Source organism: Schistocerca cancellata, chromosome 1 (genome assembly GCF_023864275.1).
Source record: "Schistocerca cancellata isolate TAMUIC-IGC-003103 chromosome 1, iqSchCanc2.1, whole genome shotgun sequence".
Taxonomy (NCBI): Eukaryota; Metazoa; Arthropoda; class Insecta; order Orthoptera; family Acrididae; genus Schistocerca; species Schistocerca cancellata.
The window spans coordinates 313,086,624-313,374,981 of NC_064626.1; the positions used below are offsets into that span (position 1 = coordinate 313,086,624).

The 288,358-nt window shown below is 42.1% G+C and overlaps 1 protein-coding gene and 1 pseudogene across 1 annotated transcript; both read right to left on the reverse strand.

Annotated features, from left to right (window-relative positions):
* Positions 1–40,975: 40,975 nt before the first annotated feature.
* LOC126104943 (5S ribosomal RNA) lies at positions 40,976–41,093 on the reverse strand (annotated as a pseudogene).
* Positions 41,094–121,939: 80,846 nt separating this feature from the next.
* Positions 121,940–238,156, reverse strand: LOC126172883 (uncharacterized). Its single transcript, XM_049920914.1, has 7 exons — positions 238,009–238,156; positions 186,039–186,126; positions 179,442–179,478; positions 178,702–178,746; positions 153,241–153,326; positions 144,472–144,625; positions 121,940–122,259 (listed from the first exon to the last, which is right to left on the reverse strand). The coding sequence occupies exons 2-7, from the start codon at positions 186,117–186,119 to the stop codon at positions 122,171–122,173; spliced, it is 492 nt and encodes a 163-aa protein (XP_049776871.1). The 5' UTR covers positions 186,120–186,126; positions 238,009–238,156; the 3' UTR covers positions 121,940–122,170.
* Positions 238,157–288,358: the final 50,202 nt, after the last annotated feature.

A 288,358-nucleotide genomic window follows, 5' to 3' on the forward strand; every position in this document is an offset into this window, starting at 1 on the left:
GGAACCCCGTTAGTTTTGTTAGCACATCTGAACATATAAAGAAATACGTAATCAGTGCCGTTTGTTGCATTGTAAAATGTTAATTACATCCGGACATATTGTAACCTAAAGTTGACGCTTGAGTACCACTCCTCCACTGTTCGATCGTGTGTATCGGAGAGCACCGAATTACGTAGGGATCCAAAGAGAACGGTGATGGACCTTAGATACAGAAGAGACTGGAACAGCACATTACGTCCACGTGCTAACACCTTTTTATTGGTCTTTTTCACTGACGCACATGTACATTACCATAAGGGGTGAGGTACACGTAAACACGTGGTTTCCGTTTTCAATTACGGAGTGAAATAGAGTGTGTCCCGACATGTCAGGCCAATAGATGTTCAATGTGGTGGCCATCATTTGCTGCACAGAATTGCAATCTCTGGCGTAGTGAATGTCGTACACGCCGCAGTACAACTGGTGTTATGTCGCCGCAGGCTGCCACAATACGTTGTTTCATATCCTCTGGGGTTGTAGGCACATCACGGTACACATTCTCCTTTAACGTACCCCACAGAAAGAAGTCCAGAGGTGTAAGATCAGGAGAACGGGCTGGCCAGTTTATGCGTCCTCTACGTCCTATGAAACGCCCGTCGAACATCCTGTCAAGGGTCAGCATAGTGTTAATTGCGAAATGTGCAGATGTACCATCATGCTGATATCACATACGTCGACGTGTTTCCAGTGGGACGTTTTCGAGCAACGTTAGCAGAACATTCTGAAGAAACGCGATGTAAGTTGCAGTGCTCTCCGATACACACGATCGAACAGCGGAGGAGTTGTACTCAAGCGTCAACTTTAGGTTACAATATCTCCGGATGTAATTAACATTTTACAATGCAACAAACGGCACTGATTACGTATTTGTTTATATGTTCAGGTGTGCTAACAAAACTAACGTGGTTCCATTAAAAAAAAAACGTAGGTTTGTGTTAAAAAACATACTTCCGTGCATTTTTGTATGGTTTGTATTAAACAATTACACTAGCCCTTCTCCTCACGTTCGGTCTGTGGAATCGGTTCGTCAGTATTTGATGTGGTTTACGAAATATAGCCAGCGGTAACGTTAGGTGACTCTCCCTGTATATGCGATCAGCATAACGAAGTTTTTCCGAAATTATACACAGTTGTCATACATAAATGATGTACAAGCTACAGTTACTTTTTTTTTTGTTACACACCACAGAACATACAGGGTGTTCATTTTAACTGAAGGCATCGAAATATGTCTAAAACTAAAAATCGGGTCAAAAAAAGTTATTCCAACAGTCCACGGGTGTACTGCCTGTCCATAGTGTCCAATGGGCACAATATTTCGGCGATCAGGCACGTCGCCAACGTGAGGTGCGCTGACGAACTGAGCTCCCGAGGGCGGGCGGCCGTCTTAAATTCCCTTCCCTGGCGAGGCGCTCTCTCCGCGGTCAGCGCCCACGCGTCAGCGATCGGTGAGACGCTGGCGTCGGCGTCTGTGGTGGCGTCGGTGTAATTGCCTCGTCCGCCCTAGTCGCCCGTTCGTTTCCTTTGCTGATCGTCTTTTTAATTGGACTCGATGCTGGTTTCCATGCCCCGCTGAGGTTGTAACCGCAATCTCGGTTGATGAGGAATTTCGATAGCTTCTCTAACGACGCTTCCCAGTATTTAGACGTGTACTGTTCGAGCCAGAAGTACCCCGGGAGAAACTGAAGAATCACAAAAAAAATTATAGTTCCAATTTGTTTGTCTCGGAGGGGGACATCCAATCATACCACACTCGATCCCGCACCATATACTGTTTACTGTTCGGGAGTGGCGGGGCAAACATTGAAATTTTTCATTGGGAACCCCAGTTTTGTGTTTCAGATTAGGATTCTACAATAGAATCTACATCCGTTTTGCCTGAAGCATTTTCTTCGTTTCGCTACAGATGACTCTGTAGTCAGAGGAATAGAAGTGGGTACACAATAACAATTTACGACATGCTACTCCGTGGCCCTGCCAATTTTTCTTATTTTCTAATTGGAAACCTCATTCACAACGTTGTAATGCTCAGATATACCAAACAGGGGACTACTTGACGCGCCACTGTGACTGTGGATCGAGCCGAACAGTCAAATAGTTTTCCAAGTAGAGTAGGTGTTCAAACGCAGTATCGCTAACTTCAATACACTTAATGATCCTCTTTTGAAATGACCGTGCACAGGATGGGAACATACCTGCGGTAATATTAACACAGACGTTCCTGAATCGGTCGACCATATCTGCACAGTTTGTTGGCACTTACTAGCACACTTTATCTTTTAAATATCCCCACAGAAAGAAATCCGTCTATGCCAAATCTGGCGGCCTAGTGGCCAATCAATAGGGCCACCTCTGCCGATGCAACCACCAGGGTAAACACGGTCTAATACCTCCTGTACTTCAACTGCGTAACGTGCTGGCCAACTGTAATGCTGCAACCACATACGTCTAACGTCCAGGGTAAGATCCTGCAGTAGGACTGGTATCTTCGGTTCCAAAAACGTTCGATATTTGCGTCCATTCAAAGTGACGTAGACAAATTACGAACCAAAGAGTTTAATTCCCCATGATACTACACTTCACATTAACTGGACAAGGACGTTTATAGTCAACTTGTCGTAACCAGTGGGGATCGTCTACACTCCAGTAATACACGTAATGTTGGTTAACACTACCATGGTTTGTGAATGTAGACTCATCATAAAATAGTACATCGGCAAAGAACATGGGTAACACATCTGTTTGTTAACGTGCCCATCCACAAAACACTGCTCAGTGATGGCACCATGAAGTTCTTGATGAAGTGACACGTGGTATGGATGATACTCATGACGGTGCAGTATTATGACATTACTACCTACTGACATACCTGCAACACGTTCGATCCGTTTCCTTTTGCCGGTCTGTACTATGCCATCAGACATAAATGTGATCACAACCACGATGAAGATCGAACGATAGCGAGCTTTCTCTGAAAAACGATCGGCCTACAAGACAATAGTAGCCTGAACTTTTCTCTCACATTCTCGGTAAATGAAGGTCTTTCGAATTTTCTCTTCTGAGGTTGCAACATTCATCGTCCAATTTCACGTCTTGCTCTCCAAATGATAGGTAGGTGTGCAGGCAATAACCACTGCGTGAATACTGTAATACTTAGAGCCGCTAACCGTTCCACTTCTGCACGATACGTGAGCTTAAATTACGATTGTGTGTCATTTTCTATACCTCCGATTACAGTGCCATCTGTATCGAAAGGAAGAAAAAGCTTCAGACAAAACGTATGTAAAGTTTGGCGTAGAATCGTAATCTGCAATAAGAAACGAAGATTCTCATGGAATATTTTAAAGGTATCCATCGTCAACCACGCATGGTGGGGGGGGGGGGGGGGGGTCGAGTGTGGAGTGTGATATCGTTCGATGTTCCCATTGGAGACAAACTAATTGTAATTACAACTGTTTTTCATCCGATGTGTGGTTTCCATGCTGTGTCACTGTCTAAAACGAACACCCTGTATAATACAATTCTACTTCTAACATGTATTATCTTTGACAGAAGAACAAGAAATGTGTTTTCATTAAAAATACAATCTATATTTCCGAAGATTTTTTCTTTTTTATATTATTACTTTTTTTGTAGGTCTGTCTGTGCATTAAAATAATGCCAGGATGTTTCGTTATATATGTGAAAATTTATATTTCTTCCAAAATACATAATAATCTATTTTGGCAATATGGAGGAATGATTGGCATTGTGTCATGTCACTATCTGTATGTTTTCGTTGCTTTAATTGTTTAACATACTAAGATAGGTTCGTCTCAGCTAGGTTCAGATTATTTTTAAATCTTGTTTTGATATTTCGTCCAATTTTTGTTATGTAAATTTTCTTACAGTTATATTTTAACTTACAAATATCTGTGGTACTATACTGGGAATAAATTTCAGACAAAATCAGACTCACACTTCAGAAAACCGAGCAAAGATCGACTTCATACCACAGGACATACTACGATCACAAATTTCCGGTAACATAGAAGATCGTCTAAATTTACACGTTGAGGGTACACTAACTGATTAAAAGTAGCAGGATACCCATTAGTGACGGCTTGAATTCCCCTGGGGACACATACAGTGAAGTGTGTGAATGTCTGTGGAGGAATGGCAGCCCGTTCTTCCTCGAAAGTCTGAAACAGAGAAGGTAGTTATGTTGGACTCTGGCGTCTGGAGCGAAATAGACGTGTGCGTGGTCTTGGTTTAGTTGTGGTTACAGCTTCACGTTACTATTTCACAGTGACGTCACCAACAGTCTGCTTGCGAAGCTTTAAAAGGGTTGAAGTACCCATAATGAATTTGTTACTCAGGTGTCATCCAATGACTGATCCATATTCGAAGCCACTGACCCTTCCTGACCAATCCATTTCGCAGTGTTGACAACTTAACACTCCCCGTCACCTGTCTTACTGGCGGGACCACCCCTCGTGACATTTGATGGTCAAGTCTGCATTGCATAGGTATGCCTGCATACTTTTATACATTGTCCATCTTTAGCAATTTTCAGATCGTAAACATTTCCTTGCTTCCTCCCGTCCAAATTGTGTTACAGCCCATTCGCGCAGATTATCACAAGGTAGTTTATCTGCAGCCAACGGCTTTGTCGCAGTGGTCACACCGGTTCCCGTCAGATCACCGAAGTTAAGCGCTGTCGCGCTGGGCTTGCACTTGGATGGGTGACTATCCGGTCTGCCGAGCGCTTTTGGCAAGCGGGGTGCACTGAGCCCTTGTGAGGCAAACTGAAGAGCTACTTGATTGAGAAGTAGCGGCTCCAGTCTCGGAAACTGAACTACGGCACGGAGAGCGGTACACTGACCGCATGCCCCTCCATATCCGCATCAAGTGACGCCTGTGGGCTGAGGATGACACGGCGACCAGTCGGTACCTTTGGGCCTTCGTGGCCTGTGCGGGGGGAGCTTCGTTTTTTAGTTTTTGTTTATGTGCAATTATATTTTGGCCTTATTATCAGCTGTATAAGTACAAGTGCCCACTCAGTGCCCCAGCCATCACTATTCAACGTAGTGTGTTCATATGAGATAAAAAAAAAAACAATTCATACAGTAGCCTCCAATTACTTCAATTTTGTTTTCATATTAAAATTATTAACCATATTTTAGTTCTCTTACTGAAATGCTTGGCTGCAATGTGATACGGAAGCACCCCCTTTGGCCACTTGCGTTGTGGGTCCTTAGCCACCTGCCGCAATTCATTTTCATCTGAGACCATTATATCACTTTCCGGTAGGTCTCCTAATTCCCATGGGCTAAATTCACTACATGGCGTCCATGAAGAGACGTACTCAGCTGAAACAAAAGAGGCTAAATACAGCTTTTAATTTAGATGACCCAAATTGGTAACAACACACGTCTATGGTAACAAAAATCTACCCAAACGATAGTATGGTGGGCAACATTCAGTATGCTTCTACAATGATAAATGATGTTTCTTGTATATCCCTGAAAGAGAAAGCTGCCTTCAGCGTCAATATTGAGGTACATTACAGTTCTGCAGATATGGTATATATCCTGTGGCACAAAGATACAGAAATTTGATTTTTAACCTATCTGCAGATGTTTCACATAGTTTACAAGGTGATGCATTTTATGTGCAGCAAAGAGACAATTGCAGTGCTATTATCAGTACTTGTTATACAAATTACATGCATCACATCGATATCATACAGTAAGAACATAGTTTCAATTAAATACGCATTGGAGAGAAATAATTTTTATACAGTTATGAAACAATACATACCATGGACGTTGTATTATCATTTTTCCTGATTATATCTATGCATATTATTTAAAAAGAAACCATCCGCCTGCTTAGCTGTGTGGTAGCGTCCTCGCCTCCAATGTAAGCGGGCCCTGGTTCGATTCCCGGCCAGGTTGGAGATTTTCTCCGCTCGGGGAATGGGTGTTGTGTTGTCCTCCTCATCATTTCATCCTCCTCATGATTTCATCCTCCTCACCAGCGCCAAAGTCGCCCATTGTGGCGTCGACTGAAATAAGACTTGCACTTGGCGGCCGAACTTCCCTGGATGGGGTCTCCTGGCCAACGATGCCATACGCTTATTTCCATTAAGAAAAACCAAAGTGGTAAGTGGTCAGATAACATGTAAACAAAAACATCATATTTATGAAAGAAAAATATGTAAGATTTATTCCTCCTGTTAATCTGAGTTTTTAATGTAAGGTCAGTGGGCAGTTCTATCAACATAGAATAATACTTTTAAAGATCTTGATACCATTTGCATAAGGGATAATGTAGTTAACAAAACATATCTGAGCATGCTGATCACCACCTAGTGGATGAGCTTTCGACAGCAGAAGAACTTTTTGAAGTTCGTGACAGGGCCACTTTCACCTGAGTTTTCAGTCAAAAACCTTTTTTGAACGGATAAGGAAAAAGGAGAAAAACAGTCAATAAGTACAACATGTCTAGAGGACGTGCTTTCCGATTTCAGGCGTGGATATTGAGCTACATATCGCGCTATATAGGCATAATTACTGTGCACAGTCATCAGTGATGTAAAATGATGGAAGAGGTGTCGGCTAACAACGAACTGACGTTTTTACGAGTCATTACAAGATAACTGAATAGTGCGGATACCTAAACCCAAAGAATACAGTGACGGAAAGAAAATCACACCACCAAGAAGGAGTTGTGCGATATACGCAACAGTTGGCAGGTTTGCTTCTACACCTGACAGATTATGTCTGTTGAGATTTCAAGCTGCTTGCATAAGAGTGGCGCTAGTAGTGCTAATATGAGGATGCAAACAAGGTTGGCTTTAAATACACACTTAACTCTCGTGAGCGTTGGTTACGATTTAGACTAGTCGTGGTGAGTTGATGTTAGTCAAGAATGCCTTTAGCACGACTGAACGATGTCGTGTAACAGGGCTGCTAGAAGCTGGATGTTCCTTCTGCGATACTGCAGAAAGGCTTGGCATGAATGTAGCCACTGTATAACACTGCTGGCAGCGGTGATCACGGGAAACTGCGTTAGCAAGAAGGCCACTTTCTGGACAGCCACATGGCACTACCAAGAGGGAAGACCATGATGTTCGAGGTATGGGTCTGGCGCATCGTACTGCATCTGCAGCAGCAATTTGAGCAGTAGTTGGCAGCACGGTGGCGACGAACTGTTACAAATCGGTACTTCAAGCACAGCTCCCAGTCAGATGCCCGATGGCGGGCTCCCACTGACCCAAAACTACCACCATTTGTGACTTAAATAGTGTCAAGCGAGAGCTTACTGGAGGATAGGAGATTTTCTGATGAAAGCTGATTCTGCTTCGGCGCCAGTGATGGCCATGTGTTGGTTAGGAGGAGACCAGTTGAGGGCCTGCAACACCAACTTTTCTGCGTGCTAGACGCACTGGACCTTGCGGGCTTTCAAATAAGATGGCTCTCAACTACGTACCCTCTGACTCAAAGTTGAAATATTAAAAGTTTTGGCTGGTTTCGTTGTCTAGGGGCTGGGATACGTAGCTGCCGCTTTACAAGCCAAATACTGCTGAGTCTACAGTGTACTATACGAATACACACATGTATCGAATGGTCGAGGATCCTGTCACTCGGCAATTGCGAATTATGAATGTAACATATAAATTTATAAATGAAAGATTGAAATTAAATAACATCTGCAGGTAATATCTTAACGACTTTAAATGATGAATACAATAGCAGAAGTACCTTTTAGAATGCCATTTATTACTGCAAAACACTTAGTGTAGATGGTAAAGCAATTAAATAAATTACAAGTTGAACAACAGGGAAACAATAGATTCCTACTTCACTTAATTAGTTATGAACAACATAGCTCTCGAGATATTCTCTTCTAAACGCATACTACGTCTTCACTGCAGAAGCCACAGAAATCTCACAAGTGCACGAGTCAGCACTACTCCCGAGACTGTGCGGAAACTGTTCCCCTGTCCAAGTCTTTCCCGCGACCGTTCGTCCATCAGGCCGTACTGTCCAGGATGCCCCATGTCCTGTGCAATTGTGCTTCGCGCCTCTCCTCCCCCACTTCCATACAGTCTCTCCACGTGTCCTTTTTGGAACGATCGCTGTGATTTACTAGAGTTCTCCTGCCCTGTCTCCAATTCAACGCACACTCACAAACATAATGAAACACATTCGAAATACTAGATTTACATTTACGTAACTTAAAATTAAATAAATATTCATACAGCTGGACCATAAACATGCTCTAACAAACATTATTAAATACATAAACAGATTAAATAAAAATTTATCAAAGGAGTAGAACAGCAGTAAGCCAGTGACCTAATGTCTCTGTGCTTTCTAAAACACAGTAAATAATTTACCAATTTCTTCATGAATAGTATATAGCGGATATAAACAAAGACATAGTTGAATAAATATATTTTTAAGCATGCTGCTACCGTTTCTTTGTGTAACTCTGTAGTACCTATGGCCTGACGTGAATAATAGTAATTGGCCACTTTGACCTCCAATAACTCATGTACTATTAAAGTTACATGCCTGTAATTCATAACAGCTTTCTAGAGACACATCGATCGACAAAATCGGATGAACCGTTTAGATTTTTGAAATTCATTGCTTGATGTTACTGATTGCTACAAAGATGACGTGCTAGAGACGCGAAATTTAACCGACAGGAAGAACATGCTGTGATATGCAAATGATTAGCTTTTCAGAGCATTCACAAAAGGTTGGCGCCGATGGCGACACCTACAACGTGCTGACATGAGGAAAGTTTCCAACTGGTTTCTCATACACAAACAGCAGTTGACCGGCGTTGCCTGGTGAAACGTGGTTGTGATGCCTCGTGTATGCAGGAGAAATGCATACCATCAGGTTTTCGACTTTCATAAAGCTCGGATTGTAGCCTATCGGGATTGCGGTTTTTCGCATGGCGACCTTGCTGCTCCCGTTGGTCAAGATCCAATGACTGTTAGCATAATATGGAATCGGAGGGTTCAGGAGGGTAATAGGGAACGCCGTGCTGGATCCCAACGGCATCGTACCGCTAGTAGTCGAGATGATAGGCATCTTATCCGCATGGTTGTAACGGATCTTGCAGCCACGTCTCGATCCCTGATTCAACAGATGGGGACGTTTGTAAGACAACAACCATCTTCACGAACAGTTGACGACGTTTGCAACAGCATGGACTATCAGCTCGGAGACCATGGGTGCAGTTATCCTTGACGCTGCATCACAGACAGGAGCGCCTGCGATGGTGTACTCAACAACGAACCTGGGTGCAAGAATGGCAAAACGTCGTTTTTTTCGGATCAATCCAGGTTCTGTTTACAGCATCATGATGGTCGCATCCGTGTTTGGCGATATCGCGATGAACGCACATTGGAAGCATTTATTCGTCATCTTCATACTGGCGTATCACCCGGCGTGATGGTATGGAGTGCCATTGGTTACACATCTCGGTCACCCCTTGTTCTCACTGACGGCACTTTGAACATTGGGCGTTACATTTAAGATGTGTAACGACCCGTGGCTCTACCCTTCATTCGATCCCTGCGAAACCCTACATTTCAGCAGGATAATGCACGACCGCATGTTGCAGGTCCTGTACAGGCCTTTCTGGATACAGAAAATGTCCGACTGCTGCACTGGCCAGCACATTATCCAGATCTCTCACCAATTGAAAACGTCTGGTCAACGGTGGCCGAGCAACTGGCTCATCACAATACTTCAGTCACTACTCTTGATGAACTGTGGTTTCGTGTTGATGCTGCATGGGCAGCTATACCTGTTCACGCCATCCAAGCTCTGTCTGACTCAGTGCCCAGGTGCATCAAGGCCGTTATCACTGTTAGAGATGGTTGTTCTGGGTACTGATTTGTCAGGATCTATGTACCCCAATTGCGTCACAATGTAATCACATGTCAGTTCTAGTATAATATATTTGTCGAATGAATACTCATGTATCATCTGCATTTCTTCTTGGTGTAGCAATTTTAATGGCCAGTAGTGTATCGTTTATCGGCAGATACTAAACTTTAAATTAATAAAGTTATTGAAAATTTGATTACACCATCAGAACCATCGAGTAAATATTGGTGATATACAAGTTTCTTTATGAGGTATCATAATTCATCGGGTTACTAGTAATTACTATACAAACTGTGAAATGTCTGCCATTAAGGTTTCACAAAGTCCGCCATCTTTGGTACTCGCTGCATGTCTCCTTCATTGACACGGCGTCACCATGGAAATCCCAGCCACGTGGTCAGCCTGGACCCCAGCTAATGTTGGGCACCACGCGGCCGCTTATAAGCGACGGCCCAACTCCGAACTTAAAATATTTTCAGGGCGCCACAACTCTCCCGTTACCTCACAACCTACACCTGGAGTTATGGTGTGGGTTGCGATATCGTATGACAGCAGGAGGACTCTCGTGTTTATCCCACGCAGCCTGACTGCAAGTATGTGCCACAGTCCTGTGATTCGACTTGTTTTGATGCCATTCATGAACAGCATTCCAGGGGGAGTTTTCTAATAATGCTCGCCCACATATCGCTTTTGCAACCCAACACGCTCTGCAGTTTTGACACGTTGCCTTGGCCTTCTCGACCATCAGAGCTGTCTCCAATCGACCACATATGGGACATCATCGGACGACAAATCCAGCGTCATCCACAACCAGCATTAGCCGTCCCTCTACTGACCGATCAAGTGTAACAGGCATGGAGCTCCGTCCCACAAAGTGGAATCCGTCACCTATACAATACAATGCATGCATGTTTCCTTGGCAGTTACACCGTTTATTAATGCACCAGCATTTCACATTTGTAATGGCTTATCTCACAATTAATTTAACCTGAGGTCTTGCAATGTTAATCACCTAAATATGTTTATATAGGCAAATGTAATAGCAAAATTTCATTACTTTGCATTAATTAATTTTTGGTGTTGCGACCTTTTCCTGACAGTGTATAATAATCCCATTAAACTGAACTCTGCTGACAAAATATCAGACGAAATTCATGCTTATTTTCAGAATATTTCGATATACGGGAATTATGGTCTCCTCATATTCGCCGGCCGAAGTGGCCGTGCGGTTAAAGGCGCTGCAGTCTGGAACAGCAAGACCGCTACGGTCGCAGGTTCGAATCCTGCCTCGGGCATGGATGTTTGTGATGTCCTTAGGTTAGTTAGGTTTAACTAGTTCTAAGTTCTAGGGGACTAATGACCTCAGCAGTTGAGCCCCATATTGCTCAGAGGCATTTGAACCATTTTTTTCTCCTCATATTCGTTAAAGAGTTTTACATATGATAATATTCTCTGTCTGGGTTATATTTACTCATTCATCGAGACATCAGTTTCGGCCTACTATTTCTTCTTCAAGTGACAGCTGACTCTGAAGAGCCTCAGAGTCAATCGTTCCTTTTAAGAGGACCCTGACCTCGTTTCAATCAAGTCTATGTATATCCTATACATAATAGGAGAAGAGGCGCCGTCATTTATATAAATGAACGCAAAACTTCATGTAAAAATACTATCGAATTCACGTCATCTGTTTACTGAATTTTTACCGTGCGTCCACCAAGTGTTCCATGCCACGGTGTAGGCTGCCACAGTTTAGTCGCCCGACTATTTTCTCTCGACGAACGTGCTACTGGTCTAACGGTAAACGGTACAGAACATAAATATAAAGCCAACGTCGATAAACTGTTCCTCCAAAAATTTCTTATGTTGCGTTTGACTGAAAGTTAAAACTGTGTGTCTAATCGAGTAGCCGGCCGCGGTGGTCTAGCGGTTCTGGCGCTGCAGTCCGGAACCGCGGGACTGCTACGGTCGCAGGTTCGAATCCTGCCTCGGGCATGGGTGTATGTGATGTCCTTAGGTTAGTTAGGTTTAAGTAGTTCTAAGTTCTAGGGGACTTATGACCTAAGATGTTGAGTCCCATAGTGCTCAGAGCCATTTGAACCATTTTCTAATCGAGTATAATTACAAGTCCTTTCACATTCTTATACATCAGTAACAACACTTTGGACAAAATTATTTCTCACAGCGGCCTTTTCCCTTGGCTATCCGTCGCTGAACACGTAATACTAGTTAGTCTTTGAAGCATAAATCTAAGTGATTCTCTTCATGGTAGATTTGTGGTGACATGATATGGAATATTCTGACCTCCTCAGTTGTTAATGATTGCCATTCGGGAACTGGCTGACATATCCTTGATCATATCAAACAGCATTGCTTACAGTGATTAGTAAATGCTGTAGTGGAAACCGCCTTTGATCTTGGTTCAGAAATGGCTAATGGAAGTTTCATGAGTAGTCTTTCTTCTCTAATCGAGCTACAAACGGCCAGAAAGGTATTCCATAACTAAACATTAAGAAAACATCAAAAGCAAAAATATTCTCGCGAACTCAGTTCAATACGTCATCTGAATTTTCGTAGAAGTCCTGCAAGTGAACGTCAAGATACACACCTTTTTTTAAAAAAAAAAAAAAAAAAAAAAAACTTAGCAAAGGATCGAAGTGATTTCTAAAGGAACACTTTTCCTTTTTCTGATTCTTAAAGCCAATTAACATTAGACAGCCTACGAAACTAATAAACTGACCGAGTTTCATTTTAGTGGGGTTAATGTTATGGTTTCAGAGGGGCGAAACCATAAAATTGTTCACTTGCACAAATCTTAAAATTTTGTTTCTACCTCAGTCAACGTAATTATCAGTTTTTGTAAATAATGGTTTTGATTATAATAAAAAGACGAAATACCTTGGAATCAAATCCAGATCACATTGAACGCCAATAACTATTAGGACATGCCCTCAGGCATACAATGAACCGAAAGGCAGTAGGAAGTAATGGTGTAAAAGCAAACTGATGTTCCTTAGATTTGTGTAGTTTTTTGTTAGACGCTGATAAAATCAGAATTCAAGATGGGCGCCCGATCAATTCACAGAAATTAAAGAGGTGATGAAGTGTCAGTCTACAGCTTTACAGTTGTAACTAGCAAGAATATTCAATTACGACGCTATTTTCAGATGATCAAGTTTGAATGAAGATGGACTACATAGAGCTGCTTACGAACTACACAAAATACAACGGGTATCTAATATCTCAGTTTCAATACGTAACCAAAACCCATGGATTTCTGGGTACAGGCCCAGTAGGGACAAAAATACTAATAGAAAACAAGATCGTAGAGGAAGTAGATGTATTAAAATTTTGAAGGCCCATGCTAACGTGAAGAGGAGACGTAAATCAAAAAGACTTATTTGAGAAGTTTAATTACGTAAAGGTCACATTAGAAGATACAGTATATTTAGAATAAAATAGTAACAGAAACCTGTCACAAATTTAATAAAGTTATGTCGGTACTTACATCAGAGTATGTAGTGAACCTTGGGTAATAAAAAACAGTAAGATGGAATAAGGTTAGAGGCCATCGAAATGAAATTCCACAGGAACAGAGTGAGATATACAAAGATAGACTATAAGAGAAATATATATTTCAGGAAAAAATAGTAAGTATTTTATATAAGCGAAAAAGGTGAAAAATAGGCAAAAATCGTTATCCCATCTGTTGCAAATGATGGACTCAAGATGACCACTACATTTTCGGGAACATTCCGCAAGGCAAAAGGTTCATTGGAAAACTAATGGACGGACCAAATGCAAATACAACAGGCCAATCAAGGTCTAACGCATGACAGCAAGAAGAAGATGATGATGATGACTGGTTAACTACAGTTTTTCGTCACTTCATTCATGACAAATTCAGGATGATGGCTACATATCTGTCGAGACTTTAGCGTGGAAGTTCATACAGCAACAGTACAGAATACAGCTGCCGAAGCGAAATAAGTAGAGGCTTAGTATATAATAAGAGCTCACTGTGGTGCTTGGCAGGTACATGAGGACGGTAGCGGTCGGCTGACGGACAATTTTGTAGAGCATGTTCAGAGATGAATGCCAAGTACGAACACTGAAGTTAAAAAAAAAAAAAATTACACCCAGAGTGTAAATGGGGACTATACTGACATTAATAGAAATATCATGTATCAGAAAAACAAAAATACGGGAAGTTTCAAAAAGATTGATCGGATTCAACATGATTGTATCTTCCGGATTAATGAGAATGAGACTTGGAATGAAGTTTAACTTACACTAGGGTATATATTTTACAAGTACGTACGAGGGTGGTTTAATAAGTCTGGTAGAAAAGCAAGGGAAAAATGTTTGTTTTGTGAACAAATCACCCTACTTATCCCCGAAGTCTCGTTCGATGGACATACACTTGGTCCAGCGATCCTTGAGCATTTCGATCCCTTCCGAAAAATAGGTCTGTCAAACTCTGCAAAATACTCATTGACTGCAACTATCACTTCCGCATTTGATGAACATTTGTTCCCAGCAAGCCAAAATTTCTAGTTAGGGAAGTCGCTTGGGTGTAAGTGTGGTGAAAAGGGTGGTGACGAACTAAGTCAAAGACCATTTCATGTAATTTTGCCATTGTTACAGGTGACGTGTGGAACAGCGCATAATTAGGGTGAAAGAGCACACCTTTTCGTAACGTCCTTGTTCTGTTTTCAGCCAACACATGTTTCAAACAGCTCAGAAATGAATCAGAATTATATACAGTTACAGTTACTGCTCTGCCTTTTTCGAAGTAATCTATGAGGATTATTCCATGGGAATCCCAAAAAACAGTGGCCATCACCTTACCAGCTGACAAAATGGGATTTTTTTTTCTGCGCATTTCACTAGCCTTTGCCCATTGCTCCGACTACCATTTTGACTCTGGTATGTAATGATGGATCCATGTTTCCACATCAATCACAAATCGACGCAAAAAGTCTTGCGGATTGCTATTAGACATGGCCAGACATTGGTTGAAATGTTGTGCCCGATGCCCTTTTGGCGGACTGTGAGCGATCGCAGCACCTTTCTCTCACATAGCTTCTTCATAGCCAGTTCCCCATGCACGATGTTATGCACTCGCTCTTTTGAGATACCAGCAGCATCATCAACTTCAAAAAGTTTTATTTGGCGGTATTACATTGCCATGTCACAGATCTTCTCGTGCTTTCCTCTGTGGTGACCTAAACTGACAGGCGGAGCAGGCTCCGTCTTTGGCGCTTGTCCCACCCGATTTAAATTCGTTAATCCAAAAGGAAATTATCTTCAGTACTGATGCACATTGCGAGTGAACTTCATCCAATTCTGTTTTGATTTGTGCAGTCCTACAATGCAAATGAGAATGTTAAATAAAAGCACGAAATTCGGTTTTACCAATTTCAGTCGCAGTCAAGACATTGACCAATTCAGACGGCTGTCAACCGTGACTGTACATCGTTGAAATACTTTATACGATCCTTGAAATAATCAAGGTTACCTACCATGAAATCACAACAAAAATTTCCATTCTTTCATAGAAATTTACCAGACTTACCTTACCACCCTTGAACACAATATCTTGTGGTAGTATTTAGAATTACGTTGAGTTACGTTGAGATAAAGCTTTCCATTTATCTTTCATAAATGTTCAATGTACCATTCGCTGTGTAATATGCGAATGATAATCTATCTTATCCTACAGTTTCGTGCGCTTGTTTTCAGTTATTGTAACTACTGGTGTTGCTACGCTGCATAACAGTTCACCCTAAGTTGTTCGAAGGAGAACGAATAGATTCATTCACCCCCCTCCCCGCCGCCATCATTCGCCGTCATATAAAGTGAGATCAGACAACCTTGCAAGCCACTGACGCAGTGTGACACCCGCACACAAGTTAGGAGCTATGCATCCTCATGGCAGCCCAATGTTAACAAATGTTCTTGTATGAAAGTGCAGTGGGGCTCCGTACTTTCGGCATTTTCTAGCAAGTGTGCAAATAGCTAATTCTTCTACAAATATAGGTTCGTTATCCCTGTTATTGTCTTTCAATAAAAAACAGTGGAAAGAAAATTTTTTCTCCAGAAGACACAAACTAACTTTCGGAGTTTCGTGATCTTCTATGGTATGTAGTAGCTTTTCTTATGTTATGGTGGCTCACTTTCCCACTTCAGAGCAACTTAAGTCATCAGTGAATATTAAACGAGTAAGGAAATTGCTATCTTCAATCACCAGACACGCAATGAATTAAAAAAAAAAAAAAACTCTACCTGTTGTGGTAGGGCGTCTTGCAGTTGAATATTATTGCAACACAAATACAAAACACTGAGCTCGTTCGAGGAAGATAATCCTTAGGCTAAGTACGAAACTCTATTTAATGTCATCTACATCTAGAAAGAGCACACTGAGTGACCTGTAATTTCCCCTTTCTTAAATAACATCCGCCTTAAGTTGCTGAGGCCATCATTGAATACCTCGAGCTTTCCCGAAATGGCGCTGTTGTTTCTTCTTTTTCTGGTATGTTTGCAGTTGTCGACATGAGCCTCAGTGTTCCCCAGTCCAGTCTTAGGCCAACGTTATTTCTCTTAAAGTAACTTGAATCAAGTTTGGTTCTTGTAGACACGATGAACACATTGCTATAAAGGTGGACAGAAGCTTAAACTTAGATTAAAAATTAACACTACTATTCTAAAAAGAACTAACACAGGTGACGCTGGACCGTATTAACGTAAGGTGGTTTACAGGGCTACTAAGTTATGTGCTGTACGGAAACAGAATTACGTGTCATAGCACAATATTATTTGTGGTGTTCTACATCTACGTCATTGCTCTGCTATTCACAATAAAGTGCCTGGCAAAGGGTTCAATGAGCCACCTTCAAGCTTTCCATCTTACCGTTCCACTCTCAACGGCGCGCGGGAAAAGCGAGCACTTAAATTTTTCTGTGCGAGCCCTGATTTCTCTTATTTTATCGTGATGATCATTTCTCACTATGGGTGCCAAATGAATGTTTTCGCAATCGGAGGAGAAAACTGGTGATTGAAATTTCATGAGAAGATCCCGTTGCAACGAAAAACGCCGTTGTTTTAATTATTGCCACTTCAGCACACGTATCATGTCTGTGGCATTATCTCCGCTATTTCGCGATAATATAAAACAAGCTGCCCATCTTTATCCTTTTTCGATGTCATCCGTCACCCCCACCTGATGCCGATCCCACATCGCACAGCAATACTCGAGAATAGGACGTACAGGCGTGGTGCAAGCAGTCTCTTTAGTAGACCTGGTACACCTTCTAAGTGTTCTGCCAATGAATCGCAGTCTTTGGTTTGCTCTAACCTCAGCATTATCTATGAGATCATTCCAATTTAGGTTTTTTGTAATTGTAATCCCTAAGTATTCAGTTGAACTTAAAGCCTTCAGATTTGTGTGAATTAATGCTTAATCGAAATTTAACGGACTTTTTTTAGTACTCATGAGAATAAATTCACACTGATCTTTATTCAGGGCAACTGCCACTTTTCGCACCATACAGATGTCTTATCTAAACCATTTTGCAATGCGTTTTGGTCATCTGATGACTTTACAGGACGGTAAATGACATCATCTGCAAACAATCGAAGATGGCTACTCATATTGTCTCCTATACTGTTAGTATAGATTAGGAACAATAAAGAGCCTATAACACTTCCTTGGGGCCTGCTGGAGTGGCCAATCGGTTCTAGGCGCTTCAGTCTGGAACCGCGCGACCGCTACGGTCGCATGTTCGAATCCTGACTCGGGCATGGATGTTTGTGATGTCGTTAGGTTAGTTAGGTTTAAGTATTTCTAAGTTCTAGGGGACTGATGACCTCAGATGTTAACTCCCATAGTGCTCAGAGCCATTTTAACCATTTGAACTTACTTGGGGAACACGATATTACTTCTGTTTTACTGTATGAATTTACATTTATCATTACGAACTGTGACCTTTCTGACAGGAAATCACGAACACAGTCGCACAGCTGAGGCGATATTCCTTAGGCAAGCCGTTTGGTTAGAAGACGCTTGTGAGGAACGGTGTCGAAAGCCTTGTAGAAATCTAAAAATATGGAATCAATTTGACATCCCCCGTCGATAGCACTTACTACTTCATGAGTATAAAGAGCTATCCGTGTTTCACAAGAACGATATTTTATGAAACCGTGCTGACTATGTGTCAATAAATCGTTTTCTTCGAGATACTTCATATTGTTCAAACACAGTATATCTTTCAAAACCCTACTGCAAATCGACGTTAGTGGTATGAGCCTGTAATTCAACGGATTACTCCTACTTCCCTTTTTGGGTATTGGTGGACCTGAGCAATTTTCCAGTCTTTAGGTACGAATCTTTCTGTGAGCGAGCAGTTGTGTACAATTGCTAAATATGGAGCTGTTGTATCAGCATACCCTGAAAGGAACCTGAATGGAATACTATCTGGACCGGAGGCCTTGGCTTTATTAAGTGATTTAAGCTGCTTTGTTACACGGAGGATACCTATTTCTATGTTTCGTATTTTGGCAGTTGTCCTTGACTGGAATTCAGGAATATTTACTTCGTCTGCTTTGGTGAAGGAGTTTCGGAAAACCGTGTTTAATAACTCTGCTTCAGTGGCACTGTCATCAATGACTTCACCGTTGTTAAGACGCAGTGAAGGTATTGACTGTGTCTTGCCACTGGTGTGCTTTATGTATGACCAGAATCTCTTTGGGTTTATTACCAGATCCCGAGACAGAGTTTCGTTGTGCAAATTATTAAAATCATCTCGCCTTGAAGTAAGCGCTATATTTCGAACTTCTACAAAACTTTGCCAATCTTGAGGATTTTGCGTTCTTTTAAATTTTGGATGCTTTTTTCGTTGCATCTGCAACAGAAATCTGACCTGGTACCAAGGGGGATCAGTACCATCATTTATTAATTTATGTGGTATACGTCTCTCAATTGCCGTCGATACTGTCTCTCTGAAATTATTCCATATCTTCTCTGCGCTTACACGATCAGATCGAAAGGAATGAAGGCTGTCTCTTAAAAAAGCGTTAAGAGCATTGTTATGAGGTTTTTTATATGAATATATTTAGCACTTCTTGTTTATGGTTGTTCGTTTTACGGTATTCGGTCTAGCAATAACTGCCTTGTGGTCGCCAATCCATGTATTCGTCACGACACTCCATTTTTGTCCACAATTATTTGTTGTTAAGAGATCAAGTTCCCCCATGAACCATGGACCTTGCCGTTGGTGGGGAGGGTTGCGTGCCTCAGCGATACAGGTAGCCGTACCGTAGGTACAACCACAACGGAGGGGTATCTGCTGAGAGGCCAGACAAACTTGTGGTTCCTGAAGAGGGGCAGCAGCCTTTTCAGTAGTTGCAAGGGCAACAGTCTGGATGATTGACTGATCTGGCCTTGTAGCACTAACCAAAACAGCCTTGCTGTGCTGGTACTGCGAACGGCTGAAAGCAAGGGGAAACTACGGCCGTAATTTTTCCCGAGGGCATGCAGCTTTACTGTATGGTTAAATGATGATGGCGTCCTCTTGGGTAAAATATTCCGGATGTAAAATAGTCCCCCATTCCCGGGCGGGGACTACTCAAGAGAATGTCGTTATCAGGAGAAAGAAAACTGGCATTCTACGGATCGGAGCGTGGGATGTCAGATCCCTTAATCGGGCAGGTAGGTTAGAAAATTTAAAAAGGGAAACGGATAGGTTAAAGTTAGATATAGTGGGAATTAGTGAAGTTCGGTGGCAGGAGGAACAAGACTCCTGGTCAGGTGACTACAGGGTTATAAACACAAAATCAAATAGGGGTAATGCAGGAGTAGGTTTAATAATGAATAGGAAAATAGGAATGTGGGTAAGCTACTACAAACAGCATAGTGAACGCATTATTGTGGCAAAGACAGATACGAAGCCCACGCGTAATACAGTAGTACAAGTTTAAATGCCAACTAGATCTGCAGATGACGAAGAAATTGAAGAAATGTATGATGAAATAAAAGAAATTATTCAGATAGTGAAGGGTGACGAAAATATAATAGTCATGGGTGACTGGAATTCGGTAGTAGGAAAAGGGAGAGAAGGAAATGTAGAGCGTCACAACTCCAGAAGAAGACAGAAATTGGAATGCATACAGCCAACGGCTACTCTGAGACAAAGAGGTTGCCACAGGAGAGGGGGGAAAACTGCAAGTGCTGCCATCTGCCGTTTTCGAGTAATTATTGGACGTTCAGTCAAACATAAGCGGTGGTCTCATGCCGGCCACTGTGGTCGAGTGGTTCTAGGCCATTCAGTTCGGGACCGCGTGGATGGTTCGGTCGCAGGTTCGAATCCTGCCTCGGGCATGGATGTGTGAGATATCCTTAGGTTAGTTAGGCGTAAGTAGTTCTAAGTGTACGGGACTGATGACCTCAGATGTTAGCTTCCATAGTGCTTGGAGCCATTTGACCCATTTTGGTGGTCTCGTTGATACGAGTGGACCATGTACGCTTCAATATTTACATATTATGTTACAATTTTTTAAACCCTCGTCGCCAGTTTTGTGAACATTCGCCGCCCGTTTTGTAAATGCCTCGTCGTGCCGTAGGCCGAGTTTGTGAGTTCGTGAAACAGCTTCTTGTGCAGTACACCGCTAAGACAATTTCTCCCTGCCATTTTTACACAGCTATGCTCCAGAGTCAGGCGACAGGACAGGGTGATGAAGGTTCTACACCACTCCAACAAATTAGTAACAATGTCACACAAATGAGTTAAAATGGTTTACTTATCATTGTGACATGTCGATTAATGAAGTCTACAACACTGCATGTAATAAGAGGTGCATTCAAGTTCTAAGGCCTCCGATTTTTTTTCTAATTAACTACTCACCCGAAATCGATGAAACTGGCGTTACTTCTCGACGTAATCGCCCTGCAGACGTACACAATTTTCACAACGCTGACGCCATGATTCCATGGCAGCGGCGAAGGCTTCTTTAGGAGTCTGTTTTGACCACTGGAAAATCACTGAGGCAATAGCAGCACGGCTGGTGAATGTGCGGCCACGGAGAGTGTCATTCATTGTTGGAAAAAGCCAAAAGTCACTAGGAGCCAGGTCAGGTGAATAGGGAGCATGAGGAATCACTTCAAAGTTGTTATCACGAAGAAACTGTTGAGTAACATTAGCTCGATGTGCGGGTGCGTTGTCTTGGTGAAACAGCACACGAGCAGCCCTTCCCGGACGTTTTTGTTGCAGTGCAGGAAGGAATTTGTTCTTCAAAACATTTTCGTAGGATGCATCTGTTACCGTAGTGCCCTTTGGAACGCAATGGGTAAGGATTACGCCCTCGCTGTCCCAGAACATGGACACCATCATTTTTTCAGCGCTGGCTGTTACCCGAAATTTTTTTGGTGGCGGTGAATCTGTGTGCTTCCATTGAGCTGACTGGCGCTTTGTTTCTGGATTGAAAAATGGCATCCACGTCTCATCCATTGTCACAACCGACGAAAAGAAAGTCCCATTCATGCTGTCGTTGCGCGTCAACATTGCTTGGCAACATGCCACACGGGCAGCCATGTGGTCGTCCGTCAGCATTTGTGGCACCCACCTAGATGACACTTTTCACATTTTCAGGTCGTCATGCAGGATTGTGTGCACAGAACCCACAGAAATGCCAACTCTGGAGGCGATCTGTTCAACAGTCATTCGGCGATCCCCCAAAAAATTCTCTCCACTTTCTCGATCATGTCGTCAGACCGGCTTGTGCGAGCCCGAGGTTGTTTCGGTTTGTTGTCACACGATGTTCTGCCTTCATTAAACTGTCGCACCCACGAACGCACTTTCGACACATCCATAACTCCATCACCACATGTCTCCTTCAACTTTCGATGAATTTCAATTGGTTTCACTCCCCAGTAAGCTTCTATCCAATGTCGTCCGGTGATTGGTGGACTGTACTTGGCTGCCAGTTAGCCGAGGCGAAGTCGATATCTTCATCCACAGCACAGCCCGTCGCGCTGGTGGATCTCGCGCAAGTGGAGAGTCTCTATAGGGTTGGCACCAGCTCGCATCTTTGCGCCTGTGGTGCCTTTGCCCTGGCTGTGTCTTGTTCGGACGACACAGCAACAATCGCACGATCGATAGTTGACAGGGTTCACACTTGTAGAATAACTCTTAGTGAAAAAAGGCGAATAATTTGAAACAGTTTTGTCGTAGTCGAAAGTTCATGTTCTGTTACATATGAACTAAATTTTATTAGGTGAAAATTTAGTTTCTCAGAAAGAAAAAGCTTTCCGCCTGAAGTAATACGTTATATACAGATTGAGAACTTACAGTCGATCTACAATTGAGAAAAAGAGCGTAGAGTTGCACAGACTTACACTATGTGATCAAAAGTATTCGGACCCCTGGCTGAAAATTACTTAAAAGTTCGTGGCGCCCTCCGTCGGTAATCTCGTAATTCGATATGGTGTTGGCCCACACTTAGCCTTGATGACAGCTTTCACTCTCGCTGGCATACGTTCAATCAGGTTCTGGAAGTTCCTTGGCGAATGGGAGCCCGTTCTTCACGGAGTGCTTCACTGAGGAGAGGTATCGATGTCGGTCGGTGAGGCCTGGCACGAAGTCGGCGTTCCAAAACATCTCAATGGTGTTCTACATTATTCAGGTCAGGACTCTGTGCAGGCCAGGCCATTACAAGGATGTTATTGCCGTGTAACCACTCCGCCACAGACCGTGCATTATGAGTAGGTGCTCGATTGTGTTGAAAGATGCAATCGCAATCCCCGAATTGTTCTTCTACAGTGGGAAGCAAGAAGGTGCTTAAATCATCAATGTAGGACTGTGCTGTGATAGTGCCACGCAAAACAAGAAGGGGTGCAAGCCCCCTCCATGAAAAACACGACCACATCATATCACCACCGCCTCCGAATTTTACTGTTGGCACTACACACGCTGGCAGATGATGTTCACAGGGCATTCACCATACCCACACCCTGCCATCAGATCGTCTCATTGTCTACCGTGATTCATCACTCAACACAACGGTTTTTGTTCAACCGTCCAATATTTACGCTCCATACACCAGAAGAGGCGTCGTTTTGCATTTACCGGCGTGATGTGTGGCTTATGAGCAGCCGTTCGACCATGAAATCCTAGGTTTCTCATATCCCGCCTAACTGTCATAGAACTTGCAGTGGATCCTGATGTAGTTTGGAATTCCTGTGTGATGTTCTGTATAGATGTCTGCCTATTACACATTATGACCCTCTTCAACTGTCGGCGGTCTCTGTCAATCAACAGACGAGGTCAGCCTGTACGCTTTTGTGCTATACGTGTCCCTTCACGTTTCCACTTCACTATCACATCGGAAGCAGAGGGCCTAGGGATGTTTAGGAATTTGGAAATCTCGCATACAGACGTATGACACAAGTGACATCCAACCAGCTGACCACGTTCCAAGTCCGTGAGTTACGCGGAACGCACCATTCTGCTTACGATGTCTAATGACTACTGGCAGTAGGTGGCAGCACAATGCACCTAATATGAAACACGTATTTTTTTGGGGGTGTCCGGATTCTTTTGATCACCTAGTGTATGTAGTGAGGTGTCGGCTTATGCCTATGGCACGCAGTGCCTCGGCTTCATCTAGGAATTCGATCAGTTCTTTTCTTTTTCTTCTTTCCACTACCTTGTCAGAGGCATCATACGTAATTTTACGGTTGTGCTGTATCGGGACTGTATCTACCATTCTATTCTACAGTCCTGCACTCACATTCGGGATAAAGAGCATAATTCCGTAGCACACCACCCCTACCTCGTGACACCTTCGTGCAGGAGGCAGAATACAACAGCATTGAAAGACCTAATCTGCCTGCTGATATGAACGCAAATGAGATCGCTTGGGACCATTTGCGCCTTCGCTGCAGCCTTCCACAGCCATCGGATGACCGCAAGAGAGTGTCAATACAGGAGTGGATCAGCCTCGAGCAGTGACTTTTCGGCTAACATGCCTGAATGATAAGACGTGTCAAAGTGCGTTACATCGCGAGTGAAGTAACACGCCATGGATTATCACCAACAGCAGTTTATGCATAAAAATGCGAGCTTTCGAATACGTTGACTCTAATGGGTGTAGTTTTGGTTTTTATTTACGTGTTTCAGTAAAGAATTTTTATTTCAGTTTGAGAAGGCTTATCTATCTATTTCCTGCTCTAGCGCATTTGCAGATATGAACGGGGCCCAAATCTCTCGATGGGCAGTTTGTTTACTATTTTACTGATGACATCTGTTAGGAAATAACTACCGCACACTACAAAAATACACAAAGTGTGTGAAGCGGTAACTATTAATCTTTCATTCTCCTTAAGGGCCTTTCTTTCATAAATGTTGCTTCTCTCGTGGCAAAAAAGAAGACTCAGTGATCTGAGCTGAAGAGATAAATTAGTGCTACTAAAACGGCTGCAAATTCCCACATATGTGAAGAAACGATTAATGACAATGGCTATAGCATACCTGTTGCCTTTACTTCCTCTGGATTGCGACGGAAACTTGTGTTATCAGAGAGCGATGCTTTTCCCGGCACAGCAGTCAGTGACGAGGTTAGCTGAGCCAGCAGAAAAATTGTCGTAGGACTCATCACCCTACAAAAAGTACGAGCAATTGTAACATTTAAACACGTAGGAACTGTTTTCTTAAAAATACCTCATTTTCTAGTCTTTGTAGAACCCCCGTCCGAAGAGACCTCGGAGAGCCCTACGGTACTGACCGACCGCCGTGACATCCTCAACCGATAGGCGCCACTGTATGTGGATATCAAGGACCAAGTGGACAGCGCACAGCTTTCCCGGTCCTTGCCAGATTTAGTGACCGGAGCTGCTACTTCTCACTCAAGTAGCTCCTTCGCTGGCTTCAGAGGGCCTGAATGCACCTCGCTTGTCAACACAGGAGACTTGTTCGGTCACTCACCCAAGCGCTAGCCGGGTCCGACAACTTCGATCCAGGACGTGCTAGGCTCCACCAAGGACAAGGTGGATGCATTACACACTGCAGGTGTTTACAAGGTGGAATGCGAATGTGGAGAGGCATACATCGGCGAGACTGGTAGGCCAATAGCAACGCGCATTCGGGAGCACGAGCGTTACATTCGTCTAGGGCAACACAATAAATCCGCAGTGGCAGAACATCACCTTGACTGCGGAAAAGAAATAAAATTCAGCGAAGCCTGTGTGTTGGCCAAGCAGCCAACCAAGACGAAACGCAAAATCAGAGAGGCCATCGAAATTCTCAAACACCCTAACAACATGAACAGGGAGGATGGACTCAGGCTTGCCCCATCTTGGCTGCCAGCAATCAGAGCCCAACAGACCGCACTGTCAACACGAGGCACGAGCACTACCTGCGAGTAACTGCCGCCGCGCGGCGGACGTCCAGCAGCTGGTAAACACACAGCAAACTTCTCATTCGACGGTGGCCACCAATCATGGCACATAACACAAGAGCCAATGGACAACAGAGGTCATGTTCTCCCTCCACCGCAATAACCTATTAAAATAAAGTTCCCTCTCCTTCTTCCTTAAGTGACCAATAAACCAACTACCTTTTTAAAATTATGACGTAATGGCATGCGCAGTGAACACTAACAACAAAATATAAAGGACACTGCATAGCTAGAACGCACCATTAGACCCAGAAGAAGGCCGCTGCAATCGTGGCCGAAACGTTGGCTTTTCTATAGCAGAAGTAGTTTTTTACATTATGACGCGGTACCAAACCCAGAAAACTTTTATGTCGACTGACTCTGGCCGCGGAAGCCTACGCAATTATAAACTTCGATCATGTAACAGGGATTGGTGTTGATACAGCGCAAGACAGTTGCCAGTCCTTATAGCGAGAACTACAAAATTACTTTGGCCCACACACCTCTCCATAGCACACCCACACCCACCCACACACACACACACACACACACACACACACACACACACACACACAACGAGTAACATTTATTGCTCTTTCGGCTATAAGATTAATTCTGAAGCTTCACATCTCAGCTGAGCGAAGATACAGTCGCTGGCGCATGACGACAATGAAGTGGAGTGAGGAACGAACACCTGAGTTCACCTTTCGTTAAAAATTTAGCCAACTCAGTGATTCTGTAATCTGATTATTTGCTGTGACAGATGATCGGGCCTCTGCGATGCAACGCATCTTTTCAGTTGTTTATTATTCCTAAAGGGTAATTCATATTTTGTTTATAATCGTAGTAAGCTATCCACACACGGTCAAAATTTCATTTTAATTCAAATTTTGAAGAATAATAAAACAAAAAGATACAACAGAATCACTTCGCGTGGGAACAGCCTAGTTCCGAATGAACACTCAGCGAAGCGACTCGTGCATCCGTGTCAGTCTTAAAGAGAGGCCTAAGAGTTCTTACTAGAGACGCCAAACAATGAAGTCGATCAGATTTCAATGCGCATACGTAATCATGACCCTCCGAGCAAAGCAAATTAACTTTGTTGGGGACGTGTAATTTGTTTTGTGTAACACGTATAACAAGTTTTATAATGTTAATTAGTGTAGAAGGACTAATTTTTTGAATTTTGTTGGCGATTAATTACTTCGTGTGTCACTTTTGTAAGTGTACATTTGTTACCATAAAATACCTGTGAACAGTTTTCGGTTGAATCTGACGAAAATGATATTAAAAGCCGATGGCACTCAAACTAACTTCTGGATTTTCATTTTATTAGGAGTAAATTCAGCCAGTTAAAGAGTCTGTTACAGCCTCGCAGCAAGAGTGGAAATCTTGCGATCTACGCGCTGCCTCTGTGCTGGGACCAGAACATAGTTTGAAGACGCTAGGTAGGAAGACATTTTCGCTATCATGACGCTTGACACAACTAGTTTCTTACTACTTCAGTACACAGAAGATCGTTAATTACTGTCCGTCGTCGCACAGAGAAGGGATCTCCAAGTGCATTCATTTGGATGACTTGCGTGATATTCAGTCGTGACAGTATATTTTATATACACGCATTACAGCGGAGGGTTGCTTCGACACCCAGCAAATACAACCACAATCACATATACATGTGTTATTTCTTTCTTGTTTCAGTGGCCTGTAATTGAGCCATGTTAAGTAGATCATGTTTAGCAGCTCTTGAGAGGAACCCGCATAGGTAGCTAACTAATTTTCCCTGCAGCTAACGCACATGCACAGATATAAGCGATTTACACAAATGAGGGGTTGTTATTACCTGAAGCCTGGGAATATGTGCATCGGACCCAGCAAAGCTAGTTCGGCATTTGTTTGCTACTGTTTGGGCAACTTTGTAAAGTGGTTGAAGGACGGTGAAATAACGTGTAGGCCACAAGGTGGAGGATGTCCGCACCTCATTACAGAACGGCGGCTGGCCCGCTCTGTGGAGCGGGATAGGCACGGATACGTGGCAGAGCTGACGAAATACTACAGTCTGGTGCAGGCACAAGTGTTTCAAAGTACATGGTTTAAATCTCATTGTTGCACATAGTGTTTTGCAGTAGAAGACAGTCAAGTGTTTGAAGACCATATCGGGGATGTTACGATGCAGCTAAGTGATGTGAACCTGACAGCCAAACCTCCAGAGTTACATTTGCACAACCAGATATGTCCTCTTTGGTTATGTCGTTTCATCGAATGTCGTTAGTCTCGCACTGAAGCAATATATGCTTAATCTTCGGTTAAGAATGTGGGTATAGCGAGATTTATAGAGATGGTCTACTTTTGTCGTAAGTTCGTACCGAATTTCACTCGGTTATTTGATGATTAGATGATCTAAGAGAAAGGGCAGACAATTTGAATGAAGTGAACCTCAGCAACTGCTTTGGAAAGTGCACCCGTTTTCGTCATCCCACGTTTCTCAGATGAATACGGAGTCCAAATGACGTTAGAATTGTCTGCTATATTGTTTCAGGAGTGTCTATTGGGCAGACGCCACATGTCCTACACCCTGAGATCAAAATCTTACTATGTATTCAGAACACCGGTTTCTTTTGTGGGGCACAATCAGGAGCTTGCATGGATATTGGGACAACACAGGCCTACTGGCCAAAATGCCTTATGGCAGTTAGAAACTCGGCGCTTTAGTTTAAAGTGTAGCACATACGGGGTACGAGAATCTTTGAGCTAATAGTTTGAACCAAATGTATGGACAAGAAAATCAGGTACAGGTAATGGAGCAACGAAATATTATAGAACAGCAGCTATTCGAGCATGTGAACGACGTATTAACAGATCTGCCAACTTTATTTAAGACTGTAGACCTACAATAGCGTTGGAATTAAACCTTATAGTGAATACGTTGAAGGGGGATAAATCTGTTAAAACTATTTAAGAAGTAATGGCCTTTGTTGTGCTAGTAAGGGAGACTGGAGCACTAAAACTGTCTTACTTCTTGATTCAAATCAAAAGATTTTCAAATATGGCCATGAGCGTCTGGTCAATAATCATCTCGGGGTTCGTAAAACCTGAGTGAACAGTAGAGAATATACACTCCTGGAAATTGAAATAAGAACACCGTGAATTCATTGTCCCAGGAAGGGGAAACTTTATTGACACATTCCTGGGGTCAGATACATCACATGATCACACTGACAGAACCACAGGCACATAGACACAGGCAACAGAGCATGCACAATGTCGGCACTAGTACAGTGTATATCCACCTTTCGCAGCAATGCAGGCTGCTATTCTCCCATGGAGACGATCGTAGAGATGCTCGATGTAGTCCTGTGGAACGGCTTGCCATGCCATTTCCACCTGGCGCCTCAGTTGGACCAGCGTTCGTGCTGGACGTGCAAACCGCGTGGGACGACGCTTCATCCAGTCCCAAACATGCTCAATGGGGGACAGATCCGGAGATCTTGCTGGCCAGGGTAGTTGACTTACACCTTCTAGAGCACGTTGGGTGGCACGGGATACATGCGGACGTGCATTGTCCTGTTGGAACAGCAAGTTCCCTTGCCGGTCTAGGAATGGTAGAACGATGGGTTCGATGACGATTTGGATGTACCATGCACTATTCAGTGTCCCCTCGACGATCACCAGTGGTGTACGGCCAGTGAAGGAGATCGCTCCCCACACCATGATGCCGGGTGTTGGCCCTGTGTGCCTCGGTCGTATGCAGTCCTGATTGTGGCGCTCACCTGCACGGCGCCAAACACGCATACGACCATCATTGGCACCAAGGCAGAAGCGACTCTCATCGCTGAAGACGACACGTCTCCATTCGTCCCTCCATTCACGCCTGTCGCGACACCACTGGAGGCGGGCTGCACGATGTTGGGGCGTGAGCGGAAGACGGCCTAACGGTGTGCGGGACCGTAGCCCAGCTTCATGGAGACGGTTGCGAATGGTCCTCGCCGATACCCCAGGAGCAACAGTGTCCCTAATTTGCTGGGAAGTGGCGGTGCGGTCCCCTACGGCACTGCGTAGGATCCTACGGTCTTGGCGTGCATCCGTGCGTCGCTGCGGTCCGGTCCCAGGTCGACGGGCACGTGCACCTTCCGCCGACCACTGGCGACAACATCGATGTACTGTGGAGACCTCACGCCCCACGTGTTGAGCAATTCGGCGGTACGTCCACCCGGCCTCCCGCATGCCCACTATACGCCCTCGCTCAAAGTCCGTCAACTGCACATACGGTTCACGTCCACGCTGTCGCGGCATGCTACCAGTGTTAAAGACTGCGATGGAGCTCCGTATGCCACGGCAAACTGGCTGACACTGACGGCGGCGGTGCACAAATGCTGCGCAGCTAGCGCCATTCGACGGCCAACACCGCGGTTCCTGGTGTGTCCGCTGTGCCGTGCGTGTGATCATTGCTTGTACAGCCCTCTCGCAGTGTCCGGAGCAAGTATGGTGGGTCTGACACACCGGTGTCAATGTGTTCTTTTTTCCATTTCCAGGAGTGTATTATCAGGAAAGGTATGGTTAAAGAAATTGGGACTCGTGTTCCAAAATCTAAAGCCTGTAGTATTAATAACTCAGAGGTGAGTACACGGCAAAGGTTGTGGGCTTCGGAGACAGTACGAGCGCTGAAGGCGAGAATTTATATAATCTATGTCGTCATTCTAAGTAATGATACTGATTCACACTGGTGTCTGTGAACGTGCCTACGTGTACCTCACAGATAATACCAGGCCACAAAAAACCGTTCGGTGCTGGCAGTAGATGTTTGCCATCTTTGACCATCAAAGGTGGACGTTGCTCTTGTGTGAGTTTTACTTGGACTTCCATATCTCTCCTCTCCTCATCAGGGTCACATTCTCTCTCAAGCGCGTCATGTTTACCTCGCTGTAGGCCTGTCGGACGAATTACACACCAAACATACGAATCAGCTCAATGAAATAAATTATAAGAAATATGTTAGTGAGGTTCATTGGGTAACTAGGATAGAAATTTTCTAATTACTCGTGCGCATATGGGGGACAGGGAAACCTACGTCGTGAGCAGTGCTCAGTTCTTCGATGTTTCATTAATTTCACTCGCATAAGGCAGCCCCCTACAATTCAGGATGTATTCAAAGTTCATGTTCTATACAGTTCTCGGGTATTTCTGTGTGTATAGATTTGGGGAAGCGCTCAAGAATTATAGATATGATTAGTTATCTCAAAATGTATTAGGCATTCATTCATTAGTTTATTCATCGACATTAATATGTAGACGATTATAGGGCAGAATCCTACACAAGAGTAAATAAAAACAATATAACATCTCGGGTTCTAACAGTCATAATCTAAGAGGTACAAGCAATGTTTATCTCCGCTACTGTGAAACATATCTCTTCTGCTGAACAAGTGCACAAAACACGTAAGGTATACAATTTAAAGCACCTTTTATCCGTAGGCATACATCGCAGTTTTCTTGTAGGATTGTGTGCAATTTTCCTTTGTCATCTCATCCCACGTCCGTGATTTGATTTACTCGTTTTATTCATTATTTTGAAACAGTGTGAAAAACTTAAAAATCAGTGCATAAATTGTAGATACACTGGATTTTTTATCGGAATGAAGATGATAATGATCATTTGGTTGCTATGTAATCGCTGCCTGGGGCCTTTCCAGACAAGTCTTCGCTGGTCATCAAGGCTCAGTTCGAAACAGGGCTCATCAATGAAGACAGTTCCTTTTAGAATAATCCCTTAACGAACAACTGCTCGGGAAGTGTCAGGAACACAACAGATAAAATAAAAACACGGTTCTTTGTGTGACGATCCGAGAATCAAAAGGCAAGGAGAGTGCATGCTAGAAACATGCTGGATCCCAACCACTTTGGTCTTGCTGGTTACCTACTCGACGAGAGATAGAGTGCGAGGGAGTGTTCCAGGCATCTAAGGGCTGTTGGGTCTGATGACCAACCCGTAAAGTGGCAAAAATTTTTGAAGTCAGTATCCAAAGGAAGTTTCCTACAGATAAACATGACCATCTCATTTACTTTGAAACAAACTCTAGATGCCATTATTACAGTATCTCAGTAATGGCTGTATTAGTGACACATGATCGGCTGATGACCAGAATGTAGTCTTTTATAAATTCAGAATCCGTGAAATGAATAAAATTTGCTCACGTGTGAATCTTCTTGAACTGTGTGGATTGATATCTATCATTTAGACATAAACACCAATCAACAGTCTGGAATCGGAAGGCAGGTGGTCAGCTGATTGTTCAAATTCAGTCTTGTGTTGTTATTGTGGTCTTTAGTTCAAGACCGGTTTGGTGTAGCTCTGTGTCCTGTGTAAGCGCTATCGTCTCGGAATAACTACTGCACCCACATCCATATGAACCTGCATGCTTTACTCGTCTCTGGGTCTCCTTCTGTAATTTTTGCCCATATACTTCCTCCGAATACAAAACGGACGATTCCTAAATGCCTCATAATGTGTCCTGTCAACCGATCCCTCCTTTTGCTCAAGTTACGCTGCAAATTTCTTTTCTTCCCAGTTGTATTCAGCACCACCTCATTAATTAAGTGATCTACCCATTCAACCTTCATCATTCTTCTATAGCACCACATTTCAATAGCTTCCATACTCGTTTCGTCTGAAATACTTACTGCTCACATTTCATTTCTATATAAGACTACTCCACATAAATAGATTTCGGAAAGACTACCATTACTTAAATTGATATCTGATGGCAACAAATTTGTCTTCTTCAGAAATGCATATCTTGCCATTCCAATTTTACATTTAATATCCTCTCTACGTCGACCATCACGCGGTATTTTACTGCTAGATATCAAACCTCATCTACTACTTTCGCCTGATAATCTCATTCCCTCGGCATCACCGGATTTAATTCTACTACATTCTATTAACCTTGTTAAGCCGTTGTTAATGTTTGTCTTATATCCTCCATTAAATACATTGTCGATTCCGTTTATTTGCACTTACAGACCTTTTTCCGTCTTTGATAGAATTACAATGTCTCCTGTAAACCGCATAGTTACCATTTCTTCTCCCTGGACTCTAATTCCATTTACAAGTTTCTACTTATTTCCCTTCACAACTTGCTAAATGTACATATTAATAACAATGGGGATAGGTTGTAATCCTGTCTAATCCCTGTTGTTATGCACTTCAACTTTTATAACTGCGGCCTTCTTTCCTACGCGAGGTGTATATAACATTTCGCTCCCTGTATTTTACTCCCGTTGCCATCAGAAATTTATTTAAAGAGTGCCTTCCAGTTAAAATCATCAATAGCTTTCTCCAACCCTACCAATGCCGTAAACGTAGGTTTGCGTTTCCTTAACATATTTTCTAACATATATCGTAGGTCAGTACAGCCTCTCGTGTTGCCACATTTCTTTGGAACCCAAACTGATGTTCCCCGAGGTTGGCTTCTACCATTTCTTCCATTCTTGTGTGAGTAATTCACATCAGTATTTTGCAGCCATGACTTATTAAACTGATAGGACGGTGATATTCACATCTGTCTGCCTCTACTTTCTTTAGAATCATATTCTTCTTGAAGTCTGAGCGTATCTCGCCTGTCTTACAAATCTTGCATACTAGATGGAAGAGCTTTGTCATAGCTGGTTCTCCGAAGGCTATCAGTAGTTCTGACTCAATGTTGTTTTCTCCCAGGGCCTTGCTTAAACTTACGTCTTTCTATGCTCTGTGAAATTCTTCTTGCTGTATGATATCTCCCATCTCATCCTCAACTTCTTCTCCCTCTTCTATAACATTGCTTTGTAGTCCATTTCCTTGTATAAACCCTCTATATATTCCTTCCATCTTTCAGCTTCCCTTTTTTAGAACTGGTTTCCAACTCAGCTCTTGGTATTCACACAGTTCCTTCTCTTTTATAAATACACTTCTTTAGTTTTCCTGTAGGCATACCTATCTTGCCCTATGCTTCTATAAACTTACATGTGGCTTCTAGCCAATATGCACTTCCTGTCAATGTCATTTTTTAGACGTTTGTATTCCCTTTTCTCTGCTTCATCTGCTGTATTTTTATGTTTTCTCCCTTTATCAAATAAATTGAGTATCATATTAACAGAATCTTCCGTCGGTTCTTGGTAGAACAACATTATAATAATAAATGAAAAGCACCATTTTACTTTTGTTCTACAATATTACAATAAAAGCAATATTGTAGAACAAAACAAAATTCAGTATCTCTTGAGATATCAAGGATGCCCACTAGGGCTTGTCTCTCTACCTGTTTGATGCTGTCCTATAGTCACTATTTCATCTCTCAAAGCTAAACATTCGTCTTCTACTGTACCCCTTTCCCTTCTTTCAGTGAATCACTACCTAATGCCTCCTTTGAAACTCTCAACAACTTCTGGTTCTTTCGACTTATCCAGGTCCTGTATCCTGAATTTCGTAACTTCTGCATATTCTTCAGTTTTAATGTACAGCCGGTAACAAATAATTTGTGGTCGGAGTCCACATCTTCTCCTGGAAATGTCTCACAATTTAAAATATAGTTCCAGAATTTCTGTATTACCTTCATTTCATGTGTCTGAAAGAGTCCAGCGTCACCAGGTTTCTTGTGCGAACAGAGACTTCTTTCATCATTCTTAAACCAAGTGTAAGCTATGATTAAATTATGCTCTGTGCAAAATTCTAACAGGCGGGATCCTCTTTCATTTCTTTCACTCAGTCCACATTTTTTCTATTGTTTTTCCTCTTGTTATGACAAAATTCCAGTCACCTGTTAAAACTAAATTTACCTCTTGCTTATATGAATAATTTCTTTTCTCTCATCTACGTTATTACAATCTATTCATCATTTGCGGACCTAATTGGTATATAAATTTGTTCTACAGTGTTGGTTTTGTGTCTGTCTTGGCTACGGTAATGCATTCATTATGCTGCTCATAGTAGCTTACCTGCATTTCTATTTTTTCATATATTACTAGAGCTATTCCTGCACTACCTCTCTTTGATTTTGTATTTATGGCTCTGGACTGACATGACCAGAAGTCTTGTTAATCCTGCACCAAACTTTACTAATTCCCAGTACATACATCTTCTATCTCAACCCAATTAAGGCCTCACACATTCCGACCCTTATAATCCCAGTTTGGTTTTTCCTGATGACGACATTATGCTGTGTAGCCACCGCCCAAGGTTCCAAATGGGTGACTATTTTATTTCTGGAATATTTTGCCCAAGAGGATGCCATCATAGTTTGAGTGTACAGCAGAGAAATATGTCTTTGGAAAATCAACAGCTGTAGTTCCCCCTTGCTTTCGGTCATTTACAGTCCCAGCACAGGAAAGACATGTAGGCTGACATTACTAGCCTTGATCAATCAAATATTCCAGAATGTTTCCTTTACAATTATTGAAAGTTACTGCCCCTCTTCAGGAACCACATATCTGCCTCGCGTCTCCACATATACATCTGCATTGTGGTTGCACCTCCAGTATGGTTATTTCTACCATTGAGGAAAGCATATCACACCACTTTCGTAACATCTGTTATCCATGGGACAGGAATTTGACTATCATTATAAATTCAGAATCTGCAAAGGAAATAAGAAATGCACATGTGTTTGACTAGCCATTGAACTTTGTTTCTTCTTTTAAGCTTTTGAAATAAAAGTGTGAGGTTAATAGCATTAAATCCCACGTTAGTCAGTATGTTAATAGGGCTCAGAATTTGTGCGTAAATTACAGGTTGAACAGCAGGATAATTTACTGGTATGAATCCAGAGTATGTTAGCTGGGGTGGGCGAAACTATCCGAAGTTAATTAAGCACACTCTTAAGTCAACACATCGAACAGATGCCTCGTGGATCCCCTTCTATACCTATGGCTGACCTATCTGTCAAGTTAACCAACCCATTAGCGGGAATGTTGAGGGATAGTAGTTCATTGTCGGGAGATTCTATGGAAGTGCAGAGAGCCTTTCAACTTTTTGATTAATTGTAGGATCTAGGGGAATTATTTGGGCTAACATTGTCATAAATTGTGGGGCACCATGGCGGACGGGCGGTTGGAGCAGAAATTCTGAGGCCATGCCGTGGAAACTGTCTTTTAATGAATTTAAGGAGCTAATTTGTCGAAATTAACTGAGCGCTCGTGTTCTACATGAGCTAATCGACAAGGGCTGTTCTGGTGTTTCATATGTCGGCCGCAGGGAGTGCTGACCAAAAAAACCCAGATTTGCGGCTGTCTGTGTAACAAAACGTTTTAAGCGTGAAGAGTGTGGGCACAAAGCAAGTAATTGTACAAGACAGGGACGTTTAAATGGCAGCTGCGGGTACATTAAGGGGGGGATCAGAAAGATGGCCCATTTGCAGAAGGATTATTGCTATTCCTGGAGTTGAACCCCATCTGTATGTTCGACTATTAATGAGGAGCCCGTTTGTGGTCTTCTCGATACTAGAAGTTCTGTGTCTTTGATAGGTGAAGATTAGGTGTCCACCTGCCGTAAGTGGCGTAAAATCATGGATTGTTAGGTGAGGCTGAGACTTTCAAGCTGAGCAGTCCCTCAGAGATCACATTATGGGAACTATTAAAGTTAAGATTCGACTTGGCGGCTTTACTTGGGAGTTCCCAGTTGAGGTGGCGTGTAATTTATCAGATATTATAGTTTGGATATCAACCATAAGGTTGGGCTAGTTCCTCGGTGGGAGCCAAATTAATTCAGTCATTAAGTTGTGTGAGCATGTGGGGAATGGAAAGTCAGAGTGTCAAAACCAAGTTACTAATTCAGTCCATACATTCTGTCTTATGATGTTGAACATTTATCAGCTGAACAGAGGAAACATATGATGGATTTCTGTGAAAATTTAGGGATGTACTTACTGACAGGTCAGTGGAGGAAGAATATAAAATTGAATCAAGGGACAATTTTTCTTGTAAGGTATCGGCTATACAGATTGTCCCTGCCTAACATGAGACTTTTAAAAGGGACACCAGGTGAGATGTAATGTTACGGCGTTCTTAGACCATCCAAATCCCTCTCCTATATTTTTGGTGCCTAAACTACGGGGCAAGTTGAGATCGATTGTCGATTAATGGCCCTGAATAAGAAGAAAGCTCTTCTGTCTATAGCCCTTCCTGATTTGCAGTCGTGTTTACCACCTTTGACCTAAATGATGCCTGTTGACTTCCGCTAACTGAGGAGACTACCAATAAGCCAGTCACAGCGCTGTATGGACATATTAGTGCCATTGGGTTGTATACGAAGCAGTGGCTCTGTCTAGTATATTGGACAGTTTTTTTCTGAGCTTAAATTCGAGTGTGGCTATCCTTATCTTGATGAATTGATAATCATCACTGAAATGTTTGGGAACTTGTAGGCAACCGTAGGTAGGTCGTTGTGCGGTGGCAGGGGGCCAGCTTTACGGTTAAACCTTCAAAAAATGAGCACGTGGTAAATGTCACAGCCGGCCGGTGTGGCCGAGCGGTTCGAGGTGCTTCAGTCTGCAACCGCGTCACCGCTACAGTCGCAGATTCGAATCCTGCCTCGGGCATGGATGTGTGTGATGTGCTTAGCTTATTTAGGTTTAAGTAGTTCTACGTTCTAGGGGACTGATGACCTCAGATGTTAACTTCCATAGTGCTCAGAGCCATTTTAACCATTTTCACATGTCACAACATGCAGATAGAAAGTCGTGAGCTCAAAATCCCTCGGTGTCTTATTCTTTTAAATTGTATTTCGTGTGTTTGCCAATGATGTTTGATGGAACCTCACTCTTCACTGTCGATCCCACCTGTAATAGCAAAAACTCCATGAACTGTTCTGTCATACAGCTTGTGTCTGTGTCAAGATCAGAACAGTCGATAGTAGGAGTTCTTCATGCTCAAATTAATGCAACAAACGTCAAATTACTGATTAATGCTGCGTTTTCACTGGAACATCATCATTTCATTAATAGATAATTCTTATGCAATATTGTTACTAGTTATGATGAGTTATGATGCTCTCATGTTAACGTCTCAAGATGAAATTATTAGCTGTGTCCTAACACAAGGCATATATTCGAACAAAGGGCAGTCTCAACATAATATTTTGTTTCGGTAGCTCAAAAACCGTGTTGTGCTCTATGAACCCCTCCCAAGTAATATACTTATCACAGGTGGCATTTGTTGCCAACAACTAACAAACCTTTTGTAACAGTGTAAAGAAAGAACTACAAAACTGCATCACATGTTACTGCTATAAGGTAATACACTCCAATGGTTTCATAAACCAAATTATCCATGAGTTGAAATTAAAAGTTATTCTTTACGCATTTACTTGTCTTATACCCTCAAATGTTTAATTCACGCTGCAAGAAAGTTGTTTCACTAGTAAACGATAATGTTTCGTTTATGTTGTGGGGAACCTGCTCCATTCTACCTTTGCCTGTACTACAGGAATGAATTTTCACGCGCTTGATGCCTCACTAGTTGCAGCACCGGCATTTTCGGCCTACATTTCCTCGCATTGCGTTTGGTTTTCTGCACAGTTGCCTTCCTCGACTGGAATGTTTCTTTAATAGCTTAATAAGTCCCGCCGTTTATGTTCTAGTCTTGCAGACCAGTGCTGTGTCGTCGATTCATTCCTCTCTTTTGGAAGCAGTGGCAATGATAGCGACCTCAAGAAAAATATTTGTAAGTCCATAACTTAAAAAAAGGACGCTGACAGTATCAATACAGATTCTGAAGAAATGTGAGTCACGTTTGGTGATGAACTTGTCAGTGCGCTTAAGACAGATAAAAAAACATTATGGTGACACTTATTGAAGTATGATGGTTAGTTTGCAGTCAGTGCATTAGAGTGTTCGACCCTCTAGCCCCTAAACCTAATTATGAAAACGCAAATAAACCTTTTGGTATTCTGACGTATAAGCCTCTAGGTACTGTGACCCTCTGGAGCCGCATTCTTGAAACAGAATCTGTTGTCACTTCTCAGCCATCTCAAAGAACAAATCGATTGTCGTTCTCCCTGCTAGCAGTATTAATGAATCTTGTCAATATTGCAGGATATCTTTGACAACTCCGTGAAAGACGAGTCACTTCCTGGATGGCACAGAACTATCCCGCTATATTCACTTGATCTATTCGTATAATTTTCATTGAATAACCTGAGTTATTTGGACATAAAGTGTGAAATAAAGTTATCACTTCATGATTTTGAGTCCACTAAAGTCGTTTCACATGGAAATTGCAACCAGTCTTGTCCTTCACGTTACGATTTTGCTGTCACAACTAGCACTAGGGCGAAAAATGAGAGATGAATTAAGCAGCTCGTCGTTAGTTTCGAGTTAACTTGGTCGTCTCTGAAGTAAAGTCTGTTTTGTCCCGCATTTCCAATCTCGCTGAAGGCCAGATTTTTTGTCAGTTTCGTGACAGCTATAGGTAACCAGATCGAAAAGCAATAAGGAAATATCATTTACTTTATTTATGAAGTCTATACTGAGCCGTGGTAAAAATTGCTGTTTTGAAGAGCGCGCCGCAGCACGTTGTGTGAAGCAGTCGTCCTCCGCTTCTGGCGGTGGCGCCGCTGTGGCAATCGCAGCTTTGGTGTCTCCCTCTGGTACAAAGGGGAAACGTTGGCTGTTCACATCCATTTAAGGGGCGCTATCAGCTCGGCAGTTGGTCAGTCGGAGTGAGTCTGGGTCAGTCACTCGTCACCAGTTGCTCGTCTGTCTCTCGTTCGCATTTGTGCGGCAGTTAGTGTCTGTCTGTCGTTCGGAGTGCTAGTATGTCTGTCGTTTGGATCAAACTTTAAAGCCGGCAGAATGAGAGTCTTGCCACTTCGCCAGTAACAGAACTCAGCTAGTGATCGCCCGGTCGGGGCTGAGTTCCTGCATCTGAGTCTGCGCGTTAGGCCGCCAGTCTGCTTGAGTTGCTCGGGCAACGGTCATTGGCGGTTGGATCGATCGGTTGGTCGATCGCGCACTGAGACATAAGATGACTTGTCCGCCTTGAGCGTCTGCGCATGTGAGTTCCCCATGTGAGTCCAGTGGGCCGCGCCGTATAGCGAGGGGTAGTGGCTTCGTGGTCGACACGAGAGCAACAGGAGTCAACCCACGACATCGGGCTGGCCGGTGCGAGCTGCGACGCCGTGAGACAGGAGATCGGCGCGCCTTTCTGCGTCCGTTGAAGCGGTTGGCAGCGGACGGTTCGGGAGAGCGTTGGGGGTGCTGCGTCAGGTCTTCGCCAGAAATCGCAGTTATTAGCAGTTAAGTGGTTGGAGATATGTTGTTTCATTTACTTGTTAAATTCTACTTGTTTTCTTGGTGAGATCACCAGCCGCTTTGTTTTGGAATCGTCCCACCATTCTTCTCCGTTTGCCCATCCGCGGGAATGTGGTTATTTATGAATTGGGTGGTCCGTTTTTGCCTTGTGGAGTAGGGGCGGGTTAGAGCAACCTGCGGTTTGGGTTGTTCAGTAATCTCCCTGTCAATCTGCCATACGTTAATAGCTGCCCCTGTCATGTTTGTCGGATTCGGTGTTAACGAATTTATTGCTTGAAGTGTAACGGCCGAATTCCTGAAATATGTTTTTATCTTGCCTATCATCTTCAGAAGCGGTATGTGTGTAATGTAAAGCATGTTTGTACATTTATGTAAGACTGCATTTCATGTTTTTTTATTTAAAAGGTCATTTTAATATATAAAGTTGCCACCCTTCCACCGTTCGAGTTTTTTTTTTTAAACGAAGTTGCACCTTCGCTGGTAAGTTAATTTTTTGATGTTAGTGTTTCATAGTTTATGTGCTTGCGTGAGTTGTTAAAATTTTTAGTTTAAAGTAATCTGGTTTGTTGTAGATTTGCACCACTGTAGTCTTTCAGAGTTTCTTGTGAGCGGTCGTGACTACGGCCGTGTGAAAAGGCAGCGGCAAGGTTCTCAGCCCGAAAGCTCATACTGTCAATATTTGTTCTTTCTGCCTCTGAATAAAATTGAAACTTGATACTTTGAGGGTGCTTTCTTATTATAATTTTAAATCTGTTTAAGAAAAAGGAGCTTTCAGGAATAAAATTTCCATTTGTTGAACGAAATTTAATTTGTTTTCATCAGTTACCCACTGGCAACTTCTTCCACGCTCGCGTAGTGTGCTTAAATGTGTTAATGTTCTTGATGAATCGGTAGTAAATCAGGTAAATTCTTAAGAAAAGGTTTTGAAAGTAAATTCACGGTTCATGTTCTACTAGAGAGTGACACGGGACAGCAAGTGAACTCAGACCTTTTCTAAGCCCAGTTACAGTAATATCTTGTTAATTCAACCCATTATAGAATCGTTCGTGTTAAAAATACCTTATTTTTAAATACAATAGACTTTATTAGTACAGTGCATAATATAATTAAAAAAACTAAACTAAACTCCTCCCGAACAGGCCCTGAAGGCCCAACGGTACCGACCGGCCGCCCTGTCATCCTCAGCCCACAGGCGTCACTGGATGCGGATATGGAGGGGCACGTGGTCAGCACACCGCTCTCCCCGCCGTATGTCAGTTTCAGAGACCGAATCGCTACTTCTCAATCAAGCAGCTCCTCAGTTTGCCTCACAAGGGCTGAGTGCACACCGCTTGCCAACAGCGCTCGGCAGACCGGATGCTGACCCATCCGAGTTCTAGCCCAGCCCGACAGCGCTTAACTTCGGTGATCTGAGGGGAACCGGTGTTACCGCTGCGGCAAGGCCGTTGGCGCATAATATAATAGAGTTTTCCATTATTTTACATCATAAAGAAATGTGTCACAACAAACTATTCTTTCACGGTATCTACGACAGTCTGACAACGCACAGGTATTTACCGATTTTACACGTGTATAATTCTACAGAATCTTAGTTAAAGATGTCGATAAGCTCTGTTTCAAAAGCATTTTCGTCCGGAAAGGTATTTTCGTAATGGTTTTTCGATAACGAGCGAGAATGGTAGCCATTTTGGGGCATAAGATCGGGAGAATACCCGTGTGAGTAACGACTTCTAAAACGAACCCCTGGACAGTTTTGTTTGTGAAATCATCAGAGAGCATTATCTGATAGCAAAACGTGATGCAGTTTTGGAGGTTTTTCTTTATTATACTGAGGCCAGAAGGAGTGTTACATGCTGGCAGCAAATACTAGCTGCATAGGCATGCTCCTGGGGAGGGTTTTGTAGTGTACAGCAGCCCTTTTGAGCCACCAGATGAAAAATATTATGTTCTCGCTGCCCTTTGCTCGAGTAATTTCTTCTTAAGAAGTTAACGTAAAGGCATCATATCTCATCGCTAGTTACAATATTACATAGGAATCATCTATGGTGAGCTGACTATGTTCAAACGAAAATGGAGCACTAATCATTGATTTGTGTTTCGTTGCATTAATTAGAAGATGCCGTGTTCCCATTTTCGGCTTTTAAACTTTACCTGTTGAATGTAAATATTGCACAACGTCTGAAAGGTTGGACTTCATCACATATATTTGTTATCGAAACGTGGAAAATCCTTCATGCCAGAAGCATGTTTCTCGAAACAAGGTCCGCAGCTCGTTAGTGACGTCTACCACTGTTTACCGTCATTGTTCTCGTCATTTTGTCTCAGCATATGTCTCATGACACCTCTTCAAGTTAATCGTTTGATGTTTCATTCTGCTTTTTTTAATTGCAAACAAAACACGTCGAGCTGCCGTGCTGCCATCTTTAGATCTCTAGCAGATACAGGTCCGTAACCTCTCACGAAGAATCACAGCACTTCGTCCGTACCTTTCAGCATCCTGCAGTGCTACCAGATCGTACATATGAATGGACTTAGAAGTCTGATGAGCAGTCAATTATATTGGCCACATTAAATGAACGACTTCGACTTAGTCTTTGCACTGACTGGCTGGCGGCCGGGTTTTATGTCCAAGACTGTACCTGTTGTCATGTGGCGTGGTCTATTAGAAGCTGCGCGTAGATGTACAGTGTGCAAGGCCTCTCGAAATCCGATTTGTCACTCCTGAGACAATAATGCCTTGTGCTGTGTCCTAAGATATGCATGTATATTCAGTGTGCAATACATGAGTCCACCTGGTCTACGTATGCAGTAGTTCCTTGCTGTCTTCGCTGTATATCCGTTGTTTTGTAGAATGGCACCAGCCCTAATCTGGAAATGTTCTAGGGAGCGAGTCAATAAGAAGTGCAATGCATTATTTAATTTAAGAGATTAATCACGTCTGCCATTTCCATGAAAAAATAACAGGGAAAGGAAATTAAAGCAACGGTAATAAATTAGAAGCATACTTTATAATAGAAACAGAAAGTAGCTAATTTGCTGCTCTTGTTATACTATACCCCTCTGTCTGCTTGGAAACCTTGGACATCTTATTATTAAAAAAAGAATTCTCCTGCCTCAATTTTCACCCTTTAGTAGTATTTATAATGGCCAAATAGTGGTATGATCCTCGATTACAGCAAGTTTTAAGCGTTGCTTTTGAGAAAAGCAGCGAATGGTGGATAGACTAAGTTTTTCTTCTCTTTACCTATTCATTTACTATTTTGATTACACATTTCGTGAAGCGTAAAGCCTTAGAAATGTTCCATCTTTGTTGACGGCCGCGTTTATTCAGAAACCGTTATTTTAACGACTTTAACAGCCAGGCTAAACTGGAGATGAAAAGAAACCGCAATAACTGAAAACTGGTTGTTTCAGCGATAAACGCCATTCCTATACCAAACTGAGACACTGCCATTGCTTGACGAGGTGTTGTCTGTATGTGGGTGTATGGTCAATTGCATTTGTTTTTATAAGCAAATGTTTTGAATGTAATTTTTCTTCTGCTCATTTCATTATATTACAAAGGTCACCCTTAATTTCAAGTTACTTGGCGCAAATGCGTACAACTTTTGAAGATGGCTAACTCTGAAATGCGCTTTTAAGAATTGTGTTACTTCTGTGTCCAAAGTTTTACCTTAGCAGCTGATCGCAATGAGTCGAGGAAGCCCGTGAGTTGTCAGTACTGCAAGACAAACAATTTACCATTCATCTCTCACCTTCTGCAACCCCTCTGTGACCATGCTAGTTAACTAGCCCTCTGCACCTGTTTGTAAGTAGCCAACTCCACTTAGCTCACTACTGAATTCACCATCGCCAATTAAAATAAAATATATTTTATAATTTTCTGTCTGTTTTATTTTCTGAGCATACGAAGTGCACTGTTAGGTGCTTTTAATGTTATTTGGCAATTCTGTGTTCAGTTTTCAGTTGTTAAATGCATATTATTACAAAATAGAACTGAATGCCAAGGACCCCACAAATACTCGTTTCAGTCCGCAATTTTGACGACCGTTGGTGTAAGAGGAGCGATCACACGCATTTAAGCATCTCTGCGCTTAAGCAGTTTTACGGTGGCTTACTTTCGAGCGCATGCAAGTCCGGCAGCAGTTAATGTTGAAATGAATAGCCCATGAGGATGACATCAATGAAGATACAGTGACATGAAACTAACCAGTGCAAACTATTGACACATGTTTAACATGCACCGGCTGCTGTGATCGAGCGGTTCTAGGCGCTTCAGTCCGGAACCACGCAGCTGCTACGGTCGCAGGTTCGAATCCTGCTTCGTGCATGGATGCGTGTGATGTGCTTAGGTTAGTTAGGTTTACGAAGTTCTAAGTCTAGGGGACTGATGACCTCAGATGTTAAGTCCGATAGCGCTTAGAGCCATTTGAACCATTTTCTTGAACATGACATGTAATGAATGTAACAATATAGAAATCGGTTATTGTGGTCTGCATTGTCTGAATTTTTATCTGTGACAAGATGACATTTAGAAAAGATTTGTGCAATTTTGTCCTGTATCTAAATTATAAGAGCAAACTATGCGTAGTGACCTAGTTCTTACCTGTGTATTGTTCGTGCTCCAACGTATTTTCTTACTTTGTTCACGCAACAATAGAGATCTGAGTTTAACTGGCGACGACGTGTGAATTTAAAGAACTCTGATGTCAGCTATAATGTCTGAGGAATTCATGAGTACGTGTCTTATGATACATCATTTAAATCTTTAAAACATATAAGAAGAGAACTGTGTTTATTTCCAGGAAAGAAGACAGTCTCACCACGTATGTTAGAACAGTTACGCTATGAAAAATTCATTTATGTTCCTCATTGAGATAAGAACCGGCAAGACTTAAGGCCATACAACTAACGGAAATAAACAATTTCTTACATTCGTGACACTGATTACTGAACGAAGAGAGGAAAATAATTGTCCATTATGAAGAAATAACGACTCTGAGAACGTTGGACATCCGCAATAGAATAATACAAGGACATAGCGATATGAGTAAGACAGCAGTATTTGTAGGCGATGCAGTTGCTTAATAAAAGTAGCACGAGAACGAGAGGGAGATAAGGAAATACGTGGCAGTAACCTGTGAGGGAAGATGTGTCGTAACAAACCTCTCACAATGCTTCCATAAAACGACTACATGTAACTTGGAGACTTACGAAGTAGCAACTAATATGGCCTAGGAAAAATTCTGACAAGGGAAAGGTCGCGACTCAGTGTCTGAAATGTGTGCGAAGGGATTACAAAAATATTTTGGAAATCCTTACGCCAGTCGCTTTTTGGGTACAAAGCACAGCCACAGGGAAGGTAACAATTGTAATCCGAGTGAAAGGAAGGACGTAAAAAATTCAGGTGTAGAAGCAGCTGACACGGATTCCCTCCCCTGGTATCAGGCCGTGGAGTTGAGCTGTGTACCGGCACGAGTCGAGGTATTGCGGGTGCGCCTGAGGCATTGCTCCTCTGTCACTAGTCGGCGACGTCCCAGTAGGGGGCACGCAGAGAAGCGAATAATGGAACTTAAAGCCGAGCGCACCTGCACGAGCTGTCTCTCGGCCTATACCTATGCGGGGATCAGTTTGGCCTCAGTAGTTGGACAATACGCTGAGCTTCAAACAGATTGCAACAAGTATTTACACCATATGTGACATATGATGATTTCTTGGGTTGGAGTTTGAATGAGTGGAGGCAATGGCTGCAGTGATGCGGCGTTGCATTTAGTCAGAATCGTTTCCCTTGTGGTGCATGGTCAACCGACGTAAATTTAACGCTGAGCGACTCTCAGAACCTACTCCTTGAGTTATGGAGGCAAGCACCTGGATGCTCAGCATGCCATGTGGTGACTGGTGAAGTGCATTCTTTTCCACGTAAGGAGTATACTAATTCCACCATCACACTGGTATCCCATTGAATCTAGTAAATCTGAATGTTATTAAACTTGAACCAGCAATTTAGCATCAACATGCAATATAACCTTAAGGCACATTAAAAATCAGTATTTGACACTGAATTAATGTGATGACAATAATTTCAGATTGCACCTTTTTAATTTTTACAGATAAGAGACAAACGAATATTTAAAACGTTGGAAGACAATCTAGTTTCCTGGATTAAACATGTCGATATAATTGCTTGGTAATTCAGTTGCAGAAGCTACAAGCCCTAATTACTGCAACATAAGAGAACAGAGTGCAACGAAATATAAATCTTAACCAAACAGGGAACGCACGTGCAATTAATAAAAATGATTACTAGCAAAGGCAGGGAACTCGAGCCAAAAACATTCGCAATCTTCAAGTACACCCAATTTCGGCATACAGGCGAGATGTACACTTAAATACATAAACAAGCAGTACTCTGCCCAGAAATAAACATGTAAAGTACTCTGTGGCTTAAGAGATTATGAAATCATTTATGCCAAAACAGTTATCGGTGATTCACTTGGTCCTCAGTTATTAAAAAGAACTCAAGAGCCCTGGAAGAAGTAACCCTTAAAACAGCGTACATGAAATCACATCATTACCCTAAGAGCATTAGATCCATGTGCAAAAGTGTAAATGGACTCTTGCACCGTTACTCCCAAAATTTGAATTTTACCACCATTCACTTAATTTTATTTTTAAACATTCCAAGGCTTGGCCGGGAGCATTACTAGAAAGTGAGTCCTTGGCAGGTCACTCACACCTAATTTAAGTTTAATAAAATTCAGGCTCGCCAGCTTCAATAAGGTTACAGTCTCATGGTGTAATTGTCATAGTGCCTTTGGTGAAACAAATGCACTCCATCAGTTGCTATGGAATGTTGAGCTGTCACGTACATGCCTCTGTGACTCAAGGCTAAGGGTTTCATACACAGAGGTAAATTTCCTTCGATTGACCACGCGTCACACCACTGTAGCCATTGCCTCCATTTATCCAAACTCCAACCCAAGAAATCACCCCACGTCACATGCAGTGTGAAGACTTGTTGCAACCCATCTGAAGCACAGCCTACTGCTTAACCAATGGGGTAGGAGTACCGGCCGAGAGGTAGCTCGTGCAGGCGTGCTCGGCACTGAGTTTCGTTCTTCGCTTCTTGGCATGCCTCTTATTGGAGAATAGCTGTGTTTCTGTGGCACTCGCTGCTTGTCTATAAGTCCAATTACAGAACTCAGTATCATTGTCGTTGAGAAGAGACTGCGAAAAAATAGGTAAATGATATGTATTTGCTGCTTGTATTCACTTTAGCTAGGCAACTTCCAAAAAATTCAAAATAACAATTAAATACATGGAAGTCATCTAATTCGGAAACCAAACGTCCATCCCAGGGATAAGTCTCGAGATATTTTCAGAAAACATCTACTTTCACCCGTATGTAGTGCTATTATTTTCAAACAGTTCTTTTTGTAAACAAAATAGTGAAATTACTTCTGTAGAAGAAAAACAAAATTAGCAGCGACGTGTCTAGCTCTGTGAACGTGTCCCATGTAATTTTACAGTCAGCGGCAGGTTATAGAAGGCAAGGCGGGTAGGGGTCGAATTCCGAAGCCTAGCCACTGTGTCTCTCCCGTTCACTACTTAAGCGCACCATCTCATCTTTTTTCAATTTTTATTTATTTACGTTTTTGTATGTAAAAAGTAACAAAAACAAGGGAGCCATACGCCAAAAATTATGCTCGAGGCAGGATTCGAACCTGCGACCGTAGCGGTCGCGCGGTTCCACACTGGAGCGCCTAGAAACGCTCGGTCACACCGGTCGGCTATGCCGCTAATGTGAACTAAAAATGGCCATCTTGCCTACTGGGATCACATTACCGAAGCGGGCGGCCAGTAACAGGCGGTCGCCATTGCAATGGACGTCACCAGTCATCAACCATCGCAGTGTCCGGGGCCGCTGCACAAATTCAGAGACTGTTTCTGTTACCGTAGGGGAATCGTCGAAACATCACGTCTGCAAGTCAATTCCTTCTCACACCTGGCACACCCCAGCTAGGCGGTCGGTCCGTGAATGACGATCCAAAATAGTTGGCAAAAAGGTTCAGGTATTCCGTTCTATTCGCTATGACCAGGAACTCGTCGATCATGTCTTGGCGCAAATCGAGGACTTCGTTTTCGCCGTCACGGTACTATTCCTTGTACCCAATTGTCTGCATTCATCCGGGTCGTCGGGAAATAGACAGAGTCGGGATGAAAGAGGCCCAGGATCACAATCGAAACATAGGGGCGGCGTAGTAGGGAAGCCAGTATCTAGCGGATCAGTTTCCAGCACTCGCGTGCAGGGCCACAGTTCAGTCTGTGTTCGACCGTGTCTACCGTCGCGCAACGGGGGCACATAGGGTCAGCAGTTAGGCGAATGGCATGTAGCCTTTATCGGGTAGGAAATTTGTCGTCAGTGACCACATACCACGACGACCGCACTAAAGTTGGCAGGAAGGGCGAGTGGATCGCTCCTCAAACCCGCGTCCAGTCGACTGTACAATGTCATTAGCCAGATTCCAGCGTTGGAGAACGCTATAATAAGTCTTTTCTGTCGGATCCGTGCCTTCAGTATTAACCCCAACATATAGCTGTGCTCCACGAAAAACGTCCTAATATGCGATAGCGAGGGCGATAAACGTCCGATAGGTATCGGTGTGAACAGCGTGTGTGGGGCTACCTCTGCTATCAGGAGGCCAGGCAGACTGTCTGTTGGTGAAAGCCAGAGTAGCCGCATTGAGCGAAGGTACAGCGCCAGCGCTCTGTGCTTGACGTGAGTGAGTCTACATCTCATTGTGGAAGGGTAAAGTAAGAGTAATAAAACGGATCCTAAAACGGCACCTGCGTGCACCACGTGTAGAAACACTGCCTATATCCTGGAAGCCATCGTGTCTGTCATCGGTAATACGTGGGCGTAACGGTTAAGGTGAGAAGCCATGTACACAATGACGTATTGAGCGCATTGCAAAACGTCCAACAATCTGAATTTATTGAAGCGAGCATCTATGCGGAGTCGTCGTAAGACCTTACGATACGTCAAGGCTGCCGTACGTTGTATTTGTCGATGGAGCGAAATCCCTAACATTTTGGGCATTGGCACTTTGGTCAGGGATACATCCAGTTCTGCAGGCATGCCTCGTCCCATTTCCACGTAGCATGATTTCCGGAGGTTTATTCCACTGCCTGCCACCGCCCCATAATGTTGGACCAGGAAAGCGCCGTTTGTATTTCGTCACCAGTCCGTACTAAGAACATCACATCAGCGGCGTATGCACCACATCGAAAGGTCACGGAGCGGAGGCTAAGTCCTTCCAAAGTCTACGTAGTTAGTGAAGAGCTGGTTCGACGGCAATGGTAACACGGCAGAAATAGGACAGTACGTCCGACGGACCTGTTGACACGGACGGGGGCAGACCGACAGCCGTTTACCATAATCCTCGTGACAGCCCCATGGATCATACGAAGCACAACAGATGTCGTCGTGTAGGATACCGATGTGTTCCATACCTGCACGCAGGAAACCATGTTCAAAGCGATCGAAAGCATGGTCAAAACCCAGCGAAACAAGAGCGCCGTGGAGGCGGCATGTTTGCATGAGCGCCACCTCCTCTCTATAGGTGCCTCAAGTCGTAAACAAGTTAGTGTCGGCTCCGAGGCAAGTTTGATCAGTGTGAATGGACGCCATTACCGTAAATTTGAGCCTCTTACGGAGGATGCGTGTCAACAGGTTGTAGTCGGTTTTTAGCATTATATCTGGAAATCGGGTTTCAGGAGTTCTCTGCACACACTGACCCGCATGGGCCCATGAGATCACAAAAGCTTTTGTAAAATTCAAGAGGCAGTCCGTCAGGGCCTCTCATAGTTCTTTCAAAATCATCTCCGAAAAGAGCGTAGCATCATCTTGTGGGTTCCGAGAGACGGGTAGGTCAGATAGGTCTCTCCTGACTCCTACATCCAGTTGGTACTCTCGCTCGTAGAGCAGTGTATATGTCTGCGTGAACGCTCGGACGAAGCCCATTTGCGTTTCAACTCGTCGTCCATCGTCCGTCTCGACCTCTGTAATCAGCTGGAGCTGGCACTTGCGTCTGTTTCTATCTTGAATGATGTGTTGAAGGGAAGGACGTTCTCCACTAACATCATCAGTTGTCCTCGTTCGCACCCGCATACCCGCGATGATAGGTAGCAACTGTGCCTTGACGTGGTGTTTTATCGACTGTCGTTCCGGCGGTTGCACAACCAGTTCGCGGAGCGCAGTGTAGTACAAATCAGTGGTCGCAGTATACCAGTACGCACTATCTCGTCCACAGCTGGCTAATGTTTGGCACAAGGAGGGTTTGACACATGGTAACCACCAATGAAGTTTGGAAAGTAGGAGACGAGGTACTGGCAGAATTGAAGCTGTGAGGACTGGTCGTCAGTCGTGCTTGGGTAGCTCAGATGGTAGAGCACTAGCCCGCGAAAGGCAAAACTTCCGAGTTCGAGTATCGGTCCGGCACACAGTTAAGATTAATCTGCCGGAAAGTTACTACCTACAGTTTTACATATTATACACGAGATGTGTTCATCCTTACGTTCTGTTCGAGCCGCACTCTCACGGTACATAACTGAAAGTCACAGATACTCACTAAAAGGAGCTGAGGTGTACACCTCACAGCGATAGATTCGTCGTTACTTGTTCACTTTTTACATCACTTTAGCAACAAAGTCAAGGAGAGGTATGCTTTTGTAACTGATTTGGCAGTCATCATGAACAGATGCCATGACGAAGTATTGTATAATAATGGTAACGTAGCAGCCGTAATTGTTTAGTAGGTACACAGAAACACAAATATGAAGAAACGCAGTGATAGACTTGGACAAAGGAATTTCTCACCTGGTGGATGTGTCAGAGTAAAAAACCAGGATTAATGTTTGGATTTTTCTTCCTGTCAGGAAAATAGTCTCCGTCGATGCAAATCTGGTTGTCCAAATCAGGCATTATGTCTCACACGCATGCCGCCGACCATCTCTTAGGGTCAAATTAGCGTCTCGTGCTGAACGGGGCTCTCCGCTCCCTGCAGAGGGTCCAAGAAGTCACCTCCACTCACCAGCCTCATTTCGACCCACTGTACCACCTAAGGCGGTGTTCGATGTCCTGCTGAGGAGCGGCAAGAAACAGACAAGTGTCGGCCCATTCTCTTCCGGCCGAAGCAGCACAAAGTCCTGGCTCACTTTCGTCGAAGTCCTTTAAGGGATTGCACCCCTGGAGTGCACACCCCCCGCTGGTGACGGTTACTATCATAGGTGTGTTTCGCTGCTCTCTGCTATAGTCTGTACACCCTGGCGTCGTGCTGGCAGCGCCCCTTCACTGAGTCTGCCTGTCTCGTTCTCTGTTGAGTTAGTCGCTTTCCAGTGCATCGTCGCGTTGGATGGAGAAACAAATTTAACATCGTACGCAAAGTATTTACTACGATTGATCTACTGATGAACGTAATAAACTTTGCAGTAATTAGTCTTTTTCACAACTATATCTCACAGAAACGTTAATCATTAACTAGGCTAGCAGCTAAAAATCATTAAAGTTACATTAAGTAGTAGCATCTTTATTATTATGTTGGAAGCTACGAAACATTTTTAAGTTTTCAATAATACCTTCGGATTGACGAAATTTCAAGAACTACACCAAATTATATGTTCATGATATCAAGTGGCGCTAGTAGCTGTTGAAAACTTGTAACCTATATGGTCAACTAACATCATTGTGGCCATCGCCTATGTTCGATGTCAATGTGCAATAACCACTCACAGACGGAAGGTGGCAGCAGTATCCGTGCAGGGTGTCAGAGGCACGCATTAAACAGTCGTTGTCGTAACACGAAAACAGAGATTTATCTGACGTCTAAAAGGGCGTGATCATTGCCTTTTAGGCCAAGGGTCAGAGGATTATCTAAAGTTTGTGAACTGTTCACATGCTGCCATAGTTCAAGTATACCAAGCATGGAAAAATGGCTATGGTGCACCACAGGCCATAGATAGCGGGTGAAAGATGGCTGCAGAGATGTTTAGAGCGACTAGACGTGCCACTGTTGTTCAGCTGACTGCTTAGATGAACCAAGGTGCTCCTCGATGACCATTCAGTGAACGTGGCTGCACATAGACCTCAGCATCGGCCGCTTGGTTCATGCACCCATGCTGACTATCGATGGGCGTTGGGCCGTATAGCCCTGCAACAAACGTCCGACAGGTGCAGGTCGAAGGAGGGAGCCTTATATGTGAGGAAAGTTGTCGAGCCATTCCCTGTGTGATGTCGTCATTGTGGAGGACACTATGGACCAAAAATGTACGCATCTGTGTTTTAGTTCTATGTTCTAACGAATGATGGCATCTGCGGGCAGGACAATGCAGTGCGTCAAAGAGCTCGCAGTATACGTGAGTGGTTCAAAGAGACCTTTGATTGGTTTATCATAATCCTCTCGCCCCCAACCTGCCCTCCCCCCCCCCCCTCCTGGATTTAAACGCAATCTATAATCTGTATCTTTTGGACCATCTAGATCTGGCTGTTAGCGCCATGGATCCTGAGCTGTGAAACCTAGCGCAGCTGGGCATGGCATTGGAGTCGGAATGGTTCCAGATGTGTGCCGGTACCTTCCTGAACCTCATTTCCTTCTACAAGTCCACACTGCAAAACGTAGTTATTCAGGCTAATACTCGACACCGACGTAGAACATTTAGTCGGATATATAGAACATTTAGATTAATTACAGGGAAATAAGTGTAATGGCTTCTGTGAATATTTTGTTCAGTAGTACAGTGTGTTTGAAAAAGAACTCCCTACTTTAATGTGTCCTAGTATCTGTACAAAGTGGCATACAGTATTCTAGTATGTGGTGTTTGATTCACCAACTCTCCAAGTTTGGCTCCCCTACAGTTAGCAGGTCTGCTTCACTTTGAGACGGCACTAGTGCTGCTTTTTGCTCTGTTCGCTCAGTTCAGTCCAGGCGTGAGTGCAGTTTAGTGCAGAGCAACTCAGCAACAGTGTATACGCCGCAACAGAAGGTGCAGTGTGTTATTTGGCTTGTGAAAGCTGAGTCAGTCATAACAGTGCAACGTAATTTTAGACGTCAGTATGGTGGTGAACCACCTACAGCAAAAGCTATCTGTCATTGTCTAAAGTCTTTCAAGCAAACCGGTAGTCTTTTAAAAGGAAAAGGATGTAGTCTACAATTAGGAATGCCTATAGATAATGTGTATGATGTTGTGCGTAAAAGACTTACGTTGCGCGCTTACAACTGCAACTGTTACATGAAATAAAAACTACTGATAAAATCGAAAGGTATGTGTTTGCTGTTGACTTTCTACACCGAATTGATGATGACGTCAATTTAAAAAAAAAAGATTCTCTTGTTTGACAGTTACACCTGAAATGTTGGTGAATACGTGGCGAGAAGTGGAATGTCGTCTCGATGTGTGCAGGGCAAGAAATGGATCCCACGCTGACGTCTACTAACATTAAAGAAAACTTGAAGGAATTCCATTTCATGATATATACACACTGATGTAATTTTTCATTAATTTCCTCATTAAATGTATACTTAAAACTAGGCAGTTCGTTCTCAAACAATCTGTATAGTAAGGGGCAAGTTGGAAAAGGTTGAGCAATTTGTTGTACCACAGAAAGAGGTTTTACTGCGGGGAAAAGCGGTGTTGATATCATCTTCTTTTTGCATGCCAGATGTGTCAGAAACAGATCGCAAAAAATCAAGACCTCCATTCGGTGTTTGATGATCTAGAAATGACGTGTGATTCCGTCCAGGAAGTTGCTATGGACAGCACTGGAAACGGTTTGGGTAGATGATGCATTAAGAGAGTTGATGAAAAAGATTTACCACCAACGCGAGGCAGTTGTGAAGTTGGTTTGAAACAAGTTAAGGATTGAGACAATGATCTTCTAAGTCACAACTCCATTTAAGCAGTATTTAGAACCCGTGGTCTAGGGGTAGCGTCTTTGATTCATAATCAAAACGTCTTCGGTCCCGGGTTCGATCCCCGCCACTGCCTAAATTTTGATAAATAATCAGCATTGGCGGCCGAAGACTTCCGGCATAAGAAGTCAGCCTCATTCAGCCAACGGCCTTGTCAAAGAGGGCGGAGGAGCGGATAGAGGTTCAGGGCACTCTCTTGTCCTAGGGGTGGGAAATTGCCCCTAAAGGCGGAAGAATCAGCAATTATCAACGACATGAGGATGCAGAAGGCAATGGAAACCACTGCATTAAAGACACGTAACGTGTATCCACAGGACATGTGGGCTGTAATTGAAGAAGTGTCATGATGATCTCTCCATTGGCAAAAGATTCCGGAATAGTCCCCCATTCGGATCTCCGGGAGGGGACTGTCAAGGGGGAGGTTACCATGAGAAAAAGATTGAATAATCAACGAAAGGATAACGTTCTACGAGTCGGGGCGTGGAATGTCAGAAGCTTGAACGTGGTAGGGAAACTAGAAAATCTGAAAAGGGAAATGCAAAGGCTCAATCTAGATATAGTAGGGGTCAGTGAAGTGAAGTGGAAGGAAGACAAGGATTTCTGGTCACATGAGTATCGTGTAATATCAACAGCAGCAGAAAACGGTATAACAGGTGTAGGATTCGTTATGAATAGGAAGGTAAGGCAGAAGGTGTGTTACTGTAAACAGTTCAGTGACCGGGTTGGTCTAATTAGAATCGACAGCAGACCAACACCGACAACGATAGTTCAGGTATACATGCTGACGTCGCAAGCTGAAGATGAACAGATAGGGAACGTGTATGAGGATATTGAAAGGGAAATGCAGTATGTAAAGGGGGACGAAAATTTAATAGTCATGGGCGACTGGAATGCAGTTGTAGGGGAAGGAGTAGAAGAAAAGGTTACAGGAGAATATGGGCTTGGGACAAGGAATGAAAGAGGAGAAGGACTAATTGAGTTCTGTAACAAGTTTCAGCTAGTAATAGTGAATACCCTGTTCAAGAATCACAAGAGGAGGAGGTATACTTCGAAAAGGCCGGGAGATACGGGAAGATTTCAATTAGATTACATCATGGTCAGACAGATATTCCGAAATCAGATACTGGATTGTAAGGCGTACCCAGGAGCAGATATAGACTCAGATCACAATATAGTAGTGATGAAGAGTAAGCTGAAGTTCAAGACATTAGTCAGGAAGAATCAATACGCAAAGAAGTGGGATACGGAAGTACTAAGGAATGACGAGATACGTTTGAAGTTCTCTAACGCTATAGATACAGCAATAAGGAATAGCGCAGTAGGCGGTACAGTTGAAGAGGAATGGACACCTCTAAAAAGGGCCATCACAGAAGTTGGGAAGAAAAACATAGGTACAAAGAAGGTAGCTGCGAAGAAACCACGGGTAATAGAAGAAATACTTCAGTTGATTGATGAAAGGAGGAAGTACAAACATGTTCCGGGAAAATCAGGAATACAGAAATACAAGTCGCTGAGGAATGAAATAAATAGGAAGTGCAGGGAAGCTAAGACGAAATGGCTGCAGGAAAAATGTGAAGACATCGAAAAAGATATGATTGTCGGAAGGCCAGACTCAGCATACAGGAAAGTCAAAACAGCCTTTGGTGACATTAAAAGCAACGGTGGTAACATTAAGAGTGCAACGGGAATTCCACTGTTAAATGCAGAGGAGAGAGCAGATAGGTGGAAAGAATACATTGAAAGCCTCTATGAGGGTGAAGATTTGTCTGATGTGATAGAAGAAGGAACAGGAGTCGATTTAGAAGAGACAGGGGATCCAGTATTAGAATCGGAATTTAAAAGAGCTTTGGAGGACTTACGGTCAAATAAGGCAGAAGGGATAGATACCATTCCATCAGAATTTCTAAAATCATTGGGGGAAGTGGCAACAAAACGACTATTCACGTTGGTGTGTAGAATATATGAGTCCGGCGATGTACCATCTGACTTTCGGAAAAGCATCATTCACACAATTCCGAAGACGGCAAGAGCTGACAAGTGCGAGAATTAACGCACAATCAGCTCATGCATCGAAGCTGCTTACAAGAATAATATACAGAAGAATGGAAAAGAAAATTGAGAATGCGCTAGGTGACGATCAGTTTGGCTTTAGGAAAAGTAAAGGGTCGGAGAGGCAATTCTGACGTTACGGTAATAATGGAAGCAAGCCTAAAGAAAAATCAAGACACTTTCATAGTATTTGTCGACCAGGAAAAAGCGTTCGACAATATAAAATGGTGCAAGCTGTTCGAGATTCTGAAAAAAGTAGGGGTAAGTTATAGGGAGAGACGGGTCATATACAATATGTACAACAACCAAGAGGGAATAATAAGAGTGGACGATCAAGAACGAAGTGCTCGTATTAAGAAGGGTGTAAGACAAGTCTGTAGCCTTTCGCCCCTACACTTCAATCTGTACATCGAGGAAGCAATGATGGAAATAAAAGAAAGGTTCAGGAGTGGAATTAAAATACAAGGTGAAAGGATATCAATGATAAGATTCGCTGATGACATTGCTATCCTGAGTGAAAGTGAAGAAGAATTAAATGGTCTGCTGAACGGAATGAACAGTCTAATGAGTACACAGAATGGTCTGAGAGTAAATCGGAGAAAGACGAAGGTAATGAGAAGTAGTAGAAATGAGAACAGCGAGAAACTTAACATCAGGATTGATGGTCACGAAGTCAATGAAGTTAAGGAATTCTGCTACCTAGGCAGTAAAATAAGCAATGACGGACGGAGCAAGGAGGACATCAAAAGCAGACTCGCTATGGCAAAAAAGGCAATTCTGGCCAAGAGAAGTCTACTAATCTCAAATACCGGCCTTAATTTGAGGAAGAAATTTCTGAGAATACACGTCCGGATTACAGCATTGTATGGTAATGAAACATGGACTTTGGGAAAAGCGGAACAGAAGAGAATCGAAGCATTTGAGATGTGGTGCTACAGACCAATGTTGAAAATCAGGTGGACTGATAAGGTAAGGAATGAGGAGGTTCTACGCAGAATCGGAGAGGAAAGGAACATGTGGAAAACACTGATAAGGAGAAGGGACAGGATGATAGGACATCTACTAAGACATGAGGGATTGACTTCCATGGTACTAGAAGGAGCTGTAGAGGGAAAAACTGTAGAGGAAGACAGAGATTGGAATACGTCAAGCAAATAATTGAGGACGTAGGTTGCAAGTGCTACTCTGAGATGAAGAGGTTAGCACAGGAAAGGAATTCGTGGCGGGCCGCATCAAACCAGTCAGTACACTGATGACCAAAAAAAAAAAAAAAAATTAGAACCTGTCCTTGGTTTCTGTAACAAACGGTGCAGAAGTTTGGGTATGACAGTACAGTTTCATACATTGTGGTTTACCAACGATCAAGTATGTATGGCTCTAACTATGAGTACTTGTTGTTATCTTCGGTTCCAGCCAAGAGTTTCTTCCTTTACGTCTTACATTATAATACCACCACTTATATGACATTTACTTTACTTGATGACAAATTTAGTAGCACCTAGCATGACTTCTCATCTTGAGCATACTCTCTGTTGGCGTCCAACCAGTAAACAACTTGAAGTGGTGCATGAAGCAGTATGACTTATCTAAAGAAATTATGAAGATTCAGAACACACAAGCACAACTTAGGAATTCAGTATTAAATTAACTTGACCATTTGAATAAGAATAATAGTAGTTTCAGATTTCCAACATTTAGATATATTTTACAAATTTGAGTTTATTTATGCACATTGTTGTTTGCTTGAAGAAATTAAGTCGTTTGAAACAGGAGTTATATCTTCTTAAACAGCACAAGGTATGGTTTCACAACATCTAATTCGTCATTAAACTTCACTTTCTCAATTATTCCACAGAAATTTATTGATGTTATTCCTTCACGGTCCCTACTTTTCACAGTTGTAGAACTTCTCGGTGATGAAACTGGCACCAGACGCCAAGTTCTGTGACCACATATACGTTATTTTGCAACCACTGTTAGCGATAAAGATGTGAAATTCGTGACCAAGGTGTAACTACAAATAATTAATATTCTAACGAATTCCCATAATGCGGGCTCTAAACATTCTCCTCAGTGGAATAGACTCACACATAACTGGCAATGCAAATGTCCAAATAATCTGGCAGGAACGCCTGATTTTGTAAAAATATCCTACCATATCTGAGTCCAGTTTTTAATTCTACTACAACTGTGTGAAATTTATACCATTTCCTACTTAAACTTTTGTATTCTGCAATAATTAAAATCCATCTTAATATTTCGCTTAAAGTTTAGTTAACTGTTCATAAACTTTTATCTTCATCACATCCGTCCGATTCAATGCCTACTTGAATTCCTCATGATTTCTGACCATCTCGCACCAAGAGCGCCCATAGTCTTAGATTTTTATCCATCCTTACTCACAGGAATAGTGCCGTTTGTGCCTCTATCACCAGTTGCAATTGACAATTGGAACAAAACTGAAGAAAAGTGAAGACCCGCTCATAGAATTTGTCCTGGAGAAACCGTTTGACAGTGTCAAATAGTGCAAGATGTTCGAAGTCCTGAGAAAAAAATTGATTAAGCCATAGGAAAAAATGGGTAATATACAACATTTAGAACAACCCAGAAGGAATACTGAGTGTGGAAGTCTAAGAACGAAGTGCACGGATTAAAAAAGGTGTAATATTCAATCTATACGTCGAAGAAGCAATAACGGAAATAAAAGAAAGGTGTTTTTTTTAATGGACAAACCGCCTTTTGACTGTTTTGTTGTTTATTTAATGACGACCCAGGTTTTGCGCCTTTCATCCCATTTTCAAGTGACTGAGTTCATTAAAATTTTTTTTATTTATATTACTCAGTAACATCAAAAAAGAAACATGAAAAGATTCGGTGATGACATTGCTAACTTCAATGAAAGAGGAGGAGAATTTCAGGACTTGTTGCGTGAAATGAACAGTCTAATGAGTACAGTATATCGATTGAAAGTAAATCGAAGAAAGACGAAAGTAATGACTAGTGGCAGACTGGAGAACAGCGAGAAACTTAATATCAGGTCTGATGATAACGACGTACATTGTGTTGTTGTTGTTGTGGTCTGGTCTGATGCAGCTCTCCATGCTACTCTATCATGTGCAAGCCTCTTCATCTTCGAATAACTACTGCAACGCACATCCTCCTGAATCTGCTTAGCGTATTCCTCTCTGGGTCTTCCCCTACGACTTTTGCCACTCACGATTCCCTCCAGTATTAAATTGGTGATCCCTTCATGCCTCAGAACGCGTACTGCCAACCGATTCCTCCTCCAAGTTAAGTTATGCCACAAATTCCCCTTCTCCCAAATTATACTCAGTACCTCCTCATTAGTTACGTGATCTACGTATCTAATTTTCAGCATTCTTCTGTAGCACCACATTTCGAACGCCTCTATTCCCTTCTTGTCTATATTGTTTATCGTCGATGTTTCACTTCCATACGTGGCTACACATCACACAAATACTCACAGTAAAGACTTCCCGACAAATATATACTCCATGTTAACAAATTTCTCTTCTTCAGAAATGCTTTCCTTGCTATTGCCAGTCTACCTTTTATATCCTCTCTACATGGACCCTCAGCAGTTATTTTGCCCCCCAAATTGCAAACATCCTCTACTACTTTACGTGTCTCATTTTCTAATCTAATTACCTTAGAATCACCTGATTCAATTCGACTACATTCCATTATGCTCGTTTTGCTTTTGTCGATGTTCATCTTAGATCCTCTTTCCAAGGCACTGTCCTTTCCGTTCAGCTGCTCTTCCAGATCTTTTGCTGTTTCTGACAGAATTACAATGTTGTCGGCAAACCTGCAAGTTGTTATTTCTTGTCCATGGATTTTAATTCCTACTCCGATTTTTTCTTTTGTTTCCTTCAGTGTTTGCTCAGTATACAGCTTCAATAACATCGAGGATAGGCTACAACCCTGTCTCACTCCATTCTCAACCACTGTTTCCCTTGATTCTTATAACTGTCATCTGGTTTCTGTTCAAATTGTAAATAGCCTTTTGCTCTATGTGTTTTACACATTCCAACTTCATAATTGAAGGAGAGTATTCTAGTCAACATTGTGAAAAGCTTTCTCTAAGTCTACAAATGCTAGAAACGTAGGTTTGCCTTTCCTTAATCTGTCTTCTAAGATAAGTCGTAGCGTCAGTATTGTTTCTCGTGTTGCAACATTTCTGTGTAATCCAAACTTATCGTCCCCGAGGCCGCTTTCTACTAGTTCTTCCAATCTTTTGAAAAGATCTCGTGTCAGTATTTTGAACAATGACTTATTAAACTGATAGTTCGGTAATATTTATACCAGTCAACACCTTCGTTCTTTGAGATTGGTATTATGACATTCTTATTGCAGCCTAAATGTATTTCGCCTGTCTCATACATCTTGCTCAACAGATGGAAGAGTTTTGTCATGGCTGGCTCTCCCACAGGTATCAGTAGTTCTAATGGGATGTTGTCTACTCCCAGGGCCTCGTTTCCACTTAGGTCTTTCAGTGCTCTGTAGAATTCTTCAGGCAGTATCATATCTCCCATCCTATCTTCATCTACATCCTCTTCCATTTCCGTAATGCTACCCTCAAGTACATCGCCCTAACAGACCCTTTACGTACTCCTCCCATCGGTCTGCTTTCCCTTCTTTGATTAGGACTGATTTTCCATCAGAGCTCTTGATATTCATACAGGTGGTCCTCTTTTCTCCAAAGGTCTCTTTAATTTTCCCATCGACAATATACACTCCTGGAAATTGAAATAAGAACACCGTGAATTCATTGTCCCAGGAAGGGGAAACTTTATTGACACATTCCTGGGGTCAGATACATCACATGATCACACTGACAGAACCACAGACACATAGACACAGGCAACAGAGCATGCACAATGTCGGCACTAGTACAGTGTATATCCACCTTTCGCAGCAATGCAGGCTGCTATTCTCCCATGGAGACGATCGTAGAGATGCTGGATGTAGTCCTGTGGAACGGCTTGCCATGCCATTTCCACCTGGCGCCTCAGTTGGACCAGCGTTCGTGCTGGACGTGCAGACCGCGTGAGACGACGCTTCATTCAGTCCCAAACATGCTCAATGGGGGACAGATCCGGAGATCTTGCTGGCCAGGGTAGTTGACTTACACCTTCTAGAGCACGTTGGGTGGCACGAGATACATGCGGACGTGCATTGTCCTGTTGGAACAGCAAGTTCCCTTGCCGGTCTAGGAATGGTAGAACGATGGGTTCGATGACGGTTTGGATGTACCGTGCACTATTCAGTGTCCCCTCGACGATCACCAGTGGTGTACGGCCAGTGTAGGAGATCGCTCCCCACACCATGATGCCGGGTGTTGGCCCTGTGTGCCTCGGTCGTATGCAGTCCTGATTGTGGCGCTCACCTGCACAGCGCCAAACACGCATACGACCGTCATTGGCACCAAGTCAGAAGCGACTCTCATCGCTGAAGACGACACGTCTCCATTCGTCCCTCCATTCACGCCTGTCGCGACACCACTGGAGGCGGGCTGCACGATGTTGGGGCGCGAGCGGAAGACGGCCTAACGGTGTGCGGGACCGTAGCCCAGCTTCATGGAGACGGTTGCGAATGGTCCTCGCCGATACCCCAGGAGCAACAGTGTCCCTAATTTGCTGGGAAGTGGCGGTGCGGTCCCCTACGGCACTGCGTAGGATCCTACGGTCTTGGCGTGCAAACGTGCGTCGCTGCGGTCCGGTCCCAGGTCGACGGGCACGTGCACCTTCCGCCGACCACTGGCGACAACATCGATGTACTGTGGAGACCTCACGCCCCACGTGTTGAGCAATTCGGCGGTACGTCCACCCGGCCTCCCGCATGCCCACTATACGCCCTCGCTCAAAGTCCGTCAACTGCACATACGGTTCACGTCCACGCTGTCGCGGCATGCTACCAGTGTTAAAGACTGCGATGGAGCTCCGTATGCCACGGCAAACTGGCTGACACTGACGGCGGCGGTGCACAAATGCTGCGCAGCTAGCGCCATTCGACGGCCAACACCGCGGTTCCTGGTGTGTCCGCTGTGCCGTGCGTGTGATCATTGCTTGTACAGCCCTCTTGCACTGTCCAGAGCAAGTATGGTGGGTCTGACACACCGGTGTCAATGTGTTCTTTTTTCCATTTCCAGGAGTGTATATCATACTCCTCGTGATATATGCTTCAACATTCTTACATTTGTCCTCTAGCCGTCCTTGCTTAGCCATTTTGCGCTTCCTATCGATCTCATTTTTGAGACGTTTGTATTCCTTTTCGCCTGCTCATTTACTGCAGTTTTACATTTTCTCCTTTCGTCAATTAAATTCTCTTCTTTCACCCAAGGATTTCTACTAGCCCTAAGTTAAGGGATACTGCTAACTAATCAGCAAAATAACCGATGACGAACGGAGGAACGAAGTCATCAGACGTAGACTAGCACTAGCAAAAAGGCCATACCTGTATGTACGTTTGGGGCACAACACGGTATGTCAGTGAGACACGGACTGTGGGTAAACCAGAACAGAGGAAAATCGATGCGTTTTTGATGAGGTGCTACAGAAGAACGTTGAAAATTGAGTTGACTCTTATGGTAAGGAATGAGGAAGTTCTCTACAGAATTGGCGAGGAAAGAGTTCTTCCTTTTCTGTAACTGATATATTTAAAGTCGGCTCAACAATCAGTCTTATCTACTCATTGAATGATTCAGAACCATCCCAACCGTTAACCTTCTCCGTGTGAGCGATATGTCGTTTCCCTGTTAGAATAGCTTTGAATTTTACCTTATGTTTCTTATTCTCTAGGTCAAATTCAAAACAAGTTCTTCACGGTTAAGGGATGGCTTGTATTTATACAATAAATCAATAGCCAGTACACCATTTAATTAGTCAATTCACTACAAGACACATCATTTTACATTTGTGTTCTACACACTTTAAGTCTACCATTATTTCAGTTTGTATCGACCTACTTTATCTACTAGTGGCAGTTTCGATCTTAACACCTGTTGCTGGAAAGATCACGAAACTCTTATTACTATGACTACTTACAGACTCTTCCAAAACTGCCGACACGAGTCGAGAATCGCAACATATCTTTTAATGTTACATCTGAATCTCTATAATAGGTTCTAAAATTTCAACTTCTTCCCTCCCCAAACGTTTCAACCCTAATAGCTCATTTTTATATATCGACATCTTTCTCCCACTTTCAATTCATACATCTCGTATGCCGAACTATCTTCAGTCTCTTCATTTCCTTCAAAGAATTCATCGAGCAATTCATTCACTCCTCGTTAGCTTCTTCTCTTTCCATGTTTCCTAAGTACTCGATTCTCACAAGTTCCTTAACTACTCGAGCCACACAAAACAGTACGAGATCAGTAGCTTTGACTGTACAATCTCCACTCGTCTATGGTGTAATCGTCAAGGTCCTTGGCTTATGGAGTTTAATTGATTTATATTTGAGACCATTATCTCACTTTCGAGTAGGCCACCTTGTTCCCAGTCAATAATAGCAATGAGTGACACTTATAAAACACATTCTTAGGTGCAATAAAAGAGAATATATACACTTCTACAATTTAGAAATTAAGCATCAATAGTTTGAAATATTTATAATAACTCGATTGTATATATTGTTATTTACTACACAGGAATATAATGACATTCCAGATGTGAAGACTGATTCTACAACTATAAGCGATTTCTCCTGTCTATATATAAAACGGAAATTGGTATCAGAGGCAATAGGAAAGTCCATTACGCAACTGCTGACATTGAACCCACTCTTACACGGAAAGGGACAGAGATTTAACTTCTTTTAAACTGTTTACAACAATTTCTCCAATGGTTACAAGTTTAGAGTTTTTATTTGCAGCAGACACATCTTTGGAGTGACATTTCCAGTTTGTATTGACTATTTCACTTCCTCTGCTCCAGTATTCCACAGCAATACCTTTAGTTTCAATTAGAAGAAAGAATTTCGAGCGAGGTGGTACACTTACGTTCGCAGGAGCATGGTTCAAATCCAGCCATACAGATTTGGGTTCTTCATGATTTGTTTAAATCTCTCCAGGCAAATGCTTGGATAGTTCCTTTAAAAAAGGGCACAGATATTTTTCACCACCTTGCAAACATGGAGGTTTTACTACATCTCTAGTTACCTAATTGTCGATGGAACAGTATGTTTTAATCTTTCTTCTCTTATCCCTTAGAAAATCCAGATGGCAAGCTAAGATTAATTGGAGGAATCTTAAGGAAATATAGTTCATCGACGAAAGGTGTGACTTACAAAACACTTGTTCGGTCGATTCTTGAGTACTGTTCAGCAGTCTGGGTATCTCACCAAGTAGGAGTAGCAGAAGACTTATAGAGGATCTTATGAAAAGCTGCGAGTTCCGCCACGAGATTCTTTGGTAAACGTGAGTTTTAAAGGGAGAGCAAAAGATAGTGTAGGTATAAAATGTTGAATTTTATTTTCTCATGGAAAATTATTATATGGAGTTTGTTCTTTAATTTGACGTAGCATTCGTTAATTCTGAACGACTATAAGTATTTTTATTTTATTTTGAAATAATTCACTGCACAAGAAATTTGTACAAGTTCCTTGATTCCTTGATTCACTTGTTCGGTTATGGCAAGATATCCCATGAACTGTTTGCTCTAGAAGCCTGTGACTTATGTCATTTACAGTAAATATCCTGCTGCATAGGTTGACTACATTGTTTGCTTTTATATCACTTCCTACTTGTGGTATAATGCTTGGTGTCACCCACGTTTTGTAAGGCATATTACAACTTTCATATAGTAAGACTTGTTGGTCATTGAGTTGGGTTTATCTCTTTAATATGACTCCACCAAAGCAAATGTTTAAGAAGAGAACAAACAATGGAAATAACATTCCATAATATACGTCTTGTTGGAAGTTTACATCCAGCGAATGAGGTTGGTACAAGCAAAACCGAACAAACTTCATTACCACCAAGTGCATACAAGAAGAAGCTTGTGAACAGTAATTAAATGTACAGCGAAATCAGTGTCAGTGGTACCAGTTGAATATTTTAAGCTTAACAAAAACGATAATTAGTCAAACTGCATGCTGCAATTTGTGTGGTGGAGAGATAATAATTTATGAAAATGCCTTCAAAAGAAATGGTTTAGCACTTAGTTTGGAAATCTCTTGTTCGAGTCGTGACAATAAGAAAATATTTGAGGCATCTGAAAAATATATGTATTTACATAATACTACTTCTACTCTTCGAAGGAGGCTGACTCAAGTCCTCTCAAAGCGAAGTACATAAAATATGTCAGTCTGCTTCACCTACGCAAACTGTGGAGTACAGTTACATAAAAAATTAAATTTTTTTTGCATGTACGCTGATAGTGTGCTCTGATTACAGTGATCAAAATGAAGTACCTTAGGGTGTCTTTGAAGGGATTAGTACCTACAAAAGTATGACAAGTAAAGGAAAAAGTTAAATAATAATAACTGAATATTGAAAAAGTATATGTGCACGTGGATGATGCTATTTACAACAATTGTAGAAATGTATTTTTCAGTAATGTATCGGCATGACCTTAAGGGGGTGATGCACTTGATTGTTCAGAAAATGAAAAAAGAAAACTATATTAATGTAGTCTAAACCAGGTTGTTACTAACACAACCGGTAAGAAACCGAAAAGTAGGATTAGACCAGTGTTCTGCGGTGCGCATTAGTGTACTGCATGCGAAAAGTACGTGAAGTACGCCACTATTTCGTAAAATAGTGGACAGACTGAAGCAAAATTGTGGGTTTCATAGTGACGGCATTAACTGAGTATAAAAGAGATACGAATTCCGCTTCCAGCCAAGGCGCACACGTTTAAAGTGACAGGAGGTCTCACAACTTTGTACGTCCCACTGAGCGTGAAAGACTCAAACTGGGAACATCTGCAGCACAACCGTTTCTCCAACATAAGACAAATACTACATATTCACAGTTTATCTTGACCGACATATACAAGTAACGTACGACAAAAGAAAATTTAATGAACGCAGTCTAATTCGGAAACAAGTGCTACCGCATTGTCGTTCTATACGACAGTAGTAGGTTCACATCCTGGTGCTGATAGAAATTTTCATCTTCAGTGTTTTGGCAGAACGGGAGAAGAAAGAGGATGACATAGAATAATTTACATCATGCGCCGAAGTACTGGGTTAATTTGGAAACACTCTTACATTTTTTCATGGAGTACGGAAATGAGACCGTTTGTCATTCGTTTGTAGAATGAAGACAACTTAAGTACCCCACTGTTTGTTATGCAAGAAGGGTAAACAACACCTATAGCCTTACTGTTCACTGTCTCGCCGTCGTCATCATAAGCAGGGCAGCAGACTCTACATGTACGTTAAGTCAACTTCATCTAGACGAAATACTCACAGTTCAAGTGCTCAGTTGCGAATCAGTGGAGAGCATACCACAACTGTTAAAATTTTAAATTATAAAAGTTGTTAAATTATAAACATGTGCTTTTTATTAGTACTGAATAATTTCTGTATTGTTTCTGACGCAAACTGTACGAAGTCCTTTCTTTTAAATTATTTTTTATATTTTTGCCTTGATGGAGAACTCATTCTTCACTGGCAGCTTGCTTGTAAAGCTTGCTGCCCGAACGACGTAGGAACACGCGGAAGAGGACTTGTGGGCTGCGTATCCTGCAGGCGAGGTCATTCCGGTCGCCGCAGGACTATCAGCACTGACGTAAGAGATCCGAAATAGCAGCAGTTCGACGCATCATCTGTAGCTGTAATGTAACATGGCTGACAAGATTCGTGGCTTCCAAACATCCAGCAACGACTCCATCTTATCCTCCCGGGACGCAAAGGACCCAGTAATGATACTTACTAGCATCGAATGCCATATGAAGCCGTGGTTATAACGTTAACGTTTTGAGTGTGTAGTCGATTGCATTTATTACTTTTCGGCTCAGTGTGAATTTACCATAAAAGAAATCAACCCGTCGACATCGAAATCATTACACACGAAATTTTGCGTAGACAAAAAGGTGGTAGATAATGGGGTGCACTGAGGAAACACTCTACTATTAATGTTATGTGAAGCAACGAATTCATAGACAAATTAACTTGGCGTGGTGGAACGGTCATCTGAAGTCCTCTTCTCAGAATTTGAGCTTAATCACTGCAACACCCCGTTTATTGAACGGTAAGTTCACAAAAAATCTCTGGTCAGACGACATTATCCAATACCGCTTACAGTTAACTGTTCTCCCTAACACTGGGATATACAAATAAGTCAAATGTCACTCATCACGTAACACTGTAATCTTGTACTACAGAAGCCTGCATTTTGCTTATTATCCCTCAGTGAGAACCTGCGGCCTGTGTCTCGTAAAACTTCCTGGCCAATTAAAACTTTGTGCCGGCCCGGGACTCGAACCTGTGACCTGCGACCTTTCGTAGGCAAGTGCTGTGCTGACTGAGCCATCCAAGCTCGAGTCACGAGCTGCCCTCATAACTCAGGTTCCACCGGTACCTCATTTACGTTTCAAACGTATCATTAATTGTGGCGGCAAAGTAATTACATGTTTGGGCCCTGGTGAAGTCACTATATCAGAATAATTTTCGAATGCACCATATTTTTGCAGACATCCATTCACTGTCACTCCAGCTCCTGCGTAAGGATTTAATTCATCTCCAAACACATTTATCGTAAACACGGAGATTTTGAAGCACTCTTCCTTTAGTCAGCGTTACAATTTTTGTACATATTCCTAGATATCGATCGCCGATCTGCATCTACGGTGTCATCGAGATGCTATTCGCAGCAAAATTCTGTAGTTGTTCAGGGGTCAAGACATTTATCTCTCCGCTACTGTGGAAATGCAGAGCTCTTCGTATCACTGCCGTGCTATTTACAACTTCACATCCTTTTCAACGCGTCGCTGGCTCTCTATATGCTTGAATTTTTCGCCAGAGAGAGATTGAATGGCACTACACACCACTGTGTGGTCATATTTCTGAACTTGCCTGTTGCCGAAATCTGTGGAATAACAGTAAAACGAACAGGGAGTTAGTAGTTTTTTTCTTTATTTTGCGTAACGCGTCTTCCGCTAAAAAAGACAACTAAACTGGAATATCTGCCAGTGGATATTGGGAAACTCTTGGCTTTCAAGACCAATAAACCAGTAGAACAGAGCACGCTTTTCTTTTCGCGACAAAAATCTTTGTGACATCGAACAGTGGTGCCGCTACAATATTATATGGCACCTGATCGCTTACTGTCCAAAGAGCGCAAGCATCCTAGTTCGTATTGTGTCTCTCATCTTTTCTACAAGTGAGTACAATTCGCTGTTATGCCGTCTTGTAAATTCACCATTGCTTTTTATTTCGGAAGATATTTCTTAAGTTCTTTCTTTCCTTGTCTTCCCTTCCACGTTCTCTTTACTACCCTTCAATATAATGTAAGGCAGAAGTTCTAAAAGATTTTGACGCTGGAACTCTTTTGAAATACTAAATTTTGTACGTAGCTCTAAAATAAGTAAAACCTGGTTTTATGTTCACTTCTTAATTAGAGTCATTTATTGAAAATCACACAAAAATGGGTGCATTATACACTACAGACTTCTATAATAATAAACAATTTTTTTTCTTTGTAGCTGCATACGCTTAGAATTTCACAAAAAAATGTTCAAATGTGTGTGAAATCTTATGGGACTTACTAAGGTCATCAGTCCCTAAGCTTACACACTACTTAACTTGAATTATCCTAAGGACAAAAACACACATCCATGCCCGAGGAGGACTCGAACCTCCGCCGTGACCTCAGAATTTCACAAAACTGCAATTTTTGGAAAGGGAGAAGAACAGTCATAGTATGGGTGGTACGTTGTGGATATTCATCATGAAGCCTGCATCAACAGTCATCAAGTGACATTGTTTTGAACGATGATTCCATGTTTGTATCTGATGAGATTTCTAAAAGGTTTCATATGTTTCGTTTGACATACTTCTGAAAACTCGAGACAGTAGGATTTAGAACCAATGAATTCATTTTCAATTTTATATTCAGCTCTTCAGGAAAGAATGTCACAAATAATGTCCTTATATCTTGGAGGCAATGAATCAGATCTCCAAGAGTTTCATTTAGCGATTCTGCTGTCTTACCTACGAACACTAGTTCTCTCCTACCAATACAAACAATCCAAAAATCTAATTTTTGAGGAGTTTATTTTGTTATTAGCATTGAATACTGTTGTCTGTTTTCCTTGTAAAGATAGATTAAATTTGTTAATTTTTTTCAACATATCTGCCAAAGAAGCTAGTCTGAAGAACCGAGTCACATTGCTGAAACGGTCTTTTAATTGAAAAGAAATGTCCTTCATAAATGATCGTAATTCTGCTCTTAGTTCAGCCGGCCGGAATGGCCGTGCGGTTCTGGGCGCTACAGTCGGGAACCGAGCGACCGCTACGGTCGCAGGTTCGAATCCTGCCTCGGGCATGGATGTGTGTGATGTCCTTAGGTTAGTTAGGTTTAATTAGTTCTAAGTTCTAGGCGACTGATGACCTCAGACGTTAAGTCGCATAGTGCTCAGAGCCATTTGAACCATTTTTTTTGCTCTTAGTTCGAATTATCTTGTTAAGGTTTTACCCTGAGTTAACCATCTAACCTCGGTGTGGAGCAGTAGTGTTTTATGTCGGCTCCCAAAATCTTCAAACAATATTGACCGCACTGAAGGGGCCGTGATTGAACGTAATTGAGCATTTTTAGTGCTTCGTCTCGAACCAGTTTTGGATCTGGCGGCATCTTCTTTATCGTGAATACTTGTCTGTGCAAAATACGAAGGCTGGAAATACAGTTTGACACTTTACTTTTTATTACTGATACGTTCCTGCTGTTTTACCAGTTTTCGCACAAGCTGTACAAATATTGGTGCAACCGTTCTACTTCAGATGGTTTATTAAATAATTATTAATCGTGTGAAAAATTTCCTTTCCGGTAGACTTAGTTGGCACCAATGCGCATATAAGCAACTTTTTCTATATATGTCATACAATTGTCAGCAAGATGGCCAATCAAGCAGCACCGAGCGAGGTGGCGCAATGGTTAGTACAGGACGACGGTTCAATCCCGCGTCCGGCCATCCTGATTTAGGTTTCCCGTGATTTCCCAAAATCGCTTCAGGCAAATGCCGGGATGGTACCCCCCCCCCCCCCCCCTCCTAATCCAGTGAGACCTATGACCTCGCTGTTTGGTCTCTTCCGCAAACAACCCAACCCCAATCAAGCAGCATCAGTCGACTTATCTATTTGCAAAGCGAATTTGTTGCGTTGAAGGCGGTCAACTAGTTCTTGTTTGATGTAGTCTGCGACATCTTTAATTCGACGCTACAGTGTCGTCCCAAAGTGGTAGTGAACGAAGATGCATTGCAGATTTTTCATCTAACATTTGTTGTGTTATGTCTTCTACACTTGCTTTTATTAAATTCTCAGTTGTAGTGTGAGCTTCGCACACTTGTACAATGTGAATTCTGACCAAATATGAAAGCTCTGTTTCTTTTTCATCTACTGTTCGGATCGCATACTGTACTTTTTGATTTCTTAACACCTGCTCTTTCTCATGTATAAAAATTATTCACTACCGTCTTTGCTAGTGCTGTGTATACTTGCTAAATGTCGACGTACCTGTCCGCCGTTCGTGGTCTCGCGGTAGCGTTCTCGCTTCCCGAGCACGGGGTCCCGGGTTCGATTCCCGGCGGGGTCAGGGATTTTCACCTGCCTCGAGATGACTGGGTGTTTGTGTTGTCCTCATCATTTCATCATCATCCAGGAAAGTGGCGAAATTGGACTGAGCAAAGATTGGGTAATTGTACGGGCGCTGATAACCACGCAGTTGAGCGCCCCACAAACCAAACATCATCATCATCATCATCATCGACGTACCTTAAGAGATACCACGAAACAACGCGGAAATAATTTCCTAGATAACATACAGAGAGGTGAGCCGTTCGAATCAATAAATCCGAGATTGATGTAAGATTCGTCATACTTTCTTTTTTCCCCATTTATTGAGCACTTATATTTATTTTACTGCTTGAAACCATGGAGCGTGATGTCGTTTATCATCTCCTTCAGTCTCATAGTTTTGATCGGAAATCTTTGAGGTTCATACCAGATGTCTCGGGCGAACCACCTTCCACCTTTTGGTGCAAGATTTTGCTGCAAGACCTATAAGCCAAGACACCATTCTGTCTTTTAAAAACAAAAGTTAAATTTTACAACATCACAAATATAGTATTGACTTTTACAACTGTAGTCAATGACAACCACAAATCGAATATACTGCTGTGCGAGGGCGGTGCGCTGAATCACCGGGTGCTGAACTGGACAGTTCATTGCAGATGCAAGATCCAGTAGGAAACGTAGAGAAGTGCTCTGCGCTATGCTGGTTTATATTGTTCCGGATGATGAAGCATATCAGAGCGAGGAATTCCCTCAAAGCAGTTCAAAGTGTGTATAAAAGAGCATAGTTGAATCTTCGTGGCATACGTATACTGCGGTAACAATTCACGGGACAGCAATATGCACATATGCAGATGATGGTAGAATTGCGTACAGAAGGTATAAAAAAGGCTGTGCATGGTTGGAGCTGTCATCTGTACTCAGATGATTCATGTGAAAAGGTATGTGGTGTGCTTGTGGCCGCAATTCGGAAATTAAAAGACTTTGAGCGCGGAGTGGAAGTTGCAGCTACACGCATGGGATGTTCCATTACAGAAATCTTTCTGAATTGAATATTCCGAGATCTACAGTGTCAAGAGTGTGCCGAGATACCAAGTATCAGGCGTTGCTTCTCACCCCGGACAACTCACTGGCCGACGGCTTTCATTTAACGACCGAGAGCATTATAGTTCGCGCAGAGTTGTCGGTGTCAACAGACAAGCAACACTGCGTGAAATAACTGCATAAATCAGTGTGAGATGTGCGTCGAACGTATCAATTATGAAAGTGCGACGAAATTTGACGTTAGTAGGCTATGGAAGCAGACGACCGACTCGAGTGTCTTTTCTAACAGCACGACGTTGCCCGCAGCACCTCTCCTGGGCTCGTGAGCATATCGATTGGACCATAGACGATTGGAAAACCGTGTTCTAGTCAGATGAGTCCCGATTACAGTTGGAAAGAGCGGATGTTAGGGTTCGAGCGTGGAGCAGACTCCACGAAAGCATGGGCCAAGTTGCCAACAAGACACTGTGCAAACTAGTGGTGGGTCAATAACGGTGTGGGGTGTGAGTACATGGAATGGACTAGGTTCTCTGATCCAACTGAACCGATCATTGACTGGAAATGGCTGTGTTCGGCTACTTGGAGACAATTGAAACCTCTCATGGACTTCATGTTCCCAAACAACGATGGAATGCTGAAGAGCCTATAACCGATCGGTCACAGCGGCCGGCACACCTTAAGTATTGCCGATGTTAAGGATAGAGCTGGGTAGGGTCCCTGTGGTCGAATAACTGCACAATAGCCTCTAAACGTGACACCCATATCTATACTGCAAACATCTGTAATCAGTCCACCGTCGTTACCTCGCTGAATGCACTGGTTCTCGCCAGATCACCGAAGTCAAGGGATGAAATTTGGGAAAGAAGAGTTCTAATGACCATTCATGGTGTGACACATCCACAATGGCGCTAGGGCAGAATTGTGATGAAATTTTATGTTAACGTGGTGTCATTAACCCACTTTACATCTCACATTAACTTCTGAGCTCATGGTCTTTTATTTATTTACGTCAGAAAGTTGCTGTTTGAAGCGTCTCCGAGACCGAGGGTGACGTTGGATGGTGTCACGCTTTTGTATCATTACAGATGAAGGTTGTAGGCACCTTTGAGCTAAATTTAAAAACTCAACTCCGCAATTAGAGACAACTGCAGGGCATCAAAAAATTGATCTTCTAATTGTGCAATGTAGTTTGAACTGCAGTCTTTAATCCTTATTACTTGCTCCACTTCCTGATAAGGCCTCTTACAAACACGTCTCCTGTGCAGCTACGTATTTCTAAGGAATTATTTCGTTGTTCGTATTTTAAAATTACTGTACAACATCCATATTCACTTCATTCTCAACATCACTCCAAGTTATGACATTTTATTGGCTACCTATTACTTCTGTATTTTCGTGGTGTAATGTTTCGTTGATCCTATTCCTACAACACATCTTTAATTTTCAAAATTTAGCCTGAAATCTGTTCCAAATAACCCTTCATTTTCGTTTGATAGCTATTTCGAAGGCTGCAAGAACTGACCAGAACTATCGCACAATCAACTTAACAGCTCATACATCAACTTTGCTGATAAGAATAATAAACAGAAGCATAGAAAATAAGTAGAGAACGTGTTAGATGACGCTTAGTTTGCCTTTAGAAAAGGTAAACGAACCAGAAAGGCAATTCTGATATTGCAGTCGATAAGAAGCCCCTTGGGCGAAACGATAAAATACCTGACGGCTTACCAGAGAGGACATTATCATCGTCGATAAAGAACGTCCGTCCTCAGAGACCAAAAACAGGAAAAGTTAACGTAATATTGGTAAACTGCAGGAGTATCCAGGGCAAGGTTCCTGAATTAGTATCTCTTATTGAAGGAAATAGTGCGCATATAGTATTAGGAACGGAAAGTTGGTTAAAACCGGAAGTGAACAGTAACGAAATCCTAGACACAGAATGGAATATATACCGCAAGGATAGGATAAACGCCAATGGTGGAGGAATATTTATAGCAGTAAAGAATTCAATAATATCCAGTGAAGTTATTAGCGAATGCGAATGTGAAATAATCTGGGTTAAGCTAAGTATCAAAGGTGGGTCAGATATGATAGTCGGATGCTTCTATAGACCACCTGCATCAGCAACCGTAGTAGTTGAGCGCCTCAGAGAGAACCTGCAGAACGTCGTGAAGAAGTTTCGTGATCATACTATTGTAATAGGGGGAGACTTCAATCTACCAGGTATAGAATGGGACAGTCACACAATCAGAACTGGAGCCAGGGACAGAGACTCTTGTGACATTATCCTGTCTGCCTTGTCCGAGAATTACTTCGAGCAGATATTTAGAGAACCAACTCGTGAAGCTAACGTTTTAGACCTCATAGCAACAAATAGACCGGAACTTTTCGACTCCGTGAATGTAGAAGAGGGTATCAGTGATCATAAGTCAGTGGTTGCATCAATGACTACAAGTGTAATAAGAAATGCCAAGAAAGGAAGGAAAATATATTTGCTTAACAAGAGTGATAGGGCACAAATCGCAGAATATCTGAGTGACCACCATCAAACGTTCATTTCTGAGGAAGAGGATGTGGAACAAAAATGGAAAAAATTCAGAAACATCGTCCAGTACGCCTTAGATAAGTTCGTACCGACTAAGGTCCAAAGCGAGGGGAAAGATCCACCGTGGTATAACAATCATGTACGAAAGGTACTGCGGAAACAAAGAAAGCTTCATCATAGGTTTAAGAGTAGTCGAATCATAGCTGATAAGGAAAAGCTGAACGAAGCGAAAAAGAGCGTAAAGAGAGCAATGAGAGAAGCATTCAACGAATTCGAACATAAAACATTGGCAAACAATCTAAACAAGAACCCTAAAAAGTTTTGGTCATATGTAAAATCGGTAAGCGGATCTAAATCCCCTATTCAGTCACTCGTTGACCACGATGGCACCGAAACAGAGGACGACCGAAGAAAGGCAGAAATACTGAATTTAGTGTTCCGAAACTGTTTCACTGCGGAAAATCGTAACACGGTCCCTGACTTCAGCCGTCGCACGGACGCCAAAATGGAAAATATTGAAATAAACTATATCGGAATTGAAAAACAACTGCTATCACTTAGTAGCGGAAAAGCATCCGGACCAGACGAGATACCCTTAAGATTCTACAGTGATTATGCTAAAGAACTTGCCCCCTTTCTATCAGCAATTTATCGTAGATCGCTGGAAGAACGTAAAGTACCTAGCGACTGGAAGAAAGCGCAGGTCGTTCCCATTTTCAAGAAGGGTCATAAATCAGATGCGAATAATTATAGGCCTATTTCGCTTACGTCAATCTGTTGTAGAATAATGGAACACGTTTTGTGTTCTCGTATTATGACGTTCTTAGATAATACAAATCTCCTTCATCATAACCAACATGGATTCCGCAAACAGAGATCATGTGAAACTCAGCTCGCCCTATTTGCCCAAGAAATTCACAGTGCCGTAGACACTGGCGAGCAGATTGATGCCGTATTCCTGGACTTCAGGAAGGCATTTGATACGGTTCCGAACTTCCGTTTAGTGAAAAAAATACGAGCTTACGGAATATCGGACCAGGTTTGTGATTGGATTCAGGATTTCCTAGAAGAAAGAACACAACATGTCATTCTTAACGGTTCAAAATCTGCAGATGTAGAGGTAATTTCGGGAGTACCGCAAGGAAGCGTGATAGGACCTTTATTGTTTACAATATACATAAATGACTTAGTTGACAACATCGGTAGCTCCGTGAGGCTATTTGCAGATGACACGGTTGTCTACAAGAAAGTAGCAACATCAGAAGACTCGTACGTACTCCAGGAAGACCTGCAGAGGATTAATGCATGGTGCGACAGCTGGCAGCTTTCCCTAAACGTAGATAAATGTAATATAATGCGCATACATAGGGGCAGAAATCCATTCCAGTACGATTATGCCATAGGTGGTAAATCATTGGAAGCGGTAACGACCGTAAAATACTTAGGAGTTACTATCCGGAGCGATCTGAAGTGGAATGATCACATAAAACAAATAGTGGGAAAAGCAGGCGCCAGGTCGAGATTCATAGGAAGAATTCTAAGAAAATGTGACTCATCGACGAAAGAAGTAGCTTACAAAACGCTTGTTCGTCCGATTCTTGAGTATTGCTCATCAGTATGGGACCCTTACCAGGTTGGATTAATAGAAGAGATAGACATGATCCAGCGAAAAGCAGCGCGATTCGTCATGGGGACATTTAGTCAGCGCGAGAGCGTTACGGAGATGCTGAACAAGCTCCAGTGGCGGACACTTCAAGAAAGGCGTTACGCAATACGGAGAGGTTTATTATCGAAATTACGAGAGAGCACATTCCGGGAAGAGATGGGCAACATATTACTACCGCCCACATATATCTCGCGTAATGATCACAACGAAAAGATCCGAGAAATTAGAGCAAATACGGAGACTTACAAGCAGTCGTTCTTCCCACGCACAATTCGTGAATGGAACAGGGAAGTACCCTCCGCCACACACCGTAAGGTGGCTCGCGGAGTATAGATGTAGATGTAGATGTAGATGGAAAGAACAGTCTAATGACAACAGAATCTCGATTGAGAGTAAATCAAGAAAGACGTAATGAGAAGTAGCAGAAATGAAAACAGCGAAGAATTTAACATCAGGATTGGTGACCACGATGTAGATGACGTTAAGAGATTATGCTACCTAGACCCTAGACAGAAAAATAATGCATGACAGACGGGGCAAGGAGGATATCAAAAGCAGACTAGCACTGCCAAAAAGGCTTTCCTGCCCAAGAGGAGTCTACCTACATCAAACATACGCCTTTTTTTAGGAAATAATTTCTGAGAATGTACATTTGGAGCACATCATTGGATGATATTGAAACATGGACGTGGGAAAACCGGAACGAAAGAGGATCTAAGCCCTGAAAATGTGGTACTACAGGTGAATGCTGTAAATTAGGTGGACTACTAAGTAAGGAATGCAGAGGTTCTGTGCAGAATCGGAGAGGAAAGTAATATTTAGAAAGCACTAACAAAAAGAAGGAGGAGAATGATAAGACATCTGTTAAGGCATCAGCGAATAACTTTCATGGTACCAGCGGGAGCTGCAGAGGGTAAAAACGGTAGAGGAAGCCGGATTCTGGAATAAATCCAGCTAATAATTGAGGACGTAGATTGCTAGTGCCGCTCTGAGATGAAGAGGTTGTTACGGGAGAGCTTCAAACCGGTCAGAAGACTGATAACTGAAACAAAAAAAAGTTACTGAAGCTTCAGTCAGCTCACAGCTGCAAGTGCTGTCATGTATGAATTTTAGCACTAAAGTGTATTTTATAAAAGTTTCGACACATTATTTATTTGTCTTCAACACCTAAGGCTTCCGTCTAACTCTACTCGGGTGTTTCTATGAGTAACTGTTCACCGATGTATCACTATTGTCAGAGAAGGCGTGTTTTGTCTCTCTGTTGAAGTTCTCCAGTGTGTCTTAAGAAAAGAGAAACTTTTAAACAATTTGCATTACCTCCTTGCTAATAGGTTCTTGGTATTGAGATAGCTCTGTTGAGTCGCACTGAGCTACGAATGAATGATTTCCACCACTCTGAAAATAACCTCCCGGAAGTTGTTAACGTTCCTTATCCGGCACTTCCTCGACAAAGGGAAGTCACGATGCCAGCAGTATGTAAGCGTACTCTCTTTTGAGATTAAGGTGATCCGTACCGATATTTGCGGTATTTCGGACTTTTGTCTTGTAAACCGCGACTTTCTCAAGTTGATACTTGAATTCTCTCAATTTTTCAGTTTCTTTCTGACGCTTCTCAGCAGATGATTTTATGCTTGGTTTTAGGAACATGAGTTGTTCATACACACATTTTTGCATTTCTCTCTGATTAGCAACGTATACTTCTATATTGTAAAATACCAGTTCACAGATTATCACAGTGTAAGATCACAGTTAAAACATATAGGTTTCATATAGTTGCTCCCAAATATTTTCTCATCTGGTCTGTTGATTTAAAGATGATTGATATCCTTACTGGTGATTTTAACGGAGTGGAATCTTGTTACTGTTAAAACTCTAATCCAGAACATCCTATGCGTGAATCCTCGTGGGAGAGAGAGAGGTCTGCCAACCATTACAACCGATAACTTCCGAAAAATGCAGGAATAATCAAAACAACAAAACATCCTACATTGGGAGTCGCCGAGAACCTTTCAGACGCTACTCCCTGTGTGAGTGCCTGGAGAGGGGGGGAGGAGATTTGTCCAACATTTTAACTTCAGGTAATAAGTTGATTACAAAGGTTGCCTCTAAATTTAAAAACTATCAGAAATGAGGAAAAAATCATTGATGGCCCCTAGAAACCAACACCTCCCAGGCGCAAATCACTATGTGTACTTTCCACAAATATGTTACCTGTGAGATCATCTCGCATAAAAAATAGTTGAAAGTGTCCGTATTTACCCAGATAAATGACGTGTTCCTTGATATGAAATATTCGCGACGCCGCTCGTATTCATATGTGTTATCTGGCCAGAAGTTCTAAAGAAATAGCTACCGCTCAGATGCCTACGATGTTACGTATAGCGCATCCTTGAAACTAGAGCATCATCTAGTAGTGGCAAGTCACAGTTTTCAGTAGAAGACGGAACATGATGATGACAATAAATAAATTAAGAAAGATTCGCATGTAACACATAGAAGATACAGTACCATAGAGGACGGAGGGTAAGTACGGACTGGATAAGAAAGTCGAAAGAAATTTTTGATATTTGCCTCGAATGATAAATGATAAAAAAAAAATACAGAAGTCCTAACCAATGATGAGGTCCTCCTTGGGCATTAGAACGTTCTCTATTCCAAGCAAGGCTCTTCCTCGTTTCGTCTTCTCACTCAGTTACGATTTCGCTTTCGCTTTTACTTTCGATGACGGCGTGATTATTAAAGCCGAGCAAGAGAGGAATAATTCAATACCGTTTTTCGAATAAAAGAATTATCCGTGCTTCCGGTGCACTTGATACAGGGGGATGTCGTCAGTTCTGCGAAATTCCGAGGAAGGATGCCAATTACAAACCTTCCGACGGAGTGTCAGATTCGTAAAAAACAATTTAGAACCTAACCTGGGATACGTCGACTAGCTTGACGTAAGCCAACAATGGTGACGCGGCTGCCTGAGCTATGCTACCCAACTCATTCTCTTAGAACTAAATTGTGACTTGGCTGTGTCGTACCAAAGTATCAGCATAGTTATCGACATGACTGTACACTATTCTGCCTGTGAACAGTTACTGCTTAAAATACGAATGGTCCTACAGATCAAGGCAGCAGATCAACAACTGTAATAAACTTGCGATGTACGCAGTCGCTCTCCACTGTCAAGTTTCCTAGCGTAGAACTGTGGTGCAGTAGGCTCGCTCGTACACTTCCAGATGCACTGAGTCATAGACGGCTATGTCAACCCTGGAGATTCTAGATAGACTGACACGTTTCCAACTACACAGCCCGTGAAAAAAAAATGCAACGCCTAGAATACATCGAAAGAAGTCAGTGTGGTTTCGTACACGTTCTCGACAGCGGGTATGAAAATTTTTAGTTGCAATTCACTGCGATAGATAGAACGAGCAGCAGATTAGTGTTGTTCGTGTTTAATGTTGTTACCAGCCCTGATAGGGTGTAAAGGGGGTTTGCACAGTATCAGACGTTGGCAGGTCACTGTGAAGAACACGGAGATGGTGCGTACTCGTGTGAGACAGCGTTATCACCACCTGACAGTGCTTGAGAGGGGACAGTATGGATCTCCGTTTGGCTGGCGGTCGAATCATTTAATATACAGATGCCTATGGTATTCAGCTGCGACTGTGGTCCGATGTTGGACTGAATTCAAACGTGAGAGCAAACAACTCTTGGTCAAGGCTGCAGTTGTCCACGACTGACCATCGCAATGGAGGATCGCTGTAATGTACACGAAGTCTATTGTAACCCCTTTATTTCTGCGCTTGCCATCTTGGAACAAGTAATTCTCTGTGATCCCACAACAGTGGCCGGAAACTACCAGCAGTCGGACTAGGGAATTACTGTCCAATGCGTACGCGTTGTGTTCAGCTATGAGCCGCGGTTCTGCACTACGACGGACGGCTATCGAGTATGGAAGCTACCTGTGGCGAGCTCGCCTCCTTCCAGTGTTTTGGAGAGACATAGCGGCGTTACTCCTGGCGTCATAGTGTAGGGACCCCACCTGGTAAGGCTTGAAGGGACTAAGACAGCACAGTGGTACCACACGAACATCCATGTCCCTCATATGATACTCCTCATACGGGAGTATCTGGTGCCATTTTTCAACAGGATAATGCCCGTTTACACACAGCACATATCTCTAAAGGGCGTCTGCGCGACAATAAGGTACTCCCTCAGGGAATAAGATACCTAGTTCCGTCCCTGATAAAACATGTGTGTGACCATCTCGGATGTCAACACTGTTCCAGTGGCAGTATCCCGGATATTGAGGACTAGCTCCAAAGGACTGGCTGTGGGACACCTTGCTGCGGGCGAGCCTTCCCAGCAGATTCTGTGCTTGCGTTCATACCCGCTTCGACAGTGAAATGTGGCGCAAGATAATTACATTTTACGAACGCCAACATTAATGGAAATAAGTGTTATAGTCCCACTTTTCTGGTGGACTTTACAATGGAAACATGCCGATGGTGGCTGAACAGCTGACGTCATTTTAGACTGTGAAGTATAGCAGGAATAATACATGAGTAAATTTCTAGATGATATTGGGGTGTGAGAGGTGCAAATTTATCTGCGACCTCTGGCAGCAACAATGGCTCTAGACAGGCTCTCATCGGATGGAACTGAACTTCAATGAAAGGTACGTTATTACATACTGCTTCAGCTCCATGAGCGTTTATAAATCATAGTAGCTGGCGACTGATACTGTTCAAGTCTCTCGGTAACTGTGACCAGATGTTTTCAATGGGCGACAGTCGAAGACGTCCGTATCAAGGAGGGTCAGGACACCACGGGTGACAAGCAGTATTAAGCCGACCAAATATAGAGTAAAATTTGCTGCGAACTTTCTTACCGGCTCGCGCCATGCCCCCTATTGTCTGCTAGCCAGCAGCCCTACAGGAACCTAGGCAAGTTTTCTGTGGTAGCTCCAGTACCATAATCCTTTCCCGCACTAGCCAATGAAGAGTCCTGTTCTGTGTCTGACGTCACAGACTACAGGATAGGAACAATGAGACAACGTTACTTAACTCTCAAGATGAAGCATAATATCATGTACCCACCGCCCGAACGGCAGTGTTTCCGAAACAGTTTCAAAGAAACTATTCAATAACAAATTTGATTCTCACACACCTTATAGCTTCATTCATCAGTTTCATGATTAACTGCCTATCATTTCGTTAATGCTCACAGTTGTTGTGATATTTCGAGATTAGGTAAACTACTGCAAGAAATTCTTACGATTTGCATTGAAAAATGGAGGGTGCTATGAATTTGCGATTGCTACATGTTAGGTCATATATTGCTGTGTATCGAATGTAGTTTCTTCAAATTTGGATGGATATCGCTATCTGTCTCCACTGTCAAGAAAATGGATTGTGTATAAAGCGTTCCATCAAGAACGCACTTGCCAGCGAAAATGAAGTATTCGTTAAATCTCTCGTATATAAATGGAAGCATTTAAATTTGTACAGTCTGTAACACCATAGCTCTAATGCTGTATGGATTTATTTTGCTTTTCATTTATTTAATGTTACATCATTGAGCTTCTATAAATATTGTTTGATTGAATCGATAACACAAAACTGTATACTCCTTCCTTTATTAAAACTTTGATGTCATGGTTTGATTCTATGCAAAGTAAGGTATCTGTAATTTAAATTCTTTGTCCCATTTGGAGGGAACAAAACGTACTGTATGTAATTGTAATTTCTGTGTGAATAACTTTTGGTAGAAATGTCAATATGTGAAAATGTTCTGTTTTATTTAATGTATTTGGTTACTGTTATGTAAATTGCTGATCCTCACTTAGGGTTCTTAGTTAGTTTGTATGTAAAAGGTGTAGTGGTTCCCCTCGGGAACGGAACTGTGTAGCGCTCGCAAATTGTGGTTGGCCTATGTAGAAAAGGTGGAACTGATAGTCAGTCGGGGACAAGCTACGAGTCGGGGACGAGCTACCAGTCGGGGACGAGCTACCAAACTGTGAAGAGCCGTTTAAAGGTAGCATATTGTGCTGGTTCCGTGAGAGGCTTTTTCTGCCAATTGCCCACGCCTCGGATGGATGGATAAATAGCTGGAACGATTCTGGAATTGGTATCCATCATCGCCACCAAGAAAGGACAGAGCAAATCCACCAACCAACATGCAATTGCCACCACACTGCGCAATCACTGTAGCGGAATGCTATAATAAAGTACAGTGAAGGATCAGCTCATTCGATGTTTTAGTGTGCACAAATATAAGGTAACTTATAACTGAATTTATGTACCTACCTTGATTTTTTCCTCATCATAACACCTCTCAGGTTCCTCTCCGTTTGAACTAAAGTGATTACCGAGTGTCCCTACTGAAAGAACATTAAAGACCAGCGTTTTTGCTAATTAATGCCTCTTGAACATAGTAAAAAGAAAGTTAAAGTTAATGTGACAAGAGAATGAGTTAAAGCTTGTTGAAAATAATTTTCCTAGTAAAACAGCTACCTAACTTATTGTTGCCAACTTCAAATTAAAAGTTCTTAAGACTGAGGCTTATAAAGTTTTGCTTAGTAAATGATCACATTACTGCCTGTTGTAAATCGCAGAAGGTGAGTCAGTATCTTACATATATGTTAATTTTGTGTCTTACTGTAGTAAAAGTGGAAAGCTGCTGTTGTGAAACGTTATATACTCATGTTTGCTAAGTGTTTGTCTCTTGTGTATTAGAAGAGCATATTAATAGTATAAAAGGATCCACAGTTTGTCTATTGTGTTAATGCTCGGTAACAAGTAACGGAAAGACCACTAATTATAAAAACCGTAATTTCTTTAAGCCCTGAAAGTAATAGTGTGTTTCGGTATCTCTTATAATTTTGCAAATAGTTTCTGCTGCTCTAACTGTTAGTTTCAATCTTACCGTAAACATATGTATGTGTCAGAGTTCACTGCACTCGCGTGTGAGAAAGTATAGGTTGTGTTTATCCATTAAAGTTACTAATAAATATTTTCTTGAACGAGAATGTTAATAATTCTCTTGCCTAGTTAGGCTGGCGACCGTTTTCTTTATCCGTTGAACAGTGCAGATACGCAAAATTTCGTTTGTTACTGTTCGAATATTTACGTAATTCTGTCTTCCATTTCCGATAAGCCATTTCCGTTAGGTACAACACGGTCAACCTAGCAAAATTCCTCTCAGAGGGTAACACTGTTCTGTTGCTTTATGCCATTATTACTCTTACAAAATAATTCTGTTTGCAAACTGCCTCCAGTTTCGAGGTTATGGTATAGCAGTAGGAGACAGGAGTGTTATAAGTCCTCTCAACTGCCTACCGAGGTATGAACAGACGATCAGCATCTTTGACGAAGTAAAAATTACTTATTGTGAAAATCCTGCACAGGATGAACATTAATAAAATCGACAAACTGCAGGGGCGGATTCCTAACTGGAAGTAGAGGACAAAGAAATGAAAGGTCGTACGAAGTCCGCAAATGTGTCGCTGCCACGGTAGATGAGGCTGACGAATGACAGCTCTTCTGAAAATGATTCAAATGGCTCTGAGCACTGTGGGACTTAACATCTGAGGTCATCAGTGCCCTAGACTTACAACTACTTAAACCTAACTAACCTAAGGACATCACATACATCCATGCCCGAGGCAGTATTCGAACCTGCGACCGTAGTAGTCGCGCGGTTCCGGACTGAAGCGCCTAGAACCGCTCAGCCTCCGCGGCCGGCCAGCTCTTCTCACGACGTACCATGTTTTCCTTATGTGTTGCAGGCTTTGTGATGACGCAGCTTATTGTAAGCAGCAGAATGGTCCGTTTTTCATGTGGCAAACGAGCCGAGATGTTATTTGTGTACGGCCAAGCAGATGCAAACGGTTTAAAGGCAACACAGCTGTACCAAAACGAGTACCCTCACAGACGCCCACCACATCACACATTTTTTCAAGTCCTTTTTGGGCGTTTTTGTGATCATGGGTCCTTCCAGACAAACGAACGTGCAGGGATGTGGCAGACTGTGTGTACACCAAGTATGAAGTTTGTATTAGAGTTGTAAATGTCCTGTAGAACCCAGTCCGTATCTGTGTAAGAACTGTCCATCGCCTCCCTGCTCCTTCATCTGTCTAAAAGGACCCATGATGAGAGTGGCCGCATTATTCCGAGAACATTACATTCCCTGAAATCCCATCCAAATTGCTTCTACCCTTGGAGTTGTCTTCAAAGCTTCTGAGTGTCGCGACCAGTTCCTTATTTTGCACAGTTGCAACGCGTTAAATGTTACTGGGCGATGCACTAAAAAAGTTATTGCACTTCACATGTACAGTTCCATCGCGCTCACAGTTTATCTGGCAATGTACAAACAATGTTTGTTAACAAGAATTTACGTAAATACTTCATCGCAATCATTCTCATAGCGATTAATGAGGAATAGTTTTTTAACAATTTTGCACACTCACTTCATCGCTGTTACAGGTATTGCAATGTATGTAGAATGTCTTTAAAGCAGCCTCTTTCACATAAGTCTCGTGGTTTTACACATTTTTATACATATTACGAATTCCAATCACATTTACATACCAACATATTACATTTTGCTTTACACCAATGTGGATCATTACCCATAAATATATTACATTTTGGCTTTATATGGAATACACGTATTTACATAATCTTACAAACATTACAGATTTTTGAACCAAATTTTGTATTCGCGCAATGATGTCACCTGAAATTCATCATTCCAAGGTGATAGTCTTTGGCTGTCGTGTGGTTTTGTGCGCACAAAAGAAAAAAAATGGTTCAAATGGCTATGAGCACTATGTGACTTAACATCTGAGGTCATCAGTCCCCTAGAACGTAGAACTACTTAAACCTAATTAACCTAAGGATATCACACACATCCGTGCACGAGGCAGGATTCGAGCCTGCGACCGTAGCAGTCACGCGGTTCCGGATTACAGCGCCTAGAACCGCATGGCTACCGCGGCCGACTTTGTGCACACATCAAGCAGTCATTAATAGTCCTTCACCGACGATGCAGATAGTCAATTACGTTGTCTCAAAAATATTTTCAACACACTTGCGTAAATGTCATCACAAAATTTGCGTTAAAATTTAGACTCATGTTGTTTGCCTACGTTCGGCGAAATCGAAATCTCTTCTTTCTTCTTCTGCTGCTGATGGCTGGATAAGCTGAAATAAAATTGCTTATACTACCCAATTTCCCTGCAGTAATACTGAGAAGTACGTGTGCTATGTAAATATACAGTATAATTCTCATTACGTATAGATATACGTTTACTGCTTAGAATGAAATACTCTTAAGTCTCGATGAGCGTAAAGCCCAATGATTGTAATTGTTTTTCTTCTGCAACAATTATACACCAGAATGCGGTATATTGACATTTACAGGTGGACCGTCTTAAAGCAGATGCCACTTCACGTTGCGCCGCTTTAGTGCAGAAGATTGGTGGTGAGTACGCAATAGTACTTGCGTGCCTACCTTGAATTGCTGCTTTCGCTTTACAGTACTAGAGTAGTATCTATTTCTTGCATTAGCATGCTGCGTCAGCGTGGTTAGTACTTCTCTTACCTTTTCCTCCTGCGACAGCTGCTGAGGTGAAAGCTTTGGCAACAATTACTCCACTCATTTGATTCTTTGCGGTCGAACATAAGCTCATTAGGTGTATAGGTTGTGTTATATACAGGGTGAGTCACTAACTATTGCCACCTAGAATAACTCCGAACGTATGATAGTAGCTGAAAAGTTTGTGGGACAAATGTTGTACGGGACAACGGGGGCCATAATGTGGCGTTAATTTGTTGCTGCTAGGTGGGGTCGCGTCAGACATATGAAGGTCAACTTTTTTTTTCTTTTTTTTTTTAAATGGGATGCTACAGTTTGGTACTTATTTTCTTATAGCGGCTATCGAGCCGAATCCAATGATGTGTAAGTAAGGTCTTTGAAGGACAACGTAGGTCAAAAAGGTGGCATGAACGTCCATTTACAGAAGGTGTTCGAAGTGATGACCATTGGTATCAATGCAGTGCTGCAATCTTCTTATCACGGATTCAATGGTTTTCCTTATCACACCTTCTGTCAATGGACGTTCATGCCACGTTTTTGACCTTCGTTGACCTTCAAATACCGTACTTTTACACATCACTGGATTCGTCTCCAGAGCCTCTATCAGAAAATAAGTACCAAACTGTAGCATCCCATTTAAAAAACCAAAGTTGACCTTCTTAAGTCTGAAGCGACACCACTTAGCAACAAAATACCAAAATACCAATGTAATATTATGCCCCCTGTTGTCCCATGCAACTTTGGTCCCACAAATTTTCAGCTTCTATCATACTTTCGGAGTTATCCGTGCTTGCAATAGTTAGTGACTCACCCCGTCTATTCAGGTTGTTCTGTACTTCCTCAAATATTGACAAATAACTTACCCAATGCTGTGCAGGTATATACGTCATCATGATTCTGTTCATTTCTTTGAGAATTCGTTTAATAGGGTTAGATTGTGGACTAAACTTCGAAATAAAGATGCTCTGGTTCCAAAATCTGTTTCCTAAGACTAAAATTTGACCAAGAAAACTCTTTCAAATTGCTCATAAGTCACGCATCTGTCGGTTTCATTATATGCCCAGATAGCTGCGTCTCCCTGGATGTAACCTACAACGAAATAAATTCTCTTTCGGTCACTCCACGCTCTTGGGAAAGCATTTGTAAACGCTTTCAGAAAAAATTACAGGATGTACAGTAGGTTTTTCTGGGATGAAAGGATGAAATAACCGATGTGAATGGTCAGCTCTGCTTTCATCTTCCAAGCAAGACTGGCAGCCCTTACCACTTTTGTTAGCCGCTCGAAACCAGAGAGAATCTCTTCTGATCCAAAGCGACATACATCATTGGTACAGACGTGAGCAACCACCTACAGTTGGCTGCACCCTGTGCTCCTCATGGCATCCGAGATGACCCTTTACACATCTGGAATGACTCCACCCAATATGGACACGGAGTGCACATGGTTTCCTTACCCTCCTTGTCAGCCAAGTCCCTAAGGGGCCCCTTAACGCGCCTAACGTTGGAGCTCCCAACTACGAATAGTCCCACCCTCTGCGATTGCCCGGATCTTGCAGGATGAGTGGTTTCCTCTGAAACAGGACAGGCGACAGAACCCTGGCTCAGTGTCAGCACACAAACAGCACCTGGAACCTGTTTGTCAGACGGGGAGGCCTTATGTGCAGCCGCCTGGGAAGTCTTTCGCCGCCTGCTTCGCCCCAGGGCGACCTCCCACTCGACCACAGGTGAGGGGTCAGCCTCAGTGCGAGCAGTAACTGGGTTGGTCACTTGTGAGGACCGATCGGAGGACTCTGACGAGCTGGACGTCCGTTGGATCCCCACGGCCAGCCCACAACTGTGCCCATCCACTGCAGCCTCAAGCTGTGTAACCGAAGCCATCACAGCCTGAAGCTGATAGCGAAGTGTCACCAACCCGGCTCGCATCCGCACACAACAATCGCAGTCCCTGTCCATACCAAAGACCATGTAAAACTAAACTATGCAGATAAAAGGACTATAGACACGTGCTGCGCAACTATATTGTAGACCCTGACGAAAACGCACGAACTGTGCCTAGTAATACGCAGATATTCAAGAACCTAACTTCCGAAGCACTCAGGTGAAACTCAATAATTTGGCCCTGATAAGGAACTTGTAATATGTCACAAAATCGGTTTACTTTCTGACACAAACTAACACGCGAGAACTGTGGCTATTAGATTTTAAATTTACACGTAGAAACTCAGGAAACTAAACTATTAAATCACGCAGATGATATAATGTAATTCCCTCTTGGTTAGGAACTCGTAAAAGTCACAAAAGCGGTTTACTTATCTGTTGCTGCTACTGCTACTACTGCCTGACTGCCAGTCTTGCTTGCAAAATGAAAGCAGAGCTGACCATTTGCAGCACAGTCGACAGGACCGATTGTGGACCTCTGGTACACAGCCGAGTGGAGGGTCTGAATCAGAGCCTCATACGATTTTGCGACCGCGTAGGCTGCAGATTCCTCGACTTGTGTGGCGTGGACTGGGCGGTTTTTTAGTTAGAGGGTCTCGGGAAAACACAAGATGGGCTTCAGTCACAAAGGGTGCAGTCTGAACACAGCGAGAAAATAGATACAGGAACCATTGGTATAACAGTTGAAAATTGTCGTAGCTGTGTTGGGAAAGTACCAGAGCTTCAATCGCTAATAGAAAGCACTGATGCTCAAATCGTTATAGGCACTGAAAGCTGGCTAAAGGCGGATATAAGCACAGCCGAAACTTTTGCGAAGAACCTAACGGTGTTCCGAAAAGATAGGCTAAACACGGTTGGCGGTGGCGTGTTTGTTCCTGTTAGAAGTAGTTTAACATGTCGCTAAGTTTAAGTAGATACTTCCTGTGAGTTAGTAAGGGCAGAGGTCATTGTTGGCAGCCGGAATAAAATAATAATTGGATCCTTTTACCGACCTCCCAGTTCAGATGATACAGTTGCTGAAAGGTTCAAAGAAAACTTGAGTTTGATTTCAAACTCGTACCCGACTCATACGATAATAGTTGGTGGTGACTTTAATTTACCCTCAATAGGATGGCGAAAATACATGTTTAATTCCGGAGGTTCTCATGAAATACATACTAAATTGTGGTAAACGCATTCTCTGAACATTATTTCGAGCAGTTAGTTCATGAGCCCACGCGAATACTTACGGCTGTGAAAACACACTTGACCTCTTAGCAACAAATAATCCTGAGTTAATAACGAGCATCAAAACCGATTCAAGGATTAGTGAACACAGGGCTGTCGTAGCGAAATTGAATATAGCAATCCCCCAATCCCCGAAAAATAAGCGAAAAATATACCTATTCAAAAAGCAGATAAAAATTCACTCGATGCCTTTCTGAGAGACAATCTCCACTCATTCCAAATCAATAATATAAGTGTAGACCAGATGTGGCTTAAATTCAAAGAAATAGTATCGGCAGCAATTGAGAGGTTTATACCAAATAAACTAACAAACGACGGAGCTGATCCTCCTTGGTACACAAAACGGGTTATATCACTTGCAGAGACAACGAAACAAACATGCCAAATTTAAACAGACGCCAAATCCCCAAGATTGGCAATCCTTTACAGAAGCTCGAAACATAGCGCGGAGTTCAATGCCTATAACAGTTTCCACAACGAAACAATGGAGATACTATCGAAGACAGTGATGCCAAAGCAGATTCACTAAACACAGCCTTCCGAAACGCCTTCACAAAAGAAGATGAAGTAAATATGCCAGAATTCGAATCGAGAACAGCTTCCAACATGAGTAACATAGAAGTAAATATCCTCGGAGTAGTGAAGCAACTTAAATCACTCAATAAAAGCCAGTTCCTGGTCCAGACTGTATAACAATTAGGTTCCTTTCGGAGTATGCTGATGCACTAGCTCCATACTTAACAATCATATACAACCGTTCGCTCGACGAAAGATCCGTAACCAAAGACTGGAAAGTTGCACAGGTCACAAGATGCAGCAGGATTTTAGAACATATGTTGTGTTCGAACATTATGAAACACCTCGAAGGAAACAGTCTGTTGACCCATAGTCAACATGAGTTTAGAAAACATCGTTCCTGTGAAGCATAGCTATCTCTTTATTCACCTGAAGTGCTGAGTGCTATTGACAAGGGATTTCAGATCGATTTCTTATTCCTGGGTTTACGGAAGGCTTTTGACACTGTACCACAAAAGCGGCTCGTAGAAAATTGCGTGCTTATGGAATATCGTCTCAGTTATGTGACTGGATTTGCGATTTCCTGCCAGAGAGGTCACAGTTCGTAGTAATTGACGGAAAGTCATCGAGTAAAACAGAAGTGATTTCAGGCGTTCCCCAAGGTAGTGTTATAGGCCCTTTTCTGTTCCTTAACTATATAAACGATTTGGGAAACAATCTCAGAAGCCGTCTTCGCTTGTTGGCAGATGACGCTGTCGTTTATCGACTAATAAAGTCATCAGAAGATCAAAACAAACTGCAAAACGATTTAGAAAAGATATCTGAATGATGTGAAAAGTGGCAGTTGACCCTAAATAACGAAAAGTGTGAGGTCATCCACATGAGTGCGAAAAGAAACTCGTTAAACTTCGGTTACACGATAAATCAGTCTAATCTAAAAGCCGTAAATTCAATTAACACCTAAGTATTGCAGTTATGAACAACTTAAATTGGAAAGAACACACAGAAAATGATGTGGGGAAGGCTAACCAAAGGCTGCGTTTTATTGGCAGTACACTTAGAAAACGTAACAGACCTACTAAGGAGACCGCCTACACTACGATTGTCCGTCCTCTTTTTGAATGGTGCTGCACGGTGTGGGATCCTTACCAGGTATGACTGACGGAGTACATCGAAAAAGTTCAAAGAAAGGCAGTATGTTTTGTATTATCACTAAATATGGGAGAGAGTGTCACAGAAATGATACAGGATTTGGGCTGGAAATCATTAAAAAAAGGCGTTTTTCGTTGCGACGGTATCTTCTCACGAAATTCCTATCACCAACGTTCCCCTCGGAATGTGAAAATATTTTGTTGACACCGACCTACATAGGACGGAACAATCACCACGATAAAATAAGGGAAATCAGAGCTCGTACTGTAAGATATAGGCGTTCTTTCTTTCCGCGCGCCATACGAGTTTGGAATAACAGCGAATTGTGAAGGTGGTTCGATGAAACCGCTGCCAGGCACTTAAATGTGATTTGTAGAGTATCCATGTAGATGTAGATGTAGATGTAGACGTAGACTTCTTCTTTGGCACTGTAATGTCAATTGCTTTCACAGTAATGATTGCAGTGATTGGCTGGTGAATGGGAAGGAATATACTGCCCATAAATGTCACGATTGTAGTTATTAGCATTACTACACTCTAGTCGTATGTCATCGTTTAGTTGTTTCTGTTGTGCTGTGTTGGACTGAGCTGCCTCAGCTATGACATGTTTATTATTTTTGACACATTCGGCTACGGTGTCGTGCACAACCGTCAGTAATTTTTCCTCTATACATTGGTCAAAATATTTAATTTCTGATCAACCCAGTCATGAAATTCTTTATTTATGCTGGAAAAATGGTTGGCAGTGTGTAATTGCAGTTTTCCTATAAATTGTTTATCCATAATGTTAACTTTGCCTTCAACTACAGTAATGCGTATTTTTATTGAGTCATGAAGTGATGGGTAAGATTTGACTTGAGCGGCAACAGCTTCGCTTGTAGCTTTTAAATGGTTGGCTTCAGTTTGAATATCTTTTACGTCTTTTGGGGGTTTTTTCCTGCAATAATTTCAATTCAGAAAATTCTGAGTCACGTTCGGACACCTGGCCGCTAAGTCTCTTGTTAATCTCGTCCACTCTTTAACACAAAATGTCATCACAAGTTTTTAGTGCGATATAAAATGTAGACTGGCAATGGCAAGGAAAGCGTTTCTGAAGAAGAAAAATTTGTTAACATGGAGTATAGATTTAAATGTCAGGAAGTATTTGTATGGAGTGTAGCCATGTATGGAAGTGAAACGTGGACAATAAATAGTTTAGACAAGAATAGAATAGAAGCTTTCGAAATGTGGTGCTCCAGAAGAATGCTGAAGATTAGATGGTTAGATCACATAACTAATGAGGAGGTATTGAATAGAATTGGGGAGAAGAGGTGAAACGTCCCCTTTGAAAAATTGTACAAGACTGTCCTTAAACTGACACACAATATTTTTAGCGCAAAGCAATCTGACTTTCAAGAATCTCTACTAAAGAATGGCCCTGACTAACATTAACCTATACCTTTCACAAATCACTTACCTCACAAAAATCTTCGTTACTCGAACTACTGCAATACAGCGAGCGCCACTACTGCCAGCTAAATAAAAGATTCAAACTACGGAAGGCACTAACTACTAGTAGGCATAGTTAGCAAATGAAAGATTTTAATAGAGAACAAACAATGTATTTACCTTAACAGTCATAATGTATACAGCAGTTCATGACATCCATTTTTACAAATATCAAACCTCCGCCATTTCTCTCTCCACATCCACCACTGCTGGCGGCTCACCTCCAACTGCGCAACGCTACGCGCTGTTCACATCCAGCTGCCGCTGCCCAACACTACAATGGCAGACAACAATGCAAACCAGCCACAGATTGCACACAGCACAGCCAGTAATTTTCATACAGAGCGCTACGTGGCATTACCAATATAAAAATCTAAACAGCCTACTTACATAAAGAAAACATAAACAGCCTACTTACATAGCCCCCATGCTCCCCACAAAAAATTTTACAAATTGTTTTGGGCACTGGCCAATACAGATTTGAAAAAAATTTTCATAATTACAATAACAAAGATATCAAATGCACACACTTATTGATACAATGTTGGTCAAAAGCTAAAATTTTCTCACAGTCCATAAAGACAGTCCTGATTATTCATCACAGTAAAATTTCAGTGTTTTTTTTTTTCAAAGTCTGAGCAGTAAAAGACAATGCACACGGAAGTAGTGGATTTCCATGCAGTCTTGAAGAAGTAGTGTTGTCCTTCCAACTGAAAGACAGTGCTGACTCTTGACATGCTGACAGGTAATGGGCCACAACAGAGCAAACCCACAACAGAGTCAGTCGAAGTTTTGAAGAATATTGGTAGGTAGGTCATCACAGAGCAGACCCACTGTAGTCCTGGTAGAGAGTATGGTATTGGTGGGCCACCAGAGGTGCAGCCCCACTGCAGTCCTTGTAGAAATAATGGTATTGGTGAGTCAGCAAAGGTGTAGACCCACTGTAGTCCTTGTAGAAATAATGGTATTGGTGAGTCATCAAAGGTGTAGACCCACTGTAGTCCTTGTAGAGACAGCCAGCAGCCATCGGTTGCGACTGTGCAGGTGCACAATCACCATCGAAGCTTGTGGCACAACTTGACTAGAAGAAGGGATCGGTTGATAGGACATGTTCTGAGACATCAAGGGATCACCAATTTAGTATTGGAGGGCAGCGTGGAGGGTAAAAATCGTAGAGGGAGATAAAGAGATGAATACACTAAGCAGATTCAGAAGGATGTAGGCTGCAGTAGGTACTGGGAGATGAAGAAGCTTGCACAGGATAGAGTAGCCTGGAGAGCTGCATCAAACCAATCTCAGGACTGAAGACCACAACAACAACAATTGAGCCTTAATCACATCACGTCCAGTTTTTAAAACTGTCCTCTTTTCGTCAACGTGTTTTTTATTTTCAGTCAGCTGAGTACGTATTGATGTCATGTGATTTTTGTTTTCAGGCATTTGCTTGATAATAGCGTCAAACATACTGGCAATATTTGTCAACTGAATCTGCTCTGCCTCGCCACGTCGTTTGACATGACGTCACGGACAAGAATGGGCTCTGAGCTGGATTTAGCCATTTGGCTAGTGATCGGCCTATTTACGAAATTTCCGTCTCTAGTCATGTTAACTGCTGATTGAGCGTTACTATTGAACTCTGGAGTCATTGTCAATGTTCTGCCCAACGTCCAAGTTGGGCTCGGATTGCGTCTGTCGCCTATCGTGTTCCATTTTTTCTAATTGTTTACTTGTTACCACCATTCTACACGTAATGTATATTGAAAGAATGATCTTTCAACTTGTTTGAGACTGAATCGATGAAATTAATTCCGTATGGCAACAATGTTGGCCTATCTGTGAAAAAATTGCAATTAATAGTGAAATAATTAGCGCTAATGGCTGCTTGGCATTTTGCGTTGCACATGACACAATTCGGCCATTTTGTGGAATGGTATGATCGTATTTTTGTAATAAATTGTGTGATAAAAATACACTGGAATACACAATCTTGCGCAAAACTGACTGCTACGGTTACGGAAAATTTTCACAAAGCTAGGAAGTAAGCTACAATTACTGAAAGCGCTTGGACCAGCATGATAATGTAAAATTGTGATGTCTTACCTTCGATCCAAGTATGCATTGTAGATTCCAGGTTTCATCAACAGTTCCAATGGTTCGTCGTTCTGTTTGGTCTTTACAAGCATTCAGTGGCAATGGCACGTCAGATATGATTCCATTACCCGTGCAACAAAGAAAAACTATGTAAAAAATACAATAGAAGGTCCAGACAAGAAGTCGCCAGTTTGATTTCTCTTGGCTTTTCCTGTTTGGTGTGAGAATATCAGAGAACAGACAAACATTAATAGATAATGGTGATAGTACATGATCAGTTTATACAAAGTTTGCGCGCTTGACGATGGCTTTTTGCGTAAGGTCCGTTCATTGTACGTCTGACCGTGGGTGATTTTTCTAAAGATATTATTTTATCGGATTCGTAGATTGAATAATTCCAAAGCTTTGGTTCGTGATGGGCCATTGATAAAGTTTGTAACGCGGAACCTTCAGCCATGCTAACACGTCGTTTAAGTGGAACAATAGCTCGCAACATAAATGAAACACAAGATTAAATAATATTACTGTATTCACAAAATATTATACTAAATGAAATTATGTAATTTACATTAATTCTGTTGCTGTGTTCAACTATGAGTACGCCTAGTGAGATTACGCCTGAATAAAAGAGAATAATGGCGGGATGCCGAATAATTACCTCCAGCGATGGCAGATATACGTCCGCTCTGGACGGCTTCAAGAACAAAAAGGATGCCGTCTTCTCGCCAAGACAACTGACCTATGTTTAAGCGGTTGCACGCCACAATCGATACAACGACTGATACTGATTAATATCTTAAGCAATTCTTTATTTATATTCTAATCTTATATCTACGTTTTTGCAGTACATCCACGCCCATCAGGCAAATGTGCCTTTAAACGTGGATGCGTTGCAGCTCTGTACTGTGTTCCGGGAGGATATGTTGCCGTTGCACACACACCATACACTTCCGGGCACATGTTCATAGAACATTTTTTGCTCAATTTCCAGTCAGTAATCCGCCCCAGCAGTCTGTCAATTTTGTTAGTGTTCACCCTCTATAAGGATAGGAACTACAAGATGGTATACTATGTGCTGTTAACTGTTGTCATATGTTATAGACAATTCAGATGTAGAAATAAAATCCTTTAGCCTGTTACAGTATCAATCACTCGCTACTGAAAATACTCTGTGGTATAGGCTTTCGCTGAAGTTTCAGCATAATTAGCCATTTATTTCTCCAGTCATCTTCCACTTTTTTTTCTTCACAAAAACGTTGCCATTGACCAGTTTTGAGTAATACGTAACTTATATTGTTGCTGTATTAAAATCTGCTTCTTTTACCAAAACACAGCAGTGTTTACAAATAATCATATCATTAACATTTTAATGCAACTGAGACTGCGACAGAATCTTGAAGCATTGTATTATTAAATCAGAAGCTGAATGAAAGACAGGTCAATAGTTTATGAAAAAGCCCATCTTCGGTATAAAATAAACGTGTAATTTCTTCACTTGCATTGTTGCAAAACCCACAGCAATTCTCATTTCAGCAGTTATCGACAGCCATGGTACATATAAATCTATTGTATATAAATCATATGATAAAATACTTTCCTATTAGCGTGCTACCATTTGCTAAAATCTTGTTCCAATATCTCAAACCATTTACGAGATACAAGGGATTTTACGAATATTTAATTTTGGCTTTTTCCCAGGCAGGCATGTTCGGGACAGAATGTTTTATATACAACCGATTTTCTCGAGATTGGAGAGAGATGGCGATATACTGCCAAGTTTAACACTAGAAGTACCAGACTTCGCCATACCCTCTGAAGTACCACATGTGTTATTTTTAACCTAAAGTAGTAAACCACCGTTGTATTGGTATATGGGTCGTGTTTTGGGTGTCGCCATGTTAACTATACGTTCAGAAAAACTCTTATGAGTACACCGTTAAAAATAAATTTTCGGAAATGACCTTCTTTATTTTAAATTTTATAGAAGAAATTCCTGTCTTTCATCAACATCGTCAAAAAAGATAAGTAAAACAATGTTACACTTTTTTCTTATAAAATGATTGAAAGTGAATCAAAACACACAGTTTATATGATTACTAATAGTAGTTTTACTTTTACAGACAAGTAAGGTAAGTACCGAGTATTTGTAAAAGATTTTAAAATACAGCGTGTGATTGAAGAATTGTCTAATCTGGGATGGGTTCACAGTTCAGACGCTGAACAAGATTTTTGGTTTAGCAGCTTGTTGCACCTGAAGCGTATGCATGATGTTTTATTCCCTTTTGTCATTTTCCATGTCCCGTCGGCCAGGGTGTCTCCTACAACTCTTCTGGGCCCTGCACTTAACATGCTGTGTGGCGTAGCTTAATCTGTGTCCACTTGGTGCCATCGGAACTCTCCACTTCCTCGCCAGGGAGTGGGCGTCACAAGGCCCCGCCCCTATCTCCTCTCGTCTACAAAGAGCTGCTGCACCACGACGGGCACCCAATGGGCGGTGACCAAGTCCATCTCTGGCACCTCCATCAACAACAGCGACCGCCACGCCGTCACCATCTTGTGAGTCGTCCGAAACACCTGGGTCGTCGCCATTGTCATCTGAAACCTGTATCGTATGTGTACGTCAAAATTCTTCACTACCGGTGAGAGATAGAGAATGATGGCAAAAGACCAGCCGCTACGAAATTTGACTTACGCCCTTACGTCAGATGATCAGTGATATTGCATTTGCGTTTTGAACAAGAATTCATATAACAGTGACTTATCGACTTCACCTGGTAGCTGACCGCTGTCCTCATCCTCATCGAAGAGCCCGTCCTGCATTGTGCGTACGGTTTCCTCATCGTCGGGAGGGACATCCACGACCTCGGGTAGATTCCGCACATCTGACACCTAAGGAGCAGAAGAAAGAAAGCCATACAGTGGATGCGTGCTCGTCTGTTCAAAAGATTAGGTACAATATTTCATTCCTGCGTTGTGCAAGGGATATGTCACCGTCAGATGAGTCTGCTTGCCGTTCATTTGATGCATCTGAAACACTTGAGTTGGCGCTTTCCATCGGAATGAAATCGTCGTCCTCCTCCCCGCTTATCTCACTACCAGAGTCGTCACTCGGTTGCGTCGTTCCCCGGAGATTAAAGGATCTCGGCCTCCATAAGGCCGCGTCGTCTTGCCATCGTAGCTTGAATGAAGCGAACTCGCGGAAATAAACTGCAAGCCGACGCGACATGTCCTGACGATGGTTTATATGAGCACCGGTTTCGGCTCCCTACGGACTGGCGGTATGCAGATCCTCGAAGTGATGTGGGAAGCCACAGAATAACGTATACAGAAGGGAAGATCCCCCAACACCACGTCGCTGCTGTCCGGAGTCACCCAGGCCGCTCGGCTTAACGACAGACCAAGATATACAGAGAGTAAATCTCTAAGGGCGACCCGTGAGACACCTACTGTCGTCTAATGGAACTATGAGCAGAGCCACGATCAGTGATGTAGGAGGGGAGTGGTTTACCGTCTGTATATGTTACTCTGTGGCTTCTTTGCATCGTTTCGTCAGTCTGCATGTCGCCAGATCATAGAAAACTGAGAGCCACATTGATGTAAAGCATTATCCGACCTCTGAATTCTTTGTACTTCAGGTTATTTTTGTCCTAAACTGTCTTAATGCTTTCCAACATCCCGTCAATGACATACAGGCACATCCAGATAATGTCTGGATTCTGAAAACCGTTGTTATTGATATCAAATTGCGTTAAACTGTGTATGGGTAAAAAATGACTCAATGGTACCTCAGGTACGACGGATAATTTTTCATACTTCTAGTGAGCTAGGGCGATGAAATTCCAGTGAGTTGTACAGCATCATATGTGATTAGAAATCAAAGGACCGTTTGGTCCTGTGATGATTATGGAGAGGTGTAGGGTCATCGAAAAACTTTCGTGGGTCAAAGCTGACCTCTAGTGTTAAAGAATAATTCAACATGTTAGCTACATTTTACAGCCGGCAAAATATGACCTAAAATGCAGAAAACGCAAATTCATAGCTTTCCCTATTTTTCAATGCAACCTTTAACAATTTCTTGCAGTAGTTTACCTAATCTGGAAATGTGACAATAACTGTGACCATTAACGAAATGATGGGCCATTCGTCACTGAAATGACGAATCGAGGCCGCGCGGGATTAGCCGAGCGGTCTAAGGGGCTGCAATCTTGGACTGTGTGGCTGGTCCGGGCCTCCCTCGGGCATGGGTATGTGTGTTTGTCCTTAGGATAATTTAGGTTCAATAGTGTGTAAGCTTAGGGACTGATGACCTTGGCAGTTAAGTCCCATAAGATTTCACACACATTTGAACATTTTTTGACGAATGGAGCATGAGATGTGTGGAATCACTTTTTTTTACCAAATGATTACTTTAAAAAAGTTTGAGAAACTTTTCAGATTCGCCACCTTGTGCTGCTTTCTATCCACTCCTTCAAGTGAACCTCCTAGCTTCTGCACTGTCTTACAACGTGCGAGGGCTTGAGCATGTGAGCTAGCCATCTCCACTTCCTGCAAGCCTACAGTCAAACATGCCACGTACGGCAGAGACCTTACTCCATGTGAGACTTGCTTTACGCTATCATGTTGAAAGATAACAAGACTGCGAAGGTAGATACAGTTACCATTCTCCTCACATCTCTCCAAACCACCAGTTATGCGGCCCAATGGTGACCATTCTGTGTATCCAGAGGCACCCCCTACCATCATACCAAGTGCTGGGCCCGTACAGTGATGACAAATGAAAGCCAGGAAACCTCATTGTCTTCGGAGATCCCATACAGGACTAAGTACATCGTGATGCTGCATGCAGAACCTGGAATTGCCTGAACACTTGGCGTGATACCACACCTATGGTCAGTGCTGTCGCTGGCTATACTACTGTCATTTTACATCTCCCTGCTGCCATGTAAAGCAAATCTGTGACAGTAGTCACCGTTCTCATAATCAGTGGTTCTCCAGACGTCGTCTCTTTGTCAATGTGTCTAACTGTCTTACTGTGTACGACCTTACATGGCCAGGAAATAATATGTCCATTGTCTCGGGTATTAATCACCCGCGTTGCTAAAGTCTTACATGGTGTTGCATATTTCACTCCTGAAGTCATCGATCAACACTGCATGACAGTCACGGAGGATCCCGACTGTCATGGGCAGTAATGTTGCGGAACGTTAAGCCGCAGTCTCAACAGGTCACAAATTTTCCACTGTGGAACACCAACACACAAGGCGTAACATGTTCTCTCAAAAAGAACCAATATTTATAAAATTAAAGCAATAGCAGCCATCGGTCGCGAAAATGAAGTCTTTTTGACCTAGGTTTCGGTCACTTCTAAGAGGGCCTACATCAGAAATAAAACATTTAAAACTGTCATGTCACGTATAAAATAAATATGAAGCGATAATGTTTTAGTCACAGTCTGATGCTACTGCAGCTCGACATGTGGTGCATCCCTTAGGGGTCTGCCCCTATGTTTTCTGTTTTAATATTTTCTGACTAAAGTGTTATCACTTCATATTTTTGTTATACGTGACATTCCAGTTCTAAATGTCTTATTTATGATGTAAGCACTCTTAGAAGTGCCCGAAACGTAGGTCGCGAACGAGGGCTGCAGTTGTTTTCATTTTACCTTGTAACAGTCTCTCACAACTCAGCCATGTTTAAAGATTTACCAACATTTATTATTAAAGTAAATTTATTTCGTGAATAAGTGTGCGTTTATTGTGGATATTTTGTGATTAAAGCCTTCTAGATAACTTCATATATTTCTTTACTGGTAACTTCGTTTTGGCTACTGCCTTCGTCAGATAAACATTTACAACGTGAAAGCCAGTTTTCAGAGCTAGTACTAGTAACTGAGACTGAATGTTGTTTTACAAGTTGTAACTGTCCATCTGACGGTGGCAATAGCCAAAACGACTCTACAGATAAAGAATTAGATAAAGCGATCTAGAGGGATTCAACCCAACATTCAAGTGTTATTTCTGAATGAGAAACCGCATGCGTAATTTTTCCTTGCGTGTGGAACATAGGTGGCATTACTTCTGCGTTTCTGTAATGTTATGTGAATTGCTAATTATCTACATATCAAAGCAGGTATTACGTTTGACGTTTGTTGCATTCCGCGTTTACAGTGTTGCAGAATGCATAACTTCTGATGTTGTATAATCAGCCAATAAAGTTTTTAATCAGAAACAAGCTTGCTCTGTTGGTGTACGCGAGACCACAAACGAAATCTTTTCTCGTGGCATAAAGGCGGTTTGGGTTAAGTTGTGGTGGACGTTAAACCCTACATACTCACACAGTAAGTTGTACACATTTTTTTGTTTTTTTTTCTATAGCTGATTTATTTTAGTAACAGGCGTAAAAGACAGGAAACTTCTAAAAAAGAAAAAAATTGTTAACATGAAACAGTAGTCTTGTCTATGTATAGCGTTGTAGTCCTCGCTTTTCCTGAAACTGTTTGTAATTCCTTCTCTCGCTTCCCAACTTAATATTTAATCGGTTACCGAAGGATCTTCGCAGTTACATTCCAATTTCTGTAGTTGCCCTTTAATTTGGGCAGATACGCATCAATGTGACTTTTGATGCTTTCCCGGCGTAATGAGTTTCCCATAAGGTTTAGTAGTTGCACCTGGGGGACATGGACATCTTCCCATGATAATTCGCCTGTACGCTATTCATTCACCTTCAAGCGAGCTTGACAACTCTGTTAAAAAGTGGAAGTCTCAGCTGAAGACGGCACAATGACTTTCAGCCGAAAATTCGTGACAAGATGTCGACGTCATACCTCGTGTGAAACTGCATAAAAAAAATCAAATGGATCTAAGCACTATGAGACAACATCTGAGGTCGTAAGTCCCCTAGACTTAGAACTACTTAAGCCTAACTAACCTAAGGTTATCACATACATCCATGCCCTAGGCAGGATTCGAACCTGCGACCGTACCAGCAGCGCGGTTCCGGACTGAAGCGTAGAACCGCTCGGCCACAGCGGCCGCCTATAAAATTCAATTCGTACGATTTCATTAAGTGTAGGAATTGGACTTGAAAGTAATATATTAGTCGAGTACCGATAACTATATTAAAAAAGATGGTTGAAACAGTACTGAGAGGAAACCAGAGAGCTTGAACAGTAATTTCTATGTGGAGGACAAGTAGCGTGGGTAGGCAGGAGTTCGGCACGTGCGATAAATTGCTTAATGCTGTCATGCGAATGAATGTGCCGTCGCTGTATGGTCACTAATGGATGAGGCCACGCCGCCGCTGATTGTGCTCTCGGCCAAGGCACGGGCCACTTCGACAGACTTCTCGTCGACTCAAGCACGCACCAGATGTGGAACATAACGCTGAATTTTATAAAGTGCTACAGTAATTTCGGATGTTTATACATATAGCATTATAATTAAAGGAATTCACGAATTTTCCAGCCGCTATGCTGTTATTCTTTCGTCTGTACTCAGAATCTCAGAAGTTTACAATATTTAAATTGCTAACGGGAAGACACACATTTGTTTCAGAAATAAACACCATCAGCCGTTATTTTTGAAAAAAAAATTATTTATGCTACTAGTTCTAACGCCTCAGTCGCGTCTTCTTCAGGCACCAATATATCGGACGTCGGGTGTATTCCAATCGTATGCGTACGTAATACAGGAATCATTGTAGTAACTGGATTCCACAGGAGTCTTTCGAACAATGTGAGCGCTACGCACCTCTAACAGAAACTGCTAACGTACACGTACGACTGGAATACTCCGGACGTTCGATGTTCTGAGCTACTGAGTCATTGACACTAGTAGTGTTGTTGAAGTTTTCAATAATATCGTAAGATAGTAGATTTTTTACATCTGTTCGAACTACCACTGTTCCTCATTCCATATTATTTGATGGATTTGCGGTTAGTTAAGATACGTAAGTATTACTGTTCACGCACTCTAAAAGATAAAAGTTCAGCTAACTAATGAGTGGAACATATTGTTCAAGTCGCATAGCCGGTCTACGAGGCTCGCGAAATTTTATTTTGCCATTTCTAATCTTTTTCAAATGGTTCAAATGGCTCTGAGCACTAAGGGACTTAACTTCTGAGGTCATCAGTCCCCTAGAACTTACAACTACTTAAACCTAACTAACCTAAGGACATCACACACATCCATGCCCGAGGCAGGATTCGAACCTCCGACCGTAGCGGTACCGCGGTTCCAGACTGAAGCGCCTAGAACCGAATCTTTTTTCTCACTCAAAGTTTTACGTGTGATCTTCACGTGTAACTGCTGCGGCTTACGTGCCGGGTAGGATCGCCGTTTGCGGGAAGCTTGTTGTTCCCGTAGAATGCACTGACTAGTAAGCCCCTACGCAGCGTTATATGAGCAGCCAATTAGTAGCGGGAGAAAGAAACCTTGTGCCGGCTGCAGGACGCTGCCGGAGTTGAGTCCAACAAAGAACCCTCTCTGTGGCTTCAGCTTCAATGGTCATGGCGTGAACCATCTCCTCTCTCTCCTTTGTTGTTCAGAGTCTGTTCTGAGATTAAAAATACATCATTCTGTGACCACCCTGACTGGCTAATTGTCTGACATAATGACTCGGACACGCCCTGTAGTAAACCGTAATGAAGAGGATACTAAATGTTCTCGAAAGGAACTGTTTCTTTTTCTTTCTTTTTTTTTAATTCATCTCTCGAGATGCCGACGTTTTCATTAATTTCATTCATTCTGTCCGAGACCCACTCGACGAGTACAATATACTTAGTCATGAGGTATGCAGGTAAGTGAGTGCATTGAGCAGTATTTCATATCTATTTTGCGAACCTCTCCTGTCGCAATTAAGTTTACGTGTAAAAATTTTTCATTCGGGAGGACGACGGTTCAATCCCGTCTCCAGCCATCCTGATTTAGGTTTTCCGTGATTTACCTAAATCGTTTCAGGCAAATGCCGGGATGGTTCCTTTGAAAGGGCACGGCCGATTTCCTTCCCAATCCTTCCCTAACCCGAGCTTGCGCTCCGCCTCTAATGACCTCGTTGTCGACGGGACGTTAAACACTAACCACCACCACCATAAAAATTTTTCCTTAAAGACTTGCAAGCAGTTGTGCCCTCGAAAAGTTATTTCAAATGTATTACTATTAACATGAGTTGTATTGAGGACTACTATCTTCATTATCATTAAATGTAAGTCAGTGTGCTACTTAACAATTTGTAAGCAGACAGCTTATACCAATAAGCATATATAAAACTAGTCATGTTACCTTTAATCTGACCCTTCATCGTGCGATAATTCAATAACACACGTGGAAATGATATACTCAACATGAAATTCACGAGTGTGTGTTAAGTGGTCATCCATATGCAGATAAGGTGAATCATGAAATATTTTAGGAAACGGTATTATTACATCATAATCTTCAATCTCTTCTGTAGCGCAACACTCCTTACATATATTTTTGTCGGCCGATACGTATTGCACACTTATATGTGAAATGAAAACTATAAATCAGACAAGAAAAGAGGGAAAACATTTGAACTATAGTGCTATACTATGGAAAAACGCTGAAGATGGGGTAGATCGGATTACGAATGAGGAGCTGGGGAGAAAAAAGGTTTATAACAGAACTTCACGTCAAGAAGGGCTTGGTGGGTAGTATACATAATAAGCGATGAAACAGTAGTTAAAGATTCTTGAAAGAGGGAGACAAAGGCTTAAGTACACTACGCAAATCAACTGGATGCTGTTTGTAGGACTTTTTTTAAAAAAAAAAAAGATGAACCAGCTTATACATGCTTCAGACCGAAGACTACGACCGAGCGAGGTGGAACAGTGGTTAGCACACTGGACTCGCATTCGGGAGGACGATGGTTCAATACCGCGTCCACCCATCCTGATTTAAGTTTTCTGTGATTTCCCTAAATCGCTTCAGGCAAATGCAAGGATGGTTCCTTTGACAGGGCACGGCCGACTTCCTTCCCCATCCTTTCCTAATCCGACGAGACCGATGACCTTGCTGTTTGGTCTCTTCCTCTAAATCAACCCAACCCTAACACTACGACAACAAAACCTGCTCTTGGTCCCGCCTTGCACCACGCCCAGGGGATACAATAACTAACTATTTGATCTTTCTCAGTTCGAATACTCACGAAGTCACGTAAAAATAGGGACGTGTGTTCCTTAAAGCCTGGGTACCTAGTTTCCCCTCGTTGGTTTTTCTCTTCTTCCTCACATTGCCAGCTAGGGTTAGAGTCTTGCAACGCTTATCATTTAACAGGTTGGGGAAACATCCAAAGAATGAGATCCAGCTATATCTGGTGTGATCCTAATATATTCTGCAAAGCAAGCACTGAAAATTTGGCGTGCACTGTTCTCAATTAAAATTATCAAAATGATCGACTTACTCATTCATTGACGCTTCAGTCACGTAGTACGCTGGAATGTACTGACGTCTGTTGTCGTAATCTAAATCTCAGTTCAGATAACTGGAGCACGACAAATGAAATCCACTGTTCAAAGAGGCTGCCATAAGTTTAGATGAGTGACACAGTTCTAGCAATTGCGCAGTGATCATTTATAGTGGCGTTACAAGATATTTTCACGAGATTACGCGTGGCCGACAGCTACGCGGGTGTTTGTAGATTTGGCAGTACGCTCGTGAAATATGGTCAAACAGATTACACGTCTCTCTCTCTCTCACTTTCAATGTTCACTCATAACTGTTCAGTACACTTTACGTGTCCTGCAAAACGACGCGATGTAGTTGGTTGTTGTTCTCGCTGCATGTCACGTAGTTTAGGAATTATCACTCTCGAATAAGTCAACACATCTTCCGCGGCTAGAATTTTAAATGCCAGGACAAAATTAATATAAACTGAGTTCTGTAGCTGCGGCATCCACAATGCATGAGTCACCTACCACGGAAGCTGAGCCACGCCTCCTCAACAAAGGCGTTCAGCCCTCGCAGACGCGACTATCGAAATGGGCCTGTGGGATACGCAGCGATGTTACTGCATTCTTACAAGTTGTTGTGATTTAACATATTTCTGAGTACTATCAGTAGATGAGCCATAATGTAGATTTCTTCTGATACTTCATGACTCGTTCCTTCTGTACTAGGACGTTAAATGTAACACATTATTACTATAATTTAAGAACGTTTGTTAAACAAGGAAACAGCTCATGTGAATAATGGTTTTTAGTTTTACTAATACTTGATAGTGCAACACCAGGACCACTGAGACGCTACATCACATGTTATCAAATGTATCGTCTCTGGGAGACGCTACTACTATCACTTTACCAGTGCTGTTGTGGTCTTCTGTCTGAAGACTGGTTCAGTGCAACTCTCCATGCTAGTTCATCATGTTTTGATATTTCAATGACATTTTTGCTACATCTTTGCCAATAAAAATAACCAGTGTTTTGTACTCACCATTAGAATAGTTGACATAATAACTAAATGAAAATGGTGTTTGTTTTTGATATTAGTTAATATAAGCTTTCTCTGGGTTTGGTTGACAAGTGTTAACATCTATTAATAGACATTTAAAGTCTGCATGAATTACAAAAGGTACCCTGAATTAATGTTCATAATTCTCAGATTTAATTTTTCACCATCTACAGCCATATCTATTCTTATCCTTTTTAAATATTCCATACAATTGTTTTAGTATTTGTCTAATTTTTCATGTGAATGGAGATACCTTAAACATCTATCACTAGAATAAATTTTTCATTTCACTTACTTGTTTGTGAAGTAATGAATCTAGATAAATTTTTTATCCAAAAATAATATTTTCTTTTCAAATTAAAAAAAAGATTAACATGTTTTATAGTTTACTTTCCTTATGGTAAAGAGGATATGCAATAAAAATTTCGCTATAAGCATAAACATTAATGGAAATATTTGGCTCCTTTCTAATTTTGGAATATCTGTTAACTGAGGAGGATAATTGAATTTTATTTTTCAAAAATTTTATCTAATTGTAACCCACAGATATTTACATTTAACAACTCTTTCCCCATAACAGACTACTGGACAAAAAGCTGATTTTATTGGATAAAGAAAACATTTTTGATCTTTATTTTTGACATTAATTACAGCTTTTGTGTCTTCAATAGCTTTTGGTAAATCAATATAAGAAGAATGAAAATTGTCTTGTATCTATTAACTCTTAATTTTGAACTATTTGTATAAAATAAAGACCAATCAGATTCTTTCCTTTGCTTTTCTTCCAATACAGTTAACAGTTTATTAACTGATTTTTGATAATAACATTCTAAACCAGTTGGTCTTCATAAAACTTCGTTACTTGTCTTAAATTTAAATTCTCTTTCTTCGACTTGTCTTTTAAAATTACAATAAAATTTTATGTTAACTTTAATTGCTCTTCTATCTATTAAAATATTCTTAAATTTAGTGATTACTTCTTTTTAATTTGGTTTAAAATGTTTATGGTTCAACAATAATATTGACATTATTAATTTTATAAGTTATTATTCTAGATTTAAAAGCTTTTCTCTTAACTAATTCAGGTGTTTTAAAAAATTCGTCATCACCTAGAAAAATGTAACCTGACAAATTTTTCTGATGTTTTTTTGTTTAATTTCTTGATATTTGTCTACTAGAAGACTTTGAAAATAATTGTTAATATCAGTATTACTAATTTCCCCTTCAAATCTTTTGATATGAGAGATTAAGTGTTGTTTATTAAGTTCAGAATAATTTTTAAAAATTTTTGCTTTATGGATTTCATGAAGTTCTTTTAAGGATATTTTATTCAATACATGATTGTTATCATTAACATTTTCAACAGGATTTAGTATAAAGTCGATTACTTTTTCTTTATTAAGCTTGGAATAATTTCTTGTTTTACAAATTGTTGGAAATTCTTTTATATTTTTTTCTATCTTAGTTCCATCTTCTTCATTTCTTTCATATTAAAATAGTCAATACATTCCAAGAGATCTTGTCTAGTTACATTTGAATAACTTTTTTCTTTACAATAATTTTCTAAATCCATACAACCATGTCCATGTTTTTATTTGCATTAATTTTCTAATTTTTGAAGTAGGTCTGCCTTGGACCACATTTTTTTAACTTTTCATTTACATAGAAAACAATTTAGATTCTTTACAATTGATACATTTACAATTGAAATGTAACTTTAAGTTTGTAAATGAAAATATCAATCATTCTTGTAGATAGTCGGAGATTGGCAAATCTTATTTGTAAAGAACATATTTAAATTGGTTTCATATATATTTTAAATAAGTGAAAATTACTTTTGTGGGTATAGATAAACATGATATTGGATAACTTATTTATAAAGAAAATAATTATTTGATTTTTTATTTTTCAAATAAAATGGAATTATCCTTTGTTGGTATAGACAAACATGACCAAAGGAGAACTTACTTATAAAAAATTACTAGTTTTTCTTTCTTAATGAATGAAAACTTTGTTCATGGCTATAGATAGATTTTTGAATGAGAGATATAGAAAAGCTAACATCTTGATTAATATAAGGGAATTTTTAAAGGACATACTCTTTGCACCAAACTGTCTTTCATATACTAGTAACAGACTTCCCTCCAGTGCTAACTTGGTGATTCCTTGATGTCTCAGAATGGATCCATTCAACCAATCCCTTCTTCTAGTTAGGTTGTGCCACCAATTTCATTTGTCCCCAATTCTACACTCCTGGAAATGGAAAAAAGAACACATTGACACCGGTGTGTCAGACCCACCATACTTGCTCCGGACACTGCGAGAGGGCTGTACAAGCAATGATCACACGCACGGCACAGCGGACACTCCAGGAACCGCGGTGTTGGCCGTCGAATGGCGCTAGCTGCGCAGCATTTGTGCACCGCCGCCGTCAGTGTCAGCCAGTTTGCCGTGCCATACGGAGCTCCATCGCAGTCTTTAACACTGGTAGCATGCCGCGAAAGCGTGGACGTGAACCGTATGTGCAGTTGACGGACTTTGAGCGAGGGCGTATAGTGGGCATGCGGGAGGCCGGGTGGACATACCGCCGAATTGCTCAACACGTGGGGCGTGAGGTCTCCACAGTACATCGATGTTGTCGCCAGTGGTCGGCGGAAGGTGCACGTGCCCGTCGACCTGGGACCGGACCGCAGCGACGCACGGATGCACGCCAAGACCGTAGGATCCTACGCAGTGCCGTAGGGGACCGCACCGCCACTTCCCAGCAAGTTAGGGACACTGTTGCTCCTGGGGTATCGGCGAGGACCATTCGCAACCGTCTCCATGAAGCTGGGCTACGGTACCGCACACCGTTAGGCCGTCTTCTGCTCACGCCCCAACATCGTGCAGCCCGCCTCCAGTGGTGTCGCGACAGGTGTGAATGGAGGGACGAATGGAGACGTGTCGTCTTCAGCGATGAGAGTCGCTTCTGCCTTGGTGCCAATGATGGTCGTATGCGTGTTTGGCGCCGTGCAGGTGAGCGCCACAATCAGGACTGCATACGACCGAGGCACACAAGGCCAACACCCGGCATCATGGTGTGGGGAGCGATCTCCTACACTGGCCGTACATCACTGGTGATCGTCGAGGGGACACTGAATAGTGCACGGTACATCCAAACCGTCATCGAACCCATCATTCTACCATTCCTAGACCGGCAAGGGAACTTGCTGTTCCAACAGGACAATGCACGTCCGCATGTATACCGTGCCACCCAACGTGCTCTAGAAGGTGTAAGTCAACTACCCTGGCCAGCAAGATCTCCGGATCTGTCCCCCATTGAGCATGTTTGGGACTGGATGAAGCGTCGTCTCACGCGGTCTGCACGTCCAGCACGAACGCTGGTCCAACTGAGGCGCCAGGTGGAAATGGCATGGCAAGCCGTTCCACAGGACTACATCCAGCATCTCTACGATCGTCTCCATGGGAGAATAGCAGCCTGCATTGCTGCGAAAGGTGGATATACACTGTACTAGTGCCGACATTGTGCATGCTCTGTTGCCTGTGTCTATGTGCCTGTGGTTCTGTCAGTGTGATCATGTGATGTATCTGACCCCAGGAATGTGTCAATAAAGTTTCCCCTTCCTGGGACAATGAATTCACGGTGTTCTTATTTCAATTTCCAGGAGTGTATTTAACACTTACATATCGTTTACAGGATCTACCCACTCTTCTGTTGAATTACATTTCAAAAGCTTCTATTCTCTTCATGCCCAAACTGTTTATTGGCCATGTTTTGCTTCCATACGCTCTTGAAAAGTACTTTTATAAAAGATATTCTAACACTAGAATGTACAGTAAATACCAACAAATTTCTCTTGTGCAGAAACGCTTTTCTTGGCGATGACAGTCTACATTTTATATCCTCTCTACTTAATTCATTACCGTTACTTTAATGCCCAAACTACAAAACAACGAAACTCGTGTACCGTTTTAAGTTTCTCGTTTCCTAATGTGATTCCCTGAACATTGCCTGATTTAGTTCGAGTACCGACCCTCATTCTCGCTTACCTTTTGTTAATGTTTATGATATACTTTCAAGACACTGCCCATTCCATTCATTTGCTGTTCGCAGTCCTTTGCTGTGTGTGGCAAAATTAAAATGTCATTGGCAATAAGTTTTTAATTTTCCTCCCTGAGCTTTAATTCCAAATTTTTCTTTCGTTTTCTTTACCTCATGCTCAGTGAACAGACAGAACAACATTGGAGGTAGGCTGCATTCCTGTCTCACTGGCTTCTCAAACTCTGCTTTCCTTTGATGACCCTTGAATCTTATAATTGCTGCCCAGTTTCTGTACAAGTTGTAAATAGCCTTTCGCTCCTTGTATTTCACCCCTGTTACCTTCATAGAGAACACTCTAGTCAACATTGTCAAAAGCTTTCTCTTACTCTACAGATGATATAAATTTAGGTTTTACTTGCTTAACCTATCTTTTAAGACAAGTTATAGTGACAGTAATGCCTCATGTGTTCCTATTTTTCTCTGGAATACAAACTGACCTTCCTGGAGTTCGGCTTCCACCAGTTTTTCCATTCTTCTGTAGAGAATTCGTGTCAGTATATTACAGCTACGACTAATTTAGCTAGTACTTAGATAATATCCACATCGGCTATCTTTGGAGTTATTACATTACTCTTGAAGTGCGAGAGTATTTCGCTTATCTTATATGTCTTGCATACCAGATGGAATAGTTTTGTTATGGCTCACTCTCCTATGGCTGGCAATATTTCTGAGGAATTATCGCCTACACCGATTTGCTTTGACTGATACTATTTCGTCTCAGGCCTTCTGAGGATTTATCACTCATACGAGAAAGTAGGTTTCAGCAGTCGCAGGAGCAACAGTCTGGGTGATTGACATAGAAACATCAACAAAAACGCCCTTGCTGAGCTGCTAATGCGAATGACTGAAAGTTAGGCGAAACTACAGGCATAATTTTTTCTGAGGGCATGCAGTTCTACTGTGTGGTTAACATGATTATGACACCTTCTTGGATAAAATATTCCGGGGGGGGGGGGGACTACTTAGGAGGAAGTCGTCACCAAGAGAAACAAAACTCGCTTTCTACTGATTGTAGCGTGGAATGTTGGATCCCTTAATCGAGCAGGAAGGTTAAACATTTACAAAGAGAAATGCAAAGTCAAGAACGGGAAGTGCAGGACTAAGATAAATAATGAATAAGGAAACAGGAATGTTCGTAAACACTTATGACATTATAGTGAACATATTATAGTGTGCAAGACAGACACGAAGCTCACACTCACCACAGTAGTGCAAGTCTATATGCCACCTAACTCCGCAGATGCCAAAGAGATTGAAGAAATGTGTGATGAGGTAAAATAAATTATTCAGATATTTAAGAAACACGAAAACATAATTGTGTTGAGGGACTGGAATTTGATAGTAAGATTAAGAAGAGAAGGAAAAATGGTAGATGAATATGGACTGGGTGAAAGGAATGAAAGAGGAAACCGCCTGGCAGAATTTTATACAGAGCATAATTTAAACATCGTTAACGCTTGTTTTAAGTATCTTGGAAAAGGGTTGTATACGTGGAACAGAACTGTAGTGATATTGTAAAGGTAATACAGAGATTTCGGGACCAGATTTTAAAGTGTAACGTTTTTGCAGGGCAGATGAGGACTCTGACCACAGTTTATTGGTTATGAACTGTAGATTAAAAGTGAAGAAATTGCAAAAAGGTTGCAAATTGAGGGGATTGAGGAAATGACGCACACGAAAGGAAATGTAGACGTATACAATATGAAAATGATAGGTGCAAAATAACTAAGCAGAATGGCTTACAAATGTAAGGCTGTTGAAGCATAGAAACTATGTGATCAAAAGAATCTGGACACCTCCTGCCAGGTACTCCATATCAGCGACCTCAGTAGTTACACACCGTGAGAGAGAGGACTTCCAACGTGGTCAGATGATTTGGTATCTCTTGTGACATACATCTGTACACGAGATTTCCACACTCTTCCCTAGGTCCACTGTTTCGTATGTGATATTGAAGCGAAAACGTGAGGGGACATGTAAAGCACAAAAGCGTACAGGCCGACCTCGTATGTTGACTAACAGAGACTGCCGACAGTTGAAGACGGTCGTAATGTGTAACAGTCAGGCATCTATACAGACAATCACTCAGGAATTCCAAACTCCATCAGGATCCACTGCAAGTACTATGAAAGTTAGATGAGAAAACTTGGATTTCATGGTCGAGCAGCTGCTCATAAGCCACTCATCACGCCAGTAAAAGCCAAATGACGCCCCTCTTGGTGTAAGGAGGGTAAATATTGGGCGATTGAACAGTGGGAAGTTGAGTGAAGTGACGTATCACAGTACACATTGTGGCGATCCGATGGTGGGGTGTGAGTATGGCGAATGCCCGGCGAACGACATCTGACAGCTTGTGTAGCGCTAACAGTAAAATTCCGAGGCTGTGCTGTTATGGTGTAGTTGTGTTTTTCATAAATTGGCTTGCACCACTCCCTGTTTCGCCTGGCAACTATCACAGCACAGGCGTACATTGATTTTTTAAGCACCTTCTTGCTTTCAACTAGTGAAGAACAATTCTGGGATGCCGATTGCATCTTTCAACACGATCGAACACCTGTTCATAATTCACGGCCTGTGGTGGAGTGGTTAGATGACATAACATCCCTGTAATGGACTGGCCTGCACAGAGTCCTGACCTGAATCCTATAGAACACCTTTGAGATGTTTTGGAACGCCGACTCGTGCCAGGCCTCAGCGACCAACATCGATACCTCACCTCAGTGCAGCACTCCGTGAAGAATGGGTTGCCATTCCCCAAGAAACCTTCCAGCACCTGACTGAACGTACGCCTGCGAGAGTGGAAGCTGTCGTCAAGGCTAAGGGTGGACCAACACCATTTTGAATCCCAACATTACCGACGGGGGGCGCCACGAACTTGTAAGTCATTTTCAGCCAGTTGTCCGGATACTTATGATCACATAGCGTATTACTAGGCGAAAGGTAGATACCTCTTACAGCAAAATTAAAGAGGCCTTTGGAGAAAAGAGAGGCAGCTGTACGAATATCAAGAACCCAGATGGAAAGCAAGTCCTCACTAAGAAAGGAAAGCTGAAAGGTGGAAAGAGTGTACAGAGGGTCTAAACAAGGGAGGTGGCCTTAAAGGCAATATTATGGAACTGGAACAGAACATAGATGAAGATGAGATGGGAGATACGATACTGTGGGAATAGTTTGACAGGCGTTTTTGTTGATGTTTCTACACTCCTGGAAATTGAAATAAGAACACCGTGAATTCATTGTCCCAGGAAGGGGAAACTTTATTGACACATTCCTGGGGTCAGATACATCACATGATCACACTGACAGAACCACAGGCACATAGACACAGGCAACAGAGCATGCACAATGTCGGCACTAGTACAGTGTATATCCACCTTTCGCAGCAATGCAGGCTGCTATTCTCCCATGGAGACGATCGTAGAGATGCTGGATGTAGTCCTGTGGAACGGCTTGCCATGCCATTTCCACCTGGCGCCTCAGTTGGACCAGCGTTCGTGCTGGACGTGCAGACCGCGTGAGACGACGCTTCATCCAGTCCCAAACATGCTCAATGGGGGACAGATCCGGAGATCTTGCTGGCCAGGGTAGTTGACTTACACCTTCTAGAGCACGTTGGGTGGCACGGGATACATGCGGACGTGCATTGTCCTGTTGGAACAGCAAGTTCCCTTGCCGGTCTAGGAATGGTAGAACGATGGGTTCGATGACGGTTTGGATGTACCGTGCACTATTCAGTGTCCCCTCGACGATCACCAGTGGTGTACGGCCAGTGTAGGAGATCGCTCCCCACACCATGATGCCGGGTGTTGGCCCTGTGTGCCTCGGTCGTATGCAGTCCTGATTGTGGCGCTCACCTGCACGGCGCCAAACACGCATACGACCATCATTGGCACCAAGGCAGAAGCGACTCTCATCGCTGAAGACGACACGTCTCCATTCGTCCCTCCATTCACGCCTGTCGCGACACCACTGGAGGCGGGCTGCACGATGTTGGGGCATGAGCGGAAGACGGCCTAACGGTGTGCGGGACCGTAGCCCAGCTTCATGGAGACGGTTGCGAGTGGTCCTCGCCGATACCCCAGGAGCAACAGTGTCTCTAATTTGCTGGGAAGTGGCGGTGCGGTCCCCTACGGCACTGCGTAGGATCCTACGGTCTTGCCGTGCATCTGTGCGTCGCTGCGGTCCGGTCCCAGGTCGACGGGCACGTGCACCTTCCGCCGACCACTGGCGACAACATCGAGGTACTGTGGAGACCTCACGCCCCACGTGTTGAGCAATTCGGCGGTACGTCCACCCGGCCTCCCGCATGCCCACTATACGCCCTCGCTCAAAGTCCGTCAACTGCACATACGGTTCACGTCCACGCTTTCGCGGCATGCTACCAGTGTTAAAGACTGCGATGGAGCTCCGTATGCCACGGCAAACTGGCTGACACTGACGGCGGCGGTGCACAAATGCTGCGCAGCTAGCGCCATTCGACGGCCAACACCGCGGTTCCTGGTGTGTCCGCTGTGCCGTGCGTGTGATCATTGCTTGTACAGCCCTCTCGCAGTGTCCGGAGCAAGTATGGTGGGTCTGACACACCGGTGTCAATGTGTTCTTTTTTCCATTTCCAGGAGTGTATGTCAATCACCCAGACTGTTGCTCCTGCGACTGCTGAAACCTACTTTCTCGTATGCGTGATAAATCCTCAGAAGGCCTGAGACGAAATAGTATCAGCGCCGTAATCAGCGACTCAGAAACGAGCTTCATTACTCGCCCCCACAAATAGTGGCGCAGTACACAGGGAGCATATTTCGACGGGCCGGTAACCCCCTCCTCCACTATATCACGGCAAGTGGAACGATCTCATGGTCTCCGTAAGAGGGATAATGCAGCCTACACAGTGACAACAAGCCAGTGTCACACTGAATGTAAATGGTTGCAACACGCACGCTGATAGCCTTCTTGCTGACGACTTACACTTGACTGTGTTGTCTGATTCTCTGGATTTCTCACATCAGTAGATGGACTTGGGTTTTATTTAAGGACTTGAGCATTTCACATAGTTCATTCAATGCGTAACCGCAGTCTGCCAGAAGTTTGTGTTGTGCGCCGGACTCTTAATCTGTATGGAACTTTTAACAAGTGTTTGTCTTCAAATAAAGGGAACGGAAACAGTGTTCCAATGGTGTAACACCATCTTTGGCATACAAAAAACACAGTATATTCCTGGAAATCGGTGCCTATAAATTTTATGTTGCGATCAATAAAATTTCGTAAAAATACAAGGAGCTGTCCCAGTACATTGCGAGACGGTGCAGAATGGTTTACTTGGTTTTAAATAGAATCAGAACCCCCGAATATAGTCAACAGCAGTGATTTAAGAAGCGAGTGAAGACGTTTTACCCACGCATTTCTCATTCATCGTGTTCCTCATTTTAAAGGCCTTAACAATAACTTTCTTTTAAATGTGTTTCCACAGCCAACTGAAAATCGCACAATGTGCAAAGAGAAATTACAAATTACAAATGAATACGAGGGTCACTCCAAAAGAAATGCACACTATTTTTGTAAAAATACAGTTTCCTTTCTGCATCCCGCTTGTTTTCAAACTTAGTTCAACCCGTTCCCGTGAGTGGCGCCGTCACAGCATGTCTTCAAGATGGCTGCTACACTTGACGTTCGTCAGAAGCAACGTGCTGTCAGAGAATTCCTGTTCTGTGAAAACGAGACAGTGGGAAACATCCAAAAGAGGTAGAAAAAGGTGTATGGAGATGCTGCTGTCGATCGTAGTACAGTTAGTCGGGGGGCAAGCAGGTTACGTGATGAAAGCGGCCACGGAAATCTTCAGGATTGTCGTCGCAGCGGCAGGCCTCGTACTGCACACACCCCAGACAATGTGCAGAGAGTTAACGAATTGGTGACTCCTGACAGACGTGTCACAGTGAACGAATTGTCACGCTACGTTGGGATAGGGGAATGAAGTGTTTGCAGAGTACTGAAAGTGCCGGCGTTAAAAAAGGTTTGATCCAGGTGGGTTCCCAGGATGTTGACAGTGGCTCACGAAGGAACAAGAAAAACGGTAGGCAGCGAACTATTGGAACAGTACGAGAATGGTGGAGATGAATTTCTTGGAAGAAATGTGACAGGTGATGAAACATGACTCCATTATTTTTCACCAGAGAAGAAGAGGCAATCAATGGAGTGGCATCACAGAAATTCACCCAAGAGAAAAAAAAAAATGCAAAACCACACTTTCTGCAGGAAAAGTTATGGCTACGGTGTTTTTCTATTCCAAGGGACTCTTGCTTGAGGTGTAAGCAGGCTGTTTATGTTTTCTTGTTGGCAAAGTTACGTAGCGCTCTATATGAAAATCACTGGCTGTGCTGTGTGCAGTCTGTGGCTAGTTTGCATTGTTGTCTGCCATTGTAGTGTTGGGTAGCGGCAGCTGGATGTGAACAGCGCGTAGCGTTGCACAGTTAGAGGTGAGCCGCCAGCAGTGGTGGATGTGAGGAGAGAGATGGCGGAGTTTTGAAATTACATATATTATGACTTGTGATGATATTAAGGTAAATACATTGTTTGTTCTCTATTAAAATCTTTCATTTGCTAACTATCCCTATCAGTAGTTAGTGCCTTCTGTAGTTTGAATCTTTTATTTAGCTGGCAGTAGTGGTGCTCGCTGTATTGCAGTAGTTCGAGTAATGAAGATTTTTGTGAGGTAAGTGATTTCTGAAAGGTGTAGTTTAATGTTATTCAGGGCCATTCTTTCGTAGGGATTTTTGAAAGTCAGATTGAGTTGCGCTAAAAATATTGTGTGTCAGGTTAAGCACAGTCTGTCAGTTTAAGCACAGTCTTGTATAATTTTTCTAAGGGGGCGTTTCAGAGGACATCGTGCCAAGTGGAACCACCATAAATTCTGTTGCATATGTGACGACACTGAAGAAACTTCAAGGTCGACTGAGTCGTGCTCGACCACATCAGCAAAAGCAGGATGTTTTGCTGTTGCGCGACATTGCACGGCCACATGTTAGTCAAAAAACCATGAAAGCGATCACAAAACTCGGATGGACAACACTGAAACACCCGCCTTACAGTCCTGACCAGGCTCCATGTGACTATCATCTCTTTGGGAAACTGAAAGACTCTCTTCGTGGAACAAGGTTTGAAGATGATGACTCCCTTGTGCACGCTGCCAAACAGTGGCTCCAACAGGTTGGTCCAGAATTTTACCGTGCGGGTATACAGGCACTGATTCCAAGGTGGCGTAAGGAAGTTGAGAGCTATAGAAATTATGTTGAGAAATGAAAACATTGTTCCTAAAGGCTATATCTACACAATGTAAAACTTTCAAACATGTAGACTAAAACATGGGTTTAAAAAAAATAGTGTGCATTTCTTTTGGAGTGACCCTCACAGTTACTCCAAAGCCAGTTTTATAATCGAGGTTTTCCTCATTTTGCAGTTTTGAGCGTGGTATCTCTCACAGTGTTTCTTACACAAATCACAAACACAGTCTTCGTTTGGTTGGTGAAATCTCTTGTCTTGGCACAGTCTATGGTGAAATCCATGAGTGGCCTAACGCGTTACTACATGCCGTAGCTTGTAACTTCCTTTTTCCCATTCGTCTGTCATCATGGCGTCTGTGGCGTAAAAATCGGTCCAGATGGCTCTGTACTTCTCGGCGAGGGTTTTTCGTGCTTTCTAGTAGGGCTTGGTGTTTGGCAGCCTGTACTATATTTTGATGTCGTCGATGAAGTAGTTTTCCTTGGTTAATACACATGTTAGCCTTGAGGGAGCAGACTTCCTGATGCCTAGAATCCTTTTCATGTAGCGAGCTTTGACTTTTTCTATTGTTATTAGGTCGCTTAGGGTGAGTTTATCCCATATGATGCTGATCCCATAGGTAGCTATTGGGAAAATGGCTGTCTTGAACAGTAACATTGCTGAATCCAGCTATTTGTTGAGGCTGTTAGATGTGGTAGCTGGCTGTTATTGCTGTGGCAGCTCTTTCTTTGTCCATGATTACTGATGTATGACAAGGTGGTTTGCGGGGTGATTCCAAGATACTTGAATTTTGGCACTACCTCTAAAGGTTTATTGTGCAGGGTCATTATATTTCTGGGAGCGCGTATTCCTCCCTTCCTAAAAGTCATTTGTTTAGTTCTGCTGTGGTTTATTCGCAATCCATTTCTTTTCGCCCACGATGTAAGCCTGTTATTGACAACCCCTTGGAGCTCTGTCTCATTTTCTGAGCTATTGCCATGCCGTACGCGTAGGGAATAAGTGATGCTGAGATGTGTGTGATGTGTGCGGTCATGATGTTGACTAATGTTGGGCTATTTGGATCTCCTTGTAGAACTCCGTTTGTCTGGTTTATGTTCCTGGATATCGCTATGCTGTCTGATATTTGGATGTTGTTGTATCTGAGGATATTTAAGATTGTGATTGCCAATGAGAGTGTGGCTACTATGAGATGATCGAGTTTTTGGACCAGTGTCGCTGTGTCGATGAATCATTACAGAAACTACAACATAGTTCACAGTAGGAACAATACCGTCAGGAAGAATACTGTCTCGATTAATGCGTTTCGTTTGAAATTTTCTAGATGTAACTACATCCTGGGACCAACACATCGTAGAAATCGAATGTTGGCATTTTGTCAGATGTTTCTGAAGATCGGGAGTCCTAAATTTGTGCTATCTTATCTACTCCACTACATCTTTACATCAAAGTGGCTTGCAAGGTGGACTGGCATTAGTAAGTCTGTTTTGAACATTCTGTCTGTGTAAACGTGTGGCATTGTGCACATTTGCAATTTATTCAGGTGATCGATTTTGTTTTAAGTATGTTTTTATTAAATACTTGTTTTGCAAATCAAACTGCCTTTTCCTGCTGCTATTTATTTTATTTATCCCATACGCGTTTCGCCTTCTTCTTTTCTAAGGCATTTTTTTAAAAATGTAATTACTTACGATTTGCTGATCTGCGTTTTCTCACATCTGGTCTGGAGGTCGCACTACCACTTTTATCACTGTTCTATATTCACAGCTTTGTGTTTTCGCCATCGACACACTGTTCACCATGTTTCACACTCTTTTTTGTGGCGGACTATCGTTTTTCTGTCACTTGATACAACTATTTCGTCGTGCACTTCTTTCCACAGCGTAAATATAGCGACTCAATTACGTGTTTCACCGTCTTTGGTATGTTTACCTATCTGTTGCCACCATAACGAAGTATATGTTCGTTACTAACTTCTGTTTATGATGTTTATACCGTGTGTGTGCGTATGAGTGTGAGAAATGGGGGGGGGGGGGAATAGAGACGAATATTTTTCTGAGATAAATAAAATAAATAGCAGCAGGAAAAGGCAGTTCGATTTGCAAAACAAGTATTTATATGCTTGCTGCGGAAAATGGCCACACAAACAGACTTGTTATGTTTTTATTACATTAGTCGGGATCTCTAGGTGTATACTGGGTGTAATGGGGATAAGAATCATGCAGATATTTCTGTTGGTGACTGAAGACGGTGTACTGTACATCATTACATCAGTATTTACATCATTTGCAATAGTAATAGTAATAATTGCCATAATAATTACAGCCATTATGATCTGTGTGTTTCTAGGCCGGTTAGTACCTCGAAGTACTTGTATCAAGACCGACCCTGCGCAGCAAGTCAGGTGCTTAAATGTGGACGCATGGTCGCAAAGCCGGCCGGTCGCAGGTTCAAATCCTGTCTCGGGCATGGATGTGTGTGATGTCCTTAGGTTAGTTAGGTTTAAGTAGTTCTAAGTTCTAGGGGACTGATGACCTCAGATATTAAGTCCCATAGTGCTCAGAGCCATTTGAACCATGGACGCATAACGGTTAGTCTATACTGACAAATGATGTCCACTTAGTGATATACACAACTGTGCAGGAAATATCACGCTGTAAAGTTTATGTCGTTTTTGCGGTAAGACAGTTCGACGCAGAGAAAAGCAACCAATACAGTGATACGTGTACATATTAAGATACAACATATGAAAATAGCTGCACTTATACCCATTACACCCTGTATATTCACATTGCTGGCTGCTATGTATTGCTCCCATCGACTGTAGTATGAGTGACCACAAAAAGCTTCGTAGAAGTGTAAAAAAAGTAGTACTTTGTACAAGATCAGTGTACATGTCAACGTACACATTTTTACTGAACAGTATATTCTGTAGATGGATATTAAACTGAGCAGCCACATCCATGGCTACGCCATTTTTATTACAAACAAAAGCGTCATCCTATATTTGTAAGTAGTTCTAGAATTCTTTCACGATTATGTTTATCACGAAATATTTTTTCTCTTATGATGCTACACTGCATTGCTAGTGCATTTGTAGCTGTTGTTCTTAGGTGTGCATAAAGCATACGGGCACGGGTAGTTTGATGTCTTCGGTTGTTTGTCAAGTAGAACATGATGAAGGAATAAGACACACCACCACTCTCACTGATGTAGTGGTAACTCTGGACAGTTCTATAAATGATTTTTCAGCTAGGTAAAACGAAACAAATGAGTAATTTAACAATCAACCTCCTGGCGTGAAGGTTTTGTATGAAAGTGATCAATTATTTTGCTCCACGCTGCCACACTACTCTGTATAGTTCGTGTGCAGAGAAGAGGGATGAGTCCTATTTAAGCGATATCGTCAAACGGGATTTTTTGTACTCATCTCATCAGTCTTCTGACTAGTTTGATGCCCTCCCCTCCCCCCCCCCCCCCCCCCCGTAATGAATTCCTCTCGTGTGTCAACCTCTTCAAATGAAAGTAGCACTTGTAACCTACCTCTTCAGTTATTTCGTTGATGCATTCGAATCACTGTCATCCCCTACAGATTTTACGCTCCATAGCAACTTCTAGTACCATGGAACTTATTTTCTGATGCCTTAATCAAGTCTATCATCCTGCCCTTCTATTTGTCAGTGTTATCCTGATATTCCTCATTCCTCACCTAAATCAGTCCACCTGATTTTCAAAGTTATTCTGTAGCACCGCCTTTCGCATGCTTCTATTCTCTTCTTTTCTGGTTTTTCCACAGTCCACATTTTGTCACCTTACAATGCTGGGCTCCAAATATACATTCTCAGACATTTATTCCTCAGATTAATTCATACATCATCCGATTGATACTAGTAGACTTCCTTAGCTCAGGAATGCTCGTCTGCTCTTTTTGTCCTCCTTGTTTCGTCCATCGTGGGTTATTTTACTGTCTAAGCAACAGAATTCCTCAAATTCATCTACTTCGTAATCATCAGTTCTGATGCTAAGTTTCTTGTTGTTCTAATTTATGCCACTTCTCGTTACTTTTGTCTTTGTTAGAGATACTCTCAGTCCTGATTCTGTACTCATTAGACTGTTCATGTTATTCAACACATCCTGTAATGCCGGCCGGTGTGACCGAGCGGTTAAAGGCGCTACAGTCTGGAACCGCACGACCGCTATGGTCGCACGTTCGAATCCTGCCTTGGGCATGGATGTGTGTGATGTCCTTAGGTTAGTTAGGTTTAAGTAGTTCTAAGTTCTAGGGGACTGATGATCTGAAAAAGTTAGGTCCCATAGTGCTCAGAACCATTTGAACCATTTTTTTGAAACAGCTAAGTCCGCAAACTGTTTGCGCGCCGCTATGGTTAAAGTACACCCCGCATGAGAAAATGGCTCTATCCAAAACCGGGGTCGAGGCAGATGTGGTCCACCACGGGCCATAGATACAGGGGTGAACGATGGCTGCAGTGATGGACTGAAGTACGCCTATTATCCATTGAGCCGGCCGCGGTGAACCACGCGCCTGCTACGGTCGTAGGTTCTAATCCTGCCTCGGGCAAAATGGTTCAAATGGCTCTGAGCACTATGTGACTTAACATCTGAGATCATCAGTCCCCTAGAACTTTGAACTACTTAACCCTAACTAACCTACGGACATCACACACATCCATGCCCGAGGCAGGATTCGCGGTTCGGTCGCGAGGTTTCAGACTGAAGCGCCTAGAACCGCTCGGCCTGCCTCGGGCATGGAAGTGTGTGATGTCCTTAGATTAGTTAGGTTTAAGTAGTTCTAAGTCTACGGGACAGATGACCTCAGATGTTAAGTCCCATAGTGCTCAGAGCCATTTGAAACATTTTGTTATCCATTGAACCCCTTTATGCGTGTACATGGCCGAGTGACATTAATGTGACTACCTGCTATGTTCGAGATCAAAGTGAAATAAACACTGACAGATGCCAGTAGTCGGAGCTAAAACTGGAGCATGTGTAAAGCATGTCGGGGGATGCAGTAAGCAGTGCAGTCGTTGCCTTAATGTGGAAACAAAGCGAATTATCTCTTGTCCAAAAGGGGCCAAAGGTGAAAGTATTTCGCAAATGGCCATGTTTGTAAACTGCTCACCTTGCCGCAGTCCACTCTGTACAAGGTGGGTATTCAGCCTTTTTACAGCTGGTCACATCAGTGTGGCTGGACAGTGTATATTCTTTAAATGTGCGGATAGTTATTTTCAACCTTACCTTTCTGAGATGTGTAGCATTCGCGAAAACTTAATTGCCTCAAAGACATTTTTCACAGATCAGTAGCGGTAAAAAGCACCTGGTATCAATCCACCACAGGAAATTTGCATGCACTTACCTGTTCATCTGCAGTCGAACACCGTATCTTCGACACAGCAGAATGAGGGATAATGAAATGTGTTGTGTATAAAATATCACCTTTATTACAGTTCGCCTGAGCGTGGCTAACAACTGCAAATCTGAGTGGGTACAGACATGGGCAAAGCTCCAAAGTTTCCATTTTAAGTACTGACTCCTGAGGGAGCCACATTACAGGTAATCCACCACGAGACCGGGTACATCCAGTGGACGCCACCTCGGGGCTTGGTGTGTGGGGCTGGCAGGTGCGGGCAGCGCTGGTCTGCGTCTCACACAAACTCGCCCTGCTCGCCTGGGGCGCGCTCCACGATGATGCGGAAGTAGCTGTACACCACCAGCATGAAGTACACCTCCAGACCTGGAAGAGTCGCACCACACGCTCCCATCGTTAAACAATACTCATTACTTGCTGCTTGATTTTGTAAAGGGTAACACTTCTGTCATACGTAGTATGGAGTAGCTAAAACGAAATGGCAACAGCGAAAGTATTAAGAGCTCTAAAAGGAAATATTCCTCAGAAAAAATTACTCAGCACACTGAAATGTCAAAATAACTTTTTGGAAACCATAAAAAAAGTTTGGTAAGAGAATCCCACTGTTAGACGAAGACAGTAACTGTTCTCGAAAGAACAGATACCATTGATGACTGCAACTTCTCTAGAATAAATGATAGTTGATTGAAACACTCAGCTGCCGACAGGTGTTGTTGATATACTGACAGCTGAAAATGTGTGCCACGAGCAGGACTAGAACCCGGGATCTCCTGCTTACATGGCAGACACTCTATCCATCTGAGCCACCGAGGACACAGATGAATAGCACGACTGCAGGGAGTTATCCCTTCCACGCTTCCCGTGGGGGTGCAATTAATTACCATGTATTCTAGAGAATCTCCACGGTCATCAATGGTATCTGTTCTTTCGAGAACAGTTACTGTCTTCATATACAGTTAACTGGCTACTCGGCCATTGACCTTCGTTTGTGCGAACGCGCACAGGTTGCCCTAACTCTTACTGGAATCGACACCTTAATGTGCGAGAGTAATGAATGGATGGGCAAATATCTGTTACGGACTTTACGTATGTATATTGTGAACAGTTGGGAATGTGGGTCTCACCGGAAGCGTGCAAGGGATAAGTCCCTGCAGTCGCGCTATTCATCTGTGTCCTCGGTGGCTCAGATGGATAGAGCGTCTGCCATGTAAGCAGGTCGGGGCACACATTTCCAGCTGTCCCCATCGAGGTATATCAACGTCCCACTGTTAGATGCAGAGGAGAGAAATTTGATGATGATTATGGGTTTAAAAAGAGTAAACACTTAAGGTCATCCATTTCTTGTCCACCCCTGAGGAAGGAATATGTGTACCCCATTGTCATCTCTAGAACAAATCTCGTGTACAACTGTGAGGACTTTTCTAAACGTTTGTGTAACATATACCTAAGGCGGGACGGGGGTACCAGCCCGGTATTTGCGTAGCAGGATGTGCGAAACCGCCTAAAATCCCCATCCAGACTGCAGGCTCAAAATCTGTCGTTAATGAGAGAGGCGGATTTGATTCGGGACAGAAGACAGAATTGCCTGACTGTTTAGCGTGTCAACGCATTAGGCTATACGAGCGGATAAGCGGAGAGAATGTTTGGATAAAAAGCGTGCATTGAGGGTCTGTACAAAAGGATCAAACTGTCTATTCGCATGATAGAGCAAGAATTATATGATGAGTTGGAGGACAGAGGGTTCAGCGTTAGAGACGGAGTTTAACAGTCAAGAATAATAGATAAATACAGTTCCAAATTTCTTTAATTACTGTGGAAAGTGTTTCATCTATGAGCCTGGAGACACCATCAAACTTTCGGAAAAAATATCATACATACAGTCTGGAAGACAGCAAGAGGTGATATGTGTTACAACTAGAAAAGAAAATAGAGCGTCAGATGACGAATGTTTTAGAAAGGTAAGGAAAACAGATGCAGTTCTGAGGTTGTGAATGATAATGGAAGAAAGACATAAGAAATATCAAAATGCTCCCACAGGATTTTTCGACCTAGAAAAGTGTACGACAACTACCAGTAAACCGAAGAACAAAAGAACTTTCAGAAGTGACATTTAAATTCAAGGTGAAAAGACATCTTTGCAAATTCAGCGTGAAAGGTTACCGTTGAACATAATCCCTTATAACATTGCTATCGTCAGCGAAAAGGAGGCATCATTATATTATCTGTTCAAGCAATTGATAGCAAACTGAGGAAAAACGAAAGTAATTAGGACTGCAAAAATGCGATTACCGATAAACTTAATGTCTAAATTAGGGAGTACGTAGTATATTATGTGAAGGATTTCTGCCACCTTGGAACAAAATTACGTATAACGGACGAAGCAAGGAAGGTGCAGTACAAGATGTAGAATAGCACATGAAAAGAGGTGTATTAGTATAAAATAATGCCCTTACTTTCATGCAGAAATTTCTGAAATTTACATGTAGAGGACGGTTTAATATGCTAGTTGATCACTGACTGTGAGAACATCGCAGAAGAAGAGGATCGAAGTAGGTGTGATGTGGAGTTACAGAAAGATGCTATATAGCATATGAAAACCGTACGTTCCTCGGAGAATTGGCAAGGAAACCATTCTGTGGGAAGCCCTAACTAGAAGAAAGGAGACACTGATTGAACATGTGTTAAGACGTCAGAAAACATCGTCTGTGTTTCTAAAAAGAGTTGTAGCTAACAAAAGGCATAGGCAAGATAGATATCCTGCAAATAACAAAGGAAACTAGTTGCACAACACGTTGTGCATGCGTGTATTTAACATCACGTGTTCATGTCCCGGTCCGAAGATAACGGTTTAAGCGATTGAAACTAGCAATCAATTACTGTTTCTACATTGCGATACTGCTTTTATATTGTGATCTTGGGAAAGTAAAGATTAGTAATAGAATCTTCAAGCATTCAAATCCCACAAAAGCCAACAGGAAACTCCGTGGGCTGGAAGGTCTTCCCTTGTGAGCGATTTGTGATACATCTCTAGCTTTCCACTAATTCTTTTAGCGACAAAAGCTTCAATGGACGTCAGAAACGATACTTTACTGCTGGTAACACCGGAAGCCATGTTGAGAAGTATGACAATATATCGTCAGTGTCCTATTAGACAGTCCGAAGGTTACACAAATCACACCTCAGCATTCGAAGGACATTCACATTAGTATGTTCATTTTCTCGATAGTACATCCATAAGATTTTTTTATGAGAGATAAAACATATCTGGATTTATGCACAAGATAGTTGCTGCTATTTCCACACAATGCAGCACCAATGACAACGCTCCTACTCATTGCAACCGTAAACGACAATTTTTTCAAACGACTGTTGCGAGTTACGTAATTTGGACATGACTACATAATCATTTATTTACCCTACGGTTTTAAGCACAGTATTAAGTAGCATATGCATTTTACAGACAGACATGTGAAATTTTAACATAATCAATTGCGTCTTTCGTTGCCATCAGGAATTCGTTGACAGTTTCACGATATGCCTTGCAGGGATATTTTGTAGACAATATGGCGGACGGTTCGCCTGGCTGTTCCGCAGTCGCCTTTTGGAGATGGAGCCCTACCCCATCTATAAAGGGAATTCACGTTTTTGTCATTATTGGTGCGTATTCTGTCAATTGTTGTCCATATTCTGAGCGATTACGGGGGTTTCTTACTTATGCCGGGAAAATTCTGGCAGTATAGAGGCAGCCTTTAATCCAGTCTCGTACCTATGAGCCGGTTAAACTGAGATGAGACGTGTGCAATTCCATGGCTGCTTTTGCGTTGTTGGTGCTACAATATTTTTGTTAAAATTACTGTGATGGTGGTGTTTATGAAATTCTGTTGCTTCTCAATGCGAAGGTTCCTAATAATGCTATGTCAAGGATAAACGTTGTGTTCATAAAATTTTATTTTACTTTCACGTTGCACTGAAAAGCATATTTGGCTATAACCGATTTATGAGTATATCCTTTTGGGTATGGCTAAAAGTGTGTTAATAGCCCTGTTCGTGGTTTCAACATGTAATTGGCCTGAGGCGCATAGAATTTGGAACACACCAGATGATTTTAGTGACTGACAAACATTTTTTTACAGATATGAGCAATTCATCTATTTTTCAGATGGACTAACACAATTTTTAATCCCATGTATCTCAAAGCCTTTTCCAAAACCATTAAACTTGTTTCGAAAGGGAGGAAAAGTGGTGGCTGTTGTTACTCATTATCATTGTAATTAATTCATCTTGCTAACAGCCGTCACTGTTTCAATTCGTCATTGATCATTTTTAAAAGCTAATTGTAGGTAATTGATCTGCAGGTGATAGCAAATAAATCAGCTCTCATATTTTATTTACTTTATCCTCCAAAGTTTTAATTAATATCCCTTCTAGTTTGGATATGGTTGAGATCCTTTCCGTACGCTTTGTAGCTCAATGATCCTGCCGCTCTATTGATTACTTGGATGGATGTCTGAGGACCAATTACTAATCAGACATCAAGAGACATAGAATTTTAAATGAATAGCAAAACCGAGCGGTCTAAGGCGCTGAAGTCATGGACTGTGTGGCTGGTCCCGGCGAAGGTTCGAGTCCTCCCTCGGGCATGGGTGTGTATGTTTGTCCTTAGAATAATTTAGGTTAAGTAGTGTGTAAGCTTAGGGACTGATGACCTCAGCAGTTAAATCCCATTAGATTTCACACACATTTGAACATTTTTTTGAATAGCAAAATTGAGATACTGCTTAAATTTTAACTTATTTGAACTGATAGCGAGTTTCACTTTCACATATACCATCATCGTAAAAGATGAAAATAAAAGTTCTTTCAGATTTTGTGAAACATGAACGTGGACATATTACTTACAAACGGACAAACATGGAAGGTGATTGCCTTAGAAGCAGCTGGACAGAAGACACATAGTCGTTACCATGTACGTCTGTGTACCAAGAACGTGAATTTTGCGGCTTTTACGTATCAGGTTCACTGGTATCCCCTAGAGGTTAAAGTGACTGCTTTTCTCAGAAAACTCATCACGTGAGAAGAGATGCCCAGCGGTCTCTCTTACTTATCACCCACCCACTCATAGGGAATAACCTCAGGTAAGATTAGGAACAACTAAGGAAACAGTGCAACCAAATTTGTAACCAATGATCTCTGTGTCAAACGTCTAGATTGCTACTATGTAACTCTGTCGAGGTGGAATGGTAGAAGGATGCAAATAAGCGAGACCAAATGTTCAAATGTGTGTGAATTTCTAAGGGACCAAACTCCTGAGGTCATTCCTCCCTAGACTTACGCACTACTTAAACTAAATTATGCTAAGAACAGCACACACACGCATGCCCAAGGGAGGACTCGAACCTCTGGTGGGAGGGGCCGCCCAATCCGTTTCATGGCGCTTCAAACCGCGCGGTCACTCCTCGCGGCGAGGGAGACCATGTGCGACAGAAAAAGTAACTTACTTGGTAACAGAAAGTGCGAATTTCGTGAGTCCTAGAAATATCATATTACTCCAATAACTGTAGGAATGAAAGTAAATCATTTGGACAAATGTAATATCGAGATATTCTCGTGCGATGCGTTTATCTTTCCGATAAAGAGGCGCCAATTTATAAGCAATTAGAGTTAGAGCTTTCTTGGATACGAAGCCCTTTTACTTTATTCTTCTCGGTGGCTTTAGAACTAGTTCGCTGTATTATGAATATCATTCCTGCTGCATTATTTTTGGTCCATGACGTCATTCACGACGCTACCTTCCTGCTTCATAGCACGCGTCCATTTGTGTTAATTGCCTCTGCATAGCTAAAAGTTCGTCTCCAATACATTTTATGGTATGACCAGAGGAAAGCGACTTTGTGAAGAAGAGTCAACAGCGCCCCAGAAGTGGTCAGTTATCTCTTATTCAAAGAAGCCAGTGGATGGTGTCTTCTTAGATCATTGCTAGCTAGAAAAACTATACACAGCTATCTTCATTTTACATCTAATGGAAAAATATTCTGGTTTAGAGATTTTTTTTTAATACCTGGTATCCTGAAAGTGTTTTAATGTAATGTTGCTCAACTTGTGACGCCAAAACTAAAGGGAATGTTAAGTGGCTGGTGGTTCTTATTCAAATATAACACAGTGTATAAAAGGGTACAAAGAATCTAGAGCGTACCGTATATAAAATAAGCAACGACGAAAGGTCACAGTGCTCAGAAAAACAAAATACGACTCACGAAATAATACACATAGCCCATCTTTAACTGACTTTTCCCAATATAAACAATCAACGTTCACTGAGGGGCCAACTGACTATACAGTTTAACAACACGTTACTAGACAGAATACTAATAAATGAGACCCTCTGAATTCATTCAGGCTACAACAAAAGGGCGTGAATTAAGTTACACAAATAACAACAGACTTTCAATACAACATCTCATTCTACAACCAAATAGAAAAATTACCAAACCAAAGCCGTCACTCTACTTAATATTAAACAGACAACCAAGGGCTACAATATTAGCAGTAGAACCAACTATCTATAGACTCTGTTGCACATAGAACAGTAAACCAGTGAAGCCCAGTAGCAATGAAATTTTAATGTATACTAGGCACTCTTCTTTCGGCTAGTACTCTCTCCACTGAGTACTCAACTAGGTAAGACCTACCCTAGCTCTATACGCTACTGCCAGCGCTTATCGCTGCAAACAGACACTCTTCTAACTGTCGTACTCGCAAACACGCTTCAGAACTAGAGTGAAGAGCGAAGAAATTGGTACACCTGCCTATACCGTGTAGCCCCCCCCTCCCCCCCCCCCCCCCCCCCCGGGCACGCAGAAGTTCCACAACACAACGTGGCACAGACTCGACGAACGTATGAAGTAGTGCTGGAGGGAATTGACACCATGAATCCTGCGGGACTGTTAACAAATCCGTAAGAGTACGTCGGGATGGAGATCTCTTCTGAACAGCATGTTGCAAGCCATCCCAGATATGCCCAATAATGTTCATGTCTATGGAGTTTGGTAGCCAGCGGAAGACTTTAAACGTAGAAGAGTATTCCTGGAGTCACTCGAGCGTTTCTGGACGTGTAGGTGTCATATTGCCCAGTTGGAATTCCCCAACTCTGTCGGAATGCAAAATGGATATGAATGGATGCAGGTGTCCTGACAGGATGCTTACATACTTGTCATCTGTCAGATTCGTATCTAGACGTATCCGGGATTCGTTACCACTCCAACTGCACGCACCTCACACCATTACAGAGCCTCCAGCAGCTTGAAAAGTCTCCTTCTGCCAAGCAGGGTCCATGGATTCAAGAAATTGTCTCCATTCCCGTACACGGTCATCCGCCAGATACCATTAGAAACGAGACTCGACAGACCAGGCAACATGTTTCTCGTCGTCAACAGTCCACTGTCAGTGTTGACGGGCCAAGGCGAGGCGCATAGCTTTGTGTCGTGCAGTCATCAAGGGCACACAAATGGGCCTTCGGCTCCGAAAGTCCATATCGATGATGTTTCGTTGAATGGTTTGCATGGTGACAATTATTGATGGCCCAGCATTGAATTGAGCAGCAATTTTCGGATGGGTTGCACTTCTGTGACGTTGAACGATTCTCTTCAGTCGTCGTTGGTTCCGTTCTTGCAGGATCTTTTTCTGCCCGCAGAGTGTCGGAGATTTGATGTTTCACCAGATTCCTGATATTCGTGGTACACTCGTGAAATGGTCGCACGGGAAAATCTACACTTCACCGTTACCTCAGAGATGCTGCATCCCATCGCTTGTATGCTGACTATACCCACGTTCAAACTCGCTTACATCTTGATAACCTGCGATTGTAACATCAGTAACCGACCTAACAACTGCGCCAGACACATGTTGTCTTATATAGGCGTTGCCTGCCCCTGCGCCGTATTCTGCCTGCTTACATGTCTCTGTATTCGAATATGCATGCCTATACCAGTTTCTTTGGCGCTTGAGTGTAATTCATCGCTCTCAGATTCACTACATTTCTTGGATTCACGTAGCCCATCACGGTTCGCTGCCTAGGCGGAGCGATATCCCTCGTTGACAGCAAGTGCCTATCAGTCTCGTCCGTCCGTCTAGCAGGTTGTGTTGCTGCGCTGCCTAAAGTCCCTGCTCCATCTCTCCAGGAGGTTGTCCTCGACCTCCAAGCTGCTAGTAATGCCGCTTTCACTTTCTGATTCCCATCTGTCTACATCCCACCGTGGCTGCCTCTAACCGACCATTGGTGGTTAAGTGGTAAGGCAAGGACAGAGCGAGCCAATCTTGAGCCCAACCTAGGGGTTATTCTGGAAAAATCTCATGCAACTGCAAGTGTCATATATCGTTGATGTCAGTATTAGTATCGGGTAATCAAAAAGTCAGTATAAATTTGAAAACTTAATAAACCACGGAATAATGTAGATAGAGATGTAAAAATTTACACACATGCTTTGAATGACATGGGGTTCTATTAGAACAAAAAAAAGTATTGCTAGACGCGTGAAAATCTCTTGCGCGCGTCGTTTGGTGATGATCGTGTGCTCAGCCGCCACTTTCGTCATGTTTAGCCTCCCAGGTCCACGGACCTCAGTCTGTGCGATTATTTGCTTTGGGGTAACCTGAAGTCGCAAGTGTATCGTGATCGACCGACGTCTCTAGGGATGCTGAAAGATAACATCCGACGCCAATGCCTAACCATAACTCCGGACATGCTTCAAAGTGCTGTTCACAACATTATTCCTCCATTACAGCTATTGTTGAGGAATGATGGTGGACATATTGAGCATTTTCTGTAAAGAACATCATCTTTGCTTTGTCTTACTTTGTTATGCTAATTATTGCTATTCTGATCAGATGAAGCGCCATCTGTCGGACATTTTTTGAACTTTTGTATTTCTTTGGTTCTTATAAAACCCCTTGTCATTTCAAGCATGTGTGTCAATTTGTACCTCTCTATCTACATTATTCCGAGATTTATTCAGTTTTCAAATTTGTACTGACTTTTTGATCACCTGGTACTTCCTTAACTCAAAGGTCATTTACAACAGGGCTCACAATATGTTGCCAAGTGTCAGGTCAAAGAGGGCAAGTCTTCCCCATCCCTGGTGCTGTTCTGCAAATTTTGCGTCAAGCACCGCGAATGCAAACGGTAAGAGCGTATTTGTGACTCTTCCACAGCCGCGAAGTAGTATTTCTGTGCCATTTTTCCGTTTATCTTTTTTTCATGGATATTTTATATTTTTTGGTGTTTTTAGTCAAAATGGACAACGAATAAAGGGAGGCTGAGCGCATACTTCGGTGGAGGGTGGAATTACCAGACAGTGAAAACGACTTTACGGCAGATGACACTGAAAATGAAGATTGTGTAAGTGAGCCCAGTGGCAATAGTTGTGTTGGGCAAGATGCAAGTGAAGGTAGTGACAAAGAATAATATGGCACTAAATGAGCTACAAAATACTGCCCACAATGCTGCATTACCAGACCTACACGAGCGATCGCGAAATCAGGTACGCAGTCCATTTTATTTTGGTAAAGATGGACCCAAGTGGTGCAAAAATCCACCTCAACAACAAGTTTGGACCCGTTCTGTAAACATCATCAAGGAGGTACCTGGTGTGAGTTTAGTGGCAAGATTAGCAAAGACAGAGCTTGAGTGCTGGAGTCTGTCTTGCAATGAAAATATTCTTAGTATTGTATTGAAATACACAAACTTGAAAACCGCAGAAAGGAAAGAAGCTTGTGAAGTAGTTGCAAATCAGTATTTTATGTAGGAGATGACCATCGGCAAGCTGAAGGCTTATATGGGCTCGTTGTACATTGCTAGATTTTACCGATTGGAAGGCAGAACACCGGTTTTGGTTTTAGATGGAACGCACTGAAATTTTTCGGCTGAATATCACACAGCAACGTTTCCATTTTATTTTAAGTTATCTTCGTTTTGACGATAAATCCACACGTGAAGAAATAAAACGGCTGGACAACTTAGCACCAGTACGACAGATATCTGAAATATTGGTTGAAAACCGCAAGAAAGCCTATGTACTAGGAGACTATACAACAATAGACGGAATGCTGCTTGCATTCAAAGGCAGATGCAGATTTAGACAATACATTCCATCAAAACCAGATAATGTGGGGTAAAAACATTTGCCTCGTTCGGAGCAAAGAATTTCTATATCTTCAACCGCGAAATATATGCTGGGAAACCGCCAGAAGGGCCGTTTCCACTGAGAAATAAACAATCTGATGTGGTGAATCAGCTGGTGCTAACCATTTCAAAAACAAGGCGTAACGTGACTTTTCATATTGGTTTACGAGCTATTAACTAGTGTCACATCTGCTGAAAGAGCACGAGCTAACTTCTGTGGCAACAGTGCGTAAGAACAAGAGGCAAATCCCTCCTGGATTTTGCAAAACTCGTGGTAGAGAAATCTACTCATCTAAGTTCAGTTTCCAAAAGGATACTACACTTGTTCCGCGCATGTCAGAGAAAAACAAAGTTGCTTTGTTCATATCTAGTCTTCACCACAATGCTCAAATTGATGAATTGACAGGACATAAAAACAAACATGTTTTAAAACTCTACGAAAGGTGGAACTGACATTGCAGATGAACTGTCAGCGACTTATGATGTAAGCCGCAACTCAAAAAATGGCCTCAAACTGTCTTTTACGGAATATTGAATATGGGCAGCATAAATGCTGCTATTGTTAAGTGATCAAATAACAATAAAAACCAAAAGCGTCGTAATTTCATAAAAACATTAGGCTGCATGCTCGTCAGTGAACACCTGAGTGCCCAACAAGAAATACCTCAACTGCCAAGCACTTTGCGTAAGAGAATCAGAGAATTTAGTGGAGAATGTTCACAAGAATCGACTGCCGGAGTCCAAGATGTACGAAAAAGATGTCAAGAATGTCCCTATGCTGTCCATCGTAAGACACCTCACATTTGTGAAGGTTGTCATAACTAAATTTGTCGAAGAACACATTGTTCCACTGTGCCAACAATGTGCTGTGGCATGAGATGATTAACAGCTTATGTCAAAAGTTTATTGTTCATTTTGTGTTCGAAGAAGTTTTATCTCCTAAATACTTAGCAAAAAATCAGAATGTATGGTTTTGTAGATTTTGAAAGATTTGAAACGTTAAGGGCGGTTAAGATGATTATCTAGCAGACTTTATGTAAAAATTGAGTAATAACGTCTTTGTACTCTTAATGGTGTTTATTTCTATGAAAATCCTTTAATTAATAAATAATTCATAAATTTAATTCCTATATTTTGTCAAAAAGTGACAATAAATACTTAAAAAATATAAATGAAAAACATGGTCATGTGAGGCCCCCCCCCCCCCCCCACATTCTTGATGAACCATTTTTGCACCACATCCTCGCCCTGTTAAATATATATTTATAGATCGCGAAAATAAAACTTGCAATCAAGTACGCCACCAAAACACACACGAAACACAGCTGTATTTCTATCGATGGAAGAAATAAGGTGTTTTATTAGGAGATATCACTTAAGCATCACTGTATGTAAACAAGTGACAAGGACGGCCAACGACGGTAGCAGTGAAATACGTGACATTTCGAGAGACAGTGTTAGAATCAATAGCTCGAGCGCATGTTTTAAAGTGATGTTATTCTCTATAACATACAGATGTGTAGATGTATTCTAAAACTTAGCAGGTCGCAACCGTAAATGATGTTAGAGATTCTGCCTGCTCTCGATCCTGCTACAGCTGAAATATAGGCTTAATATCAAGTGCCCAACTGCAATGTTCATGTTAGAACTTACAGCAAGCAAAGCTCTAGCAAAATGGCTGTAAATATTACAAAGAATGGCACCCCCATATTGCAAATGTGACAAAATAACAGTGCCGGTTTGCAGAAACGAAGACATCAGCGTCATAATACACGGGAAACAGACGAAATAACGTGATTACAGCAGCATTAGTGGGGAGAATTGCCAATAATTGTCGAAGTGACAACAGAGTAGTGTAAAAGAAAGATACAAGACATTAAGTGCAAACCTACACAGTCTTGCACGAGTGTCAAACGCACGGTCAATTCTGCAGCGGTTTCCATCCCGGTAATGATATGTTCCTTAGCCATGAGAGACGTACAAAGTTTGCTGTAGTCACACGTCTCGATACTTTATAAAAATCGATTAGTGGAGTGGAGCACTACATAAATACTGATAAATTGTGTTAAATACACTCAAATAATCTTGGTGAGGGATCAAACGACACCATATATCTTGTTCTCAGTTATAAGAGTCTACTCTATCCGTTATTTGGGTTCTAAATGTGATGGAATTCTGTCCCAATACATAACACCTACAAGTAGAGTTCCGGCGATAACAACATAGTCGTTTGCACAGTTTAAAAGTGATGGAATGGCAGCTTGTAACGGCAATCTGGAAATGCTCCATAATAGCCTGCAGCCACTTTTCAATTGTGGGCGTCTCTGCACAAAGAAAAACTTGTCAACCAATGTGAGGTGTTACATAACCATTAAATGTTATTATTCTGTTCGTTATAATTTCTGCAAAGGGTTGTTCTATTTTAGGTACACATAATCTAGACCAGCACATTTAAATACATTGTAACCATCCTTTGTAAGCAGATCCAGGCGGGAACAGAGCTTCATAAACATATTTTTCAAGTGTCTTTTAATGTAGTAAATATGCCCCAATCCATCATTTTCGGCTAGGACTCCAACATATGACCATTTACCAGTGTTTCTTACAGTAAATGGAGATATTTTACAGTATACATTCGCAGCCAGATCTCGCCATGCACTGTTTTTAAAGCAACATGCAAACCGTACCTGTACAGTTGTTATAGCTTCTTCTTTTTCCCATTTATTTTACGTTCTTCCTTTACGTCAGTTGTCTTCGCCATATACTCCTGATTGCGCTTTTTGGGCTTTGATCTCCTCCATTTCAAGTTTTTTTCTCGTACACATATCCCAGTAACTTCATTTAAAGTTGCCAATTCTATAATGGGGAATGGATTAAGTCTGTGTGATATATTTATTTTGCTTCTTATGATTTGTAGGTTAACATTGTGTTTGGGTATCTGTCCCAATTCGGTGATATCTATATCTGACGTTATTTTGGAGAACAATAACCTGGATTGAGACACAAGTGTGTTTCCCCTGCTTTAATATAACACATCTGTGAATGCTTAGCTTGTCTTTGCTGGAGGCAATGTTAAGAACCTCAATGTAGTTTACAAGAAGTTACTTAAAACAGTAATCTGATAATCTGACAGAGCATAATTTATAAGCTTTTCTCTGTCTTGAGTGGCAGCAAAGGTTATCTGTACACAAGTCAATTTTCAGATATTCTTATTACCCAGTAAACAAACAGTAAAAGTTTTTAAACACCACACAGCAGCTGTTCTGCAACTTATTAGTTAGCTGACTCCACATGGACGTGATGGGCACAGAACACAGTGGAGCACATTGTACATACTGTTAGAGTCTGAAGTCTAATACACTTAAACACACTTGAACAGGATCTAACAAGTGACTCATTCTGTAGTTGTATATTGTAGTCTCCACTGTGGTAATACCATGCTCCTTAGTCAAACAAGACTTAAAAGTATGTCGTAGTCTCATGTCTGGAAACATTATAAAATGTATAAAGTCGATACTAGTAACTGTGTTTACTCGTGTACTTGTGATTTGACACAGAAATGTGTAGTGTATCTTTAAGTGAAGATTACCAACGTTAAGTAGTCTGTTCCATCTCGCGGAAATCGGGTTTTCTGCCGGATATCAGCGTCTTCCAAACACGATATTTCGACGTCATTACTTGACGTCTTCATCAGGTGTTCGCTGAGACTGGCTGCTTGCTGGACCGGGTCACATATTTAGGCCTGCTCGGTGCCTGGTGTTCTGTTTGCCGTTCCCTAGTCGGTCCGCGCCCACGGGTCGCGCTATCCTGCCGCTCTAGGTGTTCCCTGTTCCGTCCGCGCCCACTCTGGCCGCCTCTCACTGCAGTCGTGGCCTTCCGGTGTTGCCTTCTAGGTCCGCGCCCGTGAGTGGTGCTCCCCTGCCGCTCTGGACGTTCCCTATTCCGTCCATGCTCGCTCTGGCCGCCTCCGAGTGCGGCTGAGAATTCCTGGTTCATGCCCGCAGTGTGCAGATGTCTGAGGCTCGTTGTTGGAGTTGGAAACATATTTTCTCCGGTATTGCTTCAGCAGTTCAAATTTTGGGTTCCATGCAATGCTTAGCTGGTATCCTGCTTCCCGGTTAATCAGGTTTTGTCCCATCTTTATCTCTATAGATTCAGTGATGACACTGTCCCAGAACCTGGGGGTCTGGACCATGACCTTGGTGTTCTCATAATCCATGGAATGTTCCAACTCTAGGCAGTGTTCTGCTATTGCTGATTTTGTGGCCTGCCTTAGCCTGGTATGTCGCTGGTGTTCCTTACATCTGATTTCCACCGTTCTAGTCGTTTGGCCAATGTAGGACATACTGCATTCACAAGGAATATTGTAAATGCCAGGCTTCCTTAAGCCCAGGTCATCTTTGACTGTTCCAAGTAAAGTCTTGATTTTGCTAGGTGGGCAGAAGACACTCTTGATGTTATGTTTCATTAGTATTCTGCTGATCTTGGCAGAAACAGGCCCGGCTTACGGTAAAAATGCCAGCTTCTTGATCTCTTCTTCTTGCTCGTTCTCCGATGTATCCTGACGTCTGGCGGGATGTAGAGCTCTGCAGATGTCCCTGGATGAGAATCCGTTGTTAGCAAACACTTTTTGAAGATTTTCAAGTTCCCCTGGCAGGCTATCAGAGTCAGACAGTGTGTTGGCTCGGTGTACGAGTGTTCTAAGCGCCGCGGTCTTTTGTGCTGGGTGGTGGCAGCTGTCGGCCTGTAGGTATAAATCTGTGTGTGTTGGCTTTCGGTACACACTGTGGCTGAAGGTGCCATCCGCCTTCTTCTTCACCAGGACATCCAGAAACGGAAGCTGACCGTCCTTTTCTAGCTCCATGGTGAATTTAATATTCGGATTCCTTGAGTTCATGTGGTCCAGGAAGTCTTCCAGTTTTTCGCGACCGTGGGGCCAAATGACAAATGTGACATCAACGTATCTCAGGAAGCACGTTGGCTGGTAAGTGGTAGTTGTAAGAGCCTCGTCCTCGAACTTCTCCATAAACAGGCTGGCCACTACTGGTGACAAGGGGCTACCTATCGCCACCCCTTCAGTCTGTTCATAGAATTGACCTCCACATAGGAAGTAAGTCGATGTTAGAATATGCTTAAACAGGTCCAGCACAGCTCCATCAAACTTCTCACTGATTAAGCCAAGCATGTCCTTAAGGGGCACTCTGGTGAACAGGGACAACATGTCAAAACTGACCATTAAGTCTGCATCTGAGAAATGTAGGTTTTTAAGACATTCCACAAAGTCCCGTGAGTTGCGGATGTGGTGTTCACACTTCCCCACATATGGTGCCAACATTTTCTTGAGATATGTTGCAGCTGTGTAGGTGGCTGCCCCAATATTGCTCACAATGGGTCGTAGTGGTACACCCTCTTTGTGGATTTTAGGTAGTCCATAGAGGCTGGGTGGTACTGGTGCCTTGGATTTCAGTCGTTTGATAACTTTCTCAGGCCAGCCAGTTTCCTTCAGCAGAGACTTGGTGTTTCTGTCCACCCTGTCAGTTGGATCCTGCTCTAGTGGTTTGTAAGCTGGGTCCTCCAGAAGTCGCCGGATCTTCAGGTCATAGTCACCTTTCTGCAGTATGACTGTGGAGTTCCCTTTGTCTGCCAGTAATACCACTATGTCGTCATCTTCTCGTAATCTCCTGAGGGCCATCCTCTCGTCTCTTGAGATGTTAGACTTAGACTCTGGTAAGGGCTCTGCACGTCTCTCTCTGAATCTCTTCAGCCGTACTTGAGGGTAGTGTGTTGACGACTTGTTCCACAGAGCTGATGAAATTGGCTACCGGTAGATCTCTAGGAGCGACAGCGAAATTTAGGCCCCAGCCAAGAACCTTCAGGGTAGCTTCATCCAGTGTTCTGTCACTCAAATTTACAACCTTGCGAGTGTCATGATTTTGTTGCACTCTGCTGTTCAGGCGTTCAAATTTTGCCAATTGTCGGGCTGTAGCATTTTTCTTAATGCATGCTGCTAGTGACCAAGACACTCCATCAATTCTGTCCCAATCCTCTTGCGCTAGTTTGGCGGCCATGTACAGATGTAGATGTAACAGCTCCCTGGACGTGACATCAAGTTTATGGCGGATGTCACGGACTCTTTCTCTCACCACAGCGATGCTGGCTCGGTGCTTGATCCTGTTGGCCGCCTAGACGTAATTTGATGTTTGATTTTGGCAAATACAGGCACCACATCTCTATCTCTGCACCTGAGGAGGAAGTTGAGCGAGCCCAACATCCTCTCTTTGCGTTGTCGCAACTTGTCCAGTTTCTTCATATTGCAGCACATTTCCTCCCCGTAGAGTCTTGTGATGTAATTTCTTAGACTTTCCCGGCGATTTTATGACATCTCGTGTGAGTTCATGGAATGACCTCTGCATTGGGGTCAAAGATGGCTTGTTCTCTCCTTGCCCTCCTACTGTGATACTGTGAGCACTTCCTGTACTCTGCTTGTAACCTCAGTGTTTCGCCACCAAGTACATCTGAACAAGTATTGGCAGTGGTGAGAAAGACAAATTTATGGTGTAGACTCTATTTGATTTCCTTCGTCTTTGTTTGCCGACAATGAATCCGCTGCTTTTTGGAATTATTATACCTAATAAGAGCGAAATTCAAAATGTAGGCTTGCTCAATAAATTTGAAAGTTCATTACATGTAATACAATACCGAAAATCAGAAACTTGTTCTTTAATGTAGTTTATTTTGACTGTGTAATTCACCTATGTCAGCCTTCCTCTGAAAGCTTCCATACTACGCCATGAAATTTCGTTGCAGTTTAGTTTCACTCAACTAGTCTCAATATTGATGTTTAATAGGTTGTTATCTTTGTTTCTTTTACTCTGTATATTTACATTCTTTGTTTATTTAGAGTTATTCTGGACTGAGTAACATGTCTCTCCTGTCCTTCAGACTAGGACTTAACGGCATCCAGCGACAAAGGTCATATACTCTGTAAGCATTAAAATTAGGTTTTTTCACCTGCAGTTTTAATCGTTACTTGTACTTTTCTTTCACTTCCTGGTCTAAGTTAAAAAGTAGAAATCTACTAAGTCTTGTATACACTTTAAATTATTCGTTTTATTTTTTAAATTGGGTTTATGCACATTATTAATAACTCATTTCACTCCTTTTTCAATTTCATTATACTTCTCTAGGAATAATGACATGTGATTTTACACTAGCGAAGTTGGGAATCTTCAGCAGGTGTTGATGAACAAATTAAACGCAGTAGATGCTGAACTCCTCATGCGATAATTTTCACTGTTATATCATCATCATTTTTTCTTTCACAGTGATTCAAGAGTACTTCAGATTTGGAGCACAACATGGCTATCCATACTTAAATGTTCTTCACAGACACACATTTCAAGTTTCTGTTGATATCTTTAAACTTAAGGCACCTTAGCGTCGGCATATGTGAAATTAATTCATTTCTTTTCTCCAAGATTGCTTTTAACATTTTTTTCCGAAGTCATGTTTTTATTTCTTTATCTGACTAATTTATTTATAGAAGGTTCTGAACCCTTAGATATCTTTGTCTGTTCTTGTGTATGTTTCTTTCATACATTATGGGAGTATATGTTCTATTAATCATTGTCTTTCGCCTGCTCTTCAAGTTTATACTCCGTCATCTGCAATTAATCTTATTTTTCTACAAATGCCGACTACCATGCAATATTTCGTACTTATAATATCATTTACCACTGTAAGAACGACAGTTCAAATGATGGAACTTTTTCCTAAACATTTTATTAATTTCAGCTCATTTCTCCAAGATTTCATCTGAGTAAACTACGGAGGATTTATGAAAACGGTAAAAAGTAAAGACATGGGAGAGGCAAAATGCCTGTTTGCAAAAGACACTTCACCCAGAAAAGGTAACGTATTATATTTAACAAGCCGTGCAAGCTGTTAATATTATTTTCTTCTTAGCTCATGACATTCACCAAACTCCAACGAATGCAATTATTAATAGTATACCAGTCCAAGAAAATCAGGGACAAATTCATCAGTATTAATTTGAGATTTCATATCATGAAATTGTATAGAGCTTCATATCACTCAAGTGATTCTGTCTCAAAATAAATTCAACAAAATACCCTGTGACTCAGGGACTGCTACAGCAATGGGGCAAACATTTCACTTCACAAATGTTCTGGAGTAGCAAATCAAGCATCAATAAACAACTATGAGCAGCTATAAAAACAATGTGAAATATAGCCCCTTTTGCAAATCAGAGGAACATTATTTCAACTGTCATAAATAGAGATTATATAGCTTTCGCCAGAGATTAGAAACAAATCTGCAAAAATGGAATTAGGTAGAAAGGGAATTCCCCCTGTACCAATACACATAGCCTGTGATAATTCAGGCTAGTTCTATTAACGACTCACACTAGACAGCAGTAACAAAATTTACGTGAATCCTGAGTATAAAATAAATTACATATAACTGCCACATCCTCCCCCCATGAACCAGGGACCTTCCCGTTGGTGGGGACGCTTGCTTGCCTCAGCGATGCAGTTGGTCGAGCAACAACAATGGAGGGGTGTGTGTTGAGAGGAAATACAAAGGTGTGGTTCCTGGAGATGGGCAGCAGCCTTTTCAGTAGTTGCACGGGCGAAAGTCCGGATGATTGACTGATCTGGCCTTGCAACATCAAGTAAAATATCCTTGCTGTCCTGGCACTGCGAACGGCAGAAAACAACGGCAACAACAGCCATAATTCTTTTCGAGGGTATGCAGCTGTACTGTGTGGTTAAATGTTGATGGCATCCTCTTGGGTAAAATATTTCGGAGGTAAAATAGTGCCCTATTCGAACCTCTAGGTGGGGACTACACAGGAGGACGTCGTTATCAGGAGAAAAAAACTGGCATTCTATGGACCGGAGCATAGAATATCAGATCCCTTAGTCGTGCAGGTAGTTTAGAAAATATAGAAGAGGAAATGGATAAAGTTATAAATAGTGAGAATTAGTGAATTTCGGTGGCAGGGGAACAGGATTACTGGTCAAGGGAACGTAGCCTATAAATAGAAAATCAAATATGGATAATGAAAGATTAGGTTAAAAAAAGGATAAAAAATGGAATGCGGATAAGCTACTTTGGGCAGTATAGTTAACGCATTATTACAACCAAGATAGACTCGAAGCCCAGAACCACACAGTAGCACAAGTTTATATGCCAACTAGCTCCGCAGATGATGAAGAGATTGAAGAAATGTATGATGAGATTATTCAGACAGTTAAGAGAGACACAAATTTAATAGTAATGGGGGACCGGAATTAGATAGTAGGAAAAAGAATAAAAGGAGAAGCAGTAGGTGAATATCGATTGGAGAAAGAAATGACAGAGAAAGCCGGCTGGTAAAATTTTGCACAGAGCACAATTTAATCATAGCCAACACTTGGTGTCAGAATCATGAAAGAAGGCCTTACATGTGGAATAGACCTGGAGGCACTGGAGGATTTCAAATCGAATGTATTATGGTAAGACAGAGATTTAGGAACCACGTTTTGAATTGTAAGACACTTCCAGGGACAAAAGTGGACTCTGACCACAATTTATTAGTTACGAACTGTATATTAAAACTCAAGAAACTGCAAAAAGGTAGGAATTTACGGAGATGGGACCAAGATACGCTCAAAGAACCAGAAGTTATAGAACGTTTCAGAGGGAGGATTAGGGAACGATTACAAGAATAGAGAAAAGGTATACAGTAGAAGAAGAATGAGTAGCTTTGAGAGAATAAATAATAAGGGCAGCAGAGGATCAAGTACGGAAAAAGACGAGGACTAGTACAAATCCTTGGGTAATGTAAGAGATACTTAATGTCAGTGATGAAGGAGAAAATATAAAGTGCACTAAATGAAGCAGCCAAAGGGAATACGAATATATATATATATATATATATATATATATATATATATATATATATAAAATTAGATGACAGGATTTAAAAGCATATATTACTGGTGGTAAGGCAGACTCCACCTACAGGAAAATTAGTCACCTTTGGAGAAAAGAGAACAACCTGTATGAACATCAAGAATTCAGATTGAAAACCAGTCCTAAGCAAAGAAGGGAAAGCAGAAAGGTGAAAGGTGTATATGGAAGGGCTTTATGAGAGAGATGTAGTTGAGTGCAATCTTATGGAAATAGAAGAGGACGTAGATGAAGGTGAGATGGGAGATGTACTGCGTGAAGAATTTGACAGAGCACTGAAATACCTAAGTCGAAACAAGGCCCTGCGAGTAAACAACATTGCGCTGGAAATACTGATAACCCTGGGAGAGCCATTGATGACATAACTCATTCATATAGTGTGTAAAATGTATGAGACAGGCGAAATACCCTCAGACTTCAAGAAGAATGTAATAATTCCAATTCTAAAGAAAGAAGGTACTGGCAGGTGTGAAAATTACCAAACTATGAGTTTAATAAGTGACGATTGCAAAATACTAACACGAACTTTACAGAAGAATGAAGAAACCGGTTAATCCGACGTCGGGGAACAACAGTTTGGAGTCCAGAGAAGTGTTGAAACACGCGAGGCTATACTGACCCTACGACTTCTCATAGAACGTAGGTTAAGGAAAGGTAAACTTAGTTCATAGAATTTGTAGACATAGAGAAAGCTTTTGACAATTATGACTGAAATACTCTCTTTCAAATTCTGAAGCTGTCAGGGCTAAATAACAGGGAACGAGAGGCTATTTAGAATTTGTACAGAAACCAGATGGCAGTTGTAAGAGTCGAGGGGCACGAAAGGGAAGCAGTGGTTGGGAAGGAACTAAGACAGGGCTTACCCCGATATTATTCAATCTGTATATTGAGCAAGCGGTAAAGGAAACAAGAGAAAACTTTGGAGTAGGAATTAAAGTTCAGGGAGAAGAAATAAAAATTTGAGTTTCGCCGATGACATTGTAATTCTGTCAGAGACAGCAAAGGACATGGAAGAGCTGTTGAACGGCATGGACAGTGTCTTGAAAGGGAGATACAAGATGAACTTCAACAAAAGCAACACGAGGATAAAGGAATGCAGACGAAGTAAATCAGGTGATGCTGCGGAAATTAGATTAGGAAATGAGACATTTAAAGTAGTAGAAGAGTCCTACAATTTGGGCAGCAAAATAACTGATAATGGTTGAAGTAGAGAGGTTATAAAATGTAGGCTGGCAATGACTAGAAAAGCGTTTGAAAGTATTTTTGTGAAGTGTTACCATGTGTGGAAGTGAAACATGGACGATAATCAGTTTAGACAAGAAGAGAATAGAAGTTTTCGAAATATATTGCTACAGAAGAATGCTGAAGGTTAGTTGGGTAGATCAAGTAACTAATGAGAAAATACTGAACTGAACTCCTGAGAAAAGAAATTTGTGGCACAACTTGAGTAGAAGAAGAAATCGGTTGGTTGGACACATTCTGAGGCATCAAAGGGTCACCAATTTAGTACTGGAGGGTCGGGTTTGAGGTAAAAATATATTACTAACAAACACTTCTCAAACCCGATAGACAGGAACTACACAATGCACCAGAACAACTGTGGCAGCAACAATTCTAGAAATGTATGGTAGCCAAGTTGGAACCGATAAACTCTTTAAACATAATGTGAGCTGAATAGAACCTAAGACAGTATGACTAAAATAATTTCAAGAAAACCGTGGAATAGCCGATAGATCGTAATAACTGTTCGTACAGTCTACACAGAAAAGTACTCACGAAATAATTCGAACACGCACCAATGGCTAATCTCACTTTGCCCATGAATTCTGAAGACTCAAACAGCCTACAGTGTTCCAAGGCCTTCTTGCACTAAATCCGAGCTTCGCACTTGTAGGGGATGTAAGCTGGCGGAATAGAGAATCACGTACCCATTCAAAGTCATATTCAACTATGACAAATCTCATGGGCAATATGACTGACAGCGCTCACCCTTGTGTCGCTATTCTGCTGCGATGGTAAGTGAATGAGGGTCAGCTAATGCAATGCCGTTCAACTGACATGTGCAAGAACCTGGCGGGATGCGAATGAGGTAGTTGCTTAGCTACACAGGTAAAGAGTTTATGCAACGCTTCCGACTTCGTATCACTCTCGTTTTTAAATAATTTTAATTTAATAATACATGTTGTTTTATTTAAACCAATATCAGTTTTTTACATTCACGAAACAAGGTAAGGTATTTCATGAACCGTTCAGTGCAGCTTTTCGCTGCATCCATTATCTCTGGATGTTGCAGTTTTGACAATCAGCTGGGAACTGCTGTATAACGTTTGCCATATCCCTCAGTACGTATAGCAGCTAGTATGGTATAAATGATGTGTAGCGTTAGCGTCAGCCCCTCTCTGTCTGATGTGAACAACACTTACCAAGTTCTAAGAATCCAAGTACGAGGTATGCGATCATCCATGGCGTATGTCCATACATGAAGCCTAGTGTCATAGTCGCTGGGAAACTGAGTGCCAAGATGATTGTGATCGCTGAATTGATGATAAGCCACCAGAAGACAAGGCGGTGTCGATTCTGGAAGAGAAAATGTTATGGAAGATTTATATACATATAAAGTTAAGAAATGGAGGTTCAGTTGGCATAAAAACGCATGTATCAATATAAATGTTATTTATTAACAACACATAATCATTAATGAGAAAATTTTCAATGAGATATTCAAAGAAGAAACTAGCTTCAACATTTCTTAATTTTGAATTCTATAGGTTTGTAAGAGGTGCATTGCATGTAGGCCTATACCTAGCGGAAAGAGGAAAGGCTGAAACAAACAAATCTCCTTCGTATGATGGTAATGTACACTAAATAAAAATTTCAGCGATGATTTCATTGCAGTACATAAATAATGAAAAATGAAAAACACACTGATCAGCCAGAACATGATGATTACCTACTTAATAGTCGGTATACCCACCTTTGCCACGGATAACAGTAGCGACGCATCGTCACGGTAACAGTGAGGACAGCACATCAGCTGGAACTCGGCACTGTGTTCCTCGAACCACTCAATCTCAGTCCTGGCCTTATGACAAAGCGCGTGATCACGCTTTAAAATGCGACTACCGTCGGGAAACATGATCTTCATGGAGGGGTGTACGTAGTTTTCAATCACTGTACGATACTTCTTGGTCGTCATCGTGCCTCGCACGAGCTCCACTGGGTCCATCGATCCCCATGTGAATGTTACCAAAGCGTAATGCAGCCTTGTCTTCGTCCTGAAATACAGGTTCAAGAAGCTGAACCTATGGAAGACGACAGATTCGCGCACTCTCATCGGCATGATGAAGAAGATATCGGGATTCATCCATGCAACCCTCTACCACTGCTCCAACGTCCAGTGCCAATGGTCATGTGCCCATTTTAGTTGTAGTTGCTGACGTCGTGGTGGTAAAATTGACACATGCATGGGTCATCGGCTGCGGAGGCCCTTCGTTAGGAGAGTTCGGTGCACTGTGTGTCCAGACACACTTGGACTGTATCCGGCATTAAAGTCTGATATCAGTCTCCAGTTCGCTGGCTGTCTTGTTTTACTAGTGCGCCCAGCCTACCGCGTCCGTCATCTACAATGAGGGGTAGCTGCCCAACCCATGACGTCCGAACGTTATTTCACCTTGGTTTCGCTATGTGTTGAAGACACTCACCTTAACACTCCTCGAATACCCGAGGACTCGTCCAGTTTCCGAAATGCTCGTGCCGGGCCTTCGGGCCTTCACAATCTGCCCTCTGTCAAATTTAGATAGATCGCGCGCTTCCCCATTCTACACACGGACAGCACTCTCGCTGATATTGGATACACCGAGTGTGTCTGACTAGGCAGTCATTCCTCATCTGGACGAGTTTATATCGATAGAAGCGCCTTCCCCATTCTACACACAGACAGCACTCTCGCTTATACTGCATACACCGAGTGTGTCTGACTAGGCAGTCATTCCTCACCTGGACGGGTTTATGTCGACAGTAGCTAGGTGGTCATAATGTTCTTGCTGACAAGTGCAGAAGTCAACGGTTGAAACAAAAGCTACTGCTATCCATATGGCACTGACTGTTATGAAAACTTCATACTTCTCCACTACTCAAAAATTAAATTATACCTATAAATTTTTCCTTATTTGATAAACATATGCGTACTTAAAAATTTGCACACATGATGTGACAGGTAAGGCTACAACTATGACAAATTAAAAAACATATTTCAAAGAGTAGTTGCTGTAGATGAAGGGATACATAATCTAATATTAGTATCTGTGCGCATGTGGATTATTGAAGGACATACGATTTCCAGCTGAAATTACATGAATAATTTTTCCATTTGTATTACGTCAATTAGTGTGTGGTTCACAGATGTAGGAGGGCAGATCATTTAAACATGAAATATATTCGCGTTTCCAAATATGGGGTCATGACAAAGTAAATTTGTGGTGGGTCGCGACTCGAACCCCGTTTCTTACTTTATGCGAGTGGTCGCTTCGATTGCCCGAGCACGACACACGGTCGGACCAAAATGTTGATACGTCGTCATCCATGTTATTTATTGCATTAATGTTATTCTCATACAAGGAATGCGTGTGTGTCCGAAGGAACATTGCATCGCACTTCTTCACAACACGACTACTGTAATTTCGTAATTATCCTAACGTTTATCATAGCCGCACAATGTACTGTTCAGACAGGAGCAAGTGGGTGGGCTGTTCTGTTACGGTGACAGTCACCTGATTGTACAAGCAAGGGGATGAGTGTGTGTTGAAAAATATTCTGATCTTGCAGCGCCTGCACGCTCGTAATATGACGCAACAGTGAACGTGTATCGTATAAAACGCAATAAATGCGGTTCAACAATTGAAGAGAGGAACACAAAGAACGTTTTAGCAAAGGTAGGATATAATACGTAGGCAGCTGCGAGACACTGAACACGAAAGAGGCATCACAATGTTGTGCGAACACACGTACAAGTATCTAACTTACTTTCTCTAGGAATTACTCAATGGTGATTCACCGAATGGTGACTCCTGCACTTGCATACGAATGACGTGTTACCGACCAGCATTCTACACGGTGCTGCATAACCTCACAAACAACCATTGAGGAATGTCATGTCACGCACAGAGGGTAATTTATTGATTGGACTCGGTGAGACGATTATTTGAGAAGGTGAGGCGAGGAACATGGAAGAAACTCTTGAGTCACCTAACAGTTGTAGACAACGAAAATAAATGCTCCAAAACTACCTGCAGTTAGATGATATATTATTAAGTATTTGACAGGACAGGTCTGTTTCGGCTTACTGCTATTATAAAGTGACTTCTAGTTGGTAATCAGGACAGCATTGCATCTATAGTAATTTTTCTCTGTCACATCTTGGTCAGTATATTACTTTTTATGGTTACCAAACTTAAAAATACCCTTTTTGTCAGTTTAATGTCGACAGTTCCTTCTTGTGGTAGATGTGCTCAGTAATGTGCTTGCGTACCAGCTGTGATACTTGGTGTGTAAATGTTCACATTTGTTTCAAAGGTACTGAAGAAATGAGTGTATCACGAGAATGGACGCCGCAGTAGTTCACTGTCCATTTCAAGAATGTTCGGGAGATCTTTAGACTTGTTTCATAAACTTGGACAAAAAAAGAGGAAATTAAAATTCTCATGTGCCCTTCAATTTAAGAAAAATTCAAATGGCTCTGAGCACTATGGGACTTAACATCTATGGTCATCAGTCCCCTAGAACTTAGAACTACTTAAACCTAACTTACCTAAGGACATCACACAACACATCCATGACCGAGGCAGGATTCGAATCTGCGACCGTAGCAGTCGCGCGGCTCCGGACTGAGCGCCTAGAACCGCTAGACCACCGCGGCCGACCAATTTAAGAAAGAGGCAACGCTGTAAACTACTTTTAATGTAACGACATATTAAAGAAAGATATATCGTATTAGTTAAAGAAGAATCACATACAAAATTTAGTGATAGATTCTTCCTACCTTACGGTCTCAAGGCAATAACTCAAATTTTATTTGCTGTCCTTCTTGGTAATGAACTTTTAATGTCTGGCACCACAGAATTTGCTAAACGGATTGGAGAGGATTTTTTATTTACTGGTTACGTAGAGATGGGAAAGGTAAGGAAAGACCATAACATTCCGTTGCGTTCTTCGCAGTAACATTGCAGTTCCTCTGACTGCTAACGAATATGTCACTGTGACACATCTGCCAAGTCTACCACTCTCGCGAGAAACAGACCACATGCTCATGATACGTAAGTTGCAGTCTTCATTGGGGCAGGGCAAGCGGCATTTGGCGAGCATATAACGAGCATTCTCTCTCTGTAAAATTTGGGCAATGTGGTTCAGCATTACTTCATGCTGGTAGTACACAGTGTGCCGAAGGTTGCGTGTTGTCAAATAGACATACAGGCACAGTTAAACAGGTAACATTTGCTACCATATGATTGGCCTCCCGCTGTCACACCCATAATGTGCATCTATACTTGTGAAACTACCCTCCTAACGTGCGAGATCGTGATCACTGTTTCAAGTATGTATACACATTTTTGTTGAGAGCGTCTTTAGGTATAGATAACAGTCTCAAGCTTTCACTATCTAGTCCTTGTCCGACGTGTCTCAGTGAGCCTTTCCAATACAACAGCGAAGTTTGCAGTGAGTATTCTTATTTGGACCACACATGAACGTAGTAATACTCAGTCATCATCGTCGATTTAGCTTAGTCATCCTTGGCTGTCCCAATTTGTTTTTCCATCTCTTCTTAGGACGTACAACATATCTATTCCCTTTAAGTGTATGTTTGTGTATTAATTTAGGAGTTCATCCATCTGACGGCCTCTGAAAGTATTTATGCCATTTCTTTCTCTGTTCTCCGCTATTTTTTGAAATGTCCTGTGACATTCAGTTCGTTCGTTAATTGCACTATCTTTTGCTACCTATGAGTTTGTGACCAGCTCGTGGTCATCACATCATAAAATTTTACTGCTGTTTCTTTCCTAATCTTTTTGAGCAGATTGTGATTTATAGTATCTAACAACTGTTGAAATTTTTCCAGATTTGAATTCCTGATAGTGGACTGTAATATGTGAGAGCTCACATCCCTAGTATAAAAAATTATTTATTTATTCTAACTGTTTATCATGAACTACTATTGCTCTTAAATGCTCTTTGCCATGGAAGGCTTTTATCTCAGTTTGATCTTTAGATATTCTCATAATCTTTTTCTACCTTCCGGAAGGACCAAATTGCTCTGTAATTTATCTTCATACTCCATTAGGATTATTTGATAGTTTGCGAGCAGAAATGTATTTATAATTTCATTATTGAGGGGAGCTGGAACGCCCTATCCCAGCAATGTTAAATTTAGTGTCTTGGCTTGCTGTACTTCAGGAACCACCGTAGCCATTGACATGAAACTTTTACAAGACATCAAACTGTTTGTTCTACGACAAACTGAACTTCAGTAATTGTATTCCAGCCACTGCTTTCGGAAATACAATTTCTTAAATACACAGTTAAAATTTTGTGTAGTTTTTTGTATGTTGACCTAAATAATTTTAATTATACCTAATATTATGTTGTTCTTTTAGTTCAATAGACTTAGAATACGTATATTATTACTCCCTGAAAATTTCAGTACTCTAATCGAAGTGATTTCTGAGACTTAGGGAAAAATGCAACAGAAAATGTAAATTTTCAGAAGCGGCTTCTAAAGTTTCAAAAGACTGTGACTCACTTACTATATGCTTAATTTTTTATTTTTAGTCACTCAGAAGCACCCTGCACCATACTGGATATCATCCTCTTGATCTTTTTCCAATTTTTTTCTTCTTTTCTTCTTTGTGGCCAACTGTGCTGCATACTCTGCTTTATCAATATGAACCTTGTCCATCAGTTCAAGTTCTCTGATGCAGTTTGCTTCAGGATTAATTCTCATATGCTGTAGCACTTTCATCCTACCAATCTTGCCATCATTAAAAGCAATAACATCTTCACTGAGCCCCCACTTTAGTGTCTTCATTCCAACAAAAACACTTTTTGGTAAGCGAGTCCATCTATGATTATTGAACGACTCATTTGGATTTTGAGTCTGACCACGCAGACACTTCTTCAATAATTCATTATTTGTCAGGTCTCTGTAAATAGGTTTTATGATATCCATGACTGCTGCTGGGAAGGAATGTTTATAGCTGTATGAACTGTTTGAGTACTGGGCATTGCGGTAATTGCACCATGAATCAGGTCCAAGAGGGGAAAGGTGGTGTACTATATTTTCATCAATTGACAGTCTGTGTAAGAAAGTAGCCCTGCTTCATTTTCAACAAATACTCAGTATTATTTCTAATGGCCATCCCATAATGCTGCTGTAGTTTATCAATCATTTTGTCTTTTCGAGTATGAATACATGGTTTCGCGGCGATATGAATTAATAAAATTTTCTCGGGCTTCCAGAAGCGTCAGGTGGTTAAAATCCCACAGCTTTCGACCGAACTCTCCTCAGTCATGGTCAAGTGGTAAGAATGACTGCTGTGTCGCAGTCGCTGCGTCGTTAAACAGCCGCACTGCTGGCTGTGACGTCACTAGTGCTGTCTTCCTCGCCATATATGGTAATGTTTTCATCCCGTGTCCGTCGCGCCCGTTTTAACCTCGCAATGGCCGGGTCCAACGCTGTGCTGAGGTGTAAACCGCTGTCCTTGTTGATGATGTTTACAGAGGTTTTTATTTCAATAGCTTCTTTAAGACGCTATCCCAAAATCCCTTCGTCCTCATAACGACAGACATTTGGTCGAATAGAATTCGGTGTCCATTTTCTAAGGCGTGTTCTGCCACGGCAGATTTTTCTGGGTAGCGTAGGCGTAAGCACCTCTCGTGTTCCTTCCGGAGTTGCTCCACAGTGCGTACTGTTTGGCCGACGTAGTAACAGCCACACTGACATGGTATCTTGCACACTCCAGGCGTTCTAAGCCCTAGATCGTCCTTCACAGGCCTCATGAGCTGCCTAGTTTTTGCTGGGGGCCTGAACACCGATAAAATGTTATATCCGTTCAGGAACCGGCTAATCTTTCCCGACACTGCCACAGTTAGGAAAAAACACAAGTTTCTTGTTCTTCGGTGGTATTCTCTTCTCTGTTGGTGTGTTTCTTGCGTGTCACGCCAGATATAGCCTGTGACACCTGTCCGTGGTTGTACCCGTTTTCCCGGAAGACTTTGCGGAGGTGGCTCAGTTCTAGTGGCAGACTTTCAGCGTCTGAGACGACCTTAGCACGATGGACGAGGGTATTCAGAACGCCACGTTTTTGTGCCGGATGGTGGTGGCAGAGAGCGTGCAGATACCGATCTGTGTGTGTCGGTTTCCTGTAGACACTGTGGCTGAGGTGCCCGTTGGTATTCCGTCGAACGAGGAGGTCAAGGAAGGGCAGTGCAATGGAGGTCGAGACTGATGATTGGCGTCATACTTTACTTTTTGAGAGATTTACCAATCTATAATATGAAACGATATGATACAAACAGGTAATTTAATCTTTATAAAACAGCAATCCACAGCCTTCTATATAAAAATTACCGATTTATTAGATCTTGAAGTAATGGACGTAAAATTTTTTACATTTTCAACCGGTGTAGATTATATTTGAAAAAATTAAATAAAATACTTCCCATATATATATATATTCTTCGGGTCAGATACATCACATTATCACACTGACAGAACCACAGGCACATAGACACAGGCAACAGAGCATGCACAATGTCGGCACTAGTACAGTGTATATCCACCTTTCGCAGCAATGCAGGCTGCTATTCTCCCATGGAGACGATCGTAGAGATGCTGGATGTAGTCCGGTGGAACGGCTTGCCATGCCATTTCCACCTGGCGCTTCAGTTGGACCAGCGTTCATGCTGGACGTGCAGACCACGTGAGACGACGCTTCATCCAGTCCCAAACATGCTCAAGGGGGGACAGATCCGGAGATCTTGCTGGCCAGGGTAGTTGACTTACACCTTCTAGAGTACGTTGGGTGGCATGGAATACATGCGGACGTGCATTGTCCTGTTGCAACAGCAAGTTCCCTTGCCGGTCTAGGAATGGTAGAACGATGGGTTCGATGACGGTTTGGATGTACCGTGCACTATTCAGTGTCCCCTCGACGATCACCAGTGGTGTACGGCCAGTGTAGGAGATCGCTCCCCACACCATGATACCGGGTGTTGGCCCTGTGTGCCTCGGTCGTATGCAGTCCTGATTGTGGCGCTCACCTGCACGGCGCCAAACACGCATACGACCATCATTGGCACCAAGGCAGAAGCGACTCTCATCGCTGAAGACGACACGTCTCCATTCGTCCCTCCATTCACGCCTGTCGCGACACCACTGGAGGCGGGCTGCACGATGTTGGGGCGTGAGCGGAAGACGGCCTAACGGTGTGCGGGACCGTAGCCCAGCTTCATGGAGACGGTTGCGAATGGTCCTCGCCGATACCCCAGGAGCAACAGTGTCCCTAATTTGCTGGGAAGTGTCGGTGCGGTCCACTACGGCACTGTGTAGGATCCTACGGTCTTGGCGTGCATCCGTGCGTCGCTGTGGTCCGGTCATAGGTCGACGGGCACGTGCACCTTCCGCTGACCACTGGCGACAACATCGATGTACTGCGGAGACCTCACGTCCCACGTGTTGAGCAATTCGGCGGTACGTCCACCCGGCCTCCCGCATGCCCACTATACGCCCTCGCTCAAAGTCCGTCAACTGCACATACGGTTCACGTCCACGCTGTCGCGGCATGCTACCAGTGTTAAAGACTGCGATGGAGCTCCGTATGCCACGGCAAACTGGCTGACACTGACGGCGGCGGTGCGCAAATGCTGCGCAGCTAGCGCCATTCGACGGCCAACACCGCGGTTTCTGGTGTGTCCGCTGGGCCGTGCGTGTGATCATTGCTTGTACAGCCCTCTCGCAGTGTCCGGAGCAAGTATGGTGGGTCTGACACACCGGTGTCAATGTGTTCTTTTTTCCATTTCCAGGAGTGTATATATATATATATATAAACGGAAGTGCGTGTTCGTGTGTTGAGCTTTCTTCTACCTTAAATTAGAGACTCTTATATAGATGGAAAATGCAGAAGTCGGACGTCCCGCCTCACCTTATTGGCAGCCACTATGAGGAGGATGCTGGCGGCGATCATGAGCACAGCGAACACCGACGCCGCTATGGTGTAGCCATCCACGACTGCAACACAGATAGTTGTCGTATAGCGTCGGTAGCTGCGAAATCGTTGACTGCCTACTGCTACAGAACCACCCGAAATAAATACCCACAGTAATAAATCATAGGGAGAGAAGTGTGCGGAATTCCAAAAATCCAAAAACAAAGCAATGCCTAAAAAAACTGTACCTTGTGAGAGTGTAATGGAACGAAGATATTCAGATTTGCACAAAATTGAACTGAAGGACAGATCAGTGAACTTCTGCAATATTTCCTACCAGGCCACTTCAGTACATTGCCACAGTTTACAGGTTCTTCGTTATGAAGAGCTTTTATAAATGTGCAGGGCACCGAAGAAGCGTTTTCCGCTATGCGGCGAGGAAGGTCTTACGAATATGCCATTGTGATACGTCTGCCAGGTATACCAATCTTGCGAAGCACCGACCATGCTCATGATACGTTCGTTGCAATCTTCGTTGGTGAAGGGCAAATGCCATTTGGCAAGCATATCACGAGCATTGTCCCACTGTACAATTTGGGCCGTGTGGTTCACCGGTACTTCACGCGGATGGTACACCATGTGCCGTACGTTGTGTGTTTCAAGTAGACGTACGGTCTCAGTTAAACAAGTAACATTTGGTAGAATATGATTAGCCCACCCTTCCATCTGCCAGCCCATAAAGTGCACCAGTACTTGTGAAACTACCCTCTTAACGCGAAAGATCATGATCACTGTTTCACAGATTTGTCGATAACATCTTCAGTTAGAGATGACTGTCTCACGTTTTCACAGGCCCGGCCTTGTCAATCGTGTCTTAGTGATCCATTCCAGTACCTCAACGATACTGGCAGTGAGTTTTTTATTTGGATCACACCGAACATTCACGCAGCAATACACAGCCATCACCATCATTCGACGCAGGCCTTATCAGCCTTACCAGACGACTGTTGCATAAATAAACGTATATTTCAGGAAAATCAGACTAAGGTAGAGAGCTCTTAGATATTTAGCGAGTCATGAAACATGTTGGGAGTGACCGATTACACGCCACAGGAGTGAGTGTTCATTGCAGTTGACAAAAAAATTTTCTCTGTTGAATTTGAGTGTGATAATGAAGTTATCACATCCCTTATAACAGGTATAGATGAAATCACTTAATTGTTGGCTGTCTTTACCGGCCACCCGATTCCGCTGTGACATTTTTAGGGTGTGGCAAAGAAAGTTACGTCCAGTAAGGCGTAAATACCCAGATAATGTAATACTCGTTGGAGGCGTTTTTGCCCTACCTAGTATAGACTGGGGCATGTATGGGTTCAATGCAGGGGGTACAATCTTGAGAGTATTTCTGAACATGAGGTCCGAAAACCGTCTTAAGCTACTAGTTCGACAAAATGTATGTATTTTAGAGCTCAAAACTACAAACAGGCCTGATCTTATCAGCGGCGTCAGCATAGTAACACGGATTAGTAGCGATGATTTCATTACAGTGTCTGTGATAACTAAAGTTAATAAATCTGTCAAGAATGCTAGAAGAGTATTTCTGCTAGAAATGCCAGATAAATCGTTCTTAGCAACTCACTTAAACAATGAGTTGACCTAATTTACTTCCAGTATGACGGACGTAGAGGAATTACTGATAAAATTATACGAATAGTAAATCGTGCTCTGGATAAGTATGTGTCTAATAAGCGGATTAAGGACGGAAAAGACCTACGGTGGCTTAACAACAAAATTCGTAAAATGCTGAGGAAGCAAAGGCTGTTCCAATGACGGTTCAAAGGAGAACGCGCAAATGATGACAGATACGGGTAGTAGAGATTCGTGTGTGTTTACAAAGAGCAATGCGCGAAGCATTCAACCACCACCGCCATACCTTAGCAAAAGATCTGGCCGAGAAACCGAGAAAAGACTTGTCCTATGTAAAATCACTAAGCGGGTCTAAGGCTTCTAGGCAGTCACTCGTTGACAAGTTTGGAGTGGCAGTAGATGATAGCAAAAGGAAAGCCGACGTTTTAAATTTCGCGTTAAGAAATCATTCACGCTGGAGAATCGTACACATACCGTCGTATGGCCATTATAGAGACTCTCGCTTGCATACTGTCATTTGACCATCATACAGGCTCCCTATGGACAATATATTGATAGGCATCCGTGGCTTAGAGGAACAACTAAAAGAGCTGTGAAATGAGGGTTTGGCGTCATTGGCCGTGAGGTCCCTTGCGGGCCAGGTCCGAGCGCCGTGTTGCAGGTCTTATTGTACTCGACGCCACATTGGGCGACCTGGGCGCCGCATAGGGACGGAATGATGAAGAAGATAACACAACACCCAGTCCCTGAGCGGAGACCCAGTCGGAAATCGAACCAGGGCCCGTAGCACGGCAATTCGTCTCGCTGACCTCTCAGCTATCGGGGCAGACAGAGTTGAAAACAAGTAAGTCTTTGGGATTTACAGAAAGTACTACGGCACTGGTCCCTTACTTAACTTACATTTATCTCGAATCTCTCGCCCAGCGCAAACTTTCAGGCGACTGGAAAAAGCACAGGTGATTCCTGTATACAAGAACGGTAAAAAAAGGCCTCCCAAATTACACTCTAATATGCTTTACATCGGTCTGCTACAGATTTCATGAACATATTCTAAATACGAATACAATAAAGTGCCTTGTGACCGAGAAACTTCTGTCCAAGAATCAGCTCTCTTTTAGATAGCTTTGCTCGTGCAAAACCAAATTTATCCTTTCTAACGTGATATACTGCGAACTATGGATGAAGAGCAATAGACAAGTCTATATTTCTAGATCTGCGAAAAGCATTTGAGTCGGCACCCCACAGCAGACTGTTAACGAAGGTAAAGATCACATGAAATAGGTTGTCAGATATGTTCGAGTTTGCTGCTTGCCGCAGTCACGTTGTTTAAATATCTGGACGTAACGTTGCAAAGCAATATGAAATGGAACGAGAATTTAAGGATTGTAGTAGGGCAGGCGCGTGGTCGACTTCGGTTTGTAGCGAGACTTTTAGGAACGTGTGGTTCACTTGTAAAGGACACCGCGTATGAGGCGTTAGTACGGCCTGTTCTTCAGTACCACTCATTTGTTTGGGATCCGCATGAGGTCGTATTAAAGGAGGACATCGCAGCAATTCAGAGGTGAGCTGCCAGATTTGTTGCCGGTAGGTTCGAACCACAGTTCTTTATTACGAAGATGGCTCTGGAACTCAAATGGGAATGCCTGGAGGGAATGCGATGTTCTGTTCGAGGAAGACTACTGAGAAAATTTTGAGTCGGCATCTGAAGCTGACTGCAGAACGATTTTACTGGCGCCAACGTACATCCCAGGTAATGGCCATGAAGATAGGATTAGAAAGATCAGTACTCTTACGGAGGCATGTAGATAGTCGTTCCTGCCTCGCTGTCTTTACGAGTGGACCAGGAAAGGAGATAACTAGTAGTGGTGCAGGGACCCTCTGTCATGCACTGTGCAGTGGCTCACGGATTATGTATGTAGACGCAGATTCAAAGTATAATGAAATAAACTACTGATTTTGTTCCTCGAACTGCTTATCGAGAACACATCATTGTATGGAAGGGGCGCTTGGAAGGGAAATAAACTGAAATTATTTAAATTATGGATGTATAAAAAGGATGATGAGGAACTAAAAAATGAAATAAATGAAGTGGTATTAGAATAGGCAAGAAAAGAAGTTAATGATATACCACTGGCTCAAAAAGATTGTTAATGGTGGAATTTCTGCTGAGACATCCGAGTGTAATTAGATTCTCTTTAGGAGTATCATTACATGTATAAAGATGTAGAAAATTACCAAAAATAGGAGTAGGTAATCCGGGAAGTGTGAGAGGAAGACATCGGGAACTGTAGTAAAAGCATACACGAAGATTGAACGTAATTTCTAAACAACTGAAAAATCTATATCTACATCTACGTGATTACTCTGCTATTCGCAAGTGCCTGGCAAAGGGTTCAATGAACCACCTTCAAGCTGTCTCTCTACCGTTCCACTCTCGGACGGCCCGCAGGAAAAACGAGCACTTAAATTTTTCTGTGCGACCCCTGATTTCTCTTATTTTATCATGATGATCATTTCTCCCTATGTAGGTGGGTGTCAACAGGATGTTTTCGCAATCGGAGGAGAAAACTGGTGATTGAAATTTCATGAGAAGATCCCGTCGCAACGAAAAACGCCCCTTGTTTTAATGATTGCCACTCCAATTCACGTATCACATCTATGACACTATCTCCCCTATTTCGCGATAGTATAAAAGGAACTACCCTCCTTTGTACTTTTTCAGTGTCATCCGTCAGTCCTATCTGATGCGGATCCCACACCGCACGGCATTACTCCAGAATAGGGCGGACAAGTGTGGTGTAAGCAGTCTCTTTAGTAGACCTGTTGCACCTTCTGAATCCCAGTCTTTGGTTGGCTCTACCCACAACATTATCTATGTGATCGTTCCCATTTATGTTATTTGTAATTGTAATCCCTAAGTATTTAGTTGAATTTACAGTCTTCAGATTTTGGTGACTTATCGCGTAATCGAAATTTAGCTGATTTCTTTTAGTACTCATGTGAATAACTTCACACTTTTCTTTATTCAGGGTCAATTGCCACGTTTCGAACCATACAGATATCTTATCTAAATCATTTTTCAAGTCATTTTGATCATCCGATGACTATACAAGACGGTAAATGACAGCATCATCTGCAAACAATCTAAGACGACTACTCAGATTGTCTCCTATGTCGTTAATATAGAGCAGGAACTATAGAGGGCCTATAGCACTTCCTTGTGGAACGCCGGATAATACTTATGTTTTACTCGATGACTTCCCGTTTATTACTACGAACTATGACTTTCCTGACAGGAAATCACGAATCCAGTCGCACAACTGAAGCGATACTCCGTAGGCACGCAGTTTGGTTAGAAGGCGCTTGTGAGGAACGGTGTCGAAAGCCTCTGGAAATATAAAAATATGGAATGAATTTGACATCCCCTATCGATAGCACTTATTACTTCATGAGTATAAAGAGTTAGTTGTGTTTCACCAGAACGATATTTTCTGAATCCGTGCTGGCTATATGTCAATAAATCGTTTTCTTCGAGGTGCTTCATAACTTTCTGTGAGCGAGTGGTTGTATATAATTGCTAAATATGGAGCTAGTTTATCAGCATACTCTGAGAGGAACCTGACTGGTATACAATTTGAACCGGAGGCCTTGCCTTTATTAAGTGATTTCAGCTGCTTTGTTACACCTTGGATATGTACTTCTATGTTTCTCATGTCCTAATTTAAGCTGCTTTGTTACACCGTGGATGTCTACTTCTATGTTTTTCATGTCCTAATCTAGTAATTTGAAGGCGAAAAACTTCCTACAGTCAACTGAAAGACTAGATAGATGGCAGGAATACATTGGAGATTAATGTGATATAACAGAGCTGCACAAGAATGTGGTAGAAGAGGATAATGACGTTGATGTTGAGGAAAATAACTGATTAAGGAAATCAGGGAGAATTTGATAGCGCTAATGACCCTAGCAAAAGAAAGAAAACAGCAGGAGTGGATGATATGCCGGTGAAACTGCTATACTGAGAGGTGAGCAGAGTAATAGTGGTTATAATTCTTACTGACGGCAAAAAACATATGAAACAGGTGATCTGCAGTTTCAAAAATGCATTTCAGTAACACTTAAAAAGAAGGCGGAATGGATAAGTATGAAAACTGTCCAAAAACCTGTCTGGCATACCATACTTAAAAATTTAGCAAAAAATAAATGACTGAAATATAGAAGGAAGAACGAGGTGCGTTGGAATATAGTTTACATTTAGTTGAGAGAGAAGTATAGGTATGGATCACAACTGTATTCGACTAGAACAAGGATATAAGGATGCTGGTTAAGAATGAAAATTGAAGCACGTTTAAAGGCTTATTTAGCTATCATTTGGCATAAAGAACAGGACTTGTATGATACATTGGGCATTTAAATTACCCCAGTTGAGGAGCTGAGAAAACAAGCACATCAAATATTATGCGTATCATCTATAAAAATGTATAAAGTACGCAGTAACATGACCAGCATAATGGGAAATGCAATTCGCTGATGAAACACCAGCACCAATAAGTTCTAAAAGGAGCCAGAGTAAGAATGAACGTTAAAATCAGCAAAAAATAACATTAAAATGAATAATAATTATGCAAAGAAAAGAAGAATAAAATCAACAACAGATTTACATTAAGAAATATTGGCAGTGAATTAATAAACATGGACAACACAACCCTTAAATATTAACGTCTAACTGATCCATTCATGAAAATACAGCGTCGTTGGGTTGAAATAAATCTGCTTTTGGTCGTGGGTACACTCTGAAATTGCAGTCACGATACGGTTCATTATCCGGTGCTCAGCTGCACAGTCATACTGAGGACTTAAGGATTAATCACATTTGTACAGAAAAACCTGGAAAATTCGGTGTGATTTTGGAATCCCGGTAAAAGCCTTCCACTGTCGACGGTGATGATTGAACCCAGTGGATTATTGTGCAGGATCAGATGTGACCAATGAACCATTAAATTACGAGCGCCCCATTATCTACACCGCTGTAAACCGATTATAAAGTCTTTGTTTAACAGTCGCTTCATAAAGCCTAATGAAGGGTTTCTGGACCTCAACCTTTTCAGTAGTACACAATGTGATCAAAAATATCCGGACACCTCGCTGAAAATGACTTAAAAGTTAGTGGCGACCTCCATCGGTAATGCTGGAATTCAATATGGTGTTGGCCCACCCCTAGTCTTGACGACAGGTTCCACTCTCGCAGGCATACGTTCAGTCAGGTGCTGGAAGCTTGCTTGGGGAATGGTAGCCCATTCTTCACGGAATGCTGCACTGAGGAGAGATATTGATGTCGGTCGGTGTGTCTGGTACGAAGTCAGCGTTCCAAAACATCCGAAAGGTGTCCTATAAAATTCAGGTCAGAGCTCTGTGCAGGCCAGTCCATTACAGGGATGCCATTGTCGGTAATCACATCGCGAGAGTCCGTGCATTATGAACAGGTTTTCGATCGTGTTAAATGATGATGAATTGCTCTTCAGCAGTGGGAATCAAGAAGGTGCTTATAACATCAAAGTAGGCCAGTGCTATGATAGTGCCACACAAAACAACAAGGGATGCAAGCCCCCTCCATGAAAAACACGACCACACCATAACACCACCGCCTCCGAATTTTACTGTCGGTACTACAAGTGCTGGCAGATGACGTTCACCGGGCATTCACCATACCCAAACCCTGCCATTGGATCGCCACATTGTGTACCGTGATTCGTCACTCCACACCCCGTTTTTCCACTATTCAGCCGTCCAATGTTCACGCTCCGTACACCAAGCGAGGAGTCGTTTGGCATTTACCAGCGTAATGTGTGGCTTATGAGCAGCCACTCGACCATGAAATCCAAGTTTTCTCACCTCCCGCCTAACTGTCATACTACTTTCAGTGGATCCTGTTGCAGTATGGAATTCCTGTGTGATGGTCTGGACAGATGTCTGGCTATTACACATTACGACCCTCTTCAGATGTCGGTGATCTCTGTCAGTCAACAGACGAGATCGGTGTACGCTTTCGTGCTGTACGTGTCCCTTCACATTTCCACTTCACTATCACATCGGAAACAGTGGACCTAGTGATTTTCAGTAGTGTGGAAATTTCGCATACAGACGTATGACACAAGTGACACCCAGTCACCTGACCACGTTCGAAGTCTGTGAGTTCCGCGGAGCTCCCCATTCTGCTCTCTCACGATGTCTAATATCTACTGAGGTCGCTGATATGGAGTATCTGGCAGTAAGTGGTAGCACAATGCACCTAACAATAGAAACGTATGTTTTGTGAGTGTCCGGATACTTTTGATCACATAGCATATTTGAATGCGTGCAATGAATTAAATAGGAAACACAGGACAGCTGAAGTTAAATGGCTGCAGAAAAAATGCCAGGAAATCGAGTTATGAATGGTCATCAGAAGGACTAATTCAGCATATCGAAAAGAAAAAAGATACGGCCTTGTGCTAAATTAAATAGAAGTGTGTCAGCATTACAATTGAAATGGAAATCCACTTTCAAATGCAGAGGAGAAAGTGGATAAGTGGAAAGAGTACTCTGAAGGCACCGATGAGGGGGAGAAGTTGTCTGACGACGAGATGCAAGAAAAAAAAGGAGACCATATGAAAGATACTGGCCATACAGTATTAGACTCAGTTTAGCAGAACACTGCAAAACTTGCTGTCAAATAAAGTAGATGGAACAGATAAAATACTTACGAATTTCTACAATCGTTGTGGGAAGCTGCTCTAAAACGACTATTCAAGTTCACACTTAGATTATGAGACTGCAAACATACCATCAGAATTTGAGAAGAAATATCGTTATGACAATTCCGAAGAGAGCAAGATCATATAAATATCACATTTACCACACAGTCAGCTTAATGTTTAATGCATCCAAGTTGCTGGCAAGAATAATATACAAGGCAATGGTAAAGAAATGGAGGAGCTATTAGATGAAGATTAGTTTAGGTTCCAGAAAGATAAAGGAACCAGAGAGGCACTTCCGACGTTGTGCTTGATAATAAAAGGGAAACTTAATGAAAATCAAGATACGATTGTTGGATTTGACGAGCTATAATTAGTGTTTGACAGCGTTTTATGGTGAAGGTGTTCGAGGGTTTCTGGAAAAAAAAGGTATAACCTACATCCCTCTTGCCACAAAACCATGGCTTTCCTAGATGTCGGTAGATGTTATCTGTTTCGACGACTTTCCTTCGGCCTAAACATCTATCAGTTGCATATATTCGTGGACTTAATGGTATCCTCGATGAATCAGCGAAGAAGTACATTACCTGTTACTTGGACGATCTGTTAATTGCAAGAGAAACTTGGAAGGATCACGATATAATAATAAAGGCATTGATCGGTGGACTGCGGAACAACAGAATAACCGTGAATTTAGAGAAATCTGGTTTTCGGACACAGAAGGAGTTTTAGGTTACATTATTTCAGCGAAGGAATTACACAGGTTCTTACACGTCGCACCAAAAAGGATTTAAGAGGATTTCTCACTGTCATCAATTTTTGTAAAAAAAAATTTTCAGGAAGGCCACATCAGCAACCCTGAGACTGTGCATTTACAGGGAAAAAGACACCATTGATGTGGAAGCGAAATCAGATAGAGAATTTCAGAAACTGAAACGTCACAGGTAACGGCACCTATAACGTCACATCCAGATTTATCAGCAGAGTTTTGCATGGCTATTGATTTGGCGAAGACAGTAATCAAAGTCGTGATATTCCAAGAGAGTGAGGAAAATGGAGAGACAGTGAAGAGGGTGATAGCCTTTGTAGTCGTGCACTATCAAAGTGCAAAAGTGATTGCTCAGAGACCACGCTCCAGGCTTTATCTATGGTTTGGAGATTTAAGATGTTTGGCTATTTCCTCTTACTATGAAAGTCCTGGGCTCATATGCACAGCTAAGTACTAGCCAGGTTAATGCAGGGTGTATGAACGAGGTGGGTCCTTTTTGTCCAAGAATTCGACTTCACAACCTTATGTGTGCCACGAAAAACAAACATTATAACTGATTGACTGTTACATTCACCTGTGGGCCGGAAGGAAGCGTTAGCAGAGGACACTGAAGATACTTCAGTTTATTCTATCTCAGAAACGTCTACTTGGAGGACTTCATCGCTGTATCACAGAAGGATATGGTTAACGAACAGGACAACAATCTGGCACTCAGACATCTAAAGGAGAAATGGCGCAGTAAAGAGGAAACCACTATCACACTATTTTATTTCGTTAGGAAGGGAATCTAGTTGCACTACGGAGAGGGGCGACAGACACTCTGTGGTCCCTTCGTATTCTGGAAGACCTTTTAAGCAAAATAATCTGATGCACACCTTAGCTATGCACCTTTGAGCCCAAGAAATGTTTTCTGAAATTGAGGAACTTATTCTATTTTAGTAACATGGAGTGGTGGATAAGGAAGGTCCTCTCAGTGTACAAAGCATTTCAAACGGCGAAACAAAGTAAACAGACGATACTAGGGTCGCTCTATTCTATTCTACGCAATAAACTGTGTCACATTACGGCAGCGCGTGGACCACTGTCCACGACACGGTGCCGCTTTTGGTATATATTCACGTCTAAATGTATGACACTCACATCATTACTTAGAGCTACCGCATTCACTATATCAAAGTCACTGTGCAGAGACTTCTTGTCACAGGTAGAATATGTAGATAAAATAATCTCGGGTAATGGACTTCAGTTTAATGACAAGTGGTGTGACTGAGGAGGTGTATAATGCAGGCCACTAGAGAAACTGAAAGAAAAAGATGACTGCCGACCAAGAACAAGGGTGCAGTTTTGTCAGATAATTAATTAGGCACTGCACAGGATCCGTGAGGCGGGAAGAAGTGCAAGGAGAGAGTGGGCAAGAAGGGGAGAATAAGGGAATATCAGGTACGGTAGAAGCTTCTTGTGAAATCATTCTGTCTGTCCAACAAATAAAAGAGATTGTGGCACAAATGGGCCACTGAGGACACGATGTATCGCACATGCAAGAGCGTGAGAGTTAGAAATGTAAGGTGGCATTGGGTGTACAGCACGTATCCCCTAACAAGCCATTCATAAATTAAGCGAACACGAAAGATACAGTAATTACTGCAACAAGGAAGGTGAGGAAAGATGCCAGGAAAAGGTTACCATCAGATCGTACTTGTTGTATAGTTAGCAGAACGAATTCGTGAAGAGTGAACATGAAACGAGCTTGCAGAGAAGATCAGCGTTCAGTGAGAATGAGAGAGAATTAATATCAACACGTTTCACATCGTGCTGAATTTTTAGAGGAGATTACAACAGATGATTGAAAAAGAAATTTGGATGGTGGGATACCCTGCCATTGAGTACATACTAGTGGACTGCATTAGTTACGCAGAGGAGGAGTTTCCAGCTGGAAGAGATAAGTTTCGATGGTAGATCTGGGGGATAAGTTTGGATACTGATTCTCTATTGACGATTTACATTTCGCAGTTGATATGTTTGTCTTGTTATCAGGTGATAATTGAATTTATGTGCTCTTTTACTCCGTCAACACCGACCAGCATTATAAACGATGAACGTAAATATTGGTTACTGTGGGTTTATATGCTCTCTTATCCCGCTGACGGTTACCAGCGTCATTGGCGAAGCCTTATTTGTACTGATGTCCTCTCAGTGATGCATTATTTATTCGTTTAATAAGTATATTATCATATTGACGTGAGAGATTGGCCGAATGTGTTGTATGTTCTTTGCGAAGAGTTGTTTGCTTTTTGTTTATTGGGAGCATAAGTGGTATATGTTTGGAGGTGGCAAGCACTGTTTTTTGTCGAGTGAAGATGACATGGATGAAGATGACTATGGGAATACATGCTGCCAAACACCCAGATGTTAACCATTCTGCAAAAATCCGATGACCAGCAATAGCATGGACTCATGATATGGCATATAGTGTTTCATAAATCTGTTTTATTTTTTACAATGTATAGCAGATAAGAAACACGATAAATTAAAGTTGACCGAAGAGAACGATGAGCGGTATGGAGATCATTCAAGGCTTTATAATAGTCAAGGAAAGGTAAGGGAGATCTAAAATATGAAACTTCCTGGCAGATTAAAGCTAGACTAGAAATCGGAACCTTTGCCTTTCGCAGGCAAGTGCTCTACCAACTGAGTTACCCACGCACGACTCACGACTGTTCCTCACAGCTTCAATTCTGCCAATACCTCGCCTCTGGTTTAGCAGGAGAACTACGGTACCAGTTTTATGTAAGATACCTGTATAAATGGCATGGCATCATTAATTTGGGTAACATACTAATTTAATAACCATTTAATAACTTGATATTAATGTGGTCTCCTCCACAACAGCATGCTATCGCACTGTTAAACAAATCTGGTAACACTTTAAGATTTTATATTGTAAAATTTATATATGGTAATTTACAGGAGTTTGGAGTATCTGTTTATCAGCATGGTATATTTTTGTTGCAGTAATAATATCACTCCATTTTGCACAGTCGTATTTCAGTTTTTAGTAATCTTGTACTGGGTTTGGTCCTTTGAGTATTTTGCAGAGTCATGGAGCCGAGAAATGGGGTCACTGTGGCAACTTGCAGTGTGAACCAACCAGACACAACAAGGGGCATGGTGAAGGGTAGCCAGAAGGAAGAAAGTGTACTTCACAGTGCGGCGGCATGAGGCCTCAGTCGCTGGCAGCATCTACGATCCAGGTTCGCCAATCTACAGTCACTCGACAACTTGTGGCAGGGAGCTTACGTCAGTGGCACACGGCGGGTGCAGGTCCAAGGAGACAAGGGAAAAATAGCGTCCAGTGACTGGCACGTGGCTGCAAGGTGAGCAGCAGTCGTTTACATCACAGCGCCGTATGTCAACAGATGGAATTCGAGGCTTGAGGAAACCTCCAAAGATGGTGTGGCTAGTGTTATGTCATAACTAATGTACTGGATAATTCAAAAGATTCTTCACAGAATGTGTCTGCCACTCCTTAACATAAATTGCCCTTTTCTCCAGCCACGGACCAGTAGCCAATAGCCAGTCTCTACCATAATGCAGTTCTTAGCTACATAACATATTATCAGCTGCAATTGCAGTTCTCACAGCTAAAACTCCCAATGCTATTTATCGACGTGCTCCCTGCAGATCAGCACACCTTTTTCTGTTGAACTTTTGGGCAGTGCGGAATGACTGGCCAAGCTATTCCACAACTAGTTTCTGTTCAGCTCTAGTAAGCAAAATAGCAAAACACACAGGCCGGCCGCTGTGGATGAGCGGTTCTAGGCGCTTCAGTCCGGAACCGCGCTGCTGCTACGGTCGCAGGTTCGAATCCTGCCTCGGACATGGAGGTATGTTATGTCCTTAGGTTAGTTAGGTTTAAGTAGTTTTAAGTCTAGGGAACTGATGACCTCAGATGTTAAGTCCCATACTGCTTAGAGCCATTTGAACCATTTAGCAACACACAGTCTGGGTACAGTCGAGTTGATCACTACGACCAGCACCAGCCACGTCGACATGAACACCGGAGTAATGATCCACCGCTTGTTCATACACAACTGTGGCCAAAACACTGTCACGATGCCACACTACCTGCAAGTGAGGTGATGCCACACACAACGTTAATGCCACTCCTCTATGGAATATACCTAGGAGAAGAGATGGAGTTCCACTTGCTGCCCACTGGTTTGACTGCATTTGCCAGATGGGGCACACACACGCTGGAAGTGACAACGAGAGAGCTGCATCGAACTAGTCATCCTGTCCTCCCACTGTACTTTGTGCTTCTCTGAACCCCAATGTACTCGTGTGTGCTGAGTGAAACCCAGTGCTCTTGTGACCTTCCAAAGGACAGTGACAGCTAAACGTCCAGGCTCATTTCAGTTCGTATATTATGTAAAATTTTGCAGTGTTCTCTATGTCATGTTGAACGTATATTGACATTTTTGTGTTTGGGCTGCTATTTTATATCACATACTTTTTGTGTACTGGTTGTTTGCATTAAAGAAATCCGCGATGAGACCGAAAATTTATTGTCACTAAACTTGTACAGACCATATATTCGCAAGAAAGTAACGTAATTAATCCCAGCACCTGTTGACTTTAGATGTAACGTTTCATTCAACACTCATTTAGCTACTTAGTAATCCTGGAAACATGGCTATCTGATATCATTGTGTCTCCTAGCTCTTTCGACCATACAGTGCAAATGTACTACAGTAGAGAGATCTTTGTAATCTCACTTTGCACTTTGTCACATCTGTTAGTGATGATATTTTCAATCACACACACACACATATATATAATGTTATGAACACTATATTTGCTAAGTATGGAGCACGAGCCGACATTTAGCAGCAATTATATTCATCTTGCACTAGGATGAATGAACCAGGAACCACATTAAATGACAGTCAAAGTAAGAGATTCAGATCATATGATCGAACGTTGACACTTTGATCTGTGAGGAAGGTTCGTTTTTCATATGTTCATCTGATCTCTGGTATCTCTTTCCATTGCAATTTCTATAATTCCAAAGGACTAGACTTCAGCATTCAATCCAGTGATAACGTGAGGTTGTTTCCTTGGGAGTAAAATTGTATATGTCATCTAATTAGCTATTTACATATTGTGGGTAGCCGATATGTTGTGAGAAATATTGTCAGTCAAAGGAAGGCTTGACGTTCTGACAAACGATATACATTTCAGAACGTTAGTGGACAGTAACAATTCTGCTTGTAGCTGCCCCTCTGACAAATCAATAGGGACACCTATGGCACAAAATTACCACAAATGATGTCATGGCACACGAAAAATTATTTTGCATGCCTTTTTCATGCTACATAAAATCGATTACTGGAGGAGAGAAAAACAATGGTGCAGATTATATGGGCAATGTTTATTACAGTATAACAAAACGCAGGGATTGGGCATACTGCGCTCGTTCTAGTCTCATTTCTTTCATTATAGCTTAATTCTCAACGGCCTGTTCTCCAGATGACTTTTGTAAGTCTGGAAAGGCATAGCGCCTTGGATTTGTCACAACATGGACAGATCGCTACGAAAACAGAGTGGCTCTCTGCCGTGAGCGAAGACTGCGTCCTCTGGTGCCTGTTCTTGCAGGAGTCGGTTTTCCAGCACGCGGCCTCGGACTGTATTTCACAACCCGGGCCTCCCTAGCGGCAGAACTCTGTCCGTGTCGTCGCACAAACAATGCGAGAGCGCCGCTTTCCTATGATTCAAAAAAAGTTTTGTAGATAACGATAGCTCCCTTTCCCAAAGAAACATTTAGAGCTGAAATAATGGGCCTACCTCTTGTATGGCTCTCTAATTTCAGGGGATCCGTGACGTCAGACTAATTCAGGGCGCGAAAACGAGCCCTTGGTAAATTAGACAGTGATGTGCAGACAGAGCTCAAGCGACTTTATGTAAGTGGGAATGCTGTTTGCTACATTACTGGACTGATGTAACGCGTTGTCCTGGCGGCATTCTATGCGCTGGAAGGAATCCACACTATTTAGCCGCCACGTACATAATCCTCGCCATTGGCAGACACGTATGGCTTGGAGGTAAAATATTACTGTGTGTAGGAAGATGTTAGTAAATGAGGAGCGGTGGTGGGAGATCATGGTGGGTGGAGTTCGGAGCACGCATTCGGGACGCTGAAGTCACAGTCCCGAGAGAGCATCTTGGCGGGTGACCTGGGTTCACAGTTGCAGCTACAGCACCACGCCCTTATCGCTTGCAGCAGAGCCATCCACATGTCAGCCGTGTCCAGCACAGCTGTCAGAGAATGAGCATAACTTGCAACTCTGTAATGACAGAGCGTTCTAGGCCTGCCCTAGCAGATTTCTGTACGATGAACTGTCTCACAAGGAACCCCTTGACTGCGAGGTCGCAAATTCAATCTTTACTAAGGCTTATTTCAAATATTAGCTGCTAATGCCTCTCCATGTGCATCAGCAGGGCGACAGAAAATGAGTGACTTGGAGGTGCAGAGATCGATCTTCTGTGGGATGTTTGTATTACACTTCACAAAATGGACATCGTCGACATTCAAGAAATTTTCAAAACAAACCATTAACCGGCATCGTGAACACCGAATGAAAAATGGGGACCGTGGTGATCACAGAGGTTCACACCATCAAGATCGAAGGCGAGCTTCTAAGGAGTTACAAACCATGCAGGACGTTCACCTAGGTATCCACTCTTAAAGAGTACAAACAGAATCATATTGGTGTAACGGGGTGATGAGAACTGATGGATTGCGGTGTCAATGAGTAATTGACAACAGTGCTACCGTGTCAGTGGTGTTGGTACAAAACAGAGCAATGACAAAGATAAACAATACAAACATTGCAGAATGATGAGCTACATGGTTCGACACCTGTTTCAGGGTCACTTCCTCTTGCTGAGCACGTATCGTCACCATTGTACTCTTCATGTACGTTGTCTGCACAGTTGAGCTTATATAACATAACACATTCCACTGACTCGTCTTGCAGAAACGCCAGTAGTTCATATTCCATCGGAAAAGAAGGGAATCGAAGTGTTTGGGACCTGGTACTATCGAAGTATCTTGAAAATGAAGTGTACTGATAAATAAGGAATTAATTTCCAAAGGATTGGCGAAGAAAAGAACATGTGAAAATACAGACAAGAAAAAAGGACAGGATCGTAGGATATGAGTTAAGTCAACAGGGAATAGCTTCCATGTTACTACAGGGAACTGTAGGGGGTAAAAGTTTCATGGGAACACTGAGACTGGAATACATCCAACAAGTAATTGAGGACGTAGGTTACAAGCTGATACTCTGAGATGAAGGAGTAGACACAACAGAGAAATTCGTGGAAGCCACCAGTTACTGATTAAAAATCGAGGACTCCTGGAAAGAACGTCATTGTGAGAGGCAGTCATCAAGGGTGACAGACGATCTGCATGTCAATATAAACATTGCTGTCGGATGAGCATGTGCGCGTGAGACAATGTGACGTTTGGATTTAAAATTCTATCCGTGTAAAATACAGGAGGATGAGAAGATGAAAGACAGAGACTTCCCACGACGAGAAGGCTTCGCAGTGCGTACATGTAACTGGAGATGACAGAAAGGTAACAGTGTATTTGACATTTTTGAGAAACAGAACTATCGGTTTTGGGATTCTGTACGGCCTTGTGTAAGACCAGATATACTTCTTCAGTAACCACGTGAATGTGTGATCTATTGTAGCTGTTGTTGCCGTATCCTGCTATCTTTTTTCTATTTAGTCGAACTAGGGAAACAGATTTACACTAGGAGTGTTTATTTTCAACACAATGGTGTAAATCGCACACTGCAATGCATCCATTACAGTTCAGAGGAATATTTACCCTGGACGTCTCATTTCTTACTTTGGTAACGCGCCGTGGTTACAGACGTAATCAGACTCGGCCCCTTATGGCTTTCTTGTGCGTTAATTTCGGAGTGTGTCAAAGTTATAAAACCTCAAGGCTTAACAGAGTTGAAAGGTGACGTTACATAAGAAGTAGCTTTGACAGACTAACACCTGTTGGCCGAGGTCAGTAATAACTTCTGACAGAGGGCTGTAAAATGTATTCGACAGAATGGACACCGCAAGCATAAAAATTTTCCGTAAGTTCTTACGTAAAGGCAAAATGAGGTGTTAACCTCTGATTCTCTGTAAATTAAAGTTGTTTTCTAAACTAAGAATTAACTTAATACTTTTCATTTGAAAACTTTCCATGCCACGTAGATCAGCGTTCAAAATTTACATTTAATAAATCATCATGGATTCACAATGAACTTGACTGATAGTGCGTCCTTATGGATAGATGCTAGAATACGCAAGTACTATATATAACAACGTCACTGCGACAAGCCTGTGGTACTTCGACCGTGATTGTAGCTTTTCTCTGCCTCTTCACAGTGAGGCAATCCGATACTGACTGTGTGGTGTCACCGCCAGACACCACACTTGCTAGGTGGTAGCCTTTAAATCGGCCCCGGTCCGCTAGTATACGACGGACCCGCGTGTCGCCACTGTCAGTGATAGCAGACCGAGCGCCGCCACACGGCAGATCTAGAGAGACTTCCTAGCACTCGCCCCAGTTGTACAGCCGACTTTGCTAGAGATGGTTCACTGACAAATTACGCTCTCATTTGCCGAGACGATAGTTAGCATAGCCTTCAGCTACGTCATTTGCTACGACCTAGCAAGGCGCCATTATCAATTGCTATTTATCTTGTGATGCCTGTACCGTCAGACCGATGTACACCAATTATGGATTAAAGTTAAGTATTCCAGCAGCAACGTACCTTATTGGCTATATTAGTTACATTGTCCTGTTCCAGACCTCACGCCAGCCTGCGTGAGCTTAAACGCGTGCCTTTTGGCTACCGGTCATAGTGGCTTGGCTGTCTTGCCAAGTCACAACAGACTGCCTATTGCTCGTGTACGTTCGTACAGTACTGTATACGATAATCTTTTAAGGAACAGAGAAACTTCATGCTGTATTCCATTTCCTTCTTTTATCCTGCATATAGCGCTATGTACACGGAGGTGGAAAAAGTCATGGGATACTTCCTGATATCGTGTAGGATCTCCTTTTGCTCAGCGTAGCGCAGCTTCTCAACGAGGCATGGACCAAACGTGTCGTTGGAAGTCCCCTGCGGAAATATTGACCTATGCTGCCTCTACAACCGCACATAATTGCGGAGGTGTTCCCAGTCTACGATGCACGATCTGAGCTCTCGATTACACACTACTGGCCATTAAAATTTCTACACGAAGAAGAAATGCATATGATAAACGGGTATTCATTGGACAAATATATTACACCAGAACTGACATGTTATTATATTTTCACGCAATTTTAGTGCATAGATCCTGAGAAATCAATACCCAGAACAACCACCTCTGGCCGTAATAACCTTGATACGCCTGGGCATTGAGTCAAACAGAACTTGGATGGCGTGTACAGGTACAGCTGCCCATGCAGCTTCAACTCCATGCCACAGTTCATCAAGAGTAGTGACTGGCGTATTGTGACGAGCCAGTTGTTCGGCCACCATTGAAAAGACGTTTTCAGTTGGTGAGGGATCTGGAGTATGTTATCGCCAGAGCAGCAGTCGAACATTTTCTGTATCCAGAAAGGCCCGTACAGGACCTGCAACATGCGGTCGTGCATTATCCTGCTGAAATGTAGGGTTTCGCAGGGATCGAATGAAGGGTAGAGCCACGGGTCCTAACACATCTGAAATGTAACGTGCACTGTTCAAAGTGCCGTCAATGCGAACAAGAGGTGACCGAGACGTGTAACCAATGGCACCCCATACCATCATTCCGGGTGATACGCCAGTATGACGATGCCGAATACACGCGTCCAAAGTGCGTTCACCGCGATGTCGCCAAACACGGATGCGACCATCATGATGCTGTAAAGAGAACCTGGATTCATCCGAAAAAATGACGTTTTGCCACTCGAGCACCCAGGTTCGTCTTTGAGTACACCATCGCAGGTGCTCCTGTCTCTGATGCAGCGTCAAGGGTAACCGCAGCCGTGGTCTCTGACCTGATAGTCTATGCTGCTGCAAACGTCATCGAAGTGTTCGTGCAGATGGTTATTGTCTTACAAACCTCCCCATCTGTTGACTCAGTGATCGAGACGTGGCTGCACGATCCGTTACAGCCATGCGGATAAGTTACCTGTCATTTCGACTGATAGTGATGCGAGGCCGTTGGGATCCAGCACGGCGTTCCATATTACCCTTCTGAACCCACCGATTCCATATTCTGCTAACAGTCATTGGATCTCGACCAGTGCGAGCAGTAATGTCGCGATACGATAAACCGCAATCGCGATAGGCTACAATCCGACCTTTATCACAGTCAGAAACGTGATGGTACGCATTTCTCCTCCTTACACGAGGCGTCACAACGACGTTTCACCAGGCAACGCTGGTCAACTGCTGATTCTGTATGAGAAATCGGTTGTAAACTTTCCTCATGTCAGCACGTTGTAGGTGTCGCCACCGGCGCCAACCTTGTGTCAATGCCCTGAAAAGCTAATCGTGCGCATATCACAGCATCTTCTTCCTATCGGTTAAATTTTGCGTCTGTAGCACGTCATCTTCGTGGTGTAGCAATTTTAATGGCCCGTAGTGTATCTCAGAAATGCTCGATGTGGCTCATGATGAGTGATTTGGGTGGAAATCATTTGCTCGAGTTGTCCACAATGTTCTTCAAACTAATCGCGAACAATTACAGTCCGCCGACATGGCCTATTGTCATCCAAAAACTCACATTGTTCTTTGGGAACATGAAGTCCATGAACTCCTTCCAAGCAACTGAACATAACCACTTCCTGTCAATGATCCGTTCAGTTGGACTGGAGAACCTAGTCCATTCCATATAAACACAGCCCAAACCATTATGGTGCCACGACAATATTGTGCAGTGCCTTGTTGTCAACTTGGGTCCGCCACGCGGGATTTGCCGAGCGGTCTAAGGGGCTGCAGTCATCGACTGTGCGGCTGGTCCCGGCGGAGGTTCGAGTCCTCTCTCGGGCATGGGTGTGTGTGTTTGTCTTAGGATAATTTAGGTTAAGTAGTGTGTAAGCTTAGGCAATGATGACTTTAGCAGTTAAGTCCCTTAAGATTTCACATACATTTGAATAACTTGGGTCCATGTGTTTGTGGGGCCTGAGCCATACTCGAACGTACTATCAGCTCTTACCAAATTATTTTGAGGCCAGGCCTCGGTTTTCCAGTAGCCTAGGGTACAAGCGATATGGTCACGTGCTTAGGAGAGGCGCAATAGTAAACCATTGCACGAAATTTTGAAGAGTTTGCAGAAGTAAAAGTCCATAGAGTATACTTTCCGTATGGTCGATTTTAGTTGCCACAATGTAGAGAATGAAATGTGGACAAGATACCTAAATTTCATATAAAATTACTACATGTAATGCTGCATAATAACTGCGTTGAACATCGAAACAAAATTAAGTCATTTATGGGGGGAAGGTATCAGTCAAGAAGACATGTTAAAATCTAATTTTTGGGCCAAATAGTTTTTGTGGAATCGAATGATAAGTGTGTCAAAGCAGTGGGAACACCGTGTGTCTGCACAGGCGAGCAGTGCAGTGATGACAAGATCGCGCACAGGGCGGAATGCGGCGAGCACGTGTCTGCAGGAGCGAAAGGGTTAATGAAGAGACAAAGCACTAGAAATTTCAAAAAAATTGCATTCAAACGAATATAATTCGTGAAGTAAGGCACTTCGATATTGTTTTTAAATAATGAAAATATTAAGCAGCAAACAAGGTTTGAACTCATAACCTTTTGCGTAGAAGACCAACACCTTACTCGTTACACTATCCCAGCTTGTCTGACTACAAAACGCCATGACGACTATAACACATCAGGCAAAATACTGACAAACACTGTTGGTATGACCATGAACTACTCACGCTTCGTCGAAGTACAATAGGAAATAAACAATTACCGCTGTTCTTTATTGCGAAAAAGCGGTTCGTGAGATTGATACAAACACCTTTCCTTGCTATCGCCTGAATTAGGAGTCTTATTGATTGTTTGGTTTAATTAATTAATAGAATATGAAGCAGTTGGTATAAAGAATGCTTTTTCCAAACTTTCTATAGAAGAAAGTCTGCTATCAAGACATTGCTTTTGTTCTATTACTTTATTTATGACTGAACGTTTCTATAACTGAAGACACTCGTCCATGCTATGCACTGCAGTCGAGATGTGGCAACGTCGTTCTCTGTTCATTGGCTGACTGTGTTTTATGACGTCAGATGCGCAGAACGAACCTAAGCTCGGCCGCCAACATAAATGACGCGCACTTTACCATTCCTCATTGAAAAATCTGTTAATCCCCGTCGTGCGTTTGCAATCACATCGGGAATATTTTCACATGGATCACCCGAGTATAAACGACAACTGCACCAATGGACTGTCCTTTTGTTCCTTTTGTACGTGAAACTACCGCCATCTGTATATGTGCATATAGCTACCCCATGACTTTTTCCATCTCAATGTAATATAGAGCATAAAACGACGCAACAGCCCCTGTTGTCTTGCAGAACATATTTTCGGTCAAACTGCAGTTTTACCTGCCAGTGTATCGCATTTACTGCAGTACGTAATCCCTCAACAGCAACAACGTCACTCTTTCTTAGATGCTCGGTTCCGTTGATCCAAACTTCTGTTAAAACTCACTCACGCCTTTCTCGCCACTGCTGCAAGTTATTCCTAGTTGTTATTATTTGTGCTGGAGTTATTGGTATCGTATTGCTAACATTTGTTATTGGATATACGTATTTTCTGCTGTATTCTTATCACATTTTATATGATAACGTGTAAACAAGTAATGAAACAATTTAACAGGTTTTAATAACTGCAGAACGTATATTATGAATCACTGCAGATGCCGCAGCAGAGATTTTTAATCAGGACCCAATAAAAAAAGTGATTATATATGCAAGTACTCAGAGATATTGAGTTCAGCTCCAGCTGCTACCATGTTTGTATCCTCCCTCCACGACAGCTAACATAAAATGATTCAGCTTATAGGATACGCACTGCCGACGTCAAATGCTAGAAGTTGTCGTAATAATACCGCTCCACTAGAAATAATACACGCAAACCAGACCAATATTCCCGTTAGATTTCTCAGTGTCACGGCTTTGTAGGTAATCAGTTGAGGTAAGAGACCCTGGTCCGGAAACAGACGAGTTGAAAGTTATAAAAAGAAGTCGTTGTGGAATTTCTGACAGCGGAATGTTACTGGTAACTGAGTCGAGTAAACATGGGCTCTAAAATGCAAACCTAAAGAGCTATGACTATGGCCAAATGCCCTGAACTAAGTGCAATTTCCAACCGTGCATACTCTTCCAAGCTGCTGATACTGAGGAGCTCTGAACCGACTTCGTGTGCGTATCGTGTGGTCAAAACAGGGTAAAAGCAAATGCGTCTAATAAACACTTAAGTGTAACGGAGACTAAGCAAGCGTCACCGCAGCCACTTCCGCTATTCGTGCACGCTTCCCGGGCTGACTAAATTTCCATATGTCACAAAGTCTAGTCCTTATATTGTAGTTCACGAAATAAAGAAGCGGCAAATCCTGGTCCAAGTCCCGGTCTGGCACATATCATCCTCGTTATTGTGAAACACACATGTGGTATTGACAGAGTGCCCGTCGATTATGCATTTTGGAGTCCATATTATTATTTTCTCGTTTTGGTGCACAATGTCTCCTCCAAATGGGTCAAATTGCTCTGAGCACTATGGGACTTAACTTCTGAGGTCATCAGTCCCCTAGAACGTAGAACTACTTAAAACTAACTAGCCTAAGGAAATCACACACATCCATACCCGAGGCAGGATTCGAACCTGCTACCTTAGCGGTCGCGCGGTTCCAGACTGTAGCGTCTAGAACCGCTCGGCCACCCCGGCTGGCAGTATCTCCTCCAAAAACATGTAAACCAAAGAGGTTACAGTAGTTGAGCTGTGTTTGACAGTATCTAAGACGAACAAGTGTCCGTAGCTGTCAAGTATGCACTAGAATCCGATGTCTCCTAGCCATTTTATTTTTTCGAAGTTCATTCGCTGACTGCTAATTCCTTGACGTCAAATGTATTTGTTGAAGATCTACTACCCAACAGTGACATACGAAATCATAGCAAGCGTCACCGCAGCCACTTCCGCTATTCGTGCACGCTTCCCGGGCTGACTAAATTTCCATATGTCACAAAGTCTAGTCCTTATATTGTAGTTCACGAAATAAAGAAGCGGCAAATCCTGGTCCAAGTCCCGGTCTGGCACATATTTTTACATTGCACTATAGCCTGGCAGATCTATACTTAATACAGCTGATGTCAAAGTAATCGCAGACCTTTTGTCGTTCTTCCACTACAGACCTGTTTCTGCTGAATTGCCAGTATCGGGTGACGTGTATATTGTCTAGGTGGACTGACATTCATATGACATCGTTGGGAACTGTATTTTGACTGACGTTCTATATTTACTGCCTTAGATTGCATTTAATTTGTTATGGCAGAAATTTGACTACCTTAATGTAGCAAATATGGAACGACAGTGAAAGTAAAGTTGCCAACGACGTTATATGTATGTCAATCGATCTAGACAGTATACAGGGTGTTACAAAAAGGTAAGGCCAAACTTTCAGGAAACGTTCCTCACGCACAAAGAAAGAAAATATGTTATGTGGACATGTGTCCGGAAACGCTTACTTTCCATGTTAGAGCTCATTTTATTACTTCTATTCATGTCACATTAATCATGGAATGGAAACACACAGCAACAGAACGTACCAGCGAGACTTCAAACACTTTGTTACAGGAAATGTTCAAAAGTCCTCCGTTAGCGAGGATACATGCGTCCACCCTCCGTCGCATGGAATCCCCGATGCGCTGATGCACCCCTGGAGAATGGCGTATTGTATCACAGCCGTCCACAATACGAGCACGAAGAGTCTCTACATTTGGTACCGGTGTTGCGTAGACAAGAGCTTTCAAATGCCCCCATAAATGAAAGTCAAGAGGGTTGAGGTCAGGAGAGCGTGGAGGCCATGGAATTGGATCGCCTCTATCAATCCATCGGTCACCGAATCTGTTTTTGAGAAGCGTACGAACACTTCGACTGAAATGTGCAGGAGGACCATCGTGCATGAACCACATGTTGTGTCGTACTTGTAAATAAAGGCACATGTTTTAGCAGCACAGGTAGAGTAACCCGTATGAACTCATGATAACGTGGTACATTGAGCTTAGGTGGAAGAACAAACTAAAATGAGCTCTAACATGGGAATTAAGCATTTCCGGAGACATGTCCACATAACATCTTTTCTTTATTTGTGTGTGAGGAATGTTTCCTGAAAGTTTGGCCGTACCTTTTTGTAACACACTGTATACGCCTCTTGATAATGGCAATGTAGGCGAAATGGATCTTTAATTAAAGGAAAATAACTATATCACAGACCAGCAAATCTGCACAATCCTTATAAATAATCTCAAAATATTTCGTACAGATGTCGAGAATCAGCATTGTGTGTTATTTTAGACATGCAAGTAAATAAAGACTTCTTTTTGTATTGGTCAGTATACTACCACCTCTGAAAATTGCCCACCCTACAACATTAGCGCCGGCCGGAGTGGCCGTGCGGTTCTAGGCGCTACAGTCTGGAACCGAGCGACCGTTACGGTCGCAGGTCGAATCCTGCCTCGGGCATGGATGTGTGTGATGTCCTTAGGTTAGTTAGGTTCAATTAGTTCTAAGTTCTGGGCGATTGTTGACCTCAGAAGTTAAGTCGCATAGTGCTCAGAGACATTTGAGCCACAACCTTAGCAACAACAAATCCAGTACATTTATTCTAATGTATTAACAGAACAATTTTCGCTTACAACTGTCGACTCCGTCGTTTCCGGAACAGAGTATCTCACGTCAGATTGACACATTCACCCTCCTCCATCAACCGTGAAAGGGTGTAACATCATCATAGAATCAACTTATGAAACTGTGTGATTTCACCTCAGAACTGGTTGAACATTCAACATTGCCTTTCTGAACAAAAAAGGCGAATGCACTTCATTTCTTGCGATGAATTTTACCTAATAACTAATTAAATGTTTCAGGCATAAATCTTTATCAACAATACATGACGACATTAGCACTACTGATACACAAGCAGACGGGATGAACGTAGGTTCCTTTACAATGAATAAGCGTATGTACTCACAGTAGGTCCAGGCGAGTTTGTAGTTGAACTGGAAGGGATGAAAGTCTGAAACAAAAGAAAGTGTTTCATATTACACTTACTAGTCGATCATTTACAATTAAATAATGTAAACTACTTGGCTGTAAGATTATCAGGAATCAGACATAATTCAGTGTATAATACATTTTAGCACCTGATAGTTATTCAGGATATAATGAAAACAGTGAGTTACGGATCTGATTACTCATGCAAAAATAAGAAGAAAGCCCTATGTCAACAAATTATGGAAATTATTAATTTCTGAAATATGAACCACTCATACTGAGAAACCTCAAGCATTTGTTCATCGCGGTCGTAACTTGCTGCAAATTTCGAGTAACTCGTAAATAATAATCATAATAGATAATAATAATAACAAGTGTTCAAAGTTGAGCTAATTATTGTATTAAGTTCTGATCACGTTCGAATACATTTGGACTATTGCGTACTGTCTGCGCTTCCACAACTCACTTCAGTGGAGATTCTCCATCAACGACAGATTTTGCGTAAGTATTTGACTTAACCCATGAAAGCATTTTAGCACTAAAGGAGTTCGCAATACACGATGTCTTACTATTCCGAACTAAACACTTCAGGAACCTAATGACACACAGTTTTCTTCTTCTTTTTGCCTGAGAAATATAATCTTGTCGGTTTTTACCACTATTGCTGGTACATCCCTTAATGATCGATGAGAGATAATTTCTAAATAGTTTACTTACGAATGACTGCTTCAAGTAAAGCCAGTATGCTCCGTACCTGTAACAAAACCGTTTATTAAGATATCATAATGGAAAGACAGCATCGTGTTATCTTTTGTAAATACTAACTGTTGTATCATGAGTACCCTCCTACACTCCGAAGGAAATGCATGCTACCTTCATACGTCACTGAAGTATTTACAACCCCTTAGCCATCAAAAACATTGCAAGTACCATTTAATGGGACGTTGTGACAACCCAGAGAAATCCTAGAGTGCGTCACTGGTTACAAATTACAGCCAGAAAATATTCACAAAAAGTTAGTTCATGTACCAGTAACGTTCGACTGACGCTGGCAGTTAAAAGGCTCAAATTTAAAAAAAGACAAGGCAATTGAGAAAATCCTGTGAACTTCAGCAAATATATCTAACATGACTTTACGCTAATGCTCCTCGAACTTGAGAAATATGAAAAAACTCTCAAAAACGTTTATTTTACTCCTATGACCCCATTTTTGTGTACACAACTTCACAGCAGATCATATCAATGGATCCATTACATTATTTTCGTGATTTCTGTAATTTTGTTACTGTGAAGTGGTATAATTAAAGGTGAAAGAATGTTTTTCTTTTTCTAATTTGTTAATTTTTGGAAACTGTAAGTCAGTGCCAGTATGTGACTGAACTAATGTGAGAAACCTTCCAAAGTCATCCTATGGAGCGGACATATCTCCGACCTTGAAATACTTCTTTTCTTTTTTCGTTTCACCAAAATCATAAAATGGCATTTTCTTTGTTAGAAATTCGAATTCCACAATGAATGAAAGAGCAACCACCAGATTCCGTGCGCGGGCAAGTGCCACCTATTGTCCCTTTTGCAGACGTCTATGGTGCTCCAGGGAAATGTGTGGAGAATCTTGTAATTCGTGTTTTCATTCTGGCAACAGTAGTACTAATCTCAAACTTAACAACATTCAAAGGCTTGCGATTTTTATCCGGACATTAAACAAATAACTTATGTAATTAACGAGAGAAGAAACTGAAATAAAAGTTACAGATTCCTTTAAGATAATTTTGTGTTTCGTACTTCTGTCTAGTTGTTGTTCACTGATAGACTAATCAGTATATGAAAATATATACTGAGTCATTGGCTTGTCACTAAAGCGTTGTTGTTCGTATTTTATTAACACTGAACTCAAAACTTACTAGAAATCTATAAATCATAGGTAAAGCCGTAGCTCATACTCACTGGTCCACTTAATAAACTCATGCTTGCCTAGGAAAAGGTCCCTAGAATGTTTTTTTCAGTTTAAACCCCAGGCTGATAAATGCGTAGTCCATTTGCAAAAGCGGCTATGTCAGTTTTAAAAGATTTTTGGGGAAAGCCGAAAAACATAGCCTTGTTTTCACAGCAATATTACAACGGTAGTTAATGTCTCAAAAAAGAAACTGAAAAATCATATCGACCAAATCATAAATGTCTCTATAATCCTACATTAAACCCTTATTAGTATTTTTATGTAAAAAATTGCACGTAGCCCATTTTGCAACCGAATGGGACAGTTACCCGCTTCTGCAACCGCATCGGCGACCATGATGGAATGCAGTCGGTTCCAAAACCGGCCGTAAAGTTAATTCTGGTGTTTATCTGGCTATGTCGGTAAGAATGGTAGACTGCAGTAGTATATTAAAATAATGTGAAAGGAATAAAATGCTGAAATACTGTTTTATTTTAAATGTTTAGAAAGACTGAAACCTTTACACAAAAAAAACTAAACATGAACTACTACAAGGTACAGTATTAAAATTACTCAGATTTCATCACTGAACAAATTCTTAACACCTATCATGAAAGTGAGAACTCTTTGGAAACAAATCTTGGGAAAATGAAATATTGACAAGAAACGATCTCAAGGTAAAATGAAGTATATAGCGTTTAAGCTATGTTCGGGGAATCGTCGTCATCTAACAGCTCAAAATCAAGTCCTTCATCCTCACCGTTTTGACATTCGTCTGCTTCAATGATCTTCTGCTGTTCAAAAATATCAGTGAAGAATTTTAACTTTTCCTTCTCGGGCCATGTCTTTCCCCAGTGTAGTTCTAAGAGCCGCTTGACGTCCATAATTTTAGCTTTTTTTCAGTGGGACGCCTTTTGGAATCTCCTCAGGAAGAATTTCTTTCGTGATACGTTTGGCTCTTTTAAGAATAGATTTCGGCTCCCACTTTCAAAACTAAAGAATGCCTCTCCCACCACAAGACATAATTTTCTGTTTGCTGTCTTCGTGATGATAATTCTCGTCGACTTCTGAAACTGGAAGTGGTGATCTTCCTCCAGTCTCTCACTTTACAGTCCTCCGACCCAAAATGCACCACTGTTGAGAATTTTTCCATTATGCCGACGTATACTGCTGGGTCCTCGATTACGCTCAATTTTAAAAATTATACCTCCATGTTTCCAAAAACTCTATCAGGGGGTATGAAAGAATGAGCAACGATCGGGAACCACACTTCAACGCTCTCTACGTGTACTGGAGCAGCGTACGGGAACCAGTAAATCAACATCACAATCATTGTTGTATTCTTGTTTCGCCCACCGCACCCATCCGAAAAGAGGTGTAGTTTGGTGACACGGTGCAAACTGCTGTTAAGCAGTTGATGACGAAGAGGTGAAACAATCTGATTCAACCCCTTCGCAAATTCGTTCTCCAGCCAATTATACGAGGTCACACTGTCTTTCGTCTGACTGCTTGAAGAGGAACCTCGGCAAACCGTGAAATTATGTAAGTACATCTGTCTGGAATAATAAGTCTCCTGATCTCGGACTTTTGGAAGGACTAAATTTTTCTGGCAGTCATAACTTAAAATTAGTTGACCTTCAGTGTCTTCCTTCAGTCATTCATAAAAAATATCGCTCCGAACTTTGTGAGCTGTAGGCTGATGTTCCAAACTTTTCTTTTCAATTGGCCGATTTTCCAAGGAAATCATGCTTTGTAACGACGAGCATGTAGAGCATGTGTCAATATAAGGTGCTCCGAAGCCAATATTAACTTTATTGCAGAATATTATCCGGTAGTAGTCATACTTTACCTCCAGATCTGGATGTTTGTCACAGAACATAACATTTCCCACACTATTTTTACATTTAATTCACTAGGCAAATATTGGCGGTGTAGCATATTTCTTCTAGAATAGTGACTTTAGATTGGCTTGAATAGTTCAATGTGTCTATCTTCGTACAACTTCGTTCATTTGTCACCTACTTTCAGCGTTTGCAGGTGAGGATTCGTTCATTATACTCTGACAAATTTTGTTGGGTCTCATTCTTTTGATCTGCAAAATATCCATGAAAGCCGCTCTGCAAATCCTGATGTTTATAGAAACTCCTTCACCTTTTTTTTTTTTTTGGGGGGGGGGGGGACCGCAAACTCCATAATTAATTGCTTTCTTGATGCTTTGTCTCCTGTAAGCTTAAATGTTCGAGGAGATGACACAGTGACATGCTGTCGAATGTATTTGCTCTCCCATTCTCAGTTATTCTGTTCCTGAATTTTTTTATAGATCCGTCTTATCTCCTGCATAGTGAGTTCTTTACATTTCAGCTTTCCAGTAGGATGTTTACAGTTAGGCATCTGTGGAAACCCTTTCCGTTGGTACCTACAGATAAATGAGAAATGAAATTGAAAACCAACTGATAGTAGTTTTATGTCAATGCAATCAGAAGTTCAGTGTTTCTATTTCCAAGTACGTTGAATTTTCAAGAAACATGTTCCAGAAAGGTTTGGTTGCTAATGTTGCTAGGTCATTAATTCCAACAATATTTGAATATTACTAGAAGCAGTGGTCTTCCTTACCTCTTCCTTTTCTCAACGTTTCGTTTCCATTGTTGTACTTTCCTGCTTCTCTTCCTAGAAGCAGAGTTTCTCTTGGCATCTTCTCTCTCATCATTAATGCTAATGTTAGCTCAATTGTCGTCGGGTTCGTTGATAAAGTAGTTTTAAAATACACAGTGGAACGAGTGTGCTGGTAGGTCTTTTTATCATATAACAATGCCTTCTCGCACTTTCCTTCGTACAATGTAGCAATAGAAGCAAAAGCATACGAGAATCTACCTGGTACTGTCAAACCAAACATTGTAGTCACATGTAGCTAAAAATAGAAACTTTTAAAAAGTGTTACGTGTGACAAGACGATATTACAATAAAATGAATACCCATAGTTGCTTACAGGCGTTGATATAAGTCAACGGGGACAGTTGTAAATGTGTGCCCCGCCCGGGACTCGAATCCGGGATCTCCTGCGAACATGGAAGACGCTCATCCATATCTTTTTCCCATTTTGTTCGTTGTTGATCGTTGTGTTTGGTCGTTGCAGACATCACATGACGTCGGTTCGAGTTCATTCGTTGATCCTTCCACAAAGTTTTTTTATTACAGAGGCCAACCGGCTCTCAGACCGAACAAGCTGTGCTACCGTGCCGGCGTCCATCTGAGCCACCGAGGACACAGAGGGGTAGTGCGACTGCAGGGACTTATCTCTGGCACTCCTCCCGTGAGACCCAGATTCGCAATTTATTGTCCCGCACTATATTCATAGTGCCCCTGCCCATTACAGCCGTTATCGTTGCTATATATATATATATATATATATATATATATATATATATATATATATAGCAACGATATGTCCGGTTCTGCAACCGTTCGCTCCTCATTTTAAAGTACTTAGAACCATTTTTGAAACCTGATCGATACATTATTACATAGACCGTGAAAACCTGTACAAGAAAATCAATTTGCGATTTTTGCTCACATAGCCACTTTTGCAACTGGGCTACTCAAATATCCTGCCAAGAGGAGACTGTGAAATGTAGTGTAAGTATCAAGAATAGCCCTTCTTACGGTTGATTAGGACGCTGCTACGTTCTCTCCATTAGGTTGCCTAGATTATTTTAATGCGACAAAATCGTAACTAAGAACCTGCTTCGTTGACGTAAATCCAAAACGTGTAACATTTGAAATTTTATGTAGTCTGTACGCTTTATTACCTCATTGAACATTTTATACATACCACTTTAGGTTCTCTCAGAAGAAATTGGTAATGTACCTACACGAATCACAATTACAGCATTTCACGACATTTCCTCTTTTATCCTGAATACTTCGATCAATATTTATATATGGAAACAACATACACTTCTGGAAATTGAAATAAGAACACCGTGAATTCATTGTCCCAGGAAGGGGAAACTTTATTGACACATTCCTGGGGTCAGATACATCACATGATCACACTGACAGAACCACAGGCACATAGACACAGGCAACAGAGCATGCACAATGTCGGCACTAGTACAGTGTATATCCACCTTTCGCAGCAATGCAGGCTGCTATTCTCCCATGGAGACGATCGTAGAGATGCTGGATGTAGTCCTGTGGAACGGCTTGCCATGCCATTTCCACCTGGCACCTCAGTTGGACCAGCGTTCGTGCTGGACGTGCAGACCGCGTGAGACGACGCTTCATCCAGTCCAAACATGCTCAATGGGGGACAGATCCGGAGATCTTGCTGGCCAGGGTAGTTGACTTACACCTTCTGGAGCACGTTGGGTGGCACGGGATACATGCGGACGTGCATTGCCCTGTTGGAACAGCAAGTTCCCTTGCCGGTCTAGGAATGGTAGAACGATGGGTTCGATGACGGTTTGGATGTACCGTGCACTATTCAGTGTCCCCTCGACGATCACCAGTGGTGTACGGCCAGTGTAGGAGATCGCTCCCCACACCATGATGCCGGGTGTTGGCCCTGTGTGCCTCGGTCGTATGCAGTCCTGATTGTGGCGCTCACCTGCCCGGCGCCAAACACGCATACGACCATCATTGGCACCAAGGCAGAAGCGACTCTCATCGCTGAAGACGACACGTCTCCATTCGTCCCTCCATTCACGCCTGTCGCGACACCACTGGAGGCGGGCTGCACGATGTTGGGGCGTGAGCGGAAGACGGCCTAACGGTGTGCGGGACCGTAGCCCAGCTTCATGGAGACGGTTGCGAATGGTCCTCGCCGATACCCCAGGAGCAACAGTGTCCCTAATTTGCTGGGAAGTGGCGGTGCGGTCCCCTACGGCACGTGCACCTTCCGCCGACCACTGGCGACAACATCGATGTACTGTGGAGACCTCACGCCCCACGTGTTGAGCAATTCGGCGGTACGTCCACCCGGCCTCCCGCATGCCCACTATACGCTCTCGCTCAAAGTCCGTCAACTGCACATACGGTTCACGTCCACGCTGTCGCGGCATGCTACCAGTGTTAAAGACTGCGATGGAGCTCCGTATGCCACGGCAAACTGGCTGACACTGACGGCGGCGGTGCACAAATGCTGCGCAGCTAGCGCCATTCGACGGCCAACACCGCGGTTCCTGGTGTGTCCGCTGTGCCGTGCGTGTGATCATTGCTTGTACAGCCCTCTCGCAGTGTCCGGAGCAAGTATGGTGGGTCTGACACACCGGTGTCAATGTGTTCTTTTTTCCATTTCCAGCAGTGTATTTTAGGTATATATGGTTATACATTATTTTAGTACCTAGAGGATTTTAGTTGGAAGTTAAGTGTTATGCACTTACTAGTTCAAAGGTGCCGATGAGAACGCTTCCCGTCTGCAGAGTGCAGCCACAGCAACAGTAGTCCAGCATAGGCACCCTCATTGTGAATCTGAAATAGTGCGAAAATTGGCAGTTGTGATATGGAAACCAAGAGTCTAACACATCATCTAGGCTGAGGTAGTGGTAAATCGTAATAAGCACGATGTGTAGTCCTGAAAATCAAAATCAAAAGTGTATGTATTTCGATTTTTCGATTCTTTAATTAGTCAAAATAAGATCAGTTTCTATGCACGGATTATTCAACCTCTATTTAGTGCCTGATAGCTGGTTTATTTCGGGAATCTCCAATATTTATCCGTTACTGTCTTCTGGATATCCTTAGCCGTGTCGAATCTTCAATTCTTCAAGAGCATTTTCTATTTTTGGAAGCTAAACACAATCAGTATCGTCTTCACCTTTAAGGATTTGAAATGGCCTTTTTCCAGACTTGGAATGCCCTCCGCCCTATGCGGAACTCTAATGTCTTGTTTGGCGATTGTCAGGAAAACTCTAACTTTTGTCACCAGTGTACCCACATATACATACTCCGCAAGCCACGAAATTGTGAACTGCACCGTGTACCACTGGTAGTCACTGCCTTCCGTATTCCACCCGGAAAAAGGGGAAACTGATTATGTATCCGTTGTTGTTGTTTTTGTGGTCTTCAGTCCTGAGACTGGTTTGATGCAGGTCCTAATTTCACTTGTCTCGTGTTCATTACAAGACATTTACATTTGTCGCAGTACACTAGTTCTGCAATGAATCGCAAATGCCGCTTGTCTAAGCTTCCTCAGAAGTGTTTCCAGAAAAGAACGTCTATCTTCCAGGTATTCCAATTTGAGTTTTCTGACCATCTCCTTGAAGTGTATTGTCAACTGGACACAGTGAAATTTTGCGCCAAGTGAAATTTGCGCCCAGAAATGATAAAGTGAAATCCACCCCGTCCGAACTTCGTAGCTTTTCGAGCAGGCAGATGAGCTGAGGCCCCGTAGGTGTTGTTTTACTTCGTAATAACTACTACTGAAAAGCAATGGAGAAGATCGACCAAGAACTGAAATGCCAAACGTTTTACCAGGTGAAGCGAACACAATTTATTTTGTTTTCTGTCTGTCACAAGATATTTATTTCTGACCGGATCTTCAGATATTACAATGGGAAACTTAAAAACCAAATTACAAACATGGAATTTAAGAATTTTACCTCTTCCACATACTAAACACAAAGTAAAATACGGTTAGAAGAACAGGCATTATCAGTCTACACAATTGTCGTCGGTAGGATATAGACAATCCTCGGGGAACGGTTGAGGCGTCTCATGTACATTTGGTATGTTGTCATGTTCCATACTAACTAAAAAGCCACGAGCATGCACATGTACGGGGTGAACATTAATAAACCCGAGAAACAACGGGGATGGCTCCCTGACTGGAAATGGAGGAGAAAAGATCATTTGAACATCTGTCGTAACTGCGTCGTAGCCACAGTAGATGGCGTTGACGAATGAAAGTTCCTCTCACTACGTGACGTGTTTTCCTTGTGTTTCAAGCTGCTTGATGACGCCGCATACTGTAAACAGCACAATGGTCCGGTATTCATGTCGGGAAGAAGGCGACATGGTGTTTGTGTACGGCCAAACGGATGGAAACTGTCGAGAGATAGCACGGCTGTACCAAAACAAGTATCCTCACAGACACCAGCCACACCACACAACTTTTCAAGTCAGGTTTGAGAGTTTGTGTGATCGTGGGTCCTTTCAGACAGACGAAAGTGGAGAGGCGGCGGACTGTGCGTACACCACATCTGGAGGGTTATGTTCTACAAGATATTGATACGAACTCTAGTACAAACTCCAGGCAAGTGGCCCGCCATCTTGTTAACCATAGTAACAGTGTGTGTATTCAGCATGACAACTGCTACTATCCCTATCACTTGCCATGAGTACAAAAATTATCATCAGCAGATTTCTCTCTACGGGAAAGATTCTGTCGATCCTTTTTGGACCAGACCAAAACAATTACGGGATTTCTGTCATCACTCCTCTTCACCGATGAAGCAGTCTTCACAATAATTGGCATCATCAGTCTGCATAATTGTTCAAAAATGGTTCAAATGGCTCTGAGCACTATGGGACTTAATATCTGATGTCATCAGTCCCCTAGAACTTAGAACTACTTAAACCTTACTAACCTAAGGACATCACACACATCCATGCCCATAGCGGTCGCGCGGTTCCAGACTGAAGCGCCTAGAACCTCTCGGCCACCGCGGCCGGCTGCTTAATTGTCATCGGTAGGATACAGACAAACCTCGAGGAACGGCTGAGGCGTCTCATTAGCATCCGTTCGACATCCGTGGTTGCGTAGGGGTTCTTATAACACGACGGCCGGGGTGGGTTGGGTTGGGTTGTTTGGGGAAGGAGACCAGACAGCGAGATCATCGGTCTCATCGGATTAGGGAAGGATGGGGAAGGAAGTCGGCCGTGCCCTTTCAGAGGAACCATCCCGGCATTTGCCTGGAGTGATTTAGGGAAATGACGGAAAACGTAAATCAGGATCGCCGGACGCGGGATGAAACCGTCGTCCTCCCGAATGCGTGTCCAGGGTCTAACGGCCGGGGTGACCAAGCGGTTGTAGGCGCTACAGTCTGAAACCACGCAACCTCTACGGTCGTAGGTTCGAATCCTGCCTCAGGTATGCATGTGTGTGATCTCCTTAGGTTAGATGGGTTTAAGTAGTTCTAAATTGTAGGGGACTGATGACCTCAGAACATAAGTCCAATAGTGCTCAGAGCCATTTGAACCATTTGAATCTTATACCACAACGTCACAACGGAGCAACGCACCTGGACTTGCTGCGGAATACCCTGCCTGGGTTTCTTGAGGATGTGCCTTTGACAGTACAAAAGGTTATGTGGTTTCCGCATGAAGGAGCGCCAAGCGACTTCCACTTTACAGTTCGCCAAGACCTCAACAACATATTCGCAGATAGTGGGTTCTGACGCGAAGGCCCTCTATCAGGACCTGATAGATCACCTGGTTAAAGCCCCTATATTTTTACGTCTGGCGGCATCTGAAAAGCGTTGTGCGTGATGAACCAGTTACTGATATGTAGGCCCTCCAACAGATTGTTCACGACGCTTGTGACACTATTAAGAGAGAGGCCGGAACGCGTGGGAATCCATGGAGCGATATGTAAACGCATGCATTGCATCCCATGGAGGGCACTTTCAACATCTGTTGTGACGTGGATGCGATGCAACTCTGTTCTATGTTTCGGGACGATGTGTTGTCGTTGCACGCACATTGTCCATGTCTGGAAATGAACGCATGTTCATAGTACCTTTTTTCCTCCAATTTCAGACAGGAATCCGTCCCTGCAGTACGTCGTGTTTATTGAGATTCATCCTGTGTAGGTAGCATAAACGGCACATAACTTTTCCGCCCACTCCAAGCGCTAAATACTTGTATTCTCTATATGTCACATCAGAATATGAAAACTGTTTTCCTTGTAATTTTATCTGTGTATTACGGTCAGTACACTGGTAAGTGGAAGATATACAGGGTGTTACTAAAAGGTATGGCCAAACTTTCAGGAAACATTCGTCACACACAAATAAAAAAAAAAAATGTTATGTGGACATGTGTGCGGAAACGCTTAATTTCCATGTTAGACCTCATTTTAGTTTCGTCAGTATGTACTCTACTTCCTCGATTAACTGCCAGTTGGCCCAATTGAAGGAAGGCAATGTTGACTTCGGTGCTTGTGTTGACATGCGATTCATTGCTCTACAGATTTTCTGTGAACATTTGGGCAGGAATTGTTGGTGCTGTCTTGATTGGGCCCCATGTTCTTCCACCTACGCTCAATGGAGCACGTTATCATGATTTCATACAGGATACTCTAGCTGTGCTGCTAGAGCATGTGCCTTTACAAGTACGACACAACGTGTGGTTCATGCACGATGGAGCTCCTGCACATTTCAGTCGAAGTGTTCGTACGCTTCTCAACAACAGATTCGGTGACCGATGGATTGGTAGAGGCGGACCAATTCCACGGCCTCCACGCTCTCCTGACCTCAACCCTCTTGACTTTCATTTATGGGGGCATTTGAAAGCTCTTGTCTACGCAACCCCGGTACCAAATGTAGAGACTCTTCGTGCTCGTATTGTGGATGGCTGTGATACAATACGCCATTCTCCAGGGCTGCATCAGCGCATCAGGGATTCCATGCGACGGAGGGTGGATGCATGTATCCTCGCTAACGGAGGACATTTTGAACATTTCCTGTGACAAAGAATTTGAAGTCACGCTGGTACGTTCTGTTGCTGTGTGTTTCCATTCCATGATTAATGTGATTTGAAGAGAAGTAATAAAATGAGCTCTAACATGGAGAGTAAGCGTTTCCGGACACCTGTCCACATAACATATTTTCTTTCTTTGTGTGTGAGGAATGTTTCCTGAAAGTTTGGCCGTACCTTTTTGTAACACCCTGTAGAAACATTAAAACTAGTATATTACGCAAGATACAGTTTAACAGGACGGTGAATGAATCATAAAATAATTTAAGGAATAAAAGAAAAGAAAAGAAAAATTAAGGTGACACTGCTTAATATCTTCATATTAGGACAGAGAACAGTTCATAAATGAAGGAAAATGCTTAAACATCAACTAAAATCAGTGCGTATTTTTTTGAACTGGCTTTCGGGAAGTGGTTCAAATGGTTCAAATGGCTCTGAGCACTATGGGACTTAACATCTATGGTCATCAGTCCCCTAGAACTTAGAACTACTTACACCTAACTAACCTAAGGACATCACACAACACCAGTCATCACGAGGCAGAGAAAACCCCTGACTCCGCCGGGAATCGAACCCGGGAACCCGGGCGTGGGAAGCGAGAATGCTACCACACGACCACAAGCTGCGGACTTCGGGAAGTGCCCAAACAGTCATCTCAACAGTGGAAGATACGATAGGGTGAGTCAACATTTCATAACATTCGTTAGGGCCAAGTACGAAGTTGTAGTAAGAAGCTACAGGAGATCTGATCAAAAAGTAACGGGTTTTATATATCCGATTTTCAAAATTTTTTCGCCTTGCAGTTACACATGTTCCTGAGCTATGGCCGGCCGCTGTGGCCGAGCGGTTCTAGGCCCTTCAGACCGGAACCGCAGTGCTTTTACGGTAGCAGGCTCGAATCCTGCCTCGGGCATGGATGTGTGTGATGTCTTTAGGTTAGTTAAGTTTAAGTAGTCTATGTCTATGGGACTGATGACCTCAGATGTTAAAAGTCCCATAGTGCTTAGAGCCATTATTGGCTATTTTTTATTTTTGGCTATTATGAATATATAGTTTGTTGATGACAGTCAAATGGTTATACGTATTTTGAGTTCTCAGCAAATTTTTTATTTCGAAGAAAGTGAATGAAAAAATTTCCACTAAATGGAATAAAGTGCACCACCACATTAGAATTGTAGACTGTGCCTTTTGGCGAAACTACTGTGAGTAAAACAAGAGTTTACGAGATTTATAAACATTTCAAAGAGGGTCGAAAATATGTTGGAGACAACGACCGTCCTGGACGCCCTTGCGTGTGAGTTACCGACGAAAAAGTGGAAGACGTAAAGAAAATGGTTCCGGAAAATCGCAAAATCATCATCATAGGGGTTGTGATGATGTCGGCATAGCCTTTGCCTCATGAGAAGCCATTTCTCGGATGTTTTGGGCATGAAACATGTAGCAGCAAAATTTGCCTCGAAATTATTGAATTCCGACAAAAAACGACGTCAGAAGACATCCCACAGAAATTGATCAGTGAAGTCGACAACCATCCAGAGCTTCTAAAGAAGATTATAGTAGTTGACGAAACATGGGTATAAGGGTATGACGTCGAAACCAAGGCCCAGTCTTCCCAGCTGCCTGTAGCGCCAAGGCCGAAAAATAATCGACAAGTTCGATCATACCTGAAGGTTCTACTCACTGATTTCTTCGATTACAGGGGGATAGTATCTCATGAGTTTCTGCCTCATTGTCGTATGGCCAATAAATGACACTATCTGGAAGTCATACGCCTGAAGTAGTCGGAAGACAACGACTAGAATAAATTTTGTTAAAACCACTCGTGGAAATTGCATCACGCTAATGCTTGTTCCCAGTTCCAGCTCAATGCTTGTACTTAATTTCTGGCAAAAAACAGAACCGTTATGTTGCCTCACAATGTTCGCCGGGCATGGCTCACTGTAACTTCTTTCTATTCACGAGGCTAAAGAGAACCATGAAAGGACGACGTTTTGCCACCGCTGATTACGTAAAAACAGAATCATTAAAGCAACTGAACACAGCAACGGAATGCGAGTTCCAGAAGTGCTTCTGAGACTCGAAGAAGCGCTAGTACAAGTGTGTTTTATCTAAGGGGCATTACTCTGAAGGGGTCAAAGATGTTGAATAAATAAAGATTCTTGAATAACAACGAATATTCCGTTACCTTTCGATCACACATCGTATATGCTTAGACTTGTCATGCAATTTTCATTCATGCAGTTCATAAATACCAGGGTACGAAGGTAAGGACAACGTAACACTCACTCCAAGAGTGGAGAAAAATTTCTGTTTGGGATGGGGATTGAATTCTGGTCTTTTCGGGTAGCAAACTGCCACGCTGACCTCGCAGTTACTGAGACGAACCAGCCACTGTCTATGTTAGAGTATATACGGTAGGTAGTTATGTCGACCGTAGGTTGTGCTCTTCTCCCGGCAGCGGGATATTTACAACGCGGGTCATTTGTATGGCGGCGTCATCGCGGTTTGGACCGGGCGGCACAATATCTCACGGAGAGCACCAGCCAACAGATAAGCCGAGCAATCGATGATTAATTTCAAAACGAGACTTACTGAAAAGTTAATTATGTTCTTTAAATAGTCAGCCTGTCTCCTTTCTTTTTGCAACGTACATCTCCAGTTCTTCTGAAACGTCGAGTGGCCTGCCTTTTTGTATTTTATCACTTCCATTTGCTCGTGGCTACATTTCTGCTTTCTCCAACCTAACTCCATTTTGATACTCCACATCGATGCTTATTAGAAAATTGGTGTCATTCTTAAGGTGATTGCTCAAGCTGTCTACTGAAATGGACAAGGACCTTTGAAGTACCGGAGGATCGAGACTTGTTGGGAGCGTTACCAATCGACGATGATTCTCGATGTGCAGGTAGAACGTGACTTAGAGAGCAGAGAGAAGATTCGGCGCAAATTTCACAGATTTTTGTATGGGTGCAAATTTCCTACGATGTAGCTTCCAAAAAGGCTAAAGCTGTGCCTTCCGCCTCTACCGGGCTAATTAGCATAGACCAGCAGAGATGTAATCCTCTGACAATGGGTATGGAGGGGCACGGGATCAGCACAACGCTCTCCCATTGTCAGCTTACCCGATACTGGAGCAACGACTTACCATTCAATCAGTTCCTCAGTTAGCATCACGAGGTTGAGTGCACCCCGTTTCAGTCCTCCCACCACAGAAAAATCCCTGTATCTACAGAGATTCGAACCCAGACCATCCACAAAGCAGTCACGTGGCTGACTACTGAGTAACGGAGGACAGGTATCATATGTCATTTCCGTAATAATCGCGTGTTGATCCAACCTACCACTAACAAGGGAACCTCCCCATCGCACCCCCCTCAGATTTAGTTATACGTTGGCACAGTGCATAGGCCTTGAAAAACTGAACACAGATCTATCGAGAAAACAGGAAGAAGTTGTGTGGAACTATGAAAAAAATAAGCAAAATATACAAACTGAGTATCCATGTGGAAGATAGGCAACATCAAGGAGAGCGTCTGACTAGGAGCTCCATGCTCCCGTGGTCAGCGTGAGCAACTGCGGAACTTGAGGTCGTTGGTTCAATTCTTCCCTCGAGTGAAAATTTGAATTTGTTTATTTTCGCACAGTTATGATCTGTCCGTTCGTCATCTCTGTTCACTGTAGTAAGTTTAGTGTCTGTGTTTTGCGACCGCACCGCAAAACGGTGCGATTAGTAGACGTGCCTCTCCAATACGAACCGAAAACATTTGATCGCAATGTCATAGGTCAACCGATTCCTCCACAGGAAAACACGTCTGATATACTCTATACGACACTGGTGACAGATAATAATTGTCTGAAATTAAAAAATTAAATTCTTCACTCAAGGGAAGACTAGAACCCAGGACCTCACGCTAACCACGGGACCACGGAGTTCCTGAACTCATACTTTCCTTGATGTTGCCTATGTTGCACATGGGCTACTCAGTTTGTATATTTTGCTTATTTTTTTCATAGTTCCACACAACGTCTTCCTGTTTTCTCGATAAATCTGTGTTCAGTTTTTCAAGGCCTATCCACTGCGCCAACTTATAACTAAATCTGAGGGGGGTGCGATGGGGAGGTTCCCTTGTAAGAAATTTAGCAGAAAGCCTCTACACTGCTTCGATATGTTTCTTTAATCCGCTTTTGGAGAGGAGAGGGGGGGGGGGGGGAAGGGCGGGAGACACTCAGCACTCGAGAAGTAATTAAGAATGTATCATACAAGTGTTTCAGACTCACATCCTTTGTACACTGACGTAAAAAGTCCCAACACCAAACAATAATAAATGTGTAGTAGTTAAATTTCGAGAATACATCTACCAAGGTAACATTTTTAACTAATTAAGACTGCGAGGTAACAGGTTAATGTACGCTAGATATGAGACATTGCAAATGTGAATGGCTGGTAAATTGATAAACGTTGTAACCGCCTGAATGTTGAATTCAGGCATGCAAACGTGCATACATTGTGTCGCACACGTAGTGGATGTCAGTTTATAAGATGGAGTTCCATGCCTGTTGCAGCTGGTCGGTCAATATAGGGACGGTTAATACTGGTTGTGGGTGATGCTGGAGCTGTCATCCGATGATGTCTCACATGTACTCGACTGGAGGCAGTTGTGGTGGTCGACGAGGCCAAGGCAACATGTTGACACTTTGTAGAGAAAGTTGGGTTAGAACAGCGATATATGGGCGAGTTGAGTTCATGTTGAAAAACAACGCCTGGAATGATGTTCATGAATGACAGCACAACAGATCGAATCACTAGACTGACGTACACTTTTCCAGTCATGATGCGTGTTATAACCACGAGAATGCTCCTTCCGTTATGTGCTCCAGGTGTAGCATCAGTGTGTGTAGCACGCAGACAGGTTGATTGTAGGCACCCAACTGACCTACTTCTAACCAACACACAGCCTTCCCTGCACCGAGGCACAACCAGTTTTCATCAAAAAACACAACACTCCTCCAACGAGATATCGACTGATATCACCGAAGTAGCAAATGGAATTCACACTACCGGGCGTGTAGTCCGGAGCTGTCCACGAAGTAACCGATTTATAACACTTCGTTGTGTCATTGTGCTAACTGCTGCTGCAGGTGCAGGACGAAGCTCCAGACCCATACGCAAACATGATGGTCTTCCCCCTCGGTAGTCCGACGTGGCCGTCTGGAGCCTGGTCTTCATGCAACAGCATATTCTCGTGACCGCCACTGACAACAGGCATGTACGGTGGCTCCATTTCTCCCATAACTTTCTGCATTATCGCAGAAGAAACAACCAGCTTGTCGTAGTCCCACTACACGACCTCGTTGAAACTGAGAGGTGATGATAATGGCGTTTTTTCCCTTTAAAGGCATTCTTAACTAAAATAATGGACTACTCTGTAGTTTGTAATTTACATGCTTACATTTTTGACTGGATTGTAAACTATTGTATATTCTTACATTCATCAATCCTGTTACTCTTTTACTTTACATTCATTTTATTAATGTTTTATGTATTATCAGTCAAGTGTATAATTGTTAACATTTCAGTTTTGTAAACCAATTACCACAGAAGTATTTATTGGCAACCTCTTTGGATTTGGTCAAGATTGTCATCTTTGAGTTTGAAGTTCTTTGACTTGTATTGCTACACATCACATGTTGTCGTTTCTTCAATGTGCCATCAAACTTAAATCTTTTCACAGTTTTTCATTTTTATTGACAATTATCGTCTTTATTGGTAACATATCTCACTGAATGAATGATATATGATACATCTGCAATAATTTCTGTGAGTATTTCGACTGATTTAGTGCTTTTTCCTGTTTTGTCTTATTTCGTTTGCTATTGTCTCATTGTCCAGTTTCGTTTGTTGTACAGCTGCCGTTGATGATGGTTTAAAACCGAACCCGGTAACAAAATAAATAAAATTATCACAGACACAACATTGTTATGCATTTTGTAAAACTTATAACAGCTGTTGATCAGCGCCTAATGAAGATGTTCAGTTTGCTCCAAAACACAACAAAACTGTCGATCTTCGCCTATGAAGGTGAAAAGGTGATGCTTATGAAATGAGAGGCTGTAATCAATTTCATAAGATGATGTATGGCACATTTTTACATGGCACTTTTGTTTTTAGTAGGAATTTTAAATATTTTTCACCTTGACATTGTCTTTGAAGTTGTGAATGAATTTGTTAATTTAGAGAGACAGTCTGTAATAGAGAGATGTAATAGAAAATTGACAGTCTTATTTTATAACAGTGCTCTGGTTTCAGAGATATTGACCTTGATTTTAAATTTTATTATAGGTTGGTAAATTTAATTGATGTTGTGTTTCCCAATAAGGAGGTCCTAATACTTGAAAAAGGCCTTATGTACAATTTATATCCTCTGATAGTGAGAGGAATCTAAATAGACATAGTACAAAAGTGGCAGTAGATAAACTTCATTTCTACTGAAGAGGCTAAATTCATACAGCGTCACATAAAGGAAAATAAGAGATCTATAATTAACAATTTTGAATATCAAATGGTAAACAAGATTAATTCTAAGCTTAAAGAAAACCATGATTTAGTTCTGAAAGCTTATAAAGGAAATCCTGTTGTTGACATGTGCACAGATTATTACATTAGCAAAACATATGAATTCTTTGAAGCTGATAACATTGTGATATTAGATGGTAATCCCACATACTTTATCTAAAGAACCCTTAAAGATAAAATAAATAATATCCAATTTCTTTTTCCAGGAAAGATAGAAAGAGAGTTCTGGTAATGAATCCCAAATCACCAAAGCTTTGATGTCAACCCAAGATCACAAAAATTCTATATCATTAAGACCCATTGTTAATTTTATTAATATCCCAGGATATTTAACTTGTGAGAAATTTAAGAATATCATCAACATTAACTATGTATTACAACAAAAAGTATTAAGAATACCACTGAATTAATAGATTTTTGAATAATATTGAATTCCCTTAAAATGCCACATTATGCTCTTTTGATGTTGTTAACTTATATACTAATGTATCAACTGAAAAATCTATTGAGTTTGTCAGACAAAATATTTTAGAATATAGAAGATTAAATGTTATACAGGTTACTGAATTTATTGAGCTATTGAATATTGTTTTGTCCCATAATTATTTTTTCTTCTGTGATGAATATTTCAAGTGACAAAATGGGCTTGCAATGGGTTGTGGTTTTGTGGTTTAGCTGCCACTCATGCCAATATCTTCCTTGATAATATTGAGTATAAATTATTAACAGCAATTCAGTGGTAGTATAAAAAATTGCCAATTATAAGAGGTATGTTGATGACACCATCATCTTAATACAAGGGTATCAGAATATGTTCAAAGCATACACAGTGTTTGTAATGATATGCATCCATCCTTACAGTTTACAGTGGAATTTAAAGACAACATAAGCACTTTTTTTAGAGTTAAAAGTGGAATAGTATACTGGTAGATATCAGAATGTGATTTTCACTCTGCAGCGGAGTGTGCGCTGATATGAAACTTCCTGGCAGATTAAAACTGTGTGCCCGACCGAGACTCGAACTCGGGACCTTTGCCTTTCGCGGGCATCTGCTCTACCGTCTGAGCTACCGAAGCACAACTCACGCCCGGTACTCACAGCTTTACTTCTGCCAGTACCTCGTCTCCTACCTTCCAAACTTTACAGAAGCTCTCCTGCGAACCTTGCAGAACTAGCACTCCTGAAAGAAAGGATATTGCGGAGACATGGCTTAGCCACAGCCTGGGGGATGTTTCCAGAATGAGATTTTCACTCTGCAGCGGAGTGTGCGCTGATATGAAACTTCCTGGCAGATTAAAACTGTGTGCCCGACCGAGACTCGAACTCGGGACCTTTGCCTTTCGCGGGCAAGTGCTCTACCATCTGAGCTACCGAAGCACGACTCACGCCCGGTACTCACAGCTTTACTTCTGCCAGTACCTCGTCTCCTACCTTCCAAACTTTACAGAAGCTCTCCTGCGAACCTTGCAGAACTAGCACTCCTGAAAGAAAGGATATTGCGGAGACATGGCTTAGCCACAGCCTGGGGGATGTTTCCAGAATGAGATTTTCACTCTGCAGCGGAGTGTGCGCTGATATGAAACTTCCTGGCAGATTAAAACTGTGTGCCCGACCGAGACTCGAACTCGGGACCTTTGCCTTTCGCGGACAAGTGCTCTACCATCTGAGCTACCGAAGCACGACTCACGCCCGGTACTCACAGCTTTACCTCTGCCAGTACCTCGTCTCCTACCTTCCAAACTTTACAGAAGCTCTCCTGCGAACCTTGCAGAACTAGCACTCCTGAAAGAAAGGATATTGCGGAGACATGGCTTAGCCACAGCCTGGGGGATGTTTCCAGAATGAGATTTTCACTCTGCAGCGGAGTGTGCGCTGATATGAAACTTCCTGGCAGATTAAAACTGTGTGCCCGACCGAGAGTCGAACTCGGGACTTTTGCCTTTCGCAGGCAAGTGCTCTACCATCTGAGCTACCGAAGCATGACTCACGCCCGGTACTCACAGCTTTACTTCTGCCAGTACCTCGTCTCCTACCTTCCAAACTTTACAGAAGCTCTCCTGCGAACCTTGCAGAACTAGCACTCCTGAAAGAAAGGATATACCCTTTCTTTCAGGAGTGCTAGTTCTGCAAGGTTCGCAGGAGAGCTTCTGTAAAGTTTGGAAGGTAGGAGACGAGGTACTGGCAGAAGTAAAGCTGTGAGTACCGGGCGTGAGTCGTGCTTCGGTAGCTCAGATGGTAGAGCACTTGCCCGCGAAGGGCAAAGGTCCCGAGTTCGAGTCTCGGTCGGGCACACAGTTTTAATCTGCCAGGAAGTTTCATATCAGCGCACACTCCGCTGCAGAGTGAAAATCTCATTCTGGAAACATCCCCCAGGCTGTGGCTAAGCCATGTCTCCGCAATATCCTTTCTTTCAGGAGTGCTAGTTCTGCAAGGTTCGCAGGAGAGCTTCTGTAAAGTTTGGAAGGTAGGAGACGAGGTACTGGCAGAGGTAAAGCTGTGAGTACCGGGCGTGAGTCGTGATTCGGTAGCTCAGATGGTAGAGCACTTGCCCGCGAAAGGCAAAGGTCCCGAGTTCGAGTCTCGGTCGGGCACACAGTTTTAATCTGCCAGGAAGTTTCATATCAGCGCACACTCCGCTGCAGAGTGAAAATCTCATTCTGGAAACATCCCCCAGGCTGTGGCTAAGCCATGTCTCCGCAATATCCTTTCTTTCAGGAGTGCTAGTTCTGCAAGGTTCGCAGGAGAGCTTCTGTAAAGTTTGGAATGTAGGAGACGAGGTACTGGCAGAGGTAAAGCTGTGAGTACCGGGCGTCAGTCGTGCTTCGGTAACTCAGATGGTAGAGCACTTGCCCGCGAAAGGCAAAGGTCCCGAGTTCGAGTCTCGGTCGGGCACACAGTTTTAATCTGCCAGGAAGTTTCATATCAGCGCACACTCCGCTGCAGAGTGAAAATCTCATTCTGGAAACATCCCCCAGGCTGTGGCTAAGCCATGTCTCCGCAATATCCTTTCTTTCAGGAGTGCTAGTTCTGCAAGGTTCGCAGGAGAGCTTCTGTAAAGTTTGGAAGGTAGGAGACGAGGTACTGGCAGAGGTAAAGCTGTGAGTACCGGGCGTGAGTCGTGCTTCGGTAGCTCAGATGGTAGAGCACTTGTCCGCGAAAGGCAAAGGTCCCGAGTTCGAGTCTCGGTCGGGCACACAGTTTTCATCTGCCAGGAAGTTTCATATCAGCGCACACTCCGCTGCAGAGTGAATATCTCATTCTGGAAACATCCCCCAGGCTGTGGCTAAGCCATGTCTCCGCAATATCCTTTCTTTCAGGAGTGCTAGTTCTGCAAGGTTCGCAGGAGAGCTTCTGTAAAGTTTGGAAGGTAGGAGACGAGGTACTGGCAGAGGTAAAGCTGTGAGTACCGGGCGTGAGTCGTGCTTCGGTAGCTCAGATGGTAGAGCACTTGTCCGCGAAAGGCAAAGGTCCCGAGTTCGAGTCTCGGTCGGGCACACAGTTTTAATCTGCCAGGAAGTTTCATATCAGCGCACACTCCGCTGCAGAGTGAAAATCTCATTCTGGAAACATCCCCCAGGCTGTGGCTAAGCCATGTCTCCGCAATATCCTTTCTTTCAGGAGTGCTAGTTCTGCAAGGTTCGCAGGAGAGCTTCTGTAAAGTTTGGAAGGTAGGAGACGAGGTACTGGCAGAAGTAAAGCTGTGAGTACCGGGCGTGAGTCGTGCTTCGGTAACTCAGATGGTAGTGCACTTGCCCGCGAAAGGCAAAGGTCCCGAGTTCGAGTCTCGGTCGGGCACACAGTTTTAATCTGCCAGGAAGTTTCATGGTAGATATCAGTTCAACATATACAGAAATCCTACAGCCACTGACGTAACAATCAATAACCAGCCATGTCAACCCTTTATGTACAAACATGCCTTTTTCAACTCTATGCTCGACAGAGTTACATGATTGCTGTTTTCTAATCAAAACATAAATAAAGAAGTAAATATCCTAAGATACATTGTAACCAAAAATGGTTATGAGCCTGAATTATTACAGAAATTATATTTTCAAAAATCAGAGCTCAAGAGAATTTAGGTAGACAAGAAATCACTTTGGAAAAGTTAAGGATGGGCCAAATTTCTACAATTCTATATAGTGGAAAAGTATCTGTTAAAATAAAATATTTATTGAAAAAAGTATCACTGTAATTTCATTTCAACTTGAAGATAATGTAATGTGACAAAATGTGTATTGGGCAAACAGCAAGGAAATTAAGAAGTACATTTGATGAACGGTTTTATCCAAGTAGTACCTCAGCATTCAGTATGCAATTAAGATCACACAATGATACACTGGATAGAACTGCTGATCAGATGGAAATGTTGCATAAAGCTGAAAAGGTTGTTATTACGAACCTTCTAGAAGATACAGAGATTTTTGAAGACAAGATTGTCCAGAAAAAGTTCTCAATGAGCAGGTGCAACTTGAAACAAAAGTTTCTTATGTTATTTCATTGAGAGTTTCAAATATTTGAGTTGATCTTCTTAAACTACAACTACCATCAAATATGCCCTCCCATTTTATTTCAACTGTGTCGCCCCCCCCCCCCCTGTGCCCTTGTCATCACCCACTTTCTTGTTTTTTTTTAAATATAGAGCTTTTTTACATATGTATTTTACTATGATTTTTCTTCATACCATATCTCTTTATTAATTTTTATCTGTAGATAAAAGGAATTTAAATTACATTTTGTGATTGTGTAGACTTTGTATGACACATTCTTATAACAAATGTGTAGTAGATGTATACCACATATCTTCACCAAAAATTGGTTAGATTGTGGCACACGCATAAAATTTTAGATGTTTTACATCTACATATTCTACATTCCTTTTGTATTCTCCTTCACTCTTAAAATTGTATTTCCTCCTTAATTATTTAATTTAATGTATATTTTCGTCAAATATGGCGTATCTGACTGTAATTTGATTGACTGCCCCGTAGCTTGTTATTTACATGCTTACATTTTCGACTGGATTGTAAAAAAAAATTGTATGTTCTTACATTCATCGATTCTGTTATTCTTTTACTTGATAATTATTTTATTAATTTTTTTCTGTATTATCAGTTAAATGTAGAACTGTTAATACTTCTAATTATCACAGAAGTGTTTAATGGCAAGTTCTTTGGATTTGGTCAAGAGTGTCATCTCTGACTTGGAGGTTCTTTGACTTGTACTGCTATACATCATATGATGTCCTTCTGGAAATATGCCATTAAACTTTAATATTGTCATAATTTTTCATTTTTATTGGTAATTACAGTTTTCAGTAACATATGTCAAATCATTTACGACATGTGGTACATCTGCCATAAAATTTTTGAGCATTTCGATTGATTTAACAATTTTTCCTCTTTTATATTATTTCGTTTGGCATTGTCACAGTGTCCACTACCCATATACCATGTATTTAAAGGAAAACTGATTTGCATCCTCATAGTGGTGCTACTAGCACAACTCTTATGATTCTGGTGCGATATTTGAATAGACGTTATCTTTTAAATATAATAAAGACCTGCCTACTTTCTTTTGTGTCTCACAACTTCTTAGAGCTGCGATTTTTTTCCCTGTAGTGTACATCAGTTATACTTTCCTAAATATATCTCAATAAATACGAGGGCTAGGTTTGTTTCAGCCTCTGACTGGAAACCGAAGTGAAAATGAAATATGTTTTATTTGCAACTTTTAGCTAAATCTTCCAGATACTGCTCTACATAGCCGTTGCTCCGTCTTAGACATCTGTCATAGCGCTCTACTAACATACCAGTACCTTAGTCACAGAAGGCAGCCGCTTGTGATTTATTCATTTCCCTACGCTGATCTGCAGCTTGTTTTCTGTGCCAAAACACTGTCCTCGTGTGACCAAAGTGATGAACGTCACAGAGAGTGACGTCCGACCTGTATGGTTGGTGACCAAACACCTCCCACTGAAAACGCTTCAGTAGCCCCTTCGTTACACCTCCAGCATGTGGTCAAGAATTGTCACGAAGAAGGAAACGCATGATTGTTACGTTAAGTGGGTGCGTGAAGTCCGGTGTAACGCCTCAGTTTGTCCTTCACACCTGGCAGAGACGTCTTTATGTGCTCACTGTTCGCTCAGAAAAAAAGAGCGATGTGACACAGTCGACCGGCGTATTGCAGACATTGCAAAACGCATCTGTGCAAAGATTCACCTAATCTGTCGAAGGCTAAAAGAGAAAAAAGAAAATATCCTCGCAGAAGCCGACGATTAGAATTCCCTAAATTCACCCTCATTAGCTCGTTCCAGCTAATACCAAATTATGCCTCGATATATTTTATCGATCTTCTCTAGTTAAACAGCACCCGCAAATACTTCATTCGAACGCTACATCATTTTTTTCCATACTCATCAGCGTTAGCTTACATTTTTCCACATTTAGAGCAAGTAGTATTTATCTCCAAGTCATCCTATATTCTTTTATTGTCACTGAATGACGACAAACTCCAGCGTTATCGAGAAACATTTGCAGATTTTAAGTCAGATCGTTCAAGTATTCAGACAAGAAGAGCGTTGTCGGTTCTGGTATGTAGCGGTTTTATCACGGCCTTTACTAAACTAACTGCAAACAAACGTGATTTTTTTAGACTACGCAACAAAATAAAAGTAATTTTCAGCCACCTTACTGCTCCCTGCCTCACTTGCATTCACACTTTCATGCAGAAGACGAAAGGATGTACGCCTCAAGGCATTTAATAATTAAAATAGACAGACTATAACACACAGAAACTAAACTGATGAAACATGAAATCGTGGCTGTGTGACCAACAGGAGAAGAAAAAATGAAGCACTTACCCTGCGAACATACTAAAATCTTCTACCAAATAATCTATAAAAGCTCAGGCAGAGAAAAAGGGGGCCCTAACACATTTCTCTGGGGTACGTCTGACGGTGCCCTAGTCTCTCATGAACACTAGCCGTCGTAGTAGCCTCAACTAAAAGTTCTCGTCACAGGCAAACAACGACTAGACGCAACTCGACTCTTCGTTTACTCCTCTGTAGGAACATGGGTGACAAACATTGCTCACACACTGTGCTGTTCAAATCTTCACTTAGTATCCGCAAAACCAGTTCTTTGCGGATTTCTAGCTTATACTGATCTGCTTTATCTAAGCAAAAGCTGCGATGTTCCCATTTTCCCGAATTGGTGATACTCGGCCTTCGTGTCCGTAGTACACTGCCAGAAAAATAATTAGTACACTCGAAGAGACAGCGTTGATTTTGTTCCGATGACGGCATGTGCCACTTGGGGGAAAGTAGGTGTACTGATAATGGAACGAACATCGTCCGCCAACAGATAGCGTAGTGGCATAAGTACCAGAGCGTCATCTGTGATGATGACTGGGTGTGGTGTGATGTCCTTAGGTTAGTTAGGTTTAAGTAGTTCTGAGTTCTAGGGGACTGATGACCATATATGATGAGTCCCATAGTGCTCAGAGTCATTTGAACCAGAGCCATCTGTGTCTACATTTTATTAGGGAATGCTCACATCCAGAAGGCTCAGTGAGAGCAAACATGTGAAGCAAGCTGGCAACTATGTCACAGAGATGCACTCATGATTCCTATAGATAACTGAGCGAGTTTGAAGGGGGTCAAATTGTTGCCCTCCGAGTGGCGAGATGGTCCTTTCGGACAGAGAGTTGCCACGCAAGTTGCATGTGCTCCGTCAGTTGCGCAATGATGCTGTTATCAGTGTTCACGTCATCATTCTCACACCCATAGACGAATATCTGGACGCTCATGCGACACAGACGCCCTCCAGGATCGTGGAATTGTAAGGGCAGCGGTGGCAGATCGTACACCTACCACAGCACAGAGAAAAGGGCATGTGAGTCCAGACGTGTCAACACGAACTGTTGCGAGCCGGCTGCACACCTGTAGCTCGTCTTCCAGTCACCTCACAGCACCGATGTGCACAGCTCAACTGGTGTGTCGGAGGTTCCCTTGGAAGATAGAGAAGTGCGCCATGGTCTCCAGTGACGAAAGCATATTCTGCCTGCATTTTTGCGAGTACGATGTAAACCTGGTGAGTACTGTCTGTCTCGTCGGGTGCATTCGTCCAAACTCCCCCCCCCCCCGGCCCCCCCCCCCCCCCCCGCCACCCTCCACATGCCTTATGGTCTGGGGTGCGATAAGCTGGTTCACCTTTTGGTGCTTCTGGATGGTAATCAGTGCTCACTATGTGCAGAATGTTATTCAACCCATTATTCTTTTGCTGTTCTTGCAACAGTAAGACGATGTGTTGTTCCTAGAGGATAGTGGTCGTTCACACACTGCCCATCAAACCCAACGTGTTGTGCAAGAAGTACAGCAACTTCCCTGACCATCAAGATTTCCAGACTTGTCTCAAATCGAGTACGTGTGGGATACGATGGGACGAGCAGTGACTCGTTTGACTCGTCAACCAAGTATTCTTGTAGAACTATGTCAACGGTCGAGTAGTCGTGACTTGACGTATCCGAGGACAGTATCTGACATCTATACAATGGACTGAATGCCACAGTCAGTACCTCCATCGCTGCCAATTGAGGCTACACCATTTACAAACATGGGTGTTTCAGCATGGGTCTATACGTGATAGTGTAGAATCGCGTGGTTACTGATTTGCAAATGTAACCATTACATATACTCCACATGAACTGCTGCAACAGTGACTCTTGGCTGAACTGGGAACCTCTAAAAGGGTGTATTATTTTTTTCTGGTGGTGCGCATTCACGTCCTCTAGTCCATACAGAAAATTTGTGCCACCCAGTGACGGCTGTGTGGCTCAGTGCTGATTCGTCATCCCAGATTACGTAAGAAACAGATTGACCGATCGCTTGGTCCAGCAGGCAACCCTTGTCAGGGAACGGCCACCAGGCGGCAACAGCGTCGCACCCTTACTTGTGGCATCAACCACTAGATGGCACTCCGTTCTGTGAAATATGTGGCAACATCGGCTTAACCTGTGCAGCTTTCCACTATTTGGCGTCTGTGAAGTACAGCTTTTTCTGACATACCAGTGGTAGTGGATCGAGTCGTCATGCCGAGGGCCAGCGAGTATATAAACTGTGGAAGGAGTAGACGAACAAATTCTGAATTAAAAATGTTCAGATTTCCCGTCAAAGATAAAGAAAGGTTACGCGAGTGGATTTTAAATTCAGGTAAATCAATAAATTAGTTACGAGTAAGAATTAATGAAGAGCCCTAAGCATTCAATCCTATCTACATTTTGTCGATCATATATTCTGATATAACGTGGCAGCCCTTCCTGTACAAGAATCATATCATATAATTTTTAAATGAAATCTTTGCTGCGATTTGGACTTTTTTAAATGTTCAAAGACAAGCGTAGTAGAACTGTCTTAAAATCTGAAAATTACAAAAAATATGTAGTTCATTCATGTTGTATTTGAGTACCAAATAAAGATTCTCCGTTAGGCTGCACAAATAAGTTTCATTGCCTTTCCTTGATCACTCTACCACGTTTAACTAGAAAAAAGTAATGTGTTGAATCTGAGCAAAACAGTACTGCTTGTGACAATAGTAGATGTGCTGACCGAAAAGTTAAGATGTTTACCATCACAGAATTTTTTTTTTTACTCACGATATTTAAAGTTTCACAATATTTATTTTTTCCGAAGATATCGTTGTTAAGTGCGTACATGAAATTATATTTGTTTACAACTAACAGTAAGCGAATGCAAAATGTGGTTATACTTAAGAACGCTTACAGAAATACTTAGAAAGAAAGCAAAATCTCTTTCTTAAACTTATTTACAGTCTCAATGTGAAAAATATCTTGTAGTTATAACTCACCTAATCCCTATACATACTTTATACTTCATGCAAAATAAATAATTATGTCGGTAATGTCAGAACGCGAAACCCACTGTTCAGTGCTATATTTGTCAGTAAATTAACGGATTATATTTCAAAGACGTTGAGGTTTTGAAAACTTTCTAGTGTTAACCTGCACGTGGAGATCTTTTTTACCACCATAATCCGTATCAGAAGAGCTCTATAACAAAGAGGAAATAGACGGCATGGAAGGCGAGTGTAAAACCTATGCGACTGCAATACAGTCTGCATTTAAACAGTAACTCACGAGAAATATTTGTGTGTTACTTTTCATTTATTTAATTTCGCATATGATTGTGAGAAGTATCCCTACAGTAGAAATAGACTTGGTTTGTAGAATTACAGGAGCTAATCTACATTCTTCGATTGAAAACTCGGGAAAAACCATAGCCGATCATGGTCTACAGTCAGCTGTGTGACGAATGCATTTCGCGCGCAACGCTCTAGCCGAACACAAATCAGCGTCATTCACGTCACCGAAGATACAGCGTTGCCAATTCCGCGACATGGGCAGGTCAGTTAGCATTGTAGCGTCGCCTGCGACATCTGTTGACCGACGGGAAAACCATTTTTACGGTTGCCTGTTTCGCCGCAAGGACGGTCAATCTGTTTCTTACGTGATCTGGGTCGTCATACTAAAACGATCTAAATGTCGATGAAAAATTATATCTGCAGAAAACTTCCCCTAACCACTCTTCTTCTTCCACGCCCATCTGCCGAGTTTTGTAGACAGAAAGGTTCGTGTAAGTCCATCTGCAACGTATCGCCCCTGGCTGTAGCTTATATTTTCGTCGTCTTGTCTACTGTGGTCACTGGAGCCAGCTACTGGTATGTGAGAAAAGGGGACTACGTACTGCCTTAAGACAGCAGGTGGATCTTTCAATACCCCTTCTATGTGAGTTTTTGCCTCACTCTGTTGTGATGGTGAAAGGGTTACTGACTTCCCACGATAACAAGTGTTTTACAGCACCTGTCGGAAATTATCTTTTTTAAAGTACCCGAAGCCAAAAACAGACTTCTTTCGAGGAGTGAAACTAGCCGCAGCAGCAAATTACCAACGACAGTGTCTCCATTCTGCTGCTGAGGTTGATTTAAGAATGTGACTTTTGAAATACATTCCTGAAACGGCTGGGAGGCAGCCATAGGTGGCATCGGAGGTGCCTCGAGGACGCTTTGAGGCTCGTTTGATAATTAAAGAGTGTTGACTGTGTGTAGCTGGGAGCGAGTGATCCTTACTGAGCAAGTCAGTGGATTTTACCCGAGTCTAGAGTTTTCAGATGTGTTCACGTACAGGTTACACTACCGGCTATCTTCCCAATTATACTATCCAGTCAATAGTATCCGGACACCTGGCTGAAAATGACTTACAATTTCGTGGCGCCCTCCATCGGTAATGCTAGAGTACAGTATGGTGTTGGCCCACCATTAGCGTTGATGACACCTTCCACTCTCGCAGGCATACGTCCAGTCAGGTCCTGGAAGGTTTCTTCCCGGAGTGCCGCACTGACGCACTGAGGAGAGGTATCGATGTCGGTCGGTGAGACCAGGAACGACGTCGGCGTTCCAAAACATCCCGAAGGTGTTCTATAGGATTCGGGCCAGGATTCTGTGCAGGCCAGTCCATTACGGGACGTTACTGTCGTGTAACCACTCCGCCACATGTAATGGATTATGAACAGGTGATCGATTGTGTTAAAAGATGCAATCGCCATCCTCGAATTGCTCTTCAACAGTGGGAATCAAGAAGGTGCTTAAAACGTCAATGTAGCCCTGTGCTGTGACAGTACCACGCAAAACAACAAGGCGTGCAAGCCCCTTCCATGGAAAACAGGACTACACCATAACACCACCCCCTCTGAATTTTACTGTTGGTACTGCACACGGTGGCAGGTGACGTTCACCGGGCATTCGCCATAACCACAACCTGCCATCGGATTGCCACATTGTGTACCGTGATTCGTCACGCCACATAATGTTTTTCCACTGTTCAGTTGTCCAATGTTTACGCTCCTTTCACCGCGCGAGGCGTCGTTCGACATTTACCGGCTTCATGTGTGGCTTATGAGCAGAGGCTCGACCACTAAATCCTTCTCACGGCCTAACTGTTATAGTACTTGCAGTGGATCCTGATGTAGTTGACGGTCTGCCTATTGCACATTACGACCCTCTTCAGCTGTCGGCGGTCTCTTCACGTTTCTATTTCACTATCACATCGGAAACAGTGGACCTATGGGTGTTTAGGAGTGTGGAAATATCGTGTACAGGTGTATGACACAAGTGACACCCAATCGTCTGACCACGTTTTAAGACCGCGAGTTCCGCAGCGCATCCCATTCTACTCTCTCACGACGTCTAATGACTGCTGAGGTCGCTGATATGGAGTACCTGGCAGTCGGTGGTAGCACAATGCAATCTAATACGAAAAACGTATGTTTTTGGTGGTTTCTGGATACTTTTTACCACATAGTGTATTTGCTGGATGTATTCTCATGTCTGTCTTTGCCTACAGTTTTTATGCTGTAGAGATGACTCTAGTAGTACAAAAGTTATACCTTGATGCCTTAAAACACATCCTATCATTCCCCCACCTCCTTATCAGTTTTCTCCGTCCGATCCGTTATTCGCAGATTTTGCGGAGAACCTCCTCATATATCTTACCAGTTCACCTAATTATCAACATCCTTTCAAGGCGAGTCACATGAGTGTTTGAACACTACATATCAGATTTTGGTCCACTGATTTCCGTTGGTTATGGATTGCGCACATGCAAGCACAATACACTAAAGTGATAAAAGTCATAGGACACCTCTTAATATATTGTCGGACCTCCTTTTACCCGGAGTAGTGCAGCAACTCGGCGCCGCATGGACTCAGCAAGTGGTTAGAAGACCCATGCAGAATGTTGCCTTTGTAGCCGTCCATAATTGAGGAAGTGTTGCCAATGCAGGATTTCAGCACGAACTAACCTTTCGACTACGTACCATAACTGTTCGGTGGGATTCATGTCGGATGATATGGGTGGCCAAAATCGTTCGCTCTAAGTTTTCAAAATGTTCCTCAAACCAGTTGCGAACAGTTGTGGCCGAGTGACATGGCCCATTGTCATACACAAAAATTCCATCGTTTATACTGCAAAGGTCTCCAAGCAGCGGAACAATACCATTTCCTGTCAATGATCGTTCAGTTGGCCCCGAAAACCAAGTCAATTCCAGGTAAACACAGCCCACACCATTATGGAGCCGCCATTAGCTTACACAGTGCCTTGTAGACATTTTTGGGTCCATGGCTTCGTGGAATCTACGCCACACTCGAACCCTACCATCAGGTCTTACCACCTGAAATTGGTTCTCATCTGTTCAGGCCACGGTTTTCCTGTCGTTTAGAGTCCAGCCGATATGGTCACGAGATAAAGATAGTCGCTGCAGGCGATGTCTCGCTATTATCAAAGGTTCTCGTGTTGTTCGTCTGCTTCCATAGCCCACTAACGCCAAATTTCACCACAGAGTCCTAAAGAATACATTCGTCTTACGTACCAAATTGATTCATGCACTGTTTTTCCTCTGTTACCACTGACAACTCTACGCAAACACCGCTGCTCTCGGCCGTTAAGTGAAGGCGTTGTCCTTGAGGAGACGTAACGCCTGAAATTTGTTTTTCTTGCTAGGCTCTTGACACTGTGGAGCTTGTAATATTGAACTCCCTAACGATTTCCGAAATGGAATGTCCCATGTGTCCCGCTCCAACTATGATTGCGCGTTAAAAGTCTGTCAACTCCTGTTGTGCGGCCATAATTACGTCGGAATCTTTTACACGTGAACCACCTGAGTCCATATGAGAGCTCCACTAATGCAATGTCCTTTTATACCTCGTGTACGTGATGCTGCCGTGATCAGTAGATGCGCATATCGCTATCCCATTACTTTGTCACGTCATTGTATGTCAAAAGAATTTTTAATCCATAATGCACACCCATTGTACTCTCACCAGTGTACGCAATATCCAGCATGCATAGAGAGGGACTGGCATGTAACAAAACAGTTACATTAATTTTCAAATATTGTGATTTGGACTCCAGGGGTGTGAAAACTTCAACAAAACATGTGATTAGAAAAACTTATATTTTTTATCAGATGTTTCTGCTGACGCTTTTAGCGTAGCTTTACAACAGCATCACAAACTTCAGCCTATTAAATACGTTGCTGGTAACAACACATATGTCTTTTATTGAGCCGATGCACAAACATCTCACAACCATAGACGAAATGAAAACAGGTTTTAAACCTTTGGTGGCAGAAAAGTGTTCATTTACCAAGATAGCATATCACCATGCCTTTTACCTGCAGCTGACTAAATCTCCATTAGAAGTCAATGTCATCAAGCCGATATGAAAAATGGGCCTTACTTTTTCCGTACAGGAAGTGATAGCAAATCATACCAAGTGACACATTCTGCTACGTGAGCACTTCATAAGTGCCCGCGAAACACAAGTTACATCTCCAGTCACGGTTTCTTCTTCAGATATTATATTCCGGTATTAAGCTATATTCCTGTTTTCGGTAGGTCAGGTTTTAGGTTTATATTCCTCTCTTAAAAACTGCAATTGTACTGATGGTGTCCCTTTTTACTTATTTCCGTTTTCAGATTTTACGGGACAGTATTTGGTGCTTTCCAACGTCCCAGGACCACCGACAATTCGTTTTGCCGCTCGCTGGTGCCCATCGGCTCAATATTCTTGATTCACGCAGGTACTTCTGAGAGTATGTATGGCAGTCGGATTCGTAAGCAATACCATGGCTCGCACTCTGTCCTTTGCACTTAGAACTATACCCACAGAATTTCACTTTAATTTAATGCTTGAATGGGATGATTACACCTTCACATGCTCCTAATGACACCCCGGTTTGCTGTATATGTTGTACCATACGAAATATATACGTGTGTTGCTGCCAATGTTCTGTTCCCAATGGAGTGGTCACGACTGAAACCTCAGTTAAACATGCCTGTAACTGGGAATAACAAATGGATTAGTTTCCCAAGTTCTGATATTATTCTACTGTAAGTTAATGAGGATCTGTATATGGAATGTTCGAGTAAACCCCGGAAGCATAGAACAACTGGATACTGTAAAGATATTAATTCTAAAAACAGCACCCAAAGAAAACTATACAAATAGGACAAATATTTACATAGAATGTTAACTCCTGTTCATTAATCTAAATTTGAGATCGGTGAAACATCTATGAGTTGAATTGAAATCGCGCCTCCATTTATTCAATGGTTTGTGCTCATTAGCCTCAAAGTTAAGAAGGTGACCACCCTTACTGGCACTAGTTTTGACGAGCTCTGCGCTCAGACCAGTGGAACGTAACAAATACGCTGTTAAAGATTCCCTGTCGGCTGAACCGTGGTACGTATATAACCGGATTCAGTGCTGGGAAGGGCAATTCTGCATATCGATCTGAGCTGTGCTTCCGACCGTTGTCCAATCTAAGTGTGTTCCATAGTTGTAAATTCTGACTACACAGAGAACGTCAAAGTCTGCAAACTCATAAGGTCTAAACTACTTCAGTAAAATGCTGGACACGAATCAGTAGTTCTTCTTGCTCATAAGCCAGGAGCAGAGACTTGACTCAGATGTGCTATTATAAAGAAGCACTACATAATACCTTAGTCTCTACAAAGAAGCATAGATTCGTTCTCTGCTGACAGAGCAGTAGTGAAATCAGCACTTATCAAACCTCATAGTGTGACTGGTCACTGGCGCCTTGCCAGCGGCGTCTCGCGACGCTTTTTTGCGATCTGTGTGTTCTCTCGACAACTGCGCAGCGCCCAGTTTAGAGACAACCTCGCCTTGTCAGCGTGCACTCGCCATGCAACCAATCATTTACCTGTGACAAATAGAATACCTCCTACTTTACGAGTCATGAAGCTCTCGGCCAACTACCTTCAGCTCATAATACGTTCGGTACAAACTTCTAGAACAAATTGTAACTCTCCCTTTGATTATAAACTCAGCCAATCAGATTCGTTTCAGTGCCTTGTGGTGGGAATGTGCCCTCACATCTTGTGTGAGAACTTTGGCGATCATTAGCTCGCATCTGCAGCGGGTGTTCCTTGCTCATGCCTCAACGCTAAAAGGCTGGTGGCGGCACTTATAAGCTGGTATCTCGACAGTTTTAAGGTTTCAGCACTGCCTCACACCCAACTCATTAGTAGCAGTGGATGGCCGCCTTGAGGAGCCTCTTCCACCGGCTTCTTGACGGCGCAGCTGTTCTAGGCAGTTAACATCTGTGTTGTCACAATCTTTTTAGAGCCATAAAAACTGCCAAGCCTCCAGCCCTCGGCTCATGTCACTTTCGAAGACTGTTGAGGTCCTCACTCTCCGTGCTGTCAGACCTGGTAGGAAATTATCCTTAAAGCAAGTAACTCTGCAGAAATGTTAGTGTGAAGCTGCACAGTGTCAACCAACAAATGATTAATAACTCGATAACCTAACCTAAGAAATGGTATCATATAAAGTAAACGTGAAATCTGAATTATCAAACATTATTCATGTATGGTGGCAAAATCTTGCGTAATTTAACTCCTTCAATTAAATTCTTGCTATTTTACACACTGTGTAATTTCACTCTTTCAATTCGAAAATTGTCACTGTTTCCTGTAATTTGACAGTCAATACAGTATAGCGGCAAAAGTAGGACATAGATGTATGCAGACTGATCCCAGGAAGAGTGTCGTGATTCGTGCCGGTTTGGCTCACTCAGTGACAGCACTGATCGCAAAACTTGAGGGTCTAACGCACTAGTTTAGTTGTAAGTAAGTTTCATCTAGAAAGGTTTCCACATCTTAAAGCAAATGTTTCATCAGGATTGACTTCCACCAAGAGTGGCAGTGCTCACTTCAGCGTTTTCTTAGCAGCCACAACAACGATCTCTTCTGAAGCACCGAATCATTGGAATAGACTAAACACCAGAAACAATGGGGCACTTACTGCTGATGTGGGAAGAATGAGAGTGTGCATGTGGCATAGCCATGAAGCCGTGTGTGATTCACTCACCACGTGTAAGTGGTTTCAAGGTTTCAAGGCTACAGAAATTCCTTTTTGAAAAGAATAAGAAAGAAAGAGTGGGTTTTACTCATTAGTGATGATACTGTCCTTAGAAAAGGGAAACTGGAGAAAATTAGAGGAAGATACGATTAGATTTTTGCAGAATCTTCTTTGTAAGAACCATCCTGGCATCCGTTTTAGTGATCTGCATATTGCCTAACTGAAGAATAGATTTTTTATTAGTCATCTGCTCTAGGAGTAGCGTATTTGAGTACTAATTAAAACTTCCTCGGTCCCGGGTTCGAATCACGAAACCGATCACATTATGAATAAAAATCAACAGCAATGACAGCCGACACTTCCACCTTCATTCCGCAGATGGCCTTGTCAAAGAGGGCCGAGGAGCGGATAGAGTTTCAGGGTACGTCCTTGCCCATGGGGCGGGAAAATGCCCCTAAAGTCGGAAGAAGCAGCAGAGTTCAATGGCATGAGAATGCAGAAGGAAATGAAAACCACCGCACTAAACACACATAATGTGTATCAACTGCACATGTGGCCTGTAATTGAAAAAATACCATGGTGCTCTCTCCACTGGCAAAAGATTCTAGACTGGTCCAGCATTTAGATCTCCAGAAGGGGTCTACCACGGGGGAAGTGACCATGAGGAAAAGATTGAATAATCGACGAAATGATGACGTTCTACGAGTCGGGGCTCGAAATGACAGAAGGTAGAACGTTTTAGGGAAGCTAGAGAATCGGAAAACGGGAATGCAAATGCTCCACTTCAATATAGCGAAGGTCAGTGAAGTGTAACGGAAAGAAGACAATCGTCTCTGCTCAAATTAGTATATTATAATATCAGTAGCAATAGAAAATGGTATAACTGGAGTAAGATTCGTTATGAATAGGAAGGTAGGGCGGAGAGTCTGTTACAGTGAACAGTTCAGTGATAGGGTTGTTCTCATGCGAATTTACAGCAAACTAACACCGACAAAGACAGTTCAGCATGCTGACATTGCATGCTGGAGATGAAGAGACAGAAAAAGTATATGAGAATACTGAACGGGTAATTCAGTACATAAATGGAGATGAAAATCTAAGAGCCAAATGTGGTTGTAGGAGGAGGAGTAGAAGAAAGCGTTACGGGGGAATAGGGTCTTGGTACTAGGAATGAGAGAGGAGGAAGATTAACTGAGTTCTGCAATAAATTTCAGGTAGTAACAGTGAATACTGTATTGAAGAATCACAAGGGGAGGAGGTGTACGTGCAAAAGGCTGGGAGATAGGGGAAGCTTTCATTTGGATAACATCATGGTCAGACAGAGATTGTGAAATCAGATACTGGATTGTAACATGTACCCAGGAGCAGATATAGATTCAGATCACAATTTAGTAGCGATGAAAAGGAGGCTGAAGTTCATGACACTTGGCAGGAAGAATCTACTTACAAAGCAGTGGGATACGGACATACTAAGGAGTGAAGAGATATGCTTGACGTTCTTTCAGGCTATAGATAATGTGATAAGGAATAGTTCAGTAGACAACTCACTTAAAGAGGAATGGACATCTCTAGAAAGGAAAAGAAAAACGTAAACACAAAGAGAATAACTGCGAAGAAACCATGGGTAACAGAGGAAATACTTCAGTTTACCGATGAAAGAAGGAAATACAAAAACGTTCAGGGAAACTCAACAATGCAGAAATACAAGTCGCTTTAAAATGAAATAAATAGGAAGTTCAGGGAATTCAAGGTGAAATGCCTGCATGAAAAATGTGAAGAAATCGAAAAATAAATTATTATCGGAAAGACTGATTCAGTACATAGAAAAGTCAAAGTAATCTTCGGTGAAACTAAAAGAAAGGGAGGTAACATTAGAATGCGATGGAAATTGCACTGCGTATGCAGAGAACAGAGCTGATAGCTCTAAACAGTACATTGAAGGCCTCTACGAGGGAGAAGATTTCTCTGACGTGATACAAGAAGAAACAGGAGTGGAAACTGAAGTGTAAACTGAAGTGTTAGTATTAGAATCAGAAATTAAGAGAGCTTTGGAAGACTTAAGATTAAATAACGCAGGAGGGATAGATAACGCTCCATCAGAATCTCTATAATCATTGGGGGAAGTGGCATCTAAACAGCTATTCACGTTGGTGTTTGGAATGTATGAGTCTGGCAATATACCATCTGACTCTCGCAAAAACATCCACACAGTTCCGAAAGCTGCAACAAATGACAAGTGCGAGAGTTAACGCATTAAGAAGTTTGACAGCCCATGCATCCAAGTTGCTGACAAGTATAATATACAGAATAATGGAAAAGAAAGTTGAGGATGTGTTAACTGATGATCAGTTTGGCTTTAGGAAAGGTAATGGCCTCTCTGGGAGAGGCAGTTCTGACGTAGCGGTTGATAATGGAAGCAGGAGTAAAGAAAAATAAAGACACGTTCATAGGATTTATCGACGTGGAAGAAACTTTCGACAATGTCAAGTGGTGCTAGATGTTCGCAGTTCTGAGGAGAAAAATGGGATAAGATATAGGGAGAGACGGGTAATGTACAACACTTCAAGAGCCAACAGGGAATAATAAGAGTGAAGGACGAAGAACGAAGTTCTCGAATTAAAAAGGGTGAAAGATAGGGTGTAGTCTTTCGCTTCTATTGTAGAATCAATAAATCGAAGAAACAATGATGGAAATAAAAGGAAGTTTCAAGAGTGGAACTGAAATTTAGAGTCATAGAATATCAACGGTTAGATTCGCTGATGACATTGCTGTCCTGAGTGGAAGTGAAGAAGAATTACGGGATCTGATGAATGAAAACAACGTCTAAAGAGTACAGAATATGGACTGAGAGTAAATCGAAAACAACGTCTAATGAGTCCAGAATATGGATTGAGAGTAAATCGAAGAATATCGAAGGAATGAGACCTAGCAAAATTCGATGGTCATGAAGTAGATGAAGTTAAAGAATTCTACTCTCCAGCAGAAAAATAACCCATGGCGCACGGAGCAAGGATGGCATCAAAAGTAGACTAGCACTGGCAAATAGGTCATTCTTGCCTAAGGCAAGTCTGTAGTATCAAACATAGGCCCTAATATTGGGAAGAAATTTCTGATAATGTACGTTTGGAGCACACCGTTATATGATAATGAAACACGGACGTAGACTGTAGGAAAACCGCAACAGAAGAGAACTGAAACCTTCGAGATGTGGTGCTACAGACAAATGTCGAAAATTATGTGAACATAAGGTAAGGAATGAGGAAACTGTGGGCAGAATCGAAGACGAGAGGGATGTATGGAAAACACTGAGAAGAAGAAGGGACAGGACGATAGTACATATGATAAGACATCAGCGAATAACTTCCACGGTACTAGAGTGATCTGCAGAGGGTAACAACTGTAGACTGGAATACAGCCAGCAAATAATTGAGAATGTATGATGCATGTACCACTATGAGATGAAGAGGTTGACAGATGGAAGGAATTCGTGGCGGGCCGCATCTTTAACCACATGAATTGAGACCACCGATGGTTAAATGCCGCTACGAAATTCAGCATCTACATCTGCATCAGTACTCCGCATGCCACCTAATGCTATGTGGTGGAGGGTAATTCTCGTACCACTAACTTATGCCTCCTTCCGTGTTCCACTCGCGAATGATGTGTGGGAAGAGCGATTGTCGGTAAGCCTCTAATTTCTCGAATTTTCTCGTTCTGGTCATTTCCCGAGACGTATTTGGGTATAAGAAGTATGTTTTCTGACTCTTTCTGGAACGAGCTATTTCGGAAACTCAATAGTAAACACCTCTGAGACGTTCAACGTCTCTCTTGTGAGGTCTGCCAACGGATTTTTCAGAGACTTTCTATAACGCTATTGCGCGAGCAAACGACCCAGTTACGAAGCAAGTCGCTCTTCGTTGGATCTTTTCTTTCTCTTCTAATAAACGTATCTGGTAAGGGCCCTACACTGACGAACAACACTCGAGAATCGATCGACAAACTGTTCTGTAGACCTCTTCCTCTCTGGTCAATCTACATTTCCGTAAGATTCCTCCTATGAACCTCAGTCTGGCCTCTGATTTTTCTACTATTAATTTTATGTGGTCATATTCATTAAGGTCGCTCTCGATAATTACTCCTAGATATTTCACGTTGGATACTGTTTCTAGCTGTTTGTCACCAACACTGCAGTTGTACGGTAGTGGATTTCTTCTCCACTGCGTGAGCAATATATTACATTTATTTACGTTCACTGTCAGCTTGCTAGAGCCTGCACCATACATCAAAGATATGCAGATCCCCCTGACGATCGATTCTGTTTTCTGATATTACTACTTTCTTATAGACAAGAGAATCACCTGCAAAAGCCTGATCCTGAAACTAACCTTGCATCTGTCGATTGTGTTTCGTTAAGAGCGACGTGTTCAGGTCTACAAGGAAGTCTTGAATAAAGTCACAAATCTGGTCCGGTATTCGGTAAACTCGAATTTTTGCATTAAACGGCAATCAAGGACGTTACAAATACCTTCCTGAAGTTAAGGAGCATGTCACCAACCTGAGCGCAGATATTTGTAGATCTCATGGAGGAACAGAGCGAGCTGAGTTTAGCAAGGTCACTGTTTGAGGAACCTATGTTGATTTTATAGAGGAGAGCTTTGTTCTCCAAAAATATGATAGTAAGTGAATATAAAACATTTTCCTTAATTCAACAATAGATTGACGTCAGTGCTATAGAAGTATAATTACGTGCAGCTGTCCTTCAGCCCTTCTTGAAAACGGGAATGACACGCTCTTTTATCCATTCCTATGTACCGACTCCCATCATTGGTCCAGTGAACTACGATAAACTGCTGCTGGAGGAGGAACAAGTTCTTTCGCATAATTCTCGTAGAATCTCACAGGTAACTCATCTTGTACAGATGCCTTTTCACTAAGCGACTGCAGTTGCTCTTCTTTTCCGTGAACACCTATGTCAATATGCGCCATATCTATATTCGTATGAAGATTCAAAAGAGGGGTCGTATTACGATCTTCCGCGATGAAACAATTTCGGTAGACCGAATTCAGCATTTCGGCGTCTCTCTGACACCTTACCTTTCGAGTCAACTCGGTCGGCAAAATAATGCTTTCAGTGTATTGAACGCTTCTCTCATTGCTCTCCTTACATTCATTTTCGCTTCGTTTAATTTTTGTTTTCCAGCATGATTTTGACTTCTTTTAAATCTGTGATGCTCTCTTTGCTCACGTAGCACTTTTCTGATATGACTATTAAACCTCGGCACGTCTTTCCAATCCATCAAGACCTTGCTCGTAACGTACTTGCCTAAGAAATACCAATGATGGTTTGCAGATTTTTCCATTTGAGCTCCACATCTTCATCCTCAGCACTCGGGATTTGAAGTGGACTCTTCACATACTCAGCAACTCGTATCCTATCAGGCTTGCTAAGTAAAACCATTCTCCTACCTTTCTTAGCAGTAGTTGTAAGCTGTTATCGCTGACGCTATCAGTACGTTATAATTACCCACCTCCACGTTAGCTCTCTTCAAAGGTTTACGTGTGGTTGTTCCTAGGAGATCTAAGACGCTACCTCCACTACCTGTTTTTCTGTTTGTTCGAATAATTTTCGAATAAGACATTCAGAATGGTGTGAGACGAATCCCTGCCTCTGGCACCAGTTTTGATTATATGACTCCCATAGTACACCAGGCACGTTGAAGTCTCGCCCTTTTACAAATTCACGAGATTCTGCACGTTCTCTCTGAAGTGGTCACCCACTAGAGCTCCTGACGGATCCGATTACCGTTTCTGAGCCACCTTTGATGCTCAGCTGTACTCATATTAACCCACATTAGCAATCTATCACAGGCTCGCTAGATGTTTCCGGACCCTTTACTGCAGTAGCTCGTACGGCGTTGATGGCCAACAGTTGCCACCTCTGAAAGTTCGGCCGCCGAGTTGCAAGTCGTTACATACGCCCCATCCATTGCATGTAACCGATCTTTAGGATAAATATTCCAATGTGAATTTACGATTTCGTTGCTATTCACTCTCGGTTTCAACCAACTTTCTGCTCCTGATACTATCTGGCCAATATTATCTATAGTGAACGATACCAATCCTGGGAGCTTGCCACGGATGCGGCTGCAGTTTACTGATTTCATATTAACCTTTTCTGTTTCCGATCTACGAGGAGGAGCATTCTATGAGAGTAATATGGCTCGGCTTCATTCGATTTCGGCAGCAATGCGTCTGTAATCTGAACGACATAAAGCCTTTTTCTTCCGTTTACAAACAAAAATCACATTTGTCATAGGATTGTGCTAGTTAAATCCTGTTCGATATTCAATTTGGTCTGCGCATGAATTATTGTGAATCAGGAGAGCCCTAAACTGTTTAACTGGACATGTCACGGAAAATTTCATATGATAAAGACTTTTCTGGGATACCTGTGCCCAAGACAGATGATTTAAAAGCATTTTTAGCATTTTTACTGCCAGTTTCCCAGGTGTGTGTCGACTTAAATATATTGCAAATTGCACAATGCAGCAAATTGAGAGTGGTAGTGATTTTCTTCTCCTCATTTCTAACTACCACAAATTAATATTAGGTAGTTTTTTGTTAAATGTCAGACTCGACTGGTGAGAAACCTTACTTTCGACAGAAATAGCTACGAATTTCCATAATATCAACAACTGCATTTATTCTGCAGGGAGTAGGAGTTGCAGAAATTTTTGTTTCATTTGTAGCAGCGTCAATATGTAGACCGGAATACAGTTTGAGTATCTCTTCACTGTAGCTTTAAATTTTGTAATGAGTATCTCGGCTGTTCCTGAAGGTACTGAACAATACGTGTTGATATTCTTTTCTGTTTCAGATCTAAATAATATGTGTAGGCATTAACTAAAAGATAAAAAGATTTCTTTTCTGATTTCAAGTTTGACTAGAAAGGACAGTTAATATTAACGTCTGTGAACAAGTGATAAACGGGTAAGGACCGCGTCAGCGCCGTATTTTCAATCTAAAAACTGCTAGGCTGAACCGTGTTGTGGTAAACTAACAGAGTTTTAGATCAGTTTTCGAATTAAAACCATACAAAGCAGCGTTAAGGTAATTAATAAATTCCACAAAAATTTTCTGTAGCAGTTTATGATACAATGACCTGATGATTAAAAAATTTAAAATTTTCATTTGGTGCTTCCGCTTGTCACTTCATCAGTCTTTTGTGTTTTATAATTGTAGATTACTAGCGACCCACACAGCTAAGTAACTACGGCTGGACGACTTGTAGCGCAGTGGTAATAAATATTACACTGAGGTGACAAATGTAGTAGGGTACCTACTAATGTCGTATTGGACCTCCTTTTACTCGGCGTAGTGCAGCAATTCGACGTAGCATGGACACAACAAATCCTCTGCAGAAATACTGAACCGTGCTACATTTATAGCCGTCCATAATTACGGAAATGTTGCCAGTGCACGATTTTGTGGACAAACCTGTGGACCTCTCGATTATGTTCCCCAAATGTTCGATGGGATTTACGTCGGGCGAGTCATTCGCTCGAATTGTCTGGAATGTTCTTCAAACCAGTTGCAAACAATTGCAGCCCAGCGACATTGCGCACTCGCATCCATAAACATTCCATTGTTGTTTGCTGCAAATGATCTCCAAGTATCCGAACATTGCCATTTCCAGTCAATGATCGGTTCATTTGGACCAGAGGGCCCAGTTCATTCAATGTAAGCACAGCCCACACCACTATCGGACCACCAGCGTCTTGGACAGTGCGTTGTTGGCAACCTGGGTCCGTGGTTTCGTGGGGTCTGCGCCACACTCGAACCCTACCATCAGCTGTTACCAACTAAAATCGGAATTTAACTGACCAGGCCAGATATCCCTGTCGTCTAGGGTTCAACTGATGAGGTCTCAAGCCCAGGAGAGGCGCTGCTGGCGATGCCGTGCTATTAGCAAACGCACTCGCATCGGTCGTTTGCTGCAATAGCCCATTAATGTCAAATTTCGCCGCTCTGTCCCAAAGGATACGTTGTTGTACGTTCGACATTAATTTCTGCAGTTATTTCACGCAGTGTTGCTTGCTGTTAGCACTGACAATTCTACCCAAACGCCGCTTTCTACACCGTTAATTGGAGGCCGACGGTCACTGCGTTGTGCGTGATGAGAGGTAATGCCTGAATTTTGGTATTTTTGCCACACTCTTGGCCCTATGGAACTCGGTATATTGAATTCTCTAACAATTTATGAAATGAAGTTATCCCATGCGTCTACCTCAAACCGCCACTGCGCTTTCGAAGTCTGTTAATTCCCGTCGTGCGGCTTTAATCACGTCGGAAATCTTTTCACATGAATCACCAGAGTCCAAATGACAGCTCCGCCAATGCGCTGCGTTTTAATATCGCTGTCCCACGACTTTTGAACCTCAGAGTACATACACAACAGTGACGACCGGTCAGGGGTAGCAACTGCTGCCACACGTCACCAATATTTTTAACTTGTCACTATTTGAAAATGTTTTTGTATATTACTTTGTTTTCTGGTTATTACGCCAAACGTATTTCCCTGTTTTGTATTGCACGGAACTCTCTTGTAGCTGGAGCTGTGTAATTCTGACTAGGGGAAATATAGTTGGCTTCTTTTCTCTCAGCTTAACCTCGAGGATGGAGAGGGACGTCGAACGTAATTGCAACCGTGAGGTCGCTTGTTTCAGTTTGTGTTTGGATGGAGCATGCGGTGAGGAAGATGAAAATTTTATCCACAGCAGCTTTGTGTTTCATACTGTAAGGCAGTGATTATCCTATGCGTGGAGCATTTTCCGTATGTAGTATGTTTAGTGCTGCATTGTAAGTTTAAAATGTCGGCGCCCCACTGAATCTCTGCAAATATGCGCTGTAAAAGAAGTGAACCATTCAGATAAATTTTGGATCAGGTTTTTATAGCAATGATGAAAGATTTCAATACTGTAAAAGAAATCACTGTTTGCCTTTCAATACCGGAAAATTTGAAGAGTACGAAACGTTATTTTTTTAGTGCATTTGACAACCTGAAAAATTTCTTTGGGCCTGTATTCGCCAAGAAACAAACTAATCTCTGTGCCTATGAGACGTACAGAAAGATTTCCAGCAGAAAGATGTTAAAAATGATAAAGACATTTTTACAGGTACTTCTAAACTACCGTCCTCCTTTATCCGATCATCCCTTCCACTAAAGGATCTGTGACACTCAGCTTGTCTTACCTGAAGGGAATATAAATATACATTAAAATCGTTTTACCCAGCGCACAAAAAGCAATGCATGCTGCTCAGGAAATGTGGTTAAAATACAAAGTCAAATCTATACTCTACTAAACAAGAGCTAAATCACGAGTTACATACTCAAAATACAAAGAACGTGGGCGTGTTTATTCAAATACAGAGGCACGTAAACAGGCAGAATAAGGCGCTCCGGCCAGTAGCGCCTATACAAGACGACAAGTGTTTGGCGCAGTTGTTAGATCGGTTATTGCTGCTACAATCGCAGGTTATCAAGATTTAAGTAAGTTCGAACGTGGTATTATAGTCGGCGCACGAGAGATGACACACAGCGTCTCGGAGGTAGCGATGAAGCGGGGATTTTCATGTACGACCATTTCACGAGTGCATAGTGAATATCAGGAATCCGGTAAAACATCAATCTCCCACATCGCTGCCTCCGGAAAAGATCCTGCAAGAACGGGACCAACGACGACTGAAGAGAACCGTTGAACGTGATACAAGCGCTACCCTTCCACACATTACGGCGCAGTTCCATGCTGGGCCATCAATAAGTGTCATCGTGCGAACTATTCAACGAAACATCATCGAAATGGGCTTTCGGTGCCGAAGGCCCACTTGTGTACCCTTGATGACTGCACAACACAAAGCTTTGCGCTTCGCCTGGGCCCGTCAACACCGACATTGGACTGTTGATGACTGGAAACATGTTGTCTGGTCGGACGAGTCTCGTTTCAAATTGTATCGAGCTGAGGGACGTGTACGGGTATGGAGACAACTTCATGAATCCATGGACCTTGCATGTCATCAAGGGACTATTCAAGCTGTTGGAAACTCTGTAATGGTGTGAGGCGTATGCAGTTGGAACCTCTGACAGGTCTAGATACGACTCTGATAGGGGACATGTACGTAAGCATCCTGTCTGATCACCTGCATCCATTCATACCCTTTGTGCATTGCAACGGACTTGGGCAATTCAAGCACGACAAAGCGACACTCCACACGTCCAGAATTGCTACAGAGTAGCTCTACGAACACCGTTCTGAGTTTAAACACTTCCGCTGGCCACCAAATTCCCCGGGCATGAACATTATTGAGATTATCTGAGATACCTTGCAACTTGCTGTTCGGAAGAGATCTCCACCCCACCGTACTCTTACGGATTTACGGACACCCCTGCAAGATTCATGGTGTCAATTCCGTCCATCTCTAGACACTGCTTCGATGTCGTGTTGTGGCACTTCTGTGTGCTTGCGGCGACGACACACAATGTTAGGCAGGTGTACCAGTTTCTTTGTCTCTCCAGTGTATAAGACCCACTTACAACTTGCAGATTCCATTAATAATATGGCAGTTTTCTCACATGGTAAATAAAGTTGCACGGCATACAAAAACTTCTGTACAAAGAATGGAATCAGTTCATGGAAGAAAGATTAGCCAACTCAAAATACTCCCGTCGCAACACAATGACTTTACACACAACCAAGAAAAATGCACATAAAAATTCTACCCACCTTACACACCCACAATCAAACAATAAAGAGAGACAACTCTTAGAGAAAGGATTAAAATGCAATATAAATTCAGAAATAGATGAAGATTACATAGAAAGCCTGATAAAGAAGCACTAAGTGCATTGACAAGGAAGATAGGAACGAATACAGCAATGCCAACATTGGACTAACTAGAGAAATAGTGAAGGAATGAAATCCGTAATATAATAACTAGTATGAAAACACAAGAACGCAAAAATAACAAAAACACAGAATCTGCAACACTGAGGAAACTTAGCAAAAAATTCTAAATGAAAATGATAGCATTTAAAAAGCAGACAAGGGGAACACAGTAGTACTTATAGACAAAGAACAATACATTGAAAAAGCACAATAATTCAACTCACAAAATAACGTTACAAAATTAAAATCAGACCCAACAAACAGATTCCAGACAAAAGTAAAAATCACTCTGAAAAATATAGACATAATACTGGACAACATGGGGAAAAGAAAACTGACATACATTAATCCCACAGCACCTGTCCTCTGACACATACGAAAGATCCAGAAATTGAATCTTCCTGTGAGGTCAATATTGGATTTCATAAAATCCCCACTGACAAGCTTGTGAGATACATGTTACAATTACTGTCTGAAAATTTCAAAGTACAGGAAGACAAAAATTGGTTCAAATGGCTCGGAGCACTATGGGACATAACTTCTAAGGTTATCAGTCCCCTAGAACTACTTAAACCTAACTAACCTAAGGACATCACATACATCCATGCCCGAGGCAGGATTCGAACCTGCGACCGTAGCGGTCGCGAGGTTCCAGATGGTAGCGCCTAGAACCGCTCGGCCACTCCGGCTGGCGTACAGGAATACAGAACCATTAAAAACACTAAACAGCTAATACAACAAATAAAATATAAAAATGACAAGCACAGTAACACTCCTCTCAACTAATACTGAAAGCATGTATTCCAACATACCAGTACCACAAACAACAGAAATCATAGATAAGAACATGAAAACTTATAGTCAGCTCCCTGATGTACAGATTAATGAAATACATTAATAAAGCTCATACCATAACAGAATTACAACACAATAATGAATTTTATTTACAGAAGGATAGATTATCAATGGAGTCCCCATTTTCAGGGGTCTTATCAAATATTTTTGTAAACCACATTGAACAGATCATTTTCAGAAAAATAGTGGTAAGAGAATACAACATGTATATTGGTTCAAGTGTGTAATAGATGAACCACAAACAAAAACTGAAAAACTACATAATGAAAACAACAAGGTACTTAAAAGTATAAAATTGACAACTGAAAGAGAACAGAAGAACCAAATTAACTTTCTGCATATAACAATCAAACAACAAAACAATAAGCACATAATTGAAATTTTCCGTAAGCCCATAGCCCCAGACATTATCATTCACCAATCCTCGAACCACCCATACTCACAACAGCACACAGCAAAATGGTAACATAGTCACAAATATAAACAACAAAATTAAAAGCAAAAAGCACCAAACTAATAAAACAACCTAACAGAACCAAACCCAAACAGTCAATACCATAACAACTAAACTGAATAATCAGAAAAACATAAAAGGAAACATAAGATGGTACACAATGACATACAAATACAAAATCACACATAAAATCACCAACATTTTCATATAACAGCGAATAAAGCATACACAACAGTCAATTCTATACAAATATAAAAAACCAAAACTGACAAAAAAAACAGAGAAATATATCAGAAAGCAGGTATATACCATCTACAGTGCAACACTTCTGATGACAGTTACACAGGACAAAGAGTTAGAATATTTGATGTCCGATACAAAGAACACATGGAAGCCTGGAAGTATGGGACAAATCACTCCACATTTACAGAACATCTAAGAGATCACACCTACAAACCAACCACTAGAGAAGAAGACACGAAAATAATTAGAATCAATAATAAAAAAACACCTCCTAATCCTGCAGGAAAATTGCCACAGTCAGAAAACCAAAGCAGAAAAGAGAACCCAGTTCAGTAATAAAGTATACATGACAAACAATTCATTATTTACACTAATAAAGTAAATAATAGAATAACACTCCCAAAGAGGATTATTATCATAGTAATAATAACACTACTCAAGACCTGTTTATTCATTTATACGTGAACCACTCCACAGAACATTTAAACCAAAACTCAAATCAGCTTATACCAAAGCTTGCAAACACTGTCTAACATCTGTTACATTCATATTCAACACTCTACAATTGAAATCACCAATTGCCCCCCCTTCCCACCACCACTACCACAACCACCACCACCCCACACACACACACACACACACACACACACACACACACACACACCGAGAGGGAGAGAGAGAGGTATTCATGAATAGACGTTACAGACTTCGTTAGATTGGCAGCTTGTAGGTGAACCAACCAAACCGAACGAAACACATAATGGACTCACCTAATTTACTTCTTTAAAAGCACAATTTCAAAGAAATAGCTATAAATAGTGGGAAAGAATTAACAGTGCATTGCACCACAAAGAAGGAGGAGAAACATGGTGAACAGTGTGAAAGGAAAAGCTCGGAATATAAAATTATGCTTATATTTCGGAGACGAAGTGGTGGCGCTGCCTCCAGAGCACATCAGAGGAAACACAGATGCCAACAAACTGCAAGTAATTACTTATTTACATAAAAACCTGACGTGAACTGTTTGATAATCTAGAAAAACAAAACTGCATCGTTCTAGATCCCACTGAAGATGCCTTGGAGTAAAATAAGGGTGAAGTCTGGTAAAAACACATTAAGTTGCAGCAAGAAAAGGCGGTTTTATTTATAAGGTAGATTTTTTTTTTTTTGAAAAATGAATTCCTTTTTATTTTTGATCATATCTTAAACGCTGGGGAGAGGAATGGGAGAGGGCGTCACATCAAGATTTTGCGCCGGTTCCTAAATGCCGTAGATTCGGGGGTGGCAGGGTGTATCGCTTATGTAAAACGAATTCTATAGATTAGTACAGATTTGACAGTTCATTTATATACTTCGACATATTTATACATTTTAACACAAATAAACAACAAATGAGGATGCGTAATATAAAGTTAGAACAATGTCGTTTCTTTAAAGTTTTTTCTGGACACTTCGTTCATCGATTGCAATTCATCGAAAACGTTCAGCTTCTAATTTGAATATTAAAAGAGCAAAAATCTTGTTGGAAATATTTCACAGAATTTGCAGAGTTTCGATTATTACATTATTTTGGGTAATTGTTTTATGTTCTATTTAGACGTTTTAGTATGCTTTTTGGTCAATTTTTTGTCACTGCAGTACTACTCAGGGCATATTTGTTTGGCTGTGGGGTGCCCATTATACAGAGATACCCCAACGTAAAGTAATACTGGTGAAACAAAGCTGTCTAGAAACATACTTCAGTGGCTTCAGAACCCTTGCGAACACCCAGCAACACTTGCCAGGTATTTAATGCGGCAGTTAAAACTGCACTTACGTCGTAGCTCGGATATTAAGTGCATGTTTTAATGCGTAAGTACAGAAACCTTGAACGTCTGGATATCGGTAAAGAATAATATTTCTGAAAAAAGCTTCGAAGTTACCGGAGAATATCATCTTAGGAACAAAGGGTAAAAATTTCTCCGATCGGGCACGAATAGAAATTATAGAAGTGGCCATTCCCACAACCGGTACTTTTCGATCCCAAAAATTATCGTCTTTCGTGGTTTCGACAGGAACCACCCAGGAGGTAATGGTGCTTCTATAAGCCGCTTAATGTCCCCCTAGAACTTATCTAGGGCAACAGAATAAACCGATTTGCTCAGTCTGCCTTATATTCTAAGATAGCTACAGCATGCCTCATCTTCTGATAGGTATATATAAGGTCGCTACGCTATGGGCAACCAAAACACTTGGCCCCCATCTCCGTAATTAATGGCACCTGACATATGACCGCCTATAAAATTCCGTTTTCGGGCGCGGCAGTTTGGAATATATTGATACCATACGCTGTCGTACACGGACCGATTATTAAGATAAGCGAGTAAAAATATGTCTTTCTTTTCTGCTAGCTCTTCGTCTAACTTCTCACGGAGGAGCCGCAACCGATACACAAACGTTGCTCGTAAATTGGTCCATCTATTAACGGAAACCGTTTCAATATGTCTGCAATAGATGCCGAGGTTAGTCATCACATACAGATGCATAGATACGAAAAAACGTAAAGAAGGGTTTCATTGCAATAACAGCACTACTTTGCTTTCACGTTGCCATCCGCCATCCGCCTACTGTAGTTATAATAAGGATAGCAGTGGTATAATTAGAACGACCAAAAATATTTTTGCATATGGCCGTTTGATCGCGCTATGACCCCACGACTGAGTAGGCTATCTGTCAGATGCTGTGGATTTTCAGGTTATTTTGTACGTTTCCCTCTAACAAACAAAGTTTTCCGAAAGGGATCTTCAATAGTTACAAATCTACATCTACATCTACATTTATACTCCGCAAGCCACCCAACGGTGTGTGGCGGAGGGCACTTTACGTGCTACTGTCATTACCTCCCTTTCCTGTTCCAGTCGCGTATGGTTCGCGGGAAAAACGACTGTCTGAAAGCCTCCGTGCGCGCTCTAATCTCTCTAATTTTACATTCGTGATCTCCTCGGGAGGTATAAGTAGGGGGAAGCAATATATTCGATACCTCATCCAGAAACGCACCCTCTCGAAACCTGGCGAGCAAGCTACACCGCGATGCAGAGCGCCTCTCTTGCAGAGTCTGCCACTTGAGTTTGTTAAACATCTCCGTAACGCTATCACGGTTACCAAATAACCCTGTGACGAAACACGCCGCTCTTCTTTGGATCTTCTCTATCTCCTCCGTCAACCCGATCTGGTACGGATCCCACACTGATGAGTAATACTCAAGTATAGGTCGAACGAGTGTTTTGAAAGCCACCTCCTTTGTTGATGGACTACATTTTCTAAGGACTCTCCCAATGAATCTCAACCTGGTACCTGCCTTACCAACAATTAATTTTATATGATCATTCCACTTCAAATCGTTCCGCACGCATACTCCCAGATATTTTACAGAAGTAACTGCTACCAGTGTTTGTTCCGCTATCATATAATCATACAATAATGGATCCTTCTTTCTATGTATTCGCAATACATTACATTTGTCTATGTTAAGGGTCAGTTGCCACTCCCTGCAACAAGTGCCTATCCGCTGCAGATCTTCCTGCATTTCGCTACAATTTTCTAATGCTGCAACTTCTCGGTATATTACAGCATCATCCGCGAAAAGCCGCATGGAACTTCCGACACTATCTACTAGGTCATTTATATACATTGTGAAAAGCAATGGTCCCATAACACTCCCCTGCGGCACGCCAGAGGTTACTTTAACGTCTGTAGACGTCTCTCCATTGATAACAACATGCTGTGTTCTGTTTGCTAAAAGCTCTTCAATCCAGCCACACAGCTGGTCTGATATTCCGTAGGCTCTTACTTTGTTGATCAGGCGACAGTGCGGAACTGTATCGAACGCCTTCCGGAAGTCAAGAAAAATAGCATCTATCTGGGAGCCTGTATCTAATATTTTCTGGGTCTCATGAACAAATAAAGCGGGTTGGGTCTCACACGATCGCTGTTTCCGGAATCCATGTTGATTCCTACATAGTAGATTCTGGGTTTCCAAAAACCACATGATACTCGAGCATGTTCTAAAATTCTACAACAGATCGACGTCAGAGATATAGGTCTATAGTTTTGCGCATCTGCTCGACGACCCTTTTTGAAGACTGGGATTATATATAATAGATATATATAATAGAAATAATAGTTACAAAAAAATTCGATACGTCGTGCCTTTTCTGATTTGATTAGCACTGAAGTTAACCAATCAGACCGTTGCTCGCTCCAGTTCAAGCGGCCCGTCGGAGATGGTACCGCCAAACAGTCCTTTAGTTTGGTTTCGTAAAATCGAACAAGTGAGCGATAAAAAATTGCATATGGGTCGGTAGTAAGGACAGAACTTGAGCCAAAAGCTGAGCAGTACCGTGCGCAATCATTTACGCTATGAGAACAACTGTCACTGATTGCACCTTGCGGGACACTTGAATTTATGTGCGCAACGGCCAGATTGGCTAACTTCAGTGGTAATTGACTCGTAAACTACCTAAGGTATGGAATTTTTTAAGACTTATTTCTCAGCACAACCTGCCCTGCAACACCATTACAAGTTCTCAGATTGTTTCTGACCGTTCTGCATATATGGATCCCGATTTGACGCAGCATCTATATGAATAATCCGCAAGCCAGCTGACGGCGTGTGCCGGAGGATACTTCTGGCACCACTAGCCGATCCTACCTTCGCTATTCCACTCGCATATAATGCGTGGGGGGAATGATTGCCGGTGAGCCTCTGTATTAGCTCTAATTTCTCGAATTTTCTCGTTGTGGTCATTTCGTGAGACATGTATGGGTGGAAGTAAAGTGTCGTCCCACTCTTCCCGTAAAGTACTCTCCCAAAATTTCAGTAGTAAAACTCTGCGTGACGCAAAACGCCTGGTTTGTGTCTGCTGTTGCAGTTTGCTGAGAATCTCTATAACACTCTCGCTCCGAATAAACGATGCCGTGACGAAAAGCCCAACATGGTAACGGTCCCAAATTGATTGACAGTACTAAAGAATCGTCCGAACAATAGCCTTGTAAGCCACTTCTTTGGTCGATTAATTGTGTTGTTGTTGTTGTTGTTGTGGTCTTCAGTCCTGAGACTGGTTTGATGCAGCTCTCCATGCTACTCTATCCTGTGCAAGCTTCTTCATCTCCAAGTACCTACTGCACCCTACATCCTTCTGAATCTGCTTAGTGTATTCATCTCTTGGTCTCCTTCTACGATTTCTACCCTCCACGCGGCCCTCCAATATTAATTGGTAATCCCTTGATGCCTCAGAACATGTCCTACCAAGTATAAGTAGGGGGAAGCAATATATTCGATAACTCATCCAGAAACGCACCCAACCGATCCCTTCTTCTGGTCAAGTTGTGCCACAAACTTCTCTTCTCCCCAATCCTATTCAATACTTCCTCATTAGTTATGTGATCTACCCATCTAATCTTCAGCATTCTTCTGTAGCACCACATTTCGAAAGCTTCTATTCTCTTCTTGTCCAAACTATTTATCGTCCATGTTTCACTTCCATACATGGCTACACTCCATACACATACTTTCAGAAATGACTTCCTGACACTTAAATCTATACTCGATGTTAACAAATTTCTCTTCTTCAGAAACGCTTTCCTTGTCATTGCCAGTCTACATTTTATATCCTCTCTACTTCGACCATCATCAGTTATTTTGCTCCCCAAATAGCAAAACTCCTTTACTACTTTAAGTGTCTTATTTCCTAATCTAATTCCCTCAGCATCACCCGACTTAATTCGACTACATTCCCTTATACTCGTTTTGCTTTTGTTGATGTTCATCTTATATCCTCCTTTCAAGACACTGTCCATTCCATTCAACTGCTCTTCCAAGTCCTTTGCTGTCTCTGACAGAATTACAATGTCATCGGCGAACTTCAAAGTTTTTATTTCTTCTCCATGGATTTTAATACCTACTCCAAATTTTTCTTTTGTTTCCTTTACTGCTTGCTCAATATACAGATTGAATAACATCGGGGAGAGGCTACAACCCTGTCTTACTCCCTTCCCAACCACTGCTTCCCTTTCATGTCCCTCGACTCTTATAACTGCCATCTGGTTTCTGTACAAATTGTAAATAGCCTTTCGCTCCCTGTATTTTACCCCTGCCACCTTTAGAATTTGAAAGAGAGTATTCCAGTCAACATTATCAAAAGCTTTCTCCAAGTCTACAAATGCTAGGAACGTAGGCTTGCCTTTCCTTAATCATTCTTCTAAGATAAGTCGTAAGGTCAGTATTGCCTCACGTGTTCCAGTGTTTCTACGGAATCCAAACTGATCTTCCCCGTGGTCGGCTTCTACTAGTTTTTCCATTCGTCTGTAAAGAATTCGTGTTAGTATTTTGCAGCTGTGGCTTATTAAACTGATTGTTCGGTAATTTTCACATCTGTCAACACCTGCTTTCTTTGGGATCGGAATTATTATATTCTTCTTGAAGTCGATTAATTACGTTACCTTAAGGTTCTTCCTATGAATGTGCGTCTCATTCAGTTTTTCCTAGTATTTATAGTATGTTGTCATTACACTTAACCCGAGAACACTAAACGCGGGAAATGTTAAGTTGTTACTAAATCATCGTAAATTTACTATTCCATTTGTTACTCAGAGGAAGTCACAATTAATAGTTTATGCAATAGCGACTACAATTATAAGGTCTCCAATGGTATGTCACTTACAAAATAAGTACAAACTATCCTGTTTTACACCTTATACTGACAATACCAAATAGTCCCAAATATTTTACTGTGGTTACTGCTCCCAGCATTTTGTCATCAGTAATGTATGTAGTTCTAAGGTAGTGGATTTGTGTTCCTACGTACCGCGCAGTACGTTACATTTGTTTACGTTGAGGGTTAACTGCCAGTTCCTGCACATCTTCTGTCGGTCCTTCTGCAAGCTGACACTGTCTTCTACCGCTGCTATGTTCTTTTAGACAGCCGTATCATCTACCAACAGTTCTATAGGGCTTCCGATGCTTTCTACTGATTCATTTATATACATTATACACTATGGGCATTTCGCGGTTAGATTCATTGCTGCGACATATGGTGTTTGTGATGTGAAAGAGCGAAACGACGGCCGGGGACGGGAAGAGCACCGATCATAAATGTCCTGTGCGCAAGAGTTTCGTAAATTTGCTGTGGACAATGTATTCGAAGAAATTGATGCGCAGCTGTGTATATCGAACTGTATGACGTAATAGATCAGGGTTCAGTTGCAAGTTACGACACTGGGATGCCCTCGTTAGTTTTTATTGCAAGTCACGTCAGCCTGTGTTATCTACTGGCTAAAATATCGATCGCATTTTTTTCACTCATTCCCAGTAACAGTTCAAGTGTTAACGCTTACCAGCGTATGCTTCCGATACTAAATTGGTTTCCGAACCACTGTTGACGCCTCCGGTAAGACCGAAAAGTACTTTTTCCATAACTTCGTTTTTATTACTCGCGGATCACCTGCATTAGATTAGTAGAAACTACGTCATTGACCTGTGGTAAAAATAAGAATTCGAGTGACTTTACGCTTTCAGCTAAGGTATCTACTGAAAATCCGAACAAGAATGAATTGAAGAAAGATTTTCGATACTCTTAAATTCAAAGGTGTTCTTTACAGAAGAACATCTTTGATAGATTGTCGCTGGCTCAGGAGAAGTTTGAAACGAAGACGAAAGCTGCCATGGATAATATTTTTTCTGGAATTTCAACTTTGTATGTTTAGAATCGGTGATCAGAATTATCGGATAAAAAGAATAAGAACGCCGTGATATAGCGCCCAATAAATTCAATAGTTTGAATGATAAAGCGATAGGCTTGGATGACAGTCATGTGCAAAGGATGATGAATCAAAGGGCCAGTTATTAAAATAGCTCATTACTGTTAAGTTGATGCGAAAATATTTTGTGGACTTGTATCAATACAGTCGATTACGAATCACACACCATGTTATTATACAGCTTAATATTGTATAGCTGATGGATATTAAAATACACGATCTACGTTGCCTTATTGCTGCCTTGTCTGGAGGCAGTTAAAAAACTGAATTCCCATCACTGAGTAGCTGTTCCGTAAGTGACAAAAGTCGTTTTTGAAACGTAGATACTGACGAAACCTGCTTGTATTAGGTTTCACATGATGCTGAATGGTTGCTTGTACTTATGCTGACATACACTAGGGGTGATAATATGAATGGCTGATTGCATCATGTGTACTTTGCGCATCACAACACGTACAGTTGAAACATTTTCTACTTCGTTTTTTTTAATACTTGCCTGTAAGAAGTTATGGATGAGAGGTTATAATGAGAGGTTACAAACATGATGCGTTTTTATACCCATTAACTTTACAAGGTGGACCCGAAATCCGACGACAATAATTTGCAGGCTGTTCAGTATTTTGATGTAATGGATGATGGCTGTTCACTGTTGGTTCGCACAGCAGTTGCTTTACGTTTGATTTCTAACCCACTTTTACCTTTGTATTTGTATTGCACTGAAAAAGCTTCAGAACGGTGAAAATGTGGACGATATGAGCTGTGAGTAATTATGAAATAGACTTCAAAAATGCTGTAACGTTGCTCAAAAATATTTGATGGTTTTTGAGAATTTCATTATTGTTTCTTGTTATGGCAGTTATCAGGATTATCCCTTCACCTTACGACCTTATAAGTAAAAGTAACTTGTTCCCATTACAAGTGATAGATGTTACAGGAGTCGTGTAATGGTCGTTACAATAAAACAACAGTCAAGAGAAATAAAATGTAAACCTCCGAAACATAAAATGGCGGACTAAAAAAAAGGAAAAAAGTAAATAAACCACAGCATGAAAAGTCTGTTAATTCCTTCGAATGCTGTTCCTGCTGTGAAGGCAGTAAGAATATCACAGTACTTTTGAAGCTGTACGTAAGTACTGAAGAGACAAAAGCCATGGGATAGCGATGTGTACATATACAGTTGGCACTAGTATCGCGTACACAAGGTATAAAACGGCAGTGCGTTGGCGTTGCTGTCATTTGTACTGAGGAAATTCATGTGAAAACGTTTCCGACGTGAATCTAGCCGTACGACGAAAATTAACACAATCTGAAAGTTGAATAGTAGTCAAAGCTAGACGCGCAGGACATTCCATTTTGGATATCGTTAGTGAATTCAATATTCAGCGATACACAGTGATAAGAGTGTGGCGAGAACACCAGATTTCACGCATTATGTCTCACCGTGGACAACGCAGTGACTGATAACCTTCAGTTAACGACGAAGAGCAGCGGCGTTTGCGTAGAGTTGTCAATGCTAACGGACAAGCAACATGGCTTGAAATAACCATAAAAAATCAGTGGGGGCATACGAAAAACGTATCCGTTGGGACAGTGCGGCGAAATTAAGCTTTAATGGGCTATGGTAGCAGACGACCGACGCGAGTGCCTTTGTTAACACCACGACATTACCTGCAGCCCTTTCCTGGGCTCGTGATCATACCGGTTGGATCCTTGACGGCTGGAAAGCTGTGGCCTCTTGAGATGAGCAATGATTTCAGTTGGTAAGAGCTGGTGGTATGTCTCGACTGTGGCGCAGACTCCAAGAAGCCATTGCTCGAACTTGTCAACAAGGCACTGTGCAAGCTGGTAGTGCCTCCATAATGGGGAGGGGGCGGCTGTGTTTACACGGAATGTACAGGGCCATCTGGTCCATATGAACCGATCTGTGACTGGAAATGTTTACGTACGGCTGCTTGGAGACCATTTGCAGCCATTCATGGACTTCATGTTCCCAAAGAAAAGGAATTGTGATGGATGACAATGCGCCATGTCAGAACACTCTGGACAGTTCGAGAGAATGATTTGGCCAGTCAGATCGCCCGGAAGGAATCCCATCGAACATTTGTGGGACGTAATCGAGAGGTCAGCTCATGGACATTTTCGGGGTTATTGACGGCTAGGGAAGCATCGTGGTTCAGTGTTGCTGCAAGGACCTTGCAACAACTTGTTGAGTCGCAGCCAGGTCGAGGTTCTTTACTACGCCGGGCGAAAGGAGGTCCGAGACAACATTAATAGGTATCCCGTGACTTCTATCACCTCAGTGTGAAAACGGCATCCTCCATGTTAGAATGATTCGATATTACAAACCTTTTGACTGATGTGAAGGCATTTTCACAGTAATAAATCAACTAGGGTATGAATCAGAATAAACCTTTTTAGATAACCTTTAGCACCTGTATCCGTGACTGCAGTAATTCATCTGCTGATATTCTGGCTGTAAGCCTTGTGGATTTAATACTGAATCGTATCAATAGCTGAGAGGGAGGAAGCAATGTTTGTATACAATGCAATGTGTACTACAATTAGTTGAGAAAATTGACAGGGAGTAAAGGTGTACGTTAATAGAACCAAAAACGTACTAGGAAACGTTTTTGGGTGGAAACTTTCCAATGGCGAAACCATTTCCCTTGTAGGTACGTTAGTGGTTTCAAACTGGATAAATATGTACGCATTTCTATCCTTGGACGAGAAATATCGAAACTAACTATATGAGTCATTTATGAATATACACTTGTCCTCCCTGCCAGCAATATGTCTTTATTTTTAGCTTCTAGTGACGCGTTTCTGATTTGTGGCATAAGAATAAAATTTGAAACGGAATAGAGACAGTTACATTATAAGGAGTCGGTGGAGCTAAGTGACGTATCTTGAACATCGATATACAGCGTCTTGTCGCTTACAATCAATCCATTACAACACCAATATTCGAACTGCCTTAGCAGAACAAATGCTATAAGGTAAAAACTCTTTTCCACTAGGTGCTGTTAATGAGAGCATCAAAACGCATATACCAACAGACTTGTCTCCGACTTGTGAATGCAAGTATACGCATTATTAAATTTCAATTATATAAAAAAATTAGTACACGAGTTGTGAAGAGCATAAAAGTTACATCTCAGTGCAGTTCGGATTGAAGTGTAGGAAGCAATTTTGTCAGAAGTTTGGTATATTGTTTTGCAGCTAATTTTCACAAAATGCTTGATGAAGAAATCATAGGGTCATTCACTTTATATTTTGATTCTTTGAACTCAGTTTGGTCAAACACTTTTAGTTAAGTTAAACCAATACGGTATGTTGTTTCTGCTTTTGCAGAAAGCTTTTGAAGCTATCGGTAATTATGTTAAAAAGTAATTAATTCTTTCTTTTCCGAATATTTAGGGCTGAAATAAGATTTAGAAACGCACTTTTGTTACAGAGGAATTTTAAAAGAAAAAGAAACCCATTACCGTGATCGCTAGATACATATTTACCAACACTCCAATGCAAGTCAGGTCTGAGGGAGGAGGTGACAAATGGTAGTTCACTTGTGTGGAATAATATTCTGGAATCGATCTTGGCTCCTTTGAATACACGCCCGGTAGATAACTGAATATCCTGTCCTCGGAGGAAACTCAAATCACAGTTATAGTATTGCTCCGTCACGAGCTACTGGAGACCATAGGGCCCTTATACCAAAATAGTCATGTCCCTGACCAACGAGATTCTACTTGCGGAATACTGCTGCACCCATTAAGGCGAAAACGTTGCAGTCCGTGTACAGAATGTGACAGACAGAGGCAGCGGTGTCTAGTACTCACGGACGGCGTCGCGGCGTGCGAAGGCAACTCGGCTGGCTCTGGTGCTCCTCTTCTGGCCTCGTGTGGGAGGGACCCTCTATTGGCGAGCGGACGCTGGCGGAGTGCGTTGTCGCCGGCCGAGGCGAGCGCCGCGCCCGCCGAGGATGAGTCGTCACGTGTCTGGGAGGAGGAGGAGGAGGAGGAGGGAGGGGGGCGGACCCAAGAGCATTCGGGCAGCGGGGGCGATCCCACGAGGCCGCGCTGCAGGACACACGTACCGCAGATGGGTGCCACATTCCGTAGAGACAGAGGGAAATTTTGTTATGCGGCGTGGCGGATTTTTTAAACCGAGCTTTAAGTTGCACTGACGGAAAAAGCAAAAGCAACACTAAGAAGAAGTTGTGGGTCATGAGCAAATGTTTGTAGGCGTGTTGCTGCATCTGGCGAATGGTGTCAATCTAGATCAACCGCCAGTCACGTAACAGTGCAACTAAAACCGCCACTAAGAGAATGCAAATCAGGTTTGCTTTAAATACACGCTGTAATGGTCGTGAGCATTAGTTACGTTTGAGATTGGACGTGGTGATTTGACGTTACTCAAGAACTCCTTTAACGACACAAAGACGCCATTTTCAACACCTTAGTGACTTTGAACGAAGTCGTGTAATAAGATTACAAGATGCTGGACGTTTCTTCCACGATACTGCATAAAGACTTGGCAAGAATGTAGCCACTGTACGTCACTGCGGCTGACCGCTATCACGAGAATGTATGGTTGCAAGTTGGCCAGGGCCCGGACGACCACATGGTACTGTCAACAGGGAAGACCATCGTGTTCGGCGTATGGCTCTGGTCCAAATGGTTCAAATGAATCTAAGCACTATGGGACTTACCATCTGAGGTCATCAGTCCCCTAGACTTAGAACTACTTAAACCTAACTAACCTAAGGACACCACACACATCCATGTCCGAGGCAGGATACGAACCTGCCACCGTAGCAGCAGCGCGGTTCCGGACTGAAGCGCCAAAAACCGCCCGGCCATAGCGGCCGGCCAGGCAGCAACATGAGCAGAAGTTGGCACCACAGTGGCACAACGGATTGTTACAAATCGGTTACTTCAAGGACTGCTTCGAGTCATGCGCCTGTTATGGTGCGTTCCACTGGTCCCAAATCACCGCCATTTGCGACTTCAGTAGCGTCAAGCGAGAGCTAATTGGAGGGCAGGATTGAGGTCTGCTGTGTTTTCTGATGAAAATTGGTTCGGTCTCGTTGCCAATGATTGCTGTGTTCTCATTAGAATAGACCATTGAGGACCTGCAATCAACTTGTCTGGGGCTTAGACCCACTGGTCCTAAACTTGAGTTATGATCTGGGATGCGATTTCGTATGGCAGTAAGAGCACTCTCGTGGTTATCCCACACACCTCGGCGATTTAACCTTTCATGAACAGCTTTACAGAAGGTTCTTTCCAACAGGATAACGCTCGCTCACGTACTGCTGTTGCAACTCAACATGCTCTACAGAGCGTCGATATGTTGCCTTGGCCTGTTTGATGATCACATTCGCCTCCAATCGAGCACATATTGGACATCACCTGATGACAACTATAACTACACTCCTGGAAACTGAAATAAGAACACCGTGAATTCATTGTCCCAGGAAGGGGAAACTTTATTGACACATTCCTGGGGTCAGATACATCACATGATCACACTGACAGAACCACAGGCACATAGACACAGGCAACAGAGCATGCACAATGTCGGCACTAGTACAGTGTATATCCACCTTTCGCAGCAATGCAGGCTGCTATTCTCCCATGGAGACGATCGTAGAGATGCTGGATGTAGTCCTGTGGAACGGCTTGCCATGCCATTTCCACCTGGCGCCTCAGTTGGACCAGCGTTCGTGCTGGACGTGCAGACCGCGTGAGATGACGCTTCATCCAGTCCCAAACATGCTCAATGGGGGTCAGATCCGGAGATCTTGCTGGCCAGGGTAGTTGACTTACACCTTCTAGAGCACGTTGGGTGGCACGGGATACATGCGGACGTGCATTGTCCTGTTGGAACAGCAAGTTCCCTTGCCGGTCTAGGAATGGTAGAACGATGGGTTCGATGACGGTTTGGCTCTGAGTACTATGGGACTTAACATCTGAGGTCATCAGTCCTCTAGAACTTAGAACTACTTAAACCTAACTAACCTAAGGACATCACACACATCCATGCCCCAGGCAGGATTCGAACCTGCGACCGTAGCGGTCACGCGGTTCCAGACTGAAGCGCCTAGAACCGCACGGCCACACCGGCCGGCTCGATGACGGTTTGGATGTACCGTGCACTATTCAGTATCCCCTCGACGATCACCAGTGGTGTACGGCCAGTGTAGGAGATCGCTCCCCACACCATGATGCCGGGTGTTGGCCCTGTGTGCCTCGGTCGTATGCAGTCCGGATTGTGGCGCTCACCTGCACGGCGCCAAACACGCATACGACCATCATTGGCACCAAGGCAGAAGCGACTCTCATCGCTGAAGACGACACGTCTCCATTCGTCCCTCCATTCACGCCTGTCGCGACACCACTGGAGGCGGGCTGCACGATGCTGGGGCGTGAGCGGAAGACGGCCTAACGGTGTGCGGGACCGTAGCCCAGCTTCATGGAGACGGTTGCGAATGGTCCTCGCCGATACCCCAGGAGCAACAGTGTCCCTAATTTGCTGGGAAGTGGCGGTGCGGTCCCCTACGGCACTGCGTAGGATCCTACGGTCTTGGCGTGCATCCGTGCGTCGCTGCGGTCCGGTCCCAGGTCGACGGGCACGTGCACCTTCCGCCGACCACTGGCGACAACATCGATGTACTGTGGAGACCTCACGCCCCACGTGTTGAGCAATTCGGCGGTACGTCCACCCGGCCTCCCGCATGCCCACTATACGCCCTCGCTCAAAGTCCGTCAACTGCACATACGGTTCACGTCCACGCTGTCGCGGCATGCTACCAGTGTTAAAGACTGCGATGGAGCTCCGTATGCCACGGCAAACTGGCTGACACTGACGGCGGCGGTGCACAAATGCTGCGCAGCTAGCGCCATTCGACGGCCAACACCGCGGTTCCTGGTGTGTCCGCTGTGCTGTGCGTGTGATCATTGCTTGTACAGCCCTCTCGTAGTGTCCGGAGCAAGTATGGTGGGTCTGACACACCGGTGTCAATGTGTTCTTTTTTCCATTTCCAGGAGTGTATATCCACAAAAGGCATTAACCGTCCCTGTATTGGCCGACGAAATGCCATAGGCATGCAACTCCTTTCCGCAAACTGGCATCCGGCACCTGTAAACACAATGTACGCACTTTTGCATCCTTGCACTCAACATTCTGGAGGTAGCACTCGTTATTAATGTACCTGCATTTCAAAGTGTAATGGGCTGTCTCACGCTTACATTAACCTGTGATTTTGCAATGTTAATAAAAAAAAATGGTTCAACTGTCTCTGAGCACTATGGGACTTAGCATCTGAGGTCATCAGTCCCCTACAACTTAGAACTACTTAAACCTAACTAACCTAAGGACATCACACACATCCATGCCCGAGGCAGGTTTCGAACTCGCACGGTTCCAAACTGAAGCGCCTAGAACCGCTTGGCCACACCGGCCGGCGCAATGTTAATCACTTAAATACATAACCTAGACAAATGTATTCCAAACATTTCCTTATTTTACATCAATTATTTTTTGCTGTTGCAGCTTTTGCGTCAGTGTATAATACATCGTGTTAAGCGGAGACAACCGCGTAGTAGACCCACAAAAGCTAGATTAAGTTTTACACACTTTCATATCCACTGACTATTCTAAAATGAAATTATTCTCTTACAACTGCAGTGATTATTTTCGGTCATATTGACACACTTTCAATACATTACAACTTCAGTGTCATTCATGGGCATTCTTATGAACTAATTCAAAGAGGGATGGGTGTTTTGCTACGCTCCATCTGATCAAAAGTAATCGGACATTCTACGTAATGTGCAGTTGGTCATTACGTGGCACGAGAGGTGAATCGGCCAGTATACAACGAGGCGCGGATTATTGTATTGTCAGCAGAGAAGCAATCTCAGCAGAGCGGGTGGGTCTGGTTAGCTCAGTCGCTTCATTGTCACCAGTCATTGGATGTTGTTAGGCAGGGGCTCCAAGATTTTTGTCACTGCATACCACTTTACATGTTCAAAAATCCGGGCATACCACTATAGTTTTTTCTCTTTGTAACTAAACCTCATACGGAAGAGAGTGTGTGTTGAGGGTGGTGGTGGGGGATGAGAGGGGGGGGGGGGATGTATTGGAGGAAGTAGAGCGACGGATGTCGCACGGTGAGGAACGCTATCGGATGGTAACTTTCGCCATCCTGCTCAGTGCTGACAACATGCTTCATGGTTAATCATATTTAACTTCGCATAACAATATCAGGAGTCAGGAATTAACTCACTGTAATATGAACACTCCTGTTCCAGACGCAAGCTTGCTTCGAGTCGCATTGTCACTCAACGCAATGCCCAACAAGGCGACAATGCCGAGAATAAATGATTCGCTGCGTTATCACAACTGCGGCACCGTACATTGGTACACCGCAAGTTTTGGCAGTACTTGCAAAGCATCACGAAAAATTTCTAATACCACTGATTAGCCCCGATCAAAACATTGCCACCATCAAAGCAAGAAAAATCATTCCCGACTAAGGCATCGACAAAACAAATGAAGGGAGAAGTGGAGAGGGTACAATCCGACGTTTCTATATCCTGCGTACAGTCCCAAATAAAGATTCTGCCATAAATCCATTTTCTTTAACGTTATACTTCTGTTAACCAGTTTTCTCACTATTATTTCACTGTAAAAATAAAGTAACCTAAGGGAAAAATTTTACTTATATCAGCAAGTGTTTTGTTCATTTGTACGGGTACACCTTGAAATGCCCTTGTGTACTACCAAGGGTACGCTTACCACCGTCTGGAAACCACTGTTATAAATGAACACTACCCTTACATATATGAATATATCGCTGATGCCAACAACGCGCTGTAGCGGACGTAACGAGCAAAGATCGGTTGTAGACAGATTGTGCTGGACTTGAAGTAGTTACTTTCAAATAAACTGCTTGATTTTACAGATTATCAGGTATCATAATGTCTCAAAGGAATGGATCCACTCCAAAGGCGATAAAATTAGGAAAGCAACTATTTTAATTTATAATTGAATTTATTGTGAATTTTGATCACTTTTACTTCAGATCAAGTCGTATTCTTTTGTTTTAAGAGACTGAATTATAATAGCTTAAGGCCAAAAGTTCATTATTGATTAAAGCATTCTTAGTGATGAATGACCATGTAAGTATTTATTGTTCATACAAAAGAGATTATTTAGTAACAATTTAATTGGACTTCGTATTAAGATGCAGGCTCGACTTTACAAAAATCAGTAAATAAATAAATAAGTAAATAAATAACGAAAGAGCGTTGAGGGTGCTCAATCATTGGGTCACCAAACAATCCGCTTCCTACTTAATTAAAGTGACCAAAAATTGATTCTCTGATTTAAATATTACAAGACAACTGAGAGGTTTCTCAATTTACAGGTTAACAAAGGCTTAAAACGCACCATTCCAATTATTTTTGGCAAAAAGGTAGATGTAGCAGTACTTATATCCATAACGTGTCGGTCCCAGACCAAGAAGAAAAAGACAATCTAGTGTGGCACATCTCTCATACAGAACAATTATGGGATAACAAATATTGGTATAACATCGTCGTGTTGAAGACACTGATTTTTCCTAGAGTTTGCTTTCGCATGGTACAACTAAAAGAAATGGCTTTTTCTGGTTCATTCAACTTAGTTGATGTAAACTCACAAAAATTTTAATTGACACAATATTAGCAGTTGTTACGTGGTATCCACAGGCAGGAACATATTTTGACATTGTTTCTTTCACGTCCCTTCAGAACTATTGAATTAGGCGCAAGAGTTCACCATTACGTCTTCATCAAAAGATATGTTGTAGACTATCGTGAGCCACGGGCGACCACATGCAAAGGTGGTTATCGGCATCACGTTAATGGAACAAAGCAGCGCAAGGTATGTAATGTGAAACGTGTTTCTGTTTGCAAGTGATTTAGTATCACCACAGAGTGATCAAAGCTTATGCACTGAATTAATTTAGTAGTCGGAAAAACCTGATTCGTTGTAGTTAACATTAGTGGTCAAGAAAGCTCAGCGATACAGACGGCAGGAACAATCTCACCCCATCTTCGTGGTAACGAAGGCCATATCGTACGCAAGGTAGTTACACATGGAGATGAGTGGCTCCAGGGCAATGAAATAACTTCAATCTTCGGAGGCTCTGGAGAAGACAAACGTAGCATCACGGTCAGTTCATCAGCTATTTGCACCAGCGGCGCTTCATGTGAACTGGATTCAACATTGCTTCACAGCGAATAGAAAAGTAACTGCCAACTGTGTTAGTGACTGTTAAGTGGCTAAAATACTTTTAAATTACATACAGACATTAGCTATTTATCGAACAGTGACTGTAGAGAACACTATTGCAATGACGGATAACGAAGAGAAACGGCAGAGTGACACTGAAGAGCCGGCCGGGGTGGCCGAGCGGTTCTAGACGCTACAGTCTGGAACCGAGTGACCGCTACGGTCGCAGGTTCGAATCCTGCCTCGGACATGGATGTGCGTGATGTCCTTAGGTTAGTTAGGTTTAAGTAGTTCTAAGTTCTAGGGGACTGATGACCTCAGCAGTTAAGTCCCATAGTGCTCAGAGCCATTTGAACCATTTTTGACGCTGAAGAGCCAAAGAAAACTGGTACACAGAAGTAAAGAAACACGACGTGGCATAGACTCGACTAATGTCTGAAGTAGTCTTGGGGGAAATGGCATCATGAATCCAGCAGAGCTGTTCATAAATCCGTAACAGTACGAGGGGATGGAGATCTCCTCTGAACACCAAGTTGCAAGGCACCCCAGGTATGCTCAATAATGTTCATATCTGGGTGTTTTGTGACCAGCGAACGTGTTTAAACACAGAAGAGTGCTCCTGGAACCACTCTGTAGCAATTCTGGACGTGTAGGATGTCCCATTGTCTTGCTGGAATTGCCCATGTCCCTCAGAATACACACAATGGACATGAATTGATGCAGGTGATCAGACAGGATGCTTATGTACGTGTCACCCGTCAGAGTCGTACCTAGACATATCAGGCGTTCCATATCACTCAAACTGCACACGACCCACACCATTACAGAGCCTCCACCAGCTTGAACACCCACTTGCTGACATGCAGCGTCCTTAGACTCATGAGGTTGTCCCCATACCCGTACACGTCCCCCCACTCTACACAATTTGAAACGAGACTCGACCGACCAGGCAACACGTTCCCAGTCATCAACAGTCCGATGTCGGTGTTGAAGAGCCCAGGCGAGGCGTAAAGCTTTGTGTCTTGCAGTCGTTAAGCATACACGAGTGGGTTTCCGGCTCCGAAAGCCCATATCGGTGATGTTGCGTTTAATGATTCGCACGCTAACACTTGTTGAAATGAAATGAAATGTCGTGTGACGAGGGCCTCCCGTCGGGTAGACGTTCGCCTGGTGCAAGTCTTTCTATTTGACGCCACTTCGGCGACTTGCGCGTCGATGGGGATGAAATGATGATGATTAGGACAACACAACACCCAGTCCCTGAGCGGAAAAAATCTCCGACCCAGCCGGGAATCGAACCCGGGCCCTTTGGATTGACAGTCTGTCGCGCTGACCACTTTTTTTTTTTTTTGTCGTTTTGTTCGTTATAGTTCGTTGCGTTTGGTCTGGGCGGACGTCACAAGATATCCGTTCAAGTTGATCGTTGATTCCTTGACTCAGTTTATTTATTACAGAGAGCACGCAGCCCTCTGACCGAACACGCTGAGCTACCGTGCCGGCACCACTCAGCTACCGGGGGCGGACGCTAACACTTGTTGATGGCCCAGTACTGAAATCTGCAGCATTTCGCCGGAGGTTTGCATTTCTGTCACGTTGAAAGATTCTCTTCAGTCGTCATTGGTCCCGTTCCTGTAAGATCGTCTTCCGGCGTTAGCGATGTGTGAGGGCTGATGTTTTACCGGATTTCTTATATTCACGATGCACTCGTGAAATAGTCGTACGGGAAAAGCTACCTTCATCGCTACCTCGGAGATGCTGTGTCCTATCGCTCATGCGCCGACTATAACACCAAGTTCAAACTCAATTAAATCTTGAAAACCTGCAACTGTAACAGCAGTAACCGAATAACAACTGGACCAGGCACTTGTTGTCTTATATAGGTGTTGCCGACTGCAGCGCCGTTTTCTGGCTGCTCACATGTCTCTGTAGTTGAATACGCATGCCTGTACCAGTTTCTTTGGCGCATCTGCGTATTATTAATGCGAAAAGACAATTTGAAGATTTTAACAGAATTATGAACGTGACAATATCATGATCTGTGTAACAAAAGATAGGTAGTTTTGATTCGATAATGAATAGTTGAAGACTGGCAGCTATTTGACAAACTGAAACGATTGTTGTTGGCAATAATTTAGTAGTGTGCATGTTCAAAGGAATGAGTCAATAAATTAAACAAAAAATTGATAACCTTGACCAAAAAAATAAAAATTGGATCAGGCAAATGGGAAAACTAATCGAGAAATTAAAAAATTCTGACAGTGAATAAGTTTTCATATCGAACGAAACTAGGAAAGTACTGTGACGAGTGTAGGAAATGTGGAGAGACCATAAGTGATTAATTACTGTTCTATTATCCCATGCCATCACTTTATTGAAATGGACATTTTCGGTGAGGCAAATGATGACCAACAAAATTCTGTGAAGAATATAGCAAATGCGTAGACACTGGACGTGCTTAATTACAATGCATTCCATGTAATAACTATGAAGAAATGGACGTATTCGGAGGCGAGGCAGTTGATGCTAAAGTGATATCTGATTTTTGAAAGGCACACAGACTTGAGACCGAATGTACTGAAAACTTCTCGAAAACTGTTCCATGTGTGAGGCTTGCTTTGTCTCTGAATCGTGTAGAGCTAGTTCCGTGCGTAAAATAGTGTCAATATTTGTCGTTATATGCAAATTAACTGGTAGAAAACGTACTTGAACGAATGTTGCGACCAATTTAAAGCAATTATTATCAACTTGATGATTCTCCGGGAGATAACAACTTACCTGAAATATGTGATTGTACTGAGAAATTACGAAGATTTAATCTGAGGATTTCATTCTGAAAGGATGTAACTGAAATAGGTGAGATCATAGATATTTTTTTTATACAAACGCTGGATACATTTTAACTGAAAATACGTGTGAAAATAAAACGTACAGCAAAGTACAGAAATGGAACTGTGTATAATCTCTTGGGAAAGGTGCAACAAATCGTATTAAATACAAGACCAGGGCCACCACCTGTCAGATTAATGCATTGAATCCTTCAGCGAACAAAAGTGATGTTTCGAATAACTGAGAATTTTAATGAAATAACTGTAGTAGGTACCTGAAGAGACTGTTTACGTAACTGCAACCTTTTGCTAAAATGAAGTAATGATTATTGTCTGTTGATATGTTACATTAGCGTTTCTAAGGACTGTGTACTTTGCAAGGCGCTACAACAAACAATAACTGTAGCGTGCATAGCAAGTGCTTTGTTTGTCAGTTTACATGCGGGCGCTAGCAAAGCTAGGTCGTGCGCGAGCAGCCCTGCAGTGTTTTGTTACTAATGTTGCCATAATATTTTTTGTATTCTGATGTTGGCAATACATCCAGTGGAATGCGACGGGTGGCGCGTTGAATCATGAGAGAACGACGTCATCAGACGAGCAGCTCCCTTTACTTGTGAACACAATGAGACACATGTGGATCATCTGTTAAGATCCGACAGCGGTATTGGAGATCATGGGGTTCTAACACAACCTTGGTTCTCTGCCAGATCACTTGGTGCGCTCTACGTTTATGTCTGTCACTCGGTTTTCTATTGGTTGATTTAAAGACATCCATATTTGTTTACGTTTCGTAGTAAAGAGAAGCTGCTCTCATTGCAAGGTTTTTGTGAATACAGTTTATCGTGCGTATTTCACGTTTTGTATTGCGTTGTGAATGTTTTTCTTGTATTTCTTTTGATTTTTGATCAGATTCATTGGTTGGAGTTAATGATTCCATGTTTTTGTGTGATATAAAAAACAATTTGGCTTCACTGGATATTTTTCTGCGGACATATTGTTTATGACTACGAGTCCTTCTGTGAACTGCGAGATTGTAAGATACGTTGTCTGTATCCACTTTATTTAGTTCACATCCGTTTTTAGTACTATATCGCATTTAATGGAGGATTCCACATTATCAGCTTTTGACGGAATTGGTATTCAACTTGATTGGATCTTGTCATGGAATGAGTGTGTGGTTCTGTTTTGAATCGTGTTGTTGAGTACAGAGTTACGTGCCAGGTATTATTATGTAGCAAAAGTATTCTGCATCGAAGTGCGTGTTTATACATAGGATTGTTTGGTGTCGTGTGAACGTACCTCCACCATACTAAATCCTCCTGCATTTAGTTAACTCTAGTTGCACAGAATTCACTGGCAGACCCCATGATGAAATCACGAGAGCGTGTATAAATTGCTTTTTGAAATTTTCAGTGGAGTGGGAGGATGATTGTAGTACATTGACGTCTGCTAAATATTGTTTCTCCCACGTGTTAATAACGTGTGAACACATTTGGGTAACTACTGTTGCAGTTTTAGCATTTGCAAGGAACAATGCCGTAGCCACTGAGACGACAAATCATACACAGTTGCAAAGAGCAACACCATTCAAAACTGAAATTCATAGGCCTTACTCATTCCATGATCAGACAAATATGTTTGAATACCAATTCTGTTAAATGCTGCTGACATGGAGTTCTCCATTAAATAGGAGACAGTACGAAAAACGGATGTGAACGAAAATAAAGTAGAATAGGAACAATATACTCATTATATATTTATAACGAGCAACTCATAGTTTTATAGGCAGGAAGCAAATGTCCACAGAACACTGCGCGACAAAACCGACTTCTGTTTTACACGAAACAAAAAAAAAAAAAAAAATTGAATTTGTTACTCCATCGAATTTTACGGATTCATAGAAAAATAAAGTATACTATGAGCAACATAATGATAATGCAGATCAAACATTACAATTCATAGAAGAAAACGTAATCAGGAACACAATTCAATGAAACGAACTTCTGTATCATATCCTGTCAGATAATTTTTACTTTTTGAGATGTGATAAGGTGCAATTGTTTCCTCTTTATAATGGCCACATGGCTGAAATAGTAATATTTGGTTTCACAAATAAATAATTTTACAGTCGAAACAGGAAAATGATGCCATTTACTAAATGTTAATGACTGTGAACTCCAGCCACGAGAAGTTGACATGGTTTTGACTGAGATTTCTCGAATAAATTTCTGCACAAGATAAAAAAAAATCTTTCGATTTCCAGGCCGACTATGAGGCCGACCCACAAAATATAAATGAAAAATACAGTCATGTAAATCGCGTATTTCGAATTAAAAATACTCTTTTTCGGGCCGTGTTTTCTCGCAATCAAACTTCACTGCCAGGCCACTTGAAGCGCTACTGTCGTTCTCTGTTTCCATGGCGTAACATGGGCCTTGCATTTCTGACGTTTTAGACGTTCGGTGCTGGAGGCTTATAGAGATCGCGTCCACTGAGACGTGTTTCCAGTCCCCAACGGCGATGCTGTCACAGCCTTTTACCACATGAACCTGAGGAAAGGTGTGTGACGTACAGCTCAACATACAGGAAATGTGTTAAAATCAGAGTAACCAGTGACGTATTTACGACGATTGTTCGTCTTCCGTACACCCTACCACCAATGGTGCCACAGTCCACTCTTCTGAGAGATTGTATGATTGTGCGTGAAGTACAACTCAACATGTAAGTAGAGAATTAAAACCAGAGTAATTAATGACATGTGCTTTTCAAAATTATTCAGTGTAGTACAATAATTACCAGTGTCTCATGGGACAACACGAAGTAGATTTTTTTGTCAGAGGTGTATAGATGGATTATGTCAAGGTAGGTGTAAATTTGTAAATATTATTAGTAAATTGTACACTGTGTGCCAAGTTAATCAATTTCTTCGTACATGAATTAATATCTTCCTACAGAATAATTACCAAATGGGTATCTCCCAATATGAGACACTACATGCTCTTGTGGGCTAATACTACACCCATTTTCTAATGCAGGGTTTCTTTATAGGTTGTACACGAACAGTTTCCCATATATAACCTACCTATTAACTTCCTTACAAATACGGTACATAAATGGTTTTTACTCATGAAATTAAAAACAATCGCAGAAGGAACATCCAGCTTCTAATAGCTCAATTACACGACTTTGTTTAAACTTGTTGAAGTGATGAAAATGTCGTCTTTGTCGACTTAAAGGCATTCTTGAGTAACATTAACTCATCACGTCCAATCTCAAAGGTAACTATCGCTCACGACCGTTGCAGAGCGTATTTAAAACAAATCTGATTTGCATTCCCATACTCGGCTACTAGCGCCAATCTTACGCGACTGGTGCGAAATTTGAATAGACATCTTTCTGATGTAGAAATACGCCTCATCATCATCATAATCATCATCATTTAAGACTGATTATGCCTTTCAGCGTTCAGTCTGGAGCATAGCCCCCCTTATACAGTTCCTCCATGATCCCCTATTCAGTGCTAACTTTGGTGCCTCTTCTGATGTTAAACCTATTACTTCAAAATCATTCTTAACCGAATCCAGGTACCTTTTCCTCGGTCTGTCCCGACTCCTCCTACCCTCTACTGCTGAATCCATGAGTCTCTTGGGTAACCTTGCTTCTCCCATGCGTGTAACATGACCCCACCATCTAAGCCTGTTCGCCCTGACTGCTACATCTATAGAGTTCATTCCCAGTTTTTCTTTGATTTCCTCATTGTGGACACCCTCCTTCCATTGTTCCCATCTACTAGTACCTGCAATCATCCTAGCTACTTTCATATCCGTAACCTCAACCTTGTTGATAAGGTAGCCTGAATCCACCCAGCTTTCGCTCCCATACAACAAAGTTGGTCGAAAGATTGAACGGTGCACAGATAACTTAGTCTTTGTACTGACTTCCTTCTCGCAGAAGAGAGTAGATCGTAGCTGAGCGCTCACTGCATTAGCTTTGCTACACCTCGCTTCCAGTTCTTTCACTATGTTGCCATCCTGTGACAATATGCATCCTAAGTACTTGAAACCGTCCACCTGTTCTAACTTCGTTCCTCCTATTTGGCACTCAATCCGTTTATATTTCTTTCCCACTGAAATTACTTTCGTTTTGGAGATGCTAATCTTCATACCATAGTCCTTACATTTCTGATCTAGCTCTGAAATATTACTTTGCAAACTTTCAATCGAATCTGCCATCACAACTAAGTCATGCAAGACTGCTTATTTTGTGTTCACATATCTTAATCTCACCCAGCCAGTCTATTGTTTTCAACATATGATCCATAAATGATATGAACAACAGTGGAGCCAGGTTGCAGCCTTGTCTTACCCCTGGAACTACTCTGAACCATGAACTCAATTTACCGTCAACTCTAACTGCTGCCTGACTATCCATGTAAAGACCTTTAATTGCTTGCAAAAGTTTGCCTCCTATTCCATAATCTTGTAGAACAGACAATAACTTCCTCCTAGGAACCCGGTCATATGCCTTTTCTAGTTCTATAAAGCATAGATACAGTTCCCTGTTCCACTCATAACACTTCTCCATTATTTGCCGTAAGCTAAAGATCTGGTCCTGACAACCTCTAAGAGGCCTAAACCCACACTGATTTTCATCCAATTGGTCCTCAACTAATACTCGCACTTTCCTTTCAACAATACCTGAGAAGATTTTACCAACAACGCTGATTAAAGAGATACCTCTGTAGTTGTTACAATCTTTTCTGTTTCCATGTTTAAAGATTGGTGTGATTACTGCTTTTGTCCAGTCTGATGGAACCTGTCCCGACTCCCAGGCCATTTCAATTATCCTGTGTAGCCATTTAAGACCTGACATTCCACTGTATTTGATGAGTTCCGACTTAATTTCATCCACCCCTGCCGCTTTATTGCACTGCAATCTATTGACTATTTTCTCCACTTCCTCAAATGTGATCCTATTTCCATCATCATTCCTGTCCCATTCTACCTCGAAATATGAAACATTACTGATCGCATTTTCACCTACATTTAGCAACTCTTCAAAATATTCCCTCCATCTGCCCAAGGCATCCACAGGATTCACCAGCAGTTTTCCTGACCTGTCCAAAATACTTGTCATTTCCTTCTTACCTCCCTTTCGAAGCTGCTAATTACACTCCAGAATGGTTTTCCAGCAGCTTGACCCATAGTCTCCAACCTGTTTACAAAGTCTTCCCAAGATTTCTTCTTGGATGCTGCAATTATCTGTTTGGCTTTGTTTCTTTCTTCAACATAACTTTCTCTGTCTACCTGGGTTCTGGTATGTAGCCATTTTTGATACGCCTTCTTTTTCCTTTTACAGGCTACCTTGACTGTATCATTCCACCAAGCTGTTTGCTTCATCCTACTTTTACACACTACTGTTCCAAGACATTGTTTAGCCACTTCTAGTACTGTGTCCCTGTACCTTGTCCATTCCTTTTCCAATGACTGTAATTGACTACATTCAACTAACTGGTACCTTTCTGAGATCGATGTTAAGTACTTGTTCCTGATTTCCTTATCCTGAAGTTTCTCCACTCTTATCCTCCTACATATGGACCTGACCTCCTGCACTTTCGGCCTCACAATCCCAATTTCACTGCAGGTTAAATAATGATCAGTGTCATCAAAGAATCCCCTGAATACACGTGTGTCCCTCACAGCCTTCCTGAATTCCTGATCTGTTATTATATAGTCAATGACAGATCTGGTTTCCCTGCCTTCCCAAGTATACCGGTGAATGTTCTTATGTTTAAAAAAGGAGTTTGTTATTACTAAGCCCATACTGGCACAGAAATCCAAGAGTTGTTTCCCGTTCCTGTTGGCCTCCATATCCTCTCCAAATTTACCCATAACCTTTTCATACCATTCTGTTAGATTTCCAATCCTGGCGTTAAAATCACCCATGAGCAGAACACTGTCCTTGTCATTTACTCTAACAACTACATCACTGAGTGCCTCATAAAAACTATCCATCTTATCTTGATCTGTCCCTTCACAATGCGAATATACTGACACAATCCTAATTTTCTTGCTAGACACTGTCAAATCTATCCATATCAGTCGTTCGTTTACATACCTTATTGCAACTACGCTGGGTTCCTACCAACTTTTTTTACGTCGCACAAATCTTTGTTGGTGTTGCGATTTTTTCCGTCACTGTATTTTCGTTTTATATATTGTTAAAGCTCCCTCTACGTAAAATTGTAGTAGCTTATAATTTTGATTTGGTTTCATCGGGGTTAGCGCTATTGTTATTGGGTTTCAAGCCGTTTCTGTAACTGATAAGCACAACTATTGGTATCACCAATAGATGTTCTTGATCTGTAATTGTCTGATTATAATCTCACTGCATCTGTTTGGTACTTTTAAATTATTTTTGATTTCAATGTGCAAGAGCTTTATTACTGGGTCTTAAGCTGTTTCTGCTTTTGCTAAGAATATTTTTTGATTAGTCTTGACCAGTAACTTCGTCAAAAGCTTGTACTGTACTTATTTGTAACTTTAAATTGTTTTGACTTACCGATGAAATACGGGTTTCGTTGGACCTTAAGCAAATTGTGCAATTGCTAAATATAGCTTATTCATTTCTTGAATTTTCTGTCGATGAGTAACGCTCCGGGGCGATTAAAAATTTGGAGGAACTTCTGAGTTTGTTGTTGTTGTTGTAGTCTTCAGTCCAGAGACGCGTTTGATGCAGCTCTCCATGCTACTCTATCCTGTGCAATGTTCTTCATCTCCCAGTACCTACTGCAACCTACATCCTTCTGACTCTGTTTAGTGTATTCATCTCTTGGTCTCCCTCTGCGATTTTTACCCTCCACGCTGCCCTACAGTAGTAAACTGGTGATCCTTTGATGCCTGAGAGTATGCCCTACCAACCGATCCGTTCTTCTAGTCAAGTTGTGCCACAAATTTCCCTTCTCTCCAATTCTATTCAATACCTCCTCATTAGTTATGTGATCTACCCATCTAATCTTCAGCATTTTCTGTAGTACCAAGTTTCGAAAGCTTCTATTCTCTTCTTGGCTAAACTATTTATCGTCCATGTTTCACTCCCATACATGGCTACTTCCTGACACTTAAATCTATACTCGATGTTAACAAATTTCTCTTCTTCAGAAACGCTTTCCTTGCCATTGCCAGTCTACATTTTATATCCTCTCTACTTCGACCATCATCAGTTATTTTGCTCCTCAAATAGCAATACTCATACACTCCTTAAAGCGTCTCATTTCCAAATCTAATTCCCGCAGCATCACCCGATCTAATTCGACTACATTCCATTATCCCTGCCACCTCCAGAATTTGAAAGAGAGTATTCCAGCCAACATTGTCAAAAACTTTCTCTGCGTCTACAAATGCTAGAAACGTAGGTTTGCCTTTCCTTAATCTTTTTTCTAAGATAAGTCGTAGGGTCAGTATTTCCCAACGTGTTCCAACATTTCTACGGAATCCAAACTGATCTTCCCAAAGTCGGCTTCTACCAGTTTCTCCATTCGTCTATAAAGAATTCGTGTTAGTATTTTGCAGCAGTGGCTTATTAAACTGATAGTTCGGTAATTTTCACATCTGTCAACATGTGCTTTCTTTGGGATTGGAATTATTATATTCTTCTTGAAGTCTGAGGTTATTTCGCCTGTCTCATACATCTTGCTCACCAGATGGTAGAGTTTTGTCAGGACTGGCTCTCCCAAGGCTTTCAGTAATTCAAATGGAATGTTGTCCACTCTTGTGGCCTTGTTTCGACTTAGGTCTTTCAGTGCTCTGTCAAATTCTTCACGCAGTATCATATCTCCCATTTTATCTTCATCTATATTCTCTTACATTTCCATTATATTGTCCTCGAGAGCATCGCCCTGTATAGACCCTCTACGTACTCCTTCCACCTTTCTGCTTTCCCTTCTTTGCTTAGAACTGGGTTTCCATCAACGCTCTTCATATTCATGCAAGTGGTTCTCTTTCCTCCAAAGGTCGCTTTAGTTTTGCTGTAGGCAGTATCTGTCTTACCCCTCGTGAAATAAGCCTCTACATCCTTATATTTGTCCTCTAGCCACCCCTGCTTAGCCATTTTGCACTTCCTAGTCGATCTCATTTTTGAGATGTTTGTATTCCTTTTGCCTGCTTCATTTACTGCATTTTTGTATTATCTCCTGTCATCAATTAAATCCAATATCTCTTCTGTTACCCGAGGATTTCTATTAGCCCTCGTCTTTTTACCTACTTCATCCTCTGCTACTTTCACTATTTCGTTTCTCAAAGCTACCCATTCTTCATCTACTGTATTTCTTTCTCCCATTCCTCTCAATCGTTCACTAGTGCTCTCCCTGAAGCTCTCTACTACCTCTGGTTCTTTTAGTTTATTCAGGTCCCAGCTCCTCAAATTCCCAACGTTTTGCAGTTCAATGTGGGTCGATCTGTTGTTTCTTGATAATCACTTTACTCTGATGCATTTCATTGACTGAATGTAGCTGTGTGTGTTTTCTCATCGTTGAGGTATTAGTTGTCCATAATAACAAGTTGTTGTTAAAGAATCCCATGATTTGAGACTCTACACCTTCAAACGATCTTGTGGCCAATGGAGACGTGAGATTCTTCGATTCACTTGCAGTGAAGCAGCTGTGGATATGAATTCAACTGTAGTGTTACTACCTCTAATTTTGTGGCTGATCGTAGCTCTCTTTAACGTTTCATTAAAAAAAATTCTGTTAGCTTCGTGACACAGCTTTCATGGATTTTTTCACTTCTAGCATAAATAATCCAGCGCAGAATTACATCTTCATGAAACGCATGCAGAATTTTGAGAACCAATATGCGGCCGTAATCATCCGCACCTTCTCTATACCTCATTGTGCTTGTATGCATTTGACACAAATATGTAGCATTATAAATGTTTATTAGTGCATAAATCATTGTATTTGTAACGTCAGGAAGTATCTTGAGCATGAGTAATACGATCTCTTCCTCAATAGCGATAAACCAGATGCATTTCGTTTCGTCATATTGCTATGCAGTGATTAGTACAGTTACAAGAAGATGCTGTCGTTCGTTCTACAAGTACCCTCAAACGGACGTCCGCTGTGGTACCTGAAGGACTGAAATCGGAAATACGTCTATAATTCTCTTGAAGACAGCTATAATCAGGTAGTTTTAAGGCATCACAGGTACATGAACTGCTGTTCAGCTGAAACTGGTCAGTTTCACCCCTTTTGCAGTCGACGAGGGAAAACTATTTGCAATCTACTCTGTTACTTTCAAAATTCCTTACTGGTGACGTCGACATATTCTTCGCATTTGATGCTGTCGGTGTCAAAGTCCACGTTGGAAAGCAAGTCTTGGATTGCATGGTAGAGCACTCTCCTACGATCTAACGTCTGCTGCAGTCTTTTTCAAAAGTGATCAAAATATATATTTTTGCTTGTGTTTCCATAAATTGTCATACTCAATTCGATTACTAGCGTTCTTTCAGTCTTTCATCTCCTTGCTTGAAGTGAAGATCAGTAGGCAAGTAGCGTGCTGAAAAACGGTTAATTTGTGTTTTTTGTAATCTCAGGGATATTTCTAACTGTTTTCTCGCCTAGCGAGAAATTGAGAATAATTTGATTTAATCTCGTAGGTAGCGCGTTGGCACCGTAAGAAAAATTTAGTAAAAAAATATCTATAACATTTATAAATTGGAAATTACGAAATGAAAGCAGAAATGTTAAAATACACGAAGTAAGTAATTTGTAGGGAAATCTAACATTTTATGGATAATTCTCACAGTTCTGAAAGTAAGAAAGAATTCTGCCGTATTTCGGCGAAATACTTGGATATTACAATAATCTTATCTCAGCTCTGGAGCGAAAGAATAAAGCATTCATAATAAGCTCATATTAGTACTCGCAATGATTAAATAAATTCCCAGCAGGAATACAAGTTTAGTTCATTCAAACAAAATGGAAGAAAGACTTCTATGTCTGATAGCTTAAGAAGCAGTCGGAAAGGCGAGCGATTAAAGAAGAGGAAGAAAGGACGAGCGCGCATTCTTATACAGAACAAAATACAGATGATAATGATACGCCGCTCTCATTATTCTGAGCGTACATATTCCCTGACTTGCAGCGCAGTTCATTGACTCAGTGTTTAAATTATATCTTCCACCTTAATATTCCGATAGAAAAAGAAAGTAGTATGTTATTACGTCGTGGGCAGGGTACAATATTATATCGCCCCCCGGACGGGAATTTAAAAACTATTTACAATAATTAGAAATTATCGTCCATTTTTTTTAATAATAGATTCTCTGATTAGTTATAGACAGGTATCAGCTATTCCTATTTGATCATAGAGTTTACATTCCCTTTACAATGGCTTTCGATCACTGTCATGTGCACCCTCACATTTTGATTACGGTTTTATTAAATTTCGAAGGGATCACCCATTCGTTAGTGAAAGGTCCGGGAAAAACAAAACCGTTTAAACATAAAAAGAAAACAAAAACACCCCCGTCAGCCGAGTGTTGCGCATGTCTACTAGCGATATCACAATCAGGTCTTTATGATATTTTCAAATAGTTCTTAGACATTGCATAATTATTGATGTTTTCAATAAAATTCCTTTCACACTGGTATTCACTAATTTTTAGTTTGCACTATTTGGAAGTTATGCTTTTTTAGAATATTACCAGGTAGTACATATTTAAAGTCAGTTCATTGAACTAGTGTTCGACCATGATGATATCTTATGAATCCTTAAATATTTCAAATTAAATCTCAGTTAATTGCATTATCATATAACAATAAATATACTTTCTGTTATTAACGTCATACGGAAAAGGATGTTCCTCTGGATTATGATTACACAATATGTTGTAACCTCCCAACAAATAATGTTTAATAAAAAAACGTGAAATGGAACCAAGCTTAAACTCCCCACAAAAATTAAGGAATGAAAATTGACCACAAACCAACAACAATATTAATTAAATAGTGAACTATGACCCAAATGGAAGCTCTCAGCAGAAATAATAATATCTGGTAAATTTTATAAGGGCAGCAGCGCTGACCTTCGGCCCTGTATTCTGAATAACAAAAGCAAAATTCTTACCTCAATAAACTGCATCTATATCTGCTCTTATCTATCCACACAGCTTCGTGCAATGCTGACGTGTATTAAATTTTGATTCTTGGAGGAAATGCATAGGAAATATTCTTTAAATTAAAATGAATGATTTTCTTTAAAAAAGTTACTTTATAAAAAATTATTATTGGGGCATTTTTTGAACAAATTAATTACAATTAACATACATTACTAGATGTGCGCAATGCTGTGACTTTACCTTCTACAACAATACATATCGTCCCGAATCGTGACCAGAGTTGCGAGAAGATCACGCCGCCGACGCATGCCGACGTCTGCTCGGTACAACTGTCCACTCGCTACAACTGTATCCGACTGCCTACACGCAACTACAGTTGTCTCGCGCGGTCAAGCGCAGACTAGCAACGAAAAATAACTCTCTGGTCAGAGATTCTGTCATGCCTCGCCATCGCTGGTAATGAATACATACGTATTTCAACGTCATAAATTGAAAAAGGAAAAACCTTAAATATTTCACAATACGGTTGCATAAAAATTTGTGTTACTGTGAATTAACCAGGTTTTAATAACGGTATACTTTAAAACGTTACTGTGTGTGTAGTGTGTTATTGTGGGTATTTTATTTTTCATAACAGCTTTCTATTTAAATCTTCATGTGGTGAAATTTTGAGTGACTTGATTGAAACGTTGGTTGAGGTGAGGAAAAAATATTTCGTCGCAATGGAACGACGGCCTGCGGTGACTGTCAGATGCAGTTCTCACGCTGGCCGCGATGGCCGAGCGGTTCTAGGCGCTTCAGTTTGGAACCGCGCGACTGCTACGGTCGCAGGTTCGAATCCTGCCTTGGGCATGGATGTGTGTAATGTCCTTAGGTTAGTAAGGTTTAAGCAGTTCTAAGTTCTAGCGGACTGATGACCTCAGATGTTAAGTCTCATGGTGCACAGAGCCATTTGAACCATTTTTGACAGTTCTCGCCCCCCCCCCCCCCCCCCCATTTGTAAGTATTAGGTCCGGATGGACCCGCTCTGACTCACCGACGGCTGCTGGCTGTGACTTTCATCCTTTCTTCCTCTCGGGCAGAGTACTTGCATTTCTCTGAATCGCGGCCCGTTATGGATGGATGGCAGCCTGGTGTAGGTGGTCATGAAAAAAAAAATAGAAAAGAAAACCAAGTACATGTTGTAATAGCTGTACTTGTAGATGCTAGCTTATCGCCCTGTAAGGTCAGTTGTGTTATTAGGCAGGTGCCGAGCCTTGAATGTTGCCGTTCTTTCATAATACGTATTTCACTGGACGGGGAGCGCGTGCGAAGTCTCTCTACAGGCGGATCGTCAAACATTAGCTGGCTTCGCACGGCGCTGCGTAAACTTTTTCAACATGGATTGAGAAAACACTAGCGGTGGTTGGCGAGGAAATGTTCATGCCAATCCAAGAAGGATGAGTCAATGTTCAGTTCCCGGGCAGATTCTGTCCTACTAATCACAATTGTTTTCATTTTTGGTTGCAGTAAAGCATAAAATTCTGAGATCACTTTCTGTCTGGTCGCTGTTTATGCTTACTGAATGAAGCACTTCACACAGTTCACACGCAGTGATGTATGGGGAAATGTCACAAATTGTCATATCTTGGAGAAAAATCACCACCCAAAACCTGACGTGGTATCACTGTTGCTTTAAATAAGATTATTTTACACTCAGTTCGTTGTGACAACCTTCGGTTTTTCTATACGTTCCTGTCAATCACAACACTGTTCATTGAAAAATACGATGACGCTTTATTTTAAAAGTCTCAATCAATGTATTCACCATGGATAAGTTTTATAGTTACAATATCTAAGCATTCATTGAAACACAGTTCTGTGGAAGTTCATTGCTGTGTACATTTATTTATACTCGCGTTGTAGGTCCAAATACTGAATTTCACAGTAACGGGCACTGACCAGTAGATCATTATTACTGTCCACATAGAATTGCAATGAAATTAGAAGCATAAACGAATCAAAATTCAGTTACTCGTAACCATTTACATATTCACAGGAAAGGAAGCATAGCTTCCTTTCTCATTCAAATGATACTCGTTGCTCGGCCAAACAGAGAAAATCTCCCGATTTTGAGTCCTACTTACGAATTTAAATTGCAACGAAATTTAGCCAAAAGCCTACCACGTATAGATCAGAAGAATGTATAATCTAATGGTTTCAGCACGGTAACACCTTTGATTCTCTAGAGACTGACTATATTAGGGTTTTATATACATTTATTGCAAGTAACACATTAGCACAAAAATCAAAATTATTTCATAAATAACTGGAAAAATGGAATTTACTGTTCATCAAGTGATTCAAAGTTTGAGTTTACTCATTGACTTCGTAAAGAAAGTCCAAAATATTTTTTTCAACTTCATTTATGACATGACTAGTCATTCATATCCATCGAAACAATAAATAAAAAAGTTCTCTTTGAAAAATTATCCTTGATTATTGATTGAAATTACCTACTTAACTAATTCAGAAGGAAAAGCTTATAAGCTAAATACTGAAAGAAATAAATTCACATTTGTTAAGCATACATCAAGAATATACAGGTCACATACATGGTAAGGTTGTTCACATACAAATACTTGTACTCCTTAAATAAAGGTCATTACTTCACGTGGGTAAGTAGCACTTCGTCGACTAATGTTTGTTCATTCATAATACTTTTTTTTAAATCTATCTGGTTGTATAGTCCCTTGACTTTGTCACTGAACGGTATTTTCAATAAATGGCTTCCTTTTTACTCCACGGCATGGCACATGATGTCCTACAAAAAGTTTCTTGTGGGGTATCATTCATATTATACACAAAATTCTTAATGATTCCAGGTTTATTAGCAAATATTGGCATATAATTTTCAATGACATTTGAGAGTCCTACCTTCTGTGTTTGGTTCGAATAGGTCGACTCTGATACTTTTGCTGCAATTGATGCTGAATTGTTAAGTACTGCTGCGTTATTATCTTCAGAGTGCAGAAATTCTGATGTCTCGAAATTCCTAGAAATGTGGAGCATTCTTGGGCATACCAATTTAACTATAGCATTACGACAGTATCTATTATGTACATTTGGAGTCCTAATTAACCGTAGTGCAGTTCTTTTCCCTTTGTTTGTAGCCACACATTTTCCCGCAGGTAGGTCAGTCTTTGAATTTCTACCGCGTAGTAAATCTCGTCCCAGGATGCAAGAAACCGATAAATTTTTAACTAGTAAGAAGTGGCACGTAAGTTGCTCGTCTTCTATACAGAGATCGGCCTGTACTTGTTGCTTAACTATCTATGTGGCAGCACCTAATGCGACAGAAACTGGGCAATTTTTCACGGGCAATATACACTACTGGTCATTAAAATTGCTACACCAAGAAGAAACGCAGATGATAAACAGGTATTCTTTGCACAAATATATTATACTAGAACTGACATGTGATTACATTTTCACGCAATTTGAGTGCATAGATCCTAAGAAATCAGTACCCAGAATAACAACATCTGCCCGTAATAGCGGCCTTGATACGCCTGGACCTTGGGTCAAACAGAGCTTGGATGGCGTGTACAGATGCAGCTGCCCATGCAGCTTCAACACGATACCACAGTTGATCAAGAGTAGTGACTGGCGTATTGTGACGAGCCAGGTGCTCGGTCACCATTGACCGGGCGTTTTCAATTGGTGAGAGATCTGGAGAATGTGCTGGCCAGGGCAGCAGTCAAACATTTTATGTATCCAGAAAGGCCCGTACATGACCTGCAACATGAGGTCGTGCATTATCCTGCCGAAACGTAGTGTTTCGCAGGGATCGAATGAAGGGTAGAGCCACGGGTCGTAACATATCTGAAATGTAACGTCCACTGTTTAAAGTGCCGTTAATGCGAACAAGAGGTGTCCGAGACGTGTAACCAATGGCACTCCATACCATCACGCCGGGCGATACGCCAGTATGGCGATGACGAATACACGCTTCCAATGTGCGTTCACCGCGATGTCCCAAAACACGGATGCGGCCATCATGATGATGTAAGGAGAACCTGGATTTATACGGAAAAATGACGTTTTGCCATTCGTGCACCCAGGTTCGTCGTTGAGTACACCATCACAGGCGATCCTGTCTGTAATGCAGCGTCAAGGGTAACCGCAGCAATGGTCTCAGAGCTGATAGTCCATGATGCGGCAAACGTCGTCGAACTGTTCGTACAGATGGTTGTTGTCTTGCAAACGTCCCCATCTGTTGACTCAGGGATCGAGACGTGGTTGCACGATCCGTTACAGCCATGCGGATAAGATGGCTGTCATCTCGACTGCTAGTGATACGAGTCCGTTGGGATCCAGCAGGGCGTTCCGTATTACCCTCCTGAACCCACCGATTCCATATTCTGATAATAGTCATTGGATCTCGACAAATGCGAGCAGCAATTTCGCGATACGATAAACCGCAATCGCCATAGGCTACAATCCGACCTTTATCAAAATCCGAAACGCGATGGTACGCATTTCTCCTCCTTACACGAGGCGTCACAACAACGTTTCACCAGGCAACGCCAGTCAACTGCTGTTTGTGTATCAGAAATCTTTTGGAAACTTTCCCCATGTCAGCACGTTGCAGGTGTCGCCACCGGCGCCAACCTTGTGTGAATGCTCTGGAAAGCTTATCATTTGCATATCCGAGCATCTTCTTCCTGTTGACTAAATTTCGCGTCTGTAGCACGTCATCTTCGTGAAGTAGCAATTTTAATGGCCAGTAGAGTAGATAATCTCTTTATGCGATTAATTTGGTCAAACAATGTTTTATTTATGACCCTTGTAGTGGCACCAGTATCAATGATTGCTTCCACACTAACACCATTAATACTGACCATAATTGCAGCTTGCACCATGTATTCATCGTCATATTTACAGACAATAGCTTCTTCTAATAATTCGTCCCTGATGTCGGCACGGTCGTTGTAACGTAGTTCTTTCAGGCTGATTGTGGGGTTGCCTCCAGTTATAGATCGGACCGTGGTCGGGAGGTGGACCAGAACGGTCGGCTCTGGTTTGACTGTTGCTGTTGGCCGGATTGTTTTATGACTTCGCGCCGCAGGAGAACGACTTCTATCAATATGGTTTTGATTGTTCGTGTTTGGAATGACGGACACAGCTTGCATTATATTCGACGTCTGGTTACCGAGCCATAAAACTGATTGCTGGTTTGACCATTGAGTGCCGTTATTACTATTCGAATATTGCTTCTTGTTCCGTTCATTTGTGTTTGACTGATTCGGAGGGTTGTTGTTGTTGCTCCATTGATTTCCAATCCGCCTTTTCCACGGTGCCTTTTTATCGTGGTTAGCGTCATGGTAATTATTTCCATCTCCGAACTTGCGCTTATAATTCGTACCGTTTCCCGAGTTACTGTCGCCATAATTCCATTTACTGGCTACGTAACCGTCACCATAACTCGATTCTTGTCTGTGCTGATTACGTTTCCTCTGTTCATTACTACTCGGGTTATCAACACTGTGACAATTGCAGTTAATCTCGAATGCTTGGTAGGACTTTGCGTCTTCTTGGATTAGGTCTAAGGCGTCCATCACCGAAAGGAAGTGCTCCAAATCTTCATCTGGTACATTGTTTAACTTCGCCCTAAGGTTGATCGATAATTTTGTCTTTAATATGCGTAGTACTTCTTTATGTGAGATGGGCTCATACCAGCATCTCGTTTTCGCAATCGTTCAAAATACTTGCGCAATCTTCCTTTTTTCGGATTGTACAGTTCCGGAATATAAACTTCTTTGTGCAAACGTTCTTGGACTCCTGTGGACTAATATTTAGCAAGAAAAGCTTTCTCGAATTCAGTGAGCTTATTAAATAGTCCGGTGGTTTCATTGGCCCATAGTGCCGCGTCACCGGTGATGTGTGACATCACGAACTGGATTTTTTGATATTCAGACGAGTATCTGGGTAAGACATTCCTGAATGTGCGTATAAATACAATTGAATTAATGGACTTCTTGTCCTCGTCAAACGTTTGAAAATGTCGATGCTTGAGTAGCCTTTGCTCAATTTTCGCTGAATTCATTTTACGTTCGTCTTCATAATTACATTTTGCTGGCGAAAAGTCGGGCGTTTGGAAAATTCTTTCATTCCAGAATGTCGTCTTTCGTGCATTGTCGTCGTTCGGCGGTTGCATAGGAAAAGTCATTTCCGTTCTGCTGTCCGTCGAAACGGCATTGTCCAAATTTCGGACGCGAGCGTTCATTTCCACCTCCACATAGGCATTACTTCGTCTGGTTCTTTTTGTTCGCCTCGCGCATTGTGCGCGGCGCCTGAATTCGCTTGTACGGCAGAACATATTTTTCTTCCCGCGCGCGCTACACAGCGTTGTCGACGACAACATTAATTTTTGCATCAAGTTCCATCTCTTTAGTGGTTATCCAATTCCAATATTTATTTGCCTTTTGTGAGATTCTAGCTGTTCCTCCAACGCCTCTTGGTTATTTATTTTGAGATTCTTAACGGCAGATATTAAGTCTTCCAGATCCGACTTTATTGCGGAAAGCGAAGTTTTTAGGTCTTCAACATCGCTGTCCAGTTTATTGACTTACATACGCTTGCTTCATATTCATTAGCTCGGTCCTGCTGTTGGCTAATTCGGTTTCTATTTCATTTTTTAATTATTTGCTTCCTTGTTCCTGTTTCTTTCCCACTGATCGCGTACGCGATCGCGTAAAGCTTCCTTCTCTTTTTCCCGCTGATCGCGTTCATGATCGCGTGATTCAAACTTTTTGTGGAAATCGGGCCAAGCGCAATACTGTCTTCCGTCGTCCCATTAAATTGATCCGTACCCGCTGCAATTTCATTAATTGCAGTGGTCGGACGACCGTTTTCGTTATTTTGTGCGATCTCCGAATTCGCGGTGGACATGTTCGAGTCCGAGGTTTGATTTTCTAACTCATTTGCAGTGGAATCTATGAGTGATTTATTTAGATTTACCGCTTCATTTTTGAAATATGATGGTGAAGCCATGGTTTCAATTGGTAAATTCTCTTTTTTACCGACTTTGACCGTAATATGAAATTTCAAAAAATTGGTAAAACTTCGGCACACGAATGTTACTATTTAACAGTAACACACATATAGAAATACCAATAAATAATCTTAATACAATAAATGAGTTTCCTGACTGCGATGCTCTTTTATCATTGTGCGGCGAAATCGGCCATTTTGTGTTCTCTAATTTCACACGCAAAACAGTCTTTCGTCGAATTTTGCAGAGTTGGACTTTTCTTAACACAATCTTCCAAAATCACTGAGCTAAACTACAACTAATAACGATTTTAATTTTTGTAGAGAATCAAACGTAAAAAAATACTATAAAAGAAAGTTACGATCTTGACAGAGCAAAAAAATTGATATCAAAGAGTTTTTACCCTTGAAATGTACAATTTGTCGTAAACAGGATTGGTTGACCTTTTTCCACGTCGTGGAACAGTACATCGGATGGGTATATAAAATAGAAATAAGCATTTTATATTAGAAATTGGAATTTAATTTTTTTTACATACACTTTTTCTTACGTTGCGTCCACTCGTTTTGATCGCCAGGTATACTGAATCTTTTTTGACTATGGTGTATTTTATAAATATCGGTGAATATTATTGTGGAATTGTGGAAATTTATGCTTCAGCTAGTGTAAATTACGATGAATGTAATCTAGGCTTATAGTATATTCATACACTCCTGGAAATGGAAAAAAGAACACATTGACACCGGTGTGTCAGACCCACCATACTTGCTCCGGACACTGCGAGAGGGCTGTACAAGCAATGATCACACGCACGGCACAGCGGACACACCAGGAACCGCGGTGTTGGCCGTCGAATGGCGCTAGCTGCGCAGCATTTGTGCACCGCCGCCGTCAGTGTCAGCCAGTTTGCCGTGGCATACGGAGCTCCATCGCAGTCTTTAACACTGGTAGCATGCCGCGACAGCGTGGACGTGAACCGTATGTGCAGTTGTCGGACTTTGAGCGAGGGCGTATAGTGGGCATGCGGGAGGCCGGGTGGACGTACCGCCGAATTGCTCAACACGTGGGGCGTGAGGTCTCCACAGTACATCGATGTTGTCGCCAGTGGTCGGCGGAAGGTGCACGTGCCCGTCGACCTGGGACCGGACCGCAGCGACGCACGGATGCACGCCAAGACCGTAGGATCCTACGCAGTGCCGTAGGGGACCGCACCGCCACTTCCCAGCAAATTAGGGACACTGTTGCTCCTGGGGTATCGGCGAGGACCATTCGTAACCGTCTCCATGAAGCTGGGCTACGGTCCCGCACACCGTTAGGCCGTCTTCCGCTCACGCCCTAACATCGTGCAGCCCGCCTCCAGTGGTGTCGCGACAGGCGTGAATGGAGGGACGAATGGAGACGTGTCGTCTACAGCGATGAGAGTCGCTTCTGCCTTGGTGCCAATGATGGTCGTATGCGTGTTTGGCGCCGTGCAGGTGAGCGCCACAATCAGGACTGCATACGACCGAGGCACACAGGGCCAACACCCGGCATCATGGTGTGGGGAGCGATATCCTACACTGGCCGTACACCACTGGTGATCGTCGAGGGGACACTGAATAGTGCACGGTACATCCAAACCGTCATCGAACCCATCGTTCTACCATTCCTAGACCGGCAAGGGAACTTGCTGTTCCAACAGGACAATGCACGTCCGCATGTATCCCGTGCCACCCAACGTGCTCTAGAAGGTGTAAGTCAACTACCCTGGCCAGCAAGATCTCCGGATCTGTCCCCCATTGAGCATGTTTGGGACTGGATGAAGCGTCGTCTCACGCGGTCTGCACGTCCAGCACGAACGCTGGTCCAACTGAGGCGCCAGGTGGAAATGGCATGGCAAGCCGTTCCACAGGACTACATCCAGCATCTCTACGATCGTCTCCATGGGAGAATAGCAGCCTGCATTGCTGCGAAAGGTGGATATACACTGTACTAGTGCCGACATTGTGCATGCTCTGTTGCCTGTGTCTATGTGCCTGTGGTTCTGTCAGTGTGATCATGTGATGTGTCTGACCCCAGGAATGTGTCAATAAAGTTTCCCCTTCCTGGGACAATGAATTCACGGTGTTCTTATTTCAATTTCCAGGAGTGTATATTCGCAATAGTTCAGTAATTGAATAACTGTTAAGAAATATTTCTTCAAACTTAATGTATCAAAATTAAATTTTCTGTTCTACTGTGTTTTAAATATACGCATTAGACTAGTTACTTTTAATACTTAAATATTCACTCACAACTATTAGTATGTGGTATAATTAGTGGTGTCACTCTTATCCTCAATTAAAAGTAAATGAATTAGATATTTCACACACACACCACCTTTTTTGACTTTATAATGAAAATTATTTTTATCAGAAAATGCACGCAATGCTATTGAACGCACAATATTATCACTTCACTTCTTAATTTATTTTACTATTTTTATCTTTTTTTTCAGTAGCGTGCTGAAAAACGGTTAATATGTGTTTTTAATCTCGTGAGTAACGCGTTGGCACCGTAAGAAAAAAACGTAGCAATGAAATATCTATAACATTTATGAATTAGAAATTTGGGACTGCTATTACGAAATGAAATCAGAAATGTTAAATTAAACAATTATTATTTAACGTAGTAAACAATTTGTAGCGAAATCTAACATTTTGTGCGGCTGGTCCCGACGGAGGTTCGAGTCCTCCCTCGGGCATGGGTGTGTGTGTTTGTCCTTAAGTTAATTTAGGTTAAGTAGTGTGTAAGCTTAGGGACTGATGACCTTAGCAGTTAAGTCCCATAAGATACTGGCTTGTCCCTTAGCTCCAGTTGGCGGGAAGCCTTAGCATTGAGCGGTTGTGTTGTTACAGTGTTAAGTATGGAACCCTGCGCAGACGGTCGCTCAATGCGATTTAAGCAACGTGCAGTCATTGAATTCTTGACAGCAGAAGGTGCCACCCCAAAGGAGATTCATCATAGAATGAAAGCAGTTTATGGTGATTGTGTTGATGTGAGTACTGTGCGTCGGTGGGTGAGTAAGTTTAAAGATGTTGAGGCGGGAACCTGAGTCAGAGTTGCACGGCCTGTGACAGCAACCACCGGGTTTCACAAGCAAAATGTTGAAAGATTGATTCAGGACGATCGGCGTTTCACTAATAGAGAAACTGCAAGCACAATCGGCATTTCACATGAACGTGTGGGTTACATTATTGCTTCGCTTGGCTATCGGAAGATCTGTGCACGATATGTACCCCGGATGTTGACTCCTGAAATGAAAGCTCACAGACTTGAAATTTGCCAGGAACTCCTCTCGCGTTACGAGAATGAAGGTGACGCGTTTCTCCATTCAATTCTGACAGGAGACGAAACGTGGGTACACCATTACGACCCAGAGGCGATACGTCAGACTATGGAATATAGACTCAAAGACTTGACTGAGAAAAAGGAATTCAAAACGCAGCCCTTAGCTGGAAAAATCATGGCCACACTGTTCTGGGGAGCAGATGGTGTTATCCATGTTGACTTTCTTGATTGTGGAACAACAATAAATTCAGAGCGTTACATCACAACGCTTCGAACTCTGAAACGACGGCTAACAAGGGTACGAGAGGAAAGGGGAAATGTTTTCTTGCAGCATGACATTGCCAAACCACACACTTCACGTTTCACCACAGCAGAACTTCAGAGACTGAATCTCACCACCATACAGCATCCTGCATACAGTCCCTATTAGCACCGTCTGATTTCCATCTGTTCCCGATAATGAAAAGCGATCTGCGGGGACATCATTATGCTCCTGATGAGGACATTGAGAGGACTATGAGACTGTAGTTGCGGAAACAGAGTGTCGACTTCTTCCGTGACTGCTTCAGAAAACTTGTTCATAGTTGACAGAAATGTGTCCAATTGGCTGGTGATTATGTGAAAAAGTGAATATTGGTAATTAAAGATCACATTCTAAGGATTCTTTCTGCGTGTGATTTATTAAAATATTCCCATCCAAACCTAATTAACGAAAGTGGAGGCATTAATTTTCATTCAGCTGTCATAAATTGTTGCTAGTGTTTCCCATCTTTCACTCCTTTGGAAGCTCCGTTACGCCACAGACTCTTCTGTCAAATTTGCATCGTCCCAAACATCTCATATGTGTTGCATGACTGTACACAATAAAAATACATAATCCCTCGGCTGAGATACATACTATTAACCATTTATTTTCTTTATCTTATCTACATCCATTTTCACATTGAGATACGATAAATTCCCCATATTTTTTGTATCAAGGATTTCCATCAAATTGTCGACATTTCCATATCTCTCATCAACATGTGTCACTAGTTACCATAAATTACACTTCATGGCCTTCAGAGGCATCTTCTTCATTACCTTAGTCCCACTTAAACATCCTACTCAAACGTCCTAGCAAAATAACTTCAGTCGGCCGTTGTGACCCAGCGGTTCTAGGCGCTTCAGTCTGGAACCGCGCTGCTGCTACGGTCGCAGGTTCGAATTCTGCCTCGGGAATGGATGTGTGTGATTTCCTTAGCTTAGTTAGGTTTCAGTAGTTCTAAGTTCTAGGGGACTGATGACCTCAGATGTTAAGTCCAATAGTGCTCAGAGCATTTTTTTCAAACAAGCTTCATTAATAAATTATAAAAGAAACAATCACATGTATAGAAGGTGTCTCTCCTAAGAGTCATTAGAAACATTTTCTCTATTTGAGAAGATACCTGCAATTTCGTTTTTGCATGGTGTAGCTGGAGTCACCCCAAGCAGTCAGTACCCATCACGTCTTTCATGCGAAGCGCTGTGCCGACGCAAAGCATCGGTTTGTTTCCTAGTAGAAACAAAATGAATTTTAAAGAGGTATTTCATATGCCCATTAGATAGAACGGTGCCACGTTATTTTAGGGCCATATTCGTTTTAACGGTATGTATTACGGGGACTGTAAAACAGGAGCAATAAACAACAATCCGGCAGCGACCCAGTAGCGCTAAATGTTTCGTGCCAGCAATCAATACGGGCCCGGGTAGCCGTGTCACTGCTGGATTACTGGCTATTCTTCGAATTTTAGTGTCCCTGTTAATAAATACCGGTAGTGCAAATATCACACCAGATTAATCTGGGACAGATGTGTTGAAAGGACATGTAAAATTGCGCCTTAGAACTCATTTCCTTTTTAGCGGAAAACAAACAGACGCATTCCATCGACACTGGGCGTTGCACGAAAGACATGATAACCACTATGTGTTTGTGCTTACTCAAGCTGCATAATACAAAAAAACGAAATTTTAAGTATCTGCTGAAACACCAGAAAAAATGTGCCTGATCACCCATTGACAGCTATACCCTGCGGGCTTTCAATAATAAATGAAATGACGAGTGCGGTGGCCCTCAACTAGTTGAAATATTAAAAGTTTTGGCTGGTTTCGTTGTCTAGGGGCTGGGATACATAGTTGCCGCATTACAAGCTAAATACTGCTGAGTCTACAGTATACAATGTGAACATACACGTGAATCGAATGGTCGAAGGTACCTAACAATGGGCTATTGCGAATATAACGTAGGAATTTATAAATGAAAGATTGCATTTAAATAAAATCTGCAGGTAGTATCTTAACGACTTTAAATGATGGGTACGATAGTAAAAGTACTTTTGAGAATGTGGTATATTCCCATAAAACACTTATTGTTGTCAATGGTCCATCAGTTAAATAAAATATAATTTGAGTAACAGGGACACAATAGATTCCTATTCCACGTAATTAGTTATGAAAAACAAAATAGCTCGCGAGATATTCACTTCTAAACACACGATACGTCTTCACTGTAGAAGCCACAGTTATCTCACAAGTGCACAAGTTGGCACTCCAAAGTATTCCTATCTGCCGTGACCAGGCGCAAACCGCTCCACAGTCTCTAAGTCTCTGCCGCGACCATGTGTCTGTCGCGTCGTCACGTCCACCACTTCCCCATGTCCTGTGGGACTGTCCCTCACTCCGCCCTGTTCAGAACTCCCCGATCCTCTCTCCAAACGATGCTCTTGTCCCACTTCCATCGAGTCTCCCCATTCACGAGCGCTGTGGTTGGCTAGAGCGCTCTCTCCATGTCTCCAAGCCAATGCATACTTATAAACGTGTTGAAACACATACAAAATGCCTGATTTTACCTTAAACAACTTGAAATTAAATAACTATTACTGCGGCTGGACCATAAACAAACTCTAACACACATTATTAAATACACAAACAAAGTAAATAGATATATATCAAAGGAATACCAAGCAAAAGTAGGCCAGTAGCCTAAAGTCTCTGTGTTTTCTAAAACACAGTAAATAATTGACCAATTTTTTCATGAATAGCGTATGGCGGATATAAACAAAGACATAGACGAACAAATATATTTACAAGCATGCTACTGCCGTTTTTCTTGTAACTGTGGAGTACTTATGGCCTGAAGCGATCGATAGTAATTGGACACTTTGACCTCCAATAACTTATGTACTATTCAAGTTACGTGCCTGCAATTCATACCAGTTAGGTTTACACTAATACTTTCTAAAAACACGTCGATCGATGAAATCGGACGAAGCGTTTAGGTTTTGTAAATTCCTTGCTGGATGTTACTTGTGTAATTTATCTTCAGATACTAAACTTTGAACTAATAAAGATATTGAAAATGTGATTACACCATCAGAATCGTAGCGCAAATAATAGTAATGCCCATGTTTTATTTTGAGGTATCATGATTTATCTGCCTACTATTAATTTCCATACGAACTCTGAAATGTCTGACATGGTGGTTTCACAAAGTCCGCCATCTTCGGCACTCTCGGCATGCAAGTCTCTTTCATCGACACAGTGTCACCATGGAATTCCCAGCCACGCGCTCGGGCTGGACCCCTCCTGCTTCGGCCAGCGTCCGGCACCACGTGGTCGGCCTGCCGAGCGGCCTGTGCGGCCACGCCAACTCCGAACTTAGAATATATTCATGGTGCCACAATTCTCCTGTTACGTCACACATCTCAGCTTACTAACATTCTGGCTTGCCAGAATGTTCAGATGTAGCACCCTGCAGTTCATTCAAGTACATACAAAACAAATTTCAAACAACAGAATTAAGTGAGTAAAACGCCATGCCAATAGTGTTTACAAGATTTTTGTAGTGGAGTGGGAGCAGCATGAATTTCGAAATAATTTAAACTACCACAACATATTAACGAAATGGCATATTCAATAAATGCCTGCGTTTCAGTTATGGATAAATAATTTTTTAGGACAAGAAATAAAATTTTAAAATGCACTTTTACTTATGTACGATTTGGAAAGCACTTCTTGTGCCATTCACTCAGCGCTAAGGTGCCTTCTTGCACTAATTTTTTCCGTCGCACTACACACGCTCACATGGCTTTTCGCAAGAAGTATTGATCAGCTCACGTCAGTCTTTTCACCAAGTGCCTCGCAGAAATCGTGTCTGCCTCTGAATTCCGAGTTCCATCGTTTATCGTGGCAAATCTGTCTACAACGAACACCAAAAGTACAAAACCGTCAACAAACCGTTTTCCAAAATCAACCAAGATCCTTGCTCAAGATTCCCTCCAGTGGAAAACGATTCTTTAGGAACAAAGTCACAAGGCAAAGGACTGAATCACAGTAGACTTAAATTCCCATAAGTTCTGTTTAATTGACTTCAATCAATCCTTGCTAACTCCACACACCAAAAATTGCGTGCACATACAATTACAATTTTCATACCCTTTAGATTGACCACTAATTTCTTTGCCACAGTCTTATACAAAGCATAAATAAATATATATTTTACTTAAATCAAAGAGGTCACTGACCTCCACAAACCCTCAGTGCCTGAACTGCCCCCTCTTGAACACGTACAGTGTCACAATAAACTAACAAATTACTAATGAATCCTCAAGTAAAATAAATAAAACAATCTGTCCGAAATTACTGCCACTAATTACAAATTAGATCAACTTTTCGTTTCTTCCCTCTCTATTCCAATTCTAGCGTACACACATCCGGTTCTATCCATCCCTCAATGTCATGTTCATCCCAAAATAATTCATTAAATATTTCCTTCGCTCCAAATTCATACCTTCCCTTTTCTAAACCCTTAGTAATTTTAAACTTTTCTCGTTTCCACAGATGCGGTGGCAACGACCGGAACGTTCTACCGTACCAACGCCAATCAAACGAAAATCACACTCCTCCTTCATATACCAATTCGTACGAGCTTCATTACACAAACTATCGCCTTCCACACTACTTACTTCCCCCTTTCTAAGTTTCCTATTAGTTCTTCCACACATTTCGCCGATTCACTACCCACAGCATCCACAACTTAACTGCTTTTCCCCTCCAAAATATCGACACTTGCAGCTTCAACGAAATTACACATCAATTCACTGTTAAACACTTTATCTTCCTGAAATAATACATCGAGGCCTAAGCCATCATCACCATAAATATTCATCTCATCATCCTTATCTGCTGATACAGCATATAAATCACTACATAAATTCACATCAGAAACGTTACTTTCCCCCGTCGACAAATAGCTGTACGTGAATCGTACTCAACTTAATCTTCCGCCGCTACACGACACAATTTGCTGCTAACGTACGTTAACACTATCACACTGTCGTCGTCGTCGTCGTCATCGTCCCCCCCCCCCCCCCGATTGTCAATCCTAACGGCCCGGGTTCGGTTCCCGGCTTGGCCGGAGATTCCCTCATCTCACTGACTGGGTGTTGTGTTATCCTAATTATCCTAATCATCATCATTTCATCCCCATCGACGCCCAAGTCGCCGAAGTGGCGTCAAATCGAAAAACTTGCACCCGGCGAACGGTCTACGCGACGGGAGGCCCTAGTCACACAACATTTTATTTATTTATTTTCACGCTATGTTAAACGTGTTAGATTCACACACTCATCAATAAGTTTCGATTCGCCTCCATGCGTGACCAGAAACGCGTAAATTCCTTCTTCCAAAGTATCAATACCAGTAGCTTTTACTTCATTACATAAACTACTCTGTTCCTTTAAACAGAAATCATCTACATCCGCAGATATATTTTTGATTTCGGCTGCTGGCGAGACCAATGCTAAGCCTCCCTTAGTAACATTGACGCTTTCCGCCAAAACGCAATCATCTTTACATGCAGCAGGCGAGACCAAAGCTACGACGCCTTCACTAACATCGACGCTATTCGCCGACTCACAAATACTTGCTACTACACCTTCCTTAATGCAATTACTACTTTTTGCTAATACCTCTGCAGAACTCTCCACACAATTTGCTTTCACAATATTCATCTCCTCTTTAACTTCTTTTTGAACCACTGAATCTTTCCATTTATCACCATTCACACACTCATTCATTACACATTCATAACTTACATCAATTGCTTTTTCAAAGTTACCCCCAATTTTTTCAACTTCCTCTTTCACAGCGGAACCTATTTCAGTTCGCATTGTCCCATATCAGTCCGAATTGTATCTGTAACTGTTTGAATTGTACTGATATTATTTACCATTGTATTCATATTATTTCCAAATCCCTGGTTCATATGCATTATGCGTGACATCTCATTCCTTTTGTCTGGATCCCTACTAGTTACATTTTCGCGCTCTGAATTCGGGCTAACGGGCTCACTTCCGTTTTCAGAAATACACGTACTCCGTGACAGTTTTATATTGGTGAGATCTATAAGTAGAGCCTGAACTTCAGAGTTAAACACTATTTCACTATTTGCAAGGCACTAATCTGATTTGAGAAGGTTCCATCTGCCATGGTGCTGCGGTCATTTGTATTGGAAGTTGACATTGAAGACTACCCTGGAGTACTCGAAGAGCTGCCGACGTACTGCTGTTGATCTGAGTGCACCATTGGATTAAGTCGCCTGATGTAGTTGTAGCTGCTACCGCGTTTTCCAACCGTCTCCGATACCGTTGTCCGTTAAAGCGCTAACCGCTACTGTTCCCTGCACTCAACTTATTAAGCCTCTGAGTCCCCACGTATGAAAATTACTGCGTAATTTCATTATTTCCAGGCACCTATTTGCCGAAAAAACCGATCTCACACTGTGTTTTGTGAGAGGTACACTACAGAAATTTATTGGTTTTGCAAAGGTTTTTACACTTCGCATAGTACGCTGAATAACCGAGAGCAAAGGAATTACCACTTTGCAGGACACATATCCCAGACGAGCCCCCAATTGTGGGCTTTCAATAAAAATGAAATGATGAGTGTGGTGGCCCTCAACAACGTACCCTCAGACTCAAAGTTGAAATATTAAAAGTTTTGGCTGGTTTCGTTGTCCAGGGGCTGGGATAAGTAGCTGCAACATTGCAATCGAAATATTGCTGAGTCTACAGTATACAATACGAATAAACACATGAATTGAATGGTCGAACGTTCCTATCACTCTGCAATTTCGAATGTAATGTAGAAATTTATAAATGAAAGATAGCAATTGAATAAAATCTGCAGTTACTAACTTGTTGTTGTTGTGGTCTTCAATCCTGAGACTGGTTTGATGCAGCTCTCCGTGCTACTCTATCCTGTGCTAGCTTCTTCATCTCCCAGTACCTATTGCTACCTACATCCTTCTGAATCTGTTTAGTGTATTGATCTCTTCGTCTCCCTCTACATCTTTTTACCCTCCACGCTGGCCTCCAGTACTAAATTGGCGATCCCTTGATGACTCAGAGTATGTCCTACCAAGCGATCCCTTCTCCTAGTACAGTTGTGCCACAAATTTCTCTTCTACCCATTTCTTTTCAATGCCTCCTCATTACTCATGTGATTTACCCAGATAATCTTCAGCATTTTCTTGTAGCACCACATTTCGAAAGCTTATATTCTCTCCTTGTCTAAAGTATTTATCGTCCACGTATCAGTTCCATACATGGCTACACTCCATAGAAATTCTTTCAGAAACGACTTACTGACACATAAATCTATACTTGTTGTTAACAAATTTCTCTTCTTGAGAAACGTTTTCCTTTTCATTGACAGTCTACATTTTATATCCTCTCTACTTCGACCATCATCAATTATTTTGCTCCCCAAACAGCAGAACTCATTTACTACTTTAAGCGTCTCATTTCCTAATCTAAGTCCCTCAGCATCACCTGATTTAATTCGACTACATTCTATTATTCTCCTTTTGAGTTTGTTGATGTTCATCTTATACGCTCCTTTCAAGACACTGTCCATTCCGTCAGCTGCTCTTCCACGTCCTTTGCTGTCTCTGACAGAATTACAATGTAATCGCCGAACTCTAAGTTTTTATTTCTCGTCCATGGATTTTAATTCCTACTCCAAATTTTTCTTTTGTTTCAATTACTGCTTGCTCACCCTGTCTCACTCCCTTACCTACCACTGCTTCCCTTTCATGCCCTTATAAAACTGCCATCTGGTTTCTGTACAAATTGTAAACAGCATTTCGCTCCCTGTATTGTACCCCTGCCACTTTCAGAATTTGAAAGAGAGTATTCCGGTCAACATTGCTTTCTCCAAATCTACAAATGCTAGAAACATAGGTTCGCCTTTCCTTAATCTATTTTCTAAGATAAGTCATAGGGTCAGTATTGCCTCACGTGTTCCAACATTTCTACGGAATCCAAACTGATCTTCCCCGAGGTCGGCTTCTACCAGATTTTCCATTCGTCTGTAAATACTTCGTATTAGTATTTTGCAGCTGTGACTCATTAAACCGATAGTTCGGTAATTTTCACATCTGTCAACACCTGCTTTCTTTGGGACTGGAATTATTATATTCTTCTTGAAGTCTGAGGGTATTTCGCCTGTCTTATACATCTTGCTCGCCAGATGCTAGAGTTTTGTCAGGACTGGCTCTCCCAAGGCTGTCAGTAGTTCTAATGGAATGTTGTCTACTCTGGGGGCCTTGTTTCGACTCAGGTCTTTCAGTGCTTTGTCAAACTCTTCACGCAGTATCATATCTCCCATTTCATCTTCATGTACAACCTCTTACATTTCCACAATCTTGTCGTCAAGAACGTCGCCCTAGTATAGACCCTCTATATACTCCTTCGACCTTTTTCCTTTCCTTTCTTTGCTTGTAACTGGGTTTCCATCTGAGCTCTTTATATTCATACAGATGGTTCTCTTTTCTCCAAGGGTCCCTTTAATTTTCCTGTACGCAGTATCTATCTTACTCCTAGTGATATAAGCCTCTACATCCTTACATTTGTCCTCTAGCCATCCCTGCTTAGCCATTTTGCACTTCCTGTCGATCTCATTTTTTAGACGTTTGCATTCTTTTTTGCCTGCTTCATTTACTGCATTTTTATATTTTCTCCTTTCATCAATTAAATTCAATATTTCGTCTGTTACCCAAGGATTTCTACAAGCCCTCGTCTTTTTACCTACTTGATCCTCTGCTGACTTCACTACTTCATCTCTCAAAGCTACCTATTCTTCTTCTACTGTATTTCTTTCCCCCATTCCTGTCAATTGTTCCCTTATGCTCTCCCTGAAACTCTGTACAACCTCTGGTTCTTTCAGTTTATCCAGGTCCCATCACCTTAAATTCCCACCTTTTTGCAGTTTCTTTAGTTTTAATCTACAGTTCATAACCAATACAATGTGGTCAGAGTCCACATCGGCAACTGAAAAGTCTTACAATTTAAAACCTGGTTCCTAAATCTCTGTCTTATCATTATAAAATCTATCTGTAACCTGTCAGTATCTCCAGGCTTCTTCCATGTATACAACCTTCTTTCATGATTCTTGAACCATGTGTTAGCTATGATTAAGTTATACTCTGCGCAAAATTCTACCTGGCGGTTTCTTCTTTCATTTCTTCCCCCCAATCCATATTCACCTACTACGTTTCCTTCTCTTCCTTTTCCTACTATCGAGTTCCAGTCAGCCATGGCTATTAAATTTTCGTCTCCCTTCACTATCTTAATAATTTCTTTTCTCTCATCATACATTTCATCAATTTCTTCGTCATCTGCAGAGCTAGTTGGCATATTAACTTTTACTACTTTGGCAGGCGTGGGCTTCGTATCTACTTGGCCACAATAATTAGTTCACTATGCTGTTTGTAGTAGCTTGCTTACATTCCAAGTTTTTTTATTTATTATTAAACGTACTCCTGTATTATCCCAATTTGATTTTGCATTTATAGCCCTGTATTCACCTGACCAGAAATCTTGTTCCTCGTGCCACCGAACTTCTCTAATTCCCACTATATCTAACTTTAACCTATCCGTTTCCCGTTTCAAATTTTCTAACCTACCTGCCCGATTAAGGCATCTGACATTCCACGCTCCGACCCATAGAACGCCAGTTTTCTGTCTCCTGATAACAACGTCCTCCTGAGTAGTCCCCAACCCGGAGATACGAATGGGGGCTATTTCACCTGCAGAATATTTTACCCAAGAGGACGACATCATCATTTAACCATACAATAAAGCTGCATGCCCTCGGTAAAAATTACAGCTGTAGTTTCCCCTTGCTTTCATCCAATCACAGTACCAGCACAGTAAGGCTGTTTTGGTTAGTGTTACAAGGCCAGATCATTCAATCATCCGGACTGTGGCCCCTGCAACTACTGAAAAGGTTGCTGACACGACACGTTTGTATGGCCTCTCAACATTGTGGTTGAACCTGCGGTACGGCTATCTGTATCACTGAGGCATGCAACCCTCCCCACCAACGGCAAAGACCATGGATCATCACTTTAAATGATGAGTACGATAGTAGAAGTACTTTTGAGAATGTTGTATATTTCTGAAAAATACTTATCTGTGTCGATCGTCCAGCAATTAAATAAAATATAAGGGAAACAGAAGATTCCTACTGCACGTAATTAGTGGCGAACAACAACATAGCTCGCGAGATATTCACTTCCGAATACACACTACGCCTTCACTGTAGAAGCCACGGATATCTCACAAGTGCACAGGTCGGTACTCCAAAGTATTTCTCTCTGCTGTGACCACGCTCAAACTGCTCCACAGTGTCCAAGTCTCTGCCACGACCATGTGTCTGTCGCGCCGTCACGTCCACCACTTCCCCATGTCCTGTGGGACTGTCCCTCACTCCTCCCTGTTCAGAACTCCATTGTCCTCTCTCCAAACGATGCTCTTGTCCCACTTCCATCGAGTCTCCCCATTCACGAGCGCTGTGACTGGCTAGAGCGCTCTCCATGTCTCCAAGCCAATGCATACTTATAAACGTATTGAAGCACATACGAAATGCTGGATTTAACCTTAAACAACTTAAATTTAAATAACTATTACTGTGTCTGGACCATAAACAAACTCTAACACACATTATTAAATTCACAAACATACTAAATAGATATATATATATAAGGAATACCAAACAAAAGTAGGCCAATAGCCTAAAGTCTCTGTACTTTCTAAACCACAGTAAATAATTGACCAATTTTTTCATGAATAGCGTATGTCGGATATAAACAAAGACATAGATGAACAAATATATTTATAAGCATGCTGGTTTCACAACATCCGCCATCTTTGGTACTCTCGGCATACAAGTCTCTTTCATCGACACAGCGTCATCACAGGAATCACAGACACGCGCTCTTTCTGGACCCCTCCTGCTTCGGCCAGCTTCCAGCACCACGTGGTCGGCCTGCCGAGCGGCCCGCACCCGCCTAGCAGCCCGTGCAGCCACGCCAACTCCGAACTTAGAATATTTTCATGGTGCCACAATTTGCCCGTTACCTCACAACCCCCAAGAAAAATCTACAAGTTCTCTCAGATGCCGGTACTTCCCTGAATCACCTAATTCTTTGTAACAACAAGATAATGTTTCTAATTAAAGATGTTACTTCCAACATTACACTTCATATACTTCTTTCATAGCTAATTAATCCAAACTATTCAGTGCTAGGTAGTTTGACCAATACAAATGGTTATCCACATTATGAGACATAACGACTTACAGTATCTCCAGGGTATAACCAACTCTACAGAAAATACCTGTGAGTCTAGATGTATGTATCTTCTCACTTTAGATCATACTAATTCGATGTTCTGAAGAAAGTTCTCATTCAGCAAAATCTAGGTATTTTTCTTATCGCATGGGTACACTTCCACTATATTCTTACTGTTTACAACACCATTATTTTAATTTTGTATTTCATCTCTCATCCACCTTTTTCCTACGTTCTGCAGATGAATTTTCCCTTTTATCCCTTTCTGCCATACTGCTATGTATTATTATTTTCATCTATGCTAAAAAAATCTACTACAGATTGCCCCAGATAAAACTGGGATGCCTCACGTACTAGTTAATCACCTCAAATGAAATTGCTTGCGAAGTAGTCTTACTGCTTCGAAAATTAGATACATTTTATCGGAAAGTTAAGTGGAACTGTGTGTTCATGCACCAGTTGTTGTGAGAAGCCTGTATTGTTTGGTTGCTGGAGAAATGGGGCAGTTCGCATTAGAACAACGAATCGAGATTGTGAAGAGTTACGTAAATTGAGGCTCCATCAAGAAATATAAGGAAATGTTTCAAGCAAAGTAATCTGATAGGAATCTCCCTGCGATAATGACTATTCAAGATCTGTTCAACAAATTTAGGACTGCAGGGTCCGTTCAGTATGTGAAGAGGAAGAGGCGACCGACAGTGCGGACGTCTGAAGCTATAGATAGAATTTGCATTGACGTTACGAGAAATCTCCACAAGTCGATAAGCAGGTTACCGTAGCAGGTTCGGGTATCTCGTACATAGTGCTATTATGTACTGAAAGATATGAAATTAAAAGCCTATCGTGTGAGTGTGGCGTAAGAGTTGAAATTTGAGAATCAGGGGAAAAATAGTTCATTAACCTAACTGACTGTTAACGTCAGTTGCGTAGGGTTCTAGGAATCCTTGCCTTGCTTCATTTCAAATGAGCCCCAGTTTCATTTCTTACGTTACGTAAACTCCCACAATTGCAGATACTTGTTGCAGGACAATCCACATATTCTGTACGAGGAACCTGCTAAGGAATATCGGTGTCTGGAGTGGGTTTGTTTGGCATGTGCATTATTGGAATCATATTTTTCATTTACACCTTAAACAGTGCCAGATATGTAGAGATGTTTGACCCTTTCTAGGCACAATTAAGGGGACCACACCCTACCTATTTAACCCATATTAGTTTAGGCAAGTATCTGACCCATTTCTGAAAAAACTATTGGATGCAGGATCCTAATATTTTTACTGTATGTTACATGATGCTAACAGACTCAATTGCACTAAAATATTCTTTATCCATTTTATAGTTTTTAAGAAATACTTTTTTAAATTTACTAACCAAAAATTATTAAGTTTTTTCTGCAGAAAATATTTTTTGTGAACTTCCTAATGGGGGAATATTAATGAAAGTAGTACCACAGATGGCTTTTTATGCTATGCAGAGTCTCTGAAAATTTCATTCTTTTATCTATGATAGTTTCTGATATAATGGGGCATATGTACTGAAAATTGTAGTTTGCAGGAAAATGACTTTAAAGAAAAACTTTTGGAGTTGCTTACTTACACTTAATCAAAACTGTCCTGCTGCATATGATGGCGCTTCTTTGGACTCTAGCAGGTCTTCCAGATTCTTTTTCACCTTCCTGGATGTTTGTCTTGCTTTCTTTTCCATATTAGATGCAGACCTGTCTGAATTGGCTATCCTCATTTTATCGCAATATTGCAGCCCAGTGATCATATTTCCACCAGGATTAATTCCCAGATTTATCAGTACTCAACACTTCCAATATTATCACAATTGAATGTAATAACAGCATCATTAACTCCTAGTTTCATTGTATGCATGTCTACAAATACAGTTTTAGGATGGCGGTTCCAAATTATGCTCTTGAAACATTCATTTGGGTTCCGTGTCTGCCAATGCAGACATTTCCTTAGAAGGTCAGGATGTGCCAAGTCTCTGAAAATAGGTTTAATTGCTGTAATAACAGCAGCAGGAAGAGAATGGTCGTGAGAATAAGATTCTCCAGTTGCCTGAGCCCTATTACATTTGCACCACGAATTTTCTCTTGATGGACACAATACATGACATGGCTTATCATCAGTAGAGGACTTATGGAAAAATGTGGCCCAAACATCTCTCTTCATTGCCTGCAGATTTTCTTTATTTCTCCTAATTGCCTATCCATCGTTCACCTGCAAGTTTCCTGTTTCAACTGTCCGGTCAACAATTTTCGATCTTTTAAGTTTTTTCCTCTCATATCAACAGTTAATTTCCTCAGCTTGTTCCAAAATGTTTTTGAACGTGGCCTACACATTCTATTTTGCTAATAATGGCATCTCCATATGGCTTAGAGTTCACCACATTGTATGCCTTACTGTCATCATCTCCCAAATATTTAATATACCAACCGCCTCTTGTTTCTACGGAGCGATGAAGTATTTGTTGCACTCCATGAACTTCCATACCACCACTTGTTCCTCTAAAATTAGCCACACGGTTGTGTTCTTTATGTTCATTGACTGTACAACATTTGCAATATTTGGACGTTATCTCCACATCTAACACTATACCGGTGTCTACTCTCGTAGCAGTCACTACTCCATTCAGAGAAGTATGTCTTCTTTTCTGCGAACTTCCATCAAGTGCAACTGCAATATCCGAGCATCCGTCATTTTCTTCCACTGCTTACCTGGCAGCCAGTTTCATGATTTCCTCACTGACCTCACATACAGCTTTCTCTAATATTGCTGTCAGTTTTTCAAATTTATTTGGTGGTTGATGTAAGTTTATCACTGAACAAAATGTTCTCCCTGCAGCCATGTCCTTGCCAATGGATCGTAAAGCATAAACTAATCTACTATTGCTTTCATAAGGGCCACTTGCATCTGGTTTTGAAGAACTCATAAATGAAATCACAGCTGAGCATTTAGTGGAAATTAAATCCAAAGCAATTGCTAGTCCTTTTCTCCCACTAGCACCCTCACAAATTTTCACACTCTGTGACTCACCACACTGTCTACATTATACAAATTTAGAAATTAAATCTGAAAATATTCTCAAATTTATAATAATGTTACTGCAACCCTTGTCACTTACAGTAAATTTGTTGTAACTCTCTTGAAATGGTGAGAGCTTCTTTGATGATGCACTTGTTGAAGAATTACAATTAGAAACATTGCTGCCAGCTGACATAACCTCTTCTACAGAAAGCTTTCTAAACTTGTTTCCTCTAAATTGTCGTTTCTTGAAAATGCCTTTACGTTTCATCATCTCCAATAAACACAACAAAGTACATGTAAACAAGCACTACAAACATAAGTATAGCAACCACTCGCAATCACACTTGAAGAAAACTAACCGCGTGTTTGAAAGCGTGTTGTTTGCAAATAGCAGAAACAAAATAATACCGACCATTGCATACCAAGGATAACCAACACACTCGGCAGGAAAAAAAAGCCCTAACGTGCAATGTAGGGGCTATAAAGATCTAAAATATATGCAGAAAAGTGGCTGACAGAAAAGTGGGCGTGGCACATAAACACACGTGGTAGCAAAATACTCTTTAAATGTTCGAAAAAAAATTTCAGAAAAATCCTTTTCAGAGTACTTAAATAAAACCTTAATCTATCGAAATATGATGAAAACCGAAAATCGATTTTTTTGCCTGAACCACGGTGTGGTCCTCTTAACACATGCAGATAAGCTGCGTGCTGTGTTCGAACAATATGGACCAACAGCCCACACATTCAGCCAAAGTACGGCCCACGTCACCAAAATGTTCCTGTGAAGACAAGGTCCGCGGACTTGAAGTCGTGTGACTTTTTATTTAGAAGACACGCTAAAAATCAAAGGGCATGCTGACAATTCTCACACAACAGACGATCTTAAACGGAACATTACTAGAGAAATTAACAACATCATACCCGCAGAATAACATCGTGTTGCCGGTAATTTCCCCACACGAATTCAGCGAAGCCTGGCTGCTCATGACCACAATTTCCTGCATCTCTTACAAACAGGTAATTACGTTTTTTAACGTTACTATTAACTATTCACTTTTAGTTAGCTCATCTTTACGTGCGGCGTATCGGTTTTATGTGGGACATCCTGTATTTTCCCACTGCTTTGTCCGTCTAGTACCACTATTCATCTTCACCATTATTCTACTTTTTTTGCTAGTCTCATAATCATCTATGTTTACCTTCCACGTCAGTAACACTCAAGGAGTCTTTTCCTCAATCACTAACACCATCACATCACCTCTCAATGACCTCAGTAGCGCTCATCGTCTTAGCTATTTTCATTTCCTCAGAATACGCTCTCCAGTTCTCTCCGGATTTAAATTCTGCTTGCAGTTACTACATGTACTACCATTGATTTTTCATCCTTAAATGATCCTACCACTTCATGAATAATTTCGATCCCTAATGTTCGTTCCCTTTCTCCCTCGCAAATGTGTCTCCGTCCACTGTCCTTCATAAAAGGCACTACAGTTGTATCACCGATTTCATGAATTATTTTAGTAACTTCTTTATAACAAGTCACTGACACATCTGAAGTTTTCTCTGACTTTCAGTTTTCTTTTTTAATCTTATGATGGACTGCCAGAAGAAGAATTACACTGACACATACCTATTATAGCAGCAGAATAGGAAGCAATGCAGAAAACTAAGCATTGTAACAGCTCAGAGCATTGCATTTGGGACACACATATACACCATAGAGCAATGAATCCCTTGGGATAACGGAATGATGTAGTCCTAATTTCTGGGGCAGCAATATTGACAGTCTCGCTCTTCTCTTTGATGTTATAATAATAACTTTCTGATACAGCATTAATTTTATTTCCTATATGTAATAAAGTCTTCAAGAGATCACCCACTATTTCATAATAAATGAATTAGTCGTTCTCTTTTACGAGGGTGAGTCAAATGAAAACCTTAAATTTGTAATAACATATAGAAATTTGGCGCCGTTATCCTGTAACTTAGTAAGAGTGAAACAAACAGCGTGCAGAATGGCCTGTAGGTGGCAGCATAGTGCAGATGCACACATACCGTTGCAGTATCAGTATAAAGATGGCCGCCCTACTTGCGACTTGCATCAGGGTAGAACAGCGTTCTGTTATTTGATTTGGCAGGCCGGAGTGGCCGAGCGGTTCTAGGCGCTACAGTCTGGAACCGCGCGACCGCTGCGGTCGCAGGTTCGAATCCTGCCTCGGGCATGGATGTGTGTGATGTCCGTAGGTTAGTTAGGTTTAAGTAGTTCTAAGTTCTAGGGGACTGATGGCCTCAGAAGTTAAGTCCCATAGTTCTCAGAGACATTTTGTTATTCGATTTTTGCGCAGTGAAGGTGTGACACCTATTGAAATTCATCGACGAATGAAGGTTCAGTACGATGATGCATGTTTGTCACAGCAGCAAGTCTACGAATGGAGTAGGAAGTTCGCAAACGGTGTGACTTCAGTGGAAGATGCTCCTCGTCCTGGGCAGGCACAACGAGTTGTGGCTCCACAGAAAATTGCAGAAGGTGAAGCCATAGTGAAGGAAAACCGCCGTGTGACACTGAATGGCACTGCAGCATGTTTACAGATTAGTCATGGGTCAGCACACCACATTGCATGATGTGCTCCAGTTTCAAAAATTGTCTGCAAGATGGGTGCCACTGCAGCTGACTGCTGAAATGAGAGAACGACGTGTTGATACTTGTGAAGAACTTCTTAGGGGCTTTCAACGAGAAGGTGATGGCTTCCTTGCAAGAATCGTTACTGGGGACGAAACCTGGGTTCACTTCCACCAATCGGAAACGAAGAAAGCGAGCAACCCAGACCTGGCCCCAAGTGATTTTCATATGTTTGGACCACTCAAAGACGCAATGGGAGGAAAGAAGTTCCGCTCTGATGAAGAGTTACGCCAAGCGGTGGATGAGTGGTTGCGCGGACTACCAAAATCACTTTTTTCTAAGGGAATTTATGCAGTTTGTATGCACTGGAGGACTTGCATTGAGCGTGGTGGAGCTTATGTACCACTTCTGCACAATAAATGACATTTAAAAAAATATTTAAGGTTCTCATTTGACTCAGCCTCGTACTTCATGAACCAAGGACTGCTCTTTTTCTAATAATTTCGCACTAATCTGCTGACCCATACCACAGTCCACTATACCCAGCTTATCGGCTGCTCCACTTTCGTGTATGGTCCGCAGATTTCCCAGTCTGTGCAACAGATTCGGACTGCAATATTGTTTCACATGTTCTGCCACTATTACTCTGCCCATAACTGACTCTCTGTCGGTATATTCAGCTTAATAACACTCTGTACCCATCCTATGTAAAGTCAGTAAGTGGGTCAAAATTATCACTTCATTAGTCACTCAGAGACCAAACTGGCAGCGAAACGGAAGATGACACAGAGAAATATTATTTTCGCTCTTTCCAGATTGTTCCACCATGGAAGATCAGACAATGGGTTGTCCTTTGAATAATTGCACGAGTGCCGAAATTGCTGATATTCAGCAAAATAGAAAACTGGAAAAAACCATAGGTCATTTTCGTTTCCAGTAAGTGTCGTGAGGCAGATAGATGTAGTGAGCGGCCCACACGGCTGACGCCAATTGTTGCATGTTTATGGAACATATTTATGCTCAGGCATTACGACTATTTTGGAGAGCAAAAAATCTCCTGAATAAAAAAATCAACATGGATCCCCTTAACAGAAGTGCTGAGACAGCTCGCCATGTTCATACAAGAAATCCAATGCGCTGTAGAAAAAGACGCCGAGGTTCGTACTATGTTTCACCATTTCCAAAAGACATTCAGCACAGTTCCACACTGTCGTTTAGTCAAGAAAATACATGCTTACCGAGTCCCAAGCGAGATTTTTTACTGAACTCATAAGTTGGTAGTAGATAAGAATCAACAAATGTTTAAGGGACTAAATCGACAGAGGTTGGTGATTCGGAGAGCACCCCAAGGGAGAGTTATATGGGCATTGATGTTTACATGTTTACAATTTATGTGAATAGCCTTGTGGATAATGTCAGAAGCTTGATGAGTCCATTCGCAGACGATGCTGCCGTCTACAGGAAGTTTTAGCTCAAGAATACGAACTACAGGAGGAGCTGCAGAATATCGATGATTGCTGCAAGGAGCGGCAACTTCCTCCGAATGTAAATAATTTGCCCATAGGATGCTTGCGAAACAAATAGCGGACAACACCTTGAACAAGAAAATGAGACTTTGTGTGCGAGCAAAAGTGCGGGATTATGGACACAGAAAAGCCTTGTGTAATTAATGAGAAGCCAGCTACCACAGCACAGGTAAGAGGGCTGTGAGCCCAGACGTGTCAATCCTACCTGTGCGAACTGTTTATTAGCAGTGGGACTACGGCAATGCCCACCTCTATCCCGTCCTCCACACACTCCACAGCATCAGTGTGCACCGTTCGCCTGGTAATGACAGAGGATTACTTAGAAAATGGAACGGCGCGCTGTGGTCTTCAGCAATGAAAGCAGATTCCGCCTGCACGCAAGTGATGGTTGTGTGGGTGTATGTAGTAGCGTGCACTCGTCCAAGACACACTGGCACCACCTCAGGCCTTATGGACTTGGGTGCTATAATCTACAACTCTCGTTCACGTTTTTGGTTTCTGGAGGAGACGCTTATCACCGCTCGGTAAATGCAGGATGTTATTAGACCCGTTCTTTTGGCATTCTTATAGCTGGAAGCTGATATGTTGTTCCAAAAGGATAATGCTCGCCCACACACTACCCTGAAACCCAACGTGCTCAGCTAGATGTGCGGCAACTTTGCTGGCTACCAGAATCTCCGGAATTGTCTCCAATCGAGCACGTGTGGAATGTGATGGGACGATAACTGACTCGTCCGACCCGTCAGTCAACATCTCTAACAGAACTACTTTAACAGGCAG

Coding starts and splice junctions, on each gene's coding strand:
- LOC126172883 (XM_049920914.1), bottom strand. CDS start 186,119: ATGAGGGTGCCTATGCTGGACTACTGTTGCTGTGGCTGCACTCTGCAG. Junction 153,327..178,701: donor CAAACTCGCCTGGACCTACT/GTGAGTACATAC, acceptor TCTGTGTTGCAG/TCGTGGATGGCTACACCATA. Junction 144,626..153,240: donor TCATAGTGGCTGCCAATAAG/GTGAGGCGGGAC, acceptor TTTCTCTTCCAG/AATCGACACCGCCTTGTCTT.